Raw genomic sequence first — 288,358 nt, 5'->3', positions numbered from 1 at the left:
CCAGGCCCTATCTCCTCTGGGGACCTGTCACACTCAGGGATGCCCATGAGCCTTGTTCCTGGAAAGCAATTACACAGACGTGTGCTTCATGGCCAGGGAAAGGCACTCTGACACCTGGTGCCAACGGGCCACTCACGCCACCGGCTTATCTGGCGAATAGATGGATATTGCGAGATGGCCAGGGCGCCACGGGCGTGCAACACACAGCTGCTGACTGAGGAGGGCAGGCAGAGACGCCTGGCACAGACTGCATCCCCTGGGGGACAGCAAAGTGAAGAGTCAGCTTCAGGTCACTAGGTTCATAAGACCCCAGAACTGAAGCAGGGACCAACAGGGACAACGGAGCCTGCTGCTGAGAGCTTCCCGGACCCGCTCTGCCCGCCCCACCACTACCCCAGCAGAGCTCCATAACTCCTCCAGTAGACAGGCTGCCCTGTGGCGAGACAGCAGGGAGAACGTGACCCTGAGACCCACCTGTGTCGGGCTCCTTGCCCTTCAGGGAGCCACACAGAGCATGTCCATCTGCTTCATCCCTAACCAGGGTGGTAACCTCAGAACCACTGGCATCAGGGCCTCTGTTTGTCAGTCGTTGTTTTAATTCCCTCAGAGTCCCTGTCATGTCCGTTTTGTGTCCACTTAGGTAGACAACATTACCCAGTGTTTGTCTTCTACCTGTCTAGATGTCAAGTGAATGTGTTTTTAAAATGTGATTAGCCTAAGTAAAGCCAATTACCACCTGCAGTGAGGGTGGGCCTCATTCACTCAGTTGAAGGCCTCAAGATGAAGAAGACGGCAGTGGCCAGAGGAAGAGGGAATTCTGCCTCCAGGCGCCTTCAGACTCGAGCTGCAACATCAGCTCTTCGCTGGGTCTCCAGCCTCTGGTCTGCCCTGCAGATTTCAGACTTGCTTGGCTCACAGAACCGTGAGCTAATTCCTTAAAACAAATAAATGCGCACACACGCATACACATGCGCACACACAGTCTGTTGGCTGTTCCTCTGGGGAACCCCATCACAGGCCCGGGTGTTGCCGTCCCTACAGGGCTGGCTCCGCCGGATGGTTGGGGCAAAGCTATCTACCCAACACTCAATTTGCTCACCTGTAAAGTGTGATACCTACCTCGCGGATTAAATGAGATGAAAGATATGAAAGTACTTTGTAATAAACTACCTCTGCAAAGTTATTGTTCAACTTGGAACTTCCCAGGACAAATTAGAGGCCAAGCTGCCTTCCTTGAGGATAGGGCTCCCTGGCACTGGGAGCCACCTTCTGACTGCTGCCCCCCCCTTCCGACCCCTCCAGGCCTAACACACTCACATCCTATTATTACGGCCCACCCGCATCCATCTCTGATGAGATCAAGTTGTCTTGCACATGAGACAGTGAGTCAGGATGTGTGAACCAGTGGGAAAGGTCGGGAATGACAGCAGTACATTCCAGTGAGTCTGGGACTCTAACAAACAAACAAATGCTTCTCAAGGTGTCATCTGTCTGCCACATGCCGTGTCGGAAGGGCACCCAGGGTTGTCACTCATCCCCCTGGCTGTGGGTCAGGTTACAGACAGGTAACTGAAGACGCTTGCAGTGTGGGGACATGTTCCTATCTCCCAGGGCCCTGAGATGCCATCTATCACAAGTCTGTGGAGCGAAGCAGTTCCTCCTGGGTGTCTGCTGAGCCTCCGTGATTCTGACCGTCAGGACAGCGGTGCCGCTGCCTACCCTTGGCTGGCCCCAGTCGGTCTGACCCGGCCCAAGAATGTGTTCACAGCTCTCTTGCTGTCCGAGGGACCCCAGCAGGAGCAGAGGCAGGCTCGGTCACTGGGAGACGCAGCAGGGAAAGTCTGCCAACCGTGCACAGCACCCCCTTACAATCTCATCTCACCGACACCAGTGTCTGACTCAGGTGGTTACCAAACAACAGGACAGCTTGCCACGGGTGTACATCTCGGGCTTGGACGTGGGCCCCCAAATCGTCACTTCCCACAAGTCCTCGGGCCGGGGCACTGGCATCTCCGTGACTGCCCCAGCGGATGGGTCCTGCCGACCTGCCTTCTCCCATTCCAGGGGAGAAGCTTGGCCCCAAATCATAGAATGTCAGACTGGGAAGGGTCCAGGGAAACATCTGGAATGTTCATTGCAAATATAGACAGAGACGAATGCAAGGAGTCTTCTGTCCAAATAAATCCTTCCTCACAAATATAAGTAAGTAAACCCCACAAAAGCAGTTTGAAGGTTGTAGTTGGAGGGGTAATTTGAGGAGAGGGAGAAGGCAAGTGGGAGTGTTGTCACCCCCGCCCTCTGCACTCTCATGGCAAGGGTCCCTGAGGGGTTCCACCGCACTGGCTCTGGGGAACAGAATCTGAGAAGCAGTGCCCAGGCCCCCAGCTGGAGGACAGGCCCGTAACTATCACAAGGTCACACTGCTCACGGGTTAGGGACCCACGGGTCTGGCTCCCCAACATGGGAGCAAATATCAACATGGACTAGAAGTCTGACTCGCCCCCAGCCCTCCCCCCAAGACAGCAAGCGCCCACTCTCCTCCGTGTGTGTGACCGCAGTCCACCTCTACTTCTGAAAAGGCGCCCGGCCCGTCATTCCAGTGGGAAGGTATTTTGACTGAAGTTCAAAGCCAACACAATCAGAAAATGATCCGTTTTCCCTTTCTGAAGCAATTCCTCGCTCTGGTTTTCCCAGTTCTCCGGAGCCTGGATCCACATCTGGGTGGCAGTGCAGGGCACACGCTTTGGGTCAAACTTGGCTCCACGATCGGTTAGCTCTACAAAGACTGACAAGTCACCCAGACTCTCTGGGCTTTAGTTTCCTCAAGTACAAAATGCATTAACGACTCATGTTCCCAGCACTGTTGTCAGCATGCACCCACCGCACACAAGAGTAGACGCCCAGGACATGTTACCCCTCGTGCTGTTTCTTATTCCCTCCTTAGTCCCCCCGGTGTTAGCGGTTCTTCCTCCCCGTGTCCTCTCAGACTCCCTGTCCTTAATCCAGGTTCCTGGGACCCACCCCTGGGCCAAGGCAATAGTTGTGTTACTGACAGCTTCAAGCCACTCGGTTTCCATCATCCAACGTCTCCATTTGACATTTTCTAGTGACCCCTTGTCACCTACTGGCTGAAACACAATGGCCCAACCAGGTGCTCGAGAATTTCTAGCATCTGGTTTGATCTTCTAGACCAGTCCCCACCATAAAAGCCGCGCCAGCCATGCCAGCCTCCTGATTTCTCCCAAACAGGCCTGTTTGCCCGCCGACCCCAAGCCTGTGCTCAGGCCAGTCCATCCCGCGGTAATGCCCTCCCACTTCGTACCCACTGCCTCCCCTTCCAGAATCAGCACAAGTGTGTCTCCTCCATCCCACTGATACCCTTCTCACCCAACCTGCAGAGTCTGCATTTTCTAGGCCTCACAGGCCTTCTGTCAGAACAATGAGGTACCCCCAAATCGGTCCAACATCCAAATTAAAACTGGGTTCCTGTTACCAGTTCCTGAGAACAGGAAAGGATTCTGATTCACAACCAAGTGGCTTCTAACAGCTCCCTTTTCCGTCCTGGCCAGTCCTGTTTTGTCCTGCACGTTCCCAGATGCCCCTGCTGTCAAGTTCTGCCCTGAGACCCCAGGTACCTGTCTCCCAAAGGCACTTCTGCTTCCCTCACCCTGGAGTGGCCACAGACACCTGCTTTGGGCCCCCAGCAGGGCTGGGCCCCCTGGAACCTCCCTGAGCCCTGGTGGTCCCTCTCTCTGCTGGGGGGCTTCCTGGAAATTGTACTTCTCCTATTGCTGTGTGAAGAATCCTCATGGACAGTTTCTAATAAATAGACTTCTCCACCTCATTATAGCATTATTGTCTGCAATGTTCCATTTTGACAGTGAATTCCACACTGTCTGAGGGTCACTTGACCAATTCGTGCTGATGCCTTACCTTCCCCAGCAGACAACAAGCTCCTGAAATGAGGGGGAGGTCTTGTCTCCCTGGATAACGCTTTTCAGCTTTATCCAGCATGTCGCGGTGGGGGTGGGGCTCCATAAATAACAATCGGACACAGTCTGCACCTCGGCCAGCAAGAAACACACCTGCTTCACCATCCCCGCAACTTCATGAGAGCGCACGCTACCCGGCATCGTGGAGAAGCGTGACAGGTCTCCAGCTCACAACAGCTTCCAGCTCAGTTCCACAGTGACCAGGATACGCTCTGTGACTCCTTTCACCACGAATCCTCAGACTGTCATTCAACACATGAAACACTGCAACTCAGTGTGGGCTCAGGCATCTGCCAAGTCACAGCAGTGTCAGCGATACTGAAGTGCTGTCACAGAGCCCGTGCGTGCATGCGCACACCGGGAGCCCAGGCTTTGCAAGCTGCACCCTGAACGCCTGGTGTCGGATGAGCAGGTTTTAAACACGGAGCTATGTCAGGTGCATCATGGGAGAACAGGTATCGTCAATTAAATTTGTTCAAGGTTACTACTGCATTACACATCACGGGCACTCAACAAATAGTTATTGACTGATTTAGGTTGCACGATTATTCATAAAACAATCAGTCTTCCCTATGCTCGTTATTTTAAAATACAGTATTTTCACATTCCTTTAAGAGAGCCTAACATTGTACACTTAAAAACACATAACACAGTATAACGCCGATGTTTTCTGGGAAAGTTTTTCAAATGCTATGGAAGGAAAGCATCCCGACTGGGACAAGATAGGGCAGCAGACGCTTACACTGACCCTCACCCAGGGTCAGGGTCAAGTCCACGCATTTCACTTTGAGTTTCTTGAGGATGAAAAGTAAGGTGGTCAAAATATTTTGTAATAAGTGAATCTGCCCAGGAGACATCAGAACCTGTGGGGACAGAGCCGGGAGTGCAGTTTCCAGGCTCTCGGCCTCACGTGGAAAGGTGCTGGCTCAGGTAGTAAATGGCCATCAGCTGTGATTGGATGGCCATCAGTTGTGGCTAGTTGGCCGTCAGCTGTAACCAGTGAGCCATTGGCCACTAATATAACTGCTGTGGCTACGCTAACAGAAAATGGGGGCTGGCAAGTGAGGATTGCAGTTAGCACGTGAGGTTGGTTGGCAGAGACGTGGACAGAAGGCTGCAGATCGTGTGGCTCCTGCTTCCTGTGTCTCCAGCCCAGCCACCAGCGAGAATATAGTGGTGTGACTCCACTATCTATGGCTCCGTGGATGTTCCTTTTTGGCCTCACCGTGCCCTGCATTCTTATGTGGGGAGCGGGACCAGAGACCCCGCTTGACAGAACCCCACCGAATAAACAGCTAGAAAAGATCTGCTGGTCTCTTTCATTGGCTGGGCTTGGCTGTGAGGCGTGGGTGTAATGTGGAGAATTACCGAGTGGACAGTGGGCGCTCTAAGAATGGGTCTGGTCCCGGCGTGTCCACAGTGAACCGAGGCCCTTTGAAAGTCTAACCCATCAGGTACTTCACATCAAACCCCAAGCAGCTGGGAAGGAACTGATGAGGAGAAGCAATGAGGGAGGGAGCTGATCAGGCTGCTTTGGGAGGGAAGAGGCCAGGTTCCCATAGCAGGAGAACTGACCTAACCCACTCTCTCCACCTCACTCGCCTTCTTTATTTTCACTGTAGTCAAACATTTCTCAAATATTTCAATATTTGATGCCTTGGATCAACATTCTCCACAAGAGCAGGGTCCCATCTTCTCCCTGGGTTCCTGAGTGAGTGGCAGGGTGCTCCCAAAGCCCACAGTTGTTTAAGGGATTGTTTGAAACTCCTCAGCTCAGCTCTGCCCTGTGGTTTGCAGACTCACTGGTTCTCACACGCTTACCTGTTGACCTGCAGACTGGTTAGACCAGTCCCAGACACTCCTCATCAAAACATTTTGTTTGAGATATAAAGTAAGGCTTCTGTTCAGTTAAGTCTTGTCAGTAAGAGCTTAAAACAAGACCGGTACAAGCATTTTCAACAAAGATTTCTAAAACATGTAAGAAAACTTTTAAAAATTAAAATGTTTGCTGCACATATGGTTGGTGGCTTGATGGTACTGAGGTGTTGCAAAATATTTTTAACGTCCTACTTATTTTTTTCCATACACTTGCCCAAAGCCTAGCTCTGAGTTCTAAGGAACCGTGCAGAAAACGGCAAGGTCCACCGTGGGGTCCAGGTGCTCTCAGGCTCATGCCGCCTCTGCACACAGGTGACTCAGCCGGCCACTCCTGTCACGCCCTCCAGGAGGACCCCGTGAACCACAAGATACACTCCATTTGCCCTCAGTTGGGCGTAAGCCCTCCTCTAGAGTTCGTGTGCTCTCTGGGGAGTTTGGGAGTCTGTTCCAAGGTAAGACAAGGCTGAGGCAGGTCGGCCCGGGAGTCATCCAGCCTTGGGGAAGCTTTTCAGCTCTCTGCTCAGTCTGATGACAAAAATTACATGCAGGACGTGACGTGTTTCCAGTCCTGGTTTCAGAAGCAGTTCACTGTTGGGAAGATTTCCTAGTATTATCAAGTTCAGATTTTATTTTATAGCTTAATTTGTCATTGCCTTTCTCTGCTTCTGGCTTCATCCTCTCCCCATAGCTGTGTGTATCTTCCCAGATGCAGCGGGCTGGGGGGAGACAGTGAAGAGCAGGCGTGCTGACGGTGACAGGCAGACCTCTGTTAGACTGCTCTGTCATCAGCCTCATCAGGATCACAGAAGGAGGAAAGAGAAAAAATTGTATCCTCTGCGCCATCATCCCTGTTTATCGTGCGGGTACCTGGTAACCTCGTGTCATTATTGTAGACAGAGGGCGCTCCATGTGCTTCCGACTGATGTCATTATTCAGATGACTGGTAACCAATTTTGAGCAGGACAGATGCCAGCACAAAGCCCCAGGGCGACCACCCGTCTTCTCTGCTGGCCTGTAACCCCACTGGCATAATTTTTCAGCCAACTCTGAATTCACCGAAGTGTATTATTTCTAAGCCATTGTTCTTCCCTTGTCCTCAGGGAGAGCAAGCCTGACCCAGGTTAAGACACACGGATCTCCCCGTACCTCGTAGTACATTATACTCAGGAAACAATGTCACCTTGACATGGCTTTTTCTTTTAAGTGAGCCAACGCCAGTTCCTTCTTTCCAGGGCATTCCTGAAACATCTAGACTGAAACTGTCCACCAAGAGACAGCGAGCGAGCTCGTCTGCAGTTCTCTGAATGGCCTCCACCCTCATTTTGAAAGCTAGGACATCTGTCCATCTCTTTGCTCCTGGTCTCTCTCTCGTTCCTCAGTATTCCACAAAGATTTCCTCCATGAGCTTTGCAATCTCCTTTCTAAGGCTTTTCAATAGTCTGAGTCAGACAATTCTCTTATAGAAAGCAAGTGTTCTCACATTATTTTCTGACTGTTTGGGATTTCAGTTCCCACAAGTTTGCCCTGTCCTTTCTGTCTGAACATCTTTTTTACATAAAGGAAGTGAAAAATAAAATATAAACTTAGTCATTCTGGTTTCTCCTTTATCTATTCTCTAGCTTTATACCATCTAATTCTTCCACTGAACAAAATGAAGCAAAACAGAAAGGCTCTGATGGTTCTGGACTAAAGAATCCTGGCCCTAAAATCAGATAAAAGGAGTGTGGCTGAGGGGGTCTTTGGATTCTGAAAGGCAAATAAATACAGGTCAGGATCCTGGCTGGACACAAGGAGGGCCTGCTCTTCCCCAGCTGCACCCGTGGCCAAGCGCTCACAAGAGGGAATGGAAGTGACCCCCAACCAGGGGCACATAGGTGGGAAGCCCAGCCTGCTCCCCACCCCCCAGCTGAAGCTGTAAGTGGCCAGATGGGTGCCTGCAGGGCTCCAGATTCAAAGCAAAGAACTTTCGCATCTGAATGAGGGGTCCCAGTGAAAGCCACTGCTCCTCTGCAACCACTGAAAATTTCCGAAAGGCAGAACAGTCAGCCAATAGATTAAATAAAACGGAATTATAAAAATACACTCAATCCTAGAGAAGGCACACGAAACTGAGGAAACAGAAGCAAAGGACGGACGGGACAAGTGAAAAGCATTAGGCCAAGAGTAGATTTAAACCCTCCCACATCCGCAAGCATGCAAAATGGTCTAGATGTTCCAAGAAAAGGCAGAGATGATTTACTAGACCAAAAAGAGCAAGACCACTGATATGCACTGATCAGAAACCTGGCTTGGAAAGCAGCGTGGCAGTGTCTTGAACAGCAGGATATCCTGTTCCTACAATACAGCATTCCATGTCCCTACCCACAGGTACTGAGGACACATGTCCCCACAAGCTCTGCACATGAGTGTCCAAAGCAGTTTTATTCACAACAGGCAAAAACTGGAAACAACTGAAAAGTCCATCAGCCGCTGAGTGGAAAACAAATTGTAGCGTCTTTGTCTGGAAGTCTCTGCTAATGCAATTGGACAAGAAAAGGAAATAAAAGGTATACAGATTGGAAAGGAATAAGTAAAAATGTCTTTGTTTGCAGATGACATGATCATTTATGTAGAAAATCCAGAATCACGAATATGCTCCTGGAACTAATGGGCAAGGACAGTCATGTTGCAGGAGAAAAGGTTACTATACAAAATTCAATCACTTTCCTATATACCAGCAACGGAAATGTGAAACACAAATTTGAATTTTTGGAATTTGAAATTTAAAACACAATACCATTTACATTAGCAGCCAAAAAATGAAATTCTAAGGTATAAATCCAACAAAATATGGGCAAGATCTATATGAAGAAAACTACACAAATCTGATGAAAGAAACCAAAGAACCGAATAAAAGGAGAGATGTTCCATGCTCATGGATAAGAAGACTCAGTATTGTCAAGATGCCAGTTCTTCTCAACTTAATCTATAGATTCAGCTCAACCCCAGTCAGAATCTCAGCAAGCTATTTGTGGATATCCACACACATCGAATTTTTACATGTTCATAGCAGCCTGCACACGAGAAGCAAGACTCAAAGAACCAGGCAGCTTTTATTCCTTTTAGACAAAGAAACAATAAACTTGTGAAGAATTGACAAGACAGAGGGGGTAAAGAAGTACCTTGGAAGATAAGAATTAGTTTAACACGGTTTGTTTATACAGTGTCTGTGCCCTGAATTCCCTGTCTCTGCTGATAAGGACGTGTCCTTTCCTCCAGGTGCAGAGAGGGGACCTTTCACAGTGGAGATTTATCCCCGCTTTCAGGGAAAAAGGGCAAGCGAGGAGGTCAGAGTGACCTTCCTGACACTAACCTTTTCTCCAACTCCTTCAGCTGATGATATTCAATTTGCCAAGGTGCCATATTGTAGGGAAGCAAGTCATGAACCCCATCAGAGCAGAACTCAATGAAATAAAAATAAAAACAGGAAAACAATAATGAAACTAAAAGCTGCTTCTTTGAGACAATCGATAAAATTGACAAACCTCTAATCAAACAGACCAGAGAAAAAGGGAAAGAAGACACAACACACCAACATCACAATTGAGATATGACATCACTACACATACCACTGATAATGAAAGGACAAGGGACTGCATGAGAGAATGTGTGCTCATAATTTCTGAGATGTAGACGAAATGGACAAATTCCTAGAAAGACACAAACTGCCAAAGCTCACTCAAGAAATACAGACAACTTAAGAACCCCAATAGCTATTAACAAAAGTGAATCTAGAGTTAAAATCTTCCCACAAAAAAACTCCAATGTCTGCACTGGTGAATTCTACCAATACTTAAGGAAGAAATAATACCAATCATACACAAAGACTTCAAGAATATTGAAGAAAAGGAAATACTTACCAACGAATTCTACGAGGCCAGCACTACCCTGATGCCAAAACCAGACAAAAACTTGACAAGGAAATAAAACAGAACTGCGATTACCCTTTGTGCTAGTGAAATTGGAAACGCGTACATTTTCTTCAGGGGGCAAAAATGAATGACTACGTGGTCATACCACAATTGACTACATGGTATATTCTACAATTGAACACCATATGCATAGTGTTACAATGAGTGAACCCAAAACTGCATAAAGCGAAAAAACAAAACCAAAAACATAACATTGAGTTAAAAAAGTAAATTTCAGAAGTGTGCATGCAGTATGAAGGCACTTATATAAAGTTTAAAACACACACACAAAATAATTATGCATTGTTTATGCAAACATACATTTGTAATAAAAGTGTAGAAACACAGCGGCAAATGATAAATATCAAATTCAGAATGATGGCTGCCTCGGGGAAGGTAGAAACAGGAGGAATGCTATTGGGGAAAGTCACACGGAGAGCTTCGCCTGAGTCACACATCACAACCATGTGTTGTGCTATTTAGTTTTTGAAATACGTGAAGCAAGTGCGGCTGAATGACAAAACTTGACAGAGCTGGGGTGTGTGTATACAGTTGTTCTTCATATTATTTCCTATACTTTCTGCAGGCTGATGAACCTTGTAGTACAATAGTCAGGATTCTGGGAAACAAACAAGCAGGCAGATATGTGCTAGAGAGAGAGCCGTCAGCCTTCACAGGGCGCTACGCAGGGCACCATCGCACCAGGAGGAAGCCCCTTCACGCAGCCATGAATGCTGGGCAGGGCACTTTCACGCCATCAGTGGCACTATTAATTAGGATGCTACTAGATCAAGATCAAATTGGACGTCCTGAAGGGCACCTGCCCTTAGGAATCTTGGCTTCGGGCCGTTGTGCTGAGCCAGGCTTTCCAAATATTTCTCAGATCACACATTTGAAATGTGACCCTTATAAAAGAAAAGGAATGAGGGAACAACACTCCTGAACTAAACGCATTTGACGCTGGAAATTTTCTATTGGAAAAATACACAAGTTTAGACTCACCTCAGCTGCTGTTTAGGGGTGTCCCCCGCTGAGAGGTGGCCTGCAGTGGGGCTGTGCCCTCAGGGGTGGAACAGGCATCTCAGACCAATCTGACAGCAAATCAGGCTTCATATCTTCAGCCTGTCCCTCATCTGAACACTTTTCTTCCTTTCATTGAAAGCTGTTTTGCTTTTTTTCCTTTCAGCGCTTTCCACGGCAAAGCTGCATTGAAATACAAGCAAAAGGCTTCGTTAATAAATCAACCCGCCCAGCAGTCCCCACAATGCATATGCATTACCACCACCTCAGGGGCACACGCAGGGACTTAAATAAATCTCCTGGAAAAAAAACAGGACGAGAAAATGATTTCCTCTGTTCCCAACAAGATAAAAAAATAAAAAATCACCCTTTTCCTTGTTGGTTGGCAGAAACCAAGATTCTAGCTTGGCCTGGTTTCAGAACTCACGAGTTCTTTACAGACAAGTCGGATGACTTTGGCCTGCACTCCCTACAGCTAGCATTTAAAACAAAGAACTTCCCGATTGTTTCTTTCTTCTCGTGTTGTGTTTTCTCAGTCAACAGCATGATGGGAGGTCTGGAGCAGAGATTCACCAGCCTCTGGCGTGGAAGAGACGCCAGAGCTGCACTGGGACCCAGATCTCACATCCCATGACCTGGGGTCCCCGTGGGATGTGTGACAGGACGCAGCTTTTCCTCGGGCCAGGCTCGTCCTGAGGGCACTTGCCGTGAATACAGAGACACAACCCTTCTTATAGCTACACAGACTGCCTTTCTGTAACACTTTCTGGGCTCTTTTGGAAAAACAAATTTAACTTAAATTGTCAACCTAAGAAATGTCCAAACCTGTAGAGAACTTTAATGAGTTTATTTGAGCCAAACTGCTGACAATTGCTGGGAAGCAAAATCTCAACGAATTGAGAAAATGCTCCAGAGAATGGCAGTTTTGCAGCTTATTTTTTACATCAGAATCAAAGGAGACGTAAGGAGGTTTACATGGAATCCATAGGTGGTAGATTAAGGGGGTGGGAGAAAGCAAAACGGGGAAATCTCTGGGGTTGGATAAAAAGTAAAACGGATTGACACACACTTCTTTTACATTGGTGGGTACAGGATAGTTAATAATTAACATTTTACCGCACAGAGAGATGGAATTCGGGGAACAAGATTACAATGAAGGGTTCTGTGCTCTGTGTGCTGGGTTGTGCCCCGAGTGGTCCAGAAAAAGAGATGACTCTGACATTCCAAGGGCGGTTATCTTAGGTGTAAAAGACACTAGACAGACTCCCTTAAAGTAAAGACTGACCTTTGTTAAGGCAGCTATAGGCCTAGCTACCGGCCGTGACCCACTTTTAGTTAGGAATTTCTAAGTTCAGACCATCCTGTGTGGTTACTGTCAGCCTCTGAGTTTGAAGGGCCTGCCATGTGGCTCCCCTGAGCTCATCAGGTTTAGTGTGTGGCCCCTTTTTCATTTACAACACTAACAGATAGTTGCCACAGATCGTTCATACACATACCTCTCAGAACACCTTCAAACTGGTGTTCCTCCATCATAGGACCGGTGGGACACCATGAGGGCTACGTGACAGGTGGGTCTTCCCACCCTTTGTGAAGTTGGATGTGGCCCTGTGATGTGCTCTGGTCGGTGAGCATGAGCAGAAGTGGTGTGTGTACTTCCAGATGGAAACCTCCAACAGCCCAAGCACAATTTATCACATCTCCTTCCTTCCGCAGTGGGTGGTGCGTGTAGAAGCTAAAAAGCTTTCTTTTTTTTTTTTTTCTTTTTTTTTTTTTTTTTTTAATGGGAGTAAAAGAAAGCTGTTAACTGATTCCTATGCTCACCTTGCACTCAGGACGCTAATGTTGCCCCAAGTGACAAGTGACATGCCAAGAGAGTACCTCATGGGCCCCCAGCAACCAGCAGCACTGACAATTCAAACAATAATTCTAGGTTTACCAGCTGTTTCAGACACTAGAGGAGCTAAAGTATAATCCTAGCTAACAGTAGGCACTACATAAGCATCAACTTTTTGGGGGGCAAGAAATTTAAGCTTTGGGGCCCTGAGTTTCCCTGTTTGTAAAATGACAATCATAACATTCATAACTTCATTACAGGTTCATCTGAAGGTTAAGGGTATTTCTTTGCAGGGACGTTACAGCCTGGCCTAGAGTAGACACATGTAAACAGTACCTTCAACAACACAATTTGTGAGACAACCAAACAAAACTTGAGCTTCAGTCTCCCACTGTCCTTTGAAACGGTATTCAGTAGGGATTCTCTGTCCCCTGCACCTGACAAAAACTCAGACAGGCTCATGAATTCTCTGCTCACCCCTAGGGAATGGGTAGCCCGACAATAGCCTTAAATCTCAACACTGTCTCAACTCAGAATGTGAATTGCATCTGGGAGATCCATCGCCCCAACTTGATTTCCTGTCCTCCACGCTCGCCTCCCCCACGTCTGCCTGGCACCCTGCATCCAGCAACAACGTGCTGCCCAGAGGCCCGTGTACATATCTCTTCTTGTGTTTTATTAAAAAAAAAAATCACCAAAACATTTTGCTGGGAATGTCACTTAGAAATTCCAAGTTTAAAGGATCAACCACATCCCTGTTTTCTGTTTTGTATGGATTTTAATGCTCACACCCAAGCGTGGAATTTCCACTGACACAGTCATAAAAGAGCTTCTTTGTGGCCATTAGAGAAACACACAGATGAAGGGTTTTGTTCAGCAGGAGCCTGCCCTGGGAGATGCTGACAGGCAGTGAGGTCCCTCCTGCAGCTGGCACACGGGAGCACGCGCCCCGAAGGCTCTCTGCGTGGGTCCTACCCCACCAAAGAAAGCGGTGACCCAGAATCACAGCAAATGAATAATTATGAGTGGAGGAAACCTCCCAGACCATCAACACAGCCCGTTCATTTCACAGATAAGGCAACGGCGGTAACAGCCTGCGACCCCCAGTGAAAGGGGGAGAAAAGCCTATCTTCAGTTACACAAGAAGCAGGTCACTGAAAATACCAAGGGGCCTTCACAATCTTTCCTAAGTCAATAAAAACCAAATGAGATTCAGGAGTGCTTATCTGGCACTGTAATTCTTAGTATTCACCCAGGAATACAACGATGAATTAGGAGTTATCTGTGCTTCGAAGGAGCTAATGATCGTGACAGGTTGAAATGATGGGATACATTTTAAGAGGAACTCAGTCAAATGTACACCGAATTCCAGAGGCCCACAGATAACAATAGGATGGGGGAAGATAAAGTTAATAGCAGCAGATGTAGAGATGGAGGGCTGTGTATCGTCAACGACTGTGGCTCCAGAATAAGGAAAGGTCACTTCCAGGGCACACAGCCTAATGGCCATGCCAGTTTGTCCGAATCAGTAATAATTAAAAACAAACAAAACCAGGAAAAAAAACACCTACTGGAAACAGTCTAGTGTTGGGGGTTGCACGTTTGTGTCCCCCCCCAAACACACAACAGGATCCTATTAGGAGGTGGTAAGTCGGTGGTGGGGGGCCCTCATGAAGGGGTTAGTTTCTCTTTCCCCCTCACCCTTCTCCGCTGTGGGAGGACACAGCAAGGACGTGGCCTTCTGCAAAGCAGGGAAGGGCCCTCGGCAGACACGGCACTGCCAGCTCCCGGATCTCGGACGTTGAGTCGGCAGCACGACGAGACATTAGTAGCAGTTGTTTAAGCTGCCCAGTCTGTGGTCACTTGTGAAGCTGAACTGAGACACCTGGTAAGCTAGTGAAACCACATTGCCTTGTTAAGAGTCACCACAAAGGCCTGAGTTTTGAGAGATTTTTCAGATGGTTTATTTAAAATTACATTTTTCAGCACCAAAATTTCTACCGCGTGGCCAGCAATTGAGTGGACTGCGGGGTCTGTGAGCGGCAGGCAGCTCTCAGCCTTCACTCCTTCCCACCGTTTGCTCAGACAGCCGGCGGCGTGCTCAGCCCCTGCATCTGCACATTCCTTGACCTTCAGCGCACCCACGAGAATGGCACTTTGTCCGTCTACCACACAGACCACGAACCTCAGGCGCCCACCAGGCACGGATGGGCCTCCGCAGTTTGTCCAGTCACCGAGCAGAACACCAAGATTTGCCGTGGGCACGAGGACACCGCCAGACCTCACTGCCCTTCAGGCGCGGGGAGTGAGCTGGCCATATCCCACCCACTGTGAAGGAGAACACACCACGGAGATTTACGCACTGGTACAAATGGGTGATTTCTGTCCACAAAGTCAGGATTCTGGAAGGGTGTGGCTTCGAACCTCTGACTGCCTGGCCCGAATCCTGGCTCCACCACTTCTTAACTGTGTATGGCAAGTTCCTTCCTCCTTTGGGCCTCAATTTTCTCATCCATCAAATGAGGCCAATGCTACATGCCTCAGAAGAAAACATGCCTTTGGCTTGGCACAGCACATTCCGTAAGGGCCGCAGCGAATACCGTCGTTTTCCTTATCCGTGGACGATACATTCCCAGACCCCCAGTGGATGCCTGAAACCACGGATAGTACCGAATCCTACATATACTGTGTTTTTCCCAATACATGCAGGCCAATGATAAAATCTAACTTATAAATTAAGCACAGTAAGAGATTAACAATAATAACTAATAATACCTAACAAAAATAACTAATAATTATAACAATATACTGGGAAAAAAGGTATGTGAATGGCTTGGGGGCCACTTTTAAGTGAAATAAGGTGACTTGACCACAGCCCTGTGATACTGTAACAGTCCGTCTGATAACTGACTAAGTGACGACCAGGTGAGAGCGTCTACAATATGGAGACACCAGACAAAGGGAGGAGTCGTGTCCCAGGCAGGACAGAGCAGAATGTGGAGAGATTTCATCACACTGCTTAGAGCAGGGTGCAGTTGAAAACTCATGAACTGTTTAGTTCTAGAATTTTCCATTCACTATTTTCAGGCCGTGGATGACTGTGGATAACTGAAACCACAGAAATCAAAACCTCGGAGAATGGGAAACCATTGTATTATTATCATGTCCTTTTGGAGTTCATTGGGTCCATTAGCCTTATATTTTCTGGGACCAAATATAATGTCAGAATAAGGAATTTACTGCAATCATCAAAACCACCATTTAAGAGGAATGAACAGAAGTTACTGCACTGTTTTCCCAAGAGGCAGGAAGCAGGACACTGTAAGACAGGGTGAGCAGAGCAGAGCCACAAGCAAGGGGTCAGCCCAGCCTGAGACTCGAGGCACGCAGCTTTACCACTGGACTCCTCCACCATCCTCATTGCCTCTGACGAGGCTAAAAAATTGAAATTAGCTTATTTCCATTTACTTTCACCCATATGCAGCATGAATACTGAATTAAGGCTGCAGACAGTCTTCCTGAGACTATAATTCAATAGCAGCAAAAATGCAATGCAACCTAGAAAACCACCAGCTAATCACCTGACAAGAAAATCCACTAGGGAGAATCAGAAGGCATTAACATACAGCAGCAGCAACAATGGAGAGGGCAGGAAGGCGATAAACCTTAATGTGTTCCTGAGCATCTGCAGTGTGTGAGGGCCTAGGTCATATCCATGCCTGGTGACAGTTTGCACCTTAATTAAAGCTGAAGACATCTGTTCATTTCTACCTTCTTGCCTCTGCTCCAGAGAGCTCTGCACGCTGGACTCCCGGACACTCCATCAGCAAATGACCTGAAGAATACACCCAGGCCCCACAAGGCTCAATCTTAGTCTAAAGTAACACTGAAGTAACCACGTCTAGCTGCTGGAAAAAAAAGTTTCAGAAATACTTGAGTTCTGGATTTCTCTTTCCCGGCCTCGTGCCAACACACACCCAGGCGGAAACACAAGCAGTACTCCTCAAAATTCTTATTTGACATCCCTGCCACTCCCTGAAATTCCAAACTCATAGCAGCTGCTACGAGTTTTTTATTCTCTTAAAACTCTTCATGGGGTCGTGTAGTGGCCACAACCCTCCCAGCCCCTCACATTCTGTTTGTCCCCGATGGCTGCTGGGACCTGGGGTGCACCCCTGCACCCTGCTCTCCCAGGCTCATGGCCCCAGTTTTTCATGAGGAGGATTTGAAGGCCTGAAACTGATACAGCCCAGGAGGTCTCCAAGAAAAGAGTGCAAAACATAAATGAGAAAAATTATTTAGACTAGAAAAGAAATCAAAACAAGTTATAACTATTCAAATGCTGACAAATGCAATACAAAAAGAGAGAGAGAGAGAGGGAAATCGCCCTTTTATTGATTAAGTGCTGATGGTGACAAGTATTTTGTAGTATTTCCTACGAAGAGAGGAGAAAGATAAGCAAGCCTTCCTTCTGGCGTGGCTGTTGGAAGTTATCATTTAGGAACTTTTCTTTTCTTTTTTAAAGATTTTATTGGGGAAGGGGAACAGGACTTTATTGGGGAACAGTGTGTACTTCCAGGACTTTTTCCAAGTCAAGTTGTCGTCCTTTCAATCTTAGTTGTGGAGGGTGCCATTTAGCTTCAAGTTGTTGTCCTTTCAGTCTTAGTTGTGGGCAGCTCAGCTCCAGGTCCACTTGCCGTTGCTAGTTGCAGGGGGCGCAGCCCACCATCCCTTGTGGGAGTCGAACCGGCAGCCTTGTGGTTGAGAGCCCACTGGCCCATGTGGGAATCGAACTGCAGGAGCACGGAGCTCCAATCACCTGAGCCACCGGGCTGGCCCTAGGAAGTTTTCTTTCACTCCACAGCCCTGCAAACCCTGGTTGTGGTCCAGGTGGGCAGGACCCCCCACACGCCCCCCAACACACAATCCCCCATCCGTGTTAGGCCCTCCGCCCCACAACAGGCCAGTGTTACAACCTACATTTTATGTCTCTTTTCTGAACCTGTCTTTCATCTGTTAAATGGTGGTAATAAACACCTCATAGAACGTTTGTGAATATAAATGAGAAAAAACGCAAGAAAAGCGCTTTGCACATGCTGGCCTGCAGAAAGCACCCAGTAAAAGTGCCCAGTGCTGCAGGAGGGCGTGGGTTAATGTCAAATCTGGAGAAAGTTCCCCCAGTGGAGAGCGCTATTTAAAAACAATTTTTTTTTTCTTTTCAAATTCCAGTGTTTAGAATGCTGCCCAGAGCATTTTAGGTGAAAAACAAGCAGAAAGCCTAACTTTCTGTTGGTGGTGTTTGGTTACAGAACAGGGGTGGGTAAAGGCCAAGAGAGACTCAGCCTCAGAGCAGGGCTGGCCGGGGGTGTGCACCCAGCCGTCAGCAGGGGACAGTCCCTGGACCTCTCACAAAGGGGTCAGGTTCCCAGCACTCCCAAGCTGCCCGAGGGTGGGGTGCACAGAGCGGCATTCATCCCACAGGGGCCTGTGGGCAGGAGCCAGGCTGACATCAGTCCCTGGAAACGCGGAGGCCGCACCTGCCTCCAGACAGTGTGTGCGTAGACCTATTATCCGCAACCCGGCCCTGCAGGGTTGGGAACAAGAAAGCTGGCATCAAAACGTGCGAGTTTGCGTTAATGGGTGGGACCTGCCAGAGACGTGAGTCCAACAGGTCAGGCCTGGGGTGCTGGGAATGCACTGATTCTGCGCCTCTCCCAGAAGAGTCGACACTCTTGAAAAGGGGCTGACCAGTGACTGCTGGACGGGTCAGTGCTTTTTATCGCAGCGCCTTGCTTTTCAGCCACGGCCAAGATGGCCTGATTCTGAAACAACAAAGGTGATTGAGAAGGTGGGGAGGAGTGAAATAGCCACACTTCATTCTGTCGAAAACTCAGTGAGATAGTGACATTAACACCCAACATCCACCGGCTCTCGAGGTGGCCCGAGCTGTGGGACCTCGGGTGTAGGACAGCTCAGTGGCATCTCTCTGGTGAGGTGGGGGCACCAAAGGGCCCTGAGATGTTCAGATGGGGAACTGGCCCAGCAGCTGTGTTGTTTGTGTGACGTCACCTACTGGGAACAAACGTTTTCATTCTGTGGACCTGGGACGTCAAACTCCAGGTATTGGCAAGACTCCCCAATGAGAACGGGCTGCACTTTTCCTGAATGTGACAGACTGACCACAGCGACTCTCTTCTGTTCTCTTCAACTATGTCCTAAGCTGAAGCTGAGAAATAATCAAATGCCAAGAGTCACCCTCACAGCTCTCCGCCATTTCACGGTCCCTTCAGTATAGGACGTAACCTGTCCTGTGATTCCAGGATGGTGCCCAGGGCCCCTGTAATGCAGCACCAAAAACTGGGAGGGGCGCAGAGAGGGGCTTAAAACCACCATTCTGGAGGCCAGAGGTCTGGAATCTGGGTGTCAGGCAGGACCTGCTCTCTGGGAGGGGCCTCAGGAGGATGTCCCTCTCGTGTGTGTCAGTCCAGTCTCTGTCACCTGGCATTCCCCCTGTGTCTCTGTCTTCACACGGCACCTCCTCTTCCTATAAGGATGCCAGTCACACCAGATTTGGGCCTACTAATGGCCTCATCTTAACTTGATCATTTCTGAAAAGACCCTATTTCCAAATAAGGTACTTCACATGTCCAGGGCTTAGAACGTCAGCATATCTTCTGGGGGACACAATTCCACCCAGAAACTTAAAGTTTGCGGTATCTTTAAAGGTACACGACCTGGGGCTTTGTACCACACTCCGGACCACTCCCGTGTTTCCTTCCCGGCCCTACGTCTGCGTGAACCAACAGTTCATATGTCCTGTTCATTATCTCACACCCTATGAACTTCAGTTCATTGACGGTGCAGACTTACCCCAAAACAGTGCCCAGGGATGTTGAACGATGCGCTTCCCCCAGAGTTACCCCAGCCCAGAGCTCAGAGCCTTTTCATTTCTGCAATGAAGTTCATCATCTAAACCACCTGCTGGAGGGCCAGGCCTGGTGTCTGCAGCTCCAAGTTTGCTGTCTTTCTCTTGCTTGTTACTTTTAAAGGATGGTGTCAGGAGCCAGTAGGAAGCTCTTAGCACCATTAGTGGGCACAGGTGGCTCTGCTCCCCTGAGCCTGAGATGATGGACAGAGAAGAGGGAAATTTACGGAGGAGAGGGGCCAGCTGTTGGGCATGGGGGCTGCTTGGGGATAGCTGCCCTGGGTGGGTACCGCTGCCATCTGGAGGAACAAAGATGAGGATTAGATGTCTGTTTTGTGGCCATAGCAAGACCCTTATCTCTGGTTGCCCTTATGTGTCAGATCTCCGTTCACAGAGAGCTGGGACCAGCCACCCACAGGCAGGGAGAATTAATGGGACAGGTGAAGGCTGTGAACTGCTTGGCTGCCATGCGAAGCACATGATAAGAATCAGGAAGGATTCACGCTTCCTATTATTGGCACAGTTTTCATTGGCGTGTCACTCTTTACAAATGTTAGTAAAAATGCTTGTGGCATAAAAAAGAAAAAGATGGTTTTAGTTGAAAATGAAGAGTTTGTCTCTTGGTGGGAGATGAAATATTCACCATAATTTCAAGGATTTTCCTGGACACTGTTGAGGTTTTACCCCCTCGATGTAGCATGTATGTACTTTGCCATTTCAAACACAGTCAGTGTTAAAATAACATGCTGGAATTTTTTTCTTAAAAGACATATGGGAGAAATTAATTCACAAAGACACTGAAAACTAAAAAAAAAAAAAAAAAAAAAAAAAATCCAAGTTGTTAATAAATGAAGACTAGAAAATTAGACAACCCCCACCCCAGGTTAATGTTAAAACTACATGGGGAAATCCACGGTCAGAGACGCTCAGTGACTTAGTCTGTTCTGGAGCAGAAGTGCAGCAGTCAGGGAGGAAACTGGAAGATAATTAAGTAATCTCATGGACTGATTCTTAAAAGACCTCTCCAAAGGGACAATTGGATGTGTGCCATTCGAATCAGCACTAAAGAGAAAGACTGAAATCGTAATCAGATAAAGCTAACAACACATTTTTCTAAAATAGACACATATTAAGGGTGATACCCACCCAGACGAGCCTCTCATCAGTCTGTTCATTGCAGGGGGTGCCCACCCAGAAGCTGTGTGAGATGGTCTATGGGGAGGTGAAAAGAAGGTGCACTTACATTTTAAATCCCCCCCTTTATGATTTATGGTCTCTAACACCCATGACTTGTAAGTACAATAATATCACTCCACAATTTATAGATAAGTTCGGAGGAGCTACTCAAAGGTTCCTGTCAGTGAGGTTGGTGAGGTGGGTGTTTGGACACCCCCCAGAAGACTGGAACTCGGAGGGACACCAGAGATGGGAGGAAGAGAAGGACAAAACCCCATGCACCGTCGCTGTGATGGACACGGCAACGAAAGTCTGGATGGGATCTAAGAAACAAGTTTTTTGTTTGTTTCTTTCTTTCTTTTAAAATGCAGGCTTGTTTGTTTGTTTGTTAAATTTTATTGGGGAATATTGGGGAACAGTGTGTTTCTCCAGGGCCCATCAGCTCCAAGTCGTTGTCCTTTAGTCTAGTTGTGGAGGGCGCAGCTCAGCTCCAAGTCCAGTCGTCGTTTTCAATTTTAGTTGCAGGGGGCGCAGCCCACCATCCCATGCGGGAATGGAACCGGCAACCTCGTGGTTGAGAGTTTGCGCTCTAACCAACTGAGCCATCCGGCCTCCCCTGAGGAAGCTCAGCAGAAGCTCGGCAGCAGCTCGTTGTCTTCAATCTAGCCGTGGAGGGCGCAGCCCACTGGCCCATGTGGGAATCTAACTGGCAACCCTGTTGTTCAGAGCTCTAACCAACTGAGCCATCTGGCCACCTCAGAAACAAGTTTTAATGTCCAGAAAAGAACTTTTGAAAAACTCTATGAGATTATGTTTTAAATAAAGCACATATGCTCAGAGTCTGAAAGTTTTCAGGGCTGGTTTCCACGTGAACTAAGTTTCATGGGTCATTTGTAGACTTAAGGCTTCACCTGCATGTAGCATAGACTGAGGTTGTATCTGCTTCCAACACTGGGTCTGCACAGTGTGTTATATGTTCTCTGTTCAGAGACACACTGACAGCATCTGATGAGTGGCACATTAGGGCTTCAGGTCATCTGTCCCAAAGGGAGGAAAGGTGATTTCGTTCATTTGTATGTTTGTTTTTTAAAGAATAGTTTTCTTGAAGGAGCTTGAACCCTGTTACCAGCCTTGGTTTCATAAGAGAAGGCAGCGGCATGGGTATCATTTATCTCATGTTTGGCTTCATTTCTGTGTTTCCCTGGCTTTCCAACAGTGGGAGCTGGAACAACAGAACCTCAGGAAAAGTAACAGCCTCACGGCCTCTGGTGCAGCCCACATAGAAACATGCCTCCCACTGCCTCCCTGGGCGGGAGCAGCACTCACGAGAGCGTTCAGGTGCAGTCTTCCTGCATGTGACTTGGGACTCCTTTTTCCAGATACCAGGACACCCGATTTGGATGGGGGAGGGGACACATCTCCACGGAGTGCTCACAATTCATATTTCTCTCTGAGATTTGATTTCAGACACATAATCTGAAGTACTAATGGCTCACTCATCAACTGCTGTCAACATGAATCTTGGAATGGAGAATACATTACACGCTGTTCAAAAGCCAGTGTTGAAAGTAGACAAAAATCGTAGCCTGTGTTAATTACAAATACATTTTTAAGTCTACAGATGATCTCTGACTGGCCCAGCAATGGTTGTGGGACTCCCTCCTGCTGTGCGGAAAACTCCTTCTGGGAGCATCCAGGCCCTCCTGGGAAGACACCAGGGAGAGGGTCCAGCCGCCTGGGGTCTGTGAGTGTCTGATTCCAGGGTGTGGTGTGTTGGTGCTGATAGACTCCAGGCCCCTCTGCCCAGCACAGGGCCTCGAGCTTCCCAAATGGCATTTACATGGAAACTATCCTTCACCAGGGACACGATCCCAGGTTGTAAGTGACACTAAGCAACAGGGGGAACTATTGAGTCATTTCCCCAAGCCAACCAGGGGCAAGGGACAGAGCTAGAACAGCCCAGCCTCAGTGGCCACCACCCAGGCCCTGGTCCGGCGGTGTGTGTTCGTGTGTGTGTAGGGGGGCAAGGGGGTTGGTATTCAGCCGTGTCCCATTGGAATTTATGGTAGAGGGACAGGAGGCCCGAGTCCCCAGGCTATGGCCTATGACAGGTATCCCAGCCTCAGTCCAGGGGGTTACATGCCTGGCAGATGGAAGACCCTCCTGTTCAACCATTGGGCGCTCAATAAAGGGCTATTGAATCTGAGTGAGTGAATCAGGCCTGAGGCTCCTCAGATCAACAAACGATTACTGAGAGCTGCTGTTTCTGAAAATTCTTCGACATTTTTTTTAAGAACCAAGATCTCCTAAAGAGTGAACTCATCATTTTAAAGAATCATCCGACTGACAGCACTGCTGTGACAGCCACATGAGCTCGGATGCCAGACGCCAACCTGGCCCAGAACTGAACAGCATGGAGCTCGTTAGACTCCATCCCCTGATGAGTTTCCAGTGGGTCCTGGAGGTGAGGGCCTGGGAGGGGTGCAAAATCAAATGGCTCTTTCCTCGGGTAACATGAAGTGCGTGTTTAATTGCAATTCCAACTCTTCTGCACTCTTCCTTTAGCATCTAATCATCTAGCGCTTCCAGAGAGTGTCATTATAGGTGATCATTTTCTACTAGTCATTCTTCCCAGTGTCCCCACAATAAGGGAATACTGCTAGTACATTTGTTCAGCTGAGCAAGACAGTCAGGAAAGGCTCATCGATTTGTGAGACCAAACAAATCCATTTCAATACCAGAAATGGAGTTTAAAAATCCCCTTCCTATGCTCCCAAAGCTGACCAAGACCCTGGGAATCTAAAACTAGTCCTTTCTGTGTGGGGCATGCCACGTAAGGCTGCAAACCACACCCAACCACCATAGAAAGATGGCTCCGAGGGGGCCACACAGGTTTGCACACACATCACACCACCACCATCACCTCCTTACACAGAGAACACACAACACATATATACCACCACTACCAGTACCAACACCATCACAACCACCACCATCAACTTCCTACATGCAGAACACATACACATACAACACCACCATCACCATCACCAACATCATTACCACCATCACAATTATCACCATTACCACCATCACCACCACCACCATCACCACCACCATAACCACCAATCACCACCACCACCATCACCATCACCATCATCACCATCACCACCACCACTACCATCATTACCATCATCACCACCACCAACATCACTATCACCACCATCATCACCACCACCATCACCACGACCACCATCACCACCATCACCACCACTACCATCATCACCATCACCACCATCATCACCATCACCACCATGACCACCACCATCACCACCATCACCACCACTACCATCATCACCACAACCACCATGACCACCATCACCCTCACCACCATGACCACCATCATCACCACCATCATCCCATCATCACCATCATCACCACCACCAACATCACTATCACCACCATCATCACCACCACCATCCATCACCTTGGCTTGTTTTTTATTCATTCACTCAACACTGATTAAGTGTTTCCTTGCACACACTTCTCCCTTCTATTCATTCATTCAGCATTAAGTGCTTTCATGGTAGGATGTGGCTTTGCTCAAACTTGAGCAGGTTGATCAACCACTGATTGCCCTTTCATTTGGACCTAAGAGAACCAGGGCTAATGATTGATGTGGAATTGCCAGTGGTGATTAGATGCTCCCAGTCGATCTGCACACCTGGTTTGCTTCAGAATCACTGTCTCATTGAAGCTTTCCAGAGTGTTTATTTGGCTTATTTTTCATTTTGCAGCTGACTTCATGTAAAAGAAATGCCACTACCAGAGGCTTCTGCGGTCCTGCCCCAGGACCTTCTCTGATCACCTCCATGAAGGTCACTTGTCTTTCAGGGATAGGACATGGACAACTCAGCCCTGGCCACTCCTCTGTCTATCTGGGCGTGTGGTCCACTCGGCTTCCCATTTGGAGCCCAGCATTTTATTTTCCCTTCTACACCTGAGTCCACTTCCATGTCCTGTCTCCACTTTTTTCCCTCAGTGATTGGAGAGCCCAGCTTTTTCATGGTGGCAGGAGGAAGGGAGGGAGGGTTAGATATTTTAGCAAGTTTGATAAGGAGTTGCTCCTACTTCCTTTGTAGCTCAGAAACTCTGAGATAGATTTTAAAGCTATTCTAGCATCTCAGAGTGAAGGGTACCACCTGCGTCCTGTGAGAAATTCTTCAGGACTGTGGAGAAGCTGAATGTGCCTTTGTCTTCCCATTCCTTTTCCCCCAGCTGTTCTGAAAACAGGTAATGTGCCAGATTAACGCACATGTGAGCACCTGATGGAAGCTCACTCTTTACTGTGAGTCAAAGGCCACTGAAAGTCAAATTTTCTGATAAACCATTGCCCTATCTGGGTTAGATCTCAGACATCTGCCTGAGATCCATTTCTGCAAAATCCTGGGAAACCAGTGCCACCAATGATAAGGTTGTAAGGAGAGGAAAAATTATCATAAGACAAAGCTATCTGCCAATGAAATGGCACCTCAGACACTCAGACATTCCTCTCTGCTTAAAATTGGTGTCTAACTCTGCTCACTGGGCCAGCATCTTCCTTGGTATTACTGAACTAGGGTTGCAACGTGCTGTGTAACAAATGCCTACAAAACTCAGTGGTTTATAACAGCAAGCATCACTCTCCTGCTTACAGATCCGCAGGCTGACTGTGGTTCAACTGGTCCAAGCTGGCTTGGTGAGGTGGCTCTGCTTCAAGCTGAGGTTCGCCTGGTCATAGGTACACACTGCATTTGGCTTTGGGTCTCCTCCAAGCGTCTCTCATCCTCCTGTGACCAGCGTTCATCTCATGATCCACGGAGATGAGCCAAACCAAACACACAGAACAATTGAAGTTTCGGACGATACCACCCCCACTCACATTGCATTGGCCAAAGCGAGTCACGTGACCAAAGTCTGTAGGGGAGGAACTTACAGCTGCCCCGGGGAGGGGCATTGGCTGCACGATATGCCAATTATCACAGTGGGGCTGTCAGAATAGTCCTCCACTGACAATTAGATGTCAAACATTTGAATACAATGCAAATTGTTACAAAACAAGATTACCAAATTTGCTGGAGGCATTATCTCATGAAATCAACAAAAATAATGTGAAAGAGCAATTCAGGTCTCACACAGACACTAACCTATGACATCATCTGTTGTCAATTGAAGAAAAAAGCAATATAGATCATGACACAATCACAAATTCACAAGAGAATTGTTTGAATGTCAGAGAAAGGCCTTTGGGGAAACTGATCTACACATTTGCATAAAATTAGCTTCTTTACAATCATGCTTACAAATGCGAAAGAAGGGATCATGCTACCTAAACCTCTACTGAGAAAAATGATACCAGAAAACCCTCACAACAACTGATTCCTTCCTCATTTTTTCTAAGTACTAGTCAGAATTACCATGAAAACCTTTATTTTGCTAAATGTCTGAGAAAATAAATGTATTTATATATCTTCTGGTTCTGTTTTTCAAGATACAGTCCCAAGCCAAACTGTTTATTCCATTTATCTTGAATTTTTTGTTGTCCACTTTAAACAAATTCATTTCAAGTGGACACTGAGGGCTTCTGAATAGAGGTTCAGAGTTTTGGCTCCGAGACAAAGAGACTTTGGTTCCAGCCTCACTGTGTTGTGGTGGCCTTCTGTCTGCAGCAGCCTGTGACTGTGACAGCCTGTGACTTCCGCGTGAGATTTCCCTTCTGTGTGCTGAGTGTCCTCCTCTACCTCACCACACAGATCCAGTGGGATGGTTTATCTACAGCAGACAGGACACCTAACATGTAGTGTCACCCAGCAAATGGTAGGTATTGTTCTCGAGATTATCAGACCATCCTATTTCTGTATTTAAGGTTTTATTTATCCTCTCGGGTATTTCATGTATCGTTTCAGGTTATCTAATTATAGCGAAGCTCCTATAACTAAATTAAGCTAATGTACTGAACGGAAACAGTTTCCACGTATTGGATGATACTTCACCTGTTCTTCTGGAATCTATTATATATTGCATAAGCAAAGGAGGATGAAAAGTCACAAGCAATATAATATTTATGCAAAAAAAATTAACATGTACTGTAGGGATATAATTAACTCTACTCAAACGGTTCTTGTGTCTTGTGCAGCTAAGTGTAAAACTGAAGTATTCAGTGATAGTTTAAGAAGCATAATGTGCTTTAAGAGACAAAATGAGGTACTAAAACTCAGGTATATCAATGTATGGGACTCCATTCACCCTCCCTGTCACCTCCACATGTGCATAGAGGAGCAGTTATGGACGATCAGATAGTGTTGTAAAAAGAAAAAAAGAAACAGAGAGAGAGAGATTGAGAGAGAGAGAGAGAGAGAGAGAGAGAGAGAGAGAGAGAGAGAGAGAGAGAGAGAAAGAAAGAAAGAAAGAAAGAAAGAAAGAAAGAAAGAAAGAAAGAAAGAAAGAAAGAAAGAAAGAAAGAAAGAAAGAGGAAGGAGGGAGGGAAGGAAAGACCTCTTTGCTTCTTAAAATGTGTTATTGCAAAGATATCATGATATATTCTGTATTTCTCAGCATTTGATATCAAATAAATTAGCAAAGTACAAAAGCAAGTTATTAAAGCAGACGACTGTCAACACTTTTCAGGGGGAGAAAATGTGTTCGTACGTCATGGCAGCTTGTACAGCAGGAAGGCGCTGAGAAGATGTATGTGAACTGAGACATTAGCACTGGCAATAAAATACATAGTGTAACCCTCGTGTCATGAGAGAAAACCCATTCTGGGTGGAGAAAGCAGCCTGATCACAGCCATGGAGACGTGGGAGAGCAGCACGCGCGTGTGTTTGTGTGTGTGTGTGTGTGTTTGTGTGTGTGTGTGTGTGTGTTGTGCTGCAAGTGGATTGGGGTTGCCAATGTGTATGATACTAGATGGGAAAGGGCGGAAGGAGAGTGGAAAGGAGGGTAAGGGTCAAGCCTCAGGGCTTGGCACATCACCCTAGTATACTTCAATTACAACATCAAGGTCAGTGTTGAAATATGGGGTGAGGACTGACCTCTGAATTGCATGAGAGCTGTGCACACAGGCAAAGTGTACGTATGTACATTCACACAGACGCGTGCTGTCCAGTACAATCATAGGTATTCATACATTCACAAGTAAACACACAGCAGCTTCCACCAGCTGGAGGGTGGGTGGGGAGGGCAGCTCCTCAACACTTCTCTCTAGCGGGAGTGCGGCAGTCGAGTTGCAATGGGAAAACTGGGAGAAGGACCTCACGATGGCCAAGAGATCCCCCCCCACAGACACAGTCACCATGAAAATAGGACACACCCTCAACCCCCACCCTCCCTACATCGCTATGACTTCAGACTATAGAAAAGTGGAAAACAGGAAACAGCTAGTGCTTCTGTTGTAGCTCAGAGGAAACACCAACACTCTTAAGTAGAAGGAAAGAGAAAGGAGTGTGGTCCACACTGTACCCAATGACCAGAAGGCTGGGCAGGGCTGATAAGAAGCAGACCCACAAAAGGGCCCCACAGGCCAGTGGGCAGAGCCCACAGGGAGTCGTTCAAGGCAGGCACGTATTCAAAGATACACCAATCAAAATTATTCAAACTAAATTCTGAGAATCTTTAAAAACTCTCAAGGAAGCAGATATTTCTTATTCACTGGCCAAGAAAACAAAGCTTGCAGCCCAGACAACCACCTTGGAACAAGCAGTCCCACTTCCTCCCTCCATCAGGAAGGCAGAACCAGCTGGGACCATACACATGGCCCCAGAGTTAAAGGGACACGAACCAGGTCCCAGCATGTGCAGCTGAACCAAGCCTCCCTTGAAGTTAGTTTAGTTACGTGAACCAATAACCTCACCCACTTTGTTCTCCTAATCAGCTGAATTTGATTTTCTGTAAAACAAAACACGAGCTTCCTAACTGCTGCAGTTAACCTGTAGATGAGTGTGTAACTGCCCTTTTGGCAAAGATGCTTCAATAGTGTCCCCTTACTCATCGCTCTTAGGATGAACCTGCAGAACCCTTCCTGGGGCTCTGAGGCCCTGGCCTGCCTGCTTTTCCAGCCACATCTCAAATTTCTCTGCCCCTCGCTCTGCACACACCAACCACACTGATGTGTTGTGGTTAATTCCTTGGCTGGGACGCTTCCCCCTCACGCTTCCTTTCATGTAGCTGACTCCTACTCACCCTTCTTCATGTTTTCCTCCAGGGAGGCAGGCAAATTCAGATTCCTGTTACATGCTTTCACAGAATTGTGGTCCTGTCCTTTAAAACACTCCCTTCGGTTTAGAATGAACTATGGCCTACTGTGATTCTTTGATCGTCTGCCTCCTGCCCTAGACAGCAAACTGTGAGTGATTGAGGCTATCTGCTTCTGCTCATATTGCACCCCTAGCACCTACCACAGTGGTACACAGTAGGTGATGAAAAATGCCTGTGGAGTGCACAGATGGACAGATGAATAGATGGACAGGTGGATGAATGGACGAGTGGATGAACAGATGAACGGATGGATGGATGGATGGATGGATGGATGGATGGATGGATGGATGGATGGATGGATGATGGACAGACGGAAGGAAGGAGAGATGGATGGAGGAATGGAGAGATACACTGTCAATGAACTCTACAGGTAGGAGTTCAGAGACAAGAGCAGCTTAAAACACTAGGCAGAGATGATATCTGCAACCGAACTAGAGGAGGAGAAAGCTGGGCAAGGAGGCAGTATTTGCATGTTATTATTTAAATAGCAAGGAGAAACACCAAGTGAAATGAAAGGTTGGAGACAAAGCCAACATCCTCCACAATCACTAAATGAAATGCTACCATATCACACTGTTTTTGTTCCACAAATTCCATATAAACACTTTCGTCCACATCTCACACCCGCCTTTGTCCCATGAGCACCACCTGGCTCCTATCACATGTTCTCCTTTCAGAACACCCACCCAGCTTCCAAACACGTCATTCAATTCTGACCGCCATTGATGACACTTTTATGTTCTGTGCTCAGAGCATTAACTTTATTTAATAAAGATAATCTGAAAACCCAGCATGTCTACAAATGTGTAGCTAAAAGAGTGTTTTTGCTCAAGACTGAAAAGGACAACTTGCAAACCTTGACCTTTTAAAGCTTGAGTGAGATCCCAGAGCACACAGGTAAGGTGTGCACTGAAAATAGACTACCAAGGCCTAATTGTAGTCAGTGGTGTTTACACTTAACATTAATTAAGATAGTTTTAACTTCTTGGCAATATGTTTGTAATCCATTGTTTCTGATTATTCAAAAATAGGTTCTTACAGAGATAGATTATAAATATTCAATACAATGGGGAAAAGTGTTTATTTTATGTGAATTTTTCCATTCTAATCATTACTGACACTTTCTCTGGTGGGATTTTCATCTTATTTATGGTTGTTTTAAAATATGAAATACATAAAAATATTATATGATGCACTATTATTCTGAATACAGTTCACACGTCAGTTCCTGAGGTGTAGACAAAGGAAGTAGGAGTCTTTGAGACAGCAAAATAAAAACGGAAATGGGGAAATAGAGAGAACAGTCCCTCTAAATAATTCAGTTATCTGTAATTAAGTGTCATCCACACGGTCGCATCCAGACCTCAAACGGGGTTTCCCCTTTCTCCTAAGTGCTGAGGTTTCTCGGGTGACGAGCGGCTCGGTAAAGGGGCTGAGATGTATAGATAAACGTGATCACGCACACACATTCATATGTTTGTATACGTACATGCATGTGTGTCTATTGCTCTTCACACCCACTCACTGTGGACGCTGCTCATCTGTTCAGCACAACAGCAGCGACTGGGTGTTAACACTGAGAAAACACTTCTCAGCAAGAGTCAGAGGCAAACTGTGGTCCCCTGAGCACCCCCCAGTTACGACCAGGACGCGTGTTTGCAGAAGAAGCTGAAGCCTGAGGTCACGGCGCATCTAAGACTGTGAGAACCTGCCCTCGGACAGATATGGGTTGTGAGGAAAGAGAAATATTTAAATTCCTTTCCTGTTCTTTGGGTGTCGTGGAATTTTCTTTAATAGAGAAAGATTAAAGCAATGGGAAAGGAGCTGGTCCTAATATGAATGTTGATTCCACGAGTGGAACAAGCCATGCTGGTTGCAAGGGGCCCGGGATGGAGCTTCCTCTCGGTAAATTGCGAGAATGCCCTTCTTCTATTTATCAGGAGTTAGACTGGAAAGGCGACGATAAGGCACATCTTTTTGTGACTGTGTCAGATCCATCTTCTGGGGCGCACATTACCCACATAGGTTGCCCCCTATGCCACTGAACTGGGGCACGGACGAGCTGACCATTCGTGACAGGTGGCCTGCTTACATGAGTGCAGAAAATTCTGAGACTTATTTCTCGTCAGGCAGCCCTGAGTTTGCCAGGGAATTATATAACTCACCACTGACCACAGCCCGGCCACCCCCAACCCCCATTCCTGGACACACCCTCTCATACGGACAATTGTGAGCTTTGGGGGGACTTGTCAGACGAGTTGCTGATCACACCCCTATGAACTAATGTGAATTAAACTCTGTTCCAGTCCCTGCGACAATGTGAAATGGTGACAATGACAAACTCTTGAATCAGGAGTGCTGAAGCTGAGCGGAGTCGTTTTAACCCACGTAATTTGCATGAGGCAGCACCGCAAAATGGCTTACAGCGTATCAGATTGAATGATGACCAATTTACTGAGAAGAGTGAGCAGACGGGGAGGCAGCTCCACTTGTCACATCCTGGGTGAGCCGCAGGCGTCTGCAGACACAAGAGTTCAGTAAAAACCACCGGAAGCGTCCGCAGGCATCGATTTACGACAACGAAGAGTGTGGTCAGTTTATAAACTGTGTGCTTCACACCCTTCCTAGGAGAAAGATTTCCTTTATACACAACGCACAGGCACACACATATGCACACAGGCGCGCACACACACACACACACACACTCTCACTTTTCTCCGGAGCCAGTTGTTAACACTGGCCAGCACGTCATGCCAGCCCTTCCCCTCCTCCCACTCTCTCCTGATCTACCAGCGCCCTTCCCGGGGTCAGCAGGGAGTAACCCTATCCAAGTTTCGAGGACCTCAGTGAAGGAGCCATTGTCTTGCCTTGGAAATCTTCCAGAGACAGAAGCATACTTATTTAACTTTTTTCAAAATGTTCCTGGGGCTGGGAGGCTGGTTGGCTGCAGGCTACCCTGCTTTATTAAAACTTCAGAAAAGTGCGTTATTTCTCAGTTGCTGACATGTGGATGTGGCTCTCCAGCAACCAATAGTTGTGTCTCTTCAACCAGTATCCCATAACTTCCCCATGGAAGCAAATGCTGCCTTGTTAATCGTTACCCGAAGGACACGCTCACTCACTCACACCAGCCAGTCAGTCGTGTGTCCACAGCTTCAGACATTTTTTGGACTCGTCTTCAGGGCAGTTTGTCAGCCACCTAAGTAACCCAGGCTCATTTCTGGATTTTCACCAAAAAATTATATCACCTAGCGTTATCATTCACTTTATGGACCCCCACCCCAAATTCCAAACAACTTCTGCCTCTTTGTAGCAGGAAAATCCAATTTCAGAGTTAAAAATAGGACGCTGTGAAGGAGAGTGGCATGAAATGAGAGACATTTTATATATATGACATAGTGTCCAGGCCACATAGCCCAAATAAAACTGGTCCTGGAGGAGATGCCAAAACACCTTCCAGAAATTCTGAGTGACGTCATAATCCTGAAACTCGTGTACGGCCTCCCGAGGCAGCCAGGGTGCGGGCCGCGGCTGGGAGGTCTTCGTGCTGGCATCGTGGTTTCAGAAGCATGGTGGCCTTGTTTCTCAGCGCAGTGCCTCTCAAGCCAGCCTCAGGGGGCCCCTGGGGACTCGGCTCACTGTGGTCCCCTGAGACCCCTCAGGTACCCCCAGGCAGGGTCAGGCTCCACCGTTCAGCTCTCTGAAGTTTGATAATCATGGCTTTACTCTGGCCCCTCCCACTTGGCTTCCAAGGCCTCCAGGGTTTTCTGAGAAAAGTGCTGTCTGCGGGAGGTCGGTCGCCTAGACAGGCCACATGGGACCGGGCATGTGGTCCCATGTGGCAGCACCGAGCCCAGGAACATAAAGCTGAGCCCGTCCCAGGTAGACGGTGCCAAGACCAGCGAGCCCACGAATGGGAAAGGGTGACCACGGCCTGAACAACATCCCAGGCACAGGGCTGACACTTCCACCTCTCCTTTACTTCTCACACCCAGCAAGTGGGGTGCACCCAAGCCATCACCCTACAGTGTCAGAGGTAATCCACAGAACGCGCCTCTGGAGGTAGTATCCATGCTCGCTCCCCTCTGACCCACAGACTAGTTAGCTTGGCACTGGGCCAGTAGCTTTGCCTGTGGAAAATGGCACGGAGCAGACCACGTCAGCACAGGCCATGTGCTGGCCTGGAGTCCCCTGGGGGTCTGCAAACCTGCAGCCAGGTCAAACAAGCCCATCAGCCCACCTGCCCAGCTCCTGAAATCCCCACAATCCTTCTCTCAGAGAAAGGAAAGAACACACCCACAGGGCGTGCTGAGTGTGTCACCTGTGTGCAGTGTGAGTGCACAGGAATGAGGCATGGGGGCTGTCTGCTCCCTGTGGCCTCCCAGGTGTCCTGGGCGGGGAGGGTCGGCTCTGCAGCCCAGGGAGGTCAGGCGCCAGTGCACCAGGGCTGTAGGAGCTGAGCCTGGAGTCGGGGTCAGGGCTGCCTCGGACACAGGGCAGAAAGGAGAGGCCAGGGGCGTGAGCAGACGTGCCTCAAGCCCGTCTGCTGCCTCTGGAAGGACCCATGGAACTAATTCCTGACCTAGCGTCTCACAGACACCCCAAAACACATGCTGCAGAGCTGACTCCCCACCATCACACACACACATACACACACCACCATCAATTACACCCCATCACACACACACACACACACCACCACACACGCCCCCATCACACACACACATACACACGCCACCATCAATTACACCCCATCACACACATACACCCCATCACACACACACACCTCACCATCACACACACACACACACACCTGTCACACCCCATCACACACACACTTACACACTCAGACCACCGGCAAAGCAGCAGGCGGGTTTCCACAGCTGACAATCCCACCCACTGCGCTGTGGGCCGTCACCTTTTATCTCTTCTTTGCCTTCCAGTGATGTTGTTCTAAGATGCCCTTCACTGGGGACCACCCTTTGGTGGCTCCGTCATGAGCTTTTCTTTGCAGCAGCATCTTATCCTGTCCCTGGCTCGGCAAAAGCCCAGACCACATATTTCCGGGTTCATCCAGGGGAGGGGTGACCAATGCAGACAGCAGAAGGATGCAGGCCATGTCCCCTCCCAACTCCACCACTCTGAGCCTCGGCTGCACCGCGGGCAACAGCCCCCGAATTTGTGGTTACTCCACTGGGTGTCTGGTCAGAGTTGCAGGAGGCAGCATCTGTTCTCTGACCCACGTCCACCAGCCCTGTGAGTTCTCAGCCCAGACGGAGGGAGGAAGGCATTTCCTCCGCAAGTGACCCGACGACGGGTTTCATGTCTGTTCAGACTGTGGATTCCTTTAACGTGCACCCTGGAAGTGAGCGTAAACCCTGGGACAACGGATGGTGTTGGGGGGCAAGATGAATGACTGGACATCCGCAGAGGCACACAGGAACTGGCCCTGCGTGAACGGAAATGCTGAGTGACCTTGCCCCAGGGGGAAGAGACCACAGAGTGCCCTACTGAGAACATATCCAGTTACCATGTAGTCAGGACAAAGCTTCAGAGAAATAAATACACCATCGTGATCGCTGACAATTCCTAAAATGAGTACTATATTTTCAGACCATTATCTCGCTATTGGATGACCTTATGGGACTTTATAATTCAGGTACGGCAAATTTGAGGTGGGGACGAAAGAATGTCTGTGGTTTTGAAAGAAGATCATGTTAGAAGCAACTAAGAAAATGGAGTTGGGGACTTGAAAGCCACAGTACTTATAAGGCACCTGCTGTGTCAGGAGCAGGTGAAATCCTAAGGAATCAAAGATAAATACGGCGTGTTCGCCGCCTGAGGAGACAGCTGGCTGGAAACTGATGCTGACGTCACAGTCACACCAGTAAATCATGCCATGGTTATGTCGCCAGCATGCCACGGGGCAGAGTGAGTGCAAACTGGCTCCCCTGAGACAGTTCCAAGACACACCCCTGAGCGGGTGGGGGTGCTGGCGGTGCTGGCGGTGCTGTCACCCACGATGGCGGGGGTTACATTCACTGGGTCTCCAGGCATTTGCCTGTCGTCCTGAACCATAGCAATCTTGCCTCAGCTAAGCCAGCAGTTTCAAAATGCGGCCCTTCTCTCTTTCTGTGACTTACATTTGAAGTTCACTTATTGTATTTATTAGTCAGGTTGAGCTGCCATAAAGTCCCTCAGGCTGGGGCTTAAACACCAGAGGTTTATTTCTCACGGCTCTGGAGGATGGAGTCCATGGTCAAGGTGCCAGATGACTTGGTTCCTGGTGAGGGTCCCCTCCCCTCTGTCCCCACATGCGTCTTCCTCGTGTGCATGGGGACAGAGGCAGAGAGCCCTCTCTGGCATCTCCCCTGTGAGGACACTAACCCTCTCGGATCAGGGACCCACCCGTATGACTCTGTTAACCCCATTACTTCTTCAGAGGCTCCACGTCCAGATGCATTCACAAGGGGGTGAAGACTTCGACATATGAATTTGGGGGGACACAGATCTTCAGGCCATAGAACCTGTGCCAGGCAAGTAGCTGAAGTAAATTACGGATTTGTTTTTGCAGAGTGAGTCATTCTTTTAAAGTTGCAAGTTGAAGAATCCTCCCTAAGACACGAGACCTGGGGCCGTCCTCAGGGTGAACGGATGTGTCTGCAGTATGTCCTCTTCCCTCACAAAATTGTCTTGGCAACAGTTATTTTCTCTGGGTTTGTCACACATCACAGTTACACCTGTACCATGGTTTACAGTCTTACACACGAATAAGTTTATGTATTTTGACCCATTTGAAGCTTAAGACAATCTCATTTCCCAAGGGGGAAACTGAGGCTGGAAGTGTATTTCCGGGGAGACATAGCCCTTCACACTGGGACTGGGAGCTGAGTCCAGGGGTCTAACCCCTGCTTGTTCTCCTTGACATTCTGCCACACTGATCGGGAAAAGCCAGGGTCACCAGAGGTGGAGGCTGAGGGTCCATGTCATACTCTGTGTGACTCTCGCAGAGAAAAGTGTCCAGCTCCAGGCTCCGTCTTGGGCCGAATGACCCAGTACTTGGGGAGCAGTTGTTCTGAGGCTCTGGTGTGAGCTGGAAATGAACAGAGAGCCCCGTGGGGTCGGGGAGGCCGTGGGCCCTTCAGCCCCATCTGCTCCTCCCTCCCGACCTCCCGGCTAGCTGCCACTCTGGGGCCTGAGTTCCCAGGGACTTGGCTAAACATCTGTTGGTTCCACGATCAACAAAGGGCGCTTTCTAAAGCAATTGCTTGAAGACTCCAAATTTCTAACCACATTCCCAAAGGAAGAGCTAACACAGCACTAATGACAGGATAGAAAGGCTAAGAACCGGTCTGTTTGGCCACGTTCAGAGTGGATGTCATGAGGGTCATCTTAGTCCACATGGCCCTCCGCTCGCACCGAGCGGCTGCGGTCATGGCTCTCTGTGCAGCGCCCATGGTCCCGGGCTGTGCTGTGTCCACCGGTGCTGATCCATGAGCAGAACGACCACAGGACTCGGTACTCCGCTCTCTAACACCCTCCACCTCCATCGTCTCCCTAAAACCTTCCAGTGTTATGGGCCCAAAATGCTCTCCCAAGTTGAGTTCCGTGAAGGGGAGATCATGGGCTACTGATGCTGGCTCAGACGGGCCGCTGTGACACGCCCGGCCAAGGCGTGTGCTCAGCACGGGCTCCTCTGGCGCGCCGCCCCGAGTTCATCCAAGGCTGAAACTGCACGCACGAGGCAGCTGTGCCTGGAAGCACCCCACAGGCCTCTCCCTCCTGGCCGGGCACCCCAATGCGTCTTGATCAGAACCCACAGCTCAGGGGAAATATTGAAACATTAAGCAAAACAATGGTCACACATTCTCTACCAATTGTCAAGTGGGTTTTCGGCATCAAACCATCACCCCATTGGTCCATCCAGACAATGGAATATTGTTGGGCGTTAGAGAGGAAGAAGCTTTGACGCCTGCTGCAGCACGGATGGACCTCCGCGACGCTATGTAAGTGCACTAACTAAGTCGAACAAAAGGACAGACACTGAGATTCCACGCCTGTGAGGGGCCTGCGGTAGTGAAAATCACAGCGACAGGAAGTGGAACGGGACTTCATGTTTCATGGGGACCAAGTCTCAGTTTGGGGGGTGAAGAGTTCCGGCGATGATGGAGGGGACGATGGCACCGCAGTGTGTGTGCGCTTAATGCCACTGAGCTGTGCCCGTGAAACGGTGAAGATGGTGAACTTTATGTTCTGTGTATTTTCCCACAATATAAATAAATGCACGCATAGCTCCCCCCACCCCCACTGGCTCAGCCCCATTCTCTCCATGCGGCCCAGCACGGGCCCTGCGTGGCAGTGCTGCTGGGGCCCCCACAGAAGGATCACACGGCTCTAACTCCCAGCCTGCTGTTGGTGCCCTGAGCTAAGCCTCTGCCGAGCTGCTTTGCGTTTCAGCTGGAACTCCGTCTAGAAGACAAGCCTCAGACGTCAGCCATGTCCTGTGTGAACAGCACGTCCTCCCTTGATTTGTCCTAAAGCGAGCTCTGGGGTGCTGTCCAGTCCTGGATTCGATGATGGGGGAGCGTGTCGCATTCTCTCCTTGTCATACAGGTCTCTGGTCCCGCTCCCCACACAAAAACGCAGGATATGGCGACCCGAAAAGGAACCCCCACTGAGCCATAGATAGGGGATTCATACCATTATATTCTCCATGGAGACTGGTCGCACAAAAGCAAACATACGCCAGTACCCCAACAAGGGGTCTACCTGCACCCCCATCTCGCATGGCGGCCGGGAGAGACACACGAAGTAGGACCAACATGACCCATAATCCACAATCCACTTGCTAGCCGCAATCCACGCTTGCTGGCATAGCCACGGCAGTTATAGCAGTGGCCAATGGCTAACCGGTAACAGCTGATGGCCAACTAGTCACAGCTGATGGCCATCTACTACCCGAGGCAGCACCTTTCCACGTGAGGCCGAGAGCCTGGAAACTGCTCTCTGGGGCTCTGTCCCCACAGACCTGTTTTCATGGCGCAGTCCCAGTGCACTTATTACAGGCACAGCCCACAGCATGGAAGATGCCAGAAACATGTTTCTTTCGACCCTTCCTTAAAGCTCCCTGGTCCAACGGGAGGCCACAGGCAGCTTGATTAGCATGGAAACATCTGCTCTGAAGCTGCAAAGGGCACTTGTGGGGTTGCTTCAGGCGGTCACAAACTACACTGGCTTCTGCTTGTTTACTTAGAAAATGGTCCTTTACCTCAGTCACAGATGGTGAAATTGCTGTTTTGCCCCCAGCAGGTTTTGTCAAACCTGTGTTCTTCCGCCCTTGTCCCCTGGGCTATGGCTCTGGGTGGCCCGACAACGTGTCTTTCACTGAAGTTGTGGCCGAGTCAGCTTCATCTTCTCCGTGCAGATGAACTAGAGGGGGGCACGACATGGCCTTGGGCACCAGTGGCTGCCTCTGAATAAGCCTCATTTGTCATTTTCATGTGTCCTTGACCTTTCCTGCCGTTTTCAGAGACGTGGCTTTTCCCCAAATATTGTGTTTCTATGTATTGTTTCTTAAGTGGCCTCTTTTCCACCCCCACCCGCACTCCACTGCCTAACTCTAAAAAGCTGGGATGGGGAAAAAACACATGACCTACGAATTCCGTGCTTTCCCTGTTCACTCCCTCCTGTGTGATGCGCTGCCCATCCGGTCACAACACTGTATCGCGCGGGGTGCACAGCGTCCCCGGGGAGACATGGGGGGGGGGTCTCGCGGAGTTCCCGGGGCGGGGGCCCACGGGAGAGCTAGGATTTACCTGCGTAACTGGAAGTGAAGGACACGGACGAGGCCCGCGGTGCGGCCCCCAGGGAAATACAGAAGCTGAGCCCGTGTCCAGGCATGCATGCGTCACGCTGAATTTCCAGACACCAGTGGACGCCTGTCTGGCTGACCTGAAGCCCTGACAAGACCAGTGCAGACAAACGTCCCCTGCTGACCCCAGGCCCAGGGCTCCCCTTCCCGCCTCCCTTTGGCTACTGGGCCTGCAGCCAGGCTGGAGGGGAAGCAACTAAAGCTTGGTCAGACAGGACGAAGTTGGTCTTCTGAGCACAGTTTCCAAATGTGGCATGTTTTCTGAAACATGTTTTTTTAGAGGTGCTGCATTGGCCTGACAACTGTAGGCCCTGGGGCATGTGGGCAATCCCCCTGGGACCATGGGTTTGGCGAGAAGGGGTGGAGCTCCGTGAGCTGGCCGAAGGTCTGATTTCTTCCTCCTCGTGGGACTGGGCTGGGCTTGGACTCCTGCGGTCACGGGAACAAGGGCAGGGGCTTTCGGGAAATCGTTTCGCTGGAAAGGATGGTCCCCAGTCTGGGCCATTTGAGTGATCCAGAGCACCCCTCCTGGCCTGAAGTATGAGCTTGAGTGCTACGGGACAACGACAAGGAACGTCCCTCAGGATGAGCCTTTCCTGGGAAATGGCCCATCTGCTCCCTAAGGAGAGAACCTGGACCGTCAGATACAACGTCCCAGCTGATGCTGCCCTGAGTCCTGCAGAGCGCGAAGTGGCACGTGCAGCTGTGAGGGGAGCAGCCCGGCTCCTGGAGAGGCTCCCAGGAAGCACGCAGGACCTGCCAACACTCACGGCCACATCTTTGCAGTTCCCCTCGAAGCCCTTCTCTCTGGAAAGAGCCACACGCAGTAAGAACAGGTACCAGGTGTTGACGACCATGTCCAAGTCCACGCCGGGGCCTTTACAGACACAGTCATCACGTTTGTTCAGCCACCACGCGAGGAGATGTTTTTATTCCCATTGCTCAGAGGGAACACTGAGGCTCCGTACCGGCAGGTTTGGGAATCGGGGCCTGCCTGGGCCTGCGGGGCTCCCCGTGCTCTGCTCACTGCCACACCCGCAGCCCTGTACAGTTCTCCTCCGGGTCGCTGCCCCCACTGGAGGCTCCCTGCTTTCCAAGGACCGGAGCCAGCATTGCATTTCCCCTGCAGATTTGTTTTAAACACCATTCGTGGTTGGGCTCGCGTGGCCTGGGGCCTGAGCCAGCTGCACAGTTTCCCCACACCTTGCTCCTCAGCTTATGAACCGAGGCGTCCTCCCCTCCCCCGGAATAGTTACTGCTTGCACGGTCCCTCCCGGCTTGCTCAGCTTCCCTGTCAGTCACCCCAGAGCCGTGAGGCCCAGGGACAGGGGCTGCGGCTGCCCCCGGGGAGCTGTGCCTTCTGTCTAGCATTCCAGACCCGGGAGACAGGTGTCAGATGCCCATGGGACAAGGTCCACAAAGGACTGGACTACATAATCCAGAAGCAGCTGGGGGCCACCCCAGTGAGAAGGAAGACACTTTGGGTGGAAGGTTAAAAAGGACAGAGAATGCAGGTTCACCCCCTCCCCGGCAGCCTGGGGTTCCAAACTATAGAAGATGTGGGAAGGGTCTGGGGTTCACCAGGTCACAAGGCCCCAGCGTTCCAATTTCCTGCAAAAAATCCCGCCGCTGATGCTTCTTTGTATCTTTACTTTTGGAGATAAAGAAAAACTCATCTTTTGATGCTATACTGTGAGTACATATGCTGTGGGTTATTTTGAATAAAATGACTGAACCTGTTTTGAAATGAAGCAGGACGGTGCGTGTAGGATAATAAATGCCATCACCCTCCTTGGCAAGAAGCCTAGACCTTTCTGATACTCAATCATGGAGAAAGCACGCACTTAAAGGGAGCCATCGGGGAAGTACAGGAAGGTGAGTGTACAGACGATTTTCCTAGAAATTAACCCTTTACCTCGGTCCGTAATTACCTCTCTTTTGAGAAGCACAGAGAAGAGACGATTCAAAGCACTGAGGTTTATGGTCGGAGGGTTTTGGAAAATGAATTACTGCCCCCGTCCCCTGGGCCCGGGGTGTGTGCCTCTGACCTGAGCAGTCCCCCACCAGGCCCAGAGGAGGACCAGAAACTGCAGCTTGAGGGACCGTCTCGTCTCAGGCGCTTGATGTCAGACACCGCTTGCTTAACACATAACCAGGTACAGACGCTTTGCTCTAAGGCCCCTCAGTGGATGCTGGTCACCAGAAATCATTCTTAGTGACCTAAACCCCTCCTGTCTGTCCAGGGAGCACAAACGCCGAGGAAGGAAGGGGTGTTTCTGTGCCCCATCCCCCGCTCCATTCTCAGGGATGCATTCTCCAAGTGGGGGAGACCCCGCTCTGGTTAGGGGCGCATAGCTGCCCCGTCCCCCGCTTTAGCCTACACTGACCCACACTCACTGAAACACCAGAACCAGTGTTTTTAATCCTAGATGGCCTTTATGTGACCGCACTCGACTGTGGTTCTGAGAAATAGTCTCTTTTAGTATTTGACTTTCCAGTGTTTTCTAACTTGTCCCTCAGGCTGGATTTTAAGCTTCCTGAGGATGGAGGCTTGCTTTAAGCTTCTCTGTCTTCCTGGGGCCAGGCTGTACGCAGCAGCCGATGAGGTGCTCGCTAACTGTTAGTTTTCTGGCTTTTTCTGTCACCACCGTGTATCCCTAAAGGACACCCTTCCTGATACCCTTGATCTTCATAGGCAAATTCTACCGTGTTTTTTCCTGAACAGTTTTCACCACGTCCTTCTCAGGGGAACAAGGTAGGAAGAAGGTGACAATGGGCTTTGTGGGTGTGCCAGGAGCCCCTGGAAAGAAGAGACTCCTCCCTTTACTCGGAAATATTATTACCTCACTAGGGAGGGGGACCCATTCTCCACTTGCGATTGAGAGAAAGGCTCCAGCAGCCACCTAAGTTCCTTCAGGCTTGTCTCCCCAGAGGAAACAAGCTTCTTGGTGGCAGAAACCTGTCTGCAGCAGTGGCCGGTGCTGGGCTTAATGAGTGAGCACGTTCCGATTGAGCACCCCACGCTCAGGCACGGCTCTAGGAGGGTTCGGAGCAGCCGAAGGTCAGGCAGGAGTGGGGACCGGGCACATGGAGTGAGCAGGGCCCTCTGCCTCTGTCTGCACTGGGGACCAGGGAGGACTAGCAGCTTCGCACAGGTGTGCCAAGTGGCGGTGCTTGCAGGACACTTAGATGTGACACAGAAAAGGAAGGCCTTCTCTACCTCGCTTCCCTTCATTTACTTTCAACAACAGGAAAAATGGCATTCACTGCTCTGGGAAATAACCAGTGTAGTTGTGTGAGTGTGTGTGCGTGTGTGTACACATATATATGTAAGTATGTATATATACGAGTACGTGTATTTGTGTGTGTGAATGTGAATATGTGACTGTGTACATGTGTGTATTTGAGTGTGTGTACATGTGAATGTGCATTTATGTACACACATGTGCAGGTACGCGTGTGTGAGGGTGTGGGTGTGTGTGCGTGCATGTGTGTGTAAGCACACACGTGCGTTCTGGAGGAGCAGCTGTCCTTTTATCCCAGAGCGAGAGCAGACAGTGGCCGGGAGCCCCCGACCTCCCCTGCTGGCTACCTGCAGGAGACAAATGAAAATGCAGCCGTGGTCCCCACCTTGTCGGCGCTCAGCTCTTCTTTGCTGAGCTCGTATCAAAATCGCTTCTTTTTTTTCAGTGGTGCGAGATCTGAGTTTCAGGATTAAGTGTGAAGCCCATTTCTCTCTGACATGCTGCAGAGTTAGCTGGCCCCAGCCCGTGTGGTGGTCAGATAGAGGCCTGAGCGTGGAGGCCACAGGGGGGAATGATTTTGTCCTCCAGGGTCCCGTGCGGCTGCCTGTGACACCTGCCACCACCCCGTAGAATTTCTCAGAAGGTGAAAGGCAGGTATTTCAGGAGGCCTTTGAGCCAGTCTCCCTGGAACTTCATACTAGAACACAATTTCTACCCAGAGAAGGAGGAGCCAGGAAAAAACAGCAGATGGAGGCAGGAGGTGACTGCCTTTAGCACAGGAAGAATCAGGGAGATTTTCAGAAAATCAAACCAGCAATCTGGAAAGTGAGCTCGGAATGAAATGGTGCGTCATGCATGGTGACGGGTCCTGGAGACAGCGCCTCCCGAATTCCTGCTTCCAGGATCTGTCAGCTCCCGTCTGGAATCCCCTCCGTGTCAGTGTCCCCATTGAGGGTGTTGTCTGTGCTGTCACATGCACGGTGGACACATGGAGAGTCCTTGAGGGAACCCTCCGCTCAGGACCCAGGTGCTTCCAGGAGAAAGCCAGAGGAAGCGCTGCTCTGCTGAGGCCCACGCTTCTCCACCACCTGCCACCTGTATGTCCTCCTCACTGCCAAGACTGTGCGTGACGGCACCATGTCACACATGCTGTTTCCACTGGGCTCCACAGAGCAGCACGCTGTCCAAGACAAAGCCGACCGGATACTTCACAGCTGGGTGAGTAGCTCCTCCAGGCAAAATCCGTGGGCTCAGGCCACTCATGTCCAGGGGCCAGGAGCCATCACCCTCGTATGGAAATGCGACTTTGTGTGTGACGCAACATGCAGAGGAAGACAGGACAGGCTCCCGGGCCACACTTCCCAGGGGGTCACCGCACAGCAGCACCAGCAGGCACAGCCTGCCTAGGAGGGGCCAGCGCCCTCCTGCTGAGAAGCCCCAGCTCTGTGCCCTGCCTGGCCCCCCGGCCCCACAGGTCAGGAAATCAGGAAACGGGAAAGGTCCTGTCTGTGAGTGGAAGCCAAGCCCACGTTTTGTTCAAGGATTTCAGGGATGCAGCCATGACTGTGGGCTGATCTAAGAACGTCGCTGCTTCTGTCAGCCAACGCACACGTATCTGCAAACCAGCCTGCAAGCGACCACTTAACGCCCGTCGGGTCGTCTGGGTCAACAGTGAGAAAGAGGCTCCACACAGGAAATCACTTCCGATGGGGTGTGAAGATGACGTTTTAGTCCGAGCTGGAAGGACCTCTTTCAGCCTGTGCTCAGCAGAGGAAGCAGAGGGGCACCCTCTGAGCGCCGCGTCCCACTCACCACCCGCACTTCTCCTCGTGTCTTGCCAGGTGCTAAATGGTGTGTCTGCTCCGGGCAGAATTTGTTCCCCAGCCCTGTTAGCGCCTCCTTTTCATTCAAGCCACATCTGGGACCCACCCACTGCACGCGGCAGTCTGCGACAAGAGCATACCATCTGCACGGTCCAGGAATACACGTAAATACCCAAAATAGACTTTCCATGGCTTGCAGTGTCATGGGTGCTGTGGAAAACGCCATGCACTCTCAGCCGGGTTCTCCTTTAAATAAAGCGTCTGGTACAGCATCCTCGTTTTCTCACCTGGAGAAAACTGCCAACTTCTCCAAAGGCCAAAGGTCAAACTTCAAATACTTCATGGTACATTTGGTCTGAAATCACCTTGATGAGATTAGTTGGTGTTCTTATCCTTATAAAGAAAGTAGTGTTGCACTACTCCACATAGAAGACCGAGATACAGAGAGGGGACCTTGTTCCATCTGTTTACCGCCTTCTCTGTCGGAGTTTGTGTGTTTATGTCCTGAGCTGCACTGTATCCTTGGAGCGCCCTTCCAGCATCAGGTCACCAAACGGCCTACCTGAAACAAATAGTCTCCTTTGAAATAATATTGTCCTGGTCCTTGAAAGACAGTGGGGAGCAGTGACCTGCAAGTCCATTTGCAGAATCTAACAAGAGTGAGCAGAGCAGAAGCACTAAAAAGGAACTCACCAAACAAAGAACTGTGAGCCTCACATAACCCAGACTCCCACTAAAAAGGGAAACATCAACCACATGGAGTGCCCCTGACACACACGCCTGTGACAGAGGATTCGAGAGAGCAGCAAGGAAGCCTTTGGAAAGGGAACATCAGAACGCAGAACTCAGCTCCCCACTGCAACAAATCCCCACAAAGAGCTGACCAGGCACAACTTACAAATCATGAGTGCACAGCCCTTGGGTCGTGATGTAAGAGGACAAGTCGGATATGGTTCAGTAGATAGCAGCCAGTATAGAGAATCAGCAATAGCACTCTTGGAGGAAATAGGCCGCAATAGAACCTCCCCACTCAAGGATGAATGATACGTGGGAACAATCCAGCCAGGGATCTATAAAATGTCCTATTATCGGAAAAAGGGAGACAGAGAAGGAGGGGGTAAGAGAGAGGGAAGGAGGACGGGGTGCGGGAGGGGATAACAAATTCCCATTAACAAAATGTGAAATATGGGAATACAAATCAGTCCAAAACCAGAAGTTATTCTAAAATTAAACAGACATGTGGGCACAAGAAACAGTCTCTATAAAGAAAAAAAATCAACCAGCTTCGGACTTATACTCAGTAATAACAGACGCCCAAAGACAAAGAGGCAATGTGCACAGAGAAATGAGGAAATGACAAGGTGCCCTAATTACATACGTGGCCTGGATGTCATTCACATGTGAAAACAACAGAGTGATTTTATCAGACATGAAACATTGTGCATTATAGCATCCGCGAAACCGTCCTTGAAAATCATAGTGGAGTCCAATGAATCCTGAATGGAAACAAAGAAGTTGCACTTCTCTCTTCCTCTTTTCTTTTTCTCCCTTCTCTTTTATTTTCTTTAAAAATATTTATTCATTCCCTTTCTTCCTTTCCTTTTTTCTTCTTGAGACAGCCAGGGACAGACGGGAGGGCCTGCCGAGCCAGAACCAAGAAGGAGCTCAGCTGACGAGAAGGTGCTAAGACTTAGCAGATTTTTCTGTAACAGCAGAGAACCTAAAGGGAATTCCATTTTAGGAGAAGTGACAGATTGCTACCAAAATCTATTCCTCCTTTAGCCACAGGAACAGAGCTGGGGTGACCTGCATTCCGCACGCAGGTTGCTGTGGGGAAGACATGTGACTCAATTCTCACCAGTGAAACACATACAGCGTGGTGGGTGAGACGTCCCCTCATGTCCCTGAGAGCAAATTCCGGTCCTCTCAACATATGTTCTCCCCTTCCCACTGGAAGGCACGTGTTCAAGGTGGCAGTCCATAATCCTGGTTCCTACAGGAGTGGAGTTACCTGTGATTCTGGAACGCTCACCTAGGACTGCTGATTGAGGTGCACATATGTTTGTTGTGTTGTTCTTTAAGCCCTAACAGTGTTGGATGCTTGGGTTACAGCAATTTATCCTCTTACCTCATAGAGAGAGAAAAACTAATACCATGAACCACACATGACCTTTCCCTTAATCCAAGCAAAATGCAACAGAGACTTAACATGTCACAGGGTGGGCCAGGAATCCTCAAAAACACCTATTTCTAACCATGTGTCTCCAACCCCACACTTACATTTGTCCCTGAGCAGACTTTCTTCTTCCATCCTCTTCTAGACGCCGCTTCTTGGCAGACCCAGCCCCACCCAGAAGAGCTGGCCAATTCTTATGACTCCTGTTTCCACATGTGAGCATAGCACCTGCGACAACACTCGTGTTCCAGGGTGACAAAGAGCCAAGTACACTGTCTAAAATGTCTAGAAGTTGCGAGTGTAACAAGGAACCTAAAAACCCAATGGATGTATTAAATAACAGATCAGATAAAACTGAATTAGTGCTCTGGAAGATAGATTTGAGAAAACTATCAAGAATGTACACAGAGTTAAAGAGAGAAAAAAAGGAAAGGCTAAGAGACATAGAAGAGAGAACCAAGGGGTCCAATACATGTACACTGCTCATTCCAAAAGCAGTTGGGAGAAAAATGGAGGAGAGGGAATTAATTAAGTTAATGGCTGAGAATGGTCCAAAATTAAAGAAAGCTGTGTGTATTCAGATTGAAGAAACCTATCAAGTACCAAGCCACACAAATGAAAATGGAGTAACACCTAGACACATCCAGGAAAAACTCATGCCCCCTGTGTGTCTCCTTTACACCCACACGACTACCACACTCACACTTCTGACACCAGATGTGTGGGGCTTCCCCCACCAAGCAGTTCTGCACCACCAGCTGGCTGTCCTACAATTTAACTAAATCCTGACACTATCTACCTGGAGAGAGCGTCAGACCCCATGGCTAAGGGCTCAGTTCCACAAGACTGCCCCTCCCTCTCAAAAAACACACACAGTATGAAACTAGACCAATAACGAGTAGCATAGGTCTAGGGAGTGAAATGCTCAAGTGTCCCCCATCTGTATTCTTCGGGGGAGGGTATGGATGTGGGTCATTTTAGGTCTTGTTAAGTGGAACAAGCTTGCTAAAATGTTTAGAGTAAACACTCAAAAAATAAATACAGAATGTCTAACTTCTAACCTATGGAAGAAAAGGGGGAACAAAGAAAACTTGATTATTTCAATGAAAGACAGAAAACTTAATCTAAAAAAGGCAAGGAAAATTACGGCAAATAGAAATACCAATGGAGATGGCAGCAGTAGGTTCAAATATATAAGCAACACCATAAACACACAGAGTCAACGCACCTGTGAGATGAGACAGCAGAGTCTAAATCCGGTTTTCAAACTGTCACAGAGGAATCACAGCAATGATTCCTTCTGGATTTCGCCACACACCCACTGGTGGCAGGTCCAATTTGAAACCCAGGTGCCCCATAGTTGCTCATTCAGACTGCCCAAAGGCCACACTTCAAGAAACTGCCAAAAACATGAAAGAGAAATAGTCTCTGTCCTTCAATTTGCAAGGTCCTTCAATTTCCATTTGTCACAATGGAATTCGTGTTTCATATAGTTACACAGAACAGTGTTCCTGAGATCACTGTCCTCTCCCCTCAGGAGCTGTGCCTGCTTCAGCCTCACGGGGACAGAAGCCAGGTCCCACAGGCTCCTGCCCTAGACCCAGTGGACAAAGCCTTTCACTTCTCAGGAAGCCCCCACTGAACTCTGCCACCCCTCCTGATCTCTGACGGGCTTGGACAGGACACACCACTCCTGCCACGTGTCCAAAGAAATGGTCGCCAAAGTTCACGAAGACTTATGTACAAGAATGCTCACCACAGCACCTTTTATAACAAAACTGGGAAATGCCCAATGTCCATCCACAAGGGTCTGGGTAGTAAATGTGGTGGGGCCCTCTCAGGCAGCCAGGAGAAAGAGTGGAGCAGATCAGTAGTCACTGAAATGCGAGGACAGCTGAGTTGTGTCATTAAGAAAAGGTGACAGAGTCATATGCATAACATAAGCCCATTTTTATGAGAACTAATTCTTGCTCTCTGTTCCAGTTTAGGCCCAGAAACAAAACCACAGGAAGGGTGTTTGCCTGGGGCTGTTTGTGGTTCTTTGAATGGAATGTAGGCAGGGCGTGGATATTAGGGGGTTTTGTTTTCCAATCTTTTCCCACTTGTCCATTGTTTTATTTTTTTCACGAGAGACTGCATGTATTGTACAGATGGGGGAAAGAACAATAAGAAGAGGTGTCTCCTTTAATGTAAAGTTAGCTTTCTGTGAGTTCTTAAATTGCTATGGTTTGTAGTAAGAAAGGAGGTACCCTGACACCGTAGGCCTCTGCAGGTCTGTTTATCTGCCCAGAATCACCAGGATTCCTGCTGCTGTTACACAATAACAGAGCCAAGTTCTCCTCCTTTTTCTGTTCCTTCTGTCCTGGGGAGGAGGGAGTGTGGCTGTAAAAAGGGTGCTTTTTGTGTTGGGAAAGGGCTGGTTTTGAAAAGACCCTACAGAGTATTTTTATTCATTTACTACAACTCAGAAGTCCAAAGCTAATGTCACTTACTGTTGTAGTTACATACACGTTACTTTCACTGTGATAGAGAAAACAAATGAGATCATTTAAACGGCTTCTTCACAACCTTCACGATTCTCACCGGACGTCTAAGTACAGATGTTTGTGCAATGAATAAGCGACAGGAGGACAGTCAGCATTTCTATCAAATCGGCCTCAGGGGCTGGTGACCCTGGTGACCCTGACACTCGCTGAGGCCATGTCACCGGGTAGCCCCGGTCCCAATGCTGCCAGCTGTCCTTCGGGAATAACGTGTGGGGCCTGGCGAGCGTCTGTTCTGAGCAGCAGCCTGAGTGTGAAGGCCTTACTGCTGCCACGCAGGTCCTCCATCACTGTCGTCTTCTTATTTTTTTAGGATTTTCAACACAGCCATTAGTTTCCAGCGGTCCAGGCAATGGCACCCAGGAGCCTGCGATGCCGCAGGCCTTCCTGAGGGGTTTCCTCACGCAGGCCCTCCCTGACTCTGCCCTGTCGCAGGGAACTGCAACAGGGACAGTCATTATAGGGGACGAGGGCACTTACAATGTCTCCACGCCTACTGCACTACCAGACGAGAATGGCCATGTCCCCTCTTTTCCAGATGACGAAGTTGAGACAGTGCGCGTACAAGGCTCCCAAGGACACGTGGCCAGTGCTTCCCCGGGGACGGGGGTGGACCGTGGACCCAGCCGTCCGTTCCTGGTGATTGCTGCTTCACCCTCAGTGCCCTTGTGTCTGGAGGAGGATTTGTTCAAACACACCTGAATTGTGGGACAGTCACCAACGCCCCAATCGGATCCTCTCAGGACTGCGATGGAACACAGGCCTAGACACGCCGGACAGTGGCAAGAGACAAAGAGGAAGTAGTGGACACGGCGTGGGAGAAAGGAGAGGAAGCGAGAGCGGGACGTAGGGGCACAGGCCACCGTCTCGGGTGCCCACAGGGACTGTGCTCGGGAAACGGCAGGGGCAGGCTCGGTGGTGTGGAGGCCGCCTGCCTAGCGTCCTGTCTCCAGCTACAGAAGCGCCCAGTAGCTGAGGTGGCCCACTACCCAGGTCCTGGACATCAGCAGGCAGGAGAGAACTCACCTGTGTGCTGGTGTCCAGCAGGGCGTCCGGCGGGGTCTCTGCTCCCGCTCCCCACACAAGAACACAGGACACGGTGAGGCCAAAAAGGAACACCACGGAGCCATGGGTAGGGGAGTCATATCACTATATTCTCACCGGCGGCATCCGCCTCTCTGCAATCTGCTCTTGCTAGGCCCCATTCTCTCTGCTAGCGTAGCCACAGCAGTTATATTAGTGGCCAATGGCTTACGGGTTACAGCTGACGGCCAACTAGCCACAGCTGATGGCCATCTGATCACAGTTGATGGTCATTTACTACCTGAGCCAGCACCTTTCTATGTGAGGCCGAGAGCCTGGAAACTGCTTTCTGGGGTTCTGTCCCCACAGCTGGGAACCTGATGGCACCCGGCTGCATTGTTACGGCCATGAGGAGGCCCAGGGTGTGGGGTCAGGGCTGCCCTTCCCCAGCAGGCCTGCCCCTCTGCTCTGGGGTCCAGGCACACAGAGGGCCGCTGGTGGATCCACGTGGATCCTACTTTGCAGAACTCACGCTTTTACAAGCGACCCCAGGTCCAGAGGTGGGGAGACTGCAGGAGGCCCCAACTCCAACTTCACCGAAGCTGTGGGGTTACGAGGCAGGTCCCCTGTTAATGGCACTGAGACTTCTGTCTCCGTTTGGTGTCCTCTTTAGAGCACAGAGAGGAGAGGCTGAGCAATCTGTCCCCAGCTCCACCCAGGGCCGCTTCTCCCTGTGCACAGAACCAGAGTCTGTTCCGGCTGACCGCCCCCACACATCATCCCACCCCTGGGCTTTGTTTCCCAGCAGCAGGGGACACACCTGGTCAGCCCGCCGGCCTGGCTGGGCCTCCAGCCTTGTGAATGACAAACACCCAAAGGCTTTGGTAAACATGCACTCTGGGCTCAAGGCAGGTGCTAGCTGCCGTGGGGACAGCCACCACAGTAAAGGCAGGCCTTCCACCTCCTGGGTGGCTGCAGCAGGGTGCTCTCTCTGTCTCGCTCTCCCCTTCCCTTCCTCCCTCCCTCCCCGCCCCCTCTGCAGTGGGTGTGAAGGGAGACACTGTTCACAGCGTCTGGTACCAGGAGAACCAGCCTTAGGAGCAGGGCTGTGGTGACCTTGGAAACGCTCTGATTCATCCATCCACAGTCCACGCCTGCCACACTTCCCGTTTCCTGGTGTGTGAGCTAGTGCATTTCCCTTTTTCTTTCAAAACCAGTTTGAGTCAGAGTTTCTGTTTCTTGTAGCTGAAAGCACCACCTATTTCCTTTATGGGTAAAATCCATTTATCCACAGTCCTAGAACCATAAAATCAAGGATGCTATGAGACAGGAATCCAGCGCCGACCTTCCCCTGACCTTCCCCCCGGAGGAAACCCCGGGGCGAGGGGCTCCCATTCCCCAGGGCTGGCCAGCCCTGGATAGAAATCCAGCGGCATCTGCTTAAACCCCAGTGCTTTGTTTGTAAATGTCTTTCTTAAGAACATTAGAACACTGCATGTTACTTCTTAGGCCTATTAAAATATTCAGTCTGACTTTGTCTCCGTGGGTATTGAGGTTAGGATGTGTGAATAGCAATCCAGACACGTCTTACCCGAAGTGGGGCATGGTAACAGTCAAATAGTATTAGCACTTAGCAGAAGGAAAATTACAGGCAAAAAAATACAAATGCAGACTCTCGTGGATTCCTGCCACACAGCCTTACATGTTGGGATGTGATGGAACAGCAATGAAGAGTCTTCAGGAGGAGAAAACAACATCCTCAGACCCCAACGCCAGTCAAATTTGGATATCTGTGTAAAGACGGGCTTGTATATTTAAATGATATTCTTGTCTTTTGATCCAAAAAGGGCATTTAGTTAAAAGCAACAGGACTCATGTCAGCTCCACAAGAACTTACAAAGTATACGCTTTCCTGGAAAAACTTAACTTGAAAACACCCAACCGAGATAAAAAGCAAAAAGTAGCTCAAGAATGTGAAACTCACACCATGGACACACTGGCCAGGACCACCGAGTCAGTTAAAATCAAATAAAAAACTTCTAAATCTACCCAGTTCCAAGAAAAATACAGTATTAAAATGTGACCAATAATCCAATCAGGAACAGAAACCCAGATTAAATGAAAAAAGCCAAGAAGCTGAGGGTGGCGGTATGTAGGGCAGGGAGGAGAATAAATGGCCCTCCAGTCTTTCTCTCTCTCTCTCTCTCTCTCTCTCTCTCTCACACACACACACAGAAACACACACACACACGAACACACATGTATATTAACATACATGTACACACACACAGAACTCACTTTACCGTTTCAAAAATATAAGTTAAATTAGTTTGAAAAACTTAAATATACTTACTAGTATAATTTAAAATAGGATATGTGATCTTCCAAAACACAAAAAACAATAATACCAAGTTAGGAAATATGTTTTATTCATGCTGTACACATCTCAGACTTTAGTATTTTCCTCATAATTTTAGCCATATTTTCTTACCACATATAGCATCAGTATCTTGTTTTTCCACAAACTGGCTTGCTTTTTCACTTAAAAACATAATACAGACTCTTTCTTAAGCAAAATTAACTGCCAACTCATGGGTCTGCAGGAGTTTTTCTTCCTAATAAACATTAAAATAAATAACTACAAAGACAAAAGTATTCATACATGTACTATCTTGAAGTTACTTCCTAACATTCTAACGATATCTATCCCACTCTTAGAAATATTTACCCAGTACTTAATAAATAAAAGCTGATAAGTTTATTTTCTTTTCACTCATCATAAGTCAAAAATAATATAGATGGTTTTAGCAACATATGGCTTTTGAAATGTGAGGTCTTGGAAGCAGAAGCCCCGGTCCTCCCCAGGGATCATACACCAAACGTGTGCTCAGAAACGTGACAGCACTCAGATGCATGCAGAAACCCTGGAATCTCACTGAGATTTTTCTGTTGCCTGCTATGTCCCAGGTGTGTCCATGGTCATGGGGCCACCCCACAGCATATATGGCATCATGGGATCTGCCCTTCAGCATGTATGTGGTAGTGGGATCCACCCTACAGCTTATATGTGGTAATGGGACCCACTCTTCAAGGTGTATATGGTCATGGGATCCACCCCACAGAGTATATGTGGTCATGGGATCCACCCCACGGGGTGTATGTGGTCATGGGATCCACCGCACGGGGTGTATGTGGTCATGGGATCCACCGCACGGGGTGTATGTGGTCATGGGATCCACCCCACGGGGTGTATGTGGTCATGGGATCCACCGCACGGGGTGTATGTGGTCATGGGATCCACCCCACGGGGTGTATGTGGTCATGGGATCCACCCCACGGGGTGTATGTGGTCATGGGATCCACCCCACGGGGTGTATGTGGTCATGGGACCCACCCCACAGCGTGTATGTGGTCATGGGACCCACCGCACAGGGTGTATGTGGTCATGGGACCCACCGCACAGCGTGTATGTGGTGATGGGACCCACCCCACAGGGTGTATGTGGTCATGGGACCCACCCCACAGCGTGTATGTGGTCATGGGATCCACCCCACAGGGTGTATGTGGTCATGGGATCCACCCCACAGAGTATAAGTGGTCATGGGATCCACCCCACAGAGTATAAGTGGTCATGGGATCCACCCCACAGGGTGTATGTGGTCATGGAACCCACCACACAGCATGTATGTGGTCATGGGATCCACCCCACAGGGTGTATGTGGTCATGGGACCACCCCACAGGGTGTATGTGGTCATGGAACCCACCGCACAGCATGTATGTGGTGATGGGACCACCCCACAGGGTGTATGTGGTCATGGGACCCACCCCACAGCGTGTATGTGGTCATGGGACCACCCCACAGGGTGTATGTGGTCATGGGACCCACCCCACAGCGTGTATGTGGTCATGGGACCCACCGCACAGGGTGTATGTGGTCATGGGACCCACCGCACAGCGTGTATGTGGTGATGGGACCCACCGCACAGGGTGTATGTGGTCATGGGACCCACCCCACAGCGTGTATGTGGTCATGGGACCCACCCCACAGCGTGTATGTGGTCATGGGACCCACCCCACAGCGTGTATGTGGTCATGGGACCACCCCACAGCGTGTATGTGGTCATGGGACCCACCCCACAGCGTGTATGTGGTCATGGGACCCACCGCACAGGGTGTATGTGGTCATGGGACCCACCGCACAGCGTGTATGTGGTGATGGGACCCACCCCACAGGGTGTATGTGGTCATGGGACCCACCCCACAGCGTGTATGTGGTCATGGGATCCACCCCACAGGGTGTATGTGGTCATGGGATCCACCCCACAGAGTATAAGTGGTCATGGGATCCACCCCACAGAGTATAAGTGGTCATGGGATCCACCCCACAGGGTGTATGTGGTCATGGAACCCACCGCACAGCATGTATGTGGTCATGGGATCCACCCCACAGGGTGTATGTGGTCATGGGACCCACCGCACAGGGTGTATGTGGTCATGGGACCCACCCCACAGCGTGTATGTGGTGATGGGACCCACCCCACAGGGTGTATGTGGTCATGGGACCCACCCCACAGCGTGTATGTGGTCATGGGATCCACCCCACAGAGTATAAGTGGTCATGGGATCCACCCCACAGAGTATAAGTGGTCATGGGATCCACCCCACAGGGTGTATGTGGTCATGGAACCCACCGCACAGCATGTATGTGGTCATGGGATCCACCCCACAGGGTGTATGTGGTCATGGGACCACCCCACAGGGTGTATGTGGTCATGGAACCACCCCACAGGGTGTATGTGGTCATGGGACCACCCCACAGGGTGTATGTGGTCATGGGACCCACCCCACAGCGTGTATGTGGTCATGGGACCACCCCACAGGGTGTATGTGGTCATGGGACCCACCCCACAGCGTGTATGTGGTCATGGGACCACCCCACAGGGTGTATGTGGTCATGGGACCCACCGCACAGCATGTATGTGGTCATGGGACCCACCGCACAGCGTGTATGTGGTCATGGGATCCACCCCACAGCGTGTATGTGGTCATGGGATCCACCCCACAGGGTGTATGTGGTCATGGAACCCACCGCACAGCATGTATGTGGTCATGGGATCCACCCCACAGGGTGTATGTGGTCATGGAACCCACCGCACAGCGTGTATGTGGTCATGGGATCCACCCCACAGCGTGTATGTGGTCATGGGATCCACCCCACAGGGTGTATGTGGTCATGGAACCCACCGCACAGCATGTATGTGGTCATGGGATCCACCCACAGCATGTCCATGATCAGTGACTGAGGAATGTGGGTATCCCCTGGGCAGGACACCAGGACATTGGTGTGGACAATAGATCCCAGCTCACTGGAGGCCTGGGCCCAGCTGGCACTGACCCCGGCTGGGACATGCTTGGCAAGTGGAGCTGACACTGCAGTCCCCATCCTCACACTCCACTGTGACCCCTGTTGGTACGTCTGGAGTGACTTTCAGGAGCCTGTGACCCCCTGACAACCCACTCACCCTGCCAGAAGAGTGTAGTCTCAGCGAGTGGTTAGCAGGGAGAGAGGATGTGCGCGTGTGCGTGTGAGAGAGGGTGTGACCGCGGGCATGTGTGTGTGAGTGTGCATGAGCATACGTGACTGTGAGAGAGTGTGAGTGTGTGTGTGAGGGCTCGGCATGTACCTCACACTGCCGGTGGCTGCCCATCCTGCCTGGGTGCCTCCTTCTCGGGAAGTTGTGCTCAGATGCCTGTCTCTCACACTCCCACACACCCAGGGGAAGCCGACCCATGACAGGCCATCCCAGCCCCATCTCGGATGCGGCTTCAGGGGCCTTGGGTCCACTCAGGCCCAAGAAATCCGAGGCGCAGAGGGTCTCTGAAAGGGTCCACCTGTCTTCCTCTGGACATCATCAGGAGCTGCTGTGGTCACCTTGAGACCACCTTTGGCTGAGGGACAACATGCTGGCCCTGAGAGAGTCCAGGAGACAGCAGCCCACCCACCCTGAATGAAGCACCTGACCACTGCAGTCAGAGGGATTCTTGGTATGGTCACCAATGCATTGCACTGAGGGCTTCAAACACTCTACCTACTCTTAAAGGGTGACCTCAGAAAGCTTCCAGAAACTTCTTGAAGGCAAGAAAGCTCCTCCTCACCCTTCACTTTAGGATCAAATGTCATTGCCTCTTAGGGGTCTTCTCTGAACCCTGTCTGTTGTCGTATTTGTTCCCTTCCTTATTAGTAGGACCAGCTTCGGTCACCCCCCACCTGGAGGCCCTGCTCCTCCCTCCACACACCTGCCCACTTCCTCCCACACCTCACATGGCAGATCAACCATCAGCTCTCTGGGAGGCTCTTGATCTCAGCTCCCTCCCCACTGGACTGCTCACCCATTTTGCGGTGCTCATCTCACCCCAAGGCATAGTAGTTGGTACACAATAAATATTCACTATATAAAGACACAAATGGGTAAAAAAATGGATTTCATTTAAAAGTCTCTGTATGGTATCTTCAACATTCCATATTTTATTCAACTTTGAGCAAAATTTTAATTTTCTTTATTTTTTATGACGTTTACATAAAATGTATGTTAGAAAATAAAGAAGTCAGAGGAAGGGAAAGAAAAAAAAAGCCTAATAAGATAAAACCAGAGAGAAGAATAGCAAACAAGAGAAATCTAAGTCAGCTTCTACTCTGTTTCTGAATTCGGTCTAAAATTTAATTAAGAGCTTCTTAGTTGCCAAAGCAAAAAGGAACACCCAATTGGTTAGAAGAGTAATCATTAGTTATAAGATTTTTGCTCAATTTTTCTGATATACTTACAAAAAACTATCCAGAGCACGGAGGTGTCGACAATAGTTTTCTCTGCATTGTAGGCTTCGGGGGGATATTTTTCCACTTGTACATTTCTATACTTTCTAAATACTCTAAAATGAGCATGTCTGTCAGACAATATTGTTTCATGTTGAATATCTATTGCTGGAGTGATAACCACAAGAAACAACCACAAAATCTATAAGACAACTACCTGTTTTGCTCACGAGTCTGGGTGTTGTCTGGGCAGTTCTGGGACCTGGGCTCAGGGGACATACATGGTTGCTAGGTCTGCTAGGTAGCCTTGCTGAGCTCCGCTGAGGGAGCCCTACCCCTTGTCAGGACTGCGTGGCCAGCGTAGCTTGGATCCACAGGATCTCTCAGGCTCCAGCTGGCATTTTCCTGGGCTGGTGTAGGGTTCAGAGGGACGGTGCAAGTACACAAACCCACTTAGGCCTCGGCTCACAATGGCACCCTACATTCCATGGCCAAAGCAAGTTAGAAGCCACCTCAGGTCCCTGGGATGGGGAAGGAGGTCCCTCTTGACGAACGCAACTGCAGCCACATCGCAGAGAGCGTGGAGATGGCAGGGTGAGGACCTGGGGCCATGTTTGCTTTCAGTCTACATTTCTCAGCTCCCACTCCTGTTCCCGATAGCTCTCCACTACAGCCTAGAAACTCACAGATTTGCTGTCCCTGTCTCCATCGCAGCTAGGAGTGGGCACGTGGCCCAGCTCTGCCCAAGGATACCAAGGACAAGTACACTATAGGCAGGTGAGATTCTGGGAATTACTTTTCCTCCGAGAGAGAGGGAGGGAGCAAAGGAGGGGCGGAGGAAGGGAGGGAGGGAGAGAAAGACCAGGAGGTTCTGCCTGTTGGCTACAGCCACCTCCTGCATTCAGCCTTTATATCCAGGAGAAAAAAACGAAAGAATAAAGCATTTAAAAACAAAGTAAATGTCATAAATCTTTCTAAATTTTTGCAACATAATGCAGGAGGTGCTTGGCAGTTTAGAATTTCACTCCCAGCCAGTGTTCTACTATAATAAATTGAAGTATGTGTAACGCATTATCCTAATTATTCCATTTCTAAACATCTTAGAAAGTTACCGAATCTCGTACTAGTGTTTCGCACAGTTCCCCACTGATGGAGTTTTGTATAAATGGAAGGAGGAGCACAGGCTGTGACACTTCGGAGAGCAGAGGAAATCAGACAGGCAAAGGGAAGGAGGGTTTTGGGTTTTACTCTTCTCATTGGCTCCTAGGAATTATGACCGTCTGTCTTTCTGTCTCATCAACAACAAAAAAGAGCACAACGACTCTCTGGAACTAAAACTAATAGTGTACCTTAGGTCACTTTTATTTACAGGCAGAAAATGGCCAAGATGCACAGAGAAAGGGCGGCCGGTGTGGCTGACGAGGCATAATCCCAGAATCCTGGCACGGCCTGACTTCTTTCGTGACCACTCACTGAGATGGCGCCACCACGCTGGAGTCTGATGGCCTCGCGATGTCATTGCGACCATGTGAACACGGCTGTATTTCGAAGACTGCTCAGCCAGGCTCAGAGCCGTAGAGCGTCATGTTATGTGTTGTGACATTTTGCTAAATTATAACAAGATGCACCTGGCAGGAAGGAAAGACCTGAGCGCCGCAGGGAGGCCAAGGGACCCCCAGGTGTGCTCCTGGGGGAGGTGCCAGGCTGCCTGGTGTGCTCACTCACGTCCAGGAGGACCCCGTGGTAGCCTCCACCAAAGCAGATGATGGAGCTGTGTCCGGTCAGCCTCCTTCCACAGCACCGGTCCAGGAGAAGGATTGGCACTGGGCTGGCACCAGGGCCCCTGGACAGCACTGCGAGGCCCCCAGCAAATCAGCAAGAACATGGCAGGATTCTGCACCAAAACTTCCCAACTCAAAAATGAGCCAAAGCTGAAAGCATCCGGGTGCTCACCAAGGATGCAGGGTGGGGCAGAGTGGGCAGGGGTTCTCCTGCACCTTCCACCTCCCAGAGGACGTTAGCTGAAGGCTGTTGGAACAGCCCAGTGCCAGCCCCACTCCACCCCTCTCCCACCCCACTGGGCTGAGAGCCAGCGTGGGTCCCCATCTGCCACGCCAGCCAACGCCCCCCGAGGGCACAGGCTGAACTTCGTTCTGACGCTTCCTTCCTTGCAGGGTAATGAAGGCTGCTCTTCTTCCTGGGCATTTTTGGTGGCCAGCTCCAAGAAGAGATTAAGCAACAGAGCATTTGGCACCTCCCCAGGGGCCTGTGAATGGCCTATACTTTTCTTACTATCTGGGGGACAAAAGGGGTTGGGTGTCTATCTAACATACTATGAGAGCTCTTCCAAACCTCTCTAGGCCTGTCTTGACTTCTGTGTTGAGACTTAAGAAGGGAGAGACAGAGGGGGGCAAAAGGAAGAGAGGGTGAGGAAGACCTCGGGTGTCACAGAAGTTGAGTCATTTGGCCTAACAGCTAAAGCTCACAAGTGTTGGAACTGGGATTACAACTAGGTCGGTCTGACTCCAAAGAAAGTGATCTTTAAATCAGTGACAGGAGAAATAAGTAAGAGAATGGAGCTATGAGCATCCGTAACTCGGTTACTCTGAGCTCCAACCTAGAGAAATTGTGCAGACAGCCCAGGGCCTGGGAGGCCGTCCTCATGTTTTCATTCACTCCGTGTTCACGGAGCAGCACTCTGCCCTCAGTGAGAAGGGAGGTAACCAGCTGCTTTCTATGTTGCCGTCCTGGTTTTAAAAGCTTAGGAGCTAATTGAGAACATAAGCCAAGCATCCATAAAAAGCCCAGTAACATAAATGCCAGACAGATGACAAGTGCCCTCCAAGTGGTGCCAATCCAGCGACAATATCGGCTCATTAAAAACTGGGGCACCGGTCCTCACCAAGAGTCATTTTTGTGACATGAAAGTTTATTACCACGAAAGGTCTCATTTGTTTCATAGACTTAAGGACTTGCCTTACGGTGGGAGACTGGCTGCCCTGGCTGTGAGGGTGCAGACATGTGACCACAGACTCCAGGAGTAGAACTGAGCGTGGTGGGGACCCACAGATGGGGCCTCGTCCCATTCCCCTTTGTATTCCAAAGGGCAAGCATGGCCTCGGCACCCACAAGCTGCTTTATTTTAAGCAAATGCATCATCCCTGCAGGTGGTAATAAGCACGGCGGATCTGGGGGTGGTGAAACACGATGACACACGCAGGAGACTTACAACAATGAGTGGGCACGCACAACAGGACCATTCCTTTACATATTTGTTCTAAATAAAGGTTTTTTGTCTTGGGACAAACTGCTGAAATAGCCTAATAGGCTAGCTCAGAATTAATTACTCCTTTTTGATATGTGATGACCTCTATTTTCAAAAACGGTGTGTCCTTGGATTAAAGGGGGAAAGAAACTGCACCAGCCCACTGGTCACACTCCAACCTGGCCATCAAGGAGACACTCGCCCAGTGTTTAGGAAAGGCCACTCCCGGGGAACAGGTGGGTGGTGCCTGGGAGGGCCCCGTACTCCTGACGGGTTTGTTCCTGGTGCCAGGTCCTAGGCTGGTGTGGTGCCAGGCACAACGCTAAGTAAGGGCTTTCTGTCCACATGTGGACCCTTACCTCTCGCACCTGCTGTCACAGCTCGGTGAAGGCCTGGCGGGAGGTACTGGCGGAGATGGCAGAAATGGTCAGGGCGGTGTCACAATGCAGAGAAATGCTTCTTGCCTGAGCAAACCAGCCCCGCCTGGTGCTCTGGTCTCACCACGTGATGACTTAGGCTTTTGAATGTCCTTTCCTGTCCGCTGGCTCACCAAACTCATCTGAGAAAACCAAGTGCCATTTCCTCATTCCAGGGTCACGCCTATTTCTGCAGGCTCCGTCCAGAAAGGGTCGCTGGGATGCTTTTCATGAATAGTGAGTTAGAATCACTGGGAAGGAACAGCTCTTCCCTTCAGGGGGGCGATCACCCCACATCGCTGCACCTAAGCCCTTCTGAGGCTGCGCTTTGCTGGGACATTTGTCACCATTCAGGCCAGCTGGGGAAGACTGAAGAGGCTCTTTCTGTGCATTTCAAGAGCAGCTGTTGAAGAGACAGTCAAGTAACATCCCACCACTTAGAACTTGCGTAAAACCAAGGAAAGAAAGCAGAATGCTAGAAAGTCGGCTGTCAATTGAAATACGATAGGTTTCAGGGGACTTGCGTATTGTTCTGAACTTTTACAACGGTCAATATGATGGCATTATTATAGATGAGGAAACGTCCATACAACACAACCAAAATTAAGCAGAAATGTCAGGTTTCAATGTGCAGATTGAATAATGGACACCAAGTCTTGATAATTGAAGTTTTTCAATGAAAGGGGCAATACTAAATCTAACCATTAATTTTCAAAATTGAACTTTTCTAAACTCGAGACAATGGCAAGTGGTATGCTCCTCACCACCCAAGTGCAGTCTATTAATAGAAGTTTAGAGAAACGTGAGGAAGTGGAGAGTAACATGAGAAAACTAGCTGCACGGTTCAATTTTACTTTTGCAGTTGAAGACTCAGGCACAGAACACACGCCACCTGGGGAGCGGGCTGGTGAAAAGTTTGGGATTTGGGATGCAGGAGAGGGTGAAGGATTTGGGATTTGGGATGCAGGGCCTGTGAAGGCTTTGGGATTTGGGACACAGGGTGGGATACAGAACTCACCCTTCAGGTGAAACTTTCATTATGTTCAGGCACAAAGATGATTCTAAGAGAGCTGCCCACAGTGAGGGAGTGGTGAGGGAGGGAAGGGGGGGGAAGGGAGAGGGGAGAGAGGGAGGATGGAGGGAGGGAGGAGGGAAGGAGGGAGGGAGGCATAGGAACTCTTCAACTATTTCAGCTGTAAAGAAAAAAAAAGCAAGGAAGAGAGAAATTACACTCAAAATACAAAGGTTAAACCTACTCTTAAAACATACAAGAAATAGAAAAAGTTTTAGTAACAAATGGGTGGGTGAAGGATTTGGGATTTGGGACGCAGGGGTGGGGGAAGGGTTTGGGATTTGGGACACAGGGGTGGGGGAAGGGTTTGGGATTTGGGACGCAGGGGTGGGTGAAGGATTTGGGATTTGGGACGCAGGGGTGGGTGAAGGGTTTGGGATTTGGGACGCAGGGGTGGGTGAAGGGTTTGGGATTTGGGACGCAGGGGTGGGTGAAGGGTTTGGGATTTGGGACGCAGGGGTGGGTGAAGGATTTGGGATTTGGGACGCCGGGGTGGGTGAAGGATTTGGGATTTGGGGCGCAGAAGAGGGTGAAGGGTTTGGGGAGCGAGGCGAGTGAACAGTGTGGCTCTTCACTGCCCCTCAGACAAGTGACTCTGAGCCTTTTGCTCTGGCTGTTGTGGGGCCCCCGGACCAGATGTGGGTGGGGGATACTTCTCCCCTGGGGGTGGGTTGGGGGTGCAGTTGCTGAATACACTTTCTCCGTATTTCTTCTCTAACTCACTCTTCGTAAACCTTTCTATTTCTAGTTACTTTCCCAGCCTTGGTGACTCCACATTCCTGTTGCAGCTAAGAAGGAAGCTCCCTGTGCCAGGCGGCCCCCACAGGAGGCACTATTGTCCTGGCTGCAAGGGACAGAGGCCACCACTTAACTGGAAGACCAAGGATTCGAATCCAAGCCTTCTTTTCTCTAAACCCGTAGCTTATTTCCACTATAATGCGCTAACTGAATTTGTATGCATGTATCCATTCGGTGCATGTTTACTATCTAATATGCGTCAGGCCCAGCTGTGAACAAAACAGACTAAACCCCCTCCTTGGGGAGTTCACACTCTTGCAGAGACAGTGGAAGAGCATGACACAAACGGATGGTATGTGCATCGGTGACACAGTCTGTGAGCCTGGGAGACTCAGGGACAGGTGCAGTTTTAGGTGTTGCTTAGCCAGCTTTTACTTTTTCAGAGGAAATTATTCCTATGGAGCCGTAGATCAATGTACCTGCGGGAGGAGGTGAGTTCGCGGTGCAGGCTCCTGCACTGACCTGAGAGTTGCCATTTTAAATAAAGTGGCCTCACTGCCAAGTGACAGCTGAGCGAAGACTTGAAGGTGGGGGATAAATGGGGTGAAGCCTCCCAGCAAGGGACGAGCAGTGCAGGCCCCAGGTGGTGGAGCAGGTCAGTGTGCAGGGGAGGAGACAGGAGGGGCGCAGAGGAGGCCAGGCCAGAGAGGTGAGACCCCGGGGGCAGACACCGGCAAGGCCACTGGCTTTCATTCCAAAAGAACAAGAATGGGGAGCCATCGTCAGGATCCTCGGCTGCTTTGCTGAGAATAAACCTGGGGAGGCAGAGGGACAGCAGAAAGACTGCGAGCCAGACGCCTGTACAACACGCAGGCAGAAAACGGTGTCAGAATCAGGTGGGGGAGGTGAGAGCACTATCAGATCTGGGTCTGAATTTTGAAAGTGGAGCCAACAGAATCTCTGACAGAGAGACAGGCACCACGTGGGCTCCGGGGCTCCCACCTGGGCAGCTGCAGGGTGGGCCCCGGGCTGGGAGGCAGGAGACCCCGCTGGAGGGCCGGGTGGACCGGGAAGGACGCAGAGATGCCTGGGAGCTGTCCCAGGGGAGAAAAGACACGAGGACAGCAGTGGGACCATCAGCATCTAGAGGAAGTTAAATCACATCAGTGAGGGAGGAGGGAGAAGGGGGTGGAGGATCGGCTTGAGGCCAAGGGGCGTGCGTTGGGGGGTGAGGGGCTGGGGGAGACTGGCCCAGTGTGCAGGGCCTGTAAGTCCTGGAAGAGGAAGCAGGAATTGGCTGTTCTGGGAACTACCTTTACAATGCTAAATTATTTAAAATACACTGAGGGCCCTCCTCCAAATAAACGCCCCACAGAACCATCAACCTGCAAAACTTCATAAATAACCAATAAGTAAAAAGCAGTTTAAAAACGTAACAGTAACATCCCAAAAGGAAAGCCTATCATTTCATGCCATTATCCCTTAAAAGTGAACTCCTGGAGAAGTACAGACACTGACAAACGGCTCCTCTCCCTTAGAATCAAAATCTTGGGGGAAAAGATGCAATTCTGAAAATGTTTACTAAGAAACCTAAACGTGAGAAGGAACAATTAATGGACAATTTAGGGAAAGTGCATGAAAATTACCCCGGGCTCAAAGACCTAAGCCATGACCCATGCGGAGCTGCAGAGAGGAGCCTGAGAACCAGCTGGGAGGGGTGGGCAGAATGACGGTCCCCACCCAGGGTGGCATGTTCTGACCCACTCGGCCTGTCCCAGTGCAGGACAGGGGCCCAGAGCCAGACAAAGAGGAGAGGTGGGAGTGGAAATGTCTAAGTGAGGCTCTGATTGACTGGGGGGGAATCCCAATTGAATCTGAGGGTTCCCCCAGGACAGGCTGTGATGTGAACTTGTTAGAATCTGCCACGATCGGACTCTGGACAAAACTGTAGGCAGACGAGAGCAGATTCCAGCTCCAGGCTCCACCTCTGCCCTTGGGGCAGGTAGGATACAGAACTCACCCTTCAGGTGAAACTTTCATTATGTTCAGGCACAGAGATGATTCTGAGAGAGTTGCCCACAGTGAGGGAGTGGTGAGGGAGGGAGAAAGGGGGGGAAGGGAGAGGGGAGAGAGGGAGGATGGAGGGAGGGAGGAGGGAAGGAGGGATGGAGGTATAGGAACTCTTCAACTATTTCAGCTGTAAAGAAAAATAAAAAAAGCAAGGAAGAGAGAAATTACACTCAAAATACAAAGCTTAAACTTACTCTTAAAACATACAAGAAATAGAAAAGGTTTCAGTAACAAATTATTTGAAATTCAACTAAAAATAAAGAGAATAAGAAACCACTGAGAAAAGAATTCAAAGACGAAATAGACACCAGAATAAAATGAAAACAGAAGTGGCAGAGATGTGGAAACAGATGGAGGTCAGTAATTCGTCTTTACAGAAGCAAAGCCCGTGTCTCTCTGAAGCCACAACGAAGCAGACATATAGCTGAAGCCTGGTCAGTGACACGGAAGAAAGGGCGCTGTTCAGGGACTGTCACACGAGAGCAAGGACAAAAGTAACCCCAAGATAGGGATGTTCAGAGGAAAATGGCAATTTCATACCGTTTAACCTAATTAGATGTGGAGATGAGTATGTACGCGTATATAGGAAAACGTTTTCCTTTAATAAAGAAAAGAAACAAGTCTGAAGATGAAAGGGCAACTTTTTCAAAAAAATTGGTTCACAACCATTGATCACTAAGCTTATCTGAGTGAAAATTGTGAATTTCAAGGATGAAATGCATTGTCCGAGTGTCCAGACACACAAAACGTGGATGTCTGTTCACTTGCAAAGGCCGGGCCTCAGACTCCTTACAGCAATCCTCAGGGCCAGGAAAAGTGCTGGTTCGCGTTACGGGCCTCAGGAAAGGCTCCCCAAGGATTGTACCACCTTCCCCGCTACCGTCTCTTTCTCAACCAGAATTCAGCCAACAGAGCGCCTGTGAGCCCTGTGGAAAAACAATACTTGCTATCAAAATGGAGACACACAGCAGTTGAATCAAGTGTTTTGAAACTGAAGAATGCTAAGGATGGAATACAAGGACACGGAATCTATTAGAATACAGAAAGGACTACAACTAAATGTGGTGATTATGAATACAGAAAGTATGAGACAGTCTGTAACAGTGTAACCAACACTTTTTTTGTGGGGAGGGAGGAAAGGTCGGTGGGAGAAATGCGTGTGCAAACACAGTAGGGGAAATCATAGCTTTTGAAAAAAGTTATAACATTAGAAAACACTTAAAATTTTTTAAATGAACGTCGATCTTAATCTAAAACTTTCCGTTTATTTATTTATTTATTTTAGGAACTAATATCACTTATGAAAAAACGTGTCTTATTCATTCCCTTTTCATTTTCAGTTTCATTTTGTTTGGTTAAACACAAACACTACGAAATGTAATAACTGGTGTATTCTAAAATCATGGCTCTCTTTTGTGTAAAATGATTTCTGCCTACTCTTCAGTTAGAATAGACATTTACGGAGCATGAACAGTAGTGATTCTGAGGAACGAGATTTGGGGTGAATTTGCTTTTCTGCACATACAGCACGCTCATCAACGCAAGTTATTCTGGAAAGAGAAGAGAGAATGTCTGTTCCGGTGTGGCTCCCGGCCTGGGCGATCACTGTGCTCATCCAGGATTTCCTCTGCTTCAAGTAGCAATTTGCCCATCATCATGTTGACCTGCTCCACCTTTTTTTAAACATAGAAACTTGTCATCTCCATCCAATTAAAATAATCTGAGAATATACCTCGTAGTCAAAACTGTCCTTCTGTTAAGCCAAAGATGGTCATTACACCAGCGGGACAGTCATCAGTCAAGAGGTGGCCTGGCTAAATGACAGTGTTGGACCAAAGCAAACAAAGCAAACCCAAAAAGGACTTTGGTAGAGAAGTTGTGATTTGCCCACAGCAGCTGGCCCGGGCGCTCCTCTCTGCCTTCACTGAGGTGACGGACATCGCCAATCCCCACCATGATGCTTGCACAGGAGGGCACGTCGTGGAGCAGGTGACACACACTCCCCCGAGTCCTGTGGAGCCCAGGCTCATGCAGGTCCTGTGCCTGGCACCGGGCACACCAGGGTGAATGAGACAATCTAGCGGGGAGAACGGCCAGCTGGTCCAGGTAAACAGGCAACAGTGTGGACACATAAAACACACCCATGGTTTCCTCATAATGGGCGGTCAGGGAAAAGGGTGGGCTAAAGACAAAGAGAGACTAAGGAGGGGAGAAGCTTTGTACCCCCACAGTCAGGAGCTCACTCCTGGCACTTAGTACTACGTATCCAATGTCCATTCTTTCTTCCTTTTAGTCACAACACTCCTAGAAGCTGGAAGCAGAAACGTACCTTCTGTGGAACCATTTCCCAGCTCCTGGCACTGGGGATGCCCATGAGTTTAAGTAGCTGTTGGGTGGGGCTGCCAGGAAAGTTGTCTAAAGGAGGCTAATTCAGCTACAGGGAATGTAGACGTGATGGCCACAGCCAACAGCCATTTTGTAACCCTGAGGACATTTGGAGTAGAAAGACAGAAAAGGCCTGGGTCCCTGGTAATGAGTGTAACAAGCCAACTCTAGACGGCTTACCTCCAGATTTCTTTTATGTAAAAGAAAAATAACCTTTATCTGGTTAAAGTCTGTCTCATAGGTGTTTTCCGCTACACGAATCAGAGGGAATCCTAAGTGACATAGCTTTAAAGACGCTATCAAAAAGTCAGCTGTTTTTAACATGAGTACCATTACTCCACTTCACGTTTATTTCCCTTTCCCTAAAAGCCTACAGCATTTGTGCTGTGCACTAAATAATTTACCCCTGAATTATACGTATATTTATCGGTTATTAACTAGCTGCATGATAGATGATCCCTGTCTTACGATGGGATCCTGAGCCCAATTCACAGACGTGCACACGACTCACACAAGCCTGCTGGGTGCTCCCTGGACTGACCAGTCACCACAGCGGTCCTCTCTTCTCTAATTTGCTGACTCCGCACCGCAGGCGGAAAGGAGTGTTTCCATTGTGTGTTGCTGCATAGCAGAGCACCCCAAAACCTGGGAACTGGAAACAATAAGGTCTCAGTCTTATTTTCTGTGGCTTGACTCCCCTGAGCTGGGGCCTGACCACGCTGAAAATTCAAGATGGCACCCTCACTTTCAGGAGGCTGACCTCACACACACACACACACCCCATGGGGGCACAGCACCTCCATTCTCTGCCTGTGACTGGGGGGCCTCCCCAGGGGAGTGTCCCAGGCCCGAGACAGCGGGAGCTGGGGACAGCTCCAGGCCTAGCCTCAGTCATGGAAGCGCGTTCTGCTGCCAAAGCAAGTCACAGATGTGTGCACTTCTCTCCCCGCGTGGAGGAAACGTCTGCTTTAGTAAAAGTCTGCTGACAAAAATGTAAGCAATAAAAATATTTTGTGGTCAAACGTAACAGTCTTTGACTTCTTTGTCCTTTGGGTTCTTGCTGAAGAAGGCCTTCCCCACCCCTGAAAACTGAGACACACTCTCATTTGATTTCATTCATTAGCTTTAGAATTCTCTTTATAACATGCAGTTCTCTATATGAAAACTGCTTTTATAAATACTGTGAATTGGGGTCTTTTCCCCTCAAATATAAATGCCTGCCCCAGCACCGTTTACTAAACCGTCCACAGTGCCCTCGCTGGTTTGAAATGGATCCAGACTCTGTGCTGTGCCCCATTAAAATGCTTCCTCCCGCCAGCGCCACACTGACTCGGACACTTCAGACTCAGGGTAGATGTCCCCTCTCCGCGCTCTTTCTTGCAACATACGTGCACCTTTGGTTTTACTGATCTTAACCTTTTATTCCACACAACCCCAGAATCTTTCATCATAGTAAGTGACTTGTAATTTGCATATTTTGTACGTAGAGCAATTTCTGTCAAGTATGTTCAAATCCGTGATCTTATTTGATTTTCCTCAAGCCATGCACTATTATAATCCTCATTCACACGAAGGGGAAGGCATACAGAGAAGCTGCGCAACTCATCTGTGGCCACACCGATAGGTCTAGTAAATGGCCGAGGAAGATGAAGCAGGACTTTGGGTGGGTCAGCCCCCGCCTCCCACACCGTCTGTTCCGGGGACTGCTGCTGAGCTCTGCTTGTGCAGTCACTCCAGTGAGACGCTCAGCAGCCTCCCATTTTCTCTGTCTTGGTAAAGTTCGCCTTACTGTATGTTCAGCTGTTCTCCAGGGAGGAGAGCCCCAGCACAGGCCCCAGGTCCTACCCCAGTCCTACTGCATTGCTGCCCAGGGACAGAACGAAAGTCTTGCCGGCTCAGTTTCCCCCAGAGCCTGTGCCGCTGAGGTGCTGGGGGGCGCTGAGCCCCACCGGGCAGGACTTGAGTTTGCCGTGCAGGTCACTGAGCCGTGCCCAGAGTTGCTGGACTATTTACAATCTGTCTGTCTCCACAGGAAATGCAGAGAGAAAGTCCAGGGTGATTGGCAGGGAAATTGAAGTCCCGCTTGCCAATTCTCCTCTCATCTGCAAACACATTAGGAAGAAGCCCGGAGGTCTGGGCCAGTTTCATGAATCCAGCCTCACACAGAGACCTTCATCTTAAAACAGAAACTGGAGGTTCCAGATTTCACAGCTGTTTGCTTGGCTAGAACTTACCCTGAGTTCAAAAGAAGAAAGGAAATCCTGGCTTCGAAAAGATGACTTCACAGGACAACAGCTTTTAATTGTGACACGAAAGCATCATTGACCTGATAATACCCAGAACCCAGATGTCATTTAACTGAAGGCTGACAGCAAGGCTGACCCGCCTAGGGCGGGTCCTTGTTAGGGGAGCTAAGAATGAGAAATTCTCTCCGTTCTTTCCTAAGTCCCTAGTGTTTTGATAATTTTGAAAAAAAAATAATAACTTCCAGAACATATTATTTAAATGGCAATTGACTATTAATCAATGTTGACACAGAGCTGTGACACGAGACACTGAGGCCCACAGACACTCAGAACCCCTGCCTGCCTGGCGGTTCTGGGTAGCAGGATGGGGGCGGGGCTGGGGCGGGACATGGGGACATGGGGACACAGAGGCAGGTCCTTCCTTCCTTTCCTTCCCTATGTCTTCCTCACTGTCCTTTTGCGAAGAAGACATCAACGAGAAAACATTCAAAAAAATGCTTCTCAGAACTAGGACAAGCGTTCATTTGTTAAGTAAATACCAAGCACTGCTGCCCATCAGTCAGGGAGCCTGACAGCTGGACACCCCGGGCTCGCTCGCGTTGGGGGCCTGGCTGGGGGCCTTCCTCTGAGTCCTGTCCTCGCTGGTAACTGAGCACGCAGCTCTGCAAAGGAGGTTTGGGACAGACGCCAGGCCTCCCCCAACCCTGAGCCAGCTCAGCGGCGTCTCTGCTTTTCCGTGTCTCCATCTGTACTGGACATGAGACGGCGAGTCCTGTACTGAGGTGCACCAGGTAGCTGTTCACACCTTGGGCCACCGGCTCACTTCCACACCTTTTCTCCAGCCAAGAGAAGGACTGGTGGGCCCAGAGCGCTATGTGTGTGTGATCCCAATCATCTGTCACTCAGCACTGCGATACCGGCAGGAGCCAGGAGCTCGTTACAGACGGGGACGGTGGGGGGAAGGGGCGAAGTTCAGGGCCGTGACATCATGAGTCCCATTAAGTAATGTGCGTGCGTTCACCTGCCCAGCCTCACCCCTTCTGAGAAGTCCCTTCCCGCTCCATGTTGACCTGTCATTCATGTGGCTTTGTGTCCCCACTACCCCCACTGTAGATGGGCAGGCAAGACCCAAGCCAGTCCCAGTGGGCAGAGTTTTCTCTTCTCTCTGCAGCCCCCCCTCAAGGAGCCAGAGAGCAGAGCCAGCGCAGAGGTGAGGCAGGCGGGGGACAGACCCAGTCCCAGGACACAAGTGTTTCCTTTTGGGGCTCACTGGAGTTGACGTCTGTGACATGCAGCCCTGTGTACAGCTGACAAGGAGCAGAACTGGGATTTGAGCCCGAGCTCCAAAGTCTAGGCTACGTCACGGAGCCTGGATCCCCGAGCTTTCCACATTCCCCGGAGACACTGGTTATTTTACCCCCACTGCACTTGGGCCCCGTTACCCACGTCTGTCCCTCCAACCACAGAGGGCCAGCCTCTCAGCCCGAGCAGCCTGTCGCGCAGGGGAACGTGGGGCTGCGTGCCCACAGACACACTCGTCTCCCTGCTCTGTGGGCTGGCTCTTCCCCAGCGTCCAGCTGTTCTCTCTGGCTGCTCCTTCTCAGTCGTCCCTTCTCGCAGAAGCTTCTCTGGCATCCCAGGCTGACCTTGTCCATGCCCTGTCCCCTCTCACTGCCCTCTTGCCCCCCTTTTCCACATGATTATCTGAATGGTAATGAAGCTCCCGCCCAGATCTCTGCATTGACCTCAAACCACATACACACTTGCTACCCGACCCATCCTCTCACGTGTCCTAAGTCACCTCAAATCCCACATGGTCACTCACGTCCTGGCCCTCCCCTCCCCAGTTAGCTCTGCTGCATGGAATGCCTCACTGGAAGCAGACCTCTGGGCTCACCTCTCCCCGTGTCTGACCCACTCCACAGTGAAGCGCTGCCGATTCGGCACCCTAATATAAACCAAAGTCATGCTCCTCTCTTTTCCCCACACCTACCTGTGTAGAGAACTCCACCATCTCTCACCTGTGCCGCCTGCGTCACCTGGGCCCCTATTATCACAGCCTCCCCTGACGTGGCTACGGCATGGGGAGCCCTGGCGTGGAAACAGTCGCCCTGTGGGGTGTTGGCTCCCAGGGCGTTTTTCCAGGCGGGAGCAGCACTGCCCTGACAACTGAGCTGGAAAGAGTCTGCGCGGAGGCCTCCCGGGCGCTGACCCAGATCCACCCAGGTCTGGCCTGCGTACTGGGAAGCAGGATGTTTCTAACAGGGAGTGTGACGAAGTATGGACCCCCGTTGGGCCGAGCTCGTGGCTCCCGCCCTTCTCAGTGTTTGGACAGTGTGGGTTTTCTGACCAAATATTTTATTTCACACAATGGCTTGAATTCATCCCTACGAGGCTGACATCCAACCTACTGCTTTCCGTCTTTTTGAACTTCGCTGTGTCCTTGGATCTGGATGACACTGTGCGCTTCCTGCGGGAACGTGTCATTCCCTGGAAGGAGGAGGCTGTTTCCATCCCGAACGGCCGGCCGTGAGCCACAACAAACCCGACCGCTCAGCACAGCCTGAACTCCCAGTGCCCCTCGGTGACTTGCGCTTAATTACAGCATTTCCAGTTTCTTAGTCACTCTCAGACTGTGGGGCTGCCCTCCTCCCCTCGGGCTCAGTGGCAGCTTCAGATCCCACGTGATCTTGGACGTACACCGGAGCAGATGCCAAGGGCGGGTGGGGCCCTCCCTGCAGGCTGGGTGGGGCCTGTGAACAGACCGAGGCGTGTCCCCTGAAGCCTGAGCTACCCTGTGCCCCTCAGACACCCTGACTCGCAGGCATGGGACAGAGGCCAGGGCACAGCATTCCACCCACCATCAGAGGGCCTGACATCCGGACCTCCAGGAAGCCGCGCTCCCAGACACCCACTCCTGAGCCAGCGTTAGGAAGTGCTGCTGTGCAGTCACTGCACTGGGCCCCAGGCGTGCACCACTGACCGAAGGGACATCACCACCAGGGAGTCCATTTAGCTGGAGCCAAGATGAGTTTCAACTAGATGCCTGGGGGTGGCATGCCCTCCCCAGGGCAGCAGAGGGCCCGGTCCCCACGGCAGTGACACGAGGCACTTCCACTCCTCTGTCAGACTCATGTCCTTTAACATTGCATGTCCCCATTTCACAGATGAGGAAAGTGGAGCCTAGAGAGCTTCCATGGGTTTCCCGGGATCACAAAAGAGCAAGAGGGAGACTCGGGACAAACGCTGATCCTCCCCGAGCAGCTTGGCCTTACACAGCCCACTGCATCAGACTGAGAATTGTTGTCCCGGTTCTCAGAGGATCACGGTGACAACTCGGACAGCCCACAGGCCCTCTCAGTGGCCTCGCTGACACCTCTGAGGCCCGTGCTGCCTCTGTCTGTCCAGCTCCGGCCCCACCTGACCCAGCGCCTTTGATCTCAGACTGGACCTGCTCCCACTTCGGCTTCGCGATGTTTCCTCACATGCTTTCCCCATCTTGTCACTCCTCTGTCTGTTATCACTGATTTCCCTAAATCCACATCTACTCACTGGGACACTTTGGAAACACAGGTTGCTTGCCTGGGAGATCCCGTCATGATGACACCCTGTTGCAGGGACTGCAGAGAGAACCAAAGGGAGTCCGTGCTGGGACGAGGCGCTGGCTGGCCTGGGCTGGCCATGCTGGTGCTGAGGCCCTGGCAACGGCCACATGCTGATGGGGGTCGTTATTCCCGCTGGGTACCAGTGTTTCAGAGCTCGGGAGAACCAGTGTCTGAACAGGAACAAATGTTCTTCCAGGTGTATCCTCTTGACCCTCTTTGAAAGATGTCACTGTCATTTTAGGAGCCATTTTTAGTCACAGTGCATGTGATGTGCTTCGGAGAAGGACCTGCATCTCAACCTTCTCAGCCACCCTCAGCGGCTGCCAGCTCGGGTAGCCGGGTGCCCTGCGCTGGGCTCACTGCCCCAGCCTGCAGCCTCTGGCCTGACCCTGCCAGCCCAGACGTGTCCCCAGAGTTCAGCCCCACTGCCACCAGAGAAGAGGATGTGTCCTCAGGCCTTTGTGTGAAGGGCTGCTTCCCGTGAAGTCTATTCAGAGAGCCTAAAGGGACCTGGCGCTGCTTCCCGTGGGCGTGGGCACCATGGTCCACACACAGTGGCACACGGACAGGGTGGCACTAGCAGGCTGCGAGTGGCAAGAGTCGCCCTGCGGCCCTGCAGACTGAGGTCAGCAGGAAGGAGCCGCCACAGTCGGGCCTTTGGCGGTGTGTCTGGGGGACCCCCTTTCCTTCCTTCCCCACCTGTAACAGGCCACCTGCGGCTGACCTGTCTCTGTGCTGAGATGGGTGTAGAATCAGCAGCAGCGTGTGTGACTTCCGAGAAGATTACCAACAGGGCACTTGACCTTTGCCACGTCACCGCAGGGCAGAGCTGCCCCGGGCACAAGCCGCCCACCTCCTCACATCTGAGCGGCTCCCAAGTCTCCCGATTTAGCTGCTGATACGATTCTCTTCCAACCTGTTCCTGCATGCCCACTGCGGTGCTCAGTGAGCCCACGTCGCTCTCCGGGGCCACTGAGGCCGCTGCAGGCTCTCCCTGCAAACCGTCCTCCCAGTTACCCGTGACCCAGCCCCCCAAAAGTCCCACTGTGCATGGAGCTGAAAATCGGTGCAGGTCCAGCCGCCCACGCCGGTCTCCCCGCTCCTCCCCTCACCCCCACCCCTACTGACCCGGTCTCCACACACCCCCACCCCGCCACACGCAACGTCACGGCCTCGGCACTGTCCTGCCGCCCTCTTCCTGTCTTGGCTGGTTTCTTTCACTCTTCACCTGTTTGTACTTTTGTCACCTGCTCTGGGAAACTGCCTGAAATGACCCTCTTCTGGGCTCCGGAACATTCCACGCCCCTGACCTGTCGTAGGACTCACCGGGCCCCTCATCAATGCAGGTGTGTGTTTTGTCTAATCCATTGGGCTAGGCAGCCCTCAGAGTAAGGACCAGGAATTTGCCCATCCACCATCCAGAACTGCACGTGGAACACGACACACATTCAGTAAACACTGGCTGGGTGAAGAACTGAGAATTCACCTTCTGGTTGGACGCCTGCTTCTATAACCCGTGTGAATCCTGGCGGAGAAAGTTCCCACGGCAGGTGTCTCAGTGGTGGACCCAGGCCTTCCCTCCCCTGTGACAAGCCCTTTGGTGGGGAGCAGGGCATCCCCACTTTCAGTTGACACCATCTCTTCTTCTGTGCTCACCAGCATGTGGATTTCGTTGGGATTTAGATATTAGTTTATAGTATTAAAACAATATTTTTATTTCAAGTATAAAAATCTAATGTTGATAGGTTTTTCAAAGTCTATTTCCCAGCCCACAAGAACCATAGGGGAGCGAGAGCACCGCTAAGCAATGGGCCATCCGCCATCTGGCCAGGCTGGCGGAGCGCGGTCACCAGGTCCGGCCCCGCCTCCGTTCAGGGCTCTCCTGCCAGAGGTGTCAGCGGCGAATTCTCTCCCAGCCGACCTGTCCCATGCCTCCCAGGACGCCCTTACGAGCACCCCTGCTTCGCACATGCCAGCACTGTGTGTGTGTGTGTGTGTGTGTGTGTGTGTTGAGGGGGCACCAGGGAGGAAGATGGGTCCCTGCCCTAATAGGCCTTTGTAGCCACAGCCATAGCAGGTACTTCTGAGTTGATCTGAGCCCAGATGTGCATGTGTACAGGGGTGTGAGGTGACAAAAGCCTTAACAACTTACATCCCCTCCAATAGAAATTTACTTTTGCAAATTAATCAGACGTGGAGCTGTGCACAGATATGTATAATCAATAATGTCTTCACTTTTGTCTGTGACAAAGCCTCTTGGGATTCCAATGGATGCGATGATTTTGTCAGAAAAAAAAAATGTATATACACCCATACATGCAAAAATGTTAGGTAAACTAGAAACAAATTTGTCAATACCAGACTTGATTTAATAAATTATGGTACCTTTATATGATGGAATACCAGACAGCAATTAAAATTTGTGTTGTAAAATAATAGTTAATCACATGGGAAATATTTTCACTGTACGTAAAAATGGAAAAGCACTGACATAACATGTACAATATGATGAAAAATTTTTAGGGAAAAATATATGCACAATAACGGGTCTGGAAAATCCTGCAGGAACAGTAGCAGCTGTCTCAGAGATCATGGGTTCCCTTAATTTTCTGATTTGTGCTTTTGTGCTTTTTTTTTCTACAATAAATTTGTACCATAGAAAAATTAGGAAAATATATATGAGAGAGAGAGAGAGTTTGCTTACCTGCCTGGCCCACTGTCCCAAGCTTGCTTCAGGAAATAAACCATGTCTTTATGCCTTGGATTCTGAGGGCCCAGACCAATATGTGTTTTTGAATAAATGTTTGTTGCAAAGGACATCTACATATATCTTTGAAATATGTGAAGTGGGTCTTACCCTAATTAACATTTGAGGAAACAGTGGCTCAAAAAAACTTGCCCACAGTCACAGGGATCAAAAGGAACGGGTTATGGGAAGCCGGCCCAGCGGCCTTTTCATGACAGGAAGGGTGTGTGGCTTTCAGGCCACAGAAAGAAAGGGCGTCTGAATTGAACTCCAGGAAGATGAAAAGAGCCTGTCCGAGGAAGAGCAAGAGCTCAAACACTGACGGATGTTCTTTCTTTTTTAAAAAAATACAAAATAAAACCCAGATCTTGTAAGTCAGCTCAATGTGTTTTCACAATTGCTGCACCCAAATAACACAACACAAATCAAGACATAGAACAGCTTCCATCACCCCAGAAAGTCCCCGGTATGCCTTCCAGTCACAGCCCCTAATGTCCATCCCTGTGGATTAATTTTGCCTGGTCTTGGCTCTTATAAATGGAACTGCATGGTACCAGAATTAAGTTCACAAACTCCTCCCAGAAAAAGTGCGCCACACCTCATTGCTGACTATCACTACGGTCACCTTTGAAGTCATCCCCCTGGGAAGCTGTGCACCGACGCCAGTGCCTAGTCCACCCTTCAAAGCCATTTGGGAACTTTTTTTCTGGAATGGCCATCAGAGCTGTCATCGTATTACCCTTGATGTCCTGAATGTCATCAAAACGTCTTCCTTTCAATATTTCCTTTATCTTCGGGTAAAGAAAGAAGTCACTGGGAGCCAGATCAGGTGAGTAGGGAGGGTGTTCCAATACGGTTATTTGTTTACTGGCTAAAAACTCCCTCACAGACAGTGCCCTGTGAGCTGGTGCATTGTCGTCATGCAAGAGCCATGAATTGTTGGCGAAAAGTTCAGGTTGTTTTCATCTCACTTTTTCATGCAGCCTTTTCAGCACTTCCAAATAGTAAACTAGGTTAACTGCTTGTCCAGTTGGTACAAATTCATAATGAATCATCCCTGATATCAAAAAAGGTTAGCAACATTGTTGCAACAAGTTCGCAGACTTAATCGTCAGAGCTCGTATCTAGTCTTCAGCACGTGGCTTCGCTTGCTCGGTACCGTGTCTGACACACGCCTGTACTGCAGGGACAGGTGCGGCCGAGGGGTGCTCCATCATGAGACTGTGACACACTGGGCTTATCCATTTCTCAGACACATTTCCTTGCTTTCAGTTTGAGCTGCTTTGTGCATTCTTGAACAAAGTCTTCCGATAGACATGTATTTTCATTCCTTTTGGGCAAATACCTAGGAGTAAAATTTTTAGATCATAGGGAAGATATACGAGGGGTGATCAAACAATACGGTGAATGTTTAAATTAAAAAAAATTTATTACAAAAGACACATTGCCATTAACCCCCCTCAAAACACTCCCCCTCGCTTTGAACACACTTGCCCCATCATTCTCACCACCTCCTGCAGCGGCTCTGGAAGGCCTCTTTCCAGAGGGTCTTAGTTGCTCTGTTGCAGCTGCCTCCAAGTCCTGAATTATTTTAATTTTCTGGAAGAGCCGGAAGTCACACGGTGGCAGATCCGGTGAATAAGGTGGATGAGGACACACTGTAATGTTTTTATTTGACAGAAATTGCCGTGTACCAGAAGGGATGTGTGACACGGAGCATTGTCATGATGGAGGATGATTTACTGCACACTTTAAAATACCCCTCCTCTCGACCGTAGCTCTCACCCGACTGACTGCACTGAACACGTTGGAACTTGTCACAGGCTGTTACTGAGGTTCGCCATGTGGCTTCCTGTATTGGAGTCCCTGCCTTTCAGTTGGAGGGCACTGGCAGCAGCATTGACCATATTTTGTGATCACACCTTGTGTGTTTCATTCAAGTGGAGACTGCAGAGGTCTCCAAAGTGGCTGTCCCCCCAGTGGGTGGGAAGTCCATCTCATTCTGGTTCTGATTTGCGTTTCTATGGCGACTCTGACGATGAGCACCGTCTCATGTCACACGTGTGTACGCTGTTCAAGCCTGTGTCCATGTTACATGGGGTTGTTCACATTTTATTGTTGACTGTAGGAATACTTTATATATTCAGGACACAAGCGCTTTCTCAGCTACATGTGCTCTGCTAATATTTTCGCCCAGTCGAGGACTTGCCTGCTCATTTTTTTAAAGCTATCTTTTGGTAAACAGAAAACTTTAATTTTCATGAAGTTGTTTATTATGTTTTTCTTTTATGGTTAGTGCTTTCAGTGTCTTGCCTGAGAAGACTTTGCCTATCTCAGAGGCATGCTGATTTTTCTCCTATATTTTCTTCTAGAAGGAACTTAAGAATTACTTTATCCAGCGCGTTCTCCACAATGCACTTGGTTGTAAGGTCTGTGAGAGCAGAAACACGTGTGTGTCTTACTCACCGGACCACTCCCTGCACCTAAGACCCTGCTTGGTATTTTATTCTGATCTATACGTATATGGGTGACTGTGTGGCTGAATGAGCAAGTGAATAAGCGGAGGAGGGAGCGAGTGACTGAGCTGTAAATCACCCATTTGGGACACAGGCACTGGACTGAATCGACCCGTGCGCCATAGGGAGGTGTGGCCGGAGACAGGAGAGCTGTGTTTGCTGTTAAACGCAGAAGGGGGGGGACAGCACGTATCCAAAGGACTCTGGTCACTTTCTCTGGCTTTGGAATGCCCGCATATTTATTCTTTTTAGTTAATCCCATCTGTTTTGTGCCTTAGGAAGAAAAGGTCAAATGTGCTTATCTTCTTCAACAGCAAGACCACCCTAGTGACCCACTAGCAAAATATTTGCTTCCCATTCCTATGAGGTGAGGCTCTGCTGGCCTGGTGGTCTTAGTTCCAGAGCGAAGAATGCTTCCTCCAGGAGACACACAATGGCGCCATTGAACTGGAAGTCGGGGCTGCCGCCCGGGCACTCTGGCCCCTCGTGCCTCTGAGTCCACGGGGACAGGAGGCAGTGCTGGGCGGCTGGGGAGTGACCCTGAGCCTCAGGGGACAGCGGGTGACTGCTGCTCCGTGGACGGAAGGCAGAGCATAGATGAGTACACGAGGTCCCTCAGGCTGTCCACTGCTATCATGTCCTGAAAATCATACCTCACAATCAATGGAAAACTACAACAAGTGCATGTAGGATTCCTAAGCGCCCAGATCATTCAGGAAAGAACCAGGCAAAGGGCCATGACCAGCTGGGGTGCCACTGAGGCAAAGGGGGTGCAGAGTGGGCAGAGGAGGAGGTACTTCCACAGAGCAGCCAGAGCACGTGACCACATGAGGACTGGGCTTGTCATAGGCAGTCTTCCTTATTTTGTTGTAAATACATTTGTGTATATATTGAGCAGATATTTTTGTTTTCTTTCCTGACTTCTTCTTTTGTCATCTGACATAAGGTGAATAAATAAAAATTAACTTTATGTCACAGCATAAATGCGGGATGTCAAGTTCCGGGATATCAAGAGAAGAGTAAACATCATTCAAGGACTTTACCTCCTGTCCTGGGCAGGGGTGAGTGCGTCTTTGGTTGTACGCAGGTGAGTTGTGGCATGTCAGGTAGAAGTACAACTTCGTTATTGCCTTTATTTGGAGATTCGGTATGGGCTAAGGAGATGAAGACGGGTCCTAGGTGACAAGGGATGGTCTGTGAGGGTTCGTTTCATTGTCAACCAGAATAGGCTGCAGTCCTCAGTTACTTGAACACTCACTCGGTCCGTGTGATCAAAGCCAGGAACCAGTTGGTTTAAGTCAGGAAGGTTATCCTGGATAATCGGGGTGGGGCCGGCCCGACCCACAGAAAGGCCTTACAGAGACCTGAGGCTTCCCCGAGGAAGGAGAGCCGCCCCTGGGACGAGACCGGTGGCCGTGCTGAGGGTCCAGCCCCGCCTGATGGCCTGTCCTGGATTGCCCAGGCCCCAGTCCCACAAGTCAATTCCTTGCACTAAATCTCTTAATATATGTTTGCTCCCAGTCAGTTTCTCTGATTGGACGCTGACGGACACTGACTTTGGTACCAGAAGTATACAGGAAAGCAAACTGGCTGAAAGCTGAGAACCAGGACAGAGAAGAGAGGAGGACGCCTCGTTCCACATCACAGGTGAGAAACCCTGGGACCAAGAGCAGAAAGAACAGTGAGTTTCCCTGGGAGCAGAGTAATTTTAAACACGCCTGTTACTGAAGAGTATGGTGGTCCATAGCTTTGGAGTCAGATGCACTTGAACTTGGGCCCCAGGCTCTGAGGACGGAGGACACGCATACGACGATTGGCACACAGTTAGTGGCGGTCATCTCGTTTACTGTTATTCCCAATATCCACACCTGTCCCGTACTCGCAGTCTCCCCAGACCAGAACCTATGAACCTCTGGAAGGCCGTGAATAATGCAGGGAAATTTCCACCAATCCCCTACGTCACCCACAATTAAACCCACATCTTCAGAAAAGAATTTGCTGAGCAAAAGCAATTTCAAAGTAAGCCCGAACATTATTCCCCAGGAAGGCCCTTCGTGGCCAATATTCCTCAAGCTTCTCCGACTTAGAATGAAATTCCAAAGCCACCAGCATACAGAGGTGGGTTTCCGGAGGTCCTTGAACCTGTGGCTTTGAAAGCAGAATTAAGTGTGTGCCTTTTTCTAGGGACAGGTTGTAAGTTTTTATCACAGTCTGCGAGGGTCTATGAAGTTGCCCCAATATTGCAGGAGGAAGAGTTGAGAACCATTGTTCTCAGAGGAAACGCTCCACAGTGACCCACGCTCAGGCCTTAGGCCTGCCGACCAGAGCACAGCCAGCAGTCTAGACCATGCCAGTTCCCGGGCAGGCCGGCTGCCACAGACGCTGTGAAACGCACAATCCTACGCGCCCTGACTGCCACGTTGGAGCAGCCTGTCATGCTACTATCAATTTTTATTTCGGGGAAACACTGTGCTCAATGAAGACACCTTTTGTGGGGGGCAGGGAGCCCACGTTAGGCATGGCCGCAACATGTCCGTAAATCCTGACAGACGAGTGTCAGAGATAAGCAGAGGAAGCACAGAAAAGCGATAGAATCTCCCCAGAGTCGCTCAGCAGGCCAAGCGTTTGAAAGCAGGTCTCTCACATCCCGGAGACTGGAGAGGTAAGAGGCCAGCCCTCTCACTTCAGAAATGAAAACGGCTGAAGGCCAGAAACGAAGCACCCACAGATCGCCGCACAGAGCAAGGGGCGGAGCTAAGATAGGAGCCCCCCACGCCAGGGCTCCTGGGCCCACACGGCCTGGGAGCTGAGCGTCACGCCTGCTCTGTGTTAAGAGGTGGACGTGCGGAAGGGAATGCCAGGCATTTCCACTGATCCTGCTTATCAGCACGCTCGAGGGGGTTACCCTTATCTCTTCCTTAAGTGTCAGTGAGAAGTCGTCCATCATCTCTGCTTTGGCACAATTTGGCAAGAATCCCCTGAGCGACTGCTGACATCTCAGATAAGAGCGCAGGGGACTGGAAGCTTGGAGACAGTCATTTCCCCCCAGATGTGGCCAGCTGTCCTGTAAACACATATTCAAATCTTATATGTGAAGATATATTAATGTAAAACACATATGTTTAATTTTTTTATACTTAAATCTTGAAGACAGTGAGAGGCCAGGACAAGGCTCCCGATTTGTCACTGTGGATGTAAGTTAGCACTTCTCCCCAGCCGGAACGATTGTTTCGCAGGGTAATTGTTATTGTGGAGAGAATTCCAAGTTCTAGCTCCTGCCTCACCATGAAAAGGCTGGGGGCCTTGGACAAGTCACTCTACTGCTCATGGCCTCGGGTGGTATCTGTTCACCGAGGGCTGAGCTCGGGCTGCAGGCCAGGAGTGCCATCCCACAGGCCAAGTGGTTGGCTTATGAAATTTCATCTAAAAACGTAAGAATCTGGTTTCTCTTTGTAAAGACAGAAGGAGCTCTGGTACACAGGCCCTTCCTTCCCATCCTGTGGGCCTGTGGGGTCCAGACCCCCGAAACCCTGTCCTAGAGGTCTCCGTGATCCTGGCCAGACGGGCCCCTTCCCAGCTCCCTGGTTCTAAACAAGACTGTCACCGACCGCACACATGCCAGTCCCCTGACTGTGGGGAAGCAGAGCTGCTGAGGCCCAGCAAAAAAGAGAAATTCCACTTTCCGAGAAAATACATCCCCTGTCTTTTCCACAAGGAATTCAACCATAAAAATGTCTGGATGTGCTAAGAAGTCTGCTGCTAAACCGTGGAAATGAAACCAGGAATTTCTCGAAGGACACAAACCAGGAGGGCGTCATTTATGGGCCTCACATTCCTCCGCACTGTTTTGCTGCCAAATGCTAATAATAACCCCCCCATCCCTCTGGGACTCCGCTGGAGGCAAGCCTGTCAGAAGGCGTCTCTGCTGAACCGGGCAGTGTCAGCCCCACGTTTTGGTCTCCACCTGCCCCCCCCCCCGCTGCCTTCGCAGCCGGGTGTCTGGACAGACTCTTTCCAGGACCACTGGCCCACCACTGCGGTCAGAGAGCACAGGGCCAGGCGTCCCGTTTCAAAGTCGGCCCAGGCAGTGGGGTTGGAAAGATGACAGCTGTTCTAACCTGATGTTTTAAGTGACTCCTGGTTGTTTCAAATATTTTAATGATTGGATTCTGCAAGATCTGAGCTCTGGGACTTTTCTTTTTGTGAAGAACAAGAATTTTAAGATGAACCTTAAAAACTTCTCTATGGAAAGGAGCTGCTGCCCACACACACTGCCTGCCCTGTACCATCCTCTTACAACCTGCTGTGGCTGGTACACTCTCTCAGGTGAACTTCCTGTGAGTCCAGGAGTGGATGGTCACCCCCAAAGGTCTGAGCCCCTGGTGGGGGTGCTCTCCAAACGTCCCCCCTTCAGGAGCTAACCACATCTTGGATGTTTCAGCCTCACCACAGACTGGCCTGTGATGCCCATGGGAACCTCGGGAAGCCACGGCCGTGACCCAGGGAACCTGGGGCAGAGAGGCATCCTATGCTGGCCGGGCTGGTTTCTGCCGGACCCCGGGAGCACGCTGATGGCAGAGCGTAGGACCGTGAGGACGGATGTGTGCCCGGGCGCTGGTGTGTGGCCTGAAGTGAATTTGCTCTCTCCGGCTGGGTGCATTATTGATGGTAGGTTGTAAATTTTTAAACCAAATAAATAATATATTTAGAATAGTGTCTGTTTGTTTACTAATTAGGTGGTTTAAATGTACCAAAGCAATGTAAAAATACTCTTTTGGAATTAACGCAGATTCTTTCTTTTGTGCTGTGTATGTGTTGACTAGTCCATGCTTTGAAAGGGAAGAAGGGAGGAAGGGAAGGAGGCAAGGTGGAGGGTGGGAGGGACGGAGGGAGGGTGGAAGGGGGAATAGAAGGAGGGAGGGAGGGAGGGGATGGAGGGGGAGGGAAGGAAAAGGGGAGGGAGGGAGGGGGACGGAGAGGGAGGGAGGGGGACGACGGAGGGGGACGGAGGGGGAGGGAGGGGGAAGGAGGGAGGCGGAGGGAGGGAGGGTGGGAAGGGGAATAGGAGGGCGGGAAGGAAGGGGGGGAGGGGGAGGGAAGGGGAGGGAGGGGGAGGGAGGGGGGAGGGTGGGAGGGAGGGGCAGGGGGAGGGAGGGGCAGGGGGAGGGAGGGGGGCCGTATGATCGCATTTACTTCATTCCTATTCTCAGACTTGGTGGTGGTGTGAGTGGGTGTGCATGTGCGTATGCTCCATAGACTCCATGGTGTGCACATGTGTGTGCGTGTGTGTGCGTGAGCAGTGGGAGGAAGAGGCCTGTGGGTATGAAGGGCAGAGTGTGTGACTACCTGTCCCAGGACGGCTCCCATCTGTGAGGCGACAGCAGCCCAGGCCCTGGTCCTGGCTCTGGGCAGACGCGACTGCAGGAGCAGAGACCTTTTCTGCTTGGTCTGTCCTGTCCCCAGAGGCCCCCACTGCCTGCAGTCACAGCACGCAAACAGCGAGTATGGAATCACTTTCTGGACTTGCTCGTGTGATTTGATTCCATTCAAACCACTGACTGTCAGCTCTGCCGCCAGCAGTGTGCTGGGCTCTGGGTACACAGATGCAAGGAAGGAGCAGACCGTCCTCCCGGGTCAGGCCCTGGGGGGACCAGCCGCTCCTGGGACCTCCCCAGGCGCTTCTCCAAAGCACGAGTCTCTGCAGCGCTGGGTGTGAGAACCCCCAGCCGGGGCCTGGATTGCAATGGGAACGTGCGGGGTCTGACTCAAAGCCTCAATCCCCTGGTGAGGCCCTGGAGCAAGGAGGGACGAAGGAGGACCCCCCAAGCCACAGGCGCCCAAGTGCTGCCAGCCAGGCCCTGAGCTGCGCCGTCACCATCGGTCTGCACCCATCCTGGGTGGCTCCTCGTCCCACAGCACAGGCCACATGATCTGTCCCTATGTCAGCGTGTTGGCAACTTCACATAAAGCAGGGGCAGAGTAAGTGCATCCCATGCCAACCCAGGGGCGGTGAGGGTTGGAGCCAGCTGTGACGAGCGCACCCAAACACCATCAATCACCCACACCGTCCTTCCTCCACCTGCAGACACAAGTCACTTTTAGGGCCGTAGAAAAGAACACTCCCTCGCTTCTCCGATTACCTGAGGCCTGGCTTGGCCAGTTAGGAAATGGGCACGATGGACTCGTGGGCACAGCCGAGCAGAGGGCTGTGACTGATGAGACACAGCCACACAGTGACTGAGGGCAGACGTGGGTTCTTGGACAGCTTTCAGAGGTAGCTGTAAACCTACAAAGTGTTCTGTAAAATTGTGGTTGTGTGTGTGTGTGTTTCTGGGAGGAAGGCCTAGAGCTTTGCAGATTTTCAAAGGGCTTTGCTGTCCCAGAAGATGAAGAAGCACAATGTGGAATATTCGTACGTGTTATGGCACAGGGAGAATCTTGATTCTAAATCCGTTTCTGTGGGCGCCCATTACCACTGTCAGGAGCGCAGGTGAGGCCGGCAGACAGCATCTGTGTCAGCAGGTTTAGTTTCAAAACTCAGCGCATCTTCTAAGACCCTTGAAGAAAAGAGCCTTATATGATTTAATTTTTTCTTAAATGAACAGATTGCCTAAATGGTCAGGTGGTTTAACTTTACAGTCTCCTTGGGATTCCAAGTTTATCAAAAGTTAGAACCTTGTCCCACTTTGTCAGTCACCAGCCATTTTCCAGATTTCAGACTCCCATACCCCCTTGTAAATAATCTGTACACTTACGTGAAATGCCACTTGGATGTCCTGTAAAATCCATCTCCATACTTTGTCGTTACAAATGCAAAAGAGTCCCCAGCACCTAAGTCACACAACCTTAGGAAAATCCTCAATGCCATGGGAGTGTTCCTGCGGGCACGTGTGTGTAGCCCGGTAAAGCGTGCCCAGCGCCCAATGCGGGGCCCAGTGGGTCGCAGGCTGTGTGCGGGCTTTCCTCGTGGGTCTGATGCACTTCCGACTTCTCTCCAGAGAAGGAGAGCCCGAAGTGCCACAACCACCTAACTCTTCTGTGTAAGGTTCGCACAGCCTTGTGGTAAGACCTGCCCGCCCCACCCCGTGCCCTCCATGGAGTCTCCTCAGTGGAAAGACTGGGGCCGGCCCTGCTTTCAGAGCCCGCGAGCCGCTAGGGTGCATGCCCACGTCCTTCTGCAAACGCTGATGGCAGTGCACGCCTCCCAGTTGGTGCTGACTCTGAACCCCACGGGAGAGGTGGCTGCACCTGGGTGTCTGCTTCGTGGTGCGCTCCGGGGGTGGGGGGACACACCTGTCATTTCAGGAAGGAGTTACCTAAGCCACCAAGAGCTGCAGAGCTCTTAGCTCTGCAGCTTCTCAGACGGCCCAGCAGGCTCCATCCGGGAGGTCTGAGTCCCATATTTCAGGATTGGGAGTCCTCCATGGGAAAGCAGGTGCGGAGAGCCGTTCCAGGGCTGCATAGACACACTCCTGAGCGAGGTCCTCGGTCACCTGCCCTCATGGAGCATGAGGCCGGTCACCGGTCCCTCCCTCTCCCGTTCCTGCCTCTCCTGGTCTCCTCCCGCTGCCCTCACCCTCTGTTGCCTCTCCCCTCTCCAGGAGGTTGCCCCTCTCTGCCTGAGCCTCAGTGACCTGAATGGACTGATCCTTTAACTCGATGGCCTGGTTTCTCTTAGAAGCCCGCTGTCTGGCTCTGACCAGCACTGTGGTGAGAGGACTTCTTTTTCCTGGGAAGGAAGCTGAGAAATTACATTCAGAATCTGAAAGCTGGAAGGGGGGCTCAAATCACCTATTTCTGTCCTTTCTCATCCTGTGTGGCTTCCCAGAGTCCTTTGCTTTCATTTTCATGAAAGCTGCCTATCTGCTCACAGGAAGGGCAGGCATAGCCGCCCTGACCCAAGTCTTCCCACCAGCTGCCCGGGATTCACAGACAGCTGAGTCTATGGTGGGCCTGACACGCGAAAGGCCTGAGTGGCCCCTCCACGGGGCCCCGCAGACTGCGGTGGGCCCTGAGCTGGAGGCGGGGGGACAGCGCTGCCCAGAGGTTGTGTGTGCTGAGCAGGCTCCTGGCCTCTCTCTGTCTCCAGCCAGCTGAGGGACCTCAGGCCTGTCACTTTTCTCAGGACCTGTGCCGTCATCTATAGACAAGGGAAGTGTCCTGATCAGTGGTACGTCCCTTCACCCCTTCAGGAGCACCCATCATGCCCCTCAGAGCAGAGGCAGGCTCAGGACCGGGCGGGAACAGCCAGGCTGCTCTGTGGCTTTGTAGCTACGCAGGCGGAAGGCGTGACTTCCTCCTCCTGCTCTCCTCAGCCGCAGGAATGATCATGGGGTCCTCAGCCTTCATGGCCTTCAGCGGGGTTTCTTCCGCCATGCAGAAAAAACAGATCTTTGTTCCAGAGAGTTTTACAAAAACCTCAGACTTTTCGAATGGAATTAAGACAGTAGCAAATCAACTCAATGGGTACAGTCACCAGAAAGCAGGGTTGGAGCAGTGATTATTTCTGAAGTAAAAGATTAAGAAACTAGCAGGGTTCAAGGTCACTGGATCCGGCCGGCTGCTGCGCCCTGGAGACGTGGGCACACACGTGGCACCAGGATGGCCCTGGGCGGCTCGTGTGCACTGGTCTCGGTTTAGGGCACAGGCCTCCAGCTTGCTGCCCATTCAGTGAGAAGCCCACATAACCTGGGAGACAAGGGCGCTTTCCATCCTTCTTGCTCAGGGAGAACGAGCAGGGCCACCGTGTCCTGAGGACGAGGGACTCACACTCACCTCCTGGGGAGAGCACGGCAAGTCAGCTGCCTTCCTGGCATTCTCACGGGAACAGATTGTCTTATCTGCTCCACGAAGAGACGGTGGCGCCGTGCGTGCCAAGGAGGCCCCTTCACTGCCTGCGCTGCAGCACCTCACAGACCTCAGGGGCTGATGACAGTTGTGCCAGAGGCCCCAGACACTTGCCCACCCCCACCAGCCCCCAACCTTCCTTCTTGGACATTTCTGATGCCGCACACGGTACGTCTCACTGCAGCTAAGCAAGAAGAGGGGAGACCCTCTCCGTACAGGGAGGTTCCTACAAGGAGTAAGCGCCCTCCCTCTGGAAAAGGGTTTATTGGGGTTTCTAGTGGCCTTCGGAGATCCTTTAAACCATCCTCTGGGTCAGAGGGCAAACAGCACAGCAGTGATACCTGCTGCTACAACGCTGGTCCCAGAGGGGTCACATTACGGGACCGACAGGACATTGGGATGCTGCCGGCTGGTCTCAGAAACCTGGGCCAGAGCTTCCTCTGAGCAGAGATGCCAACAGAGCCCCGGCAGGTCCAGGCCCGACACACAGGCAGCTGGGGAGCCTGTGGGGGAGGACAGCAGTGTGAGGCAGGAGGGCAGGAACGAGAAACAAGGGACGGTGGTGGGAGGAGGCGGGTCGACAACGCGGCCCCACACACCTGCTGGCTTGCTCAGGACAGAGCCACGGGGCCTGTTTCTGTCACCTCTGCTGGGTTCCCAGGAGTCCCAGCATGTTCTTAGTAGCGTGGTCATGGGGCCCAGGGAGCCTTCATGGGGGTGCTGTGCTCCCACAATAAACACCAAGGCCCTTCCTTCATTTTTAAGACCGTCTTTGCCCCGTTCATTTTCACCTCGACACGACTGCTCGCAAACGGGGTCTTTTACCAGGCACGTGTGTTCACTCCCCGACTGAGGAACACTTCAGGTGTGTGTGAGTCTAAACACACCGAGAAGGACACCACCTGAGGGAAGTGTGTGCCCCAAATGGGTAACGTCCCAGATGGTGTCCTACCCCAGAGGGCCAAGGGCACACTCCCTGCCCCTGTCCCTGTCCCTTGCTCTCCCGGCCCCTGTCCCTGCCCCGGTCCCTGTCCACTGTCCCTGTCCCGTGCTGTCCCTGCCGTCACCCCTATCCCTGTCCACTGCTGTCCCAGCCCCTGTCCCTGCCCCTGTCTCTGTCCCTGTCCCATGCTGTCCCTGCCCTCACCCCTGTCCCTGTCCCCTGCTGTCCCAGCCCCTGTCCCTGCCCCTGTCCCTGTCCCTATCCCCTGTCCCTATCCCCTGTCCCTGTCCCATGCTGTCCCTGCCCTCACCCCTATCACTGTCCCCTACTATCCCAGCCCCTGTCCCTGCCCCTGCCCCTGTACTTGTCCCTTGCTGTTCTGGCCCCTGTCCCTGCCCCTGTCTCTGTCCCTGTCCCATGCTGTCCCTGCCCTCACCCCTGTCCCTGTCCCCTGCTGTCCCAGACCCTGTCCCTGCCCCTGTCCCCTGTCCCTGTCCCCTGCTGTCCCCGCCCTCACCTAGTCACCTCCACCTCCTGGCCCCCCATCACCAAGCACCATGAGAAGCTCAGGAATCAGACATGGCTCCATCAGTTTTTATCTGTCCATCTTGCCCATCCCTTCCTGGAACCAATGCTAACCTGGTTGAGCAAAACCTTCCATTTTTATTGCTCCTTTCTCCCACATCTGTGTCTGTGTCTTCTTCCAGAACTTGAGCTTTCTCCCAATGCCGTTCTTGAAGAAGTAAAAGAATTTAGGTGCGACCTGATTCCCTTCCTTCTGGATTACTGCGTGACGTTCCGCAGCTCAGGCTCTGCTGGGTTCTTTGGCACAGCTGCAGTCTCTAGGCCTTTCCGTAGGATGGTACTATTTTAGAGCTCTTAGGGGACAGGTAGACAACCTCCCTGGCCCTGGTGTCAGGCTGAGAGCCTTCACTGCAGGATCCTAGGCAGGTTGGTGAACGGGGAGAGCCAGTGGCCAGCCCAGGTGCAGGAAATGGGCAGCAGCTGCCACCGAGGGGACTCTGACACTTTCTCACTGGCCGCCTGGTGTCAGAGAGTCTGCAGGGTCTTCAAGGGAAGAATGTAAAAAGAGCAGCCCTGAACCCTGCCCGGGGCACAAGTTCCCAGGCCTGGGGAGAAGGCTGCCCCATTAGTGGCTGAGGAATACTCCGAAAGATGAGGCTGGGTCCCTGGGGTTCCCTCTGCCAAGCTGGTCGGGGGGCAGGGGTGGCCTCCCCAGGTGTGCTGACCACCTGGGCTCGCCTTACCCCCCAAACCATGGGCTACCACATATCCAGCGCCCTAAACCTTCTGCTGACCCCACAGTGCCACGCAGGCCATGCGTCCCTCTCAGGAAGCTTTGTCGAATGCAGAGGCCCCCAGGGTTCACATCGCAGTGAGTCCACCCCACAACCCAGAGCCTGCGCTGACCATCTCACCCAGCCGTAACCTTGGCCCGGCCCAGCCAGTTTGGGGAAAGCGCCTGGTTTCAATTCTGCTGACTCAACAACTGAGCTCCCCTTTAAATAGTGATGAAGAAAAGGGGCAAATGAGTTAATCAAGTACTGATCGAGTCAAAGGTCTCATTAATTATCGTCATTGTTATCATTGCTTGTTTTTATTAGCTAGATGTCACATTTTTTAAATGATGCAATTCTCCAATTATGTGGCTCTGTGTGGACTCATCTGTGTGGATGGTGAAAGGTGGAAGAGTTCTTTGTCCTCACATTGGACAACAGAATTACCATTCCCCTGGGGAGGGACTCGGCACCTGGCCTGTCCATGATTCTTCAAGGTCAGACAGAACATGGCGTGGAGGAGACTTGGGAGTCCATGGCATTCCATGGCCAACCCAAAGATGGGCACCTGCTCCCAAAGACCTCTGCACCCCGGTTTATCTTAGAGAGAAGCCCAGTCACCATCGAAGTTTCAGAACCCCGCAGGTAAGCGCAAGCCTTCTCAGGGACACCCCAACTCTTCCCTCACCAGCCACTGTACAAAGCATGTGATGAGTAACACACAGTTCTTTCCCTCAAGAACTGTACCATTTGGGGGAGACAGGAAGGCTGGTGACTAACCACTGTGGAAGACTGAACGAAATAAACGCTTTACTAAACGTACAGACGGTGCGTGTGGAGCTGCTGGAGGTAGTGACCACACCTGCCTAAACTGGCCGGGTTGCACTGGCACCTGAGCTGGCTTCAAAGGACACCACAGGGAAGAGCGAGGGACGCGGCGCCTGTCGCTGAGTCTCCAGCTTTTCCTTTAGCGGGACCATACTTCACATTGTTCAGATATCCAAACGATCCTTAGACACGTCTGACACCCCTTCCCATCACCCTTACAGCTAACCCTTTGTATTACATGTGTGCGTACCTTTCTGTGTTTCTTCATGCAAATGCTAACACATGCCGCCATCCCCTCCTTACACACAGTTGTGTGTTTCGCTTTGTCGTTTAGCATCATCCTGAAGCCCTTCCCACACCAGTTTGCAGAGGCCCTTCTGGCTCTTGCAGCTGCCTAGTATTCAAGCAGCCCAGACAGAATTACGGCTGGGTCATTTCCAACCTTCCGCGAATACCAACTCTGCCACAAGGAGCAACGCTGTACTGAAGTCATTTGGCAGGTGTGCTGGTAGTGACTGGGTTAACAGAACTGGGGATTCTGACCAAGACCCCTGCGTCCACGACTGTGGCAGACAGTGCCAGACGCTCCCCCGGGGCAGTGCCATCTCCCACGTCCCCTGACAAGGGTACAAGCACCTGCTGTCCACAGCCTCCAAGCAAGAGAGTCTCCGACCTCTGCATCGCTTGCTTGTGTGAGGGGCGACAACTGGAGTCCCCACTCCTTCCCGCTGCACTGCTGCTGCTGGAAGTAACGAACAGCTATTTGGGTGTGTGTCCTTGGAAGAAAGATTGTCGGGTCTTTCGTTCAATATCCACCTAAACATCCAACCTGAAGTTTCGAAACCGGGTGGTGAGGCCAGCCCAATACACCCATTCTGACTCCTGGTCGTTTCCTCTCTGATAAGAACTAAGCCCCTGAGCGTGGGGACACCCGTCTGGAGCGCACGGGCACGAGTCCTGCCTGCGTGCCCGGTGGCGTGGTGAAGCTGGTAGGCCAAGCCAAGCCTACCAGCGGAGGCCGTAGGAGTCACGGCAGAGGCTCCTGAGCCAGCAGTCTGGGCTCTGGTCTCCCTCCTCTGAGGCTGGGTCCCTGTGGCCATCCAGCCGCCCCCTCCAGGTTGTGGACACGGCCTTAGGAGGCCCAGTGGCCCCATTTGTGGCCCCTGAAGCCTCAGCCCCGACTCTATCCCAGCCAGAGGCCCAGCCACTTAGGTGCCCTCAGAGATGACCTCGGCCGAGGGACAGGGGAGCCAGAGGCCACCTCCACTGGGGGAAGTCGGAAACCATAACCAGTTTTAGTGGACTCAAAATGACGCAGATGGGACATGGCAATAGGGGATTGGCTTAAGGTAAAGCGGGGTCCAATGACCCCTGTGTCATGTTAGCAGCAGCACGCTATGTCACATGAGTCACCATTGGCTGCTGTCGGATGAGGCAGAGGCCGAGTAGAGAGCACCCTGAGGAGCTGAGGTCATGGGCTACGCCCACCAACCTTCTGCACCTGGGAACACAGCGCCCGTTGGTGCAAATCCAAGTTGTTGCCACGGGAACACCCCAGAGGGCAGAGCGTGTGGCAGGGCTCCCGGTCATTACTTAATTACACACCCAGTGAGTGAACAAATGCAGGCGGAAGGCCAGAGGAATCCTCCCATACCTGCAGCCTCTGTCCTCCCTCCCCTTCCTGACCTCGGGGCCCAGCCCTCCTGGTCCGCAACAATGCACAAACGGCCTCCAGGAAACAGAACATTTGGCTGCAATGACTGGGGGAGCCAGTGGTCCTCTAGAATTATGCAGCCTGCGAAGGGGACTGACAGGAGCAGACTCTGCTCCTGGGGCCCCACCCCCACTCTCACACAGACCCCCAGCTTGGGACACTTCACCCTGCAAAGTTCGTCTTCCTTGTCAGCCAGGCTGAGCCAAGAAGGAAGCAGGCCCCCAGTGGGCGAAGCAGACCCACACGGCTCTCCCTCCCAGCGCAAGCGGGTGCCTGCTGGCCACTGACCACTGACGCTGGCCGCACGCCTCCCCCACCTCTCTCTCTAGCTGTAAAATCAGGAACCCGTCTAAAGGATTTTGAGAAGATCAAACTCAATGTCGACACAGGAGCCTGCACACGATTCCGGTCTGGCTACGCTTTGGAGGCAGAGCTCCATGATTTGCTGATGAAAGGAGGGGTGTGGGGTGAAACGGTGTAGCAGATGACACCCAGGTGTGGCCCGTGGGCTGGAACGCAGGGCAGAGTGTGGGAGGAGCAGGTTCAGGAGGTAAAGGCTCCCAGCTGGACATGGCGTTTTGTGACGTTCTCCAGGCATCTAAGCCGAGACGGGGGGCAGCTGCCCAAGAGGCTGAGGTTCAGGAGAGGGGGCTGCGCTGGAGCTCAGTCTGAGAGTCACGGCACAGATGACACTGGAAGCGGTGAGACAGGAGATGAGTGTAGAGAAGAGAAGAAGATGGGGGCTGGGCTGAGCACACCAGCTCTGGGAGGGCAAGGAAGGAGCCGGAAAGGGAGCTGGGGAAGGAGGTGGGAAGGAACCACAGGGCTGTGAGTGAAGGGTGAGCAGCTGAGCCGCTGTTGACCAGCGCAAGTTCAAGCAGAGAAGGAGAAGCAGGCACTGATCAGCTACGTGAAGGTGAGAGTGACCTCCGCACAGCACCCTGGGAGAGTGGACTGGGCCTCAGGAGCGACCATAACACAAGAGGGTCTGGACATCAGATTTAGACAACTCGTCAAGAAGTGTGCTGCAAGGGGATACAGGAATTTGGGGTTTTATTTTTCTGAGAGGGCAGAAAGAATGTCACGTCTGCATGCTCGTTAGAAAGACCCAGGGAGAGGGGAAATACTGTAGGAACCAGGGTGGAATTGCAGCAGCCCTGCTCTGCAGAGGTGAGGGTGTGGGCCCAGAGCACACTGAAGGTTCTGGCCAGCTCATCCGGTCCCGACGTGACCCACAGGGCCTCCCAGATGAGATTCGAGGCAGGGTCACAGCTGGGTCACAGCTGGGTGATTTAGCCAAAGTAGAGACATTCACAACACAAGTAGGCAAGTGCTTTCTGCAACACTCTCCAGAGACATTTAATGGCCATCGTGCTCCCCCATCCCTGTCCTGCCCTGCCACAAAGAGCCGCTGAAAGACGGGGTGCAGTGGGGCACCCAAGAGCTGGGCCATTAGGGTACTGGGGTGACAGCATGGTGTGTGAGCAGGTGCCGTTCCCCTCTTAGGTAGCCAGGGGTAGAACCTGGGGCTGCTGGGCCTTGAGACAGTGGAGAAACCGTTGTCCCCATTCGTCATATATATGGCTCTGCTCTGATTACTCATTGCAATTTTCTAGATGACTTTCCATTTTAATGTGCAATTTGTCTTCCCTATGTCCAAGTCTGTAGGGATGTTTCACTGCTGCCCCAAAGAGCCCCTCCTCTGACTTTAATATTGTTCCTTTGCTTTGGGAACAGAAATCGCACCAGGGCGTGGCCAAGAAACAAAGGTCTTCACGTCAGGAACACCTTTCTTGCTGACACCGCCTGTCCTCTGTGTACCAAGATTTTTAGCAGATCCCAAAGCCCTTTCCCTCTTTTATCCTGCTGCCCACTTCTACCCCCCGTACCCCACAACACACACAATAGTAGAATAACTACACTCCTGGCCCTAGACAGTTGTGCACTTAGGTCTCAGTGGAAAGTCCAAGTTTCCCTGGAATTTGATCCAGGTTCTTCCTACACCCTCGTGAGGAATGTCCACCCAGGTCAGAATTCAGGGAACCGCGGTGCAGGGGACCAAAGTGAGATTCATCCGGAGGAGAGAAAGAGGAGGAAGGGACTCAACACCCACGCTGTAATCAACCAGCGTCACCCCCCACGCAGTTACGGAAGGACGGGGCCCAGACTCATGCCTGCCCAAGCCAAAGCCCTGGCAAGCAGCAAGACCACACAGCGCAGAGCAGGAAGAGGCAACTTCAGGGAGAGACCTGATGCTGGGGGCAGGGTGAAGGTGACAGCGCCAGAACCTCACACTGGCATACAGCAGGCACTTAAATGTTCGTAAGTGGCCTGAATGGAGGAGCAAAGTGGCCGAGTGAGCAGAGCCAGGCCCTGCGAACTTGAGAGACTTACAACTTAGTGTGACGGAGCCAAAGCCATCCCTGAGGGAAAAGCAGCTGGAGGATTTCTTAAAGACTCATTCACCCCCCGCCAAAGAGCACAGTGCTGCGCCGGCTTCCTGGCAACCTTGAAGGGTCAAGGTCAAAGGTGAGCAACTATTTTGAAACTATGAAAACTCTTGGCTCCATCGCTGGTTTCCCAACCCTCTATCCAGACTCCATGTGGTTTGTGCCCTGAACGGTTTTTCTCCATCCCGGCTCATGGAAAGAAGCCAATTAGTTGGGAGACTCTGCCACAGAGTTAATAATGATCACGGGGATAGCCATAAATACACAGCAGATGCGGTTCCAAGCACTTTCATGTATTAATTCATTGAATCCTCACAAAAGCCCTGCCTGTACTCACATGTTACACTTGAGGAGCATGGGCAGTGAGGGCGTCCCCCAGGGCCATGTGGTGAGGGTGTTGGGCACTGGGATTTAGACCCAGGCAGTGTGGCTCCACAGGGCTTGCTCTTAATCACACGTTCAGCTGCCTCTCTTAAACCAGATCACTAGGTTAGAGCTATCCACTCTGAGTCCAACCACATCCGGCACCCATCTGCCCATCCCTCCATTCACCCGTCCACCCATCCATCTGCCCATCCATCCATTCATCCATCCACCCACCATCTATCCATCCACCCATCCATCTGCCCATCCATCCATCCATCATCCATCCATCCACCCATCCATCCACCCACCTATCTGTTCATCCATCCATTCATCCATGCATTCGTCTGTCTGTCCATCTATCCATCCATCCGCCATCCATCAATCCATTCATCTATTCGTCTGTTCATCCATCCATCCACCCATCCATCTGCACATCCATCCATCTACCCATCTACCCATCCGTTTGTTCATCCATCCACTCATCCATGCATCCATCATCCACCCATTCATCTGTCCGTCTGCCCATCCATCCATCTATTTGTTCATCCACCCATCCATCTGTCTATCCATCCATCCATCATCCATCCATCCACCCACCTATCTGCCTATCTGTCCACACATCTATAGATCTATTACTAACAAATTGTATAGGTTACTGGTTAGACAACAGTCCAAATGAGATGGCAGAGAAAAGAAAGAGAGATGAAGACACACACTATTGCTGTATTGTTGCATGTCTTAGGCTGCTTACATGGAGAAAACATGAAACAGAAGGCTAAAGCCTGGTCAGCATCCTTCTGATGCCCAGAAGCACACTCCCCGAGGTGTCTTCATTGGGGACCTCTACCTCTTCTCTCCACCCTTGACACCAACCTCGCACTCCCTCAGAAAAGCCTTTTTTCTTATTCCCCAAACTTCACCTTAGCTCTGGGCAACACTGCATTTTTGCCAAGGCATAAACTTCATGTATGGAAGGAAACTGATTGGGTTTTCTGTGATAAGTTACACAGACCAGAGGGACTCAGGGGTTGATTGCATTGATTGGTGAAATTATAGCCAAGTTGGTCCAGCTTCCACAAGTTTGGTTTCACTCTAGGAAAAGATGAAACTCACAGTCCGGGGCCGGCTCTGTCATGCCTACCACGATGATCTGTGAGCTCCTTCCCACTCGTGTCATCACCAGCGTGAATTCAAATGTCAGCACACAAGCTATTGCCAGGGGACGGTGAGAGCGCAGTGCCTAATGGAAGCTTTGTGTTCCCATCTGGTGCAAATGAGAGGAAGTAGCTTTGATCAATAGATAACATACACGGGGGTTGGGCTTTTCTGTGCAGCCAATAAACACAATCTTAAAGCCGAGTTTCATAAGCTACGTTCACCTTTCATTTCTTGTTCCTGGAGTTGAACTGCCTGGAGCTTCTGTGAAGTTGCTCACACAGGACACAGTTGAAGGCCAAACAAACAGAATAAAAGAAATAAAAAGTAATCTTGACTTTCCTTCTGCTTTTAAAACAAGGCTGCTATTATGGCATTCGTGTATATTACCTGTCTGACGAACCTCATTCTCCTTCTGGGCAAGTGCTTAGTCAGCAAAATGTCTCTGAACAGTGAGCACCGATGTTTGCTGGGTGCGTTGATGGTCATCAGTGCAGCTTACCAATACCCATGAGCATTTCTTCTCTCCCAGCGCACAGGAGACCCTCGTGGTGGGCGTGGCCACGTGACAAGGTCTGGGCGGCACTACATCCATACAGAGTATTGAAGTGCCAATGGAACACATTCCAGCACTTGAGTCCCTTTCCTCTGCCCACTGGCTTTGCCGTCCTGGCCCCAGAGACCTCACCGCAATGCCCAGTGGGCATGGAAAATGGGCAAGAGGTAAGATATTGTGATGTTTGATTCTGCAGCACCAGGCAGCCGACCCTCATAGGAGCACCTACTGTGCGCCAGACGCTCTAAAATCTCTAGCTGCAGCAACTCAGTGTGTGCTCAGAACAGGCCTTTGAGGTTGACTCTACTTATTTCTTGTTGACAAATGCAGAAACTGAGGCAGAGTAAAAATAGCACTCAATGGAGCTGAAGTTTATGGCACCCTTTACGACAATGCTTTTAATAAATGCAGTCATTTTATAAAACTCAGATTCCATTTTTATGGACTTAAATATTCTGTCCTATATGCACAATGGCGGGTGACAGCAGCAAGATGATTTCCCCGACTCCTCGATAGCGGAAGGACACCCAGATTGACAAAGGACACAGACAACGCTCCTGGCCCAGGGGCGGGGAATTACACTCATACCAGATGAGTATGGTCAGTGCAGCTGGAGCCCCTCCCCCGGGCTCTCTGGCTGTGTGATGGGCTCACAGGGACGTTGCCTTCGGCGGGCCAGTTTCAGCCACAAGGTGCTGCACACATTTCCCCCGTTATCGCATAGCTGCCAGCTTAGTGTGGCGGAAGCGGGTCCCAGCTGTACTTCTGGAGCCCAAGGGTTCCACGAGGAACTGCTCACTACGGGCGCCCCACCCCAGCTCCCAGCGCTCTGCTGCTCCTGGATTAGGAATTGGATTCCCGTTTTCAACCTCAGTTGAAGAAACAGTCCATGGCTTTAAAAAATGCTGAACCCTGCTGGTGTGAAATCAGCCTGCGCTTAGGAATCACCCAGCAGTTCGTATGCCAATGGGGCACTCCAGTTGTGTGACTGGAGACGATGGCTTAACTTCCCTATTACTTTCGTTCCCTCACGTATACAGTGAAAAATACTAGGGTGATAATGCCCTTATTTAATAAGGTTGTGAGATAACTCCAGCCCTCTAGACTTGTAAGGGTCCGGTCGATGGCCGGGCGTCCTAGGACAGGCAGCAGATTGGACAGAACGACGGCCCTCTGGATAAGCAGCCTGTGGACTAAACTGTAGGAGTGGAGAGGGGCCACGGCCACACCACCTCCCTGTGAGAAGGAAGGACATGTGAGGTGACTTCTATGCCATTAACGAGCTGGCAGACTTGAAAAGAATTTGCTTTCCTTACAGCTGCAGGCAGACAGGACACAGGCGTGTGTTTCTGGCAAAATAGCTTCTAACATGACGTGCTTTGAATTCTGGCAGAGCTCCTGGTTGGGTTTGTGCTTCATCCCAATGGATTTCGAATTCTATATTAGTTACCTCAAATGCAGTCATCTTCAAAGAAATTCACGGCTCAAGACATTTGAATTAACCATAAGATCAGTGTCTCGGAGAAAAGCTTCCACTCGGGCCGCCCCTGCAGGCTCCAGGCCACCGCAGGAAGCACCCGGGACCAAACACAAGATTTAAAAATACACCTTGGCCTCAAGTAGGAGGAATCAATTGTGCATGAAAACGGAGCCAAAGCAAATCCAAGTTTTGCGCCGGTCGGTCGTTCCACAGGAGCAGGAGTGTCCCCACGAGGACTGTGCTCTCCCGGGGAAGGCGGGACTCTGAGCGTCAGGCAACACTGCCTCCCTGTCTCCCGGTGGACGCGGACGCTCTTGGTTCCCAGACCTTGGGCAGGAGGGTGCAAGTCTAAGGAAAGCATGGGTGGGCCTCAAGTGCACACGCGTCTGACCTACAGCCAGGGTCCCCGCTGGCCCATGTGGCCTCCAGTGGGGCAGAGGCCGCGGGGCCACTGGGAATGTGCTCCTGGGCCCGTGACCCAAATGCAGAGCCAGTCAGGGCACTCAGGGTAGGGACAAGTGACTCCGTGGAGGAGTGGTGCCCACAACGTGGGGACTGCCCCCCAACCTGACTCTGAAGTGGGAATGGCATGGAGTGTGTTTGCCTCTGCTCAGGGAGCTCACATCTGCTCTGGGAGCACTGACCTTGGTCTCACTGATGTACCTTCGGTGCCCTGGGTGCCTTTTCCAGTAGAGGTCTACCTGACAGTCCCCATAGTAGGACTTGTCACTCCCTTTAAGGAAGCTTTCCGTACTGACTGTGAGAGCCAACTGACTCTCACTGGTAACTATAAAATGTGTTTGGACCCCTGGGAACACACCACGGTTTTCCAGACCAGCTAAAGTGGGTGTCACCCTCGCCCACGCTGAGTGACAGCAGCCGGGCCACATGTTCTCGTCTGCTGGGCTCCAGTCCTCCAAAGTCAGACCAGGCTGCTCATACCTGCTCCCACCGTGTACCCTCAGGCCTCCACCTGTACCCTGTACCCTCAGGCCTCTACCTGTACCATGTACTCTCAGGCCTCTACCTGTACCGTGTACCCTCAGGCCTCCACCTGTACCCTGTACCCTCAGGCCTTCACCTGTACCATGTACCCTCAGGCCTCTACCTGTACCGTGTACCCTCAGGCCTCCACCTGCACCCTGTACCCCAGGCCTCCACCTGTAACCTGGAAATAACGACAGTTTCACTATAACCTGTACCCTGTAACCTCAGGTCTCCACCTGTACCATGTACCCTCAGGCCTCTACCTGTACCGTGTACCCTCAGGTCTCCACCTGCACCCTGTACCCCAGGCCTCCACCTGTACCGTGTACCCTCAGGCCTTCACCTGTACCATGTACTCTCAGGCCTCTACCTGTACCGTGTACCCTCAGGCCTTCACCTGTACCATGTACCCTCAGGCCTCTACCTGTACCGTGTACCCTCAGGCCTCCACCTGCACCATGTACCCTCAGGCCTCTACCTGTACCATGTACCCTCAGGTCTCCACCTGTACCGTGTACCCTCAGGCCTTCACCTGTACCATGTACCCTCAGGCCTCTACCTGTACCGTGTACCCTCAGGTCTCCACCTGCACCCTGTACCCCAGGCCTCCACCTGTAACCTGGAAATAACGACAGTTTCACTGTAACCTGTACCCTGTAACCTCAGGTCTCCACCAATACCCTGGCCTCCACCTGTAACCTGGAAGTAACAACACTTTCCCCCACAGCACCGTCATGATATTTAAGTGGAAGTGGCACGTGGGGCCCCATAGTGTCATTGCTTACTGTTATCAGGGCTTGCTGACCGGCCGACCAACGTTCTTTCAACGGGCAGTTTTGATCACCTTGCATCTCCGGACCGTTGGCGGCAGGGGGGCAAGGTGCCCAAAGACGCTTTGCACTGGAGGTTACCACAGGGAGATGCGGCACCCGAGGTGGCTCAGCACTCTCCCACCTGTTGGGTCTCCCTTCCGAGGCTGGGGTGTGCCACAGGTCGGAGGAGAGGCCGGCCCGAGTGGGGCGGCACTGTCGGGTGGACCAGCCTTCTGTCTTCCCAGAACAGAGCTCATTGAGCTGCTTCGTGCGCAGCCACCTGGGTTTCACAGCAGGTCACCTTGGGGCAGGTGGCCTCCCTGGTGAACAGACCACACTTTGACCTGGGCACACATCCTTGGTGCTGTCAAGTGGCAGGGTCAGCATCACTGCTACAAGAGGACCATGGAGAGCCCCTTCCTCCGCCTGCCCCCGCAATTAGAGCTCTTACACTGCTCTCCTCAGCGGTCACTGAGGGCAGAGTCCTCAAAGGCCCCTCAGACACCCCCAGACCCTGCAGGGCGGAGGGAGGGGCACATGGAGCAATTGTGGGGAGAGCTCACCCCACCCTGTGCGCAGTACCAGCCCAGAACAGACACTGGCTTCACTCTGACTTTCTCTGCCCAGAGCCCTGCCTCATGTGACTCTCCATCAGGGGCTGGTGATTTCATCTTTAGTTTATTAAAGTGACCTGAATAAACTTTTTGTTTTTCCAGACCCTTCTTTTCTTCCCCAGGTTAAGTTATGACTCTATGATTGGCCCTTGGATGGATTTGAAACAGCCCTGAGGGGCATTTTGCTGCTATTGTTTCTAGAAAAGTCTGATTTTTGAAGCGATAACAGCCCTCAATATGCAGCCCCTCTGTGATCGTAAGAATAGTATGTCAGGGATTGTCTACTTTAGTGTGAGGCCAAGTTTTAGCTGAATGACCAAATGCAGACCAGAGAAACACAGAACTGGCTCGTGTTTGACACGTGAGGCAGAAACGTCTGGGTGTCCTGTGGGGTGTGGCCCCTCAGTGTGCGTGAGACTTGTTTCCCTCCACTCAACGCAACTGTCTCAGTGCTTGTCATCTGAGCGTCACACCAAAGCCCACACTCGGGTTCATGTCACCCCTCACCAAGCCTCCTGTGAAATGCCTGGTGACAAAGGCCGAGGGAGAGAAGAAAGCAGGCTTTGTCACGAGCACCACCCATAGGGCCAGCCTGAAATGGACTGAAGGTGCAACAGCCGGGTACAGACACACGTCTGTCACCGATACCTCCAGGCAGGACCTCCACAACAACCCTGCTTAAAAGGAAGGGCTTGCAAGGGATGGAAGGGGTGCTCCTGAGCCCCACTTCTGCCTATACTTCTGGCTGCCCCATTCCCCTCCCCATCCAGGGAAAACAAATAAGCAACTGGACAAAGCCTCCGACTGTCCTGCCCAGGGCATTCGCCAGTGGGAAGTGGAGTCAGCCAAAGGAGGTCCTAGAGGGGACAAGGACACCACAGCCAGAGCCGGGGCTTTCCCGTCCTGCTAAGCAAGGCTGCAGTACTCCTGGTGCCTTCCCCGAAAAGTTGGGTGGTCACACATAGAGGGTACGGACAGCAGCTTATCACCCGGACATGAGAGCAATCCCGGACGTTGGAATGTCCCCCATGTGGGACAGCCAAGTCTACTGTCTACACGTCTGTCTTAGCCCCTCCTCACACTTGTGGGGGGACTTGGTGAAAGCCTCTTCCACTGACAGGTACCCTCTAAGATCTTCGGGTCTTTGGCCTGCAGGACTTGTGCTTTCTTATGGCTATTCCTGGTGGAGTCCTTGCTGCATTTCATTCTCGCCTGCGTCACCTCTCACCTCTAGGTGATTGAATCACACAAGTGTCTTAGTGTCCGAAGTGTCCCAAGTGCCTGCAGGACACATGCCCTTGCATGTCGTGACATCGCCCAGGCACATGTGTAAACTGAACTCGGCCCTCCCGTCACATGGGTTGCGCCAGCTCTGACACTCTGTCTCCTCCTTTCTCCTCCACTCAGCCTCCATTCTGGGTGCAACCTTCCCTCCGCAGCCTTCCCTCCTCGGGAGGGCTCTGCCCCATTCCTACTGGCACGGCCTTGTTTCCTCATTTCTGGCCCCACCCACCTTCCCAACTCCTCTTTGACAGGTCGCCCCCAAACTCCCTCCAAAAGAGACCAAACCCCGAGATTGCTTTCCAAGCCTTCCAAGCACTTGTCCTCCTCTGACTACCCAACATTGTGTCCCGTCACACCTTCAGACAAGGACCCCACTGACCCACAAATCCTTCTCCATGTTATTGGCCGAGCAATTCCAGCCTCCCAGCCCCCAGTTCAGCTTCTCAGGACAAGCCTTTCCTGCTCTCCAATTCCTGGAACCCTGACGCAGTGAAAGCACGCGCATCACCTTGATCTCAAGGCCCTGAGCACCTCAGACCAAAACGACTTGCCCCTTCTCACAATTCTGGAATCCCGGTGGGCTGTGGGGCTGAGCTGGCCCCCCTCGCCGGCATGTACCTCATACATAAGCCTGTGAGCGTCTTCAGGGAGGTTGGAGACCCGCCCTGGAAAAGCATTTAACCTGGTCCCAGTCAAGGAAACCACTCAGTGCAGCGGGGAAGAGTCAAAATAGTTCACTGAGCAGTAAAACAAATTAATATACAAATCAATATATACTTCAAAATGATAAAATCCATTCCCCTTTGTTCGCTAAGCTATAGAATCATCCCACAAACATGCATTTACCACGATACATATGAATTGTAGCACAAATTGTTTACCCAATGATCCTAATCATTTCCAAATCATCAACTAACATCTAAAAATTGTTGGCGTGGCTCTTGCTTGACACAGCCATTCCCCCTGACTGAGCCGTGATCTGACAGGGGGAACGGCAAAATTCTTCAACAACTTTCTTATCAATTACATGGTCATCAGGCAACTTGAGTCTCAGCAGCGAACTTCAGTGAATGTCATTGTCATTGCTCAGTGCAGACGCCTCTCAGCGTCGCTACACTAACTTCACTTATGTCCAACATTCCTGCCCTAACAATGCGCTGTCTGACGACTCTGCATGTCTAATATCTCTTCCATTACGGTCAATCATGAAAAATGGTTAATGGATTGTCATATTTAGTTAGCTGGCTGGATTTCCTTTATCCAAAGAACTCCACATATGTCATTTGACCTACTTTCAGAATTCTAAGAATTTTAAAAAGTTAACACTTCATTTCTTCACTTTTTTCATTAAACCGCAAGTGCATTTTCATATAATTTATTAGACAAGCTGCTAGTCTTTCTTCTTGGAATAGCTACTTTATGTTTCTTTTCAAATTTCAAATCTTATTTCTTCCCCTAAATACCACCTTCTGCTTTTTCTTCAGTTTCATTTATTTGTTTTATACCTTTATCCACTCAGGACGACTTGGGCAGCCCCACCAGGTGAGAGGAACCATTCTAGGCACATGAGATACATCCGCAATCAAAATCAACAACAATAACAAAAATCTCTGCCTTGAAGGGGCAGAGGAAAGAAAGTGAATAGTAAATATAACAAAATGATATGTTAAGGTGACAAGTACAAACTAGAGCAGGACCGGAGTCAGGAGTTCTGGGGGGCAGTGGGGTTGCTTTGAAATTCCAAGTAGCAGCTTCAGGGTAGGTCCCACCGACAAGAATATACACGCAAAGACGCCCTCGTCTTCCTCTAATAACTGACATGTGCCTTTCTCACAATGCTCATGGAAGGATTGACACCTCTTAGAGAGCAGTGTTTAGTAAAGCCAGCCTTCCAGTGTTTACCCATCTGGTTACACAATGTTTACGAGACAGACTGCAAATCTGCATACACTTGTTAAAAATGCTCTAGCTGCACAGGCTCCCCATGAAGGTCCAAATGTCCTCCCAGTTCTCATTGCTGCTGTCTCTAGCTCATCAGACATAGTATTTCATTCTCTCTGCTGTTTCCTTGACGTATGAAACAAATATGAACTTTTGGGAATAGATACAAGGTGAGCAATTTACATATTTGTTACATCATCCAGATATAATTGAATGTGGTCATTTTAGACGATCTAAATTAAACCATCTGGAAATTTTTATAAAAATTCGGCAGGAATGACACAGTTTCTCCCTATAATTTATTACAATTAAACTACAATTGCAGTGTTATTATAATGACATGGATACTGTTTATATTCGCCCAATGTGTTTTCCATAGGAATATTTCCCATAGAAAGCATGTTTCTCAACACTAATACTCATGATTAATATGCAGCAACACGTACCCCTTCTGACCCACAAAATCAACCAAACCTGTAAACTGTCTTCAAAGTCCTGTATTTTGCACTTGAAATAATTCATTATGATACTCTTATGTGAAAGCTGAAGCATGCCACAATGACTGAAATCTTGCTGCCTTGCTTTGTAAGTTTTGCAAAATGTAATTTCCACATCTCAGTAGATGAGCGTTTTCAACGAGCAGTATTGAAAATCTAGGTTACAAGGATCCACCTGCATCACTGTGATCCGTCTTTGAAGTTCTAGTGACGATTTCATGTCTGAAATGCCGATTACTCCCCTGAGTAGGTCATATTAGAGATTATGACAGTACTTTCTAAACGCCTTTCACTGGCTTTATCAACATTTTACTAAAAATGTTTACAAGTTTTTACTATTTGTTTGTTATATGAAGCTGAATGATGATATTCTTTTAAAAATTGCCTCATTAATTATTGCAAATGTTTTTCAGGTAAGCCACTAGCCTCGAGTAGAACCCGGTTTTCCTTGTGCTGAAAACCGGAGACGATTAACATTTTCCATTTTCAACATTACAGACAGCGCCACCACTCACGTTAGGCGTTTACAGCCGTACCAGCAAGTCACTTAACTCTTGTTGAAACAACCAAATTGTTGTTAATTCCAGGCATTCTTGCATAGAATCAGAAGCTGGCACTCACACACTGTCAGGAGGGCTTTCAGGGAGCTGACCTAGTAATATTATTTCTTCCTTTTCCCCTAACGTTCAGAAGACACATGCTTATGCGACTTAAAGGGAGAATTAGCACACTTATCCAGGGTGGTGTTTGTTCATAACATTTCATTATAAACTCTGCAGTTACTACTTACATAAGAGATTCGGTGCACCACAGCGGAAACTCTCAGAAAACAGTAAATAGGAAGCCCAGTTATGCGCTGCAGGCGTGACGGCCTGTGACAGTGAACATGACCTCACGAGTGTACATTAGAGCTGCCATCACTGTGAAATGTCACCATCTCAGCTGCTTGGTGCCATTTACCAGGCACTATGGGGGACTCTGTTCTCTCTCATGTCTCCTCTTGATGGCACATACCTGTCTGCCATGTCTGAACACAGCGGAGATCAGCCCGACTCCAGGAGCGCTGAACTGAATGGAGCGGAACTCCATGGCTGTCGTCAAGGGCTATCCTCTCAGCATACAGACAGCTTTTTCATCTCACAAGAAGAACGAGGAGTGGGCTATGATCATTTGTCCCCACTCCCACCCCCAAATTCTAGGACAGAGCTTGCGTACACAGAGCGTTCTGTCGTTACCGGGGTTTTGCGCCCGCCGTGCCTCTCCAGGCCGTGACCAGGCCACATATGTGGTCCCATATGAGGATGTGCCATCAGCTCCTACGAGTTGGGGGAGGTTTGAGTCCCCCTCGCATATCAGACCGGTGTTGTTAGGTAACAGACCAACAAACATTCTCACCGCCTTTGCCCTGTCTTCTCCTCTGGATGTTTTGGGGATTAAATGAGAGAATGTACACACAACGCCTGGTTCATGCAGGCACTGGGCAAACGCACGCTGCTGTTGCCGCTCTGAGCTTGAGCCAGTGGTCTAGATATCATCTGGGCTTTCTCCCAGACGACAGTTCCCAGCGGCGCTGCTTTGGAGTTGTTTTCATCTGTCCAGATGTGAGCGCTCCTGTCAGACTCCGTCCTCCCTGGCATTTCCTATCTGCATGCTTTAGGGTCAGCTGCAAACTTGGTTATTTCACTCCTTTGATTTGCCCTCTAAAGGCCTGGACTCAGTCCATTTTCTTCCAACTGAAGGTCTGATAATCCAATTTAAGTGATTTTTTAATACATGTTCTATTTCTCTTTCTTCTGCGGCCCCCACGTGGACAATTTCCCACTGTCCAAACCAAAGAAGGCATGCCGAAGAATAAATAGTAAAGCCGTTGTCAGTTAATTTTATGTTTTGCTGACTCATCTTGCCGTAGGGCTGATGAACGCTGCAATTATCACACGGATTTGGAATCTGCTGCCATCCCTCTCAACTGTCTAAATATTTAGAGGCCTGGTATCTAAGCCATCCTATTTCTTTTCCCAAGTACACAGTTCCCAGCTTGGCCCGTGAATAGAGAAGGAGATAGTTTTGTTTACATTGGAAATTCTTTTTGAGAAATAGAGAAGATAGGATTTTCTAAAGTGAGGGATTCTTTACAGAAGTGGGAGAGTTGCTCTAACCAGCAGGATTCATTGAAGGCAAGTGGAGAGTAGGGATTTAGCAGTCGTAGAGAATGCTTCAGGCATGGAGACTGGGGCTCCAGGGCCCACACCAGACCTGCACTCCCCACGACACTTCAGGAAAGTACTGGCCACCTGCCGCGTCCGCAGGCCGTGTGGACCACAGTCCGGGCAGCACTGTCTGCTCCCCTGTAAGTGGCCACCACCTCAGCCCACACCCATGTGCCCCGGGTCAGTGGAGCACATGCCCAGGCTCTGGGGTCCCCGCAGGTCTGACTGCTGCGGACCCTGGCCTGCGGAGGCGGAGGGAGGGAAGGAGAGGTCAAGTTTGGAAGCCTCTGCCATCCCCACAGCTGGAGAGAAAAGGGCAGTCGGAGACACCAGTATTGGGAGCCCAGGGAAAGGGAGGGTGCTTCCGGGGGCATGGAAGCAAAATGTAGCTTCAGGTCAAAAACGTAAAAGCATCTCCCCCGGGACAGATGCGACTGAACTAGGTCACCAGCCATGCGAGAGACCCTGCCCTGCCCACCGCCTATAACTGCCTTTTCACTTTTACATGTGGAAGAATTCTGCTTCCAGTCAGAAACATGAGCTGAACAATTGCAGACAGACAAACCAGTGCGCCGGCAGTTGGGTTTCTGACATGCCTCCCTGCCAGCTGCCCAGGGACCCACCTAAGTCCTTCTGCCTCAAGGTAAGCTCTCGCCCCGCGGCCTCACTCCGTACACTGATCAATGAAACTGGAGCCACAGACAGGAAAGGAGCAGTCAGAGCAGTCCCGCTGGTTTGTGCGTGCAAGGGAGCCTTCTCTTCCAGACACAGCACAAACTGGCACGTGCCTGGGGGGGTGCAGGGAGGGCATTCGGTCCAAGTGGTGGGAAGCGTCGAAAGCTCACCAGCTTGGCCGGGCAGGAGTCGTGTGACTGTCCCTGATTCTATTAGAAACCTTAACTAAATTCCCTGGGCTCTCGCCAGCTGTTTCTGAATAGGAGGCAGTGCTCCCAATACATGCAGGACTTCCAAACGGTCTCTCATTTCTGGTCCCCGAGCTCTCGCAGGCGTGACTCCCATGGACAGCAGACAGACAGGCCCCTTTCGACACCAGCACTGAGGGGTGAGCCTGCCTTCCTGGGGTCCCCAGAGCTGTGCTCATTGGCACAGTCACTGCCGTCTCTCTTGTGGAATCACTCCCACCCCACTCTCTATCACCATCCCCAGCCTCACGATTGCAGCCCACTGACAGCCCCAAATCGGAGGGACCCTGCAGTCTGGACACTCTTCTACGCCCCCCTCCCTGCCTTCTGCTCTCTCGCTGTCCCCAGCCATCCAGGCCACTCTGCAGCACTGACCCCCCCCAGCCCCTCCCACGGCCTTCAGGATCTCCTCCTTCCCACAGCCACGCCAGACTCATCACCCAGACGCCCTTGGTCCGGTCTGACCAGCACTCAGGAATGGAGAGGCTGGTAATTACTGGCCACACCAAGTCACCAACTGGTCTGTCTGGTTCTGGAGACTTTCGGCACAATCATGTCCCAGCACAGGTGACGCCTGGCTCCTCAGATCCTCCCGTCCCTGCAGCCTCAGGAGCGTCCCTAACTGCCAGACGCACGCCCAAGCCTCCAGAGCAAAGGCTGCCTGTCTCCGTGACAAGCACTGTGTCTGCCCCTCTCCTCCCGTCTCACATTCCGCACAAGCCGGCTGAGTGTGGTGCCCCCTGTGCAGCCTGGGGAGCAGTCTGCTCAGGACCAGGAAGCGAAAGCCAGGCCGGCAGGACTCCAGGCGGCCTCGCCAGGCCCTCACCCCGGCTTGCACAGCCCCCCTTCCTTCCAACTCCTGGGCCCGTCATTAAGGGGCCCCTGACGTGCAGGAAGTCTCCTAAATAACGAGGTGGGGCTTGACTTAAAAGAGCTGCTAGAGATCAAATAAGTAGGAGGAAAGAGCAGTGAGGCCTTTCCTGACTCAGCCCCTGCGTCCCAGGGACCTGGGGAGCAGCGCGGGGCCGGCAGCAAGTATCTCAACAAGAGCTGCAGGTCAGTCAGCTTTGGGCAAACGGCAGGAGGAACATCGGACAGAACGCGCTGACTCATCACAAGCAACCAAAAGGACAATGCACAATAAATATGTACAGCTGGTCACAAGTTCAGTCACCAAGGTCAGCCTCCTTCTGCACGGAGCTCCCACCGCAGCCCTGTGGCCTCCCCGGTGCCCCCCGGGTGGGGCTCCACACCTGTTGACTTGTGCCCTGCTCCTCTCACTCCTCTCCTCTGAGGAACCCCCCGCCCCCCCGAGCTGGGTGAGGGCCTTTCCTGCACACCTCCAGGCGCCTGCGCAGGGTGGTCCATGGCGGGCCTCAGGGACTCCGGAGCCGGTAGCCAGACACTCCTGACTCTGGCTAATGGCCTGTGGAGCAGCCCGGCCCTTTTTCTGCGGTTGTGCCGAAAAGTCAACCTTCACTGAAATACACAAATGCAAACCCTTCAAGCCACAAAAAAGTGTGTGCTTTCCTGCTGTTTACTAACAATAAAGACACGACTTCAAAGCCAGGTAATGTGTAACCCATAAATTGGACCAGGTAGACCCCTAAATTACAAATGTAAGGAAGAACCAGTCGGGAGATCACAGAGGAAGCAGGCCTGCGCGACCTCCCCCAGCCCCACGACGACATGGCCGAGCCCTGCCAGCACAAGGGCAAGCGTCCATTTTTGCCAGGCATGCTCCCTTCGGTCAGGGACACAGAGCTGGCCGGGGACCTGCAGGTTTTGTCCCTGTAGCCACCCCTGTCTACCTCACACATGGTCAGTCAGAGCTGCAAATTAAAGGGTGGCAGTGACGCTTTCCGAATACGCCTTCCTGTTTGTTTTCTGTAATAAAACGAATGGCTTCCTCGTGCTTAGATAGCTCCAATGCCAGCGTGGGAATGAGCAGGGCCTAAAGGGGCCTGTGCTCTTCAGCCACTGTTCGTCGCTTACTTACATCCTGTGGAGCTCATGAATCACCTCTTCCCGCTCCCAGGAGCCCCTGCTCACGGGTGAGTCCACAACAGCCAGAGGCCAGGTGTCTCGGGCCGAGTCTGCACAGCCCAGAAGCAGGCAGTTCTTCCCTTTCAAGTTCGTGCTCCCGGAGGAAAGTGCCCACTGAGCCAGGCGCTCTGCCTGCGCATGCTGCATTTGGTCGGGCCGCACTGCACCTGCACTTAAAGACCGGCGATCTCAACCGCACGCACAAAAAGTGGGAAGAATCAAACGTCACAAGACTGGCATCACACCCAGGTCTCTGCCTCCTTCCACACACACAACGGACTCATGAGGACTAAGCGTTTGTCCTCGGCTATTTGGCCAAAGGAATCTAGAAGTTCTGTGAATCATTCTAGCAAACAAGTGCCCCTTCACATAGCAGGCCCTCACTGAATGCGTGGCGGGTGAACAAACGGACGGACGTCTAAATCGCTGAGCCCTGCAGCCCTAGCATTGACTGACCAACGTGACTTGGCAAATCCACTGCAGAAGGGAGAGTTTCTCAGGCAGCTGGGGGTGGAGGGCCAGTTCCCTGTTCCAAACCTTGCTGATACGAGAAAATCATAAAAACCAAAGACTGCTGTCCAGGCCCTGAAAGCAGCCTGTAAGTGACCATACACCCCTGTGTTATCTAACGTAATTTAATCCTCACAACAAGAGGGGTCTTTTCTCCATCCTCTAGGTGAGAAAACTGAGCATCAGAGAAGGTTAAAAACCTTTAAGAGAAGGAGCTCAGATTTCAGAGTCTAACCCCAAATCCTTACATTGAATGATCACACTGCTTCTCAAACCCTTAACAGGAAAACAAACGGCCTGAGCTGGGCTTAACAATCTGCATCTCAGATCACCTCACAGGGGACACCCCCGCTGCTGGCTGGCTGACCTTACCGTGAACAGAAGGCACGGTGCCACTTTAGGTGCCTTTGTGATCTGTCTTAAAACACCTCCCACAACTTTCCTAATTATATGAACGAATCCAAACTTTTGTTTTTGAGATTCAGTTTTGTATGAGTCAGGATTTCCCCGGGGAGCAGAACCAATAGGATATAGGAGATATATATATATATATATATATATATATATATATATATATATATATAGAGAGAGAGAGAGAGAGAGAGAGAGAGAGAGAGAGAGAGAGAGAGAGAAAGAGAGATATTGTAAGGAATTGGCTCATGTGAACTGAGGGCTGAAAAGTCTGGAAAGTCTGAAACGCACAGGGCAAGTTGGCAGCTGGAGACTCAGGGAAGAGCCAGCAGCACAGTCTTGAATCTGAAGGCCATGTGGGGACAAAATTCCTCTTTCTCGGGAAACCTCAGTCTTTGCTCTCAAGGCCTTTAGCGCATTGGATGAGACCCACCACATCATGGAGAGCCATCTGCTTTGCTTCAAGTCAACAGATTTAAATGTGAATCGCATCACCATACTACCTGTACAGCATCTCGACAGGCTGTGGGGACAGAGCCAGGAGTGCAGCTTCCAGGCTCTCGCCCTCCTGTGGAAAGGTGCTCACTAGGGTAGTAAATGGCCATCAGCTGTGATTGGATGGCCATCAGCTGTGGCTAGTTGGCCGTCAGCTGTAACCAGTGAGACATTGATCACTAATATAACTGCTGTGGCTACGCTAGCAGAAAATGGGGACCAGCAAGAAGATGGTGGCTGAGCTAGCAAGAGCAGATTGCAGTTAGCAAGTGGGGTTGGTTGGCAGAGAAGTGGACGGCAGGTTGCGGATCGTGTGGCTCCTGCTTCCTGTGTTTCCAGCCCAGCGGCCAGCGAGAATATAGTGGTGTGACTCCCTTACACATGGCTCCGTGGGTGTTCCTTTTTGGCCTCACAGTGTCCTGCGTTCTCATGTGGGGAGTGGGAGCTGAGACCCTGCCTGATATCCTGCATGACACAGGTGTTTGAACAAACAACTGGTCATCACAGCCTAGGCAAGTTGACACGTAACAGTAACGCACACAAGCTTCAAACGTTCGGGTGTGCGTTATTTCTTCCCTTTGTCATCGCAGCTGCCCCTCCAGCTTTATCAGCTGACTCCGAAGTGGGTCTCGCCCACAGCCCTTCCTCTCCACTTCCCTTGTCAGCGCGCCCAGCGTCCAGCCTAACACTTTTCCAGCCATGTCTTCCTTGTGCACACGTTGCCATAACAATCCTCTATGCCATTACCTCCCTCCCTCAAGAACCTGCAAAACATTCCTCTTACCAAGAGCGCGGCCCAGGACCCATTTACATACTTCACAGTGACTGAGGACCCCAGAGGACTTCTGTTTACGTAGCTTGTTTTTATCAATACTTCTTGTATTAGAAATTAAAACAAAATTTTTCAAAATATGTATTAGTTCCTTCAAAAATAATACTGAACCCATTCCATATTACCACAAATAATACACTTATAGAAATAACCATATTATCCAAAACAAAACAAAATGGTGAGAAAAGTTCAAAAGGTACATATTTGCAAATATCACTGTCTTGCTTAACAAAGAAAGTTGCACTGATATCTACTTCTGTGTTCAGCCTATTGCCATGTGTTGCTTTGGTTAAATCCAGAAATGGAGAAGTATTTTAATAGCCTTTTCAGATAATTATGGATATTCTTTTTTGATAATACACTGAAACCAGACAAGTGTTAATTTCTTAAAGACTGACTGCAATGTGGAATCTGCAAGTGTATCAGTAACTTTTCACACCCTCTAACATTAAAATTCACTAGTCTTTCTTGCACCATTATTTTATAATATCTCCAAGAAGTCCTTGTGTTTTATACACTATTATGAAATATGTATATTTGTTATTATTCCTATTGATCTCATCACAAAGGTCTTTAAGTATTTGAAAATCATCAAGCACATGGTGGTGAATATAAGTTCTCCAAAATTCAAATTTTCAAATTTTCACACAAAACCTCAAACATAGTCCTTGCCAAGAAATACTGTCCCTTATTCCCCTGGAAGAGCCAGAGTCACTTTATTTGTTTTCTGGAAAATGTCTACCAAGTACCCAAGCCTGACTAGCCCTTGCTATTCTCCCACTTGTCCTTTCAAGTAAGAAGGGTGTGCCATGGAAGGAGTAGCTAGTTCAGTGTGCAAATCAAACAGTCCTGAAGACATCCGTCCCGTCAGACACCGTGGCTCTCAGCGGAAGGATTTCTGTGCTCCCCATGTCACTACTCAGGAAATTTAAAAGACACCTATGCGCTCATCAGTTGAGACTTAGTACAGTCAGTTTTTACAGCTTCGTGTTCCTGAGGCCACTGGCAACTCTGTCACCGCGACTGCTTAGTGTGGAGAAGTCAATGACCACTGAAGAGCGGGAGCTACTGCCTTGACTGCAGAGCCACCAGCAGCTGTGCTCGTCCCTCACTGACATGTCACACAGTGACCAAAGCCACCAACATTTTTAGTTTTATTACGTGTACTGTTTATTATTCAGGTTTATATTCACATGTTGTATTACTATGAAAATTGCTTTGATCCCGCAGACACCTGGAGGACGGTGAGGCTCCCCAGGGACCCACAGGCCGCACGCTGAGAACCAGTGGCCTGGAGCATCACATACAGGCCTCATCCAGCTCCCAAAGCCCTTCACAGTCCATCCTTCAAGCTGCTGTCTTCTCTCACCATAGCCTGGGCGGCTTACTTTCCACACTGCAGCAAAAAAAGCTTTCATGTCACTCAGATCTGTATTATAACACTCGCCCTGTTACTGGCTGTGTAATCTGATAAAAAGTAGCAAATCTTTACCAACTGCAGGTTTTTCCATCAGTGAAATCAGGGTGAAAATACCCACCTGATCAGACAGTTGTGACAAATGAGCTGCTGTGTGTAAAGCACCTGTCGTTAGTAAATGTCAGCTCCCTTCCTCTGTGCCTCACTGTGGCTGAAAGGACTGTGGTTCTCTGAAAGCATTGCCAGGCTGTGATTCAAATTCTGACCAGATTCATTTGTCCTTGGAGCAAATTCCTGGTACTCCAACATTACACTTGAAACTACTTCCTTCCCCAAAGATCAGCTGACTTTGATCTCCCTTCCTTGAACACTTAAAGCAAGAGTTTTCTGAATTATTCATTTTTCAGTTAGTCACATACTTGTCCGTTCACTATTTCACAAGTGTGTCTTCTACCTACAAATAAAACCCAAGCTTCCAGAAGACACCCTATTTATAACACCTTTGTGTTAAGGATCTGTTGCTGCCTAACAGATTAGCCCCAAATGTAGTGGCTGAAAAACCATGGGTATCACTATTATCCCCCGTTTCTGTGGGTCAGGAATACACTGGGGTTGGGGACATTAGCAGGGTTCTTGTCGCTGCTCCTGGAGGCCTGGAGCTGGAACCAGCTGAAGGGTCTCTTACTGCCATGTGGAGTCGTGACCTCCCATATCAGTGGGTGCTGGTGGCAGCTGGTACACGACGCTAGAACACCCCCTCGTGGCCTCTTCATGTGGCCTGGGCTTCCTCACGACATGGAGGCAAGCTTCTTAGAGGAGGGTCCAGACACAGAGAGCCAGGCAGAAGCTTTCTCCTTTTGATGACAAAGCCTCCAAAGCCACATAACCTCACTTCCACCAAAAACACTGGTCAGGAGAGTAACAAGATCCCATAGGGACTGAAAGGGGGAAACACTGACATCCCTGCCCCTCACCCTGCGGGAGGAATGTCAGTTCCACGCTAAGTTCCAGGAAGAGCGTGTGGGATGAGCTACGCAGTAGGTGTGGCCGTCTTTGACAATTGCATCTGCCACATGCTCTAGAAATCCCACTAAATGAATGCAGGCGTGACTCATTCCAAAGAGAGTTTTCCCACTGTCACGTGGACCAGGGTGTAGCCTACACTGTCATACGAGTGGTATTCTGTTACTCTCAGAAAATACCACTGGAAGTAACAGAGGGGTATTACCTCACCAAATGGCAAAGTCTTTGAAGGCGAAAACTGTGCCTTGGATTCTCAGAGATTAACCCAGTGCCAGGAAAGAAGGGAGGGAGGAAGGAGGGAGGGAGGGGGGCAGGAGAGAGGCAGGGAGGAAGGGCCTTTCAGACTACTTTGCCTCTAAGATTCAGTGATGTGGGGGCTCTGCTTTCATGACCCCCGGTTCTCATCTGTGGGAGAAGCACAGCACGCCCTGGAAAGGAAGTGAAACATACTCACTGCATCATTCTCTCTCCAAGACCAGGAGCCATCTTTGCTTGAAAGGGAAAAGAGAGACAGTCTTTCAAACATCTCATTTCTGGACAACTCATTTCAAACAACTCATTTTCTAAGTTCAAAAGGATGCCTCCAGATGTTCTGTTGCAAATCAAATAAAAGCTACTGCACCAAATAGTAATGTCACCGGTGTTTCCCTTTTACACACTAGGAATGTTTTGCCCTTTTAGAAGAAATAATTCATTTAAATCTCTATTGTACGTTTCCTTTGAAAGCATAGTGAAGAGAACAGGTCAGACATTCATGTATCTTTTAATGTTAATGCTGGGTCAGAAAGGAGAGCGTTCTGATTTTGAAAATTCAACTTACCATTTTAAAATAGTTGGTGGAAAAATCAGAGTTAAATCCAATAAGATGTCTGGAGGTTTACACAAAATCTGATAATGAAATCCAGCTTCTTTAATGACTCAAGCATTATGAAAATGGAGACTATTTTCAAATCAGTCCTGAGTTGGGAATTCTACCAAAGCACTCTCTTGATATTCCTGTATGAAATCATAATAATCTTTAAATGAATAAGCTTTCTCTCTACTACTCTTTTCTTGCCTTTCATTTCCAGGCAGGATTGTGTGACACTGGGCTGTCTGTGTAGTAACTTGGGGTTCACCCTCCTTCTAAAGCTCAGGCCACACCAGAAAGTCAGTGGGGACTGGGGGTCTCTTAAGTTGGACTTTCCAGCAGCCACTGACTTGACAGCTTTTCAAATTATTCTAATCAGTGTTTTTAATGTTTCGTCTTTGAATGTTTAAAAACACTTATTGAAACTTACTGTTTGGAGAAGTACTTCACATAAGCTAACGTCCCAGCTCCTCAGCAGGTAACCGTACTAACCATGAATGGAAGAGACTGCCATGCAGTGTCTCCGGCAAAGCTCACTGGGTAGCCTGGAACCCAAAGGGCACACAAACCAAGTAAGTTACGAAAGAAATGGAGAAAGAAAAAGCCCCGTCTTCCTTGGAAACAAAGGATAATTTGGGGTGACTTTTCAGACAACCACTTCCCCAGCATCCCTGCCCTGCTCCCCTCAGTGCCTGTGGCTTGACTCACTCTGAGGTGTGACTGACATCTATCCCAACGGCCAGGCGGCCAGGCGTGCACCTTCAATGGCAGACCAACACGAAAATGCAGAGATTTATCATGATTACTTCTCACCTTGAAGAGTCCTAGTCAACAGCCAGAAGGACCCCCTGGGAAATCATCTACGACCAGGAACCTAACACTCAACATTTACACCCCACCCCATTTGCCCACTCGTCCAGCCAGCTAAGGCCTGGCTCACAACTCAATGAGAAAAGAACTTTAAAAGTTATAGCTGCGAAATGCTTGCATGCACTGAACTTTCAATGTGCTTGCACCCAGCATGTTAATATTAAAGAAGTTAACCCAATTTCTGGACTGTGTTCGTCTAAACACCAAAAACTGAATTTCACTCAGTTTCACTACTCAGATCACTTCAGTTACTCAAAGAACATCTCAGAAAAAAACATCATTTTATTAATAACTATGAAAAGATTATAGTATATAAATATATTACATAGTAACTACACATTATATGTAATAACTAAATTATATATAATAACAATAAGTATATAATTATTATATCTGATAATAATGGATATTATATTTGTATATAAGAATTATAAGGAGTCAGATATAAAACAGAAAATGTCATTAGGCATTTATGTGACCTTTAGATGGAGAAAAGTCATCTTTTTAACACACAAAAGCAAAAATAAAACTATTAAAAAAAACAGTAACAGATTTTATACCTAAAAATGAAAACTCTCTAGATGTCAAAATCTCAATTAACAAAATTAAAAGCAAATAAAAAATTGGAAGAAAACATTTGCATTATACATTAAAAACAGAGCATTAATGTTTCTAATGTGTTTTTTTTTAAAAATCACTAAGTAAAAGATAACCCCCATGAGAAAAACAGCGAAAGGACATTAATTGAAATTCATTAAAAATATATAATAAACATATTAAATAACATTTAACTTCTCTAGAATTCAAAAAATATATCTAAAAAATGAGAAATCAGTTTGTCATCGAAAAAGCTATATTTGTTTTTTTTATTATGTTTTGATAAGGGTCTTTTTTTTTTTTTTTTTTTTTTTTGGTAAATTCTGATAAACCAGACTCTCTCAAACACAGGTGGAGGGGATGTAAATTGATACAACTTTTCTAGAAGTGTTTGCAATATTTATCAAGAAGCTTAACAATTTCAAATGCCATAACCCGTATATTCTAGTTCTGTGAATCCAAGGAAAAATCAGAAATGTGTAAAATTTTGGGCATAAGGATATTTGTTGTAATACTATTAATAACCACAAAATCGTAGATTCCAAATGTTCAAAAACAGAAGGCAGAAATTGTTGTTTTTTCCCTATTTGATAAAAAAATATATACAGCCATTTAAACAAACATGATTTTGAAAAATATTGACCTTGGAAAATGCTTATGGCAATATTAAGAGAAAAAAGCAGGCTCAACGCACTTTAAATAACAATGATTTCACCGTCAATATGTGTCACAATTACCTGTCTTCGGATTTATTAAAAATTCCACTCATTGATTCTGTCTTCCCCTCCACTGCAAATCACCAATATGCTACATTATCCCAACTCTATTGCATAGAACAAAGATTGAAACAAAATCCACAAAGTGTTAAATGTATTTTTTTCCCTAGATGGTGGAATTAACAGGAAATTTTGTTTTGGCTTAAAACATTATTTTTCCAAATTCTCAATAATGTGTATGTATTAGTACATTCATAATTTGAAAAGGGGAGCTATTTTTAATATAAAATAAAGTCTTTAATCTGAGATGAGATAAGCTGCTAATATGATTTTTTTTATTTTAGATTCCATTTCTTAACTCAAATTTTCCTTAGATAATTTACCTAATACCCAAGCACAGAGCCATTTTGGTAGCACATGGAGACCATAAAATTGCTTGTCTTTTATTGATGCTTTTCATCATTTTTAAAACTGATAAAAAATTTCCAAGTGAAAATTGAAAGTTAAATTCAATTTCCAGTGGGTTCTTTTTTTTCTAATTTTACATATCTTTCAAATAATAAACATTGACTTATTTTTTAATTTAAGAACTATGTTTGGGTTGAAAAAAAGGTTTTTAAAAGAAAAGGCAGTTAACTAATTCGTAATTTCTTCTCTTCCTACTTCTATTTCAAGATTCTAAAATCAGTTAGTTGTGGAGACATACAAGATGGCAGAATAGATGAACACTGTGCATTCTTCCATGAACACATTAAAATTACAACAAATTATAGAAAAATTGACCTGGCGAACTATCTGAAGTCTGATCAAATAGAAGTCCTATAACAAAATATAAGAAGAAGCCACATGGAGACTGATAGGAGGGGCGGAGATGTGGAATGGGCCCCACACCTGTGTATGGTGGATGAGAATCAGGTGGGATATCTCGGCCATAGAGGTTCCCCTCCTCCAAAGGAGCAAGAGACCCTAGCCCTCAACACCAGGCTCCCCAACCCAGAGCACTGGTGCTGAGAAGAGGAGCACCTTCAACATCTGACTAAAAAACCATGGAAATTCTGACCATTTGGGTGGGACGGAAGGTGGCGGGCAACCCAGGCATACTCTTAGACTCACTCGCTTGCAGGCACTCACCTTGGGCTCCAGCAAAGGGGCAGTGACTCAGGGGGCATCGGAGACGTACGGGGGGAAGACTGAGGTGTGTAGCCTCAGGAGGAGGCCTGGAGCACAGCTACCATTCCCCATGTGAGGAGACCTCCTCCCATATAGCCTACAGGTGAGCTCCATCTTTCCTGTGTTGAGCCCACCCCCTCTGGCCAAATCTGAATCTGATTGGCCTGGTGAGCTCTATAGCTCCGCCCTGCTGACTTAGCTGGGATCCCGTCCAACCCAACTCACACACTGTTAGAGGCACTTTCTAGAGAGCATTCAGCCCCACCTGCATTGCACTCTTTCTTGGAAAACTATAGGAGTCCATGAGCCCCAGGTGGGTGGCGACTGGCCTCAGTATGTTCTGAGACTTTTGATGAGTTGCTCCAGGCTTAGCACTGGCACCAAATCAGAGTTTACATTAACCTTGTGACTGCAGCTCTTCCCACTCTAGTGACTCCCTAAGCCCCCACCTCACCCAACTCACATACCACATGAGGCACTATCAGTGGCTGAACATTAAGGGAGTTGGCAGGTGGCAGCAGGATTCTGGGTGCCCTGGCTTTTTGCAGAGCTGCCTCAGGTCTGGTAGTCGTGGCAGCCATCCTCATTTCCTAGCATGGTTTCTCCTGCATGCCTCCAGGTCCAGGACAGGCGGCAAACAACTGTGGATCACTTTGTAGCTCCTACCAGGTAGCCCCTGGCCAGTCACAGGCAGTGGGTGACCTGTGCCTGCACCAGAGCCCCTCCCAAGAGGCCCCAGAACCAATGTACTTGCAGAGCACAGCCTAATTAGCCCCACAAGTAGCACACCCCCAAAGGGAGGTTTCAACAGGCACCAGAGATCACTGGTGTAAATCCCACACAGTGGGTTAAGCCCTCAGCACAACAGCCCATAAGCTGTGGATGTGGCCAAACCCCACAGCCAGTCAGCCTGAGGGTCAATCCCACCCACTGACATGCCAATAGCACTCAAAACTCAACTATAAAAATAAAGCACACACAACCCACACAAAGGAATACTCCAAGAGCAGGTGATCAGGGAGGTTGGGCCAGGGCACCTAATACATAAGGCCACCCAGCCAAGATTGGGAGACATAGCAGATCTACCTAATACATAGAAACAAACACAGAGAGAAAGCCAAAGTGAGGAAACAAAGAAATGTGTCCCAAATGAAAGAACAGGAGAAAACTCCAGAAAATGAACTAAACAAAATGGAGGCAAGCAACCTACCAGATACAGACTTCAAAACAATGGTTATAATGATGCTCAAGGAACTTAATGAGAACTTCAACAAAGAGATATCAAGCATAAAAATGAACATAGAAACCATATAACGGAATGAGTCAGAAGAATATAATAACTGAAATGAAGAATGCACGAGAAGGAATTGCCAGCAGACTAGATGAAGTAGAGGATCAAATCAGTGATTTGGAAAACAAGGCAGAAGAAAACACCCAATCAGAACAGCAAAAAGAAAAAAGAATCAAAAAAATGAGGAGAGTTTAAGGGCCTCTGGGACAACACCAAGTATAACAACATTCGCATCATAGGGGTACCAGATGGAGAAGAGAGAAAGCAAGGGATCGACAACCTATTTGAAGAAATAATGACTAAAAATTTTCCTAACCTTGCAAAGTAATTAGACATGCAAGTTCAGGAAGCACAGAGAGACCCAAACAAGATGAACCCAAACAAGCCCACACCAAGACACATTATAATTAGAATGACAAAGGTTAAAGACAAAGAGAAAATCCCAAAAGCAGCAAGAGAATGACTACTAGTAACTTATAAGGGATCTCCCATAAGATTGTCAGATGATTTCTCAACAGAGACTTTGCAGGCCAGAAAGGACTGGCACAAAATATTCAACTTGATGAAAAGCAAGGACCTACAACCAAAGGTACTTTACTCAGCAAAGTTATCACTTAAAATCAAAGGACAGATAAAGAGCTTCCCAGACAAGAAACAGCTTTTCTAAAGGAGTTCATCACCACCAAACCAGCATTACAAGAAATGTTGGAAGAACTTCTTTAAGATGGAAAAAAAAATCAAAATTATGAATAATACAATGGCAATAGCTACATATCTACCAATAATTACTTTCAATGTAAATGGATTAAACGCTCCACTCAAAAGACATAGGAGGGTTGAATGGATAAGGAATCAAAACTCTTACATATGAATATGCAGCCTACAAGAGACTCACTTCAGATTGAAAGACACACAAAGACAGAAAGTAAAAAAATAGAAAAAAATACTGTAGTTCATGAAAATGGAAGTGGAGAGGGGAAAAAAAGCTGGAGTAGCAATACTTATACCAGAAAAAACAGACTAACTCTTTTGCCATGATAGTCAGATACATCTGAAAGAATATGTTCATCCACTGACTGCAGATGGAAACTTCCAGAAATGAAGTTTAGGAAAGCAGATGTACATTTTTCTATATTTTTGTGCTTTTCAAGAATGAATAACAACAGGAAATTTTTATACATAAAATAATGTCATTTATATAAAAAGCAGCTCAAATTGTTATTATTAAATGCATAAAAGAGTCAAAATATCAACTTTTTGTTTTTTGTGGCTTTCTGACACATTTTGGAAAAAAACCGTGAAATCAATTAACACAGCTAAAGAGTGAAAACAAAGCATATAAGAGACAGTGAAGGACCCAGTAATCCCACTTCAGGGTATTTATCCAAAGAAACCTAAAATGCGACTTCAAGGGGACGTGTGTGTCCATATGTTCACTGCAGCCTTGTTTACAATGGCCAAGATGTGGAGGTGGCCTGGGTGTCCGTCGATGCAAGAATGAATAAAGGGGAGGTGGCACATAGATACAGTGGAATATTGCTCAGCTAGGGAAGGGCATGGGTTCTTGCCGTCTGCGGGGCCATGGTTGGACCTGGAGGGTACTGTGCTGAGTGGAGTGTCAGGCAATGAAAGACAGATTTCGCTTACATGTGGAATCTAAGAACAAAACTAACAAAGAAAACAGACTCAAACTCATAGATACAGAAAACATTTTGATGGTGGCCAGACAAAAGGGGTTTAGGGCTGTGGGTAAAAAATGGGGAAGGGATTAAAAAGTACAAATTGGTAGTTACAAAATAGTCGTGGGGATGTAAAGTATAGCATAGGGAATATAGTCAATGATATGGTAATAATTATGGATGGTGCCCAGTGGGTACTAGACTAGTCAGGGGGGTCACTTCTTAAGTTTTACAAGTATCTAACCATATGCTGTCTACCTGAAATTAATATAAAATATAATTGAATGTCAAAAAATAAATAAAAAGTCAGTTAGAGTTGTATCATAGACCACTTCACATGTTGAAAATGTTGCCAGAGCTTGCTTCCCAGGGTGGTGAAAATGGTCAAGCGTACCTGATAATGACTCAAAGAGCCTATTTCTTTAGCGTTCCCAACAGCTTATAATCAATCAAGTTATAATTATTTCAAAATCCTTTGTGTTCTTCTCTTTCTATCAAAATCTAATCCATCGTTGAAGACTCGAGGACTGAAACTTCCCCAAGTCCAGCGGCTGTAATTTCTTTGTCCTCTGAGGTCTGACAGCGTATGCCTGTCAGGGGCTTTGATTCCTACACTGCTGTCTCGCCTCTTAATGATGCTCTCGATGAAGCCTGAGATCTCAGGGGCAAAGCCGTAAATCCTTAACAAAGCACGTTGCCTTGCTGGAGCTCAGAGAGCGTGTGGTTCAGATTCCGGGGGCTACGTTGCACTGTGAAGTGTGAAACTCAAAAACCCAAACGTTCCCAAGACACTAAGTGTACTCACATGTCAGTAGCTTATGTTTAGTGCCAGAGGAACACATCCTTGGAGCTGTCTGGAGTCAGTCGTCCTGCATGCGAAGTGCTTCCCGGGGGACACTCACTCCAGGCTGTGGGCATCAGCAGCTTGTTTGAACTTGGGTCAAAACATGTCTTTTCTTGGACAACATTCCAGGCAGCACTGAGCAGTGACTGCCTGTCCCTGTGAGCTCTCTCCTGTGCCCATCTGCTTTCCCCACATCCCCTCTTGTCTCCATCCCAGGGCCGCCTGAGGCCCGGCCTTGCACACCCCTCCCCCACAAAGCCTTGCCTGACCCTGTACTCACTGGCGTGGCCCTGTTCTGTGCTGGGGTTTTAGTGTGACATCGTCTTCCTGATGGTGTCTTCTGAACAAAACTGAAGACAAGACCATTTGAAATTTGGTACTTAACTGACCCATCCCATGGACTATTAGGGCGATTGCCTTGAATTTCTCTGCAGACACCCATTATTGCAACTTGGATGTACGATCTCCTCTCCTTCTAGACAGTCTCCTCTCATCTGGCACCCCCAGGAGAGGAGCTGTGGCACTGGGGCCAGCAAGGGGACTTGCTCAGTGTTTAATGAGGGGTCACTCAGGTGGCATTTAACTAAGCCTATGAACAGTGTTTTCCTCTTTACATGGAAATTTAATTTTATCTTATTTTTTTCTCTGTACATGGAAATTTAATTTTATTGCTTCCTTTTTAAACTTCTAAAATAACAAGCTTTGAAGGAGGAAATCAATATAAACTGAGAAGACAGGCTGCTAGGACCTTTGGCACATGCTGTCAATTAATCTTCGAACCAAGGTACCAGGAAATGGTTCAGCGGCCAATATGGGACCAAGGTCACCCGGCTGCCAAGTCACAGAGCCAAGGTGGGGCCAGGACCCCTGCTCTGGCTGCCCTCCGGTGCTACGCCAGAGGGGTAGCCCCTTAGATGTACTTTATTTAGCTGTCTATCATATTCGGTCTGATTTCTCAGAAACTCCATGTAAAGGATAGGTACAGTTCGGTGGTGACGGCCCGCAATAGAAACGTGGAGGCCCCTGTGGGGACACCTGTGGCCTGGGTTGGGTTGATGGTCCCACAGGGAATGGGACACTGAGTGGCTGGGCTGCCTAGCAGCGACGAGGGCCCTCGGGGGAGGACCTGCGTGCTGTGCTGCTCTCCCCACGCAGAGGTGATGGGCAGAATGTTCCCGGGGGCCTCCTGATGACCATGCCCACGGCAGGGCCCACCTCAGGGTGGCTGACGGCTCAGCCCCCAACGCATCCTTGCCCCCTTCTGGAGTTCAGGGTAGCACTGGCGCTGGTGGAGGAAGGTGAAAGGGCCGGAGCGCAAGAGGGCAGAGATCAGCCAGGCGCCGGGCACGTTTGCACACAGACGAATGGATTTCAAGTACATCACTGAACCCTTTACATGCAGTTTCTCCGTCTACAAAGTGAGTTGATCCACCGAGGCAGTGTTTAGAATTGGCAAAGTGGCTCGATTTACAGATTCCTATTTCCCCCCCAATTATCTACTTCCACACACAATTAAAACTAATTATAATCAAACCTCATTAGTTCAGAATTATAGGAGTAAGGCCCATCGACTTCACTAAAAATCTGAATTATAAAATATTCTAAGAGAAATGTAATTTTATTATTTTTAAAATTCAATAAATAGTGTGAAGATATAAGTGAACAAAAGAAAAATGAATTCTATAAGAGGACATATATGCTTATGTACTAGGTTGATAAAAACTAAATTTTAAAACATCCTAACAATAACATACAGCTCTGAATCTGGACGTTGAGGACATTCAGTGAAATGTCTTTTTTGTGCTATTTTATTTACTTCTTATTTTGGTCTCGTCTCTCTAACAAGATAGTAAGTCTCTAAAACCAGGGACTATATGTGTATTGGTGAGAGGCTCTTGAAAGTCTTCAGAAGTACCGTAATTCAGAAGTTTCTACTCAATAGTGCAACAGACTGAATTGTGTGCCCTCCCACCCCCAATTCCCATTTGTTGAAGCCCTGGGTCCCCATACGACTGTGTTTGGAGATGGGGCATCTATGCAGGTAACGAAGGTTGAAGGAGGGCGTGAAGTTGGAACCCTGATATGATGGGATCAATGTCCTCATTAGAGACGCCGAAACTCCCACCTCTCCCGGCTGGGGACAGTCCAGCAAATGTGTCTGTTTTCCTATATTTCCCTTTCACCGTTTGAAAGCCAGTGTCTCAGGAAGGACTTACACTGCCACAGTCCCCAGGGCGGGTCAGTATTAGAGCCACACCTGCCCTGCCACACTGCGTCAGGCTGTGCTGTGGGGAGGTGCCTCACCCAGGACTCCCTGAGGACAGAGACCACGTCCTGCCTGTTCACTCATGAGTTCCAGGTGCCTGTGGGGTCCCAAAGGCCTCAGTGACAGTTTACAGGACTGGGGGAATGTGGTCACAGAAGTGGTGGCCGAGCCCAGACTGCCCCTTTGTCCCTCCTTTGGTGAGGTGGCTCCTTGTGGACGGTGGGTGGACAGGCTAACAACCATTGATGATTGATTCATTTCCCTTTAACCCTGGGAAGCCCATCAACAGAGGCAGTGCTTTCAACAAAAAGGACCGTAGCGGCCAGGCCAGGCAGATGCTACAGGAGCGTCAGGAGCTGCCCAGCAGGTCAGGCCAGGGGTGGCAGGCCTCCTCCACGGGACGCCATGAGATCCGGTTGCTAGGTGGAGCTAAGGGACCGGCCGGCCAGGGCTGAAGCTGGTGGTGGACCTATGAGCGCCTCCGTGGTTTTATGCGCGATGGTGCTGACGTTTTTCTGATCGGCTGAAATATTTTAAAGCATATTGCTCAAAGCAGGCCTATAAGAAAGACAAATAGAAATTCAAAGCTCAGTACAGTTTTTGAGACTATCTTCTTTTAAGTGTGGGGTACAAATTATATTTCTGCAGTGTTTCGGGGCGGTCTACTTCTAAAACTGGTTTGTGGTCTGGCCTGTCTACGCCCTCCCTTTGTTTCTGCTTCTGGAAATGTGTCAAGCCACGGGCTCTGTTTGTGTAATCCTCTCATTCAGCCTCTGTCAAAGTTTCCGGTATCCAGGCCTCTGGGCCTGGGTGTCGTTAACCAACACCTAGGAACACACACCCAGCGATGACAGTGGGCTGGGCCCCACAGGGACTCCATAACATGTACGTGAAGCAGGGCTCGGGTGGCAACTCTTGCATTTTATTGCCTCACCCGAGGCCACAGCCCCCTGTCCTTTTATGGTGATACCTGCAGGATGTTTGATAAGAACGCATCCAAAGTCCTCCACTTTCAACGTCTTCGCATTCCAGGAGAGCAGTGCCTGAGGTCTCGGGTCAAATTCCAGAGGTCCGTGAGAGGTGGGGCAGAAGTGGTGGCTCCAGCAGACTTTCCGGCACCCATGGCACAGAACTCTGAGGCCCCTCACCTGCCGGAGCCCCTTACCCCCGAAATAACTCGATCACTTCAGGACCTGAAAAGTCATCTCTGTCTGACCACTGCCAGGTGTGGACATTCATCCTGATCTCTGGCTACACTACCAGGGGCACGTCCCTGCCATTCTCTGTCACCACACAGCCTGTGATTTTCTTCAGTGCACGTGTTAAAACCTGTCATTGTACATTCACCCAGGACCTGATCACCACCTTTCTCATCAATATGAACATCCCAGGAGGGTAGGAACTAGGTTTTCTCCTGTTGTTTTGTTCCGATCACGGCCACTGCCTCACACACAGTTGCTGCTCAACAAACATGTGTTGATGAATGAACTGTATAGTTACACAGAAGCTTAGGGCAGGCAACACCCCTCTCTATTCTTCTCTAGTTCAGCACGTTTCTTCCCTGTACATAGCAAACTGGTCTGTGAGCACTGTCACCACACCTGTGCAGGTGTCCACACCCACAGCTTCCTAACAGACCTGTCTAGCAGGTGGAGGCACCCACAGTAACCCAGAAAACACTGGTGCATGTGTGGGACCAGCTCTCGTCCCCAGCCACAATTATCAGATAGCAGTCTCATGACAGGGGCTGGGTCAGGACACTGCAGGTTCACATGGCTGAGGTACTGCAGATCAGGGCCCCCTCACATGGCTTTAGTATTCCCTACCACGCTCAGCAAATAGCGTCTACTCTTGTGCTCTTCCCAACATTGTATTGCCCTACACAGATCCACTCGAACCATAGTTAGACTGGAAGATTGCTCACTACTGGATACAAGTTCGAGACTCCCAGAGCTAAAGTCACATAGATGATGGATGGACAGATGGATGGATGGATGGATGATGGATGGATGAGTGGATGATAGGTGGGTGGGTGGGTGGGTGGGTGGGTGGGTGGATGGATGGATGGATGATAGGTGGGTGGGTGGAAGGAAGGATGGATGGATGGATGGATGGATGGATGGATGGATGGATGGATGGATAGATAGACAGATAGATAGATAGACAGACAAAAGAGAGAGGGGGAGAGAGAGAGAAAGAAAGAGAGAGGGAGAGAGAAAGAGATCCCTGGCTTTAAGAAACATCATTATTATTCAGACAAATCCTTTATATGGGGACATTTGTCACATTTAGATCGGAACATTTGTCACAGACTAGAAAGGAAACCCAAATCTTCTCCAACAAACTGAAGATTAAATCCAAGGACATGTCTTCTGGGAGTGGGGCTAGAAGAAAAAATCTCCAGAAATACTTTATAAGGACTTTTTCTCAGGGAAAGTAAACATCAAGGAGACGTTGGTGGTTTGGGTGTTTTCCTTAAACAGAAGTTACAATAAAATTCTAACTTTGTTTTGACAAAGAAGAAGTGCTATTTTGTGTGGCTTAATATTTCATGATTTCCCTGTGAAGCTTTTACAAGCAGCTGTGGGTAAGACTTTTTAAACATGTAAACTCTTGTAGGGTAGTAACGTTACACCATGCATGATCAATATCCAATACTGGCCGGCGTCCAGCAGGCGAGGAAGAGGACAGAAAAGTTAGGAGCATTCTGCCCTTTCTCAAATAGGAACTAGAAACACAAGAGAATACCACAGTATCGGTGTTTCACTGTTGAAAAAGTGTGCGTAATCATTAATACTGTGCATTGCTCTGTAACTTGGCAACTGCGAGGAGCCAATTTTTCTCTCAGTGAGAATGATTTTTCATTTTTCTTTTCATTATCTATTCATAGTCAACTCTCCCATTTTCTGTAAACTACTCGAAAACACCATATGGGAATTAATGAGCGCTGGACATTCTCTGGCAGTGTTTCTCTTCTTAGAAGCATGCGTTGTACTGGACATTGTGTGCTTCTCATGGATAACATTTTAAATATGCACTGATGCCAAACACTCATGCTACCTAACTGAAAGTGAAAGTTTTAGTCTGTCACTTAGAAGTATCTGAATAGCTGACTTGAGCAGAGAGAAAAATGCAAGAAAACCCATTTGCTTTTCCTCAGGCTGTTTGTCCTGTAGATATCATCGGAATGTGGTATTTGAAAATAATGAAAAGTACCAACTGAAACCTGAAAAAAAGAAATGACTGGGATGACAGGAAAGACGGGTTTTTTGTTTTGGGGTTTGTTTTTCTTTCTGCAATTAAAAAAAAAAATCCTTGGTGTCAGAAAAGGAAGTGTATTTTTGAGGGACTAGCATTTGCCAAGAAGATGTAGCCACTCCTCTGAGCCTCACCAGAAGGCTGGCACGTGGATGGATGGCTTCACCTCCTTGCACGCTGACGGGTAAACCTGGCACAGCAGCCTGAATACTGGCAGAGGACACAAGCCTCCCAGGTCAGAGATGTGGTGCTTTATTAATGAGGTCCCGGCACAGCAGACACACGACCTGCACACCCACCTCAGTCTGCCTCCGTTGCTCTCTAATTCCCATGGGGCGATGCAGAATGTCCACAGCATGGGTTTGTGTCACAGCGACAAACTCCCAACTTAGGAACTCTGATCTTTTAGAATGGGCTGCAAAGAAGCCTTCTGCCCCAGAGGAAGACATTACATTTACTCTTCAGGACAGTGAACCAACGTGCCCCAGGCTGATCTTTCAAGGCTGTTTCCTCTACAGCCACCCTGGGGAAGAGTGGGAACAAAAGCTGTCAGTGCCTCTGCTCACAAGACACACAGGAAGCAAGAGACACGGAGACCCGGAGACCCGTAGTCTCCCAACACTGGGCAATATAATTCCAGTTATTACAGATTCACAAACCAAACAAAAAGGCAACCAACCTGCTCCAGGTCATAACGCTTAAGTTGAAGAACCAGGATTCAAATCCGGGTGGGTCTGCTTTCAAAGCTCATCTCTCTTATCAGACATCAGAATGGCATTCTTCCACCTACAGTTACCACAAACTCCTGAATTGACCACGCCAGGACCTGGAGTTTTCAATGACCGCCCTACTGTCGTCCATTGTTTTCACCACGCCAATACTCCAGCATTATCGTTCTGCATTTTTTCACTTGTAGAATGTGAATACGGAAGTACACTGGCAGGACGGCCAGAGTCAGAGCACCTACAGACTGTGTTCTGAGAGCTGGTCTTGGTTTGGAAAACAAGGCATGGAGGGCACCGGTTCTCTGACCTTGGTCCATCACCTTTTCAGAACAGGCGACACTTAATGCTACAGTGTGTGGCCCCTGACTTGGGGCACCTGCAATTTTTTTTTCTTGGAAAGCCAATAATATTATAATCATAAATTTTGATATTTTGGTAATCTAATTAAAAATTAATCTAGTTTCTGAACAAATTTTCTGTGTCATTGTCATGTGTGTATTTCTGCAGGGATTTCTTACTAGGAAGCACTTTTTAAAAAAATTGTATTTTAATATAAAGATTATAGTTTATTTTTAGATGTGGAGAAAAAATTTTTTCACCATTGAGAGGTATGGTTTTATTCCCAATGTTGATTACTGATTTATTTCTAAAATGTTTATGCTATACGTGCCCATAAAAAAGGAAGCAATATTGCTAAAATTAAATGCCTAAAAAAGGATCAGAAAGAAAAAGTAGCCAAATTTTTGCCTAAGTTTAACCACCTCAGGAAGTGAAAACCACAACAGGAAACCACCCTGACCAAGCACATGTTATTTCCTATGTATAAACAACGTGATCTCAGTTGCATATAGGGCGGTATTTTGTTCCCAGCTTTACTGTGGTATGATTAACATACAATAAACTACACATAATTTAAAGGGTTCAATTTATTGAGTTTTAACATATGTACACACCCATGAAAATATCACCACAATCAAGATACTGCTTCATGACCCCTTGTAATAATCACTTCTTCTCTCTCCTCCCCAGATGTGTATTTTGCAAATATTTTCCAGACTTGACTAGAATCTTAACATCTCATAAAACTCAAATATATATATATATATATATATATCTCCAAATTAAAGCTTCTTGGAATAGCTGTCAATTTTCATATTTTTAATCTGTATAAAAAATAAACTATGTTATACTCTATTTTTGACTAAAGCTTTTCAATTTAATAATTACAATACAATATCAGACTTATTAAATTATGTTTAATAATTTAATAACAATTTTTCCACTGACTAAGAATGTATTTAGAAATATTAATTGTACAACAACATTATCCGGCAACCTGATTTTTTTTTTCCTTTCAGCAAAACGAACTGAGTATGTTTTAATTGTTAAAATTCATCATAAATATTAATACCTTATTAAGCATTTGTGGTAGGGATAACTAAGTCTAATATTGTCTTATATTGCACAATAGCAGTGGTTATATTTTGGTCACCTTAAAGAGTTTGTGTGGTAACAGTTTTCATTTTAAAACAAAGTTGTTCTATAACATGGATGAACCTTGAAAACATTGCATTAATTGAAATAAGCAGTCACAAACGACCATGTATCCTATGATTCCTTTCACAGGAAATGTCCAGAATAGACATAAAAGTGAAAAGATTATTGGTTAACTAGGATTGTGAGGGGTGGGGTAGAAGGAACAATGACAGCTATCAGGTACAGTTTCCTTTGGGGTCAAAAAAATGTTCTGAATTGAAAGTTGTGGAGGTGGCTGCACAAATTTGTGAATACTCTAAAAACCATTGTGTTCACCTTTAAAGATGAATTTCATGATATGTACATTGTATCTCAATAAAGTTGTTATTTAAAACAATTTTTTAAATTATTGAAAAAATTTTAGTAAAGCCCATCTTCCACTGCAATAATTTGAGTCTCTTTGTATTCTCAACCAGATACTCATGTTTCCTTTATTTCATGGCCCCTTAGATGATTGAGGCTAAAACATAAAACCAAGACTTGGCCTTTTGAGAAGATTAATAAAATGATACAATCCCAAGGCACAAATAATCAATATCAAGAATGAAAAGAGATATTGCTACAGATCCTACACACATTAGAATAATTTTTAAGAAGATCTTATAAAAAGCTTCAGGTGAATAACTTTGAATTGAACATAATTTTGGGAAAATGAAACTTACCAATGCTGATACAGGAAGAAATAGAAAATTTGAATAATTCAATAACTATCAAAAGAATTGTATCTGTACTAAAAACTCCCCCCAGCATGACCCCCCCCCAAAAAAAACCCCACCAAAATTCCAGGCCCAAGTAAATTCTATCAAATGTTTAAGTAGGAGTGGAGCAGGTCAGAGAAAAGAAAACGGGGAACGTGTCCTAATAATTTTTATGATACCAGCATAACTTTGACATCCAAATCGAACAAGGACAGTATAAGAAACAAAAATGATAGGCCAATTTTCCTCATGCATATGGATGTAAAATTTATAAATAAAATATTAGCAAATCAAATAAAGCAATGTATTAAATGGAAAACACATCACCAAATTTTGGGCTTGTTCCTGGAAGTAGCATATTAATGTAAGAAAAGAGGAAAATTATGTGATCATAGAATTGATAAAGAAAACACATTTGAAAGAATTTAAATCCAATTATGGTTTAAAAAAATATTCTTAGTGGCAAGGAATGAAATGCCCTTCATTATTAGGATAAAGGATTTTTTTTTTTAAGGTAAGAATAGAGTGGACATCTCTATTATGGTAAAGAATATCTAAAAATATATTTAGTAATGAAATGTTGAAACTTTCCATCTAAGGGTGGGAAGTAACCAGAATGTTTGATGTTGCCACCTCTCTTTTGCATTAAACAGCCTGTCCTGGCCAGTGCAATAAAGATATAAGGGTCAGAAAAGAGGTGACAAAGCTGCCATTACTTGCAAATGATACGATTGTGTATATAGAAAACAAAAATCATTAGAATGAATAAGTGAGTTTAGTAAAGTTATTAAACACAAGGTCACTATTTTAAAAATCAGTGATTTTTCTATGCACTACCAACAAACAGTTATAAAATGAAACATTCAAACAGGTATCATTTATAATACCATAAAATAAATATTTAGGACTGAATCTATAAAAAGATGCAGAAGGACTGCACAGAGAAAACTATAGAACATTATTGAGAAAAATAAAAAATGATGTAATTAAGTGGAGGGAGGGCTATACCATGTACATAGATTAAAAATGTTTTTGTTATGAATACATCAATTCTCCCCAAATTGATCTCTACATTCAATGCCATCCTAGTAAAAATCCCAGCTGGATTTTTTTGGTGGTAATTAACAAGCTAACTCTAAAATTCACTTGGAAACACAAGGACCAAGAATCAAAAGGACGTTTCATAAAAAGAACATGGTAGAAGGACTTAGTTGACCAGATATCAAAATTTATCATAATTACTGCTTCGGTAATTAAGGCAGGTGTTTTTGTGCAATGATAGACAAATTGACCGAAGGAAGAGAATAATCAGTTCTGAGACACACGTCTACTTCATTTACAGCAAACGTAGTAGCACTATAGAGTAATGGAGATCTTTCTTTCTCTCTTTCTCTCTCTCTCTCTCTCTCTCTCTCTCTCTCTCTCTCTCTCTCTCTCTCTCTCTTTCTTTCTTTCTTTCTTTCTTTCTTTTTTCTTTTCAATAAATGGTGCTCAGAAAAGTGGGATATCAACAAGGAAAAACATAAAACTTAACTCCTACCCTGAAACTATGCACAAAAATTAATTCCAAGTCTGCTGTTTATCTGAAAATTAAGGGTAAAACAATAAGACTTTGAGAAGATCATACAAGAGAAAACCTTTATGTTTTGGGGATAGAGAAAATTTCTCAAATAGAACATAAAAAAGCTCTAACCATGAAGACGAAGATGGACAGAATAGACTATATTAAAGTTGAAAACTATTCAAAAATTAAGAATGAGAGATACTGCTAACGGAGTGAAAAGGCAAGCCACAGAGCGACAGAGTGGCTATACAACAGATGCGACGTTAATGTCCAGAAAATAGTAACAGTGCCTACAACTCAAGTAAGAAAGACAGACAACCCCCTGGAGAAATAAGCGGACTTAAAGAGGCACTTCACAAAAGAAGACATGCAGATAGTCAACAAACATGTGAGAAGTCTGTCATTTTCATTAGAAACATGGGAAATGTGAATTCAAATGATAAAATACCACTACACACCCACCAGAATGGCTAAGGTCAGACAATGCCAGCTGAAGCCCTGTTACCCTTAAGATGCTAATGGGTTTGAGTCAACCATTTTGGAAACGTGGCTTAGCTATTAACCGTGTATGTGTGTGTGTGCCCTATGAGCCAGCAATACTACATCTAGGCATAGACCCAACCAACACGTTAACCCATTTACACATAAAGACACCTACAAACTCTTCAGAGCAGCACTAGTCCTAATCATCAAAAACAGGCAACAGTTCAAATGCTCACCGACAGAAAATTACAGCACTCACACCGCTGGCATGTGCCCAGCAATGGATCTGAGAGGACCACTGCCACACACACCTGGATGGGTCTCACACACACACACCTGAGTGGGTGACACACACACACACACCTGGATGGGTCACACACACACCTGGATGGGTCTCACACACACACACACCCCTGAGTGGGTCACACACACACACACACACACTCACACACCTGAGTGGGTGACACACACACACTCCTGAATGGGTCACACACACACTCCTGAATGGGTCGCACACACACACACACACACACACACTCACACTCCTGAATGGGTGACACACACACACTCCTGAATGGGTCACACACACACACACACACACACACACTTTTGAGCAAAAGACGCCAAACATCCACGCAAATACTATATTGTATGATTCTGTTTTCATAAACTTCCAAAACACAGAAACAAGACAAATTAACCTGCAGGATAGTGTTTAACTTGGACGAGGAACGAAGCGGAGTCATGGAGAAGAGACATTGTGGGGCTCCTAGGATATTAGGAATATTCTGTTTGCCGTTTTGCAGTCTGGTATGTTTGTGTTGTGTTAACTGAGCTGTATACTTATGTGAGTTAAAAATTGTATGGTAGGTCATATATTAGTAAAAGAAAAATGAGTGACGTCACCAGCTTGCGTGAGTTCAGAGGAGAGAGTGTCATCAACTGCAAAGATGGCTGGACTTCTTGGGAAGGAAGGGATGTAGGACACAGAAAGTGCAGAGAAGGATCTCTGACGTCATCACTGTCTCACCTGAAGGCAGGATACCCCATGTATGTGGTCCAGGCTTCTGCCTTTATGTGGGGAAACACCTGCTCTGTGCTCCATGCCCTTCTGCCTGGATCTGCTGAGGTTCCTCAGTAATTAACCGTGCTTTTCCCCAAAATACACAAAACTCAATTCATAATTCTTGTCTATTTCAACCTAAGAAAATGCAACTGCAAACTAAAAAATAATATTTCAGCTTTTGTCCCTAGAGCTGTTTCCTAGGCAACCAAATTAGATAAGGCTAATTCTTTGATCTGAATCTGAAACACCCCAAGTGACTTCAGTGAACTTTCATGTTCAACAGCTGCTGGAGCTTCAGAATGAGTTATAATTATAAACATCCCCATATTCCATTTTTGATTTACCAGTAGGAAACCTTTAGAATTTCACTTTGGATTGAAACACTTTCTTCTGGCTAATTACCATTGCCCTCCCAGAAAAGCTGTGAAATCAGATGGCTTTTTTGGTTTCAATAAGGAAAGTACCGTTAAATCAGCTCTCAAATGATGACAATGTGACACTTTCCTCCAATTTTACTTCTGTGACTTGGTATCTGTTTATTAGCTGATACCATATACCTAGGCTTTAAAATTAATATTTTATCCCCTGTCACCTCTCATTTCTATTTTTTTCAACCATTTAAAAATGTAGAAAGCTTTCTCAGTTCATGGGTCACACAAAACCAGAGGGCAGGCTGGATGTAGCCCACAGTTTGTAATTCACTGACACCCGGCTAAAAATATTAACATCTGTTCACATGAGTCCGTAGCCTACGAGACCTCAGGATAGCAGTTACTTATGAAAATGTAGATTTATGGTGTAGAAACTGTACAAGACTAAAGGTATTTGGAATGTACCTTTAAAAGAGGGAGTTCACCCTGCTTTGTCACTCCTTATAGTTGCCTTGTGACAAATAAAAAATAGGATTTGTTAAAAAATATTAAACTAAAAACGTAAACAATATTTGGCATTATTCTTTGAACGGGCATCTCTTCATTAATTTGCTGTATTTAAACAAATAGTTTTTAGACAGAACATAATTTTCTTAGTCATAATTGTGGATGTATCTGTTGGATATTTTGTTATATATATTCGGCTACAGTCCCTTCTAAAATTTTATATTTACTCCATTGCAAGTTTACTATGTTTATAATTTGAAATTCAAACAGTAATCTTGCCTTTTTTATTTAATAACTGTGTGGGAAATTAAGAGTTAAAAATTGTTCCTTGAAAAAAATCTTAGTTTTGAACCAAAAGTGTCATTTTCTGGAATCTCAATCAAATGGAAGTGTAGAATCATAGAAAATTCCCTGAGATTATGGAGCTGAGATTAATGTTTTAAAAGATGCTACTACTATCTTAAATTTCTCATGGGAATTACAACCACGAATTATTAAAACTACATAGTACCTAATACTGTTCTGTTAATAATGTATTTCTGACCACACTGTGGTTTATGCGAGCCTAGTGAAAAAGTCATGGTCTCAGTACGTATTAATACAGAATCATTTTTAAAACTTTAGTACCTAAACAATAAATGAAGGTCTATTTGTTCATTTTGTCCTTGATACTTAGGTAAACAAACAAGAAAGCCCTTGAAATAAAAAATGTCACATATTTCAAAATGGTTAGATACTCAGGTCGAAGGTAATTGGAGACATTTGAATAACGTTTTTTTATTCCATGATTTTCAATTTTTCTGATAACTGGCTGTTTTTCTTGTGAAAATTCAATCTAAAATTTATTTTTAAAAGACAAGAATATTACTATGTGATAATTTAATCAAATAAACATGTGTCTATGCCCTCCTTTAAAAGAGATTATACTTTGGTGGACATATTGGGCAGAGAAATTTGTCTGTGTAGTGTAATTGTCCTACAAATAACAGAAAAATAAAAAGAAAATCTTATTCTCTAAAATAACTTTAAATTTTATGCATTTTCTAAATAAAGAAGAGAAAAGGATACCAATATCGAAGATTTAACATTTAGGATGGACTGCATATATATATTATTGTGGTGTTGTGGTTCATTTATATTACACAGTTCTGAGGCGTCATGTCCATTATTTTGACAAGAAAACTGGGTTTCAGAAAAATACTAGACCATGAATGGCCAATGGCAGTTTGACATTCACACTCAGGTCTGTGTGACTCTATGCCTGTGGTCGTCCATCACGCTGGGGTGTGACTGCAAAGCGGGATTGGGTAGGAGTGCCCTTGGTGGTGGTCAGCACTTCAGTAGTAGAGGAGACCTGCGTCTGGAAGCCAGTGGAACTGAAGACAGGTCAAGTTGTCCCGTGGTAATAAGCAACCCAAATGTCAGTGCTAACACCCACCGTGGGACTGTGACCCTGCAGGATCAGCTGTGGCTGAGACGTGCTGCGAGACGTCATGGCACCCCCATTCCTATGCAGACTTTTCCACAGTCACTGCAGCAAGGGAAAATGGGGCTAAGTTGAAAAAATGAACAGGGCTGACTTGACTTGGATGCTAGGTTTTTGAAAGAGTGACCATAGATATGATATGATCAGAGCAATGTGTTAGGGGGATTGGAGTGGTTTGAATGGGGCAGAGAATGCAGCAAAGATCACAAGAGGGTATTTAATAGAAAGGATGGCTCCATTAGGACAGAACGCGGAAAATGAAGAGGAAGGAAGAGTGAAGGACAGCCCTGAGGGCAGAGTGACAAGCTCCCAAGACAGGCAGTCAGAGAAGGCACAGGAGGGACCATGGTGGGAGGTGGGCTGGCGGAAGGGGGAAGGGACGGGACTGACAGCAAGAACCCAATAAGTGTCCGAGATGGAAAACAACGGGCAAGGTGGCTTAGTGATTTGGGAGAGCATAGATGAGCACATGTTTTCTCCCACATATAGAATACAGAGTTTAAAATTTTATAGCATGAACCAAATTGATTACAGACATTGTGTCGCAATGAAAACCATTATAATAATACAGAACCCAAACAAGAAGAACACAGTAAGATATATACACAGTGTTCCATTTGAAACCTTCCCAAGGCGTTAGACAGAGGCTTACTGCCGTGTTCTGAACAAAGCATCTTTTAATAATTAAAAACATGCATAAAAAGTTATAATTTAATGGTTTTTCTTTGTTTCCACATACATAAGCGTGTATCTCTCACATTCAGGTCTATCAAAAAAATATTTTGTCTAGACTTCCCTTTTTCTCGGGTGCATGTTTAACCCTTGCACTACCAATGTCCAACCCTCGAAGGAAGGCATTATACCCACGAATGCTTGGGTAGTTCACTCCTGCATCCTACTTGAACCTGAACCTTATAACAGCTCCTTAAGATGGGCAGCTCAAGCCGCTGCCCTCGTGCTGTTTCCATTTCACTTGAGGAACCAGACAGAGAGTGACACGACCCATTCATTGTCCTACAATTAGTAAGAGATGAAGCTCACACTGGGAGTTTGACTCTTTCCCCAGTTCTGCTTTCTCACGTCAACACCTCTGCTCACACACATACAACGGATTTCCAGGCTCGTTCAGTGATGTCATGGAAACAGTCTCACCTAGGAGTAAGGAGGCGTGTGGGAAAGTCAGCCTCAAGGTCAAAAAGGATCCAAAAGGTTATCCAAGCCCGTGATTATGAGACCATCAGAATCACTTGGAAACTCCAACTATCCACACTCGCCCTGGGTTCTGATCCTGTGTCTGGGTTGAGTTGAGGGAACATGAAGTTCTCAAAAGTCCCCTGAAATGTCAACACTGACTTGATAGTTGATGACTTTAAAGAATTATTGTTCATTTTCAAGGCATGTTAATGATATTAGGAAAATATGTATTTTTAAAGAGTCCTTATCTTTTGAAGATACATCTTAAACACTTACTGATGAAATAATATAATGTCTGATTTTTATTTTAAAATAATCCAGGGATGAGGGAAGCAGGTGTAGGATACAAGCAGCAGGCTTGTGGTAAGTGTTGGTGCTAGGGGGTGGCGGTGGTGGTGCGGGGCTTATTATGTTATCATGCTGGTGTATATTGGTGAAAATGTTCTATGATAAGAAAGTTACAGGAAAAACGCTCCCCAGGAAATTCTGATGACCAGCAGCTTTTGGAATCACCAACCTAACCTTACCTCATGGCTGCAGAGGTCCCTTCCTGCAAGTCATACCTTTGCACTAACCTGCATTGTAGTGCTTTTGCTGAAGGGTGCTTACCTACCCTGTCTCCCCAAAAATAAGACCTAGCTGGACCACCAGTTCTAATGCATCTTTTGGAGCAAAAGTTAATATAAGACCCAGTATTATACAAGACCCGGTCTCATTTTACCATAAGACGCATTTTTTTTTTGCTCCAAAAGACGCATTAGAGCTGGTGGTCCGGCTAGGTCTTATTTTCGGGGAAACATGGTACCTGCCTTCCCCACAGTGCCACCCAAATCAGGAAATAGTTTTACTGAAATAGGCCATTCTGCATACAGTGATATGAGGGTGAGTCAGTGGACTTGTCTAAGCTGAGCCTTCTAATCAATGGTGTGCCCCCCAAAGCTAGGGACACATTTTCTAGGTCTTCCCTTTGATTCTATCCTTTTTCCTTCATTTACAGGGCAGTCCCAGGGAACTGGTAACGTTTCCTCCTTGACCTTTACCCTGTAGTGTCACTACTGTGTATTCAGGTGTGAATTGCCTTTCATTCATCCTGCTTGGTGTTGGAAAGCACTTTTAATTTGAAGACTCACATGTTTCTTACATTCTGGAAAATTTCCAGCTTTTGTTGCTTTAATTATGCTTCTTTGCTGTTCCCTCCATTTCTCTGGAATTCTGATTAGACTAGAATGAACTCTCTCACCTATTGTTCGTGTCCCACAAAAATCTTATTTTGAAAAATCTTTCTTTTTATTCTGCTTTCCAGATGTGTTTCTCAGTACTTTTTTTTTTCTGTTTTCTGGTGTGTTTTTTTAGTCAATCACTAAATTGCTCATTTCTAGGATCTCTAAATGGTTCTTTTTAAATATGTCCTTGTTTTATTTCTGCCAATTCTTTATTTCATCATTTCTTATCCATTTTTATGCATGTTATTCAGTCATATATTTATTTCAGGTTCCTAAACATTTACTTAAAACTTTTTTCAGAATGTTCTGTTGTTTCTATTTTGTCCTGAGGAGTTCACTCCAGGTTGCGGCTTTTGATGGCCTTTAGCATTTGGTTCATGCCTGAGGATTGGAATTCTGGGTTTGTCAGCTCGTCCTAGGTGGGGTTCTTTCTATCTTGGTGCCTGTTCGTCCACTCCCGCTTCTGGCTGAAGTCCTCGACCCGGCCCAGGTGTCCTGGAGCGAGCAACGCTCTTTTGGTTGGAAGCATCCCAGGTACAACGACTGCAGTCAGAAGCTGTATTCCCGGGAGCGCTGTGGTCCTCACCACCCCAGAGAGCCCACCTCCTTGCAGGATCCACCTGCTGTGGGTCCCTGAGTCTGGCAAGAGGCTCCCCCAGCTCTTCTCCCCACTGTCCACTTCTGTGCAGACACAGATCCTCAGGAATGTTCATGTTGTTTGAAGAACCCTCTCATTTTCCATTTCCCCTCTTTATTTTTTATCTATCATTGGTGTAAGTTACACGTGTGCGTGGCACTGGTGCTTCTGAGTACAAACTTATAACACCGTCCTAACAAATGCCTTGGACACGCCTCTCACTTCTCATAGAATTATTGCAAATGTCAACAGCACTTTTTAAATGTTTAAGTTGCACTGCATTTCCCAAAGCAAAAGCCTGTAATTTGGAATTTTGGATTTCCAGAGATGCTAGCAGATATAGAAGAGATTTGGCCTGGGGAAAGTCCTGGGATATTTCACTCTGGGTTTCCCACGAGCGACACCTTTCTCAACATGTACTTTTCTTGCTTTCCCTTATTTTACTGCTGGTAAAACATTTAATAGTACACGTTCCCTTCATTTGGTGTTTTTATTTTTTAACATAAAATTTAATGTGAGTTGGCATTAAAAATATCAATTTTCCAGCAAAATTATATTTATTCTATACATCGGCACATATTATGTATTATACAATTATATGTAATTTACAAGTATTTATACAAATAATAAAATTATATGTATCATATTATCATTACATACTATAAAACATACTTATATACATGTATATCATATACAAGGTCAGACAATAAAGTTTGCGAACTTGTTGCAACAATGTTGCTAACCTTTTTTGATATCAGAGGGATTATTCATTATGAATTTAGACAAACTGGACAAACAGTTACCCAAGTTTATTATTTGGAAGTGCTGAAAAGGCTGCATAGAAAAGTTAGACGACCTGAACTTTTCACCAACAACTTATGGCCCTTGCATCACGACAATGCACCAGCTCACACGGCACTCTCTGTGAGGGAGTTTTTAGCCAGTAAACAAATAACTGTATTGGAACACCCTCCCTACTTACCTGATCCTGCCCCCAGTGACTTCTTTCTTTACCAGAAGGTAAAGGAAATATTGAAAGGAAGATATTTTGATGACATTCAGAACATCAAGGGTAATACAACAACAGCTCTGATGGCCATTCCAGAAAAAGAGTTCCAAAATTGCTTTGAAGGGTGGACTAGGCGCTGGCATCAGTGCATAGCTTCCCAAGGGGAGTACTTTGAAGGTGATCATAGTGATATTCAGCAATGAGGTATGTGGCACTTTTTCTAGGATTAGTTCATGAAGTTAATTGTCCAACCTCGTACATATAATACCCATTTATCTAGCAGAAAAGGGCATGAGACATAGAGAATAGTAGTTGATATACTTCTATCATTTGTCTTCCTTAGGTCTATTAAGTTCCAGTCTTTTCCCTGATATTTTCTGTTTTCCAGAGCCTGTGAAAATTGGGGCAGGAGTCAGGTTTATGACACTTAGGTCATCTTAGAACCTGGTTTTCATAACATCTCCTACATTCTTTTTGCTTTTATTGTACCAATGACAGCCAATCGATAGAGTTGTCTTAAAGCTGCTTAGTAGACCAATACCTCTACCTTAGGAATAAGGCACCCACACTTTCTTCTTCTAGCCCCATTGTTCGATACTATACCTTTTATCATCAAGAGAAAAGGTGAAAGGCTGGATGGAAAACATCCAAGGCCTCCACACACTGTAGAATCTCTACCCCTTAACTTTACTCACTGGAGTGATGGCTACTGGGAGTGGGCCAGCAGCCACAAAGCTGCATGCTGGCGACCTCATAGCAGCCATCTGCTATCTGGTCAATGATTACTTATCAAACACCCATCATATGCAATGCTCTAGGCTGTATTCAACACTGTAGTGGGAGACAGAATCAAAAATCAGTAAGATGGGTCCTGAACACCAGGGGGCCTTAGATGAAAATAAGGTAACAAAGCAATTCTCCAACACATTAAAAGGAACGTGACCAATATTCACAAGGTCTAACTCTCCCTATAACACCTTATGTGTGCACGCACACATGTGCGCACACACACACAATTTTATTTGCATTCAGGATATGTATCTTATTAATCTATTTACGATTTGCCTTTTTGTTTTGGTAGCATTAGCTTAGGTTATCAATTGCTAGAGAACACATTTAACCACAGATGTCTTTCTGAGTTGGTAAGATTAATTTTTTTTTAATAAACAAGTAAGATTAAATTCCTATTTTAAGGGCTTTTTATATCTCTGCCTTCTCTGTGAAAACTTATTTGCTGAAAATTCTATTAGGTAACCTAAAACTTAACTAAATATCAGGAACATGGAACTACAATGAAGACAGAAATGTTTAAAGATACCTTTCTCCATTTATCAAATAAAGTAGCCCATATCCTACTTACTTCTAGAGACTTAATCCTCTGGAATTTCCCTTTTTTAAAAACTGAATTAAGAACACTGACATTTCTAGCCATGGGTTAGGCAAAGTTCAGTTACTTCACTTTCTAGATTAACTAGACTAATTTGCACATGCATAGGCTACTGTGGAAGGTAGTCTACCCTAGAAATTCTGCTATTTGTATCTTTATCACAGCCCTTTAATTGTTGTTTAAAGACCATCCTTTGAATTTATATGCCTAGTAAAAGGGCTTGTACGGTGATTCCTATAATCACAGATTAAAATATTTCAAAAGTTGATTTAATTTATTGGTGGTTCGAAAATTAAATGATCTATAGGTCACTAAATATACTTGATGTATTTGTATCGTTTGTTGCTCCGTGATGGATTACGCTTCTGTACTTTTCCCGGGCAGTTTCTGTTTTCCAGAGCCTGTGAAGACTGAGGCAGGAATAGGTTTATTACATTCTGTTGGTCTTAGAAACTGGTTTTCAAAGTATTTCAAAAAAATTGTTTTAATCTTCGAAACTTAACCAAAAATTTTAAAATACCATTGTTTGTTTTCATATATTTATTCCCATTACATGATACTTTAAGGTTTTATATAGACTTAAATTTTAGAGACATTTAGACATATTTGTGGACCAGTGCTGATTTAAATGGAGCTCTTACTGTTTTTAACAGTTACTAAAATTAAATACTTTAAAAAATAAACCTGAAAAAAGTGGAAAATAAAATTTAAAAACGACTCATAAATTAAAAAAAAATTTTTTTCAACCTCACCTAATGCAGCTTCGTAGTCTTTCATTTCACATCTCAGTGCCTCTGTCTGTAAAGTGGGGTTGATGATAAATCCCATATCATTTTATTTTTATATAGCGTTTCTTGAGCACTTACATACAATTTCTTAAATGTGTCAGAACTCAGCAGTACAGCGTGAATAGAAGATGGATATCCTCTCTACTTATTCTTTTTATGATGTGGTATCAAAATTAACATATGGCTCAGCATATTATCTCGGGGTTTTGAACAATGACAATTAGTAGAAGAATGTGTCAGCCTGAACATTTTCATGGCCTAAATATATACCCGTTCTAAGAGTCTTTGTGATTTGAGAATCAGAGGTATTCTATGGATTTTAGGGTGCTTTGAGAGCATTGTCAAAAAACCACAGTTGGATAGAACTATGAATTGTAGTTTGGATATTAATATATCACTCATACATAATCCTAATGGGGGCTTGTAATGAGTCAGAAAAACAATAATAATTAACACTGAATTAGTCTTCTCTGTGGCGTGCATTGTACTGTAGGCACTTCACGTAGCCATATGTTTTTTATTACAAAACAACACTGCAGGGAGCCCATATTTATTTTCTAGCAATACTGAATTTTCTCTTTAGCAATATACTACATGCACTTACTTTGGACACCAGCAATCTAATTGCCAGCTTTGCAAATTGATTCTTTACTCTAGGAGCCAAGTCATCCCTGGTAATTGCATCATCAGGAATAAAGCTCTTACTGTTAAAATTCAGTTGACACTGTGGCCGATCAGTAGCATGGCATGTGTGGAACATAGGTAGGCAGTTCTGAGCTGTATTGACACGGGGATGTTCACCACCAAACAAAACAACCGAAAAACAACTCGAGTCTGTGAAGCAGCACAGGAACTTAAAAGCATAAAGAGACAGAATGTCCAAACAGGAAGATGCCATTTATACACATACGCTTTTCTGCAAGTCACCGCACTTTAATTTTGAGAATGAAGACTGGAGGTCTATTAAGAATTCATCCTCATGGCACTGGTTCAACACCTCGGGCTTCTCTGCTGAAAAGCGTCTTTATGTAGCGGCCCTTCCCAGTGCAGCAGAAAAGAGTGCTGAAGACAAAGCCCCGCAGGACGACAGACTTCCAATTGGGGGAAAGAGAAATTATCTCCACGCTGGAAAGGACAAAGTAATGACAAAAATAAAGAGGCTTTGTCAAATATACTTCTCACTATTTTCATTACTTGACTTTGGTATTTCGGAGATGAAGGCTCTGTGCTCCAACCCATGAGGGATGATGGCAGAAGCCAACTTCCCTGGAAGGAGCACCGCGTGGGGAAACAGCCTGTGGGTATGCGCCAAGCAGCCAATTTTTGGGGAGGGGGGGCGGGAAGGCGATTAAAAACGCCTAATGACACAAACGTCCCTGAAATTTACAAAATTTGCTATTTAATTTTAGGGCTGCACCTCCACCGGGAGCCTTAGGGGCTCGACACGACTCCCCCGCCCCCCGTGACTCATTACTTTGGCTGTCACGCGTGTTCTGAGCGCGAGCTTGTAGATGGGATCTGGGCAGCCGCGTGTCTGCGCGGACGGTGCAGGAGGGACCCCGGGCAGCAGCGGCCTCGGGAGCCCCGGGAGGCCGGAGGGCTTCACACCCGGAGCGCGGCGCACAGCGCGGCAATGTGCTCCTCGGAGGAGAGCAGCCCGCCGGGGCGGCTTCGGTGGGACCCCGCGGGGCGCCGGCGGGAGGCGGGAGGCGGGGAGGCGGGAGGCGGGCGCGGGCTGGGACCCCACGCGCAGGAACGGGGTGGTGCGCCGGCCCCGCGACCCTCCGGCCTGGACCGCACCTCCGCGACGCAGCCCCGCCGCCCGCCGCCCCGCGCGGGGGAGCCCCGGGCGTGCGGCCCGTGGGAACGCGCCCCGGCCGGCGCCCCGCGGCCGCGCGGGCGGGAGGTGAGGCGGCCCGAGCGGCGCGCGCAGCAGCACCTAGCGGAGGCCCGCGGGGCGGCGGCGCGGGCGCGAGACGGGGCGGGGGCGGGCACGCGGCGCGGGGGCGCGCACGGCGGGCGGGGCGGGGCGGGGCGGCGCGTGCGGGCGCGCGGGGCGCACACCGGCCGGCGGGGCTGACGCGGGCGGCCGGGCGGGCGGGCTGGGGCGGCTGGGGCGCCGCGGAGCAGGCGGCGGCCGGCGGCTGGGGCGCCGCGGAGCCCGGGCAGCGCAGCGCGGGGCGGCCGAGCGGACCGAGCGGCGCGGCGCGCCGGCTGGGGCGGCGGAGCGCGCGGGGAGCCGGGCCCGCGGACCTGTGGGCGCGCGGTGCCGCCCGGCCCGGCCCCATCCGCCCCGCGCCCCCGGCCCCGACCCCCGCGGCTCGGCGCGCAGGAGCGAGGCCGGGAGGATGTCGGCGGGCGGCCGCGACGAGGAGCGGCGGAAGCTGGCCGACATCATCCAGCACTGGAACGCCAACCGGCTGGACCTGTTCGAGATCAGCCAGCCCACCGAGGTGCGCGCGGGCCGCCGGCCGCCCCGGGCCCCCCCGGAGCCCCCCCGGGCCCCCCGCCCCCCCGGACCCCCGGCGCGACCCCCCCGGCCGCCCCGCCCCCGGCGTCACTCGGGGGCCGCGCGGGCGGCGAGTGGCGCGCGGTCACCTGTGCCCGGGGCCGGGGTCGCGCGCGGGGCTGGCGGGCGTGTGGAGCCGGGGGCGGGGCCGGGGCTGAGCGCGGGCGCCGGGGGGGGGCTCGGGGGGGTCGGGGGGGGTCGTGGGCCGGGGGGGCCGGGGGCCGGGGGGGCCGTGTCAGGGCGGAGCTGGGGCTGCGGCGGGAGCGGCCGCGGCGGACGGGCTCGTGTCCCCGCGCGGCTGACCCGCACCCGCGGGGCCGGCGCCCCGACCGTGGGCGCCCCGGACCTTTGTCACTGCACGGAGCATGTGACCGGCGGCGTGCTGCTCCGGGGGCTTTGCACACTTGGGGGTTGCTAACCGCGACAGTGGAGCAGATATCGGGAAACTTGTTCTAATCGTGCGGATTGGCTGATAACGCGGCCGGGCATTGAACTCCGGTGGGAAAGACGTTTTCTCCCCTTCGTGCCTGTGGCTCGGGGTGAAGGAGGAGCGCCCCTCCCCCCGCGGGCTGGTCCCGGTGTCCGCGCGGGCGCGGGGGGCGGGGGGACAGGCCCCGGGGGGGGGAGGGGGCCCCGGGGGGGGGAGGGGCCGAGGCCTCGGGGGGGGGAGGGGCCGGCGCGCCCCTGCCTGGCGGTGGCCGGTCCCGGGCGTGCTCCCGAGCACCGGAGGAGATCACACTTGCTCCGGGGCTGCGACGCGGGTACTTGTTTATAGCAAAGCTGCTCCGAGTCCCGAACAGGTTATGAAAAAACGAGTTGGAGCCTCAACCTGTTGGGAGGGGGGAGGTTGTGTGGGAGAAGGATTCTCTTTCATTCACGAATACAGTGGGTGCACAGACTTGAACCGGGTGAAGTCCACCTCACCCAGGGTTTTGGCCTCTTAGGACACTGTTTTAATAGCACCTATTTTTTAATTGTTCTAATAGGTATTTCAAAGTTAGTATGATTTGTTAAAAAGACCAGCTCTTAGGCACCAATCACGTTTGGCAAATTGGAACATTCTCATGAAATTAATCTCTCTTATTAAACCTCAGTTCATATTTTTTAATAAAGTGACTTACCTGTTTTAACTCCTTGGTTTGTCCTGTGATGGGAAGGATTCCATTTCTTCTGTCTTCAGGGGTAGAGCCATTCATCTTGATCCTTAATTGAATGTAAAGGTTCCACTTGAGACTTTCTGACTTTCGGTTTTTCGTCTTAATGCTGGTGCTAAAGCGATACCCATCACTAGAAACTACTTTGAATTCTGAATTTGGATCTTTTCTGGGTCTTGCTGCCGTGTGACAGCCCTGGTGATGGCGGGCCAGCGGTGGGTGGCGGCGCACAGTTAGCCAGACCCTGGCGGGAGTCAGCAACCCATACTCTGCAGTGCACTGTTGTCAGCGTTTTCTTTATTTTTACTTATTTATTTTTAAAAAATTTTGGATACTGTGTTCTGGGCACTTTTAAGGTAGGCTCGGCAAAGCTGTGGTGTTTGGTAGGTTAGGTAAATTAAATGCATTTTTGATGTATGATGTTTTTGATTGAGGATGGGTTTATCTGGTGGTAACCCCATTGTCAGTCAAAGATGACAATTATTTGTGTAAATTATTAGGTTCAGGTTGTCAATTTGAACACTGATGGATAGCTCTAATGATTTTATAAGTTAGATGCTAGTAAGCAAATTAATATGTAGTTGTGTTCCTTGACTTATTGGCATGCCTTTGGAAGGTGACGCGCAGTAATTTAGCCTTCAGGATTATGTTATTTTTCAGGATTAAGTTCATTTTTCTTCTCTGGTTTAAAAAATTCAGATGTAAATATCTTGGTACATAGTTTTTTTGTTTTTCTGTTTGAATGGATCTTTTTATAATTGTTTTTTGAGAGATTCCCCAAGTCTGGTTGAGAAAAGGAATATTTTTTTCCAGTTTAGTAATAGATAAACTGGAATTTTAGATTGAGATTTTAGATTGAGGTGGTATTTAAAAAAAATTCTAAATAAGAAACAGATTATAGTTAATAGATTTCATGAAGTTCAGTTTTTAAGCACTCAATTGAAACTTTTTTCTATATTCTTAGATATGGGTTGTTGAAGTAAAACTGGCCTGTCATTTGGAGAGCCACTTATTCCATTTCATACCTTCTACAGGTGAAAAGTTGCTGTGTACGTGTGTGTTGAAGCAAAGCGAAAGTTGCAGGAATTTTTTTGACAATGATTATGTGTTATAGCTTTTCTTTCCCACTTACACCTGAACATTTCTATTTTTAGAAGTGATTCTCAAGGATTCTATTAGAAAGCTTTTTATAATGAAATAAAGTATTTTTAAAATGTTCATGTGTTATTTTTCTTAGTTTTTTCGTTATCTAGTATTTAGGTCACAGTTTCTGCTTTGTTTTCTGGAGAACCTTTACATACTATTAAGTTTATTGTGATCTTGGAAGTTAAGCTTCAGATTTAACATATCTTTCATTATGACGTAGTAAACTTATGTTAATTCTCTGAGCCAGTATTTCAAGGCCAATGGTTTGAATTTGCTTTATCTACACATGTCTGAAAATTTTTACCATCTAATAATGATGAACTTTTTACTCTATTTGGCCATCACAAATTATATCTTAGTTTTCTACAATAATGTAAGTGTTATACTGGCCTTTATTATAATGTTCAGTAAATGTTGACCAAATTTACTGCAGAATTTGATTTGTACGACTAAGATTTAAGCTTTATATGTATTTATATATTTGGATAATCTTGTGTGTGTGTATGAGAGTGTAGTTGTGTTTTGTTTTGTTTGCTTTTTTGGGGGACAGGGTACAGTGATCGGTATCTATTGTCAGGTTTATAACTCTATTAATCATCTTTGGTGGTTTCAGGCAGACTTGCTAACCACTGATAATTCTGTGGTTACTGTACAGGAAGGATAAACGTGGCGTTTTGGATTACACTCACTTTTTAAGAAAATCAGAATGTGTTTTAAAGTCAAGCTGGTTAAGTTTGCTTTTTTCCTTCATGTTTTACATTTGTGGGTAAAAGGAGGGCTTCCAAAGAAAAAACAGGTACTATTTTATCATTACATATTGTTTAATCCTTCCTCAGTTGGGTCCTCGATTCCTTCCGAGTTTTCAGATGCGAGTTGATGATCTAAACTTAATGTTGACATCACATCACCAGGGCGTTGATGTTAAACTGAATTAGTATCTTTGTTATTGTGGAAAACTATAACTCAAGACAAAAGCTTCTTAAACTATTTAGTCTTGTCCTTGTCTTATTTTTAATGTTAAGGCTTTATTTCTCCTAGGGATTTCTAATATTTATTATGGCAGAGTGCTTCTTGCCAATCTTTACGTCCCATTGTCTTCTCAGAAGAGGGTTTCTCTGGTTACCCAATGTCTCCCTGTTGTTCTGTTGTTTAACTTAACCTCAGTTTTGTTGCTATCGCCATTGGTTTGTCTGTCTCCCTGATTACATACGAAGGCAGGAGCTTAGAGTTTTATTTTTAAAATATTATTCTTATGTTTGTCATGTGGTCGGTGCTCAATAAATACATGTATTTTGTGAGGAGAATATTGAATATAGCTTTTTTTGTGTATCCCTTTATTCCTGACAAAACATGGGATATATTCTTTTTTAAAAACTTAGTGAAATTGTCTGTTAAGAGTATTAAAGATTTATGTTTTCAAGTCTCGTTCTTTTGTATAAAACTTACAACAAATGCAGAAACTGCTAGTAGTTGACTACTTCATGAGATATTTCTTAAAGTCATTTCTTTATTGTTTCTGGAGTTCATTGCCTTCTTTTTGTACTGATGGGAAAAAATAACGTAGTATTTGTGTGGACACCCACATATGCTCTATTTACTAAAGGTGAATAGTTATATTTTAATACTCTGTTAATCTTGAGAGGAACTGTAGTGATTCATGTTGCCCAGAAGTGTGTGTGACATACAACTTCTGGTTTGTCAGCATCTCCACGTGAAGTACTGGAATTGCATAACTTACAGTGAAATCTGGACTCCAGAGTAACGTTTAGGCTATGACTAGGCTTTGTCACACAACTTTACTATGTTTGAGATGGTTTTAGAAATTGCAGTTATATTATTAAACATTGGGACTTTGGAAGGTCTCTTCCTAGTAACTAATGTATAATGAGAGAGTAGCCAGTGGTGGTTTTAGTGTTGATAGGCACGTCAGTTCCTTCTTTTTTTGTTTTTTTCATAGCTTGACCTCAGTGGTGTATAACCTTTATTTCCTGGAGTAACTGGTTAAGGTTTATATTTTATGGGTGTGTATGCTTGTGAGTCTGAGGTAAAGCCCTTGTCTAACATTGTTATCTTAAATTGAAACTATATCTAGACTAGTTTCAATTTGGTATCCTACTGCCAATGAAAAATAATTTTACTTTATGCAATTTACACACTTAATGGAATGTAAATGTTGTAACTTAGGCTTTCTAGAACTATCAAATTTTGATCATGTTTAGTGGTAGAATAGCAATAGTGGTTCTTTCATATTCTTGAGAAAACATGAATCACAGAAGATCAGGATATGGTACTAAACTGGTGGGAAGCTTAAGAAAAAAGGGTTTAAGGTTTTGTCATTGTAGATTTAATTGAACAATTGTAGTGTGTGAAGCATTGTTACTAGGTGTTGGTTATTATTCTGGTGGCACAGGTTAATTTGTTTACAGTTTTACCAGACTTGAACTTTGGCGTAATATCACAAAATGCTAATAAACAGTATAGCAATTATTTTGGTATAAACTCGTTTTCCTTTAGTATAAGTAAAATGGATATATGAGTAATGTGTATGGAAGGAACATAAAACTAAATTGCCCTCTTACTCAGGTCAGGTAGTGTTGATGGTCGTTCAGAAGTTTGCTACTTCTGTTAGTATCTTGACTGATTGTATGTAGGATTTGTCATTCATCTGAGATGCCTCAGACAGGGACGGAAATTGATGTACATTTACACTTGTAAGTTAGATATTGAGCAGTGTGCCCAATCCTACAGACCCATTTATCAGTTCTGGGCACGTCTGTGAGCTAACACTGACCATCTGGCAGGGCCGGAAAGTCCATTGGTGGCTTCTAGTGAGTATCCCCACATGTGTGAGGTGACAGCAGGTGTGTGCATGTGTGCTGAGCTGGACCATCTTTCTGCATGAGCTGTGCATAAGGAGAAGCTTTTCTAGTCATAACGGGGCTAAATAAAGCAGGCATGAGAGCTGGTGAGGTGGGTATTGTTTGCTTACCTCAAGTCATCTGGTGGAGGTTTTATTTTTGCAACAATAAAACTAAAACGTCACTTATCTTAGGGCATACGTGATTGACCAAAGCCATTATAATTTAATTTAGAAAGTGAATGTATTTTGTAGGGTGAAAGTAAGTACATGTAGAAGTGTAATAAATCATATGCAAACCCCAGTATGAATTGATTCCTAAAGAAGAGGGTAATTTGAGCTTTCATGCTTGTGTGTCATGAATGAAATTATTGAGAGGAACTGAGATTGACTAGTTTACTGTGTGACTGGGAAATAGCCACAATTTCTGTATTCTTACTCAAAAGAACTATGTGAAATTTATGTTAATGTTAAAGAAAATTAAATTGTGTTGCTTACAGTAGAAAATGAGACATGAACTTCTGTTGTACTTGTTTGCATTGTCATGGATGCAGGTTGAATACACACAGTGCTTTGTTTACTAAATGTTGTCACTACATTCTAGGTAGGGTGCCTTGTGCAACAGTTCTGTGAGTAACAGTGGTACCAGGCCAACAGGCATCAGCGGACTGTCTCAGTTAACTCCAGGTGTGAACAAGATGAACTTGCTTAATTACACTGTTGTTTTCAGTTGCGGAAGTTTTGGCCGTCCTTCAGTTTACTGGTGCTTCTAGGGCCTGATAGATGCGGGCAGACTGGACCAGAACATTGGTGAAACGTTAGACATCTGGGTTGTGTTTTCAAAGCTGTCTTCCATTTTGGTACGACGGAAGCAAACTGAAAGAGGACGAGTCACTGTGGAGCACAGCTTTGCCACCATCCGCAGTGAGAATAGTATGTTTCCAAATGAGGAGGTCTTGTCTTGCTTTCTAGAACTCCACCTGAAGGTTTCATTGTTTTTCATAGTAAAAGAGAGTTTGATCTCCAAAATTAGGACCCATGAGCAAATGTCCACCCTTACTGTTGTTTGGATGTTTTATTGGTAAGAGCAGTCCAATTGTCTTGTTTTATTCAGCACCATAGCTTCTAGTGCTCTGTGGCTTGATTTCCTACGTGTTCTGTTAAAAAGAAAATCAGACTTTTGTTCTTTGCAAATTTAAACCAGTTGTTCCTTCCAAGAATGTACTTTCCCTTTATCCTTGTTTGCGAATAGTGGTACTTTCCATGGTGACCTACTTATTATTCTATTTCCTGATTTTTTACAGGAGAACCAGTATAGCTTATGTGTTATAACTTTATGCCACTTTTACCGGCTTTTGGGACTGAGACTTGACATTGCCAGTTTGTCCCCCTCTTACTCTGATTTCTATACGTTTGTTTAGTAGAGAAAATGAAATGGGAGCAACAATATGACCACTGTTGGACACAATCAGATATTTAAAATGCCTAACTTCTGTATGCACGCTTAGTGTAAAATCTATACATTGGGAAGATGTCTTTCAAATGTTGTTATTAGGTGGATGTTGATACTGATATCTGAATCAATATCTGAGAGCTCCAGGCTTCTAGAAAGATGCTTGTAAAACATACCATGATTTTATATGAACTCTGTAATGAGTTCTTAGGTTACATTACATTTTTCACATTAGTGAATTTTTGTATTGGCAAAAACTTGGGGTGATTGTTGGGGTGGTTAGTTTTAAGAGACATTGATAATAAAAGTAAGAATCAGTTATATGGACGTTTCTAGATTGAGCCCCAGTATTTTATCTTCATTTCTGGTACTCATTCTCCTTTGGGAGATTCTTCTACTTTTCCTCCTCTGTTATATTAAAGGCTGTTTGTCTGTCTTGTACTTTGAATGGCCTTTTACCAATGCATGGTTTTGTGCTGTCATGCATTGGCCATTTGGCGAATATTGGTTCACTGAGTCATGTGGATTTTATGTTGATGGATTTCTTTTTTAAAAAATATCAAAATATCACATTTGTTAATATCCCCACTCATCTGAGAGATCTTAAGTATTCGGAACCTCTCCAGCTCACAGTGGTGGATACAGGTTTTCAAAAATTTGATTTCCTATCAAAGCTGCAGCACTGATGGCACTTGAAGGACAGGCTTTCTTCATTTTTGAGAAAGTGCCTGCCGGATAGCCCCGCCTGAATAACTAGGGTTTGTCACTTTCAGGTAAATAAGACGTTCCGTGAAAAAGGGGCTCATTCCGTTGACACTTCCATGGTCGCACAGATCTTTTCTTAAGAGAGCATAGAACTTGGGTGTGTAGCTCAAGTAGGAGTTCTTTATATGTACTTCCTATTTTGGCACATAGAGTATCAAACAAACATGTACTCAGAGGAAATTCGATAAACTTAATCATTGTATTTCATCACAGACATTTTTAAGTGACACTGCTCTCTTTTTTTAAAGTGAATGCACAGCAGTGAAAATACATCGAGTGTTAATACGGTTTGATGCTGCTCTCTCAATCTGTGCTAAATCGTGTGCTGTCGGTATTGTCATTTCCTTAGACCATCAGCACAAATACCAGCATGAGAGAGGCTAATATTGTGTAAGTACTAGTGTGAGAAATTTTGCCCTCACAGTTGACACGAAAGGGTCTGAGGGAGCCTGAAGGATTCGTGGACTGCAGTTTATGAGTTGCTACCCAGATATTTAATGATGGGTTTTAAGAATTTTGATTTGGGCTGATTTTAAAAATATATTGTAAGGTAGATATTAAAGTCTATATTCATGGTATTTTCCAACTAGGGCCATAAAGTTAACAGGTATGTAACGTTTAAAATGTGAACTTAGGACTTATGATAAAAGGTAAGATTTTGATATAAATTTGTTTTACATCTATATTTGCTTATTTCCTATATTTATAAGTACCTATTTTAATTTTTAGTCATCAGTAATAAAATGCATGTATTTACTGTTTTGTTATTGAAGAATACTGGCCACAACCTAGTTAAAGAGGTGACTATGAAATTTTACTATTCTGGTTGAGTCAGGATATAATCTAGGCTCCTCCTACTCATGGGTCCATTTCTAGGTCAGAGAACAATGGTGTCCAATGGATTCCAAGTACTGTGGTAGGTGGCTGGGTCTGGACGTGGGCTCGTGTCTTCTGGTGCTTGTCGTCCTTTCAGTCTCCCCAAATGTGAGCTCTGAAATATGACAGCCATTGACTGTGTAAGGATGTCTTTTTTTCCTATTGTGTTTGGTTGTATTTTCCCTTAGCTTTAATGTATTTCCTGAGAAAAAGACAGACATACAAGCACAGACAGAATTTTAATACTTCAAAATAATATGTGAATATATTACTTTTTAAAATGTATGTGGTATAACCAAAATATTAGCATATGGAGTTTATGTTTAGGATTAGCAACACTTAAGATTAATTTATCTACTCAGTGGCAACTTGTTTTGCAACAAATACTATATTGTGTTGTTAATTCACAGTTAGGTGTAAGTTCATTTTGAATTTTTGGTGACCATTTCCTTTTCATAGAGAGCATTATTAAATTATTTTGGTGATACACTGTTTTTAACCATTTAGTGAAATGTGTTTACTAATAAACATATTGCTTTAATTTTCTGGGTAATGAAATACAGATAAGAAATCTTAATTGCTGAATAAGTGAATTTGTAAATGAGTCCTTTGTAGACCAGCTAAGCTTCTACTTGTTGGAGAGCAGAGGCTGCCAGGGGTACCATGGACAGTGTTTTTACCGCATTTAATGTTCAGGACCTTCAATATTCTAAAATGTGTTTTTAATTCAAGTTTGGCAAAGTTGACCTTGTTGAGTTCATGGTTCAGTTAAGGTGTTTTTGTGCCAAATGTGCTGATTTTAGTTTTTAAAAATTATGTTTTTATTACGTTTATGAACTTGTTACTTTAGGAATATCAAGGACAGTGAAATTAAGACCAGTAAGTCTGGAAAACCGTTAAAAAATTTATGTTATGTTCACTTCACTGCAGTAAGATTATACATTTAAAATATTTTTTCTATTATGAAAATAATGCTTATTTTAGAATATTTGGAAAATGCTTGAAGTGTGCATGTATGTTTAATTGGATCTGGTTGTTGATTATTTTCATTTTTAGCGAGTACTGAATTATGTTTCTTAACCAGCCACATGTCTGTCAGGAATTGAGTTTTTAAAAGTTACTTAGATTGTTGTGGTAATAATTGAAATACTTAACATTTTGTGACTGCATACTACCTACACGCATGACATCAGTGTAAATGCTTTTGTGTGTGTCATCTCTTAGTTCTTGTAGCAATCCTATAAGGTGGTACTTTGGCCATTGTCACTTTTGGATGAAGAAACCGTGGCATGGAGACTGTGACATGGAGAAGGGTATGCAGCTAGTGAGCTGAGGAGCCGCGATCTGAACCCAGATGGTCTGATTGCGACTTTCTTAAGCCATTATGTTTGTAGAATTTGAAAATTTAAGGTCACCACAATGAAAACTGGGAGTTTCATGGGAAAATAATTTATAGAGTAATTTAGAGCTTAATTTTCAGGAAGAACCATAAGCATGATGTGGTTAACGAAATCTGTTTTAGTTACATGACATATTATTGCGCGTGTACGTAGATCTTGAGTTATATACATATGTATGTGAATGTGTTGGTTTTCATCTTGACTTTTTAAAGCCTGGTTATAATTTTATGCTTTGTGTTTGAGACAGATGATTGTGTGTTTTGTATCAGCGTGGTGCAATGCTGGACTTTCTTTCCTGACTGTCTGGGGACTGTGGCAACCGAAACTATGACTAGGACTGAAGGGTCTGAGGGATGTTCGGTAGCTTCACCAATGGCTTTCCAATACCTGAGGGAGAGAAGGCAGAAAGACCTGCCCACGGCGGTGGCACTGCTGTGCTCAGAACCTTTTCTGATGGCATGGCCGTGACTTGGAGTTTGTAGTGCTAGTCTTGTGACTCCCCACACCATTTCATTTTGTCCCTTTCCCTCTTAATATGCTTCCTCTCAGCGCCATCATCCTTGGTTTTGTTCTGCATGTTACCTCAGCCCTTCAAAATTAAACAGCAAACCAAACTTGTCTGTTCTCATCACTGCTAGGGTTCAGTTAACCTAATTTCATAAAATTTTGTTTACATATTAGCTGGTGATTCCCCCCAGGTAACATTTGAATTTCAGCCATCTTCCAGGGATAATTCCTTTATTGTTGCTAACTGCTCTTTAACATTTGTTGAGCAAATATTTGCCATTCCCAAGTAAGAAGGGGGATTTTCAGACAAAACGGCAGGTTTAGGGCGTAGCGTGGTAGACCTAGGCTAGACCTTCTCAGTGCACACAGACGTGCTTCTCTGGTTGTGAGTCTGTGTTTGCTCCTCTTGTAAGATACGGTAAAGCGTGGAGGAAGTTTCTAGGCAGGAAGTTATGAATACTTTTATGAGTCTGACTGTTTGATTATAAGAGCTGCACGTCAGCATGCCCAGATTTGTGATGACGGCAAACTAAGGTACTCAGCAAAGTGCGGTACAGGATGATGAGACGTATGTAACGGAGGTTTTCACCCTGTACTACCCTTATTTGTATCAGTTTGATGTAGCATTTGCCTGTACATTCTTGTGGCTCATATTCCAGCATAAAATATAATTGAACTTTGAAAAGTTACCTTTTTTTTTTTTTTTTTTACCAAGTGGCACCTAAACCACCAAATATTACTTGTCTGTAATTTGCACAGCTTCTGAACAAGTTTCTAATGCTTCAGGAATGTTTGCATTTTATTAGTGCAATGACATTTTTAGACATTTTATCTTTAGTATGGAATTACAAATGCATGTGATTGGTATCATCAGCTTGATTCTTGGGAAACATTGTAGATTTTACGTTAAATAGAGTGATAATTATTTGCTTCTATGAACTTCTGCCTGTGAGTAAAAGTTTTGGCAATGGTTAGGCACCTACATCATGGGCTGAGTCGTGTGAGAAATTGCTTCTGTTGCATATTTGGTTTTGTTTGTTTTTTAGTGGCTTAGCCCTGTTAAAACTTGACATTTAAATGTTTCTCTCAGATTTATCTTAGGCTAACGCAGTATTCATTCATTCAGACTAATATTTATTGAGTGTGTGGTGTGTTTCAGGCTTTGTTAGGGACTGGGCCGACAAAAGTGAAAGGATGAAATAATCTGCAATCTCAAGGAAGGAAGTGAAGCAGACTTATTATAATGGACCCATTGTGCCCTGAGGAGAGAGCCTAAGTGGTAGCTAAGGGCACCAACAGCATTTGGGGCCTGAGGTTGAAACCTGGCCCTCCCACTCAGTAAATGTGTCCCTCTCTGTTTTGATGTCCAAGGTCACTCTTTGGTGGTCACCTACTGTGTGCCAGTCACTGTATAAGTGCTGAGCATGCAAAAGTGCTGTGCCCCTTAATGGGCACATGGTCCTTTTCTCAAATAACTCCCATTCTAGTATGTAGGATAAATTGAAAAGAAACTGCAGTCATGTGATAAGTATTCTGTTTGGATGGTGGGGATTAGGCACATCTTTGTAGACAGTTAAGGTGAGTCTTTAGCTGATAAGGAATTTTCTATGGATAAGTGGGAGGGCACTCCTGGCAGAGAACATTATTCAGCCAATGTGTATTCATCTGGTACCTGCTGTGTAGAGGTGAGCAAGAGGAACTCTTGTCAGGAATGCCAGTTTGGTGGAAGAAATGCACAAATAAACAAGAGCCACGCCTGATGTGCTGTGAAGAGGGAGGACCCAGGGTAGCACGTGGGCAGCTCAGCGAAGCGTATTTGAGTTCATTGTAGGAAGCGTTTCTTCTGAACTCTGAAGAGTTTGTAGGAAGCAGCTGGAGAGAGGGTAGGGAACTTAGTGGGAAACATCCAGTCTGCTTGGATTCGTGTGTGTGCCCCTGAACGTGAAGGTGCACGTGAGGCCCACAGATTGTTTGTGCCTGATTATTCCTGGCTCTTCCCTGTGTGATGATGTAGGTCCTTGCCCGTGCGGCATCAGGTTTGACCATGGCCATGACATAGGCCACGCTGAGCGTTAAGTCCCATTCCATGGTTCTGTCATTGCTCTTCTGTCTTCCATGAATTAGTACGTCTCAGGCTGTGAACGTTTGTACGAGAATGAAGGTTGGAACCGAGTCCCAGCCACCCACAGATCGATGAAAGACCATGATGAGGGTTTGCTGTTCAGTGAGACCTCCCTGTCAGCAGAGTGTGGGGAGAACAGGAGTGGAGGCAGCGCCCTCACAGACTGCGTGGCTGTGCTCTGTGAGGTCCCGGCCGGACCTAAGGAAGGCGGTGCAGCTGACGTGGAAGGAGGGAGTGAAAGTTAGGAGGTAAAATTGGGACAGGGCGAGGGAGGAGTTGTCCGTGGTTGTCCATCTCAGGCTCATACTTGGCTACCTCGGGTCTCTGCCCCAGAATTGAAGGAAAGAAAGATAAATGGTAGATGAGATTGGGTAGGGAGGTAAAAAGTCGTCTTTGGGGTGCTTGTGGATTTCCAGGTACAAGTTTGCAGCCTAGACAGCGGAGAGGAATGGAGCAGGGGCTGGATGGTGACTGTGGCAGGTAGGTGGGAGGTAGCCAAGGCGTAGACGAGAGAGCTTACAAAGAGCTGTGTCAAGAGACTCGAGAACCCAGGACGGAAAGCTTGAGAATCCCAAGCTTTCCGGGGTGGATGCTGGAGGAGCACGTCTCCCTGGGAGTCCAAAATGGGTGAAAGGCGCCTGCTGTCCACATCTGGAAGGAGGGTTTCGAGAGAAAGTGTCACCCACTGAGCTCTGCTCTACGGTCCAACACCTTCTGACTCATTTAATTCCTGCCTTTCTTGCTTCCAGTCCTTCTACTACGCTACTCAACTGCTTCTCTCGCCACCCCCTTGTTCTTTGTGTTGCTCTGTTAGTCTGTGCCTGTTCTTTCCTTATCTCCCTTGGTTGACTCCATTTTGCTCATCTTGGCACTGTAAGTATTTTAATATTGGAGTATATCCTCTACTTATTTTTTCCATAAAAAGGGGCCTGTAATTCAGTATGGGACCATTATCCCGAGATCAAGGAGGCAAATTGATACTGTAGCTGACAAACTGTACTTATTTAACATTTATTGACTCTAAACTATGCATACTCATTTAGATACTGAAATTTTTTGTTGGTATTCCTGGGTCACAGTATAGTCTGCAAGAGGGAATCAATGGTGGGCCCGATTGCCTGGTAGCTTCTTTATCCTGTTACCTTCTTTTGTCTTGTCTTTTGCCAGAACGTCTTCTCTGGATCTCAAACACTGGTGTCATGTCACTGTGTTGATGTGTTTGTTATTGCTGTCATCACAGAATCTGCACTGTGTTTTAGACCAGGTAATCGAGGTGACTGATGATGTGCCTGCCGCAGGCCCTAACGCTGTCTTTCTGCTTTAGGCTGGCAGTCACCGGATAAATAGCCTCGGGAAATGCCGGCTCGTGCTGGGTTTCCGTCCGCCTTGGTCAGCTTTGGCCACCTTCACTAATGTTTCCCCCCCACACACACTCACACACTCTTAGTCACCTACCATGGTCCATAAATACAGGCCTGAAAAACAAAACAGAGCAAAAAGTATGTTTGATTTTGGTGGCCAATCTTGGAGAGGAAGAATTTGGGAAATGGAATAATGACCACTGTGTTTTCTGAAAATAAGACCTAGCCGTACCATCAGCTCTAATGTGTCTTTTGGAGCAAAAATTAATATAAGATCCTGTCTTATTTTAATATAAGACCGGGTATAATATACTATAATAATATAATACTCTGTCATATTTTAATATAAGACTGGGTATAATATAATGCAATGTAATGTAATATAATACTCGGTCTTATTTTAATATAACACCGGGTCTTATATTAATTTTTGCTCCAAAACACGCATTAGAGCTGATGGTCTGGCGAGGTCTTGTTTTCTGGAAACACGGTAGTAGCATAGGAGAGGAGAGGAAGATAAGCTGAATCCGGGGTCCGTAGGAATTCAGTGCACCGGGGTCGCTGGCTTAGCGTTGACATTTGTTTAGAGCCGCAGCATTGTGTCTCAGATTAGCCTGTGTGACAGTATCACACCTCATCGTGAACTTGACTGATCTCTTTGCTTCCACTCCATTCTGTACTGAAATGTGCTCTTAATTTTTCCAGAACTTTCCCACCTCTAAGGCTCCAGACTGCCAAAATGTTGTCTGAGCAATTCCTGACCTCTCCTCCCTGCAATTTGGGAAGATAGAGTTTCCATGGGGGAATCTGCATAAAGTCAAGGGCATGATGGCTGTAAGAAAAGATGAAATAGGACCATTTGTGACAACATGGATGGATCTTGAGATTATAATGCTGAGCGAAATAAGTCAGACAGAAAAAGTAGAGAGCCATATGATTTCACTGATATGTGGTATGTAAAACTGAAAACAACAAAAAAAGACAAACAAATAAAGGAACAAAAACTCATAGACATAGACAATATTTTACGGATTACTAGAGGGTAAAGCTGGGCTCTAGAAGAGGGTAAACGGGGTCTAATATGGTGATGGAAGGAGAACTGACTGGGTGGTGAACACACGATGTGAGATATAGATAAAGTATTACAGAATTGCACACCTGAAATGTATGTAACTTGACTTACAATTGTCACCCCAATAAACTTAAAAAAAAAGTCAAGGGCATGATGTTTTCTGGGAACTGGTGCCTAAGTATGAGAACCACGTAATTCCCAAGATTGAAGAACAAGTCATTAGCACCCAGTACGTTGTTTAGTACTTGGGCTCTTCCATGAAACTTGAGCTGTTGAGGACACGGACCAGGCTGTGTGTGACTCATTTTCGCATTGAGTCCTCCGGAGGAGGGCGGGTACACACAGCAGATAACTGATGAAGGATGTATTGAGAAACAAGTGAATGTTGATCAGTGAGGACATGGCTATCATATACAAGCTCAGCAAGGTACATTTGAAGCCTTTTGTGTAAGGCCTCAAAAGTCTGGCCCTACCCTGCTGGGTTTGTGTACGTTTCTTCAGAAGTTGAGTAACTTTTTATAGCAAAAGTTTATTAAGTATGTATAACTCGTTTCAGATATTAATGCCTTAATGGCACATCATAAGGAGTATAGATTCGTTCTGGAAATATGCCACCACTTTTCACCTGGTACTATTGGATCGCCTGGTCCAATTAGAGCCTTTTGTGTTAGCATTTCGGTATCGGACTAAGTTAAGGAGAAAACCCTACTTGGGATAATGGATACTCTATTGAAGGATAAAGTGAACTGTTAGATGAGCAGTAACTTGCTCCAGATAAGTTTTATAACAGGTGATACGGAGAAACCTGTACTTTACTAAGATTTATGGAGATTAAAAATTAGTTTTTCAAATGGAGTTCATAAAGTAAATTTGAAGATCTCTCTTTCCCCATTTCAGCTATCCAGAGGTTAAGAATTTTCAGAAAGTATCTTTCTTAATTTTATTCTGTACGCTTAGAAATGAGCATGTGTGTATATTTGAATTTTATCTTTTTAAAACATGGGATCGTATGATACATACATTTTGCAACATGCTTTTCAGGAAATTTTTCCGTGTGTGTATATCTGCACCAAAACTTTTAATAAGATACAAAATTCTATATTATTTATAATCGCTATGTAATATTCCAGGAATGTAATATTCCAGGTACTAGTCATTTTCTTAACTGTTACTCACAAGCACTTTGACTATCTCTAGAATACACTGTTTTGAATAATGTTTCTGAACATTTTGCAGACCTATCTTTGTGTACTTACATATTTCCATAATAGATTTTAAGAGGTGGAATTTGAGTCAAAAGGTCATACACGTTGAAAATCCTTGATAGACCACCAAGTGTTATTTTAAAAGGGTATTGCAGTATATACCCCCACTTTTATGAGTGTGACCCTCAACCTAACACTGGGTATTGCAAATTACATTTGTTTTAATCTGACAGGTAAAAAGTTACTGGTTTCAAAATTCACATTTCCTTGTTCATTGTTCAGATTGAGCATCTTCCATGAATTTACTGACTATTATACTTCGTTTTTATGTGAAATGTCTGTTTTTCTGTTGGGATATTTGTTTTAATCTTACTGATTTATGAAAATGCTTTTTATAAAACATATTGATGTTTTATCCTGTGTTTACACGTATTTTTTCCTAGTTATTTCGATCTTCTAATTTTATGGTACCTTGCCATAAATGGATATATTTTATTGGTACATTTGTTTCTTTATTTTGAAGGTACTTGAAAAGTAAAAGACCTTTAAATCCCTACTTTTCAATGTGAATATATAAACACTAAGTTAATTTTACTTCAATTATTTTATTTCTTCATTGAAAAGATTCTCAAAATGAAGTATGAATATAGCAGTAAATGAACTTATTAAACAAAATCCTTTCCAAAAAACTAGAGAATGAACTGTTACAAGTTCAAAAATAAGCCACGAGCTTTGTAGAAATTAGCCTATTGATAGTTGTAAACAGGTATGGTTACCTGACTATTTAAAACTCCCTTCTAATTTATTTGATATTTGTTGTAGTGGTATGTGTTCGTTCTACAAATATCACAGTAAAAAATATAGGTTAAAAAAGGATGCTTAGCATTTAAAAAGCAAGGTGTCTTGCTTTCTGGTATATTTTATCGAATCTTCTATGTGATTTGGGGAAAAGGTAGATTATTGGAAGCCTAGTATATGGCATTTTCAGGGGAATTGCTCATTATAAGAGTCATAACTGAAGTAGTATAAACCACGTACTGTGCGGCATATTCTGCCAGCTGATTGTGCCTTGTTAAGACAGTCAGTAATTGTATGATTATTTTGTCAGTTTGGTTATTTGGAACATGTCACCTATAAAAGAAGAAAAAAAAAGCGGTGACATACAGCTATATTCTGCTAGCAGTTTGTTTAATTTTACAGACGAAAGTTAAATTTTAGAGCTTTTTCATTGCTTTTGCCCTACGGGGCCTAACCCTTGACTTCACCAAAACCCCTCTTACCCAAATGACTAATGGCCTGCCTTCCTGCTGCCAAATCCAGCCGTCATTTCTGAAGCGCCTGACGTCCACACAGCAGCCCCAGCGCACCCTCCACTGGCCTCCAGGACCCGTCTGCTGTCTGCTGCCTGCTGCGTGGAGGAGACCCCAGGGTTTGACCTGCGGACACCTCCTCTCTCCTCCACACTGACTCCCTAAGGCGAAACTGTTCTTTCTCATGGTTTTAAGTGCTAATGTGTCCCACATTTATATCTCTCGGCTTGGTCATTGCCCTGAGTATAACACGTCCAAAACGGAAGACGGCTTCTGCAGTCTTCCACATCTTAGTAAACACCTGGCAGTTCCTTTTTCTCAGCCCTCACATCTAACCTGTCAGCAACTTCTGGGAGCTCTACCATCAAAATGTGTTCATGATCTAACCCACTTTTCAACATCTCCACTCTTGCTACTGGCCTAGCCCAAGCTCTCTCACCCGGACTGTTCAGTAACCTCTTTCCCAATCTTCCCCCCCCCCCCCCCCATCATCTACCTTTGCTCCTTATAGTCTGTTTACCACATGGAGATAACGCTGCTAAACCTTAAGGTAAGTAATGTAATTTTTCTGCTCAAACTCTCATGTGGCTTTTGTTTTACTCCAAGTATGCTTTGGCCTACAAAGTGCAGTGCGAAGCTCTTTTCCCAGGAAGTCTGATGCCATTTCCCCTGTCCTCCTGCTCAAGCAGCAGGGCCCTTGCTGTTTCTCAGACATGCCAGCTGGGTTCTGCCTGAGGGTCTTCGCACTTGTCCCTGCTTGGAAAGTTCCTTGTTAATGTTCCCTCCCACTCATCCCTCAGTGAGGTTTGGTCCCTCTCACCATTTGTCATTACTGGGTGTCTCTTCCTGCTAGATTAGAAGGCCCATGAGAACATACTGTTTTGTTCATGATTTTTCCCCATTGCCTAGATAGAATTGGGGAGAGGAGGGAAGGGGGTGGTGGTGGTGATTTAACTGGAAATAAAGTGTTCTATCCCCTAGGCTTACTAAGTTACATTTTTCCTTTCTTTTTAAAAACGTAGACTGTTATTCCCTTACTACTGAATGTTACCATTTTTAATATGATTCAAAAGCTTTGCTATGAAGCGAGCTCTATGATTGTGTCCCAACTTTGGGCCTCTGACTTGTGCTGTTGGGTTTTGTTTTTGGCTCCCTGGTGGACAATTCTCTCCCTTTCCTTCCTTTCTATTTCTTGAGAATTATTACTGGAAAGATGTAGGGAACCTTTGTCCTAAAGAACTCTGACCAGTGTCCGGTGGACTGGGTTCTGCCACAGCCTGTGACCTTGGAGGGCTCTTTGCCTGTGGGTGGAGCGTCTGGGAAACCGCCCTTCCTGGCTGCAGTTTCTCAGGAACTAGCTGTCACGGTCACCTCTCTGCTACAACCAGTCAGTCATTTCACTTAATTCCCAAATCAGCAAGGAGTGTATTACTGTTCTCTACGTTGCCTGCAGATGAATGAAGCCCAGAAAGTTGAAGGAATTCATTGTTACGGACTTAACCAAAGGTCCCTTCTGCTTCCTTCCCTTCTCCCTCTCTGCCCCTCCAGAAATAACTCACTTGAAGTTGGTAGACAATGGTTGATTTATTTTAACTGTTTTGTAGTATTCAAATGAACCGCAGTTCATTTAGCTCTACTGTCTAGGGATGACCAGATTGTTTCTATTTTCCCACTGTTACAGAGGTGGATTTAATGAACACCCTCGTCCATGTTTCCTTCTGTACTAATAAAACATTTTAGGATGAATACCTAGAAGTGGAATTTCTTGGGTTAGGCCATGCACAGGTTCTAATTTACCAGGTTGTTCCAAGTTGATCTTTGAGATGGTTAGACCAACTTACATTCCAAACTTCAGAATTTCCCATGTCTTCAATATATTCAGATTTTTATAAGATGGAATAATAATTATTTATATTACCCTGATTTCAGTGAATGAACACGTTTTCTTACATTTATGGTCATTCTGATTTTTCTCTTTGAATTGCCTATTTATATGTTTTATCCATCTTTTTTCACAATGATTTTATTTGGAAAAAAAATCATTGTCTTTCTAGTTTATTTGTAGGAACTATTTATAAATTCTGAATACTAATCTTTTGTGCTTTATATATTTTGCAAATGTGTTTTTATTTATGGTTTTTCACTTTTACAGTGTCTGTTGTCACGTTAATTTTAAAACTTGGGAAATGTATTTGGGTTCATCAGTCTTTTCCTTAAAGTTTTATACTTTTTTCTCTTATTTGATGAACATGTCCCATGTTTTATTTTGAAAGCTTTACAGTTTGACTTTTTACATTTAGATAATTTAGTCCAACTGCTTTGTAATATGGTAGTACCACCCCTCGTTCCCCCAGTGTAAATATCAGTTACTGAGGAGTGCATTTGTTTTTCTGCCCTTCCCTCTTGGATTTCTTTTTTTCTACATAAACTCAGCAGTGTATTTAGGAGAATGTTTATTTTGTATTATCTGTCATAGAACCATTTCTGATTGTTTCGTCTACCATTTTGCCTCAACTGGGAGTGTTACACCCTTATTTTTTTACACAGCAGGGTAAGAGGCAGTGTCGATTAGTGGCTCCTAGTATGGCCTCTTGTTTCAGCATTGCCTGAGTAAGAATTCTGCCCACCGCTGTGTGGCCCCGGCAGTGACTTCATCTTCCTAGGAGGCCCAGTTCCTCATCTGTAAGGCAGGAAAATAATAGTGCCTCCCACACAGTGTCGTTAGAATTGAAGTAGGTGGATCATGAGTAAAAAGTACTTGGCACAGTGTTTGGCTCAAAGCAGGCACTTTACTTCTGTAACAGGGAAAACTTTTTAGGAGAGATACCTGCTGTGTTACCCTAGCTACCCTTGCTGTTCTGTCCTGTCGTCATCATCATTGATGTTTCCTTTTCCTTTCTTCCTCTTGTTTTGTTTGCTGTGGCTGTGGCAGGAGACCGTCCTTGTTCCTCTGAGGACAGAAATTTACAACTGTCTGCTGAACCTTGTATTAGTTGGTGTTATTTGTAGGGCAGGGGAGGTTTCCAGCAACATCAGCCTTAGTATCATACGTTTAGATTGGCTCTGCATTCCATACCTTACATTGAAAAAAAATCTTGTTTGTGGCTATTTTTATTTCATGTGCAGTTATATCTAGAAATGTAACATCACTTCAGAGTCTACTTAAGTGAGAATTTGTGAATAATACATTTTTTATATAAAAACTGAGTCAGTGACTTTGAGGTTTTCGTTTCATGGAACTGAATACTTGTGTTTCTGTGTTCTTGTCTTCAGTTCATCCCCGTGATGTAGTCCTTTCATCATCTAAAGAATTGGTTCCAGAATGTACTTTTCTAGTCTGTATATGTATGTGTTAGTCTGGGATATTTAACAGTGTGGAAGATTCTCTACTGGGGGGGTTGAAAGTGTTATTCTAGTGATCAGAATGTTTCAGTAGAAACATGAGATGACAGTCTACTTCAGTTATTGCTTCTTTTCATGATAATTCTTTTTTGCAATTATATTAAGAAAACGTACTAATTGGACAGTGAGCCATTTCATCAGTATTGCTTTCATCCCCTGCTTAGATGTTCTACATTCCCTTTTTAAATTAGCGCAGTTAAAAATCCTCCTAAAAAACATGAATCTTGTACAGAGCCCCTCTTCTGATTTAGGCAGCTTACCTTTTTGTTTTTCACTTGTTGGTACCAAATGACATTCCAATCTGCTGTGGTCATTTGGTAATGCAGAATGTGAAACAGGAAGTGTAGTCAGGAGGTACCGGGTGGCACAAAACAGGCAGGTATACCCAGGGAGGGAATGCCGGCACCAACACAGTGTTTGTTTAGTTTGTGAAATCCCCGCGATAAGGCAGGAATTTCCATGTCACTGCTATGATGCCCTCCGTCCAAAAATTATTTTTTCATTGGTTCTTTCCACTTCTGTCCCAGCCCCCTCTCAAGTGTCTTGTATAAGACATGAAAAGCCTTAAGATACAGGTGGACTGAAAAATCTGCCTGTTTTAAAATGTGTTTGTTTGCTAATGCAGAACTGCAATAGAGGTTTGAAGATATTTTTAATTTAGCTAAGTTTCTTGAAGTTTTTTTAATTGAAATAGGCTGAGTACTGTGAATTCAATTTTCAGTATGCTCGAAAAATACAAATGGAAGCATTTTAATTGTGGGAAGCTTCTTTGCCACAGTTTGAGTATATACTTTGATGTGAAAGTTATGGTAAATGATAGTCTACCAAGTTGTGTATATAATCTGTATAGTGCATTACCCTGTTCAAATTTAGAAGCTTTTTAATATTTAACATACTTAAGGAAGAATCTCAGGGCCGATTCAAGAAGCAGATTATATTATAAAAGTGAGTTTTCTGTCTCTTTTTTTGGATATGTATTATAATATTGGGGCTGAGTTCAGGAACATGGTTATCTTCTTTGAACAAGAAGGAATTTCAAAATTTTATATGTCTTGGTTTGCCTACAGTCAGATCATTGGAAATATTTTGAACTTTTGGACATTTGTTGTATTTCAAAAATAGAATTATAAATGTTCTGAAGTACCATTTTCTACAAAGCTTAATATTTTGCATTTTCACATACATAAACTTTTAATAGCATGCTCAGTTGTTTCTTAGATTTTGTATTTTGTTTTGCTCGCAAGAGGATTATGTCCCTTTCAAAGTAGCTGTTGTGTAAGTGAGCTCTTGAGTATTTGCAGACAGGAAGTAATATTTATCATCAAATGCCTTATTTGTGGCAGGTACTTTTACATACCACAGATAACGTAGTAACCACAAACCCTGTGAAATGAATAGTAAGCTCTTCATTTTATAGACAGGAAATGAGAGCACTGCACTGTCTTGCCCAAAGCCACGGGAGTATTAGTGAAAGTCCTGGGGTTTTCATGCATTCTGGCCGCTTCCAGGTCCTGCCTCCCTTCCCGCTTCCCACCCACACCGGCTGCTTGCTCAGTGTAAGGGAGAGATGCCTGGCATGTGATGCTAATTTATTAGCTTTTGTCTGAATCAAATTCTTTGAATATTTTCCAGAGCATCTGTATTTTTATGAAAATAGGTTTATTTTACATGTACTAATATTTAGTTTGTAATTATAACTTATTTTCATTTTAAACGTTTTTAATAAGAAAATTTTCTAACATAGATGAAACTCACTATATCCATCCCCAAGACATTTCCAAAATGAAAATTTCAACAATTTTCAAAATGTTGTCATTCTTAATTCATTATTTGTTGTTTTTAGCTAAACTATTTGAAAGCAAATTCTAAAAACTAACATGTTATTTCTCTTCTACCTCAGTGTGAGTCTCAAAAAAAAAAAAAATCTAACCATAGTGCAGTAATCCTACCAACAAGTTAACCAGAATCCTTGTTACCTAGTATGTAGCCCTTATTCAGATTTTCTGGTCGCTCTCAAAAATGGGCTTGTACAGTAATTATTTCAGTCAGGACATGATTATTTATGTCTCTTTCAATCTAGAGCATTGCGACTCTTCTCTCCTTTATGTCATGTCACAGACTTGCTGAAAAAACCGGCTTAGTTTTCCTGTTCCTGTTGGCGTTCAGGCCTTGCCCCTCCCCAGGGGTGGTGGTCACAGCGCTCGCCCAGTTCCTGCAGCGCCCAGAATGCCTCCTCAGTGGTGCTGTATGTGTCCTGTGCTGTGGCATTGGGAGCACGGTGGGAGGAGGCATTGTGACAGCCTGACCCTCTCGGAAGGGTCCCTGTCAGCCTTCACTGACTGGCTTTATCATTGCTGTCCGCTTACGTCAGGCATGGGTTATTAAGTGCTTATCTTTTAATTCTGTCGTTTTTCACATTCATTGGCTGGAATTCTTTAAAAACCAGAATCAATTTTTTTCTCAGCTGTAGGAAAGCAGAATGAATTCTGAATTATTTTACTTCAATTGCCTATTTTCAGACTAAGGGTTGGTGCCTTACTTACCTGCAGTGGTGACAGTGACTTTGATTTTGGCTTGCTCATTTTGCTTTCTCATTGTGAACGGAGGAGTTCGTGATGCAGTCCGTGTTTCAGGCGTTGCAGTCATTGTGCTTCCTTGTGTTCCAATTGTCCCAACTTCGGCCAGGCGCACTTCTAGGTCCGCTAGAGGGTCCTTTTAAACGAGCTAGTTTCCTGAGAACTGCCTTGTTTTCTGGCTTGACAGGATGTTCCAAACTCATGGTGTCCGTGTTTTGACCTATATCCAGATGAAGCCATTTCTCCAAGGAGCCCTGGTTCCTTTCAGTGGAGAACAGTGTGCAGAGACCATGCAGTAGGTGCTAGAAACACTTAACTTGCATGAGTTGTCTGTTGCTTCAAGGTCTTTGCAGTGGAACAGGAGATACTTTTTTTGTGCGTGGGGAAAGAAAAAAATCCATGAGTTTCAACTATGTCCAGTTCAGTTTTAGCCTTACAGGGTTTTGACTTAATTCTGTAACTGTATCAGCAGCTCCCGTGGGCTTCATCTTTCATACAATGGTTACTGTATCACAACTGATCATACCAATGTTTCTACTAACAATGAGACTGAAGAAAATGAATTACTTCTCTCCTTAGAACAATATCGTCTAGTAATGTGAAGTTCAAACACTTTTCTAAAATCACTTGGAAAAAAGTTTTTTTCATGTTCAATGGACTATTACGCAGCGATAAAAAAGAGTGAAATCTTGCCGTCTGTGACATGGATAGACTTAGAGGGTATTGTGCTCAGTGAAATAAGTCAGAGAAAAACAAATACAAATGATTTCACTTATATGTGGAATCTAAAAGGAAAATAAAAACAAAACAGAAACAAGCTCATAGATACAGAGAACAAAGTGATGGCTGCCAGAAAGGAGGTGGGTGGGGGCGATGGATGGAGTAGGTGAAGGGGAGTAAGAGGTACAAACTTCGTTATAAAATAAGTAAGTCGCAGAGACGTAAAGTACAACTTAGGGAATATAGTCAATAATACTGTAATAACTGGTATAGCAACAGACGGTTACCAGTCTTAATGTGGTGTTTGTTTCACAGGGTATTTAAATGTTGAGACGCTCTGTTAAACACTGAAACTAATATCATATTGTATGTCAACTAATTGAAAATAAAAACAAAAGAAATAGTGAAAAAAAGTTGTTTCTGTATGGTAGTGTGACCAACTTGATATGTAGTTAGACATTAATTTCAGTTTGCTTAAAATTTTTAGTGATTTTTTTTGGTTAAAATTTGATTTTTATTATTTAAAATAATTACTACATGGTTCCAAAGTTGAACTAGGTAATAAAGTACACTTGGAAAGGCTTTGCTTCTGTCTTGAATACATTTTGGTTTATTCACTCATGGAAGGTTTCTTTTTGCAGATATGATCAAGTACGTGTATGTTTGTCTCCTGCCCCTTCGTATAAAAGACGCTTGCTGTGTAGTGTGCTGTGCTCGCGGCTCTTCTCCCAGCTCTGTGTCTGGTGCCCTATCACAGTAGTAAGAGCTCCCTCATTCCCCTGCAGGGCAGCATTTGTTCCAGTATATGCACGTCCACCCCTTGCTGGATCGCCTCCAAACTCGCGCTTTTATAAACGGTGCATGTCAGACTTGTGCTAGTAGGTATCTTTGGGATAGAGTCACAAAAGTAGGATTGCCTGTCAAAATGTATGTGTATATGTAAGTTTTGCCAAATATTGCCAAATTCAGCTCCTTGTTTACATGCCTTTTTTTTTTGCCAGCCCCACAAATATAGTATGTTGTCAGACTTTCAGATTTTTACCAATTTGACTGTTGAGAAGCAGCTTCTTATTATCTTCTTTTGAAGTTATCATTACTGAGGTTGTCTATCCTTTTAAATATTTGAGTCATAATCATTTCTGTGAACTGCTTGTTGAGATTTTACTCCCATTTTTCAATGGATTATTGGTCTTTTTCTTCTCAAATTTAGGAATTCTGTATATATTAGAGAGATTATATTTCTTTCTATCATGTAAATTGGAAATGTTTTTCTTCAGTGTGTTGCTTGTCTTTGGACTTTGATTATTGTGTGCTTTTCTTGGCCAAATATAATTTTATTTTTATGTAGTCACATTTATTAACATTTCTTTAATTTCTTTATGTTGAAATATATTTATTTTTTGTATGTTTTAATATATAATTTTTTAAATGGATTTCCATAAAGTTGTTTATTACACAGTAAAAGTTTTAAAAGCAGTGTATAACCTATTTATACTGACACTGTTAAAAGATGAACTTAAGGCTTTTCCTAGAAATGTTCTCTGAAATTGTGGTAAGACTGAAAAGGGGGTTGGGAAGCTATGTAATCCCATTTATAGGAACCAGTGTCTATCAGTAGATAATAGTAATGTCGTTTTGTGTGCGTGCGTGTGCGAGTGTGTGTGTGTGTGTGTGTGTGTGTGTGCGTGTGACAGAGAGAGTAGGGTTACCAGGTTTACAGATCAAGGAAATGGATTAGCCATAATGTATCTAGACTTCATCAAGGAATTCAGCAATGTCTTTCGTAATATTCTTGTTTAAGGGCTAGATCTCAGTATAGTTAGATGAATGAGGAACCAGTTGGTAAGTTGTACTCAAAGTCTGTTTAACCTGTTAGTACCAAACTAGAGAAGTGTTTTTTGGTAGACTAACACGCAAATGACAAGAATTTTAATTTTACTGGAACCTAATTTGAATCAATATTTGTGGTCACCAAAAAGCTAATGTAACTTAAATTGCACTAATTGCAGGTACACTATTAGAATTAGCAGTGTACTTGCAGCTCATCAGACATATCCAGATTTTTGTGTTTAGTTCTGAAAGCTGTTTCAGGCTAGGAGGATAGAACATGACTCTTCAAGAGAGAGGAGAACAAAATAGTAAATGGGGTTGGAATTACGCAACAGAAAGGAGACAGTTGAAGGAACTAGAGTTAGTGTTATTCTGAAGAGGTACCAGACTGGTTCTAAATCCATGGCTCTCCCCTGGGACAGTTTTGTCCTCTGGGGAATATATGTAGATTTCTGGAGACATTTTTAGTTGTCACAGTTGGGTGGGTGCTACTGGCACCTAGCATACAGAGGCCAGGGACATTCTAGGCATCCCACAATGCACAGCATGGCTCCCACAATAAAGAGTTAGTGTCGTAGTGCTGAGGTCGGGAAACGTCTCAATTGAAACCGGTTTAACTGAGGCCCATAGTGAGAAAAGAACTGCGTCTTACCTGGTAGCTCAGGGCATACACAGAAATAACTGAAATTAGAATTTTGTGAGCCCGTACTTGTCCTGTTTCCTTAGCCAGGTGCATTATACCTTGTAGAAATCTATTCTGCTCTCTTCTATTTCATTAGTAAATGGGAAAAAATGATCATTCATAAGCCATGATTTGAACGTAGGTCTAAATGATACTAATGCTAAAATTAAGCCCAATTGGTAAAGCTGCATGAGATGAATTTTGCTTTGGTATATGGCAGTGCTGTCTAGCTATTGAGCTGTCCAGGAAGATGGGCGTACTGCTTGGCTAGAGAGGGTCCCCAGCACTGCAGTGGGTACAGGGGCTGCACGACTTGAGGTCTGTGAATAAATTTCATGGGGTCTTTGAACATGGATGAGAAAATAAATTACATCTCTATTTTCAGGAAACAGATTTTTATTAACCTCTAACTGAAATTTAGCATTTTTATCACGTACGCGTTTATACTCATATCTACTTCAGTATTAGAGTTGGATGAACCCACTCTAGATCTTATTTCATGTTGATAAAAAGCACATTTATTACTTGTGGGGAGAGGGCCAGGAGTGCAGTTTCCAGGCTCTCGGCCTCACATAGAAAGGTGCTGGCTCAGGTAGTAAATGGCCGTCAACTGTGATTGGATGGCCATCAGCTGTGGGTAGTTGGCCGCCAGCTGTACCCAGTGAGCCATTGGCCACTAATATAACTGCCGTGGCTACGCTAGCAGGAAAAAGTGGGGGCTAGCAAGAAGATGGTGGCTGAGCCTGCAAGTGTGGATTGCAGCTAGCATGGAGGATTGCAGTTAGCAAGTGAGGTGGGTTGGTTGGCAGAGAGAAGTGGACGGCAGGTTGTGGATCGTGTGGCTCCTGCTTCCTGTGTCTCCAACCCAGCCGCCAGCGAGACTACAGTGGTCTGACTCCCCTACCTATGGCTCCGTGGGCGTTCCTTTTTGCCTCACCGTGTCCTGTGTTCTCGGGGAGCGGGAGCTGAGACCCTGCATGAGTCCCTGCATGACATTACTATATCACATTTTAATAAATATTTTCATAATTGTGCTTTATTGTAATTGTCCCCTATGTAATGCTTTGTATTTTGTTTTATGCACTTAGAATTTTTATTCTGAGAACAGACTTATAGGCTTCACCAGACTTCAAAGGATCTGTGGCAAAATCAGTTATGATCTCTGGGCTAGACAGGTGGCTTTTTAGGGTTGTTTTCTAAGGCTGCACATCTGTACAAATGTAGTATTTAAAGATTAGATTACAGACATATTTTTTAATCACGAATGTGATAATTGCTTGTCAGGCAGGTTTAATGTATTCTTTAATTGATCATCTTTCAGATCCCTAATATACGTATGTGTGATGGTTACTCAGATACGAAGATTCAAACACTGGCAGAGGGCTATGGGGAGGACTTTGCTTCCCAACACCCCCTCCCGCCCCCCATGGTGCTGACGGGGTGTAGCAGACATTCACTCCATTGGAGTCCAGCACAAAGCACAGGTTTAACTTGCCTTGTTAACAAATTGTGAGCGGCTGAGAGCAGACAATTGTTAAGTAGATAATGTTGGCAGTTATAACTGAAGCATTTAAATCTGCTGGCTTGTTGGTTTTTCACAGCAGGCTGTGTTTTCTACAGAGAATTTTTCTGTTTTATTTATAATGTTTAGATGTTTGGGTACTGGATGGATTTTTTGTTCATAAAAAGGGAGATCTGCTTGTGTGTGTGTCTGTGTGTTTTGTATGTTTGTTAGTCCAGAAAACGTTTGCCCTTCCCCTGGAAGATGACTATTTTCCCATCTCCAATGACCTTGGGCTTTCTCAGCCTGGGGGAGACCGCGTGGAGGTGTTAGAAGTGCCGTCCCGGCCCACATTGAACAGGGGTACCGTGTGATGTTAGAGAGCACCTGTACTTTCAGACAAGAGTATTGAATGGAATCATTTTATTACAAAGAGCAAATACACATGTGCAGGTGTAAAGCTCTTCCTAGATGTGGGTCAGGGCAGCCCCCGCAGAGGGACAGAGCCCGTGGAGCCCACACTGTCCTTGTGGGCTTGTTCCCGATGTGGAAGCAGACTCAGCTAAGTTAAGCTCAGTCGTGGGAGAGCTGGGGTTTGAATTCAAGCCCAAGCTAAAGAAATGAAACTCTTCATCTGCACACTAATCATCTGAAAAGGTAGTTCTTTATGAAGCAAATTCATTTGTTTAATTTTGTACAGAGAATTCTTTTATAGTTTGAGAAATCGGATGTTTGAGCACCAGATAGGTAGCTGGTGCTGTTAGAAAACAATTTATATAAATGTTGAATCACTTGTTATACATCTGAAACTATTATAATATTGTATGCCAACTGTAATTACAGATAATTCAAAAAGGAAAGACAAGAAACCAGGTTTATAGGAGCTCCCAGTCCATCGGTATAGAGAGTGGGAGGAGAGAGGTGGGGAAAGGTCCTTGGGAACGGGTGCCAAGGGGTGAGTAAGCTGTGGCCGGCTGGAGGTACTTGACAGTATTTCTTTTAAGCTTTCAAAAGTATTGTTTGTCTTGTAAAAGTTTTAGGGAATGAAATGCCTATGATTTTAAAGATTATTCTTGAAGTACTAGCGTTTAAAAAATACTGTGTATATTAGACTCCAGAAACCCATGTTCAAGGATTTCTTCTATCCTCTACCAAGACTACTAGCACTCAAATGTTATTGTTTTTAACAAAATGAGTCAAATGGCTGTTGTCTAATTGGTCATTTTATGTGCTAGTAACATGTGTTTTTGAAGGCACAGCTGTACTTTCCCTACGATTTTGTACCTATTTTGGAGGCACCAGCATTAGGAATGGGGGAGGGGAAGCGAGTTTTGAAGTGGCCTGTCCTGTCGGCCGCCTTTTCCTCCCTGGGAAGTTGGCATGCTGATTACCTGTTTGAAGTTAGTGTTGTTTTGCTGCAGACTAGGAAATGGATTTGAAATAAATGCTGAGTACAGTGAGAAGAAACGTGACCGGGCCATGGCTGGCCTGTTTAAGCTGCAGAACAAACAGTTCTAATGAGCTTGAGCCAAAGGAGGTTGGGGTTGCCCTGGCGAGGATCTACTGGGGGGGGGGGGGAAGGCCAATGGACTGTCAGTGTCATTAATTAGTGAGATATTGGTAAAATATTTTAAAGAAAATGCCACCTTTAAGTCTTCGCTCCTTGCATTGGCTCTCTAGTATTTCATGTAGCCTTCCACCTTCTATGGGTTTTTTTTGTCTATTGTATTCTTTATGATAAAAATTAAACTTTTTTTTCAGAGTTGTCGGCCAACCCCAAGTAGTGTTCCATTTCTGTTGTAATTTTCATTAGTGATTCTATTTCTCAGGGAAAAGTTTAAGCAAAGGTAAATATATACCTTCAGGGGAAAAGAAACTTATTTTCCTATCAGGAAAACAACCATTAAGGAAAGGAAACAGGTGATTGCTGTGTTGCCTTTCCTTCCCTTTGAATTAAGGTCCTCAGATTAGCATGTTCCAGGCCTGACTGGACCCATTGAAGAGACTGTCCAACCTGCTCCAGACCCACTTCTTCCTGAAAATACACTGCTATCAATTGGCACTTAGAGTTTTTTTTATTTAAAATGTTCTTTTCTCTTGGGTGAGTTGTAGAACCAACACGAAGGAAGGGAGGCTTTTTTTGTTTTTGTTTGTTTTTCTCAGGAAACATTTGTCTTTGTAAAATTATAACTATTGGCTTCAACATTATCAGAATATTAGCCCAGTTACTGAGACTTCATGGTTGTTCTTAGAAATTTAAAGCTTTGTTTTCCAGAGTTCTTATCAGTTGAGAACAGACAACCACAACTGGAAGAATTGAATGTTGTTACTGGAATGTTTTTCTTTTTATGTGTGAAGCATTGTGTTAGAGACTGAGGGAGGACCTACTATAGTGAATAAAAGTAGTTTCCTCGTCTGAGAAAAGCTGTAGTCTAGTGGGAGGGACGGAAAGGAAAGGATGACAGTCTCAGGTAGTAGAGCGCTTGCTGTGCCCAGTGATGGCTTAGATGGATTTACATAGTTTTACTCCTCAAAACAAGCTTGTTTGAGGAAATGGGCGCTTAATAGATGTTAAATAACTGAGTCGGAGATACAGCTGTTGAAATGCCAGCTTGCTCTGTCCTGCTGCAAACCCCCCAGGTTTCTCCGCTGCGGGTGGAGTGGACAGGCTCCCAGAGCAGCAGTAACAAGTCTGATGAGGCGCCCGGCTTTGTCTCAGAACAGCGGTGTCTGAAGGCCAGGCCCGTCTAGGTGGGCGATCCCTCCTGGCAAGTCACCCACCTCTGCACTTCAGATTTCCTTCTCTCATTCATCCATCCATGTGTTTCTTCGGAAACTCCTCTTGTACGTGTTCTGAAAAACAAATCAATAAAATTAGTATTAAACGCCCTTCAGATGATGAAGTGACTGTTGAAGACGAGGCAGCGGAGAGAGCGTGGTGGTTTCAAGTTCTGGTTCTGGGGTCAGGGAATGCTGGCCTGCAGGGCAGCCTCACTCCTTAGCAAGCTCTGTGATCGCAGCTGATGCACTTACCCGCTTTGCGCCTTCGTTTCCTTTGCGCCTGCACAGAGGGGATGAGAGGGCCTGACTCTTAGTTTGGGGGATTAAATGCTGAACTCTCAGTATTTGGCACTAGTAGCCTTTAGTATGTTAGTTACAATTATTGTTTGTTAGTTTGGTGACTACACACCCCATTTTTAGGTTCAGGAGCTTGATTTTATCAGTCTTTTCAGATTTGGTAAAATTTTATGGACTTAACCAGCCAAACCTAGGATTAGCTGAATAACTAAACAATACTAATCTATTAATTTATTAAGGGAATATCCTAGTGACAGCTATGCTCAGGTGTAGGAATACCTGTGATGTTAAGGCACAAGGCAAGCTAGGTTAGTAGATATTTATTAACTCTTATTTAGTGCAAATGAAATCATACCACAGGCAGTTTGTATAGGCTGCTTTATTCGGGCCTGATAGACTAGCGTGGAAGTGTTACCTCTCTAGGGCCTCTGTATCGCTATGCTTGGGTTTATTTCTCTTCACCCCCCCCACCCCCCCATGTATCTCTCTCCGAACCACGTTAATAACGAAGATTTTATATTTACAGTTTCCTTTTGACCAGGGAAGGACAGTAATGCACATGGAAGGGTTTTCGGGAGGGTGGTGAAGGCTGTCGTCCTTTCCTTTCCGGGCTCGCCTTTGCCAGGTCTCTCTTGATTCTTTCCTTTGTGTCCCTGCTCAGTGGGGCCTTCCCTGCCAGCCACAGGTGGTGTGTCTGTGTCTTTAACATCTGGTAGTTTAGAATGATTTGTTGACACTTCTCAGCGAAACTGGAGCTTTCGTGTCTTTTGGGACCCATAGTTACATCTACCGTGTTTCCCTGAAAATAAGACCTAACCAGAAAAGAAGCCCTAGCATGATTTTTCAGGATTCCTGTAATATAAAATAAACCCTACCATATTTCCCCCCAAATAAGACCGGGTCTTACATTAATTTTTGCTCCAGAAAATGCATTAGGGCTTATTTTATATTATAGGCATCCTGAAAACTCATGTTAGGGCTGCTTTTCCGGTTAGGTGTTATTTTGGGGGAACACGTTGCTGTTTTACGCTCCTCACAGATGATATAAAATGAGTGTGTTAATAAAATGGTTGCATACAAGGGAGGTAACACCCTTTTGGTCCAACTCGAGCGTACTCTGAGGATGGGCCTTCAGCGGAGCCGGGTGGTTTTGCCGGCTAACATTTGAGACTTAGGTGTGGTGATTCAGGTAGCGGGGAACATCCGAGTCGGGGGACACAAACAGGACTCCCACAGAAGAACTTAGGCTTATGTAAGTCAGTTGCTAGAACAAGTTTTGTTTTCTAGAGTGCTAGCCTAGGGGCCTCCAGAGGACGCAGTGGACAGAGACGGAAGCTGCAGTGGGAGGACTTGAGTGCTTACAGAGGGGTGGGGCTGTGGCAGGCAGTGGGGGGCAGGGGTCTGGGGCACAGGCCTGGCACAGCGTGAGTGTTTGAGTAAGGACCTAACGCGTATGCACACTTTTATAGTTTAAGAGCATCTTGCACATTCGTTGTTAATATACCTACAGTTTTAGGATTGCCGGAGTAACAGATGGGAGCATTTAAAAAGGTATCAGCTGGACTTTCTTTGCCACTTGACCCAGGCTGGACAAAGAGGCAGTTCATAGGATTTTGAGAACAGAGCAGGACTCCTGCTCATACAACTTTCATCTTGCTAACTCATTAAGCTTCCTTAGACGTCACCCCATAACCAGGGCCCTACTTCCCCCAGAATCTGTGGTTCAGTGGGTGCTTCTCCCACACACATGCTCACTTCTGTATTTTTTCTGGACCAGTGGGAAACGGGAGGGTGCGCTGCTTAGTGGTCAGAGAGTGGGTCAGCGCAGGAAAGCTCAGAGACTAGAAATGTGCCTTCTTGTCTCTTTTTCTGGTTTAACTTTCACATAGCTCATGCAATTAACCCTATCCTAATATCCCATTTTCCTTGCTTTTCTTCAAATAAATAAATACTTGTTAGATGTTGCGTCCTGCACAACACAAGCCGTGGGAAGGCGAGGGAGGCGGCGAGGGTTAAACTCTCATAAAGAGACAGAGACTCAAATATAGTTAAACCACAGAGGACCAAGGGACTCACAGCCTCAAGGGACTGGAGCCCCAAATCGGGTCACCGTGGGTATTTATTGATTTTTCACAATAGAAATCACATGATTAAGGGCAGGGTCTGTGAAACTCTTACACCATACAATAATCATTCATTCCAAATCCCATAATTGTCCCAAAGCAACCCATGCATACCATCCCCCAAATGACCAAGGTGTGGTGTATACAATCCCTGGGGGAACAAGTCTCACAAGATAAGATTATTCCGTGAGCCAAACTGGAGGGGCGAGATGCTATTGTTCTAATGGGTTCATTACACCTGAGGGTAAAGGACAACAGTTGAGGCAAGCGTCAGCAGCTTCTCAGAAGAGGAGGGGCACAGCTACCTCCTAACTTTACCTTAGCTCATGGGGGTCCTAGGGGGGTCCCGTCTGGCTTAGGTTGTTTCTCCCGTGAGAAAACTTACCCGTCTTTGACTGCAGACCCTGCTTACAAGGACCAAACATGGAGACTTAGAGTAGCATAAACTCAACCCCAATGAGGGACAATCCCACAGGGTCACCTTTCCCTAAGGAAAGATTGGAGGGGACAGACTGCTAGGTTGCTGTGTGACTACAGTTAGATCATAATTATCAGGGAAGAATAGGCTGGTGCATTGGGGGAAAACGGAGAAAAGTGTAACTGATGAGCTTGGAGCGCGGTGGTAAGGGTTTGACGTCTGAGAGAAGCCGTAGAAAAGAGGAAAGCTAAGGAATGACATGAGCTGACCTAGTTTTAATGAGATCTTGGATGGATCCTGGATCTATTTTGATGATGGAGCGACTTAGTGTGTTAGTGTGGAGGGCAAGAAAGGAGAAGACTGAAGATAACTTCTGTTGAGCAGCTAGAGTCAGCGAGTGACCTAGGAGTTAGCAACATTCCCTGAGGTTTCCTTGGGAGTTGTGCTTTTTTTCTGTGCTCAAGGAAATAATGGGTACACAGGAACTGCGGCCCTCACGCCTCACATCCCCAGATAAAGTGTAACCCAGCAGACAGAAAGCAGGTTGTCTCCGATTCAGCGGTTCCCAGCCTGTGGGTTAGGAACCACCGTGTCTTAGGTTATATGGCAGAGGGCCTTGTAGTAGGATTCTTTTGACTGGAATTACATTGTATTTTTCTCTAGAAGTGAGGTTTTGAGAATAGTCTAAATTGTGTTTATTGATTTGGGGCAAGTTACAATTATAGTCTTCAAAGTTAAGAGTTTCCATTTATTCACATGATGGCAGGAGTGAGGCCAGTAGTTGCTTTTTGCTGTTAGAGTCACCCCATTATAATCTCAGCTGGATGGCAACTCTGGAACAGGTGGCACGGGCTGTCAAGTTCATTGGCTCTGGGTTTTAGTGCTGAATTTGCCACATACCTGCTTGAGCAGAAGAGTCAAACTTTGTGAATCTTAATGACCAAATCTTGAAAATAGGGTTTAATAATAATAGTACCTACTTAACTGGGTTGTTGTAAAGACGGAATAAAATAATGCACATCCACATGTGCCTGACAATTGCTGAAGAATCAATAAATGTGCTTATTATTAACATCAGCTGCTCTTAGATTATTGTTTTTCCAAAAATGTATCATTTTGTTTTCTTTTAGGATTTGGAGTTCCATGGAGTGATGAGGTTTTATTTTCAAGATAAAGCTGCTGGAAACTTTGCAACAAAGTGTATTCGGGTCTCCAGTACTGCCACCACTCAAGATGTAATCGAAACACTGGCAGAGAAATTCCGACCTGATATGCGAATGCTGTCCTCTCCCAAGTATTCCCTCTACGAAGTGCACGTCAGCGGAGGTCAGTGTGTGTCCGCTGCACTCGTGGCAGCAGGCAGCTGCCTCGCCCATCCCTGCCCGGGTGCCTGACTCCTGCTGCTTCCTCTGGAGAGACTGGGGAGCAGTGCACAGGTCGGCCAGGCCTTGGCAGGTTTGGGAAATCAGTCCTTCTGAGTCTCCAGCATGTGTATTTGTTGGGAGTTAGAAGGACTGTTAATGTTATATATGCTTATTTCTCCTAAGGTAAGTAGCGTGGCGTTTCCTAATTAAAATTATGCAACAGATCTTGGTGTCACATGCATTGATAATACAGTAGTATGCTACTTGCTTTTGGAGTGATAGTCCATGTAACTCTTATGTGTAGATTATAATATTACAGTTAATTATAACCCAGTTAAATATATGAGTGTGAATCATCAGTCTCACTGTAATTTATGATGTAAAACAGCATATTTTCATTATTCTTTGGAAGGATAATTAGGGCATCTGTAGGAAACGCATATGTAGTTAGTAATTTTTCCTTGTTCTAAATGTTTGACATTTCTGAAAATGTCCTATATCTGTATCAAATGACAATTTAAGTTGGGCTCATTAGAAATGTAGGAATTTATAAATTTTTTGAGTGCTTTAGAAATGTTGAGTCACCTGTAAAAAAAAGTCTAATTAATACAGCAAATAAAAGATTATACTGTAGTACAAATCCAAACTGAATACCTGTTAAGTTCCATCCACAACTCCTTTTTGAACATTATTATTATTATTATTGTTATTATTTGACTTCAGAAATATAGCTTTCTTTGTACATTTGAAATTGGGCTAAATTTTTTGGTAATGTATGGATTCGAGTATGACCAAACACTTTTTCCTGGGACTGTATACAGTAGCCGGGGTTGCTTGCTGTTCAGTTAAGGTCATGAGGGTGTCACCCACCTACAGAAATAATACCCAAGCTAAATTGGGTGATAGCCTCAAATTTGGATGGTTTTCTGAGGTTGGTTTTTCCTTTACCTCAGAATCTTTGTATATGAGTTACACACAGGAAGACAATCTCTCAATTCCAGCCCTTTTTCTGTCTGCATTATTTTGGTAATTTTAATACCCCTAGTGAAGTCTTTGCAATAATATGATGGCAAGATTGGAATTTGAAATCTAAAAACAGAATGATTTTGATTTTTTAAAATAACTTTCCTTTAGATTTTCTTTACTCGGTTCGTTTTTAATTAAAAAGTAAAATATGTTATTTGTGAGGAGTTGAAAACAATAGAAGTGTGTAAAGAAGAAGGAAATGGCCTCTTCCCCTGGCTGTGAGTGGCCCACCGGGGACAGTCTGACTCTCAGCTTCCACATTGTGTGTCATGTCGGAGGGAGTGCGTCCCCCTGGACCTCACTGCTGAGGAAAGCCTTGCCTTGCCTTCCGAGTGTGTTTCTCAGTCAGTTTCAGGGCTTAGTGTGTTTTTAAATGGCTTTTCTTGGCCAAAGGCCGTAAGTACCTGGTACTTCATTTTGTTGAATAGCTAGAGTCAGGCAAATTAGTAAGTATTTACATGCTAACAAGGTTGTGGCTGTTTGAAAAAATAGTACACATCAAATGAAAGGAAAACTCCAGTTTCCCTTCCGTTCTCATCACAAAACTCCCTATGATGGGCTGTGTGCCTCTGGGCCCTCCCCAGCTCCTGGCTGCAGGCAGCGCTCCCCACGGTGCTTTGGGGCAGTGCTTCTTGTTGGTTACAGCCTGTGGACCGTGTAGGGGGGGTGCCTGGAGCCAGTGCCATCGTTCCACAGGGAGAAGGGTTCCCTGGGAATTTGGAACGCCCCCTCCCCAAGCTCCACAGGGCTCAATTCTGGGCCCCCACCTGTGCTTCGACCGCCAGGGCAGCCACTGTTGTCCTTTTTGGGCATTGGGATTCCTTGTGAAGTCAGTGGCAGGATAAAAAGGTTGCTGCTGTTTGAAAAAAGCCCGAGAACCACTGAGGCAGGCAGAGGTGTCTTAAAGTATAAAGGTGTAGCAGGACCTTGACTGTATTTCCATTGAATAGTTAGGCCCAGTGCTTTAGAATACTTCATCCTTGTTTTTGTTTTATGATTTAGGCTTATTTGTTCTTAATATTAGATGTCAAAAAAAACACCCTGTAAGGATTTTTATTTAGTACAAACTTTGCAACAAGAACAACTCGGTAATTTTGGTTTGTAGCAGAATTTCTAATTTCTTGATTCAGTCACTGACTTATTACTGTTGATTTTCATTTCTCATATTTTCAGTAGATAAAATAATAATTTAGAATTTGTTCTCGTATGCTGATAATTAACATTACTGTTTACATACTTGTACAGTATTTACTAAAAGCCTCTATAGGTCTGTCTTTTGAATTTAAATTTTAAATCTTGCTTCCTTTACCACAGGAATTCTTTAGCAGCTGGCACTGCCTTCTGTGTTTGCTGCCCTCATTTTAGCACACCCTGCATTACCTTTGCCAGCTGTAGGCTCCTAGTGTGTGGGCTCTGGGAGCCCCCCCGTGGGCTGCAGTGTTCCGATTAGTGCCCGGAGGCTTGTGGGATTTCTACTGAGGAAGGAAGTGTGGCACTGAGCTGAGCACTGTCCTGCCAGGGAAGGGGGAGGGAGGGGCAGTGGTCCGATGTACAGAGGCCCCGATGTACAGCGCTAGAAAGAAGCGTGCCGTAATCGCTTCTGAGCCTGGTGAGGGCGCGTCCTTGCCATCCTTGGTGTCATTAGCACGAGAAGGAGAATCTCATGGCTAATTGGAACTTCCCTGACATAGTAACATTGTTCCCTTATTTTCCTTTTGCTTCTAAGATAATTTGAGTTACAGGAGCAGGATTATAGCAATGTCCTGTATCCTTTCTTTTTTCCCGTAGTTCGCGTGTATGTCTCATTTTCCCAATTAGATTCTAAATGTGAGGAGACTGTCCCCGGTCAGTGTCTCACCCTGGGTGCATGATACTCACCGTACACTAGTGACACAATATTGAATTAATTATTAAAACTCTCTCTTACCATTTTGAATTACATGTCAGTCTAGCAGGAAGTACTTGCGGTAATAAGGTATTTTATGTCTATAAAATTAAATGCATGTCCAATTGTTGTATTAGCTAGAGCCATTAAATAACCATAGCTTAATTTATTTTTGTTTCATGTTTTGAAGAAGAAAGAAGATTGGATATAGATGAGAAACCGCTGGTTGTACAGTTGAATTGGAATAAAGATGATCGAGAGGGGAGATTTGTCCTTAAGAATGAGAATGATGCTGTCCCTCCTAAGGTACGCTGCTGCGGGCCAGGCCGGGCCAGACGACAGCGCAGACTGGGTTAGCGGGGAGGGAGCTGGGCTGCCTCTCGGCTCCTCTTCCTCAGCTGCTCTTTGATCCTCCCTGAAAAGGATGGAAAAGTAGCCCAGCCTCTCCCTGCTTCATCCTGTTTTACCCAAGAATCCCAAATATTGCTCCTTACTTTTTCAGTTATGTCAGCTTCAGTTACTAAGAGATTTAATGATCAAGTAATAGCTCCAGTTCCCCCCCCCACATTATAAAATCATAATAAGTTTTAATGAGAATCAGAAGGGAAAATAAAACTATAATAACCTATTTCTGTCTGAACTTTCAGATACAACTTAATAAAATACATTTCAAACCTTTTTCATATTGTATGTGTAAGGTTAGGAATTAATGAACTTTCTTAGGATGGTGATAGAGTGACTCTAAAACTTTCTCAGGTGGTGGGATGTCTGGAATCCCTGTGCTGCTGCTCTGTTTATGTGGAATACTACAATATTGATAGACTTTGAAAAAAACTGGAATTCTGTCTCAAATCAAGTGGCATCTTACATGAACATTCAGTATTGATAAGTGACGGCAAATGCAAAGGTTAAGGACATTTTGAGAAAAATCTTTCATTTAATTTTTCCCCAACACCTTGGGAAAAGACGAAAAGACCAGCAGCAGAAAAGTTTTGTTTTGTCTGTGGGATGTCAGTGTTCCCTGTTGAAGAGCCCTGGTGTATCAAGTATATCCTGGGCCTTACGTGTTCCCATGCTCTAGTGACGTATTGGGTTTGCAGTGAGCAGCGAGTATATATAAATAGGAATGGCTGTCCTCGTTGGTTTTTTTTTTGTTTGTTTGTTTTCTTTTTTGCTGTCCACGTTTTATTTCATTTCTGACCACAGTGTCAGCTGATGTGCCTTTCCGTGGCCCCCACATCCTCACTGATGTGTGCTAGAACTCTTCCTCGGGTCAGGAAGCTGCCGAAGCTGCTGGCAACGGAAATGGAAGTGCTGACGTAATGTAACACAGAAGGCAGTGCTCTTTCCCAATAAAATAACCATTTAAAATTTTTTTTCTTGATTCTCAACTAGTCAACCTATTGAGATATACAAAAAATAATTTGTCTCTGTCATCTGCTGGCAGGCCATGTTATAAATGAAGAATAAAGAAGCAAATAGACAAGATCTGGAAAAGAAATGAAAAGTATTTGCACAAACTATACTTATAACTTTGCTTTATTAAAAGCCAATTTATTATGACTACTCTTAACATTTCTTTTGAAGTTAAAAAATCTCTACAGTAGATAATGATTTCAATGCATAGTTATTTCCATATTTTCATTAGGTTTTTTAAATTTAAACTTATGTAAGTTACTTGAATTTTTATTTATTGAAAATCAGATTTCATGTTTCTCACTGCAGTTGTCTCAGTGGATTTGGTTTTTTATTTGCCTGCTGTTGCTTATTAGTTTTGAATGGTGATATTACTTACACACAGTGAAATGCACAGGTACTGACTGTATAATTTATTAATATTTGATCAGTATGCTCCTGTGGCTGTCAGCCCCGCTAGAGGGGAAGGGTATTTCCTCCCCGCACCTTTCCCTGCTCCAGCAGCTTTGCTGTTGGCTGTGGCCTATGGGATGAAGGGAGCTAAGCCAGAGATGAGCTTTAGTGATTCTGTGTAGTAGCCAGCATAGTGATAATGTTGCTTTCATCAGAAGGCTCAGAGTAATGGACCTGAAAAGCAGGAAAAAGAAGGTGTTATCCAGAACTTCAAGAGAACTCTCTCAAAGAAAGAAAAGAAGGAGAAAAAGAAGAGAGAAAAGGAAGCAATGAGACAGGCATCTGATAAAGATGATAGACCTTTCCAAGGGCATGACATGTAAGTTAATTTGGGTGTACTCTGGCTTCTGTGTCGGGATTTGTTGCTGACAGAACATGTCGTCACTCTACTTGCTAATCGGGTTAACAACATTGTTTTTCCTGAGCAGACTGTGGATGTCAGTGTTTCCTTCTTCTTCGCCTGGCCTTGCTTGCCATGTCTGCTTTTCTGGTCCTTAAGGCAGCAGTGGTTTCTTATGTACCTCACATGTGCTTAACTATGATCAGAGATTGTCCAGACCAGTGAGAAGGGCAGCTGTTCCCTTTGAGGTTCAAATGCACCATCTAGTTCACTCCAGCCTGACCACTTTCCATTCCTTATTTCTTCCCCCCAGCCCGTGCAACATGTACTTACCTGGGTAAAAACATTGGCGCTTCTGACCTCAGCCGAGGGAATAAGGGAAACAATTGCATTTTCATTATAACAGAAAAAGATATTAGAAGAAATTAGCCTTTCCCTCCCTTATGTGGGAGTCTTCAGATCTGAAGTTAACTTTTGTCAGTTTTCAGTTTAGTTAGTTCATTTAATTACTCATACACTCAGGGCTCTCACTTGCCGTGGCGTTGACTGCACAGTGGTCTGTGCAGTACCTTTCTGTTGCTGAAGTAACAGGCAGTCATTTAGAAAGTGAGAATCTGTGGACTTTTCAGTAGGGGAAAGGGGGTCACCTGTCATCACATGAGCCAAAGACGGCCGTAGTTTGTTTTTGCTGCACAAAATACATGCTTTATATATTTATGTAGAGTTTTTAAATAGAAATACAATAACCGTCTTCAAAAACTAAAACATTCCACATGACATTTTTTTACTTACATGTATACATATGTATATTTCACATGAGTATATAGTCGCAAATGTATATTCACAAAAAACATATTAAGTAATTTAAATGACTGAAGGATTCTGTGTACATTTTTTCTATAATTTGGTAGCCGGCCCTTTCTGTGCACTTGTAGGTGGTTTACAGTCGTTGGGTACTGTGAGTAACAGCCCAGTGAGTGCTTGTTCCGTAGCTTCAGGGATCCACCTGGCTGTTCCCTTAGGACCTCTCTGAGAAGGGTGGCGTGGTGCCAGCCTGATGCTTCCTTGCCAGATCATCCTTAGAAAAGTCATCCCCAGCCCGCTCATGTCCTCATACCCTGTTGGGTTTTACAGAACAGTATGCTATCTCCACAGCATGTAGTACTATCTTGAATAAATCAAATTTTATCATTAACAAGGTAGGAGTCTTTCTACATGTTCGTTAACTATTTAAATTCTTCTGTTGTGATGACCTGTTCAAGTCTTTTTCATTTTTGGTTGATTCTGTGTTCTGTATGTGTTGAGGATATTAACCCTTTGTCAGAGAATGATGTTTGCTGTCGAGTGGAATTGGAGCTCATTTTAGGTTCACAGTGGATTTAGGTATTAATCTGTTAGGCAGTGGTACCTATGGGATGAACATGAACTCTGTAGTATAGTATTACGTAGTAAAGCTCTATTGAGTGTAGTAGTTAGACGAGAGAAAGGATTTGCGTTAAATGTATTGCTTATATGTAAAAAATACAAAGAAGAGTTTAAAGCTTATGCTACAGTTTGTTTTATCAATTCAAATTATGGGGTGATCTGTTATTTCTGTTAAGAAAACTAGCTACTTAAAATGAGGTAAGTTGCTCAACTCGATTGACTCAAAGCTTGGCTGATTTTTAATTAAATTATTTTCGTGATTAAGAATATCACTTAAAGTATCGTTATCAAACGTCAAGTTTATCAATCTTAATATTTAATATTCAACTCATCATTTTGTACAGTACAATTGACTGCTCATCTTAGGAACCACTGGAGCAATTTCCTTTTGAAAATTTAGCTTCAAGTAAGTGAACATTGGTAAATCTTTTAGTTAAAAAATCATGCCGTTTGAGTTCTTCAGGATTTACTATACTATTAAGACAGACTTTTATTAAATTAAAGTATATTCAGTCTTTCTTGTGGTTGGAATGTTGTGTCACGCATTCGATTTGTTTTAGGATAACAGTGGTGGAAATTACTGAAATCGTAATTGATACATTTGCCTTTAGGTTTATTAATATACAATAATTAAATTATATAAACTCACTATAAAGTTTTAACTATACATTTCTGCTTAGTTCAGTCTTAGTTTGTATCGAGAGAAACTTTATTCTTTATCCACGGTAATTAGCGCATGGTAAATAGTACATGACAGACCTATGTGGGTACAGATGTAGCCCCGAAACATCTGCCATTTTGATTTTTGTACAATTACAATGTAACTTCTACTACAAAATTTAAAAAATTTTGCTGGTGTCTTTTTTCTTACAGTGAGAATTCTCGGCTGGCTGCTGAGGTTTACAAAGACATGCCTGAGACCAGCTTTACCAGAACGATTTCTAATCCCGAGGTGGTTATGAAACGGCGCAGGCAGCAGAAACTGGAGAAGAGAATGCAGGAATTTCGGAGCTCAGATGGGCGACCTGATTCAGGTACATGTTTCTGATTGTTTTCTGTTTCATTTGTTGTAGAGAGCACTACTTACTTATACTTCTTATTGAATCAGGAGGCCTTGCTTTAGTTAAGTTAGTGTGTGATCCGGCTGTTAACAGAGGTGTAGCCTATGTGCAAAAGCAAAAGCAGTGCTTTTCTGGTGCAAAAGCAGTGTTTGGCTTAAGTGTAAGTTCTATTCACGGAGAGATGTGTCTAGTTACGTAATTTCACCCTGGAGGGCTCTTCTTTTGTTAATTTTGGAAAATTTCAAATATATACAGAAGAAGAGAGAAAGATACAAGGAACTCCCATGTACTTATTATGAAGCTTTCATAATTAATAACTCATATTTCATCTCTACTCCCACACATGTTGCTGCCATTCCTATTTTGAAGCAAACCCCAAATTTCTCATTATTTCACTTGTAAGTATTTTGATATATTTTCCTGTAAGGTAAAGCTTCTTCAAAAACAAAACAAAGCACAGGATCATTATCACATACAAAAAACTTGACAATTCCTTAATAGCAAATACCAAGTCGTTCAGATTTTCCTCATTGTGTCAGATAATTCTTGCTCTCAGTTGGTTACTATGTCTTTTTTTGTCTCGTATTCTAAAACCCCCATTGCTTTCTTTTACCTCCCAGCTTGCTTAATCCTTGGTCTGTTTTAGAGAAAACCTAGGTGGCTTTGTAGATTTTGCTGACTATAATATATCCTGTGGTGCCATTTACCATTTTTTCCTCCTGTTTCTCCATTTCCTTGATCAGATAGAGGTAGAGGTTTGGGTTTTGGGAGCGGGAAAGGGTGGGACAGAAATACTTACCTTGGTATCATCTAGGTGAGCAATGGTTTGGAAAAAATTGTAATGGATTTAAAACTTCTCACTGTATACCCATCTGTTGCAGTTATTGTCCTTCTGGTTCTTGGTGTGTCACTTTGAGCAAGTGTGTGTGTGGGGAGGTGTCTTCCAGCTGGCACTCGCGCCTTTGACATGGCCCCAGTGGTCCTGGAGAGCTTTTCTGTGAAGAGATTCTGTCCTAGGCTCCCCTTGTGCATTGCCTGCTCCGGACTAGGAATCCCATGCCTTTTGATAGGGTATGCGTCTGGTTGCCACGCGTGCTCGTAGCTGCCTGCTTTTGCTTCAAAGCCCACTGAGTGGACAGAGTTAGCAAATGCCTTTTTAATGCCTTTCTAAACTTTGGTTTTAGAAAATCTGGGCATCATTTTTTCTCCAATAAATTTTTTTCTTCCTAACAACAACCTAATTATTTGCTTTTTCCTATAATACATAGTAATAATATCAAAATAAATATAATGCTAATACAGTAGTAGTACTGACAACATGATACTGAAAATATTTTAAGCTTTTTGTGAAATTTTTGTTTGTGAATATATTCACAAGGATATACTTTCAAATTGTATAATTGATTCCTGTCTGTATGGTTGTATACCAATATTGATTTCTAGTCAGGTTTATTTATTTTGCTTTTGATGTTAGAGGTTTGCTTCTTTAAAATCCAGTGTCGTTTAATAGTTTCTAAGTCAAATCTACAAAACGGTACATTTAGAGAAGTCTGGCTTTTTGTCCCCGTCAGTCCCTTTAATTCATTGGCAGAGCTCTATACACTTTTGCCCTACCTTGTTTTTCCCATTTACCAGCATATTCTGCAGATTATTCTGTACTTCTGAGGGAAGAGACTTAAAGCACATGACTTTACTACTTGATCTATAAATTGGTTTTGTATAGGTTTAGCTATTTGACATAAAGCTTTTATTTATAATTAACCTATAATTGTATTCAGTGAAGACAATACTTGTTATAAAGTTACTAATTATAGTTTTGCGAAAAAAATAATAGCATAATCATTTGAATTTTTTTTAAAAAAATCATTGTACAAGAGGGATATATCACTGATCCAGCCTTTCCTAAAAATTCCTGACCTAATCTGTCATCAACTCTGTTGTCCTTTTATGATGTTATGTTTAGTTGCTTATGAATTGGGCATCATCACATTGCACCCTGCACCCTGTTAGCTTACTCACTAGCTTGAGAGTGTTGAATGTTGGGATGGGCAGTGTTTTTATAAAGCCCCATTTAAAACAGTGCGGGCTGGGAAGGATTGCTTAGTTGTGGGCCCTTTTCTGGAGTACAGGCCTGAGTGGCCAGTGTCACTGCCCATCAGATCGTGTTTCTGACTGTAATCCAGTCCACGCCTGTGGCAGCAGGTTAGACCCCTCAACAGGAAGCTGTGTTTACACTCATGTCATGTTTGCGGGAACGGCATTAGTAGTCTCTCTTGTCGCTATTGGTGAGCTAGTCTGTGCACCCTGGCTCTAAAATACGTGGTCACTTCACCTTGCCACCACGACAGTTTGCCCATGACCTTCTTGCTTTGGAGCTTATGCAGTGTGTTATGTTTCAGTGGGTGTTCCATGCCAGGCAGCCGCTAGTTGCAATGTAAGCTGCCCCCGAAACTTACTTGCCACCGTAGCACCAGTTTATTTTGACCCTCTAAGCCCTTCTAACTGAACCTTCATTATATATTTCACGGGAATTGTGGTATCGGTGACTCAGACCAGGAGAATGAGAGACTTCCTAGTTCCATAAATAATCTGTAGATTACTTTTGATACCCAGGTTATTAATTTGCTTATATATTCTGTCTTGTTGAAGGATTTGATGTAACTTACAAACATATGCACTAAAAAGAAAATACCGTTTCCCTGAAAATAAGACCGAGCCTGACAATCAAACTCTAATGCATCTTTTGGAGCAAAAATTAATGTAAGACCCGGTCTTATTTTACTATTTTACTATATTATATAAGACTGGATCTTATATTAATTTTTGCTCCATAAGACGCATTAGAGTTTTTGTCCGGCTCAGTCTTATTTTCGGGGAAAGAGGGTAAGGAGGAAGGTGAGAAAATACGACGATAAAGAAGAAGAAAGCTGGTAAACATTGTAGAAAGGACAAGACGAATGCTTATTGATACCTGCCATGTGCTAACCACAGACCAAGTGGAAGGGCTCTGTGTGTCCTAGGAAGGCGTTTGGCGGTGTGACTGAGATGGTAACTTCTTCATGATTCCTGGAGAAGTATCCACGTGTGGGCTCGGGGTGAGTCAGGATAAAGATGGATAGCATGGAGGGTCAATCTTTGTAAGTAACTTAAAGTATTATAAGAAGTATGTTTCTAATGTGGATTAGGACACACCATTTCTATGAATTAAGATAAAACAGGAAACCCTCTGTGTGTCCCTTCAGGCCAGGCTCCCAGACACCCATATTTATTTTATCACCATTGGGGGTGCTTTGATGGAAAAGTTTGTTATGATCTGTTAATAAGCTGCTGAAGAGTTTTACGCTGGGGATTTAGAAAGCCTAAGCTTCAAGTCTGGAGAGACTACTGTGGAAGCAGCATGGAGGATGGACTTGAAAGAATTGTGGGGGAAGGAGGCGCTGGCTGTGTGTGCAGTCTCTGAACTTAGGCACGGACGGTGAGCCGTCAGCCGAGAAAGCATGGAAGGATATGTGAGGTGAATGGCCAGGAATTGCTACCAGACTGCTTTTCCCGAGGAGGGAGCATTCAGGATGACGCCTGCTTTCAGCTGGGAGATGCTGATGAGCTGTGGAAGGAAAGAACCTTGGGAGTGGGAGCCAGTTTCATTCACGCCTGTCGTGGGAAGTGCTGGCGTCTGGGGTCTCGTCCTGAGTACAGCTCAGCAGTCAGATGCAGAGAGGTTGGGGAGGGACCTGAGGTCGGCAGGAAGGTTACAGGTAGCACAGGCAGTTAAGGAGGAGGCAAAGGAAACAGCTCCAGAGAATTAGATCGGAGACATGGCAGGACATCCGAGAAGCAGAGCTGTCTATTGACAGGGACGGTTGGGGCGGAAGGAAACCCGAGCAACTAGATTATGTTAGCAGAATAGCTGTTTATGGTGAATATTAAGGAAGTCAAATATAAATTAAAGTGTTTCATTTTTAAGAAATATCTTGGAAAATACAGCTTTATAACCTACTGTAGCAATTAACTTAGTTATTAGTCTGGTAAAGATTATGACAGCTGCTCCGTTACTTTCCTGTCCCCTTAGCCCATGGTTGGTTCCCCAAGATCTGATGACATAACTTACATGTACCTGTCTAACTCACTCCACAGCTGATCAGACATCGTAACTTGTAATACGATTTGGCTCTGGAGTGTGTGTTTTTAATACTCAGGTATATTATGTTCACTTTGTGGTATCTTCAAAGTAGAATTGACCCCAAATGCCCAATTAATTGATTTATAGTCACGGATGTTTTATTGCAGCGACTTGCATGAACAGAATTGTGAGAGACTTAAGGAGTCTGTTGTTCTTGTGCCTCATTATTTCCATGGACGGCCTTGGGAGCAGCAGAGTCTTCCAACATGGACCCTGGTGTCCTGTGAGCTTCCGTTGGCTCATGTGCAGAGTGGGATGAGGGTCATAATCCCCCCTTCAAATGAGAACCGGAACATGTTTATACAAATAGATTTTAGTCCATAGGAGTTTGTAAATGTTAGCTTTTATTCTCTTTCTCCTTCCTTAGCAAATTGGGAGGTGTGTATCTTTGTTATGATAGTTCCATGGTGTTATGCTCATAAACTACACGCCTTTTCAATCAGATTGTATCCATTTATTGCTTTTTTAATCAAAATGCTGTAACACTCATTATACTAAAACCAAGTCAAGTTTTAAATAGATGTTCTAAAACATTTGAATAGATGATAAAAGTAATATCATCCAATAGCTGAATTCATTTGGCCACATAAGTATGAATTTTACAGCTGTGTCCTCATGATGTGACTTTTAGAAAAAGTGCCACTCAACATAAACTTACCTGTAGGAACCATACTGATTTCTTCAATGATGGTCTGATAAACCCTGTCCTTACGTGTTTTCAGACCAAATAGCCTTTCCTCCTCTATGGTCTGTCCCTTTGGGATTGCAGAGTCCTTGTCTAGGCTTTGAGCAGATGTGAATGTTAGAAAAATGGTTTCTGACCATTTGTACTTCTCTGTAGCCGACGAGATGGGGGTACAAGTCCATCACTTCAGCTTTTAAAGCGGAAGGTCGAGTTGGCTCTGTGCTTGTCGAATGTGGAAAGCACGTAGGTGTTACCTCAGCCTACAAAATTGTTTCTACTGATTCTCCTGCACGTTTTTCTTGCGGATTACTTCACATCTGTGTTTGGAAGGGGAGTGTAATTAATACGGATGCATGCGTTTCAGGGTGGGGGCTCCCTGCTGGCCTGTTGTCCCTCTGCTGCCACTCCTCCCCCGGAAGCCAACGTCACCGGGCATTTTACCCACCTCCCCACACACGCTCTGGCCCCTCCCTCACATGAACCTGTACACACACAGCTGAAAGCTTCCCGGGGCTTCCTCCGTCCACTGCAGGACATCTCATTGCGGGGTCTTGGTCTCAGCCAGTGTCTGCCTGCGCCTCCCTGCTCGCAGCTTAGCCTGCCCGCCCTGGCCGGCGACCGCAGCCGGACTTCCCCAGTCACGGCTGGACGAGCACTTCCTAGTCCTGTGCCCAGAAAGCTCTTTAGGTGTCATGCAGCCACAGCTGCTTGTCGTTCAGGGATCATGACAGATGGTGGCTCTTCAGAGAAGCCTTTTACCAGCCATCCAAGGTAGGAGGCTTGTATTTTTCAACATGAACCACTGTCTTCAATTTTATTTGTGTTCCTGTTAGTCTCCTCCCCCAGCACCCCGCAACTAAAATGGAAGCTGTTTAAGGCAGTGTCAGTGACTTGGTCATTGCTGTGTCCTCAGCAGTGGACAGTGGGGCCCTTGAGCTGCGGGAGTTTGCACGTGGTTAGAGGTGTTGACAGCCTGGCCCCTGGTCTGAATCAGGGGTCTGCACTACAATACTCATGTGGACTGGCTGGGTTCTTAAAAGACCAACATTATTTTCCTGTGAGTCAAGTGGTCAAAATGCAATTTGTGCCAGACTTGTTGAAAAAGAGAATATAAGAAATATTCAGTAGCCAGAATAACTGCATTAGAATTAAGAGGCAAGGAGTCATGGAAGTTTAGAATGTGCTTCAGGGGATCCACAGCTATTTTAGTCTAGCTCTTTTCAGTTGCAGACAAGAAAGGAGAAAGCTTACCCCAGGTCACATGCAATAGAGGGGATGTGAGGTTTTGCTTCACTTCCCTGGTATTCTTACAGTTGTACTTACAGTGTTAGGGCTTATAAATCTTAGATCATAGGTGGAAAGCAAATTATGATACCAAAAGTGACAATACTATACGAACTCTGACAATTAAGGTCACAAACTTGTTGCACCGATGTTGCTAACCTTTTTTTCATATCAGAGGAATTATCCATTATGAATTTGTACCAGCTGGACAGTTAACTAAGTTTACTACATGGAAGTGCTGAAAAGGCTGCGTGAAAAAGTTAGACGATCTGAACGTTTCGCCAACAGTTCTCGGCTCTTGCATCACGACAATGCACCCACTCACACGACGCTGTCTGTGAGGGAGTTTTTAGCCAGGAAACAAATAACTATTGGAACACCCTCCCTATTCACCTGATCTGGCCCCCAGTGACTTCTTTCTTTACCCAAAGAAAAAGGAAATATTGAAAGGAAGACATTTTGATGACATTTAGGACATCAAGGGTAACATGACAACAGCTCTGACAGCCATTCCAGAAAAAGAGTTCCAAAATTGCTTTGAAGGGTGGACTATGTGCTGGTGTTGGTGCACAGCTTCCCAAGGAGAGTACTTCAAAGGTAACCAGAGTGATATTTAGCAGTGAGGTGTGGAGCACATCTTCTAGGATGAGTTCACGAACTTAATTGTCCAACTTCGTATACATACCATAGGATTCCATCAAAATGTGTATACAAACAAAAAGTAAAACCTCAGGATATCCACATCACTCTGCTCTGGTTGATTTTTTTTTTTTTTTAATTGGGGAAGGGGTACGGGACTTTATTAGGGAACAGTGTGTACTTCCAGGACTTTTTTTTTTTCCGCCAAGTCAAGTTGTTGTCCTTTCAGTCTTAGTTGTGGAGGGCGCAGCTCAGCTCCAGTTGCCATTGCTAGTTGCAGGGGGCTCAGCCCTCCATCCCTTGCAGGAGTCAAACCAGCAACCTTGTGGTTGAGAGGACACGCTCCAACCAACTGAGCCATCGGGAGCTCAGCGGCAGCTCAGCTCAAGGTGCCGTGTTCAATCTTAGTTGCAGGGGGCGCAGCCCACCATCCCTTGTGGGACTCGAGGAATTGAACCGGCAACCCTGGGGTTGAGAGCCCACTGGCCCATGTGGGAATCGAACCGACAGCCTGCGGAGTTAGGAGCACGGAGCTCCAACCGCCTGAGCCCCGGGCCGGCCCTGCTCTGGTTGATTTTTCCCAAATTAGTCCACAGCTAGAAGTGCCATTCTGGTCTGCATCGCCTGGAGGGAAAAATGAGCCCCGTCCTGTACTGTCAGTTGCTTGCGGGACATCTTAGGATTCGAGCACCTTAGGTCTCCTGGCGCCTGTTTTTTAAATTGAACTTATTCAGTGGGGTTAATATTTAACTTTACCAGGGTTTTTAAGTTTCAGATAGACGACCAGGGAGTAGAGAAAATGGTAAAATAAGTATATAACCATGTACGAGTATATGTAAGGAAAGGGGAAAGCAGTTCAAGAAAGAGCAGTACTGTCAACAGATTCTAGAGTTTCTTCCTTTGTTCATCCATTACCCATATGGTAGTCAGTTCATCATTATGCACACTTTTTCGTCTGGAAGAGAGGACAGAAGTAGTCTTTGTCACATAGAATGCCCACTGGAGCAAAGTGTCACGAGATGAACAGGTTGCTGATGTATGCCATGTAACGGGAAAGGAAGATGGTGTGTGTACACCCATCTTTGCATACACTGCAGCTGGAACTTAGCTGTCCTTTTCTTAGGTGATGGAAACGGTAGCTGTCTGTGTTAGTGGGTAAAGTTGTGCTCAAAGATGTCTCGTGTTTTTCAGGTGGGACGCTGAGGATTTATGCAGATAGTTTAAAACCAAATATCCCCTACAAGACCATCCTGCTGTCTACTACGGACCCTGCGGACTTTGCAGTGGCCGAAGCTTTGGAGAAGTACGGTCTGGAAAAAGAAAACCCTAAGGACTACTGTATTGCCAGGGTAAGCGGCTGTAGGGTAGGCGGCTGTCAAGTTGGTACCGGAGGATAACTGTTAACATTTTGATACATATCATTCCAGTTGTTATTTTGCATATATAGGTAACTTTATTTTAGTAAAATCTGCTTTAATGATGTATTCTTACGGCTTTAACTAAGATATGTCATGTAGATTCACCTTTTAAGTAAATTTCAATTTGCTATTCAGAATTAATCAGCATTTGGTTGATATGGTTCATAGCCATCCATAATTTCTTGTAGATAAAAAGTATCTCTTAGCGTATGTAAATCTATTAAATAATAATCCGTTCCACCATGTTGCATTTGAGATGATATGTAAGAATGAACTTGGTAACATTTTTCCTTTCAGTAACTCGGCCTCCTTTTACAGATGAAAACCAGAGAATGAAAGAACGCCTCAGTAAGGGTCAGGAGGCTGTGAAAGCCTTCTGTGGGCTTTTAGTGATGGTACCTTTAAGGTCATTTGATGATTTCGTTTGAGGCTCTCCTGGTTTTGGTTTTCTGTTCAGTTTTGTCCTTGCTGTTTCTTTTGTAGGCTTAGGCAATACAAATCAAGAGCTGATTATTATTTTAACTTTGAATTCGAAATTCTTTGTTTTCTTAGCTCGCCATCTCGATATAAATTATGTAATATGTAGCTCCTTCATATTCATCTATTTTATCTATTCTAATTAATTATTCAATAAATATTTAAGTTTCTCTTATTTGTTAGATACTATGCTGGGGCAGAAAAATAAGAGCTGCCTTCAAAAGAGCTTATAATAAACGGAGATGGAGAGGACAGAAGGAGAAATATAAACGGGGAGCTTTTAAATTAGAATGGAGGTTGAAGAAGGCTTCCTAGGGGAGTTGTGGGTAGATGAGTGAGTGTTATCTAGATCTGAGAGTTGGGGATTGGGCCTTTTAGTCCCAAGGGATCATGGAAACGTGAAATTCGTGGTCTAGTTGGAGAACTCTGAGTTGTCCCATGTGCCCGGATCTCCAGTGGTACGTGACCAAGACTGAGACTCGAGATGAAGTGAACGTCAAATCCTGAAGTAGAATGTGTTCTAAGCCAAAGATGGGAAATTTAATGCAAAAAGCTATGCAGAAAAATTGGTTACATCAGCATGTGTTATAATAAACTCTTTAAAGGTGATTTGAAGTAATACAGACAGAACTGATAGGGTTCTATAGAAGAGTCTAATCCATTTGGTGTATGAGCAGATGACAGTTGGGTGGTAGGAGCTGTGAAGGTGACATTATTACATTAACTGTAGGTTGACAATGAGGTTGAGATGCCAAGGGCTTGTCTGCGTGTGTGTTCCGTAGCCCTGTTTTGGTTCATGTTAACACTAAACTAGAATAAAGGCAGAACGAAAGGTAAGAAATTACCATCTAAGCATTATACATTGTCCTTCCATATAAAAGTTTGTTTGAAAAAAACACAAAAGCCCAGATTAGTTCTTTTGGGAGTCAGAGAGGCAGGTGAATAAAAACTGCCCAAACTGACTAAGCTTTTTATTGGAAACTGTTTTCCTTCACTTGTGTTGGTGGTTTAGTAAGAATTGTTGATAGTGTTTGATTAGTTTGATTTTACAGTGACTTCTTTACCCAAAAACAATAAATTCTTTCTTTTAAATACACTAATTAACTTTTTAGGGATATCAGTTAATTATTTTTTTCCTTTTAGGTTATGCTTCCTCCTGGAGCCCAGCATTCTGATGAAAAAGGTGCTAAAGAAATTATCCTTGATGATGATGAGTGTCCTTTACAAATCTTCAGGGAATGGCCAGGTGACAAAGGTAAAGAGTAATTTCATTTGTTAAAGAATTTCTTCTCTGACACGTTAACACCAGTTGCTGAATTTATCAGAGGAGGTGCAAGAGTGTGCGTGGCGGTACTTTTTGGTGGTTATTTGCTGTACAGTTTTCTGCATCCTTCTTAGACTTGCTTGATGGCTCCCAGGTGGTCCCCTTTCTCCAAGGGCCACACCCAGCTTGTGTGAGTGTCGCGTATAGACCTGGGACAGACTGTCACACTGCAGTGGGGAGAAGAGCATGTCCTGAAGAAGCCAGACTTTCCCCGTGTCAGCATGTGAAAGAACATGTTATCTGTCCACGGGGTCCTTCCTGTGCTGACCAGATGAACTAGGTGCTGTTTGCACAGATGTGTTACTCTAGGGAGGATAACCTACTACCCTAAAGATTGTGCAGTCATTTAGTTAGTTCAAGAAGGAGTCCAGACTTACCACTATTCAACCCATTTCCTCTCTTTCAAAGCAGTGGAAGTTTAGAGCAGTGGAAGTTTAGAGCTATGTTTTTGATGAAATACAGTTGATTTCAGATTTACATTCCAAGCTAACTGTTGCTCAGTAGAAAGCCTTTGTACTAATAAAGACATAAAGATTTATTGCCAATTAATCTGATCAGTACTTGAATATAGACTGGTAGTTTTAAAAGTACACTTGTTTAGTACTTTTTCTAGACAGTATTAAGTTACTTTATTAATGTCAAATTCCTTTGAATTCTGAGTTAATTCAATTGAATTAAATAAAAATCAGATCCACTAAAATATATTTGTGCATGTGTATTTGTGTGTGCGTGTGTTATGTGTGTGTGTGTGAATATATTGATCATAGGGTTACCAATAGAAACATTCATTTATTCTTAAACTGATGTGTTATATTTCAAGCATGTAAGGTAAAATAACCTTCACAAGTTGCTAGCTAGAGTTTTTCAGAACCCATCAAGAGACTACTATTTCCTCTATTGAGTAAAAATATGAAGTGGTTAAGCTTTCGCACAGTTACTCCTAGGGAGATGTTAACTGCATTACATTTTCTTGATCAATCTGATTAGTTAACTCCAGTCAGCCAGCGGTCTACACTAATGTGAGTCTGCTTCATAATTTACAATGTTTCTGCTTTAGGGATTTTAGTCTTTCAATTGAAGAGGAGGCCACCAGACTTCATCCCAAAGAAAACGAAGAAGCACGTGGACGGGAAGCCAGTGAAGGGCAAGGACAGAGCCGAGGGGTCCGGCTATGGCTCTGCACTTCCGCCTGAAAAGCTGCCCTACCTGGTAGAGTTAAGCCCAGGTGAGGACTGTAGAAATGATTATTTTTTAGCTTTAAATGTTTATACTTTCTAATGAATTTTATTTAAGTGGTCTTTCTGGTGGCCCACATCTTTTTTATACCATTTATTTAAAAAAATTTCAAAGTAACCCTCATGAGGTGACATTTATTTCAAAAAACCAAAACCTTAAGGTCATAAGATACATACTTTCATGCATAAAAACAAAGTTCACATAGACAGAAATGAATATTGAAAAAAGTTAAAATAGTGAATATAGAAATTGAAGGAGAGGTTTAATCTATTCCCTTTAAATCCCCCCTCCCCCCAAAAAATAACTTTGTAAAATATGAAATCTCCTGAAAATGACAAACTGAAATGCCCTCCTCTTCAGGCAGATTTAATAGTTGAGGCAAGTGTGTGTATATGAACAGTTTCGGAAAAGAAGTCCTGTTAAATTTAACAGTGCATTTGAGAAATACACCTGTAAGAGGAAGGATATTTGTTTGGTTTTAAAGTGATCATAGACTAAGTTTATTTCGTGTTAGTCCTCAATTTTGCTTGTAGAGCTCTCTTTTTAAGCCCAAGCTGTTGTTACAAGTGAACTGCCAGATAGAGAAATGCGTCCTGGGCATTCTTAAAGGACTATTTTATACACACGTGTCTCTGTGTACTGCATACACCCGCATATGTGTGATGGGTGTGGCGGCTCATTTGCTTATTGTTCAGCTAACCTACATCCCTTCTCATTTATTTGATTAAAATGGGAATATGTGACCTGGATTATAATGCTATGAGAATAGACTCTTGCACCCTGCCAATGCAAACTGCTTTTAAATAAAGTTCAATTCATAATTACAGAAAAAGTTAGCTAAAGACCAAACTGCATATGTAGGTAATCTATGGTTTTTCCGGCAGGAATTACGTTACTGTCCTTTGATTCTTGTTTGTTTGTTTCTGTTTGCAAGATTTTACCTACTGATTAGATAAGGTCCAGTTCTGTTATGTGGGTATAGGAAACGGTGTTACTCTTCCCGACGCTGTGGATCCCACGCAGGGCGCTACGCTGCAGATGGTGGTTTTTGTAGTGATTACGTCTGAGGGCTTTGAGTCGGTCAGCTGTTTGTGAGGAGTGTGTTAGTGTGGCTGAAAAGTGCATGGAAGCATTAGGTTTCTCGTTGGGTTTGCAAACATGTCCCAGGATTACAGTGTCCGGACAGTGTAGCGCGTGTTGGTACCTGGTCGTCAGAGGTGCCGAGTAGTAACTGGGACACAGACAGCCGTTTGTTTTTGAACTTAAAATTTTTTAAGGTCTTTGGGCATCGGATCTGTTCTTTAAAATTTTGCATTACATGCTGGAAACTGATGATTATTTTCTCCAGACCAAAATGTTTGAGGATTTAGGAGTATTATGTTAGTTCAGAGAGAACTGACAAATAGTAGCAGGCGTAGAATAATTTTCAAGTGAATAATGGAAAGTTGGTTTGGGTGGGTAGCAGAGACAGGATGAAAATTCATTCATTCATTCACTCATTCATCTGACAAACAGTTATTGAGTACTTATTACATGTCAGACGTTGTTTTGGGCCTTGGAGATAGAGTACCAACGAAACAGATGCAACCCTCTGACCTGGGGAACTCACAGTCTGCTGAGCATTGCTGTTTTGGCTGCTTCTTTCATACTAACAGTCTCCCAGGTGATGAAATATGTGAAGTTTCTGTAGGTGTGAGAAGATCAGAGAGCCTAGGTAGGTATTAGTTCTGTACTACTTTTCTCCAAATGTTGGCAGTAGCGTATGATACATGCTTGTGAATACATCCCTTTCCGTCATGGCGTTCTGCTACCTTCAGCCAGCATCCGCTGATCCTCTCTGGTATGCTAGGCAGTGGGCAGAAAGGTGAACAATTGCTGCTGCCTTCAGGTGAGTCTCACACCGAGAGCCATCAGTGGGATGCAGTGTGATGAGTCCCAGGGGCCATGTCCAGCGGGCTTCCCTCCTGACGACATGGGGCTGCCTGCTGGGTAGCGTCACCTATTCCACAGATGCCTAGAATCAGATCTGCTCCCGCTGTGTAAAGGGGAGCAGATAGTTGTGGCAGGCCCGAGTGCCGGCCACCGTCTTACCACAAAGCCATGTCTCTTTAAGTTTTCATTATTAACTGAGCGTAGTCAGTGTGCTGAATGAAATTGACTCATTTTCCATTTATGAGCAAATGATACTGAAAAATGCTGACTTGTGGTGAACGGATGTGACTGGTTTTCCACTGCACCTGGTCTCAGTTGGGCCGAGGTCCTGGAGTTGTGCGCTGGACGTTTCTGAGATGCGGGTGTATGCTTACACTGTCTTGTAGAAATGGGGGTACAAGTCATTTTATTCTCTGCTTTGGATTTGACTGTGTCCTTTCCACAGAAAGAACAGCCGAGTGGGGTGGCGGTCCCTAGACAACTGATTACCCGCCTCTCCTGCTGCTTGGTGACTCACCTGCTGTCTCAGTGTTTTCCCTAACAGTCCGCACTGGTTTCTAAGACACGCTGCCCAGAGCACCTGTCGTCCTCACAGCTGTGAAAGCTGGTGGCGTGGGGCCCACGCGCCGTCCTCTGCAAGTTGCCTCACTACAGCTCACTCTCTCCTGTCTCTCCCCCTTCCCTGTCCGCGTGCTCTGCGTGGCCTCTGTCCTGCTGACGCTGCCTTCACCTGGGTCCTGTGCGTGTGTTGAACCCCAGGGAGAAGGAAGCACTTTGCCCACTACAGCTCTCACACTTCCGAAGGTAACGCTATGCTTCCTACTACGTCGTTAGCTAGAGCACAGCCGGCCGGGCACATTCGTGCCGCCACCAAAGCGCTGGTGCATTCGTTTTGGAACTGATGTAAAGAACTCACCGTAAGAAATGTACTGTCTAGAATTCTAGTCTTTTCTGCTAAGTTGTCCGTATCCAGAATTCATTTAATGTAACAGAAACTTATTTTGCAAAAACGTCCAGTTTATTTAGGCTGTCTTAAGTGAGAACTTGGACCAAAGAAGGGAGAGAGCTGTTTTCCTGACCTTCCCCTCCTCCACCGAAAAAGGTTAGGAAGAGGGAAGAACAAAGAGAGGAGGGGGCAGGGACCGAAAGAGAGGAGGAGAATGTTGGGGGTGGGAAAGGAAGACAGACGGGCAGGCCGATGAGGGGGGCTGCTTGTTGGCCACTGTCCGGTGGTCTAGTGACTGTGTAGTGGGAAGAAGTGTCCCAAACCAGAGGCCATGTGTCTGAGACTCCTAAAGGGGAAGAGAATAAGCCATGCACTTGGAATTCACTCCTGGGTATGCTTTTTTCATAGGGAACTATTAAGCTTTCATCACGGCCAGGTTTCAGATCGTTCAGGGTTCTCTGTCCCCCTGGTTGGTGCTCTTTTCTTCATGATAGTAAAGCTGCCCTTTACTTGGAATATGTTTCTCACATTTTGTTCATCTCAGTGTTTGTCATCTGAAATAGTATAGCTAGTTGTTGGCTTTCTGGAAACACTTCTTTTTGTCTGTTTTCATATTCGAAGTGTTATTTTTTTTTTACATGTTGAATATAACAAATACTTTCCCATGGTATATAAAGTTTACTACATTTGGTTATTTACCTAGTTGCATTTTCTCCAAACCGATCATACAGATTTTCATTGGATATTAACCAAACTTGGAGTTTGGGTTTTTCTTAAATATAAACAAGTGGTATTTATTACCTATTTTGATGTTCGTATATACATAGTCTAAAACATGTATTTATTTTATTCCCGAAGAGGATTCTTTAGTGTTTTCATGTGCTTGTTAACTTTGTAATGTAACATAATAAAACAGTAGGGAGAAAAATGCATTGCCTTTTATCTGGTGTGTAAAATGCATGGAATAAAGTCATTAATGTTCACCAAAGTGTTCATACTTTTCATGCCAATTCTATTCCAGGAGAGTTTGTTTTATTTCCCAGTGGAGTTAGAATGTGCTGTAAGATATGTTTCAATAAGCTTCAAACTTTTTTTTGATAGTTTCTTATCTGTTGTGGTTCACTACAGTGCAAGCTCTGTGAGAGTGTGAATTTCTTCTCAGTTTCTCGCGTTTGTCTCTAGCACCCAGCACGGTACCTGGGCCATGGGAAGCTCTTCAGTCAGCATTCTGTGCGTGGACTGAGTCCTTCCTGCCCGCTCCTAAATGGTGCTGCAGAAGGAAACATGTAGCACCACCGTCTGACTGCCAGAGATTCACCTAGGAAGCAACTGAAGGCAGAAGCAGAATTGAATGCACAGAATTGATATAGAGTGAAAACAAGTGCCCTTTGAAACTTGTTCTTAGGCAATGTTCATAATTGGCTACTTCCTCTTAATGTTAGAATATTAAAGAAAACTTCCTGTTACATCTCAGTTTAAAAGAAAAAAAAGTTGGCACATAAGCTGCAGGACAGTGTGAGCAGTAATTTAGGGGTGCCAGGGTTGGTGAATAGAGTTCAGGACACCTGATAAATCTGAATTTCAGGTAAAACACCAAATTTTTAGTGTATGTCCCAAAGATTGCATATGACTGAGTTTCATATATTTTCTTTGACAACCCTAAATAGTATTCTAACGTGTGTGTGTGTGTGTGAGTGAGTGAGTGAGAGAGAGAGAGAGAGAATGAGAGAGAGCGAGAGAGCAGAATATGTGTATCTAGTTGTTTAATTATATATGCATAAAATAGATTTTGAAAGATTTGCTTCTGGTGGGAGAGAACTAGACAAGAGGCATGGAAGGGAAGGATACTTTTCACTGTATACTTTTTGTGCCTTTTAAATTTTGAACCACGTGAATATATATTTTTCAGACAAAATTATAAAATTAAAAACATTCTGGTTGAAGTACTATTACTGTATGTGGTGGTGTTACTTAGATTTATCTCTACTTTTAAAGTGCCACAAATTTGCTCTGGTTATCTAACGGGAAGAAGGGGTCACGGGCACTTTGGGCAGAAATCGACTTTTTGTAGGTTACCTGTTGAGGAAGGGGAGAAAATTGAAGATTTGTGCTTTAGGACACAATCTTACTGCCTGTGAGATGATCATTGTACTTTTAGTACGGAGATAGTAATGGACAAGAGGGAAGGTACCAGTTATTTGAACATGACCTGCCTCCACCTCCCTTTTCTCCCTTGCCCCAAACTCAAACCAGACACCATTTTATCTGCTAAATCCCGTGGCCGCTGTTGAGCTTATTCAAAGTCTATCTATGCATTCTGTTATTACTGTGAGTAAGAGAAGAGGGGCTGGGAAGACTTCTATTTCTAGTCCATGTGTTGATAGCAAAACAGTAAGGAAGGAGAGACTGGGAAAGAGGTGGTGTTTCTCCCTTTCTCTTTATGGTTCTAAACCTGTTGCTGTAAATGGTGTAGAAAAGCATGACTCACAAGGTACCTTTCAGAAAAGTGTTCATGTGACTTTTTCTTTCTCCCCTAAACACACGTTTTTCATGTTCTTGTATTTTTAACTTTGTATTGAAATAATTATTCTCGATCACTTATTTGCTCCTTTTGCTTTCTTTATAATTCATTTGGGTAATTTCTGTGTGATCACCTTGTATTATGCTATCTTCATTTTTAGTTAATAATTATTCACTGTTAATACATTAAATCTTTGAGTACGTACCATGGACCAGAGCCTGTGCTCAGTGCCAGGAGAAAGGTTTTTTCTCCAAGCCTAGCCTCCGAGGAGCTCAGAGATGGGGGAGGCAAGCAGATAGAAACTTGGGCGAGATAAAGTGGTCCTTGGAGCTGATGGGGGATGAGAGGGACACACAGCCCTTCTTGACCCGGAGTGTCACGAGGACTGCCGGTGGTGGTTACAGCCAGCAGGCCACGTGAGACATGGGCGGAGGGCATGGGTCTAGCAGGTCTGGCAGGGAACAACCCGTGTCCAATAAAATTGTTTCAAAAATGCTTGTTACCGCCACATACGATGAGGATATTCCAGCGACACAGACAAAGAAGCAGTTTCTTCATGCATCTTTAGACATCGGTGTCTCAAATACTACTTCAGTTTCGGCTTACCTTCACCCAGATTTCACAGGGTTCAGATATATTTCAGAAACAAAATTTTATTAGAATGTGACTATGTATTCTAGCAGAATTGCATACTCATGGTGTCTTGTCTGAGAGTTCAGGCCACACCACAGCTAAGAGATTTTAGCAGTCCCAAGCCCTTGTACACTCTGGATGTTTAACTCCTAGAGTGCTCATGGCTTACTTAGGTTCCTGATCCAGTGACTAGCGATTTTAACTGGCAGCCTCGTCATGATTTTGAAGGTTTTGAAGGTTACTAAGGCATTAGCGCAGACGGCAGGTAGGCTGTACTTGGCCTTCTAAGGAGACTTGTGTAGCATATGCACTAACAAGGCGGACTGCCATGGCTCAGATTGGGTCGTGATTCACCGATCGCCTCGTATGTTAACAACTCTGAAATCAGAGTAAGTCTTCGACTGGCATCATCCTGTATTACATGGAACATGGCGGGTGAGAAGGGAGTAAACATACCTGGGTATAAATGAAACACATCTCAGCAGTGTTTCTGCTTCCTCTTCCTCCCCCCCTTTCCCTTCCCAAGTCATCTCAATTCTAGAAATAATTGCACCGGGAAATTTAAGTTCTTGCACCAGTCACCGAGGTGTAAAATGACACAGACACAAAAGCCGGCCTCCCTGTCTGTCCTTCACCGCGGCTCTGGTCCGCGGAGCTGAGCTCTTTCACAGTAAGTAGGTCCTCGGGAGCCAGTGTCAGCAGTGGTCGTCGCGTCGCTTAGGGACGTTTTTCAGAAGGCGCAGGCTTGTGTCTCATCCCCGAGGATTTTGGTCCAGCAGGTGTGGGGGCAGCCGTGAGGTTGTACATTTTGGAACCTCATCAGTGAGTCGGCTGCCCTCCCATCTTCTCCCCCCCCCATGGTACTGTGTGCCCTGCGGTGGCAGGTTTGCCATAGGGAGGGGCTGCTCTGAAGAAGAAGGTCCCTGTGCCTTTGGTGATCTTTATTTGCCTACAGACTTGTTCCTTAGAATCAGTAACAAAAATCCAGGGCTGCGTGGTAGAGAACATTGCTTTTTATGTGGTAAGAAAATGTTGGTATGAATGACAGTTGTAGCACCTATAAATTACATTAAACAGAAGCTGGCGTGTTTATGTCTTAATTGGAATTTTCTGATTCCAATTAGTTAAATTGCATGATATGAATTTGGAGGGAACTGTGGTTGCTTCTAACTGTGGTTGCTTCTAAGATAACGTTGTGTTTGCTTGCTTTGTTTCAAATAACATGATAAGAACATTACACTTTGGTCACGAAGCTGTTCCTTCTCTTCTCGCAGATGGTTCTGACTCCAGAGATAAGCCGAAGCTGTACCGCCTTCAATTAAGTGTCACTGAGGTTGGGACAGAGAAGTTTGACGACAGTTCCATCCAGGTACGTACGCCATCGTGCTGCAGCTCTACACTTCCTTTAGTAGTTCTTACACTTCAGTGGGCAGTAAGTAGCATATGCTAGCAAATGGATGGATGGGTAAAAATTAAAGACTTTATATGTTAATGTAAGTATCCTGTTCCCTCTGGGTCACTTTTCTTTGCTTCAGTGTGAAAAGAGCAGAGTGTGAGTTTATGTCTGCGCCCCACCTCTAGAAACTTGGAGTGGTCATGATATTGCTCTAAGACTGTTTACTTTTCTCCAAAGGATGGCGATAATTTTATAGGTGTGTTTCAGGATGAAGGGAGATTAACTCGCTGAAAACGCCTGTCACTGGGTCCGATACGTACAATAATAAGTGTTTAGTAAATTACAGTTACAATGTTAGCTGAGTTCCCTTCTCAGTTCTTACATAAAATAGCCTAACACGTTCTGTGGATAAGGAAGGTCCGAGTACATCACTCCATCCGCCGAATCTGGCAGACCCTCCCTACTCTGTATTCTCGTTGCTCAGTGATGACGTGGTGGGTCAGGGTCAGGTTTGACATCCTTCCCTTTGTAGCACAGCAGAGAGAACAGCGAGATAGAAATCACTAATCATAATGGTCTATATCGATTTAGCCATTAAATTACCTGTTTAAGATGTCCAAATGTTTTTTCATGCAAAGTTGCCATATGCCTTAAACCAAGTTAGTGGATGCTAAAAATAAAATGTTCAATTATTTTGACAGTGTTTATTATTTTTATATTATTGGTGGAAAATCCACTAAAAACACCAAACATCCTAGTTTGTTAGATTACATTTATCTGAAAAGGGGAACTCACAGTTTTAAATTTCTGTTTTTAAATACTGTGTAATTTATGATGGCAGTTTCTTTGCTTTTTTTTTTTTTTTTTTTAGTTGTTTGGTTCGGGAATACAACCCCATCACTGTGACCTCACGAACATGGATGGAGTTGTCACTGTCACCCCTAGAAGCATAGATGCGGAGACCTACGTGGAAGGGCTACGCATCTCAGAGACGACCATGCTGCAAAGTGGGATGAAAGTGCAGTTTGGGGCATCGCATGTGTTTAAGTTTGTGGACCCCAGCCAGGACCACGCTCTGGCCAAACGACCTGTGGAGGGAGGCCTGACCGTGAAGGGGCCCCGACAGAAACCTGGGTAATTAATGACGACGTCAACTCTGAGAACTGTAGTGTTTTTTCATTATTCTTAAAGTGTTCTGAATCAGGCACCGATCACGAGCTTTCTCATTTTTTATTTTGTTTTGATTTTTAAAAATTCCAAGTGGGTTTGTGGTTCTGTTTCTTGTTGATTTGGTTGGTTTCAGAGGGGAGAGAGATAGAAAGGTCTTGACTTCATCTTAATACTGGAAGTTGTGGCCGGTTTTTAAATTATTCTAAAATTTTGTTTTTATTTAATACTTTAAAACAATATTTGTTCCTCTGTGAAGAATTATGGTGTTCCATATAATGATTCTATGTAACTAAGATTTTTTGTTGAGGTGGGTTTTTTTCAGTTTCTGGTAAGGAAGCACATTAAGGCCTGTAAGGAATTCAGAATATTTTAGCTCCACCTCGTGCCTTTCTGCGGACTTGCAACGAGGACCTGTGCTGGAAAACAACATTACTGACTGACTGTCTAGTAAGATACTTTCCTTTTTGTGATGATAAGAAAGAATACACTGTTAAGCTACTTGGTTGTCCATTTTGCAGGTTGGAAAACCTGTTTAAAGCAACAACCTAAAAGTACGCTGAATTAGACGCACTGCCCTGAGAGCACACGCACGCAGCATGTGGGTGGTCTCCTCTGTGTCGCCCTCCCTTGTTTTGTCCTGTGACCTACCTCGTCCTCATCGTCCAGAGCTTATACTTTGGGCCATGTGTGAATTTTCAGTGTCTTCCAGTCGGTCTTTTGACAGTTTATCGGCATTATAAGTTCTACTTTTTCTGTTCCTGGGGCGTTATCAGTGAACTCTGACTTCCCATTCTTTGCCCATTTTGAATCCTGACGAAAGGTAACAGGGAGCTTGTATTTTAAGACTTAGTGTCTTTCTCCAAGGAGAACACTTGCGGGTCATCATGCATATTCATGTAGGCAAACTGGGCGCTGGTAGTTCCGTGGGCTTTTCAGATGTTCGGAGCCTCTCTCCTTGAGCCCCAAGTCTCGGCAAGTGACCGTACCTTTTAGTTCCCAAAGAAATCCAGCACCTGTGCCTTTACTGTCTGCTTCTCCACGACATTTGTTTCTGTCTGCGCTCGTTCCTGCTGTAAACTGATGTGTGCCTGAACTCATCCTTCCATTCTGTGTCTGGGGACGTCCTTGTTTTATGCTCCTTCCTCAAGGTTCTGTTTGTTTATCACCCAGTCCCCCTTCCTGCCTCTGGGCATGACCTTGATGGAGGCTCTTTACTTCAGCAGGTAGTCATGCCGCTGCTTCCTTCCCCAGCAGATGTCTTAACAGGTAAGGTGTGCCTGCTTGGTAGCCTTACTTTCCACGTACTCAGAGGATGTTTCACCTAAAGAAACAATCAGATGAAACAGTTTCTTCTGCTGTGCTGCACGTTGGTTTTCCACAGCACCTCCTGTTCTGCCTCTTCTTCACACTTGTGCTTCATTTCTGCGTTTATCTCATGTCCATTTTGATGGTGTTAGTGATGAGATAGCTGCTCGCATCTGTTTCCTCAGCACGGCTGCGCGACGTCTGCCCACTGCGACCGCCAGTCAGTCCTGCAGATTTGCTCTCTGCTGATGTGATAGGAGAGCCAGTCCCTGCTGTCGTTGTGCCATCACGGCTCTTGCTTTGAGGCTTCTAATCCTATTTCAGGCCAACAGCAGAGATCGTCAGTGTGACCTAGGTGCCATGGGGGAATGCGCTCTGAAATTTTACTTTTGTTTCTAAATCTTTTCCTGCAAAACACTTACTGGGTGACAATACTAGTACTTACATGTGTATCTGCAAATTAGAAAAGACTTTTTTTAATGTTAATTTTATTCTAATGACGAGCTGTTACACAAATTTCTAGGTAGATAAACCCATGTATTTTCTTCATACATGTGTATATATATATTCTTTTTAATTGACACATAACATTATGTTAGTTGTAGGTGTACAATGCAATGATTCATTATTTGTATACATTGTGAAATAATCACCACACTAAGTCTAGTTAACGTCTGTCACCATACCTGGTTACGTGTTTTATTCCTTAGGAGAGCTTCGAGGCCTACTCTCTGAGCAGCTGTCAGATACGCAGGGCAGTCTTGGTAACTCGTGTCGCCATGCTGCGCCTCGCATTTCTGTGACTTACTCCTTTTCTAACGGGAAGTGTGCCTTGACCCGTTTTGCCCAGCCCTCACTGCCTGCCTCTTGCAAGTACCAGTCTGTTCGCAGTATCTATGAGGTTGGGGTATTTCGTTTTTGTTTTATTTATTGATTGTTTTTTAGATTTCACATGTACGTGAGAGCATATGATTTTTGTCTTTCTATGTCTGCCTGCTTCACTCCGCGTGGTGCCCCCTAGGTCCGCCCATGTTATCGCAAATGACAGGATTTCCTTCTTTTTCTAAATGGCTGAACAATACTCCATTGTGTACTTACGTGTTTCTGTATGTCCCGGGGGTGCCAAAAAAGTATACACGTGACTTGTATTCATCTCTTGTTATCGGTATATATTGAGCATTACAATTTTAACACAATTTTTTCTTTTTAAATGTGCATATATTTTTTTGGTGTCCTCTGTATATATCTATATATAGATACATACGTAACTACAGTTTCTTTGTCCATTCATCCTTCTCTGGGCACTTAAGTTATTTCCATATCTTGACTGTTATAAGCAATGCCTATTATTTCCATATCTTGATTTTTATTACGAGTAATGCTGCAGTGAACATGGGGTTGCATGTATTAATACCTTTTTGAATTAGTGTTTTCACTTTTTTCAGATAAATACCCAGAAGTGGAATTGCTGGATCATATGGTAGTTCTAGTTTTAAGGTCTTTTTTTTGTTGTTGAGAATTTTCATAAGAGTTTATTTGCGCTAAACTGATGATATATGCATGTGCGCGGGAGCAAGATCTCAAATGCTCCAGAAAATAACAGCTTTGCAGCTTTTATTCATTTGAAACGAAGGAGGAAATGTAAGGAGGTGGGAGACAGCACGGTGGGGACTACAGGATAGTTAACGAGTTTATGTGCTCTTTTGCGGGTGGTTACTGCTGATTTCAAAATTGTGCTAACCAAGATACACAGAAACAATGGGCAGGGCTTGCTTAAGGCCAAGATAAACCTTCCACTGAAGAAGCTTATATATCTGCGGCATGGATACCCACCATGACCTATCCAGTCAGGGATTTATGACCAGGTCTCTCTGTGAGGCCACTTTCCATGGAATGCCTTCTTTCATCCACAGCTGCCCCTTTTGGTCATAAATCAGTCCGAAGGAGGCGTTGATGACCAGCCTTTTGGTCAACAGTGTTATCTGACAGGGCTGGGCAGGCTCCTCGCGGGAAGGTCAGGGAAGGTCAGCACCCACGTTGTCTGACTGTTGGGTGTGGCAGTAACGCACCCTGGGATCTGAGGTGAGGCTGAATTTTTCCCAAATGGGAAGGGCAGGTCAATGGAAGGCAGTCAGCTCTTACGGCCTTCATTGCAGAAAAAACAACAAAAACCACTCTGGATCATTTCTCTCCAGAAAACGCACAGGATCCAAGTTGTACCTTCAGTCTCATTTTTCTGTTTTTGGCATCTTGTACAACATTTACGTACGCCATGGAAAGAGTTCTAATAGTTACCTTACACGTGTTCAGTAAACAGAAACTGTTGGACTATATAGAAAAACCCAAAGAACAGGTAAAACTATTATGACTAATAGCATTAGCAGACAGGTAAAGACAATGAAACAAAATGGCTTCTGAGTTCAGTGTTCATCAGTAGGTACACAGGCCTGTCACTGTCTTGGGGTAGCTGCCTCTCTCTGGTGTTCTCATCCTCAGGAGTCTTTGATGTCCGTAGACAGGGTAACTGTCCATTTGTGGGTAGGCATCTGATAAGTTCCTTCCAACGAGCTGGGAGAGTCTTTGATGTCCTTTCCAAAAAATCAGTACCTAAAGTCTCTGTCTCCTGGGAGCTCCCTGTGAAAGGAAACAGTTACCAACTTGGCATTTTCTTGAAGTGACTTTAGCAAACATTGGCAGTAGTGTAAGATGTCTCCTTTCAGTAATGTCATCTCATAAGTTCCTTCATCTTATCTAAGTCCAGCTGAAATGCACTATGATGCATGAAGGAATGAAAAAACCAAGAAGTGAGGAGCCAGGGATCCTTGCAGGGAAGAACCAAGTGGCCGCCTTGGCTTTCGCACAGCCCCAACTGTTGGTTTAGTTTACGACCAGTACTACCCAGACAGTGCACTCCAGGAGTATTCCTCACTTACTTGACAAAGTTGCCCATGCAATTCGTAATCTTTTGAGGTGCCCTTCTAAAACACTGCAAAGTTATTTCTTCACATATTGAGATTATAACATTACAACCTCAATGTCGAATGAAAACTGAGAAGTAATCAATTAGCTTTCTTTAGCTTGGACATTTTATAACCTCTAGAAAAATTTTCATAGACATCAAAGTCAGTTATTAATATGGACTTATTTTGTAAAACCCAGGTAATATAAAGACGTGTGTTTTACTTAAACCAATAAACTTAAGCTAGTTTCTATTTGCTAAGGATTAATCTTAGATCACATGAACTTGAAAAGCATTTCAGTTAATTTCTGTATTTCTTAGACTTTTAGAATGCCCTACCCTTCGACGCGCTTGCCTTGAATCAGTTTTAACAATACCATCCAGAGGTGGGAACTATCTCACACTTACGCCCGCCATACAGCTATAGACTTACACAGACAAACAGCACAGTTGGGTCTATTTTTTGGGGGTGGGGGAGGTTTTTACAATTTGTATCTTTTCTTGACAAGTCAAGTTCTAAAGGGCCTTCCCCCTTTTAAAATAAGGACAGCCATTTTTATTATCTCAGAGAATTGGGTTGACACCTAAATGACCTCATACATTGATCTATTTACCTAAGTGCTCTTTTTGAAGCTTTGAGACCAATTCAATATGTTTTCCGTTCATTCTGCCTTACTTTATACCGGGCTTTTTCTAATTGTACGAGTGAAAATTGAAAGTGTCAAAGGATCCTCATTCGGCCATCTTGGTGCTAGAGTGAGGCTGTGTCGGGGGGCTTGTGGGCCTGGGAGGCCCACAAGATCTCATGTGCATTTTGAGATCTGTAGAGTGAACAAACTTTCAGGGCAAATCAGCCCTTCCGTGCTGGCCTCCAGATGAGCCAAACACCGCACATCCCCTTCCTTCTCGCACTGCTTTACACCCTGGAGGAAGGGTTTTCTCAGGCATCCCCATGCAGGTTCTTAGTCACCTGAGGATACCCGAGCAAGGGCCAGCCAGAGCTTATCGGACGGACATCACCGGAAACGCAGTGCTTTCCAAGGCAAGGGCCCCTCTCTCAGGTTAGACCCATTGCAGGGCACCCTGCCCTTCTCCCCAGGGCTTCCGAAGCCTTCTTCAGGACGAGCTGCCCTTTTGCACTGGCCACCTCGTGGCACCCATAGCTATCACTCCAGATGCCAGGGTCTGAACAACATGTCAGCCCATTGGCTGTTCAGGTTGGGAAGCAAGTGTCCTTCCTCTTTGGAGCTAAAGAGAGTTCAGTCTCTCGTTTAACCAGCAGAGATTTTGTTCTGATTCTCAATAAGCAATCTAACTTAAAAGCCTAAATTAAAAGCAGGAACCCATTTTTTTTTCTTTCCCTGGGTTGTCTCAACCAGTATCCACCTCGAGGATTTTCTAAGAATAGCTCAAATAAAGTCATGGCCTGCTGCTTAAAGCAAGGAGGCCCAGAATTCAGAGAACCTCACCCAAGTTCACCCAATGTGAAGCGGGGAGCCGGTGGGGCACCAGGGGCCCGGGCTGGTACCAAGCACTGGATCCGGTCCGCACGGTGGTCCTGGTGGGCTTTGTCCAAATCCGGAGAGGATTTTTATAAGAGTTTGTTTGAGCCAAACTGAGGTCATGTGCTGGGGAGCAAGATCACAGCTGCTCCCTATTTTTAATCTTTTGAGGAACCTCCATCTGGTTTTCCATAGTGGCTGCACCAATCTGCAATCCCACCAACAGGGCACGAGGGTTCCCTTTTCTCCACAGCCTCACACACTTATCTGGCTTTCTCTGTGGTTTTGATGTGCATTTCCCTGATGGTTACTGATGTTGGCCATCTGTATGTCTTCTTCGGGAAATGTCTGTTCAGGCCCTCTGCCCATTTTTAAATGGATTGTTTGGTTTCTTGCTATTAAGTTGTGTGAGCTCTGTATGTTTTGGATATTAACCCCTTATTGTATGTGTGATTTGCAAATACTTCCCCCCATTCTATACGTCGCCTTTTCACTTTATTGATGGTTCCTTTGCTTGCAGAAGCCTTTTAATTTGATGTAGTCGCACTTAGTTTTTGTTGTCTGCTTTGGGTGTCAGATCCAAAAAAATCATCAAAACCGATGTCAAGGAGCTCACCGTATGGGTTTCCTTCTAGGAATTTTATGGTTTCAGATGTTACATTCGAGTCTTGAATCCATTTTGAGTTAATTTTTGTGTGTGGTGTAAGTCAGTGGTCCAGTTTCACTTTTTTGCATGTGGCTGTCCAATTTTCCCAGAACCATTCATTGAAGAAACTCGTTTCTCTATTGTACATTTTTGGTTCCTTTATTGTAAATTAGTTGACCACATATATGTGGGTTTATTTCTGGGTTCTCTATTCTGTCCCATTGACCTATGTGTCTGTTTTTATGCCAATACTATACTGTTTTGATGACTATACACTTGTAATATATTTGAAATCAGAGAGTGTGACACCTCCAGTTTTGCTTGCTGTCTGTCAAGATTGCTATGACTATTGGGGGTCTTTGGGGTTCCGTACAAGATTTAGGGATTGTTTGTTCTACATTTCTGTGAAAAATGCCATTGGAATTTTAATAGGGATTGAATCTGTAGACGGCTTTGGTTGTATGGGCGTTTTAACAATATTAAATTCTTTCAATTCATGAATACGGAATATTTTTGCATTTCTTTGGGTCTTCAGTTTTTTTCATTAATGTCTTAAATTTTCACTGTACTGGTCTTTCACCTTCTTGGTTAAATTTATTCTAGGTGTTTTATTCTTTTTGATGCAGTTGAAATGGGATTGTTTTAGTAGTTTCTCTTTCTGATAATTAGCTGTTTGTGGAAACCCAGTAGACTTCTGTATATTGATTTTGTAGGCTGAAACTTAACTGAATTTGTTGATTAGTTCTGACAATCTTTTGGTGGAGTCTTTAGGGTGTTCTTTATATGATATATCATCTGCAAATAGAATTTTACTTCTTCCTTTCCAGTTTAGATGTCTTTATCTTGCCTAATTGCTCTGGGTAGGACTTCAGTACTACATTAAATCAAAGTGGTTATAATGGACATCTTGTCCTGTTCCTGATCTTAGAGGAAAAGCTTTCAGCTTTTTTCCATTGAATGTGGTATTAGCTGTGGTCTTCTTATGACCTTTGTTATGTTGAAGTACATTCCCACTATACCTACTTTGTTGAGATTTTTAATCATAAATGGATATTGAAATTTGTTGAAATGCTTTTTCTGCGTCTTTTGAGATGCTCATGATTTTTATCCTTCATTTAGTTGACATGTATCACGTTGACTGATTTGCGGATGTTAAACCATCTTAGCATGTTTGGAATAAATCCCGCTTGATCATAGTGTATGATCCTTTGAATGTGTTGTTGTAGTCAGTTTGCTAATATGTTATTGAGGATTTTTGTATCTATGTTCATCAGGGATATTGGCCTGTAATTTTATTTTCTCGTGGTGTCCTTGTCTGGTTTTGGTGTCAGGGTAATGCTGGCTTTGTAAAATAGTTTGGAAGTGTTCCCTCCTCTTCTGTTTTTTGAGAGTTTGAGGAGGATTGGCATTAATTCTTCTTTAAACGTTTAGCAGACTTGACCTAGTGCAGCTGTCTGGTCCTGGGCTTTTGTATGTTGGGAAGTTTTTGGCTACTGATCCAATTTCATAGCTCACGGTTAGTCTGTGCATATTTCCCATTTCTTCCTATTTCCTTCTTGGAAGGTTGTGTGTTTAGGAATTTGTTCATTTCTTCTAGGTCACCCAAATTGTTGGCATATCAATTGTTCATAGTCATCTCTTATGACCCTTTGTAGTTTTGTGGTGTCACTTGTAACGTCATCTCTTTCATTTCTGATTTTGAGTCCTCTCCTTTTCCTTGGTCGGTCTAATTAAAGGCTTATCAGTTTTGTTTATATTTTAAAAGAACCAACTCTTAGTTTCGTTGATCTTTTCTATTGTCTTTTTAGTGTCTATTCTATTTATTTCTGCTCTGATCTTTGTTGTTTCCTTCCTTCTAGTAACGTTGGGCTTTGTTTGCTGTTCTTTTTCTACGTAGTTCCTGGAGGGATACATGATCCATGTATTTTTAGCTGCACCCTTCAGGGTCTTTGCCTTCGAAGCCTGAGTGATGCTATGCTCAGTATGGCACAGTTTGACATTGATGGGCACTTTGGGAATTGTAGAGACTTCTGATGACGTATGAATTCATTTATGAATCCACCTAATGTGCGTTCTTTGAGCACCTGTGCCATGTAACATTATGCTCTCAGTGCTAAGATGCCCGAGACATGATTCTTACATTCGGAAGACGTCATCAGAGTCATGAACAAAGACATTTTCTAACTACTCACATATCCAGAATACAATACAGATGGATCCATGTTAAACCTGAAAGTTTTGGTAGCTTTAGGGAAAAAAATAAAAAGCTTTGCATGGTATTGAGTAAATTTGTTATTCTGGAATGATAATTACCAATGGAATCGAGAAGACTTTGCTTGTACTTTTGTACGTCATAGAGGAAGTTAGGGGTGGGTAAGGAGTATCTGTAGCTTTCATAGGTCATGATGACAGAGGAAGGTGAGCAGTTATATTTCCTAGATTCATTGTCAGAGACAAAATAACAAAGTTCTCATTCAAACCAGTGCAGACGCGTAGAACTCTTTCATTTTGTGAATATCTTGGTGACAGAGGATAAGTATTTAATTTCAGAAAACTCTGTAATGTATTGCATGAAGTCGTTTTTCAGAAGATCGATGGAAAGTAAAGGTATAGCCTTTACTTTCTCTAAACTTACTATTTTAAGTGTGGTATTCTTTTGTACTACCAGATGATTTTATTAATTTGTACCTGGTTTTTTAATTTGAAAACTTGTTTTGAACTTCTACATCCCTTCCTAGTTTCATTCTGTAGATTGGACTTAAATACAAGTTTCGAGTTAGCATGTGCTTTGAAATTAGACTATATGTTTTCCAAATAGTGTAACAAAAAAGATTTTCATTCTTTTTGATTGTCTTGTGAAGCCCAGGAAATTTAAGCACTGACTGTTCCTGCTGGTTCCCAGGTTCTTGTAGGCTCTCTTTCCCCTTTGGCTGGGCCTCTCTTGTGGTCTGGGTCTCATTCATCCTTCCTTCATGCCAAAGAAACGTTGCTGGCTTCAGATTATTGACTTTTTAAATGAGATTGTGTATATTTTGAATTAATTTTTTCATAATGATAGTTCAAAAGTTTTGGTATTTTGCGATACTCTAAAAAATTGTTTAAACAAGAGTAATTCTTGATCTGATTCCTAACATTATCAAAAATGTTCTCCATTTCTTTCTGTGCGGCCTAAGTGGTGGTGTCCACAAACTGTTACCAGACTGCTTTCAGGCCGGAGGACGGTCAGCCCCCTCTGCCATCCTCCTATGGGCACATCACCTGCCCTCTATCCACAGGGCGCCTGGCACCTGAGGTGGTGGCACTTTATTCCTGGGCCATTTGCAGCCTGGAGAGGCTGACGTGATGAAACAGCTTGCTTTTCCCTTTATTGTTTCTTGCAGTTGACTGTTTCAAGTACCGCTGTAAAGAATATCCCGAGAGGATTAGTAGGCATCAGTCAGGGAAGTTCATGAAGTGACTGTAGGTTTTTTTTTCAATAACTTCATATGTTGAAAATGAAGTGATGTCTTGGTGATCTTTGAACACTGGGGTGTTTAACTAACTGGTGCTTTTGTGTTGCTAGAAGAGACTACGCCGTCTCATTCCAGAGTTAGTAACTCCATGGCTTTCTTTTCATCCTGACAGGATTGTTCAGGAGACAACTTTTGATTTAGGAGGAGATGTCCACAGTGGAACAGCATTACCAACAAGCAAGGTAGGTGATTGCGTGTTACCTGACGGGACGTGTGTGTGCAGCACTGAGGACCCATAGGCGACTGTCTGGACGTGTGCGCGTGGAGCTGGTGTGCGGACAGACTGCCCAGGGCTCTCTGCCCACTGTGGCCCCACAGCCTGCGGTACCGCTCAGTGACAGACCTAGGACATGAGCAGGCTGTCTCTTCCCCAAGGTCAGGGAAGTTGTGCTTTCTGCTCCGTGCTGTGTGTCCCCTTCTTGGTCAGGGGACCCCTGAAGAGAATGGGCTCCTGCTCTCCTTGACCCCTCGACTTAGACCCCAGCTCCCACCCACCAGCTTACCTCCCAGGTTCTTTGCTTGCACAGTCAGTTTATTTGTCTTAATTTTGTTTGTCTAATGCTGGGGAGCAAACCCTCCAAGTCAGTGGGCTACCACAGCGGCCACCTTGTGCACTTGCTGTGTGTGCTTCGTGGTTTGGACTCCCCTGGGCAGTCACGTGTCGGTCTTGCTGATGGCCACTTGTGTGACTGCGTCCACCTAGCTAGCGGGTTAGTTGGTAGCCAGGCTGTGCCAGGACGCAGGGACTCCTGTCACCTCTTCGTTATCTCAGATTCCCTCCATGGGACCTCTCCCCCATCATGTCTCCATGGGGCAGCCTGACGTCTAGGTACCGCACAAGACTGTGGAATTGGCAGGTCTCCTTAAAGCTTGGGCCGGGCACTGGCACAGCATTGATTCTCCCCCTTCCATTGGTTAAAGCGAAGCGTAGGCCCCGCCTAGGTCCAGGCGGAGGAGCTGCTCAGTCCTGGGACAGCTCCTCGGCCTCCAGACGTCTGCAGTGGCCCTGTTTTTAGAAGCCCTCACTGCCCCCTCCAGCTGTTACACCCAGGCTTCTGCTCCTGGTCACAGTGTGATTTCTTGAAGAAATGATCTGTGGTCGCATGTCCACTTCCTGGAAGTCCTGTCGTCTTTCCTCGGCTCCTGCTCCTTCATGGGGCCTGTGCTTGTCACAGCACTGGGCCGCTCTCCATCCAGGTCGCCAAGCCCAGGGCCTGTTCTCCGTCTGTCAGAGCTGGCTTACCACCACTGACTCGGGGCACTTTCTTTCAGCTTCCAGGTGTCCCTCTCCATTTCTTCCCACTTCATTGCTCATACCTCCTCTTGCTCCTCCGCTTCACTTCTGAAATTTGGGAGGTACCCAGGCTTCAGACCTGGAGCCCCTTCCCTCCTGCTGATCTGTGTTCCTAGGTGATGTCGTACACTTGCCGAAGTTAAAATGCCGTCTTTGTGTTAAGTGCTCCGACTCGGGCCCGGACCTGCCCCTACTGCGGAGGCCTGCTTAACACCCATGGGAATATCTAACGCGTATTTCAAAGTTACACAGCCGAGACCAACTGGCTCTTCTCTCTCCAGCATCCTGTTTTCCCTGGGCCTTCCCGAGCTCAGTCACTGATGTCCCATCCACAGGTTGTCCTCAGAGCCTTTCCTTCGCTCAGCCTCTGCATCTAGTCATGCCCAAGTTCTGTTTGCTTGACCTCTGCCTAGTCCTCCATGTCTGCCTTCCTCCGTCATCACTGAGAGGTCTGCACGTGGCGGGAGCCCGCGTAGCTCCTTCACAGAGGGCAGCCTCCTCTGGTCTGCCCGTCTCCTCACTGCCCTCCCAGCAGCAGACTCCGTGTTCTACAGATGTAAATGGGATTCCCTTACCACCCCGCTGTCAAAGATCCCGGTGGCTTCTGATCCCAAATACCACGCAGTCTTCACTTGGGCTCAGGCAGCGCCTTCCCTCTGAGCTTAGCGTGTGCTGTCCCCAGCCTGTCCTGCATGCAGGCCACTGCTGTCCCCTGACCACCCACCGTTCCCATCTGAAGGCCCATGTGTGTCTGCCCCTCTGAATGCTCTTTACACTGTTTGCACGTGGCCACCCCGTTTCTCAGACCTCAGCTTGTCACCTCCTGAACGGAAGTGGTCCTCGAGCTTCCGGGTGCTGTCAACACAGCTTACTTCAAGTTCTGTGTGCAGCTTTTATTCCCGGCTGAGCTCTTTTGTTTGTTGATTGGCTGTAGAATGTGAGCTCTGGGAAAGTAGGGTTCTTGCCGGGTGGGTTCTCTGCTGAACCTCTGGTGTCTAGAGAAGCGTGTGGTGCATGAAAGAGTCCCAGTAACGATCTTGGGAATAGTTGAATGAATAAATACTCTTGGGACCAGATATAACTGTCTTGATAAAAATTTTAGTTTTTTTTTTTTTTTTTTTTTTTTTAAATTTTAGTTTTTATAAAATGTTTAGTCAACAATGAAAACTTGGTAAATTGAAAAATAAAAGTGAAAATCATTCCTTCCTTCACAATTTATAGTTAGCTATTCGTAACATTTTGATGGATCCTTTTTTGAATTCTTTGTGCATGTACATGTGTTAATTTATACTTTTTAACATCATTAAATCTGTATACACACACGCACACACAAACGTGCACAAACAAACCTTCTGTCCTGCTTCCTTTGGCTTTTATTTTGTGAGGGTTTCCTTTGAAAATCATTTAAAAACAAGCTAAAGTTGTTTTGTAATATGTTAGCGTATAAAATGCCATAATTTGACTATCTTGCCTTACTCATTTAAAACAATTTTTGGTAGTCTAAATATTGCCATCCACTGACCAAGCAGTTTTATTTCTATAAATGTATGTTATAGAAGTAATTATTGTCTAGGAATATATATATATATATATATGAGCATGATTGTCATGACTCTATACTGATGAAAATTTCAGATAACAAAGGATTGGTTTAATGAACTTTGATGAATAGACAACAAAATGTTTTATGACTGTCATACAGGATCTCTAGTCCCACTCCCTGCACAAAAACGCAGGACATGGTGAGGCCTAAAAGGAACACCCACGGAGCCATAGGTAGGGGAGTCAAACCACTGTATTCTCGATGGTGGCTGGGTTGGAGACACAGGAAGCAGGAGCCACACGATCCGCAATCTGCAGTCCCCTTCTCTGCCAACCAACCCACCTCACTTGCTCACTGCAATCCGCGCTTGCTAGCTCAGCCACGGCAGTGGTATCAGTGGCTAGTGGCTAACCGGTAACAGCTAACAGCCAACTAGTCACAGCTGATGGCCATTTACTACTCGAGCCAGCACCTTTCCATGTGAGGCCGAGAGCCTGGAAACTGCTCTCTGGGACTCAGTCCCCACAATGGCCATTACAGTTCTGTAATGTAAAAATGATATTGTAAGATGTTTACAACATGAAAAAGAGTAATTTTGTTTACAAATCAAATTGTATAATCTCATTTTTGGGAAATGAAAACCCAGAGAGACCCATACGGCACAGTGTAATCCTTAGTTGGTAAAACAAGGGTGGTTCTTACTTATCTGCGCTCAGTGTCTTCATTAAACAGATGTAGTGGGGAGTCTTACATAAAGGGAGTGCGCTACAGTCCATTTGTTAGTTATCAGTGTATTGATTCTGTTCTGATTGTTTTCTTCATAAAGGTAACTCATCCTTTTTTGTCTGCTGTTGGTTGGTTAGGAATGTGTACTGTTGGGAAGGATTGAAATGTGCTGTGTTGGGTTGCTATACATGTGTGTTTTATCTTTGTTGTCTAAGGGCAAGAAATAAACCAGTTTCTATACTGAATTCTTTGTAGGTTTTGAGCTATAAAGAGCAGAGTTTTAAGTCCTTTCTTAAAACTAACAAATAAAACGAAAGACCCTGCTTCTTTACATTGTGCATTCTCGCAGCCCTAGCCTGACTGAAGAGAACTGCTTGGAATAAAGTCACTATTGTTGCTGTGTTTTTGAAGAACCCCGTGTGTATGTACTGCTTCTGCGTGCCTGTGTTTTAAAGCACCTTCTAGCTTTTCGGAAAGGAAGGTGGCTGTGTGTGGTTTACAGTTCCTCAGTGGCAGTGAAGGACAGTGTGTCTTGGGCGTGCCACTCCTCCTGGACGTGCGTCCTCCGCGTGCTGAGCACCTCCCGTCTGTGCTCGCGCTCTGCGCTCCCGTCATGCTCCCCTGCTTGGCAGCCTTGCACCACAGCTTCACCTGCAGCACTGGGTGTGAAGCGTGACGGGGGTGTGCAGTTTTAAACGCGCTGCGTCTTCCTTCCTTTGGCCCAGAGCACCACAAGGCTGGACAGCGACAGGGGACCGTCTGCCTCCAGCCCCGCCGAGCGAGGGATGGTGAAGCCCATGGTCAGAGGGGAGTATCAGGACTACCGCAGGCAAGAGAGCAGGTAGGAAGGAGGGGGGCGGCCCAGGGAGGGCTTGGGGTGAAGACCATTGAACCTACAGGGGCTCGGCCAACAGTTTTAGCATGTCAGCGGTATTTTTCAGAATATTTCCATTTTATGTTACTGACTTGGAAGAAAATGTTCCATCAGCAGTTCTATCCCGTATGTGCCACGGAGTTGTCCAGTTGAAATAGGAGTGTTGAATTAAAATGTGTCTGTTTTGAATGTGCTTCTCTGCAAAAATGTGGGAGAGTTTTTATAGTTTTAATATTTGTTAATTTATATACTTAGATAAAACTAGTCATTTCCCCCCTTTTTAGAAGAAATCCTCACGTATTTAAAAATATACAAAGCCAAACCTGATTTTGAGGGAGAGCTTTCAGGATTCATGGAGTGCTATGGTGCTGTGTTGGGCTCCCATGTGGTGTGTCTCCCTGTTGAGATGAATGGGGTGATTTTGTTTTCTTCTCACATTGTTCTTGCCTAGGTTTTTTCAATAGAGAGCTTCTGCCTTTTGTTATTTTCTTTTCTCACGATTTTTAAATTATATGGTCTTAATAAGTCAATAAATTATATGACCTTAATAAGTCAGAATTTACTTTCTTGTGACCTCTAAAATTGTTTAAATGTTGAAAATTAACGTCAGTGTCTCAGACGTGGTTTGTGTAGCCAATTTGTTTAAACTGCGGTGTTATCTGTGCTGAGCACGTTTACTGTAGGCCTCTCGTGTACTCAGACAGAAGCAGGGACGTACAGTATGAATATTTTATCATGTTCTCATTATCAGCAGTGAAACTGGGAGCCTTCATCTTCTGGCGCTATTCAAATATTTAATGAGGCCATTCTGACTGTTACCTTTCACAGATACAGTCAGGTGTTAGCTGATGCAGGTCACTTGCTCAAGGTCACTTACCAATTCCGTGAAAGGCCAGATAGTTTTTAATTTTCCAACTTCCAGCAGAGGGCACTGTGTATCATCAGATACTAAACCAACATCAGTCATCACAGGAGTTAAATTTGTGCATTCAGATGGGGATATCACAGTTCTGAGCCCACAGAATTAAGTGAGTGAATGAAGACATGTGAGAGGAAAGGTGGGTGAGGATAATGCTTTTGGAATATGCAAAATGAGTAAGTATAAAGAGTTAATAAGTAATAGCCACATGTTGATTAATTGTATGTCAGAAATTATTTTATCCTGTGAGCAAAAATTTTAATTAACTCTTTTCAAGGTCAGATGGTTTTGCTTTGCAGTGTTACTAAAATAAAGGTTTTATTTGAAGTACAAGTATGTGTTATTTTGTTGCTATTAAGACAGTGATTCTTCCCATTTACAATTGTATTTTTCACATATACAGGTTGGTAAGCAATACTTAATTTGATATATTCATAAAAACCTAAGTCACTTTAATAAGCATGTTTAAAATGCTATGTAGTCAAGGAGAAAGTCTTTGAATGATTGGAGTGACTACATTATCACTGACATTTTTTCAATGAGCATTTAAATTCCCTTCATTTTACTAGATTTGTTAAATTGAAGAGACATAAACACTGCATAAAGTTTGTCCAGGGTCATCCGTTGACATTAACTTGAAAATAACTACTTACCTGCAATTGTAGATGTCTATAAACATGGCAGGGTAAGAGACGCATGTTAAAATAATTGCATTTAAATTATATCTGTGTATAAGAGCATTTTTACGCCTAAATTGTTGAGTTAAATCCAAATTATAAATCATAGACTGCGTAAACTTCGAAGCATATGATTTGATGAAAATATTTTTGTTTTTACTTGTAATGATTACCTTAGTTTGAGTTGACTCATTATATTCTCTCCTTATTCATCTTTGAGTGTGTGACAAAGATGAGGATGGAGGAAAGAGAACTTTGTTGTTGGAAAGGAATTACTATTTTAGTTAGGCAGTCTATAACTGTATAAATCTGTAATCATAGGTGTTTTGTCTGAAGAGATGAGTAGCCTTGAATGTTCTGCTGGAAACGACTGTCATTTTAAATCACTAACCTAGTGCAAATATCCTGATAACTGTGTTGACTTCCCGTTTCACCAAACAGGAAGATTTATTTGCGTCAGTATTGCCCTCATTTTGGTGTGAGCCAATATTTAACTCAATCGACATTTTCATTCCAGTTGTCATAATCCCTCTATTTAATTTTCTGGTAACTTTGCAGAAAGGCAAAACACATTTGTCTTACACATTTTAGAAAGTTTGCGCTTACTAATGGCTTTCAAATGTTTTTGACCACAGTACAAAACACAAAATCATATTTCACATTATGCCCTAGTGGACACATCCCTGCATGTGTACATGTGTGTATCTGAAAGAACTTCACATAACAGTACCCTGCGCTTACATCCAGCCAGTGGGGGCAGGGTGACGCACTAGTTGAAGAAATCTTTAACTGAAGTTACCTACCCTTTGAATTAATTTGGTCCTGAGTACCTGAAAATACATAAACATTAGTACAGTGCTAATGCTTAGAAATGTTCCAAATTTCTCTTTGTTTATATTTTTGGCCTTTCCTCATTTTTGTAGTGTCAGGCTGAATGATGAAAAGTGCCTGGAGTTTCTGTGACTTTAAGAAAAAGTGTGAGTGAGTAGGATGTCTTATTTTAAGGCCTGCGTCAGTGTGAGCATTAAAAAATGCTACCCAAGTGGCTGAAGGGATCTTCAGGGACCATCTTGGGTGACTTTTATCAGCCAATAAACACAGTGGCTAGCTCTTGGGAAATTCCTCCCCCTGTAAGAGCTCAGTGCCAGGCTGGACGTGGTGTAGACTTTCTCTGTGTCTTTTCATGGTGACTTGAGCCGTGGCTGTGGCAGCTGCACAGCGGCCTGGTCTCTGTGTGCTGCACAAAGTCTTCGTGAATAATAGAGAATCATGTCAGGTCTGCTCTCGGGAAAGAAGCAGATACTTCAAGGAGTTGACCTCAGAGGAGCTGGGGGATGATATGATGACTCTGAGTGTCTGAATATTCAGATGCACTCCTTGTGGAGGCAGGGCATTGGGCTGTTTATTATTTCAGAAAAACTGTACACACATGTAAAAATAGTTCTGAAAGCTGCACAGCTGGGCAGTGATGTTAGGAACTGCGTGACGGCAGTTCCTAACTTTTCAGAGACGGCAACATTATTTTTTTCAGAACTCAGGACGCTCCTGGGCCTGAGGTCACGCTGCCTGCAAGCATTGAATTCAGGGAAAGCTGTGAGTAACTTCAGATTCCAGTGTTAGTGAATTACTGCTTGTTCCATTTTTCTCCATCTGATTTTCATGGGTTTTTGTTTCTGTTCTTTTTTTTTCTTTTTTTCTTGTTTTTGAAATCTTTTCACAGCTGAAGATTCATTTTTATCTGCCATTATAAATTATACTAATAGCTCTACAGTCCATTTTAAGTTGTCACCTACATATGTATTATATATGGCATGTCGGTATGTATTGTCCAGCCAGTACAGACCCGATGTCAGTCCTACAGAACGTACTCACAGAGTGATCGCAATAGTCAACAAGATGGTGAGCATGATGGAAGGGGTGATTCAGGTAAGTTCACCTGCGACACCATGCCAGTCCCTGATGTGCTTGTCCTTTTGAAGTCAGTCAAGTTTGTTACTATAATATTTCAGATTTGGTTGTATGTTTGCCTTTATCTTAAGAATTTTTTTCTAAATTAAAAGTTACATAAATTGTGTTGAAAAATGTATGGCTTTAAAAGTTGAAGAGAAATGTAAAGTTTTTACTGTTTCTTCCCTACAGACTTTAGAATAAGGGAAGATAAACTGTGTATATGGTAACGTAATAATCATGAAAGAGACCCTTAAAATTTATACTTGTTGTGAGAAAGTATTGCGACTTGATGTGAATTTTCTTAGAATTTAAAAAAAAAAGTTATTGAGATGAAATTCACATAACATAAAATCAGCCCTTTTACAGTGACCAGTTCAGTAGCAGTTAGTGCATTCCCAGCTGTCGACCCTCTGGTTCTGAAACATTTCTGTTACCTGCAGTAGAAGCCCACCCCATCGAGTAGTTTCTCCCCATTTCCTTCCCTCCAGGCCCTGGCAGCCCCCTTGTTAGAATTCTCTAATGGTTGTAAAAGGCACTTGCTCTTTTATAATGAGCCTCCTGTGATGCTGGTGGGATTGTCTGCACTGGTGTAGGTATGATGGACATCACGACATTTCTCACTTACGATGAAACTCAAGTCAAATTCTTTCATAAATCTATTTGAAAATTTCGGAAGCAAGGGTGTTTTCTCAGTAGAATGGCTTGTTTCTTTGAGGTACTCTCTATAGTTGATAAAATTGGCATAGCAGTTTTCCATACTTACAGATAATTTGAAGATTTAATCTTAAATTTACAGATTTTTAAAATAGTTTTCCTAAATCACATGGCAATGCTAGTATTCAGCTATAAAACTTGAGGATGTAATGTTGAGAAACAGAATTAGATGGTTAGGTTGCTTTCTCCTGTCAGGATAGTTTGAGGCTAACTAATGTTTTAATTCCCTCAGAAGTGTTTTAAAAGGCCAGAATTTTTAAAGAAGTGTTTCTCTTATGTTTGAGTGGTTAGCACATGAATTTGATGGAGTTAGGCTTCTTTTACCCAAGTGAGGATAGGGATTAAAAAAGAGAGTCATTTTATTTGGATACTATTTTGTTCCTCTCTTATTTTACAAGCAACCATGATTTCCTTTTCAGTTGTCATTCAAAGCCATTGTCTGTTCCCCACCTTGTTTGGATTTCTAAAGCCTATTTCAAATCAAGTCCTGTCATCAAACTGCTTTTGATAGACTTTTCCATGTTGCACTTGGACTGGTCATTGGAACCACCATCATCAAATCAGGGCTTTTAAACTTCAGATTTAGGGTTAGTATATGATTGGAGGAATCGCAACATTTTAGTAAGAAACTATGACAGTGAGTAATTTAAATTCTTTAATTTATAAAAACCTACTTTCCAAAAATAATTTATTCCTTTTTAGTATAAGTATAGTATAGGTATAAGTTTTTTAATCCATTGTTAGGTTCTCAACTTTTGATTGTTTCTGTTGGTCTTTCCTGTCTCTTTCATTATTAATCAATCCAGGGGAAGAGACTGTCTTCCGGACCTTTCAGTAGTCTGACGCACAGTGTTATCGGGACGTTCAGCAGTCCTTCCTTTGTGAATCTTCTAAAGAGATCCATATGTTCATGTGTTCATTGTACCATCGTTAGAGATAAGCTCTCTAGGAGTTGACTTAGTTATTGTCCCAGTGGGAAGAACATAGAACTAATTAGTCCCTTACGGCGTACGCTCCAGGAGCTGCCTCGGCCCCTTACATGAGTATGTAATTCGACAAGAACCTAACTGAATGTTGTACCTTCATGTCGTACCTTCATATTGGTGTTTTGGTTTTTTTGAACTACCATGATTGTTTACAAGTTTCTTTCTCTCGTTCTGCTTGATTTCCCCTCGTCTGTTTCTCTCCAGGAAGTAGACCAGGTTCATCAGGTAGGACATACTGCTGGGCCTGGGCCTGGCTGTGTTGGCTTAGCTGAGTTTCTCATGCTGCTTCCATGTCAAATACAGCACTACACCTGGACTGAGCAGTTCATAACACTCATTCAGCAGCAGAACATGCACTACTAAAATCCTTTTTGACTGCAACCTTTATCGGCATTTCATAATTTCTGCTTAATGCACTTCAGTGTGAATATGAAATGACAAAAGTTCTGTTTCTTCTCTTTATCGTTTATCTTTGGTTCCTATTCTTTGGATCTCATCTGAGGTTGCCTGGCCTGCACATGTGGTCGGGAAATGAGGCGATAGATCAGTACTTGATACCGAGTTGCTTGGTGTCAAAGCCAGTGACTGCGAGTATCAGGGTGGCTGTGGGTGACCATGGGGACGTGTGTGTATACTTCACAGATTACCAGATAATGCATAATTGCCAATTTGGTGTTGTAGTATTTGCTCTCTCCATTTCTCCATTGATTCTAAATCGTAGCTAATTAGGTCCATGTATCTGTACATAAACCCCAAGAAGAAGTGGTTATTTTCCACCGCAGTGAATGTACCCAAATTCCTTTGCAAATATCTGGTATCTGTGGTAAATACCCGGTGACATGGGAAGGTACTGGTCTATCTTCAGCAGCTTTTCAAGAGCATCCCTTTTTGTGTTACTGTCTTTGTTTGTTCTGTAGCTGCTTATGGAGATGTGTTCTGTCTGCAGAAACAGAAGAACATCGCAGGGGCACTTGCTTTCTGGATGGCAAATGCGTCTGAGCTTCTCAACTTCATTAAGCAGGATCGAGACCTTAGCCGGATCACCTTGGATGCCCAGGATGTTTTAGCACACTTGGTGCAAATGGCGTTTAAGTAAGGACAACAGTTCTGGAGACACTGTTCTATAAAGATTTAAATCGAATATTTTCTTGTTGAATTTTCAAAACTAATTTTAAAGGTTTTCATTTACTCTAATTGAAAATGAATATTAAGAAGCATAAATAACTATGCAAAATGAGTTGACTTAATAAATGGAATTCAGTGAACTATGTTTCATGAATCCTGAGAATAAAACTATTATATTTTTAAATGAAAATATTTTTAAACAGTACAAACTGTTTTGCACGTGGTACCATGTCTGATAATAGCAGTGCCACATGTTGAGATCATTAACACTGTTTACGTATTTTCAGGTACCTGGTTCACTGTCTTCAGTCAGAACTGAATAATTATATGCCAGCCTTCCTGGATGACCCCGAAGAGAACAGTCTGCAAAGACCAAAAATAGGTTAGGATATTCTTTTCCTCTTTCCTTCTTCCTTTCCTCCCGCCCTCCCTCTCTCCCTCCTTCTTTTCTTCTCCTCCTTCCTTTCTTCCCCTCCCTCCTTCTGTCCTGCCTGTTTAACTTCATTTTAATATTTAATACATGTAAGAGGGAGGTATTTTACAAATAAATGAGATGTCCTATTGGATTTGGCATTCTTAGTAAAATAATAAAGTTTCACTATCGTCCGCTTTGTTTAGCAGTAGTTCTCATTTTGGAATGTCATGCTGGCTGTGTCTGTTAGAAAGTCCCTTAGCGTGTGCGTAAATGCTAGACAGATCTGGGGAATCCTCCCCTCCCCCCCCCGTATGTAGTCTGTAGCCACCACGTCGCGCTGCCCATTTGAGACAGGTATTCTAGACGTGAGTGGAGCAGGCCTTCTCTTAAGTGCCGTTATCTGGCCCACGGCTGCTTCACGAGGCTCTTCCCCAATGCCATTGCTACCCTGCCTCACCCTGCGTTTCTGAACAGACGATGTTTTGCACACGCTCACGGGCGCCATGTGTCTGCTGCGGCGATGCAGGGTCAATGCGGCCCTGACCATCCAGCTCTTCTCTCAGCTCTTCCACTTCATCAACATGTGGCTGTTCAACAGACTGGTCACCGACCCCGAGTCGGGGTTGTGCTCCCACTACTGGGGCGCCATCATCCGCCAGCAGCTGGGACACGTGGAAGCATGGGCGGAGAAGCAAGGCCTGGAGCTGGCCGCCGACTGTCATCTCAGCAGAATAGTGCAGGTGGGTGGTCCCGGGGAAGGACTGGGACGCAGCAGAACGTCAGCAACCCGCTTTTGGGCTCTTTTCTGTGTAAATATAATGGGAGCACGGTATATGCGTTTGTCTGGGTCACTGTAACAAAGTACAACACACTGGGTGACTTAAACAACAGAACTTTATCGTCTCAGTTCTGGAGGCCGGAAGGTCCAAGAGCCAGGTGGGCAGGTGAGGGCTGTGAGGGAGAGTCTGTGCCATGCCCCTCCCCCAGCTTCTGGTGGGTCGCGGGGCATCTTCGTGTTCTGTAGACGCATCTCCCCCACAGCCCCCATCTCTGTCGTTGTCTGCACAGGGCAGCCGCCTGTCTGTCCACGTGTCCACTTCTTGTAAGGACATCAGTCATAGTAGATCTGCTTGATTACACTCTCAAGGCCTTGTCTCCAGATGAGGTCACATTCCGAGGTGCACAGGGCAGGACCTCAACATACCAGGGTAACCAGTAGGACACGGATCCTTCAGTGGTCCTTTTTACTCAGAGTAGGAAAGTATGTGTCCTAAAGCTCCTTTCTAGAAGGCAGATTCTTATTTAAAATGGTTACTAATTCACTTTTAAGAATACGAAGCCAGGGGGTCACAAAGCAAAAACCTATATACAGTAGTAGATACACGAAAGAGAGAGGAAGGACTCTGAGCACAGCACTCCAGAAAGTCATCAAATCACAAAGGAAGAGAGCAAGAGACAGAAAGTGCTGTTTTACACTTAAAGAAATGAGTATCCACAGTCTCAAAACCCAGGGCGAATTTTTGTTATTACATGTAGTTTTGTATTTTCTTCTCAGTTTCTTAATCTAGTCTAAGGAGATTTGTCATAGAAAGAGGCAGTCCCCTCCTGCTTTAACTGAGCCAGCTGGTTATAAAAAGGCCATTGCAGTGAACCTATTCAGACCCGAGTAATTGAATCGGTCACCTGACTGGCTATGAAAGTATTTCCAGGTTCTAAGATAATTTTTTTAATGCTCTATGAACATACAATTGAATTTTACTATATATGCTTTTGAGTAAAATTAAGAGGCCACATAAAAACCTTTTGTAGGCAGTGCTTTCAGTTCAATTTAATGTATATAGTTCATGTTCATGGAAGTTTGTTTTCTTAAAAATATCCTGCATTTCAAAATCAAATTAGCAAGTTACTACCATTGTACAAATGTTCATAAAGGGGAATATTTGTGAAATACTTCTAAGTCATATTTCTGTTGTTTGTTCTCCAAGGCGACCACTCTGCTTACAATGGACAAGTATGCACCTGACGACATTCCCAATATAAACAGCACCTGCTTTAAGTTAAATTCATTACAACTTCAAGCCTTATTACAGAATTATCACTGTGCACCCGATGAGCCCTTTATACCGACGGTAAGTGAACGGTGCCACGTTGCTACACGGTGGTGCGGGACGCGTTTGCACAGGGAGATGTGGATGAAAAGCAAAAAGGAGACCTTGTTTAATAAGCTACCTTATTTCCTGAGAATTAGATGACTTACTCTAATAGAGAGGTAAGTTAGATGGTTGGATCCATCTGTTGACCTCCAGTATTGCACTTATGCCAACAAAAGACATCTCTGAAAATAGCCCCAAACTAGGTACCACCGAGTGTCCACCAGCAGTACTGTGTATAAATAAGTCAACGTCGTGGTTGCAAAGGAATACCGCCCTGAGTGGAAAAGAATGAACTGTAGCTACACGACATCCTGGATGAGCATTAGGTCATAATGTGCACAGAAATTAGGCAGATACCCCTGTATCTGCACAAACAAGTGCTTTCGGCTGTCTGAATTTCAGGAGCCGACAGGAGCACGGTGTGGGAAGCCTGGGAGCGGTGCCTTTGGGAAAGGCGGGAGGGCGTGCATGCGTGGTCGCTGCTCGGCCGGCTGCGCTTCCGCTCCCTGAGCTGGGTGGTAGGTGAGCTGCTGTGTCCACTTCAGTGTGCTGTGCAGTCAGGATCTGTGCACTTTCCTGTCTGTGTGTTGTGTTAATAAACAATTTTTAAACAGAAACCACTATAACCCGTAATTCAGAAATCACCGCTCTTCCTATGTCATTAAACAGTCTCCAAAAGTGGGATAATTAGCACTGGATGTTACAGAATTGTGCAAGGAAAAAAATGATTCCTTTCGAAAAGAGAAAAAAATCCATTGTCTTGTGACTACACAGCTTCTGTTCAGAGCTATACGTTACTTGAAATCAGTCATGAACGTCTTGGTTCATGTACTGGGGTGTGTGCTCGGCTGGTGCTTTGCTGCCTTCCCCCTGGGCTGTGGGTATACTGGCCGGCTGTTGTCCCTCCTGGATGGCCCCGTACTTGCGGGAGCTGCGCCAGCCACACAGCATCTCTGATCCGGCCTGTTTCCCAAGCAGGACCTAATAGAAAACGTGGTGGCCGTCGCTGAAAACACGGCTGACGAACTGGCCCGCAGCGATGGGCGGGAAGTGCAACTGGAAGAGGATCCTGACCTGCAGCTACCCTTCCTCCTGCCCGAGGACGGCTACTCCTGCGACGTCGTCAGGAACATCCCCAGCGGCTTACAGGAGTTCCTGGACCCTCTGTGCCAGAGAGGTAAGTGCCACTCTTGAGCCGGGGCTCAGGTCAGGCCGGCGCCGGCTCCTTCCATTCTCGGCGTTTCCTGAGCCTGGTGGCGGGACTCGGCCTCTAGAGCCCGGTTGTAACTTGGTGTTGGGACCAGCCCAGTGGGGTCATTCAGGGCAGCACCAGTGTTGGCCGCAGATTGCCTGAGTTCTGATCCCACCCCTGTCACCTACAGTCTCACGGTAAAGTGGGTGTGGTGACAGGACCCTCCTGGGGACTGCTGTGAGGATGGCTGGGTGCCTGCGCTGCTCCGTCAGGGCCACGGCGCTGTCGCTGGGGCCAGGCCACTTCGTGGTCTGCGCTAAGACCCCGGCCTGGCGCAGTGCCCCTCCCAAGTTCATCATCGTCTGGCCTGCGTTTTCTCCTTCACGGTCAGCGGTGAGCGTACCGTCCCCGTGGTACCGGAAGCCTGAGCTCGATGCCACCCAGTGTTAGTCCCTGTCTGCTGCCCTTCTGCAGCGGAGCTCAGAGGCAGGCGTTTCAAACGAGTAAAGAGAATAATGGGAAGCTTATGGTTCTGTGCCCACAGGTGTATCAATTCAGTGAGTGTGATTTTTAACCAGTGAATATTTCACTCACCTCAGTAGACGCTATGCCTTCAGAGATTTTCATAGTTTATGCAGTTGGCTTTACAGAAGCTGCTGCTTGTAAGATGGGAGTGTGATTGTCCTCAGCTCTCGGAGAAGCAGAGGCTGGGTGGCTGTGGGTCTAAAAGGACCGAGTGGGACAGTGAAGGGACGGGGGCAGGAGTGGGCAGGGGCTGCCCCAGCCCTGGTTCAGGGCACCCGGGAGCCCCCGAGCCAGGGGCGCCTGTCACAGGGGCCTCAGCTGGCCCCTGGCACCAGAAGTATGTCCTCACACTGACCCAGCACGGCGGTGGGCCTGGGGGCAGCAGTGGCCACTGGGCTGCTGAAAGGTCCCTTCCATGCTGCCCACCCCCCCCATCCGAGACCACAGCCGTCAGCACCGCACCCGCGTTCATCATGGCGGCGGCCGGCCGAGGGCTAGTTCCTCCTCCTCGGCAGCCTCCACACTGCCTTCAGACATTAGAATTAGGCTCTGTTTCCAGCTCCGGCTGGACACTCTCCCCCATCACCTGTGGGACTGTGGAGCGTGCCGTCCCTCCAGCCTCGGTCTCCGCCTGGAAACACACTGCCCGTGTGACCGCTGTTGAACAGTGCGCTGTGTGTCCTTGCGGGGGCCTTTGGGCCTTTGGGCCTGTTCCTGCTCCTGCTGTTGCCCTTACACGCCTTTCTGTATTTCCTTCAATGCCACTCAGGCATCCCTGTGTCCAGACAACCTCAGCCATCTCCTAACACTTAAGCGACTTCCCCACCAGGGATCCTTATGTTGTTCTGCTGTGTTTTGTGGCAGCACTTGAAACATGCTTATAAACGTACTGCTTCACTTCCCCTACTCAGCGCCTGACTCCGGGGGCTGCGTGCCCGTGCCCGGGACCTCCCCTGGGCTCTGCGGAATGCTGACTTTCCGGACATGTGATGCTTGGTCAGGTCTGGGCATCAGCACCTCATGTCAGGTTTTGAGATGGTGATGTCGCCCAGAACACACGTGCCTTGGAAAGGCTTGTAAAGAATTGGGCGTTTTCTTCGATGACATCAGTGTTTTTAATTCTTCATACTCAATTCTTTTTGCAAGCCAAAGAAAGAACTACTGTGTGCTCTCAATTTATATTGCTTCTGTTTTTTTGTACAATATAATTGATTCTGTGAGAGAAGGCTATAAAATCAGCATAGACTCATACCTGATCTGAGACGCATTCCTTAAGCTTAGAAAGTAGGAAGTGTCTGCAGTGTGCTCCAGACTTATTGTGGGAAACCTGATGTTTGAAAAACGAAGAAAATAAATTACAACTGTTGGAATTTCAAAGCTGTGATAATTATAATTCCTAGAACACAAGAAAGAGACGTTAAGTTGTAGGTTATATTTCAGTGAAACTGGATTGAAACAGCTTTTTTTTTAAAGGACTAAAACTAAGTAAAATTAATTTATGTTCTGACTTTAAGTATGTTTGTGGCATCTCCTTTTCTGTCTACCGTGAACGATCTCTTAAGTGTCCAAATATACTCCCCCCAAATTACCCTTCCTGGTGGGTACCGGCGTGGAAGAGAGTCCCAGCACATGCCAGCCTGGGCCCCTGACCAGTACCCACACCTCAGGGTTAATGGAGACTGGATGTTCCTGAGAGGCTGTGTGTGGCACACTGGGTGCTTCTGGGAACTGTTAGCTGCTAATAATAATGAGACCACTGGGAGAAACTTAGCAAGACTTGTGCGAGGCTTGTGTGACGTGACTTTTTCAGAAAATTTCTGAGAAACACAAGAGAATACCTGACTAAATGAAGAATGCTACATTTTGAATTGAAAGACTTCATTTTGTAAAGATGTCATTGTCCCTGATGAAAATATCAATGGTATTCTTTAAAACATTGTAAGATAATTCTAAAATTTATTTGTAAGTAATCAGAGTATTGCTTGTAAGGAAATTTGGACAGAGTAATGACGAGGGGCCTGTCCTCCAGAATTGCTTTGTGAGTCAAATAATATGCGGGCTGTAAGTCAGGTGGCCGGTGTCTGGGAGTGCAGGCACATATCCGGCAGTGCCACTCGGGTTCCTCTTGCCTGTCTCTTTGTCAGAGAGGGCCTCTTGGGCCACGGGGTAGGTAGACAGTTAGCAAGGCATTACATTGTGTGTCAGCAGTCGCCCACAGATGTGAGAACAGCGATTCTTGGGAACAAAGGAATGGGGAGACCCAGCTCACTTTTCTACCTGGTGTTGGACCAAAACAAATGTATGATTTTCAATGTGTGCTAATTCAGTTTTCAGAGGGAGTAAAGGTGTATGTAGAGTAAGAATAATAAATAGTCATGAGACGTCAAGTACTCGAGGCCTTACGTTCTTCCCTTGTTGAAGATTGTGGTGTGTCTGACGTGCTCTGCCTGTCAGTCTCACTGCGACTTGTTTGCTCTTCTCAGGTTTCTGCAGGTTTGTTCCTCATGCACGCTCACCAGGTACCTGGACGATATATTTTGAAGGTGCAGATTATGAAAGTCACCTTCTACATGAGAACACGGATCTGGCAAGTATTGGATGGGTGCTAGGTGGACCAGAAAACGAAGCGTTTTCCTAATGACTTAAAAATTTAATGCAAATGTATTCCTCGCTTATAGTGAACCTTCTTGTGATAGGAAAGCTTTAAAATCACCTCTTAATGCTAATTTTATTTAAAAATCTTAAACCCATGACTTATATAGATACAAGTTTTTATTTTTAGACTATGTCTGTACAGTTTTGTCTATAAACAAATGGTGCTTTTTTAAGTAAAGAATCTCTGTACCCCCAGTTACAACAACCTCAACATTAATATGTATCTTTAAAAGAGGTTAATATGTTAGCCTTCACAGACTTCATTGGAAAATGTTTTCTTTTGCTGATGTTCCATAAATTTCTGAAAGAGTGGTCAATTCCAGTGTTTACTAGCTTTATACATTGTAAGGGAAATCCTGCTTCGCTTCATACAGAGCATTTCAAACCAGAAGGCTGCTCTCCCCGTGCCCGAGGAGGCGGTGCCAGCCCAAGAGTGCTCTTGTGCCACACACACGAGCACATATTTCTTTGAAATACCAGTCCAGAAGAAATAGGAAATTTTTCTGTTTTGAAGTTGTTGTTTTTTAATTTTTCCATAATTGCCATTTTTGTCTCTTAAGCCACTTAAGAGTTCAAAAAGAACAAGCAGATGTTGGCGTTACTATGAAGAGGCTCAGTGTATTACGTGTGGTTGGATGTGGCAGTTCAGTCACCTGTTCACATAACCCCAGACGGCATGGAATAGACCAGTGTGTCTGGGCCAGACACACTGGAGATTCTGGTCGTGAGAAACAGCCATAAGTCTCGTGAAGCTTCAGAGACTTGCTTGTGTGTCCTGAATTCCTCATTGGTACTCAGTCGTAATGAATTGGTTTTGGTTTAGTAGCATACTTTAGATTTGAACATGGATCATATCCATCCCCCCAAATGAATTAGTTGATGATTTCTCTGTGGCCCAAATAGATGACACATGTAACTACTGATACAGTGGTCAGGCCTCTGACACTTACCATTGACCTAACCAGCTCTTACTTGTCAAATCTGAAGTGACAGCAATTTCTGATTGCCACATTTCATAGAAAAACAAATACCTTTTACATGGAATCACTGGTTCTTTACCTTTCTGCTTTATTCCCAGATCCCTCAGGAGATTTCAGGTCTTGATTTTAAAATACTCTCTCACAGAGAGAACTCTGGTTCTGAATTAACAGCCAAGTGTTGAATTATCACTCCCTGGCAATGTGCCTTCATACATAAGTCCCCGTCTGTGTGCACTGACAGCTTTGTTCTTTAATTTCGTTTTCTATTTCATGGGAGGTGTGACCTATATACAGCATGTCAGTCCACAGATCATTATCTTGCTCACTCGTTTATGAATCCGTTCAAGAACTGGCTTGGCCTGTGGGGATGTAGCTTGTCACGAGCTTTACACCCAGCCCAGTGGGCTTCCCATCGTAAGGTGGGCCGGGAGCACAGCTGCCTCAGCCCTGTGGCTGCTTTAGTTCTGCTCTGTAAGAAAACATGCCTGTTGGCATTTTCCCAAGAGACAGATGTTAGGTCACCTTTCTCAGAGTTTTTCTTCTGTCCTCCCCATAGATACTCTGAAATACGTTTAAGTTTCTTCAAAAAACACCCAGTAATTTATTCTGAAAGGTAATAAAGTAAAAATTTCATTTTGTCTTTATGTTTGAGTTTTGTAACTGGATAGTCATGGAAGTTTAGTTTTGTTTTATACATTAACTTCTTCAAGTAACATTTCAGTAGCATTTATAACTAGATTCATGTTTAAGATTCTTGAGTCAAGAGTCTTAATAGTTACCTCCCCGGATGCGTACCTGAAGCGTACCTGTGTTGATTGGCTTTTTTACTGTTTCCTTTCCCGCTCTCCTGTTTTCCCTCTCATTCACCATAGTGAACCTGATTGACTAGGTGGAGCATGAGCTGTGTGACCATGTACTATAGAAGCACCCCCATTTCAGCCATAAAGTAACTGTCTTTTCATCCCTTAGGCTCAGCCTCTGAGGAAGGAACCTGAGGTAATCACTGTGACCCTGAAAAAGCAAAATGGAATGGGCCTTAGCATCGTCGCAGCAAAGGTAGGACAGTCAAGGCATGAGCGTGCTCAGGCTTCGTCCTTTAAACCTGGGCTCGGTGGCTGGGTGTGGGGACGTTGCTGCCTGCAGGTGAAGTGTGTGTTCAGCATTGTTTGGGGCGGGGGGGTGGTGGTGCTGGAGCGAAGCCCCGGCTTGGGCTCCACTCACTGCGGGCGGACCTCCCTTCGGAAGGTGGAGCCAGCGTTGATGCGACCTGGCGAGGAAGCCGCTGGGTTTGGGGGACTCAGGCTGGAGGAGAGGCACCTTGTCGTCAGTGCCTGGGGGAGGCCTGTCCCTGCGTCCCAGTGGGTGTCATACACCCTTTTCCCATGTGAGTGCACTCACTGGGCACCTTGTCACCGGCACCTTTCTGGCTTTGACCACGAGGCACTCCATCCGCTGGGTGTGCAGGGGAGTTTCAGAAACCGCCTGCTTTACCTGGGCTGTGTGCTTCCGACAGGGCCAATTGCTGGCCCTCCACTGGCAGAGGGCGCCAAGAAGGACGTATCATTTCAGCACTTGGACAAAAAGGAATAAGGGGAGGTTGGGGTAACAGGAAGGACAGAACCATACATATGTACAGCGCGTGTGTGTTCGGACCACTCAGCCCTGCACCAGAGGCAGAGTTGAGTAAGAAGTGGTGCGTAACTCATTTTAAAGCGTCTTGATTGACAGGTCGAGAGTTTGTACCTTATGCTGTAGGCAGCACAGAACAGTGAAGGGTCCGGAACAAAAGGGGACATGATGACACTTTAGGAAGCCGTACCTGGGAGTGGTGTGGCATGTAGGGTGATTTACAAGCACCTGGCACTAAAGGTGGGATTCCAGTTAGGACCCAGCTGGAAGACGCCCTGTCCAGGGCGGTCGTCTGGTTCTGAAGCACCAGGTCATTGGGGTCACCCCAGGTAGGCTGGACAGTGGGTCCCGAGCCTCAGCCCAGCTCCGTCCAGGATTCCTGCTTCCTCCTCCTGAGAAGGCTCACGCTCGTGGCTGTATTGCCAGACTCTTGTATCTCATGGACTCAGAGCTCACAATTTGCAGATGTGAATGGGAAGGTGTCAGCTATGGACTCTTGCTCTTTGCTTAAAACTGAACCAAGCGCCCATTTTCAGGATAAAAAAGACTAGGATGAAAACTGCCCCATCACACTCAGGTACACAGGAAAAACTTAACCTCCTGTTTTCCGATGTTGTTGTATGTATGTATGTATGTATGCATGTATGTGTGTGTGTATAAAATTTTATTTTAAATATTCATCTTACTGGCTGCTACCATTTACCAGCATCTCCATTTTTTCCAGCTTAGATAAGTAATCTGTCTTAATACAAAACTACCTGTTTTCTGTAGATCCCAGTCTGATTTAGGTTAAATGTCTTTGACCCTTTTGCTCATGTCCTGATGTCTAAAGGACCCATGCCACCTACCGCCTGAGGCCCACTGGGCACTCCCCTGCCCTTTCTTGCTGGCCGCTGGCCTTGTCCAGCTGCCAGGTGTTTGTGGGCAAATAGGACAAGGAGACAAACTGAAAGTCACAGTCAAGCTGTAGTCACTTTCCTGACACTGCAGGCGAGAGGCAAAAGAAAAGGGCACTGTGCCGTCCCCCGGGTGTGATGGTCAGATGGCGAGCAGCCGGGAGAGCCCTCTGGCCGCCAGGAGGAGCCCTGAACCTTTCTGTGGACCCGGCAGGGGAAGCAGTGAACTAGGCCGAGTGAGCGTGGGGACAGTACTTCAGCTGGGCGCCCCAGGAGGCCGCTGCCTGGAGGTGCCTGGCCAGCACTGCGGGCGTGTGTGCTGCCTGCTTCACTGCACAGGCTGTGGCCGCGGTGTGCCAGCTGTGCCCCGGGAGGCCTGGCAGGCAGCATTGTGTCACTGCTGTGGTCTGGTCAGGCCCAGGGGAGCTGGATTCCTCAGCCTTCACCAAACCTGCGCTCATTGAACTGCTTCCGCCCGGCCTTTGTCCACCCGTGTGGCTGCTGGCCACACACCTACCCGTGCTCGTGTGTGCAGTTCCCGCACGGTCACCTCTGCCACCAGCTCCTCTCCTGTGCAGCTCCAAGCTACTGCGTGTTCTCTTCACATTGGCGTTCACACAGGGAGCGTAGGAGGAAAAGAGTCCTCTGTGGTCAGTCGTGGGAAGATAGGTGTCTGGTTCCTTGCTGTCCCACGCACGGTTTGGGGTGAGCAGTCAGTGGAAGCCAGGCCTGATTCCCACAGTTTAGGAGGACACAGTGCGGTTCGGGTTACGCTGCCTTCGTAAGACTAGGTCTTCGTTACGTGTACTGAGATGTTTGAAAGTAGCAGCTAATTGCTAAAGTGACATTTATTCCGGAAGAGAATATTGTGTGAAAGTAGAGTGTAATTTTCACTTTTGAGTCTTTAAATCTCTAGGGTTTTTTCTGTTTTGTTTTATATGCTAATACATTTAAGAGATTTGTAGGAAAAAACTAGAAAATAACAGTATTTCTAATTGGGATACAGGATTATAGAATTGGGGCTTCATGGGGAATCGTAGCGACCCAGGAAGTTAGGCAGATGTAAATCAAAGGATGAACTTTTCTGCCGACCACAACCGTGTTGGGAAGCGTGAGGATGTGGGTGTCTACACTGGGCCTGCTAATATGTGCTTTCTGAATGCAGCGCGCTCCTTCCGCCTCCCCGCCGCTCCCGTAGCAGTGGCCCGCCACAGGCTGCCCTCAGAGCAGGGCCCCCCGGAAAGCAGAGAAGCCACAAGAAGGAGTGCCCGCTTCAACACCCACTGCAGCCCCGAGGAGAGGTGGGGTGTGGCTCCCTCCTTTCCGGGGTGCAAGACCTGCGCCTCCTTTTCTAAACGAGAGGGTGGTGTCCTTTAACGTAACGTGTCAGGGATCTTCCTTCTGTTCTGGCGTCTGGTCTTGCAGATATTTTCTACAGTGAACAGTATGTGTACGCTTAAAACTAGAAGAAAAGCAAGAGTGTTTGAAGAGACATTGCAGATTCAGTCCTAGGGTGGTTAACTCATCAGCTTGTACCTGCATTTAACAGGACTAAGTACATGTGTGGCTGTCAGGTTTTCTTCTCCCACCAAGAATGTCGACATGCAGTAGCCACTCTGTTGGTCCCTTGGGGACAAGGCTGAAAGTGGGAATGAGCAAGTGACCTGGGAGGGGTCACTCTGAGGGATCTTTGCTGGCGGCCTGCGCTCTGCTGTGCCGGCCGGGCAGCCCGGCCTCCCTGCCGAGAGGCCTCGAAGCTGCACCTTGACGGGGAAGCAGGTGCGAACCAGGTAAGATGGTGGCTGAGGGGCTGTGGAGAGTCTGCAGCTGTGGTGGGGTGCAGCACGGGGACACCTTTGAGGTGCACTGAGCGCAGCGGGGGCAGGTCTGTGCTGTCTGTGGGCTGGTTGGTCTCTGCCCCACTGCGTGGTTGTGCAGGCGGAGTGGGAAAGCAGCCACAGGGCCGCTGTGGGCGAAGGGGAGTGGCTGTGTCCTAGTCACACCGACCCACGAACGCTGCCCCCGCGCTCACTTACTTGCTGCCCGGAAGCCCCGAAGGAGCTGTGAGTGAGGTCGGCAGCGTGCACGGGCTCCGATGGCGCCCACTGTGCTCCAGTGCCGCCCTGCGTGGGGGTTCTCCCTGCCGTATGAGGCAGGGCTGGAGGGGCTTTGCACGCTCAGGGCGCCCCGTGGGGCAGGAAGAGAGGAGCTGGTCCTGGCTTCAAATGGTGACAGGCTCCGCGGAGCACTGGCAGTGGTGTGCAGGGAGGTCAGCAGCTGGGGGTCGCTTTGTTGTGGGGTAACGTGGCGCCGACCGGCAGACACCCCGTCTTGTGCTCTGCTCAGGGCTCCCCGTTTCTGGTCATCAGAGGCGCTGGTGCACCTTTGTTGAGCAACAGCTTCCAGGTTGCTTGATGAACTGGCTATAGTGGCGAAGGAGAAATAGCCACACGCAGCCAGATGCTGTGTGCGCAGCTGGCATACCCCAGGGCTCACTGGACGTAGGACGGGGGTGGCAGGGGCAATGGCAGTGTGACAGGCAGCGTCCGGCTAGAGCACGACAGATACGTGTGCGACCCGCTGCCTGTCTCGCTAGGTAGGCGAGTGTGGGACTCCGGCTGGGAGCCGCAGATGCGATGTGGGGTCGCAGAGAGCTGCTCTGGAGGACAGAACTCAGAGCAGGCGGTCTGCTGGCTGCAGGTCTGCTGCTCACGTGGCTGACACGGGTCCCTTCCTCTTGCTGTGGGGTGCCTGAGCTCCTATCCTCGGGACCTCGGAGCGGAACAGACCACTTCACGTCTCCAGGCCGGCGGTACGGCCAGGCCAGTGTGCTGACCTCATTGTCAGGTGAGGGAGCCCTGGGAAGCGTCCTCAGCCCGGGAGTGGGTGATCACGTCTGTCACTTGTTCTAGTTAATGTCAACCGGGTATTGTGTTCTTTCCTGAAACAGCCGGTCGGCCTCTGTAGCTGGGTTGTGCCCCAGTAACCTTAGTGACTGTGTGTTCATTTTTTCTAGACGCTCTCATGGTCTTTGTATCTGGCCCCGTCTGTGTTTTTGGCTAATTAGTGAGCGGCTTAGCTGCCGCGAGCCTAGACACAGGCCATTGAGTCCCCTGCCGCCCCTGCACACTGCGGTTCCGTCCTAGGAAAGCCAGATGGCTCGGGGCAGTGGCTGTGTGGCTCCTACCCCCAAATATTGCTTTGGGGGTTCAGTGTGCCACTTCTTACTCATCTGTGGGCCAGCGCAACACTTCCTGTTTAATTTGGAGTTTTAAAATACAAACAGTTCCCTCCTCTTCATTTTTCTAGCTCTTTCTAAAGTTGAATAAAGTACCAAGTGAACAGAAATCAGAGCTGACTGGTTACGTAAGAGTCTGAATGTTGCATGCTTCTCATTCGTGCTGATAAATGCCACAAGTGTCACTGCTTCCCGCTTGGAACTGCGGCCCGAGTTTTGCAAGGCCAGCGTGTTGGTTGCTGTTGCAGCTGAGAGAAGTAGACAGTTGTGTTTCCAGGTTGAGAAGCTGTTGTAGGGCCCCAATGTGGTTCTCCGTTGTGGGGAGAGCAGAGCCCGTGGTGAGTTTCCTAAGGGGCTGTTGGGGTGCGGGTGTGCTCGAGCAGACTGATCTTTAAAGAATGTTTTTCTCCCACTGGAGCTTGTTGAAACCTGTCACTAATTAGCTTGCTCATGAAGCAGCCATTTAGTGTTGCTTGTAATTACACACCCAGATGTTTGTTGCTTTTTGTTTTAATGCTGCCAGTTCTTAAGATTCGTAAAAATACAAGTCTCCTACATACATTTTGTACAAGAAAAAAACATACATTTAATCCGGCTAGTTATAATATGGTGAAAACTGCTTCAAGTAATTGTAACTGCAGCTGTATAATTTACTGACGACATATACAAGAAAATCCATGATGTAATTTTTTTTTCGCTACCATTAGGTGGTTTTTACTGTAGGTTTTCTCTAAAACTCATTTTTTCTAAAACCCATTTTCTAAATGTGAACATCAAACAACTTTTAGAAGTACTTAACTGTTTTACTATTTTATTTATAAATGAACAGCTAATTCAGTAGTATCTTAAAGATAGTTTTAGTTTGTGCTTTTAGACTGCATATTGATTTTAAGTTTTTAAATCTTGTTAGCTTGAAACACAAAATAAGATTCCTGCGCCTTAGAAAGGAGAGGGTGAGACAGTGTTTATTAACACACCGCCTCTCACCGTTGGAGGAAAGTTTCTTACATGACTGTCCTTTAGTGCTTTGAATCTGAGACTTTCACTTGTGTCTCTTCTTGAGTGTCCTGACTGCGACCGTGTGGGAAAGAGCTGGTTAAAGAAATGAGGTCGGGAAATTCTTGGTTCCTTTTTAAAATCAGTTCTAAAGTGCCCACTGTGACTGCAGCGTTTCTGCCATGGAAATGCCAGAAATAGCTTTCCATGGAGTTGTAAAACTAGTGCCTGCCACGCGTGGCCGTTGCTTATGAATTTGAAAGCAATATTTTATGTTTTAGTTCTAAAAGCAAAATAGTGTATTATATAAAAGAATAATTTTTTACCAATTTTACAATAACGGCCTAAGTGCTAATTTCTAGATTGAGTTCAATTACAATATTAAAACCACATGACAGGAACATTTAAGTGTTAATGCTCTAAAGCAGAGCGGTCGTTTCGCACGGTGGGTCCTCATGGAAGCGTTGGTATCTGTAGGGTCCGGCGGCTCAGGGCTCAGCGCCGGGCACGCACAGGGCGCACTGCTGCGCGCTGGGTGCACAGGTGCCCGGGGCCAGCCTTGGGCTCTCGCTCCTTCACGCCACGGTCCCTTTGAGAAGCTCAGGAAAGCTCTGCACCTTTGGCCACACGAGCCCCACGCGGAACGTTTGCCTCCTCAGCGTCCATGGGACCCAACCAAAGACTCTGCTTTCTGGTTCATTTTCCTTCACTTCGTTGTGGAGGAGGGAAAGAGTGACGCCGTGATGCCTCTGGTTTCGAATTTTATGCAAAGAGGAAACAGACCCACAGAGCGGGGCCTAGAGCCCAGCTCACAGAGCGAGGTCAGGCTGGGCCTTGTCCACAGGACCGCCCTGTCGTGCACGGGCCTGTCCTTCCACGTCGGTTAGGGCAGGGTGTGGGTCCACAAGGAGTTTTAAAGCCAATCGTTTCAGAATGAAGGAGTCCCCACCCCAAAGAGGGAGCTTTTCAGTGTTTGGTAAAGTCTAGTCTGAATTTTGCTGGTTAATGGGTCAGAACTGCTTGTCTGACTAGATGTGCCATGTCAAGCCCTGCGAAAGGAGCAGGTGGGCAGAGCATGGGGCTGGGCGCCTGACGAGTTGTCCGTATTCCTGGGCGCTGAGGTCATCCCAGCCCACTGATTGTTGGAAATCCAGCCAGTCCAGACTGGGCTTCCCGGCCTGAGAACAATAGCCGTGAATTCATGCTGCTTTGGCTGGCATATCTTTTTTCCTTCTGCTGCCTTTTTTTTTTTTTTTTTTGGATTGTATTTTAATGATGTTTTTATGTTGTTAATCATCTACTCCCACACTCACTCAGTTTGCCACTGGCATTTTGGAAGCACAGGTTCCTTCTGATTGAGGCTCCTGATTGCGTCTGGCTGTGCAGCAGTGAGGTGAGCGTACCTATACTTTGAAGCCTTCCCAGAAGGTGCGTTGGAAGAATTAGAGGAAACGAGGCATTTGGGTGGCCTTTTCCTTGTAGCATTTTTCATCCGATACGTGAAGCAACTGATAGGTACGTGTTTCTTTCTCGGATCTAGGGAAAGTGGGATGGATGTCCAGCAGCTGCGTTGGACCTGTGCCTTCTGGCATTCTGTTGGGGCACTTCTGTGTTATTCTCTTGGTACCTTTCTTACAAGTAAATTCCAGACCCAGCTTTGCTCCTCCACACTCTTCTCACTCTGCCCTTGATCTCTCACCTCCTCCGTCCCACCTTCCTCGCAAGTTCTCTTCTCAATCCCTCTTCCTTTGCTGTTATAGGAAAGCAAAGCAGTTTTAAGGTGCATTTCACAGTTAATAAGATCACACACGGAGCGATCTGTTACTTCATTGTAGTTGCTTGTTTTGAGGATTGAGGACCTAGATCTCTGCCTTCTTTGCACTACCTGGCTAATGTACTCATGTGTCTGGTCATTGTTCTCTGATAGTCTGCGACGAGGTGGAAGGGCACAAAAGGCAAACCATGCACTTTGGGTGCTTTGTTGCCGTGTTACTCTCATACTTAAGTCTCATTACATTTCAAAGTTGTATGCAGCGAAATTCATCACTCCTAATGCCTTTGGAACACATATGCTTTTCAGAAGATCCTTTTTAAAAAGGAATTTGATTGGTTAAATGAGGAATGGCTAATTCTGAATGGTTATCCTTATTTTAATTTTGCAACTAACAAATACACTAAAAATACAATAATAAGTTTTTCAAATACCAGTTGAGGTACCTTTAGTCAGGTAATTCTTAAAATTATTTAGAATTTAGAATGTATTTTATACATTCATTTACTATACTGTGTTCTCAATTTTAGTAGCTGTGGGTGCTCTTCCTACGTTTGGCAATCAGGGTGTATAATGTTGGCATATGCTATACTAAGATCCTGTTTTTACCCAGTCATCTGCCCTGTTTATTACTACCAGCACCTGTGGTTACTATAACATCTGTACTATGGAGACCTTGTAATTTTAGAGAGTACTGTCCAATGGAAACACAATGTGTGGGCCACATAGGTAATTCTAAATTGTCTATTAGCTACCTTAAGAAAAAATTGAAACAGTGAGGTCAGTTTTAATTGTTTTATTTTACACATTATATCCAAAATATTAGGATTTCAGTATGTAGTCCATATAATTTGTTAACAAGATCTTTTAGATTCTTTTTCCGTACCAAGTCTTTAGAATCTGAGCGTGTCTCATACCTGCTACCCATTTCCATTGGGACCGGCCACACTGCAGAGGTTTGGCAGCTGCAGGGGGCCTCGTGGCTGTCGAATCGGACAGCACACTGGTACAGCTTCACCAACATCAGAAAAGCTCTTTCTTTATATTCTGTAATTGGCTTTTGGTCAGCGCTCACATAGCTCATACTTATATTCTTTGAATGACAGATGGTGATACATTGACATGTAGCAGCAAAAAGTTACAATAACTCTGGACCCCATTTTCCTTTGTTAATTAAAAAAGGAGTAGAATTACCATAAAATTGTGTGTCGGCCTCTGTGTGTGTGTGTGTGTGTGTGTGTGTGTGTGTGTGTGTGTGTGTATGTGTATAAATAAAACAGGAACTAAAGGAATTATTTTAATTTTCTTTCAGTTCAACCTAGATTAGTTTGTGTGTTACTGCTTAGAAATAAGACATAAGTGGTTTAATGTTTCTGAACTTAATAAATTTTATTTCATACAATTTTTTTTTATCATAGTCTGTAACATTTTTATTTTTATTCACACAAAGTTAGGCAGGTAGCAGGAAGTTCCGTAATGCTAAGAAATTATAGTGGCCTGTCGGATGGTAGTCTGCCTGGCCCATTCCCAGCGTGGAGGGCAGTTAGCAGAGATGAAGAGAGCTTTCTTCTCTTTGCTCATCCAGCCAGGTGGGCATGCAGGCCCAAGGCTGCTGTGGCCAGATTGAGACACGGCATCGCCTTTGAGTTGGTTAGAGGTTGTGGAGTTTGGGTTGAAAGTAACTACCCATGTTGATTTGAGACACACACACACAGTAGTTAGAAATTCTTCCTGGTTCTTTCACCTCCAGGTATTCATGTGTAACTTTGTTTTTCTAAAATAATTACCAGTGCGACTGTAATTTCTCGGTACAAGTCATATTTACAAATTTTTATGGCCAGTTCTTAACTGAGCTGCACATGAAATATAGACAGGATTCTAATAAGCAGAGTTGGGGAACCAGAGTGTAGGAGGGAAGGGCATTGCCATAGAGGCAGCCATTCTGCAGGAAGGACGTGTATCCACACGAAGGAAAATGGCCGTGGGCTGCCAGCGTCTTCCCGGAAATGGAGCAGAGCAGTCTAGGAAGGAGAGAATGGTTCTTGGGGATGTGGTGCAGGCCGAGACCACATGTGGAAGACTCAGGGCCAAGCACAGTTTGGGTGCCTCTGAGAATATTCTGGATGCAGATGCTTTACCTTACATCCCCTACCTCCACCAAGAGTGGTTTTTTAAATACCATGTTTCATGATGCCTTGTTGATGGCTTTTGATTAATTTTATGACGAGCCTTAAATAGACCTTTTAGACACTAATGGGTCTTCTGAATTGAGGTCTCTAATAGCATGCACTCGTATTTCCTCGGATGAAGACCTCCCTTTGTGACAAGCAGATGTACTGCTTACAACCTGAATTCACTAGGGATTAAAAGAAGGGACTGTAACGTAGAATTTAGATAAATCCCCATCATGTGAGCAAATAATATGTATTACTTCAATACTATGCCTTTCTCATCATCCATCACCTGACAGGAATGGACTGTAATGTCCCTCTCCTAAAACAGCAACACGTTCGGTCCCATCGTCAGAAATGCTTAGGTTTTGTGACTTTTTAAACTAGTAGCCTTACAATGTTATCAGTGTTGTGTTACCAACTCATATGTAGTGGATAGAGCAGCTGCTTCCTAAACCTGCTAAGGAATTCCTTAACATCCCGGACTTCCTCACAGTAAGTTTCTAAAATAAGAAATTGACCACATTGTAGTAGCTTTATGAGGCTGAGGCTGGGTGAGGGGGCTGCTCTGGGATGGGAGGCAGTTGGGGGGAGGCGCCTCTGTCCAAATAGCTGGAATCCAGGACAGAGGACCTGGCCATTCAGGGGAACCAGGACAATCCCATGGGAACTTCAGTGAGGAAGAGATTACATCTTGTCTGACGTTGGGAAGGTGAGGGGGTTAGCAGGTTCTGGCAGGTGAGCTTGGGAACCGGATGATACAAGGAGTTGGGCAGACATTGCATCAGAAAGCCATACAGAGAGGACAGCATAAGCAAATGCAAGAACATGGAAACAGGATAGAGTGGGGGCCATGACGCGGGACGTGGCTCTAGCAAAGTGTTGTGAAAGGCTTAGACCTGAACTTGGGTGCGGGGAGCCAGTGCATGTGCAGGAGGCTGCCGCCCTTCTAGCCAGCAGGCAGCCTGAAGCCGTGGGCCGGGCGCTGGGTCGGGTGGGGCGGGCGGCTTCCTCAGGCCGGGCCACCGAGGGAGCCGGCCGAGCCGGCCCAAGGAGGGTGTCCATTTGGGGCCAGAAATTTTCGAAATTGATAATGTCAACTTCTGTTGTTTAAAGTCGTGGTGGTAGTGATGCTGTCAAATACCTGTATTACGAGGCGGGTGTACGTAAACAGTCCACGTAGGCATATTCCAGTTGACATGGCGTGTGGTACAAGCACAGTAAGTTACCTGTGCACAAATGGTATAAGACGGCAGGTGAGCCCCGTATCTGCAGTTCTCACGGCATCTCCTGACGGAAGCTGGCGTGTTACGCCGTGGGGTGCTTGTGGACTAACAGGGTGCAGTAGTTCTCCTCGGGTAGATGGTCTCTGGTTGAAAACATCAAGTAATCATCCAGTGAAGCCAGTTTACGGTGCCGTGGGACAAAGACGTCTTCCTGGAGTGAAAACTGAGTAACAACAGTGAAGTGGCCTGCAGAGCAGGAAGTGTGTGCAGGCCCTTGGTTTACTGGGGGGAAGCAAAAGGGTTTTCTCGTTTTCTTGTATCACGATTGCGTGATGTTAGAGTTCTGTTGTTACAGTTGGTCTAAATAAATGAGATATTTTTTCTTTATTAATAGTAATCTTATAAAACACACCAGAAGTGGGGAAGGAGAGCTTGATTTATTGTTTTAAAGTGTGTGTTTGGTGTTTTACTGTTTATATCAGTGTCACTAAATGCACTATTACTAGTATTATTACTAGACGTTTTTCTTGTCAAAGATGGTAGTAACTGGTTATCTAATTAGAAGGACGATTTTTATTGTCAATTTACAAGGACAGTATTACATTACCAAATGCTTACCTAACTACCTAATGCTGAGTGAACATGTAGGTAAGTGCTCATTCGCACTAAAATCCAGTGCAGCCACCCCCCCTTATTCACAGGGCTGACATGACAAGACCCCCAGCGGATGCCTAAAACCGCAGACAGCACGGAACCCTAGACACACTGTGTGTCCCTGTCCCCGCCCCCATGGTGAAGTTTATGGGAGGCACCATGAGAAATGAGCAACAATGACTAACAATAAAATACCACAGTGTACTGCAGTGTCACTTGTGTGAATGTGGCCTCTCTCTTACAACCTGTCTCACAACATCAGTGGCTACTAAGTGACGCACGGGCGGGAAGCTGTACACCGGGATGATTCACATCCCAGCTGAGACGGAGCGCGACTGCGCGAGATTTCATTGCTTGCGCCACTCAGAGCGGCACAGTTTAAAACTTAACATGTTGTGTATTTCTGGAATTGTCCACTTAATATTTCAGATCTTGATCGACCACGGGGAACTGAAACTGCGGGGAGCGAGGCGGGTACTGTATTCTGAAACTCCGTGAGCACTGCTTTTACATCAGACAGAGAGCAGAAGAAAAGTAACTGTACTTGAGAACCTTTAGTAGAAATCTGACAGGACTAGCTACAAGTATCATGTAGTATTGGCAGAAAAAAAGGAAGAGGCATTCTCAGTGTCCCAGTCAGAATTATTATTTGACACCTATGAAGAAAACTGCTGTAGAATATAAGCTCCACGAGGGTGGGGGCGTTGGTCTGTCTCGTTCATTGATGGGTGCACAGAGCTTAAGACAGCATAGGCACTCGGAGTGTTGGCAGAATGAGTGAAGTCCTGTAAAGAGCTGCGTTGTTGAATTAAGCGCTTATCATAGATTGTGTAAGTTCAGAATACGTTTTTAAAATATCATTGAATTAGATTGTGTGTGCAGGAATACCCATTCTAACAGATGGGAGCAGTGGGGGTTGTCTCAGAAGTAATTTCCCATAGTGTGTGTCAGGCCCCAAGGTTCAAGGAAACCCAGAATTGGCCCCAGTGAAGTCAGGTGCAGAGGTGTGTTTATTGCTCTTTCGTAAATGTGCTAAAATTCAGAAAGTTGCCATTTATTGAGTGCCTACTATATATTTTTTATTGTGGAATTTCAAAATTACAAAAAAGGACAAACTTTGCCAACTGTCCCAGTAATGTTTTTGTTTGTTTGTTTTTTGTTTTTAATGTTATGGCGAAAGGACCCAGGCAAGGATCCCAGGTTGCACTTGGCTGTGGGTTGTGTTGGACGTGCTGGTTGGTTTCTAAGGGGCGTCTGGTTGGCGTTGAGGTCTCAGCCTGGACAGGAGTTCACCCACAGGTGACATGTGGCTGTGGGTGTATAGACAGCCACAGAAGGACACTGTGGTGAGCACGTCGGGACACCTTGGCAGAGGGTCAGGAGCTGGATTGGGGCGACTAGAGGACTTCTAGAAACTCAACCCCAGCTCGTGTAACCCCAGGAAGTCTGAAACACGCTGCCTGCCTCCTTGTCAGCTGTTTTGTTAGACTGAGACATTTTATACTGGTTTCCGAATGAGGCATGTAATACACGCCTTTAGGCTCACAAAACAGTGACACGCTGGGTTTTCCCAAAGGGCAGAGCGGGGGAGGTCTCGGCTGTGCTGGCCGGTCACACTGTCCTCTGTAAACCTGTGCTCTTAGCTACAGGGAAAAGGAAGGCTTGTAAGTGGGAATGGTGTGGTTCGAATGCTGTGGGACGTTTGTTGCAGTTAAGGCATTTGTTGAAGTCATTATCTTTATAACCGTCTGACACAGTCTTTAGTTTTGCTTTTATGACACAGTATTTCACAGCTATGAAGTAGTTGTGACGTGAGAGAGATACTCACTTGGAGAGTATTGGCAGTAAATAATCCACATGATTTCACGCGGGTGATGATGCTGCAATAACTTACCCGAAACTTTGGTTTTTACATTCGAGTTGTAATGTCCAAGTAGAGCGTTGGTCCTTCTGTAAAACGGTTGTATGTGTGACCTACATCTGTCTCCCTGAAGCTCCGTGTCCTTCCGTGAGGTGACATGTAGGAAGCTGGTGCCGTTCTGTGTGGCTTCAGTGTTTATTTAGGATTACAACTCGTGCCCCTCCACCTGAACCCAAGCAGAGTCCTTTCTGCCTGACCTGCTCTTGCCACCTGAGTGTCTCTTCTTGTTGGCCACAAGAAGCGTCTTCCTATATAAATGGTGAACGACAGGTGTGAACAGAACAAGGAGATACAGGTAAATGTGGAGCGTGGAAGTCCTGTAGCCAGTTGCCTTTGTGTGAGAGTGTTGAACAGTATGTATGATGAGGGTATTTTTTAGTTCACTGACCCTGTGGCTGTTCAGGACTGACCTTAAATTACTTTGGGACTCAGTCGAGGTTAGTCTTCTGATCAGCTGATTTGTTAATAATTGATTTCTCAGGAGTCATTTTCCTTAATTTGGAAATACAAAATGGGTGTGTTTCCTGTTAGTTTCTTTATATTTACCATGTAGACTGTTAATTCTATTAATACAGTTTTTATATTTCTAATTTTCTTGTAAAAACAAGAACCAGGACTTCTGTTACCGTTATCTATGTACATGTTTTATTTTTTTTAGTTTTGTTTTATTTCCCTGAGTATTGTATTCCTTACTGTATCTTCACTGCAGTGTTTCTGCCTTGTTTTTGCTTAGGGTGCTGGTCAAGATAAACTTGGAATCTATGTCAAGTCTGTTGTGAAAGGAGGTGCTGCAGATGTGGTTAGTATCGGTTTTTGAAGATGTCAATTCTTGGTGTATCTTCTGTTTAAAAAATGACATGAGATAGCCACTGGTACTTTCCGGTACAAAACACGACACACTGTTTGCTACAAACAAACAAACGCGAAGTGTACTGACCATTGCCTTTCTGCCTCCCCCTCCTCCTTTTGCTGCCCTACCCCGGACACATGGCTCTGCCTCTTGGTGCTGGGCCCAGGACGGCCGCCTTGCTGCCGGTGACCAACTCCTCAGTGTGGATGGACGAAGTCTTGTAGGACTCTCTCAAGAAAGGTATCATTCATTTCTTTGTTTTAAGCATAATTTTAGCATGTTTAGGGATTGCTCACCTTACAGTTGGGAATTGGAAGACGAAAAATAATGCCAAAAAGCTATGCCCTTACTCTTTACCTTTTTTAAGTGTAAAACTCTTAGTGTGCATGACGTTTCATTTGTTAGCAAAATATAAATACGTGTTTTAGTCTAGAGCAGTTTCTTTGAAGTTTTAAAAAAAATTCTTAACACCTCCTGAAAGTTCTGTCATCTTGTTCTGAATGTGATCATAGGAGATGTGTGCGTCGTAATTAGGGAAGAAGTAGGCAGTAGGGAGTCTGGCTGAAGGGCAGAACCATTGCTCAGAGCAGCAGCGGAGGCTGTAGGCCGCGCTGCCCATTGCTCTGGTCGCAGGCCCCCCTGGTGACAGAACAGCACTGTGTTTCATTTCCTGTATGTTTGTGCCACTCTCTTCCTAGGGCCGCAGAGCTCATGACAAGAACAAGTTCCGTGGTGACACTGGAGGTAGCGAAACAAGGAGCCATCTATCACGGTCTCGCCACCCTGCTCAGTCAGCCGTCCCCAGTGATGCAAAGACGTAAGGCCTAGCTGTGGAAGACCGGAGCTGTCTTCTGTTGCTGCTCCAGTGACAGCAGACTTAACCATCACTTCCTGTGTGCCAGGCAGGGACCTCCTCTAATATTGGCAAAGCTCTGTGGAGCAGGGACTGTTGTATGTAGTAGCCCAGCTTTACAGGGAGGGAAACCGAGGATGAAATGACTGGCTCATAACTGCCTGGAGACAGGATTCAGCTGTGGGCCAGCTGACTTCCACGCCGCAGTGGTGATACGTCAGGTTGCGCGTCTCCTAGGAGCCACTTGGCCTCACCTTCACAGGCCTGGCTGTCTATGGGAGAGCGTCTGTGTGCCCGGTGCAGGGCAGCACTCAGGCAGCAGTAAGCAGATGAATGAATTTTCAGTTCTCAGAGGCAAACACAGGATGTCAAGTCTTCAGAGAACAGGCAGAATTCTCTAGTGAAGGGAGCTTTAGGAATATGAATAGTTATTTCAGTCCTGCATGTGCTAAATGAAATAGGACGCACGATTGTCTTGTTGTTATCTTTCATTTTAAATAAAAAGCTCACTTATTTGAATGAAGTCACTTGCTGATAGGAATGGTGGTTTTGTAGCTACATGAAAAACCTCAGAACAAAATCAATATAAATGTAGGGCTTTTGAAAGCAACGAGTTCAGACACCACAGGGGGAAGCATTAGGAGTCCCATTATCTTTAAATCACGCACTGCAGACTTTTCATCTCAGCCCTCACAGTCCGCTTGCTAACTGTGCGTGACCGCGGGGTCCAGCCCTGACAGCTCTCGGCTCCATAGATCAGCATTCTGGCAACTTCAGAGCCCAGAGCCCAAAAGCTAGACCTACTAGTAACAAAACAGCCACGGAAAAGGTACCTGGCAACCTGGACCGACTGTTTATTGAAACAAAAAAAGGCGCTTAAAAAAATGATATGCTATATAGCATATACCTTGACTCAGCATGTTTTTTACTCTTTTCATAACATAATACTAATACATTGGTTGTCGTAATTTCTTAGTTTACAGTTACTTAAAAGAACCAAGGTAGACAGAGTTAGAAACCAGAGGGAAACTTAAAAGGAGATAATAAATCGGGGTCACCAAGCAAGAAGCTAAGAAAACTAAAATATAAAAGACTGTATAAGTCACATCAAATGATGCCTATTCGTGACGATGACAATTCTGAGTAATTAAAAGGATATTTTTTTTTTAAGTGAGGGGAGTGTGTGTTTTAAGTTTTAAAAAAGTTACTCTGAAACAGGTTTTGTTACTTTAGATTTGTTACTTAAAACAGGTAACTTTATGAGAAAATAAGCTTCGCAAGAGTACCTTTTTCCCATAATGCCAGATACATGTTACTTTGTTTGAAAACTTTTTAAAGAGTCCTGGAAAGATTTTACCCTTGCATAAAAATCATCTCATTTCTTCTGCTAAAAACAAATTTTACTTATGGAGTTTTAAATACTGGGTGTGCCCCAAAAATGTATACACATGACTTGTATTCATCTTTTATTACTGGTACATAGTGAGTATTACAATTTTAAGTTTTTTCCTTTCTTAAAATGTGTCTACATTTTTTCGGCACCCTCCGTATCTGTCGATTCATCTCTTAAAACTAAACAGGGCATTTAAAATAAAACCTTAAATAGATGAAGACATCTTGAATGTACTTTGGTTTCAGTTTCAGATCGCCGCGGCTCAGGTAAACCCCGACCAAAGAGTGAAGGTTTCGAGCTCTATAACAATTCAGCTCAGAATGGGTCACCTGAGAGCCCTCAGCTGCCGTGGGCAGAATATAGTGAACCAAAGAAACTACCCGGTGATGACAGACTAATGAAGAATAGAGCCGATCACCGCTCCAGCCCCAACGTAGCAAGTAAGAGAATGACTGGCCCCTCCTCCTATTGCCTTGAGGTCTCCTTCAAGTACATGCGTGGTCACAGTGAGAGTGAGGAGGGGTGCTCTGGCTTGTTAAGTTATTAAAATGGACGTATGGCCTGCCTGTATTGGCTGACTGGGCTCTGTTTCTCATGAGGGATGGCAAAACAAATGTTCTCTTAACAGGAAATAAAATCTTAAGTTGGAAAACCTTTGCTCAGTTGCTGCTTTAGGCAGGTACATTGATAATGTCACTGGCAGCCGCTGCAGCCTACCAGAGGGAGCTCAGACACTTCTTAGACTTGCAAAGGATCCTTAACAAGGAAAGGACGCAGTAGAAGAATGTGCAACTCATATGAGGTTTGCAGAGCGTGAAAGATGTATTCTGTGGCCCTCGCCAAGACCGCTGGGCTCTCCCTGGTCTGTAGGTGAGACATCGTTGCTCTGGGCCCCGGTTATCAGCGGATGGACGGCAGGACGAGCCTGAATCCCTCATGTGCCAGGCACCTCACTGGCAGAATGGCGATGTGTGGCACACGGTGACTGCTCTTAAAGAATGCTTGTTGGGTCTTATCTTGTTTACGTCATGTTACATTTCTTTCCCTGACTCTTTCCAACAGATCAGCCTCCCAGTCCTGGAGGGAAAAGTGCACCGGCCCCTGGAGCAGCAGCCAGGATAACATCCGTCTCCACCGGGAACCTGTGCACGGAGGTCTGAGCCGCACGCTCCCCAGTTTCCGTCACTGTCACTTAGCGTCCCTTCGAAGGCTGATGGTCCAGTACAGCTTTCACTCCACAGATAACATGTCTATAATTCCTGAGCATTTAATTTGGTTATTTTTAGTATCCTAGGTAAATTAGCTTTAAATTAGTATGTCTGGGTAAAGCAGTTTTTCGTTATGTGTGTGTATATACTACTGCATTTTCATTACACACATACTATAATTTCAAAGGGACGATTGGAAACGAATTTGGCCTGTCACACAAACTGCAGAAGCTCACTCGGCTCCCACTTACCTTCCCAGGAGCAGCTGCCTCCCCCTCGACCCGAGGCCTACCCCATCCCCACTCAGACGTATGCCAGAGAGTACTTCACCTTCCCTGCATCCAAGGCCCAGGACCGGGCGGCTCCTCCGCAGAACCAGTGGCCAAACTATGAGGAGAGGCCACACGTGCACCTGGACAGCAGCCATCCCAGCCTCGCGGCTCAGGTCAGAGGGGCTCCCGGGACGTTCTCGGCAGCAGCCAGAGCAGTTGGCAGGGTGTGAGCTGAGTGCGGTTCCCTGGAGAACAGACTGCTGAGGTCGTTTCTCTTCCATGGTTTTGTGGTGAACTGAGGCAGAGGGATACATGGGATCAGATACTAAGGAGAAAAGAGATGCTTTGTTCTCTTAATGTTTGATGAATGAAATGTCCGTGATGTTGAGCCATGAGGACAGTTGGTAAGGCAAGGCACTGACTCTAGGAGTGAGAAATGAGGACCCCTTGTTGATCATGGGGGGCTTCCTTCGAGTAGAGGCTGCCCCGGGCGCTGGGCGTGCAGAAGTCGCCATGGTCCTTGCCCACGAAGCGGAGGGTGTGGCTGCAGACCAGACCCATCTGGTCTTTCTCTTAAAAGACCTTTCTCTTAAAAGAACATCAGTTAAACACAGGATAGTAAGTGCCACTGCAGAGGCGGGTCCTCACTGAGCGATGGAGCTGTGCCACGGGGCATTCCCGCTGCCTGAACACAGGAGCTTTTGACCTGGGAAGGAAGGCCCACAGCCGTGCGGCTAAGCCAGAACCTCCAGTGTTCAGCATGGGGGTGGGGGCCAGGCTTCCAGGCTGTACAGGCAGTTGGGGCCACAGGGGAGAGCTCCACGTGACAGGCTAAGGAATTTGGGTTTAGCCCACTGAGTAGAGAACGGGGAGTCAGTCTGGGAAGTTACGTTAGGGAATGTCATCAGGTATGTTTTTCATTTTAGAAAGATCACTTTGTATTAAGAACTACTGGGAGAAGAAAGTAAATGCATGCTTAAAAGTACGTCCAGTCTAGGCTAGGTAACATATGCGTCTCAGATGGTGATTTCCAAGAGAATCGTTCTTGGATTAGAGTGGTCAGAAGATACTCAAGGGTAGAGATGGCATTTGAGCTGAGCCTAGAGGGAAGAGAGAACCGAAGGGGAGAGGATGGCATTCCCCGGAGACAGTGTGATTGGATGGGAAAGAGCTCCACTTTCTGACCTCAGAAATTGATTCTCAGGTCACACCTCTTGCTTGTTCATAAGATTTCATCTTGTCATCCTGTCTTGTCCTTGGATCTGTCCTGCCCGTTTCCTAGATAGGCCTGATGGCCTCCAGAAGCCCAGTTATGCGCCCACCCCACCAGCTCTGGCAGCAAGCTGGAGTTGGCAGTTGACAAGGCCCTGTCGTGGTTTCTCTTCAACAAGAAAGTAATTCTGTGCCTGTTAGCTCTTAGGAGTCTCTGCTTCCTGTATGTCAGAGCAGCCCACCCCTGTCCACCTGTCATATGGGAGAAGCATTTTTAAACCTACACACTTATAGTTTAGAACTGCTGTTTGCGTCCACCTCACAGCCTGGGTCAATAAACTATGATGATCTTGCGAGGAGAAGGGGTCAACAGATCGGGAGGCCAGGGGGTTGAAGCCAGGTAGGTGGTGTTAAGCCACTCAGAACCATGATGGACTTGTCATGGAGGGGTGGAAAGACGAGGCCAGTAAGCACCAGGAGCTGAAAGACGTCTTCAGGGAGACAGAGCAGTGACGCAGGTCACCAGACATAGCAGCAGAGCGGCACCGCCGTGTACAGTCTGAAGGCAGGAGCTCCAGAAAGCGTCTGCTCTACAAAGAGCAGGAAACGTCACACCACTTTTCTGTGGCCTGTGCGTCGTTGCCCAGTAATTAGGAAACTGGGTATCTGGACACCGTAAAGCAATAGCAACGTGTTGGAAGTCCGTGTTCCGGTTTTCTATCAGGTTGTATTTTTCAAGTGATGATTCATTTTTCTGCTTTTTCAAGAAATACTTCATATTTCATTCTGTTGGTTTGTTTTTTATTTAGGGAAAGGAAAACAGTTTATTTTCCAGGTTTGCATTTTCAAATTCTACTCATTGACAGGGCAGGAAAAGTCTGACTCAGACATCATAGCAAATCATTCCTATCAGATTAAACTACTTTTAGGTTTGTTATTTTTCAGACATCAGACCAGCCCTTTGACAAAGGTGTATTTATTTCTCTCACGCACACACAGAAGTTCATGTGTAATGCTTGTACCACTGCTCTTACCCCTTTCCAAAACTGGAGCAGAGCAGTTCCAGAGACACGTGCTGCTCTAGCATCATCACACACAGCTCTGTGGGAGCACTCAGAAAGCCATGGATGGGTCAGATGGTTGACATTGATAATTACTCCAGTAACGATTGGAATTTTACCTCAGAGAAGGAACTTTGTTACTGTTGACATGCTTTCCCTGCATCCATCCTTTCAGAGTCGGTTCCGTGACTGGTACCACAGTAGAGGAGTCTGCCAGGGGCTGAGAAGCCTGGGGAGGGCACCACGGCGACAGTGGGATTACCTGGAAGGAAGGGCACTTACCTCGCTCCACAGCTGCTGAGCCGTCGCACAGGCTCAGCCTTTCTTTGCTGTGCACTCGTTTTCCTAACAATTTTTATCCCCAAAGAGAAAATGTTAATGAATTTTCAGTAATTTTTTCTGATACATGACTGAAATGTCACAGCTTTCCTTTTCCTTTCTCCAGCGTATTACCCGTTCCCAAGAGGAACTTCGGGAAGAGAAAGCCTATCAACTCGAGCGGCATCGAATAGAGGCCCTTCTGGACCGTAAGTCTGACGGCGACATGTGGGTCCATCCGAGCTCCTCCGTGGGCTCCTGCACATCTAGCCAGGAGCACCTGGACCACCCCTCCAAGTCGGGCACGCCCGCGTCCACGCTCACCAAGAGCGGCCCCGGGCGCTGGAAGACCCCAGCAGCCGTGCAGCCTGTGCCCGTGGCCGTGTCCCAGCCCATCCGGACAGACCTGCCCCCACCGCCCCCGCCGCCTCCTGTGCACTACGCCGGTGACTTGGATGGGCTCCCCATGGATTTGCCTCTGCCTCCGCCCCCTGCCGGCCACATGGCACTTCCGCCCGCTCAGGTGGCTGCCGCAGAGCGGAAGAAGCGAGAAGAACACCAGCGGTGGTATGAGAAGGAGAAGGCCCGGCTGGAGGAGGAGCGGGAGAGGAAGCGCCGGGAGCAGGAGCGCAAGCTGGGCCAGATGCGTACGCAGGCCCTCGCCCCTGCCCAGTTCTCTCCTGTGGCCGGCGCCCTGGGGAAGCCCGAGAAGCCTTCCACGCTGCAGAGGCCCCCAGAAACCGTCATCCGCGAGCTGCAGCCCCAGCAGCAGCCCCGCACGATTGAGCGCAGAGACCTCCAGTACGTCACGGTCAGCAAGGAGGAGCTGTCCTCGGGGGACAGCCTGTCCCCAGACCCCTGGAAGCGGGACGCCAAGGAGAAGCTGGAGAAGCAGCAGCAGCTGCACATCGTGGACATGCTGAGCAAGGAGATCCAGGAGCTGCAGGGCAAGGCCGGCCGCTCGGCGGACGAGAACGACCGCCTGCGCAAACTCATGCTCGAGTGGCAGTTCCAGAAGCGACTGCAGGAGTCCAAGCAGAAGGACGAGGACGACGACGAGGAGGAGGACGACGACGTGGACACCATGCTGATCATGCAGCGCCTGGAGGCCGAGCGCAGAGCAAGGGTAAAGGGGACAGGCCGGCAGGCCGCGGAAAGGCCCCGGGCGGGGCAGCTTGTGCGGGTCCCGGCAGCTCCACCCTCGTAGAAAGAGCCAGGGTGGGAGGGCCAGGCGGTTCTGAGACCCGCACTCACGCACTTTGGAAAGCATGAAAGGCAATTCAAATGGAGATGTACTGTTTTAATTAGCAAACTTACATCTGTCCTCAGACACTTCAGTTGAGAAAATAAGTTAAGAACCAATAATAATCTTGATCAGAGGTTTGCAACAGTTTTTCTTAAACAGCCGGAGAGGAAACGCCTTGGGCTTTGTGGGCCGCACACACTTGGCCTTCATGGCCCAGCCCTGCTGTCGAAGCAGGTGCTGCGCAGTCAGGAGGCGCTGTGCCAGGCCGGCCGGGCAGCTGCCCGCTGCTGGGCTCCACGACCAGCGCTGGGTGGGGCGTCACGGCGCTGTGCACAAGTGGGCTTGAGGTCTCCCTGCCCTGACCACGGACAGGCTCCATAGCAGTTACAAGGTGGAGGAAGCTAGCACTCGCGCAATGCTGTTGCACCGCTAGTGTGACGATCAGAGAACCTGGGATTTTATCCATATTTCTCCAGGTTATGCAGATAACTTTTGCTTTTTGGTATCAAATAAGAAAAGTAAAATTTATATTAGTTTAATGCAGTAGATTTTTAATGCCAAAGTTAAGACTGGTGTTAGCCTCTCGAAAGCATTGCTGCCAGAGGCGTGGTCAGTGTTAGTGGCAGCCAGTGCTGCTGGCCATTCCATGTTAGTGAGTTTTAGTGATTTTAACGCAACGCAGTATTCGGAGAAAAGACAGCCAAGGGCATGTCCTTTCTGTCTTCTGGATTTTGTTTCTAATTCCAACTTTCGTTGGATGCTGTCTGTACTAGAGATCTAAACCAATAACTGCTAGTCAGACGTTTTCTTCTGCCTCACAGTGAAATGTAATCTTAGCTCATTATCAGTGTCCTTTTCAGTTTGCTCTGTGAAGTATTGTCCTGAAACATCACACATGCACACACTTGTTAGATACATATTCTCACCCCAAAGTATGTAGATTTGCCCAAAATTCAGCCAGAATCTGTCTTTAAGACACTACAGCTTCTCACATGAAGGCCTAAACGTTAACTGTGACGTTGTTTTATTAGCATTTCCCAGCTCATCAGTAGTGAACTTCTTCCAGAACGGCTGTATTTGCCATCGGTATTTTATTTTGTTTGAAAGAACAACTATTGGTTAATACTAGTTATTTTTAGTGTACAGGCTCTTGGAAGGATTTTCACTCTGCTCGTAGCTCTGGCCTCCATTACACACATGGTTGGCTGTGCACTTGTCACTCAGTGTCATTTCCCTCTGGCTGGCCAGTGTCACTATTGGACATGTTGCAGGTGGATTCATTGAAGAAGCTGAACGTGTTCACGGCCTTGTATCCCTCACCCCCCAAAATTCAAGAAAAGAATGGCTTCCCTTTACTGCAGTTCAAACTCCAAACCCAAAGCTGTGGTTATGATGAATAAGTAGTAGTATTAACCGTCATTGCTATGACTCTGTCTCTGTAATAGTGAGGAGTTAGCAACAGCATTGTAATGTTTCCATAATTATTCTTTTCCATAAAGACTGAATTTGTATTGAAGGTCTGTCAGCTTTTCCAGATGGTTAAAATACTGGCTAACCCTAAGGCCTCTTAGGATGTATTGTGATATTTGGAAAGTTTCTTCTGATGACTTACTTAAAAGTATCTGTGTATGTATCATGATTACATATTAAGATTAGTATCTTACTCTCCAAATAAGAGAGCTAAGGAAAATTTTACCTTTTTTAGTTTCTATGTATCTTAACAATGAAACTCAATCTTTACTACCATGCGGACAGTTTTCCATTTCTGATTATCAGAAATTAGTCTGTAGTTCTTTACTTTTCTTGTTGGGGTGTCCCTCCAGAAACAGATGAACCATGAGAGCTACAGGTGTGCTAACGGCGGATGCAGGTCTAAACTTAACCTTTTTTTCACGCTTCATCTTTCTTTTTTTCCTTCTCTGTTGCCTGCAGCAGACTGCTGTGCCAGCAATCTCTGTTCTAGATTTGGTATGTTCTTTCTTTCCCTTTGGTACTTTTTCTGTCTTGATTTTCTTTTTTCTTTCAGTGGTGGTGGTTTTATGTTTTCCGTAGACCAAGTTCGTAGGGGTGTCCTAGATTAGGATATGTACTTTCGTGACTCTTTAGAAGCATGCCTTTGAATGTTTTTACATTTAGTTACTACTCTTTGCTTTTCTCCTTTAATTTTAAATGTTACTGTTTGTTTATGGTTTTGACCTTTTCTCAGCTTTAGTCATAAAACTGATTCTGTGTATTCTTACTAGTCATAAATACATGAGCAAATGAAAGGAATTGTGCAGAGCATAACCCCTTTCATTCTTGTTCCGTTAGAAATGGAGTTTAGATGTTCAGCTGTTAGAAACTCCGCTGAACTGACACTGACATTGCTTGCCAGCCAAGCTGTGCCTGTGTAGGAAGTAACTCCTCGAGCAGCGTGAGGGAGCTCGCCAGCAAACATGCATTGTGTTTTCTGCAGCGTCACGTGGATGTTAGTGTGGTTTACCAGCCATCCCAGTTTGTTGCCTGCCCCAAAGACTTGAAATCGCATTCTGTTGTAAATTCATTGTTTATTGCCGGGAAAGCTGGGCTTGCCATCTAGTCCATCGTGCTTCCCGCCGTATCTGTGTGTCTGCCAGACAGTTATGTTCTGCCTCGGACGTTAACTTGAAGTCAACATTTGTTAGTTGACTTTTAAATGATAAAGGGCCAGTATCAGGCAATACTTAAAACAAACAAGCAAACAAACAAAATTCCCCAATTCAGGTTTGACTTTAGTGGCCTTTTCGCTAAGTAACAGCCTTCCTTTTTGAAATTTAAATATAGCATGGCGGCAGTATCACTCCAGAGAGAAACTTCTTTAGAAAACATTTCCCCTCCTCGATGACTGAAGAGCCTTTTTTTCAGAGATTGACGTTTTGTTTTCATGAGATAAAAAATGTCTGTTTTTCTCCCTCCTCCTCGGTGTATTGACATGTATGTCCCTGTAGTGGGTGGTTGGGAAGTGCCCCTCATGCAGAGTTGCTTCTTTTTGTGAGGTCTTCATTTAACAAACGGTGGCTCAGTATCCGTTACCCCAGGAACCCGCAGAGGCACCAGCTTAGAGAGATGAGGCCCAAAGAAACCACGTGTGCTGTGAAGATTTATGGCAGAGGAACAATGACATTTAAGGGTTAGGGCTCCACGAAGGTTTTTATCTCAAAGAAATAGTTCAGGGTTTTTCTTCCTTTAAAAGATCATTATTTTGAATATTAATGTTGATGTTAGCCAGCCCGTTTCTGAGTCCGCCTTAGCGGGATTCCCCAGGACCGATGATGTCATTATCTGTAGTTCTTACTATGTCAGGATCTGTGAGGCGTTACTCCTCTCCTTTCGGTATCGGGGACAGTGGCAACACATGACCATCGTGTAGGAAACCTGCCCTGTGTAGCGCCTCAGGGGACGGGATAAACGAGGCAGGTCCGCTCCTGCCGGGAGCAGCGGGTTTCGGGGGTGGGGGCTGCCCTGGCTGCTCCTCCCCTGGTCTCGTTATGGCCCAGGGCCCGCCGCCTGCTTTCCCTGCCTCTGCTCACTCCCATGTGCCCGTTGGCTCTGGTGCCAGACACACCCTTCCAACGTTTCTGGTCCAAACCCACATCTATCTGCCACTGCCCGTCTCCACCTTCAGCCTTCCCCACAGCAGGTTCTTCTAGTCGCTCAGCGTGCAGACGTTCCAGTTACCATAACCCCCTTTTCTCTCCACTGCGAAAGTCTCCCGTCTTTGTGTCTACACCCACCCTGGCCTAGGCCTCCGTCACGTGCTGCCTGAGTTACTGCAGGAGACTTCCTTCCGAACCCTTTTCCCCTTCACAGGCCGCCACTGTGGTACTACTCCAAACACGTCTGCTTTCAGATATTCTCAGAACCGTGCGGTGACTTCCCTGTCACAGAGAGAGACGTTCTGAGTCTCCCCAGGGCGGCCCAGGCCCCCTTTCCTCCTCCTCAGTCTCTTGCGGGCTGAAGCCTGAAGGGCTGGGTGTGGATCTCATGCCTGTGTTGCTCTAGGCCGCCAAAGAACTGCACGCGTCCCTCTCTTCTTTGTTCATAAGTGGCCCGTGGTGTGGGCAGAACAGAAGGGGCACGTCCAGTCCTTAAGTGTCAGGGAGAATCAGGACTAACCAGGATCTTCTGAGTTCAGATACAGGGCTATTCCCGCTACAGTCTCCTGCTCAGAAGACTCTGTTGCGAGGAACCATCTTCCAACTAGAACTTTCCATGACCCGATGGTCTCTCAGTGGGCTCATCCCCGCTTTGTCCTGCCATGTGAGTGTCCACTTGCTGACTTAGGTGACCCGACAGCTCCCGGGATTTGGGGAAAAGTCCGTCCCCCGCAGGGCATTCCGGTGAAGTCAGTGTTCCCACAGATTGCAGTGCTCCCCGCTTTGCTCCTGCAAAGCCCAGGCCAGACCTTCCCTCCCGAGCGCCACCGTCTGCCTGCTCTTCGCTGGGCACTGCAGAGCAAGGGCGCGCCCCGCCGCGGCCTCCCGGGCACAGAAGGGCTGAGCTAAACTGGAAGAACTTCAGGCGAGAACCAGGGCACCTATGTAGGCGAGAACCTACTTCAGAGGCACCTATTCCTGGGGAGTGGCCCTGGCCAGAACTTGGTCAGAGCCGAAGGGTGACCGCGGCCGGTACTCGGCCCTAGCATGAGAGGCCACCATGTACATACTGGGGATAGAGCAGCGGAGCCCGGGACAGTTGTCCGAGCAGGATTGGGGTCACTGATTTGTCTGCCCCTAGAGGCTTTCAGCAGCTTCGCTGTAGACCTCACAGCTCCTGATAACATCATCATCTTCCTTAAATTAAAAGAGGGTACGGTCTGTGTCAAGGGAAGGAGCCCTCGTTCCCTGGGAGCCCAGTGCTGCATCATGCCGTGCGCATTCCTCTCGTGTGAGAACAGACTGTTCTCCTGGGAGGAACCCATGCTCTCCGTGTGGTGGTGAGCGGCAGAGCTGGCTCTGAACCCAGGACTTAGCTACCAGGGCGTGTCGTAATAAACAGGTCCATCAGGGCAGCTTCATTTGGGGGCCTTAAAATTGTTTTAGTGTGAGTGCTCTTAATGGGGGGCCTAAAAGCAGAACATGCCTGTGGAGAGAAAGGTTTCTTAAGGGCCACGTGCCTAGCAGACTTTTAGTTAGTTGTCTTTTCAGTGAAAATGTCAAAAAAGTATAATACAAAGATACAAGTTAGTGTATTTTTGTGGTACAAATTCTAAACACACAGCTCTCTACATATTTGTTTTAACCTAAAAATAACGCTTTTTTGAAATGTGGACTGCCAGTGTAGCAAAACCTTGCATCAAGCTTACATACTGGCTTTTGAAATCCCAGCTTAATTCTTGCTTTAGAATGATTTTAGTCTGGGTGGTCTTCATTCATTCTGTAAAAATTAGTATTGTATTTGTTCAGGTCTGTTCCCCCAAGTATAGCCTCCTACGAGATTGCTTTGGTCACATGTAACTTTCATTCTTGAGTTACCATTTAGAGTAAATTAAGAGATTAGAGTCTCTTCTCTCATTACGTTTTTGGGGTTTTGGTTTTTTTGTAAAGCAGCATATCTTTGAAGAATAAAACAGTCTGTGTTTTGAAAAGGAAAGTGGAAAGAAACTGCCTTAATTTTAATAGTGGTGGTTGATATGCTTTTCTTTAAAAATATTAACCAATGAAGTAAACACAAGGAGGAGGCTCCTTGCTTACCACCATCCAGATTTAAAAGAATGAAGGTTTTTAAGAGAAAATGCTTCCTTGTAGATTTATAAGGGAGCGTTCTGTACCTGTAACTATGACAAATGTAATTGTTCTGATGTCTTCATAGTATACTCCTACTTAATTTAAAAAGAACTAATTGGCTATTTAAACGTATACCGTTTTTTTTTGCACGAATGTTTTCCTGATTAGGTCCAGAAAGTGTAAGATAATGAAATGAGTTTGTGCTTTACTGGTTAACAGCAAAACCTGTAATGCATCAGTGCAATTTTACATTCTTTCTTAAATTACGTAGCTATAGAATATTTAATGCTGTCACCTGCTGTTCATTTTGTCATTTTCATCGGGGTGCCGTCTCTCATCGTCTTTGCTGATGACCCCAAAGCCCTTGGTGAATGTTCCCCCGTTGGCAGTCAGTGCCTCCTACTGTCCCCAGAGGCTGGCTCCCGTGTGGCTGCGTGCCAGGCCACTGGGTCCCCTCGCTGGCTTCCCTGGTTCTGACGCAGCAGCATCTGGTCCTGCTCCACAGCTCCTCACCGCCAGTTGGCCTGGCACCCCTCGGGTCTCAGACCTAGATGACAGTAAAACGGAAGTTCAAATTCATCTGTCTTCTTGAGAAGAGCATTTAAATTTTTTTATTATTGGTTGCTGACATGAAAAACCCTAATGGCGCAAGTTAATTTGTTACTTTCCCACCAGAACACAATGTTTGTTCCACAGAAATCAGCAAGAACGTTTGTTAAGCGTTTGTTTTAAAAACAAAAAACAAAACGACCCACAACTCGAATCCAAAGCACTTTCTGTTTTTGCAGTGAACAACTTACAGAATAACTAGTGGTCCGTAGATGTGGAAACACACCGCGAGGGCCTTGATGTGAGGGGCTCCTGCAGTAGTTAGGGACCGAGCCAGGCGGCTGGCTCCCAGCTCCTCTTCGTTTTCAAAGTTTTGAACCAGCTCCTCTTTGCGTGTGCGTGGGTGGGGGTGGGGTGGCGCTGTAGCCACGATCAGTGCCCGAGAAGAAGCAAAGGAGCACAGAGCCCCGTGGTCCCCAGCTGTCACTGGCCCAGGCTCTCACAATGGCAGTAGCTGCATTCATTGTAGCGAGACAGCGGAGGAGAGTCTTACTCTGCTCTCTGCTGGCCAAGTGTGCTTTGCATTCAGGGTTCCTCTTTGGAAAAGCTATTCAACCTGTAGTGAGTACAAAGAGAAATGTGAGCAGCAGGATAAAGGCACAGGAACTCAAGTAGAAGATATTTCTGGGGATTTTTTTAAGATAGCATTAAGTATTTGAAGTAAAGCTGTTAAACTTGTTTTGTGTTGTTCCAAAAACTTCGAACCTAGGTGACACAAAATGGAAAACAGACAACGACTCTTAGATCAGCAGAGCGCTCTGTGCTGCGTAGAGTCATGGGAGGGAGGGGCCCCTCACCCGCAGAGTTCAGGCAGATGGGGCGTCACTTGGCAGAGGTGCATGTGGCACAAGAGGGTTAGAATAAGCTTCTTCCAGAATTCCCGTTCACTTCCTGGGACTCACTTTGGAATATCCCTGAGCTGGGAAGGAATTCTTGGAGACTGGGGTGCGACCTAGAGGGAACCTACTGGTGACAAAGGGCCAGAGTGGGAAGAATGCTAGAAACTTGGTCTCCAAGACCACGTGGCACCTCTACACCAGCTCTCAGTGTCGCCATGCCCCGCTGGAGTCTTTTGCTGCCGTGGAGTCCCCCCACCCCCCTTCGAGGCTAGTGTGGATATCTGCCGTGTGCCGCAAGAGTGCAGGCTTTCTTCTCGACATTCATAGTGGAAACCAGGGGTGAGGGAAGGGTGGTTCCATAGTGCCACAAAGTGGGCGTGTCTGCCGTTCGCGTCTGTTACTTTCCATGAGCTGGGTAACTTAAATACATTCTCGTAAAAGAACCATGCTTGTTTCATGCATGAATATATAAGATAAACGTGTTGTTCTTTGGACCACAGTTAATGGAAGAATAATACTGGAACAATGGGGACAAAGTTTTTAAGTGCCTTATTTTGAAATTAGAGCTATAATTGTGTAAGTTTTGTTGTTTTTCAACCGTGACTTTAACCTGGTATTTTGTATTTAACTTGTATGTGTGTCTGCTCATCTCAGTATGTGCCTCTTATGTCTTGAACTGATGGAGTTTGTTGAATGGAAGTTAATGTTCCTTTGCTGTTAGTTACAGGACGAGGAGCGAAGGCGACAGCAGCAGTTAGAAGAGATGCGGAAACGGGAAGCGGAGGAGCGCTCCAGGCAGGAGGAGGAGCGCGCCAGGCAGGAGGAGGAGCGCGCCAAGCGTGATGCTGAGGAAAAGGTTATGGTCCTCTGAGGGCAGCTGGGCCCTCCCCCACTTAGCCTGAACGGAAGTGGTTGGCTGGGCACCGGGGCGGAAGCTCATCTCTTTCTTAAGACGTGCCTGGGTCCCCCCCCACCGCCTTGTCTCTGGACCAAAACCTATAGCCCAGCCGGCCCCCCACCTCTCTTCTGAACTGTGTCCGGGCCCCTGATGTCTGCGTGTTGTCTCTCTCAGATTCTGAGCTCGTAGCCTGGTCAGCCGCCAGCTCTGCCGCACTGGACGCGGTGCAGCTGCTGCTGTGCCCGCGATGCTGGCTCAGTTGTGGAACTTGAGTTTGAGCTGTGGGAAGAGACAGGAGCGTAGTGAGACAGACTGTTCACGGGAAGCATTGAAATAGATTATTGACTGAAACTACTCCATTCTGGTTGATGGTAAAGAGAGCAAATGGCTTATGAAAACCACGATACAAGGAAAATTGAACTTAGTGTGTAATGTGTTGGGTGTTCTGAGTGACTACTTTGTTTCCATGTTTTTCTGAGTAATCCTTTCAGTTAATTTTTAAATGACAGAATGCTGTCCTCTGGTTCCCTCTCCATCGGTGCGCGTTGCGGCCTGTCTTCCGTGGGGCCCCCCTGCACTGAGGTGGGGAGTCAGCGGCCATCTGTTGGTTCCCTTCTGTGAAGGTGAAAGCTCGACTGCCACAACTTCTGATGGGGAAAGTTCCATTTTTATTAACAATTCCCTCTTTGATAGTCCATCGAACTATAACTCGAGAGCACCCTCCCCCCACCCACCCCCCCAGGAAAAGAAGCTTTAGGAAGCTTTTTGTAGTGATTTGATCTGCCAGGGTACCTGCTTAAAGAGGCACATTGACAGAAGCCATGTGACAGATTGAAATGAAAGTAGAATAATAACGTGAGGACACACACCTGTGTGTACGTCAGTGATCCTGTGTTTTACAGACCTTCACCCCTCCTTAAGTCTGTCCCTTACCTGTAGGTCTTTCCTGAAAGTCTGGGCTTTAGGGATTAGGTTACCCCCACAGCCCTGTGTGACGGGGTAAGTCAAAACGGATGGCCTTTCTAAGGAAACCCCTGGACTCAGTTCTACGGTGTTTGGTGGTGGTCTCCTTTTCTTGGCTGCGTGGAGAGATGTACCTTAGCTGTCCCAGAGTCGGCATGCGCATCCTGCCAGCCCAGGGAGGCCTGCCTGGGCCGGGTGCCCATGGAGCTCTAGCCAGTGTGGGTACAGCGGGCAGCAGCGCGTGTGGACGGCAGGTTGTCTCTGCTGAGACTCGGGCGTTGGGTTCCCCTGCATGCTGCTCACAACTGCCTGCGTCAGACACACTGTTTCAGCACCTGCTTCTGTAACTGAGTGCTCAATGTAAAACGAAGTTGAGTAACCTATTTTTTTATACAGAATGTCCAAAATTGATGGGTTTGCTTTGTTATAGCAAAACGTTGGGTAGAAAAAAGGCTTCTCGGTTTCTGTGATTGTTTCTGCTCTGAGTACAACGGAAGGAGGACGTTTCGGTTCCCCCGAAAATGTTCTCGAGTAGCTGTTCTTCTGTGATGCTAAGATACCCGAAAGCTGCACTTGAGAGATCATTCTAGATTCCGTTCCAAACCCAAGAGAACACTTACTTGTGTGGAAAGTAAGAGAAAATGTTTCTCCTTCAGGATGTCTCCACACAGAGTGAGAAGGTAAAGTGACGCTGGGTCGGGGCCAGGGTTGGGCTCTGGTCTCTGCCCCTCGGAGGGGAGGGACGCCTCGCCCAGTGTCCACTCACTTTGTGTCCACGTGTGTCTAGAAGCAGCAGGGCGACACACAGGCGTACAAATTGAAACGGGGACTAAAATCGTTTACCCTAAGGCCAGCAAGGTCCTTAAAATTAGTTATCTTTGGTTAAATGAATTTAAAATTCATTGTACTCCATTCTGTAGCATTAAACATTTTTCACATTAAGGGAGATTATTCGGTTTGATCTTTCATCCCCTTTCTTACTTACTTTTTTCTTATGTTTGAAAACTTCTGTCAATCTTTAACAAAACTGTGCTGTTACCTTTTTTAATGTTAAAATAATTTTAACTCTGTCAACTGTAGTTTGTGCGGATGTATGTCAGAAAAATGTATCGTGTGTGTCAAATATATTTGAATATCCTGTCACTCCTGCCCTTCATGCCTGGCTCTCTGATTTCCTGTGAGGGAGTCAAAGACGTGAAATATAAGTTAAGAACTGTGGAAAGCATGTTTTAGGTTGTTGCTCTGGGAAATGAATAATGTTTTTACACTTGATGGTTTCAGTAGTGGGAGGTACAGCAGGGAACTTACTCCTGCCCTTCTAGAAGGACTGCTCTTCTAAACCCACTGGGGGTCAGTGGAAAGGCACCGAGAGTGCCAGCCATAGGCGGCCATGACAGCCTGTGTGTGGCCTGTTTGCTCTTTAAATGCAGCAGTGACAGGTAAGTTACTGTCGTACTGAAAACAGAAGGAGAGAGGCAGACCCAGAGGGAGGAGGAGCAGAGGGGATTTAGAAGTCTGGCGGGTGACTGAGGGGACAGTGATATGTAGCAGGCGCCTGGGGAGCCTGGGAGCACCCGTGACTTCGTTCGTTCGTTCCGCACTTCTGAGCAGCTTTGTGTCCACTCGTTCCAGCACAGTGTGAGCGTGTTCGTGGCCGCGAGAAGGCCGCTTCCAGGTTGATCTGCTCATTTCTGTCCTAGTCATTACCATGCTCAAACGTTCACGTGCCTTGCACTCTGTCAGGTGGCGGTGGGGGCTGGGGAGCCAATCCCTCCTTCCCTGCCCTGTGAAGGCCGGTTGGGTGGGCTCTGGTCCCCCGATCTCTGTCTGACCTTTGCGCTTTTGTCTATTCCCGCCTACAGAGGCGACAGGAAGAAGGGTATTACAGCCGCCTGGAGGCCGAAAGGCGCAGACAGCACGACGAGGCCGAGCGCAGGTTGCTGGAGCCTGAGGAGCCGGGTCTGTGCAGACCTCCGCTTCCACGGGGCTACGAGCCCCCGTCCCTGTCCCCTGCGGCTCACGCTCCTCCCCCCCCACCTCAGCGCACGGCCTCTTCCCTGCAGGCTCAGGCCCTCTCCCCTGACTCCCTGTACACCGCCAAGTTCGTTGCATACAACGAAGAGGAGGAGGAGGACGGCAGCCCCGCAGGTCAGGATAAGTACGCCGGCTCGACAAGGTCTCCTCCTGCCGCCTTTAAGCCACGGCAGCCCCCCTGCCAGCCGCGCCCGGCCTCCGATGGCATCTTTCTCTCCAACTCATTCCAGCCACCCTCGGCCAGTGCCAGCAGTACTGCTCGCAAAGCAGGCCAGCCCCTGCCCCCTCCAAAAAAAGCGAGCGGCTTCCATCCCAGCCACTCCAAAGGTCGAGGTAAATGGTAGACATGCCAGTCAGCCAATCAGCCGCACTGTCTTCCTGATCGGCGCCTCTGCGCACCTCCCGCTGTCATGTGTCCGCCTCAATCAGCACGCTTGGGAGTCCGGGTGGTGCTTTCCTCCTCCAGTTGTAATGTCTGCTCGCGGCCTCCTTGGCAAACGGCCCAGGCTCCAAATACCTATGCACTTCCCAGAATCCATCTCTTCCATCAGCGGGTGGCAGTCAGTCCCCTCCCTCTGTCCCTCCCTCCGTCCCGCCCTCCCCAGCCACTCGAAGTACTGTTGGTCTGGGCCTCCATTCTCTGCTCTTCAGATAATGCTGACATTTGGTAGAACACGCTCCCTTTTCATACAGTTTGGTACCTGACGCTAAGTTTCTGCTTAGTAGCGGTGTCAGCGCTACATGCCAAGTGTCCATCCTCTGCTCTGAGTAGGACTGCGTCCTGGATGAATGCCGCGTGGCAGTGTCCTAGGCACTCCTGCTTTTGTGTAGAGGCTTGAAACTGTGGGAGCGCTCCACTAAGCAGGGTGACGCTTCTGCCTAGCACCAGCTGCATCCTGCTGGGCCAGACACCCTGGGCACTGTGAAACGATCGTTTCCTCGTCACTGGCTCCACTCCTCTGTCACGTGCCCTCTGGCTGCGCCACAGCCCTGCTAGCAGACCTCAGTGGGCATACAGCTGCCCGGTGTCGTCCACAGTTCTCAACTCGTGGCAGCACATGGCGGGGCCCTGCACGTGCAGGGCTGCTGTGCGGCTGTGCTCAGCACAGCAAGTTAGGTTGAAGATACAGCTGTGAATTGGGGAGATTCAGATTTCAGACTAATCTCAGTACTTGCAGCAAACGAGAATGCTGGCAGTAAGCCTTCTCAAGTTCAGTGGTGGTGCTTTGAGTACAGACTCGTAGGGCAGGGGACTCATAGCGGTGCCGGGAACACCCCAGAACTCGCACGCCTGTGACTCGTGTTCAGGGGCTCCCTTCCCGCCAAGTCAGAGCTCTCATCCACTAGGTTCAGCATACGGTGTTTCCGTGGTCACTCAGAAGCCAACCTGGCTGTTGGAGATTTGTAAAATGTCTGTTGTGACAGACGAACCTGAGTTGGGTAACGGGACACCAGCTGAGTCGTCACTAACTGACTGGCTTTTAGGCACACCACTAACCCTGTCTTGTCTCCCACCCGAGGTCCGCGTGGGAGCAGGCTACATACACCCCGCATCCGCGCGTCTTTGCAGACGCCTTCCTCCGTGAGGTGCAGAGCGGGCGCACCACATGCAGCATGCGTTCTGACCTTCCATCGGTCACCTCATGAACACCGTCCCTTCCCTCTCTCCAGCTCTGTCGTGAGCGCTCTGGAAAAGCCTGATTCTGCAGACGGCACTTGGCTTCTTCCACTGGGAGCTGTAGGAATGGAGTCAGGATATGGATTGGAATGATTTCAGCACAGCGATGCATTAAACACAGTCTTTACTAAAGCTCTTTGAAGGTTATTTGCAATGTGTAGTATTAATTCATGTGGAGTCAGCTGAAAGTATTTGATATTCTGATTAACTGAAAAGTTTGAAAAACTGAATCGTACCAGTGGAAGAAACAAGGATCATTCTTAAAACAAAGCTCAAAAGATAAAACTATTTTTAAAAACAAAATGAATTAAAAATTTCGAATTAAAATTGAAAAACGTCCACTATGCAGATAATTTATTGAAAGGCCTACTGTGGGTTACCTTGAGTTAGAGAGAGAGCGCTAGGATCCTGTTGGATTTTTTGAGTCTTGGCTGAGCCGGGTGACTTTCCATCCAGTGGTGTTAGGAAACCCGCACTAAGTAATCACGAAAGATACAATGCGTAGAGAGATCGTTCAGAAGCAGCGAGCGGGGCTCTCTCAGATACCTCAGATACATTTCTACGCAAGAGGGCCTTAGATCGAAGCATCAAGTCCACGCTTGTGCAGCTTGTCTGAAAGGGGTGATTTCCGCGTAGGAATATTGTAATAATTGTGTGGCCTCTTTAATCCAGTCCCCACTGCCGTCAGTGTTGGCTGACTGTTTTCAGCATTTATTGCCGCAACACGTATTACTACAAGCAAAATATTTTTTTCAGTGTGAAGTTTTCTTTCTCCTGCTGATGTTACAGTTAATAGAAATTCATTAGTACTGTTTTAATGCATTACAGTTTAATATTTCGTTCGTGGCAATATTTGCATACGTGGATGCATTTAAAACTGTGCGTCATCTCTTGCTCTGCCCCAGCCCTTGGAGCCGATGGGTAGGTGACAGCCAGCAGCTCACTGGCATTACTGGGCCCATCGCAGGCAGAGCTGCTCTCCCCTCACACCGTGCTGTTCTGGCTTTTGTTTTTGTTTTGTCAGTGATCCTGCGTCTGGCTCTAGTGTCGATGCTGTGGGGGGGCTGACAGTTCATTTGTTCAAAAAGTTGTTTTAATAATTACCATCATGTATTTTGAAAAAAATTCAATAGCTATCCTGAAAAGAGGAGCTTGAGTCACATGCTTCCCTCTTAGTCTGCAGGTTGAGATGACCGCCTCTGTGGTCAGTGCTCTTGTAGGAAAATGCTTAGTATCGGGTGTCTGAAAGTTTTGCTGTCTCCCCATTTACGTCAGTCTTCTGTGGACTTTTTTTCTGAATGGACAATAATTACGCACTTGATCTGATTGAAGCTTTTTGGCTGTCACTACCTAAGGCCGATGCCATCTCCTGTCTAATAAATACCAAAGGGCATGAGGCCAGTTACTCAGCAGCTTGTGACAGTGGTGACTGGATTACTCAGGCCACTCGGATGGATGGGGGTTTCAGATCAATGGGGCTTCAATCTAATCTGAAGAGCCGTCACCTTTCTTCTTTGTTCAGTAATTAAAGACATCTTACTCTGTGGGCACTGCGTCTTCAGCATGAGTCGAGTTTTGGGGATAAATGCAAGTACTTTAACTTGACTTTTTCTTTTATGGAAAAGGACCAAACTCTTACACGGGATCTACTGGGATTCTCATTGGTGCCCAGGACGTGTATCGGGACCCGAGAGAGAAACTGTCCAAAAGGTATTTACATCTGTGCTGACGGGTGCCTCCCGCCTCACGCAGTCTCCTTGCTCACGTCTCAGAGACTTCGTTGTCAGCCCAGGTTTTCATCATTGTACAAAATCACGTGAGCATGTGAGCGTTTCTATTTTGTGTCGTGACGTGGTTGTTGCAGGCAGTGGTGTGGGCGCCGCGCTCACCAGTCGCGACGTGAGAGTCACTGGGCCATGCGGTTGGCTTCTGCCACAGAAGGTCGGCAGTTGTGGGGCAGCGTCCAGGTGCCCTGCGCTCAGGCCAGCCCTGCGGGGGCGCCGAGGGAAGCGGCTGCTGTCTTCCCTGAGTGTCCCCGCCTCCGTTTCCGTCAGAAATGCTGTTGCCCAAAGGGTTCTTAAAACATGGAGGATGAGCTAATCCAGAAAATCCTTTGTATCTGAACTGGAACTTCGTACTCGGTTACGCACACGACAGCACGTCTCCGACACACAGAGTCCATTAGCATCCTGTATTTTAAAGCCATACTCCTTCAGTTAAATTTATTCAGAATTACCTGCTTGTTAAAATTGAAGTCACTAAAGAGTTTTGAGAGTTAGATGTGACTGCAGAAAATTAACATTTTATAAGGAGAATATTTGGCCCTTTTTTCTAAATGGGTTTGAATACAGCACCAATGATTTGAATTATAGGAAAGGTTATGGCAAAATTGAGCAAAGAGTGAGCCTCTCTCTTCCAAAAATTATACTTAATTGCCCATTAACATAAACTTACCTACTTATTGACAAGTTATTTCTGTTTTGACCAGTAATTATTTGTGTTTCCCTGTAATGCAGCCAAGATGCAGATTTACCTGGAAGTTCGGGAGCCCCTGAAAACTTGACATTCAGAGAGCGCCAGCGTCTTTTTTCACAAGGTCAAGATGTGTCTAATAAAGTAAAAGCCTCTCGTAAATTGACAGAACTGGAAAACGAACTGAACACAAAATGAAAAAGCAAAGGACATCTGGTTTCACCCCAAGTCCTCCAGTGTGGCTTTGCGGGTGGGAGCCTGGACACGAGGAGGGGCTGTATTTCTAAGTCACTGTAATTGTTTCTAAAGTGGTTGGGATTTAGAGACGGTCCAATTCCAAGAAATTCTATTTTATTTTACCAAGAGATTATCATTTATACAATTTCAACACTGTCTAATTCTTAACTATCTGGCTCACGTGAAGATAACTTTTTTGTTAGTTTGTTTTTAGAGCCTGAGTTGGAAAGGGCTGTGACAGAATGGAGAGTAGTAGAAGCTAACGAGGGGTTTCCACCCCACGTAGCACAAACAAGTCCTGTTTCTGTTCTTTCTCGAAACTTTCTTTTAGCTCCTCAGACAGGGCACAGCTTGGACTCCCCAACAACTGTTGGTGCTGAGACTCGGCAGTTGGGTTTTCTCTTCCGGGAGAGAAGACTTGTGAAGCCAGGCCACTGCTGGCTGTGGCCCAGAGATGCCATACGACTGGCCATCCCTGCCTGTCGTGGGCCAGCTTAGCCGAAGCTCCCTGACAGCGGGCCAAGGCACACCACACTCTTCATTCCCGCTCGTGCCTTACGGGTCCAAGCCCTTCTGGTCAATGCTAAATAGATGTTTGATAAAACTTTCCAATAAGAAAATTTGGGGGCTTTACGCTTAGGAAATTTTGTTTTTGTAAATACCAGATTATTGTTGGTGATTTTGAATGTGGCAGTTAACATTAGAAAGTTAGCAAAACATTTCAAATATTCAAAGGAATCTATAAAAGAGTATCTTGAGCTGAACAGTGTTGATGTGAATAGGAACGAAAATGTCTTGAGAAGCATGTCATACTAATAGGTGACACTTGAGCACAGCTGTTGCTCAGTAATTTAAATTTGAAAAAGAAAGATTTCCATTGATGCGCTGTCAGGGAAGGGAAGGGATTCGATTACATACGGCATCGGGAATTTAAATTTGCAAGAACAGCTCATGGCAGTTCAAGCTGATTTTTACGCTAATAGAATTATTTAATGTTCATTTGTTGAATTATTAGTTACCACTGTCATTTCTTCGGCTATGAGTATGGCTGACGCTGGGGAGACGGACCTCACGCTGTTTGATGTTGTGTGATGATAAAACAGTTAATTACTTCGTGATCGTGAGCACGTTTTCTGTCTGACAAACCCTGATGTGGGGTCTAGATGATTTTCCTGCACCATGTTGTTTTCTTACAAATCTGTATTTTAGGAAAACACACACACTTTCGAATAGAAGAGGGAGGGGCTGTCTAGCCTTGGAAATCACTTTAATAGTTGTATGATAAATGATTCAAATGCGAGTGTAAATATTTTTGTGTCTGTCAGGGTTCTTATTTGGAAGTGTGCTTTTACCGTTTCCCTGCTTAAGTAAGAGTAAAGCGGTTCTGTGTTGATGAAGGATTTGCTGGCTGCTCCGGAAGTGCTGGGCAGTGGGCTCCCCTCAGAGCTCAGAGAACACTGGTGGCCTTCCGGGGACTAAGTCCCCACTTTCTTTCTTTGAAGAAAATGAGGCAGAAGAACTATTCTGTTAATATATAGAAGAAAACAAGTACACATCAGTGCGTGCAAATAAATACGTGTAAATATCTGCATACCTGGATATTTGTGTGCGTGCTGTCGAGCTCACAGACAAGTGGGTTTGGCCACCCTTGCACGGGAAGCCAAGTGTGAATAGGTGTGACTGTTTTTCATAACTGCGTTTTATGAAAAACATCCAAACTGCTGTAGTTTTCCATTTCTACTGTATTTCACTTGCAACCTATTTTTAATAAACTTTGTATGTATTTAAGTGTATTTGCTGTCATTGAGTAGTGCTGTAACAGCCGCTTCCTGTCCCCGCTGGTGAGACGTGCACTGAGTGTCCGTCGGCGGTGCTTCTGCGTGGGGACGCGCACTGTCCCCGTGGTACAGCCTGACTCCACTTTGCAGCTGTCTCCTCCTTGCTGTGTTCTGGCTTCCACGGCTTTGCGTGTCGGCGACCCCGGAGTTCTTTAGACTTGTTCTTCAGTCACACTGTCCCATCATGCCTCTTTGAATCTGGAGTGTACTCGGTAATTAGCAGATTGTGAAATGGTGTTCTGGTGACATGTGAGTGCACGGGCCCCCCAAGGTAGCTCGGGGAGGGGCATTTGATGACAAGGAGGTAAAGAGGGGCAGGGCTGAGGCCGCCAGGGACGCACTTTCTCCCGGCTGGTCCTGGCAGCCGCCTGGCTGTTTCTGCTTCCCCTTTGGTTTGTGGCCTCCGAGCAGGTGGCAGGAGCGACAGGATTTCAGAGAGGGAGGCGTGTCTTCGGTCGCAGATCCGCGAGGAGGCGGCTTACCTATCGGAAGCACTGTGTGTGCTCAGTACCTTTTGATGCCCAAAAAAGAACTTCAGAGTCTGGGAAGACACAATGCAGAGGCTGTTACACTGATTGCAGGTTCATGTCAAGGCCCGGGTGCTGTCGCTTCTCCTGGAAATAAGCAGCGCTCAGGGGCACTCTGTGTCCTGCGTCACAGGCGGAGCCCTGGGCGCTTTTCTAGCATGTGCCCGCGGACAGCAGTTTCCCCTGTGCCTGCTCACGTGGGCAGCTGATTTCAGTAGTTTAGGAGCACACTTGTCACATTAAGCCACAGCAGAATTTCAGTGCGGTGACTGCAGAAGGGAGAACATGCACAAACAGTGACGGGTTATTCACGCCAGTGTCCAGCCAGTGTAGTCAAAGAAGTCACATGACCCCGGGAGGCGCGTTCACCTTCCAGCTGGAGTGGAGGAGGTCATTTCCCGCACAGCTTATTCCACAAATACAACTTGAGGTGGCTGCGTGGGGCGCGGTGCTGCGCTGGTCCCAGTGTCCCAGAGCAGATCTGGACGGACGGACAGTAGGAGTGGCCGTCAAGCCCTTGCGTTTGTATCCAGGTGGACAGGGCACTTGAGGGGTTCACGGACGGACCCGTTTGAGTCATGGATGCTCCCTTTCGAGAGGAGCGCCCCCGAAAAGCCAGGACGGAAGGGGGGAGTGTCCCTGCAGGGAGGAAGGCAGCTCCACGCGGCGTGTCCACGGGACGGGGCCCCGGCGCCGGCGAGGCTCGTGCAGGGACCGGGACCGGCCACAGCCCTTGCAAACTGCTCTCCAAACGCAGCACCCACGCCAGCCGCGCCCCCGGCCCCGCGACCCCACGCCGTGAGCCTCACGCCCGCGGCCCGGACTCCGCTCGGACCAGGCCGTGCGCTGCGCGGGGGGCGCCTCCTGGCCGGGGGCGCGCGGCTGCGGGGCCACGTGCACGTGAGGGGCCGGGGGACGGGCCGGTCGGCCAGCCGCCCCCACGCGGCCCTCTGACCACCCCCCCTGGGCGCCTGCAGGACGCGCTCCCGCGGGGACAGGTGGATGAGTTCGTGGGTGTCACCCAAGTGCAAACCACTCCAAGCCGGCGCGGTCCACGCCCGCCCTGGGCCCACCTGGGCCCCACCCTCCTGCTCCGGCCGCCCCCCCTTCACCCCGTCAGAGGCACCTCTGTTCTGCCTGGGCCTCTGTGCTCCCACCCGGGCGCCCCCACCGCTCTACCGGACGTCCACTCGTGCTAAGTGGGGGTCAGCGGTTAAGCAACAACCGACACCCTGTTTGTAGCTCCTGCCCTCTGGGAGTGGGACAGAATAAGGGAACGTGATTAATCAGTGAGCACAAAATGCATGTAATCCGTGAAAGTTGAACTGCACGAATGCTGCCCAAGGGGAGGTACACAGTCTCGTGTTCTGGTGCGGCCAGGTGGCCCCATCTGAGGGTCAAACGTAAGTCTCCCTGGGAGAGGGGTGCAGCTGAGCGCTGAGATGAGAAGCTGCCACCAATGCCCTGAGAGCGTGGGGGAGAACTCCAATCCAGGCAGGCCCCTACCCCCAGTAATGGCTGTGTGCTGGGCAGGCTTGGGACAGCCCAGGAGACAGCTGCTACGTGGGGCTGAGGGGTCAGGCAGGACTACCAAGGATGTTTATCTTCAGGGCAAGGAGAAGCTATTGAGATACCGAGAAGAGAGGGAAGACACGACTAGATCCATATTTTGGAAATGTCACTTTGTGGCGAGTCTTGGACCTACCGAGGAGGGTGAGAATGAGCCTGCAGATCTGTCAGAAAGCTGATGGTGGGTGAGGGCCTCTGTGGGCCCGGTCCCAAACAGCAAACCCAGTGAAAACCGCTTTGAAAAACCAACACTTAAAGCCTCTGCAAATTGCCCTAAGAGGACACTTCAAATGAAAAAACATCTATTGAAGAAAATTTACTAAAACTCTAAGAGCGAGGGCAGTCTGTGGCTCCCTGCCTGCCCTCGCCCCCCGCCAAGCCTAGCTGGACAGAAGTTCCCCCCTTGGGCCAGGAATTCAGGGAGCTCTGCCTTCAGCTCCCCACTAAGGGGCACCGTATCTCACCAGGAGGGACAGACCACCGGCGTGGAGTGGAAGAGGCTGAATTCCTGGGGAATGCTGTGGAGACCTAGGGTTTTCTTCCTCCCCACAGCCTCCACGCAGGGTAGAGACGTTACCCTAAAGCAGAGGCTGGGTACTGGGGTCCTGACGGCTCTTCCCCACTCGGTCACTGCAGAGAATCCGTATCAAGAGAGCATGCCAACAGGCCAGGCGCCACAGCCCTGCCCCAGCCCACAGTGGTGGAGTGGAGATGTGCCCAGGGAGAGAGGCAGACCCAGGACAGACTGAAGCTGTCCTCAGAGGATCAGCTTTATTTGAAACACACTCGGGGACGTTCAGAAACAATAGTTCTTGTTAATTAAGAGCAATTACTTGTCTGCTTGGACCACTGTAATGAAATACTACAGACTCGGGGACTAAGACAACAGAAATTTCCTCGCAGGTCTGGAGTGGAAGTCCAAGATCCCAGTGTCAGCAGGGCTGGTTTCTCCTGAGGCGTCTTTCCTTGGCTGGCAAATGGCCACCTTCTAATTACGTGCTCAGATGGTCTTTCCTCTGTGTGCAGCCACCCTGGTGTCTCCTCGTGTAAGGACACCAGTCGGATTGGATTAGAGCCCACCTTAACAGCCTCGTTTTAACTTATCATCTCTTTAAAGGCCCTATCTCCAAAAAAAGTCACATTGTGAGGTTTGGGGTTAGGGCTTCAACATGTGAATTTGGGGTTGCAGCCCATATCAAGCAACAAACTAAACCATGGGCCACCTAGTTCACTAGAGGAAACCTGGAAGGAAGCTAACAGGAGCCCTCCTGGGGTTAGAACAAATTCAGAGACTGGCCTCCCCCAGTATACCTGCCCCAGTTTAATTGGACCAGACACTGGAGAATTTATGCCCCAGGCCATTTGTTAAATAATAGAGCAATCCGTCAGGTATTAGTGGGGCTTAACAGGTGGGTATGACCAAAGGTGATAGCATAATTGAGGGATTAGGGAAAGACAGTTAACAGGAGCCTTAATAAAACTGTCCCCAGGCGCCTGTGAGGTGCCTGAGGCTGGGTCCTTCTAGAAGCCACACCAAATCCTTCACACTATGGGAAATAGACTTCCCTAAAGAGTTCAACAAAGTCATTCAACAAAGCAGGCAAATAGCAACAAAACCAAACCAGCGGGGAGGGGCTAGTGAGGGGAATCAGTATCCAAAATTTCTACAATATATTGCCTAAAGTGTCCAGTTTTCAACAATAACAAAATTATAAGGCATGAAAAACGTGAGTCTCTTACATGGGGGAAAAACAGACAATAGAAACTGTCTCAGAGGGCCCACAATGAATTTAAAAAGTAACGGCTTCACAGCAGCCAATGTAAATATGTTCAAAGAACTAAAAGAAACTACACTTATAGAAATAAAGGAAAGTATGATAGTGTCTCATCAAATAGAATATATCAATAAGGAGATAGAAATTTTTTAAAATAATAAATCATCGAGTTGAAAATAACTAAAATTAACTAATATAACTAAACTAGAGGAGCTCAAGAGTAGATCTGAATGAGAAAAAAAAAAAGAATCAGCAAACTTTAAGAAAGATTGGTAGATATTATGTATGCAACCTTAAGAACAAAGAGAAAAATAGAAGGAAGACAAATGAATGGAACCTCAGAAAAAGGTGAGAAAACTAAGTGCACCAACGTATACATAATGGGAGTGGCCAAGAGAGAAGAGAGAAAGAAAGGAACAAAAAATATTCAAGGAAAGAATTGCTCAGAACTCCCCAAATTTGCTGAAATTTGCTACACATCAAAGAAGCATAATGGACTCCAAGCAGGACAAATACAAAGAGATTCACATCCACACACATCATAGTAAAAATATTGAAAGAGAAAAGCAGGAAGAGAAAAACGACTTGCCACATCAATCCAAATGGACTGTTGGCTGACTTTTCATCAGTAACAATGGAAGTCAGGAGGCAGTGGGATGACAGTGAGAGGACTGAAAGAAAAAACTTGTCAACCAAGAATCTTGTATCGAGCACAAACTGTTTTTCAAAAATGAAGGCAAAATAAAAGCACTCACAGATAAACAAAATTTGAGAGAATTTGTTTCTAACAGAGCTTCCTTAAAAGAGATACTAAAGGAAGCTCTTTAGGCAGAAAGCCAGTGAACCCACATGAAAATGCAAATCCACAAGGAACACCAGTAAAGATAATTCTGTAATTACAAAAGACAGTGTAAATGTATATTTCTTCTTCTTCTTAATTTAAAATCAATTGTATATAGCAATGTGTGTATAATTGTATTGTTGGAACTGTCACATATAGAAATATAATATATTTGACCAAAAGAAAAATAGCACAAAGAAGTTGGATGGGAGTAAAGTTTTAATGGAGTGAGAAAATGACACCAGATGGTAACTTGAATCCACAGCCACAGGACCAAATGAAGACAGTTAGAAATGGTGAAGAAGAAGGTGAATAAGACAAGTCCTATATATATATGTACTTGCTGTTCTTTCTTTTCTTCTTTGATGAACTAAAATTATGTAAAGTAATAATTATAGCAATGTGTTTTTTTTCAGTTCCCCAAAAGTCTTTAATAAAATATTTTTCTATAGTAAGGCAGGATAAACTATTAAAATTCTCTGTGAGGATTTTCCTCTCATTGTGATTTTCAGAAATCACCTAAAAATGCTTTATTCCAAGGCTCAAATGTTTTTATGCTGAATTCTGAAGATTTTCTAAGAAACCACTTGGCAATGATTGGTTGATAGCATGGTTTTACTTATAGCATTGTCTGACACATTTGACAATGATTTCAGTTTGTCATACACAGTAACAACTAAAAAGTCTCTTTATTAATGTAAAGTTTCTTGTTTTGAACTTGTAGAGATAAAGAAGGAATGTGAAGTAAGATTTGCTTCACGTTTTGGGCAAGGGAGAAATGAAGAGTGAAAATCCTCAAATACTAGTTCTTAAATTATGGAAGTGAGAGCACAGATAAATGAGAAGGATGGAGAAACTAGGTGAACAGTAGGATAAAATATTTATTCTGTGATCTCATTATATGAATCAGTATCACACTGTATTGTTGCATTTATAACATGTATAGATGTAACATGTATAACAGTAATAACACCAAAAATGGGAAAGGAGAATGCAGTTGTATATGAATAAGGTTTCTATCCCTAACTGGTATTGTCACTATAAATGTGGAGTCAGTTTTTTCAGGTTCACATGTAGGCCTTCAAGCAACTGCTAAGAAAAATGACAAAAAATAGTGAAAACATCGTCAAAGGAATGAAAATGTTACATCAGAAAATATCCACTTGTTGCAAAAGAAAGCAGTAAAAGGATAGAAGAACAAAACAGACATGAGATGTCTTTTTAGACAAAAAAATTTTAGACATAATTCTAGACATAAATTTTAGACATAATGTTAAATATAAATGAATTAAACAATCCAGTCAAGAGGCAAAGATTGTCATACTGGAAATAAAGCAAGGTCCAACTATATGCTGTTTACAGGAGACACATTTAGATTTAAAGATACAAATAGGTTGAAAGTAAAAGAATGGAAAAAGATATGCCACTATCAACCACAAGAAAACTGAGTCACTTTACTAATAGACAAAATAGACTTTAAGACAAAAGAATGTCACTAGAGATAAACAGGGACATTTTAAATGACAAAACAGTCAATCTGTCAGAAAGATATAACATTATATCTTTAGAGCACCTAACAATAGGGCCCTAAAATTAGTGAAGCAAAACTGACAGGATTGAAGGGAGAAAAAGGCAGTTCAAAACTAATAGTGGGAGACTTCACTCCACTTTCAGTAATGGATACACTAGGCAGAAGACCAGCAAGGATACAGAAGAGCTGAACAATGTTGTTAAAGCAACGAGCTCTAACAGACATCTATAGAACTCTCCACCACCCAACAGCAGAATGCACATTCTTTTCCAGTACATATTCAACATTTTCCAGGATAGACAGTATGCTAAGCCATAAGACAAGACTGAATAAATTGAAAAGGAGAGAAGTCATGTAAAGTATCTTCTCTGATTATAATAGAATTTAAAAATTAAAACAAAAAAGAAATCTGTGAAATTTCACAAATATGTGAAAATTTAAAAAGACACTCTTAGATAACCAATACATCAAAGAAGAAATCACAAAGGAGACAGGAACTATTTTGACATGAATGAAAATGAAGATACCCTGGGATGCAGCTAAAGCTGGGAAATTTATACAGGTAAACACCTATACTGAAAAGTAAGGTAGATCTTACGTCAACAACCTAACCTTCTATCTCAAGCCCCTGGACAAAGCAGAGAAAATGAAACCCAAAACTAGTAGAAAGAAGGAAACGATAAAGATTAAAGTAGAAATAAATGAAATAGAGAATAGGAAAAACTATAGACAAAAATCAACAAAGCCAAAAGTTTCTTTGAAAAGAAACAAAATCGACAGGCCTGTAGCTTGACTGACTAAAAAGACAAGAGGATTCAAATTACTAAAATCAAGAATATAATAGAGCACATTACTACTAACTTTGCAGAAATAAAAGGGACTATAAGACAATGCTGTGAACAACATTGCTAACAAATTAGATAATCTAGGTGAAATGGTCAAATTCCTATAAAAGACACAAACTACCAAAACTGATTCAAGAAGTAGAAAATTTGAACATAACTATGAATAAAGAGGTAAAGTTAGTAATCAAAAATCTCACACAAAGTAAAGTCCGGGCCCAGATGGCTTCACTGATGAGTTCTACCAGACATTTAAAGAGGAATTGACACCAGTCCTTCTCAAACTCTTCTAAAAAACAGAAGAAGAAGGAGCATTTTCTATTCCACAAGACTGATACCAAAACCATACAAAAACATCGCAAGAAAAGAAAACTACAGAGCAATATTTCTTGTGAAAATAGATGCGAAAGTCTTCAAATACTGGCAAACTGAACCCAGCAACATATACAAAGGATTTTATATCATGACCATGTGGGCTTATCCCAAAAGTGCATGGTCGGTCCAGCATTTGAAAATCAGTTACTATAATGGACCGTATTGACAGAATGAAGGACGGCATCCCCTGGTCGTTTCAGGAGGCCCAGGAAAAGCGTTTGGCAAAATCCAACTGCCCTTCATGATGAAAACAGTCAATAGCTAGGAATGTGAGGGAATTCCTCAACCTGGTCAAGAACACCCGTGAAAACCCCACAGCTAACATCACACTGAATGGTGAAAGCGGCATGCTAACCATGTCCTTTTTCACCACTTCTATTCGTCCTGGAGGTGCCAGTCAGGGAGAGGAGGCAAAACAGCGGGAAGCAAAAGACCCCTCCTTCAGAAAGAAGTGAGACTATTTCTGTTTGCAGACGACGTGACCTCCTACATAGAAAATCCTAAGGAGCACACATATGCAGCACTAACAAGCCAGGCTGAAGGATACAAGGTCAACATGCAAAATCAACCGTGTTTCTATTCTGTAGCAATGAACAAACCAAAAATGAAATTAAGAAAACAATTCTACTTGCAATATCATCAAAGGCAGCCAAATGCTTTGGGAGACATGTCACCAAAGACTTGTACTTGAGAATATTCAGCGTCTTCTCCAGCAGGCCATGCAGGTCAAAGCCTGGGCCATGCCACCTCACACCTGTCAGGATGGCTCTGACCAAAGGATGGGTGATGGCCGGGTCAGTGCAGATGTGAGATTGGACCTCCACACACTGCTGGCGGGAATGCAGTGAGGACAGTCTGGCAGTTCCTCTCTGCGACTGCACTCCTGGGAATGGACGCCAGCAGAAGGAAGCAGGTCTGCACATGGGGTGTGTATAGGACGTCTCCTCAGTGCCACTCATACCAGCCGGGAAGTGGAGACAACCCAAAGGTCCTCCCGCCTGCAAGGACGGGTAGAATGGTACCTCTGCACAAGGAGACGTTATCAGGGAGTACCAAGCAATGCAGTCCTGACAAATGCTACTGCATCCTTGGGCCTTGAAAACGTGATGCTGAGTGAAAGAAGCCAGTCACAGAGGACCACAGATTGATTCCACTTGCATAGAATGTCCAGAAGTGGCACCTCTGTAAAGATAGAAAGTAGATTAGTGGTTCCCTAGGGTTGGGGAGAGGGTAGTTAGGGATGATGGCTAAGTGGGGTGATGAAAATACTCTAACATTAATCCTAGTGATGGCTGCATGACTCCTAATGTGCTAAAAGCCACTAACTTGAACCTTCTTGGTGGGTGACTGTGGGGAAGGGATTCTGGGCCCGTGAAGTTGGCGGGCAGGCATTGGCCATTGCAGTTGTCCAGGGAAGACATGGCGAGCTCTTAGAATTAAGGGGACTTGTGTGAAAGTATCTGAGGGGTTCTTTTAGGAAGTAAAATTGACTGAACTTGGGAACAGAAAGTCCAGAAGACTGCAGGTTTTCTGGCTGGGTAACCAGTCATGAAGCGACTGTCCGAAACGGTCCCAACTGTCTGTGAGCCATGTGCGAGCGGCCTGAGGGAGGAGGGCACCAGGCACAGAGGACCGGCCCTGAGCCCGCCTTGCTGGAAACTGGCGCTGCCCTCCTCATGAAGGCCTCCCATTGCTGGCTTTCTCAGCATTTACTGCAAATTGTTCATCTTTCAGCTCTTCTGCTTAAAACTCTTCAGTGCCTTCCTGACTCGGGGAAAACGCAGCTTCTTTCCTTGTGGGCCTCGAGCGCCTGCCCGCGGCGCCCGCCGGCTGACCAGGCTAAGACCTGCCTCTACCTGGCTCTACCTGGGCCGGGTTTCCATGCTGACCCTGACAGGGCGCTGCCCTGTCCATTCACGGCACTCAGTTTCAGCCTTAGTTCGGCTGCTGCTTTCCGGCTTAGTTACCTGGCTGCTCGCGCATCGGTTCCACCCACCAAACGGGAACTCAGGCCTGGTTTGCTCACTGCTGTGTTCACCTGCCCAGCACATTATAGGTTTCTAACAAATGTTTTTAGAATAAATGAATTAATAGAAAGGAAAGAAATGATGATTCTGGCGAGCAGCGTCCTTAGAGCAGCGCCTTTCACCATTCCCTGTGCATCGGTCACCTGGAGACCATATTAAAATGCAGGCTCTGAGTGGTCTGGGGTGGGAGGGCCAGGCCTCTGCCTTTCCCACAAGCCCCCGCTGCTGCTGCTCTGGGGGCCACCAGATGCCGGGCATGGAGCTCGTGACGGTGGCCCCTCCAGCTGACCCTTGCCATAGCTTTCCACTGAGGCACATGCTCACAGCTGTTCATGAGCCTCTGCTCTGAGGGGGGAAGTGACGACTGATGACTGTCACTGAACTTGATAATTTTCCTTTTTGGATCCTTGCTTGTAGGCCAAAGAAGAGCGAATAATTGAACTGGAGACTGAAAATGCTGTTCTTCACCTGAAATTGGCAGAGGTAACGTCTTACACGTCGTGTAGATTGAGTTGAATTTTGTCCCATGTGTTGACTTTCGTCCAGTGAGGATGGACATTCTTCTCAATGTCCCCTGACCTCTGTGTCGTCTGCAGGTCTGAGCTCACAGGGCCCTCAGCCTGGCGCTGGTGTCCCGGGACACGCTCCGTGTATACCCTGTCACCCTGCCCACTGGGGGTTTCCCCTGAGCTCCCCCTTCTCAGAATTTTCTGTTTAACCTCTTCACTCTTCTGAAAACTCCCACACCAGGCAGAGACTTTCCAAGCTGATTCATAGTTCCTCTCAGCTGCCATCTTTGTGTCACCTTACTTCCAGGCTAATTGCTCGTGAGCTCTGGCCTCCTCCTGGCACAGCAGAGGACTCTGGGTAAGCAATTTCATGAGCAGCAGTCAGTCGGAAGCTTTGGTCAGAAGCAGACGCTCACGCTCAGCATCTGGCATTGAGGAGAAGCCTGGACCCAGCGGCAGAGTGGGCTGGCTGGGTCCTCGTCATCCAGGACCAACAATAGTGAGCCGGCTCATCAGGACTATGTGGCTCCGCGTTTGGCTTCTACCCGAAGAGTTAGAGGAGGAAATCAAGGAGATAAAACAGGGTCCTCCGCGGCTGCTTCTGATACTCGATTGTCACGTGTTCTGCGGCCTAAATGAAAGAAGGAAATCGAACATCAGAGCTAACCAGCACCCCTTTCCCCTCCTTCCCCTCTCCAAACATTTGGGACAGAGTTCATGCCTCTGAGGACCCCACTGCTTTCCTACTTCTAAATTACTGTGTGGGATTAAACCAGGCTTCCTGGGGTATCCCAGAGCAAATGAGCCAAAGTCAATGAAACTTAATCTGAATTTTAGTTCATTTTAGTTTCTTCTGTCCGCAGAGGAGAAATTAATGTCTGTATGCTACTTGCTGTCATTTCAACATGACAATAGTGCCCAGCATTTCCATGTTGTTTGTCCTGAGCTCATCCACGTGAGAGAAACTCCATCCCATGGTCTTGGGCATGGAGGCCGCGTCTGAGGATGGCAGTGTCACGGCCACCATCTTTAACGTGGACGCCGGCCCGGCCGGGGACTGCTACCCTCTGTCCAACCGGCCTTCAGCTTGTCTCGTCCATGGTCTATTTTAGGATTAAAGAGTCAGTGAAGGGGGCGGGGGGTGAAAAACAATCAGTGAAGGGCATTCAAATGCCAACAAAGCTGGGTTTGGCAGCAGAGGAAGATTTGGTAAAAGTTCAAGCAAACAAAGATGTCAGGTTAATCAGGCAACAAGGCAGAGCTGAGGTTACTATTGGTGGTGTTTCAGTGAGGGTGGCATTCTGCTGGAGCCTGTGGAGCAGACAGGAGCGAGGTGGCTGGTCGTCCTGCAGCAGAAGCCGGAAGTGGCAGGCAGCTTGGGGAACCACAACCCTGCAGTTGTCCCTGCATGCGCTGTCTGTGTCCCACAAACGCAGCTGCCAGCACTAAGCTTGACATTGCCAGATGTGTCCAGGGTGGCTGCTAGGGCTCCAGGTAGCACATGCCGGTGCCAGGTGTGTGGGGGTGGGGGAACAAGGAGGTAGGGAACACGCCTGCCATGTCTGTTCCTCTCTGTCATTTGCTCAGAAATCCTGCCCCGTGACTGCCAACACCTCTCTGGCCAGAACTGGGTCACGTGTGTCCTACCGTTAAGAGAACCTGGGGAATCTAGGTTTCAGTAGGAACGTTGATAAACGAGGGGCTGTGGTAGCAGCGGAAGGCAGACAAGCAGCCACTCGTCTCTGCCACCCAAACAATGACGTTTCAGAGAACTCTGACTGGGATCTGTTTTTCCGTCAGAGAAATAAAGATCGTTTTCTGTTAGGAAGACAATGCATGTAAGTCCAATCAGCAGAAGTTACAAGCACCCTTTGGCGGTGTTTTTGTTTTCTAGTATTAACTGTGGCCGTGAGAGCAGTCCCCACACTGCTTTTGTGAATCTGGTTTTCTCTGAGAGATTCTGAACACTGAGTCCTGGAAATGATACCCAGTTTCCCTTTTCATAGCTGTCTTGTCCAGAAAATTCTTGACTTTTTATAATCTTTTCCTTTTAAAAAATGGTCATGTTGCGACATTAAAACGTGCATGGACTTCCTGTTTGCTTCCCAACAAGGCCTGGCTTGAACCTTGGCCTGGAGCAGACCAGGGTCCCACCACAGGGACACCCAGTGTCCCTCCACCCCTGCCGTCCTGCAGCACCCACACCCCACGGGCCACCCACCCGCCTCCCCCCTGCCTTATGTCCCCACACCTCTCTACCGTCCCATGTCACAGATTCGGACACCTCTGCCCGACTCCAGCAATGGCTGTTTGATGAGCTCACTCACTGCATTCCTCCCACAGTCCTCCCGTTTCATCTGGTCGGCAGTCCCCTGGTCACTTTGTTTTCCTCCAACAGCCACGCCAGGACTTCCTGTCACTCGCCACTTAGATGTCTCACTCATGATTTCAGCACTCCCTTGCAGGTAGCCAGGACCCCACCATCTCTGCCACCGTCACACCCCGGCGCTCCACATATCTTCATCCCGTGTGCGCCTCCCCAGTACCTGCACCGAGTTGCTGCAAAATACCGACAAGTAGGAAGGTCGGTCCTCGCCATCCACCTGACACAGGTGCTGGGATCCAAGCCACGCTGCAGTCCTGGTTCCAGAATCAGCTGCTCCCCACCCACCACGGAAAGTGTTTGAATCTACTCCCCCTCGCAAACCTCTGCTCCCAGCCCCTCCACACAGCCGTCCTTGGGGGCAGACCACTGTCCCCTCTCATGCACAGTGTCTTCCTGCCGCCCCACCAGTCACCTCGTGGCAAGCACCCCCTGCAACCTCGGGAAGGGCCTGCTTACAACCAGCCTGCACCCCGAAACCCCGACTGTTCAGCTGCGGGACCTCCTCGCCACAGCCGGCCCGGAGAAGGTGGCCACCGTCTGGGTCTCTGTCCCCTCACTGTCATCCCGCCTGTTGCAGTGCCCACGCCGCCCGTCCGAGCACACGGCTCCAGACTCCTGGGCTCCCTCCCAGCAGCAGCTGGCGTGACTTCACTGCTGTCCTTCCCCATGGACAGAGTCACATGTCACATGGAGCTCCCGGTCCCCTGCTCTCTGCCCTGTCACCAGTCAAGGGCAGACTCGCAGAGCTG

The 288,358-nt window shown here is 46.4% G+C and overlaps 1 protein-coding gene across 12 annotated transcripts; it reads left to right on the top strand.

Annotated features, from left to right (window-relative positions):
- Positions 1-143,714: 143,714 nt before the first annotated feature.
- On the top strand, positions 143,715-275,182 carry AFDN (afadin, adherens junction formation factor). 12 transcript variants are annotated; one of them, XM_081035374.1, is made up of 35 exons: positions 143,715-143,923; positions 178,668-178,863; positions 182,003-182,118; positions 183,837-184,000; positions 186,320-186,480; positions 194,487-194,644; positions 196,334-196,445; positions 197,572-197,739; positions 200,442-200,486; positions 205,057-205,151; positions 206,050-206,312; positions 216,385-216,454; positions 220,561-220,676; positions 223,837-223,898; positions 224,026-224,231; positions 226,160-226,180; positions 226,902-227,047; positions 227,368-227,462; positions 227,970-228,235; positions 229,481-229,624; positions 230,627-230,825; positions 233,849-233,952; positions 235,970-236,056; positions 250,236-250,301; positions 250,519-250,592; positions 251,051-251,169; positions 252,844-253,038; positions 253,661-253,752; positions 254,066-254,251; positions 256,797-257,795; positions 259,851-259,883; positions 265,829-265,963; positions 268,831-269,116; positions 272,306-272,390; positions 273,197-275,182. In XM_081035374.1, the coding sequence occupies exons 1-35, from the start codon at positions 143,819-143,821 to the stop codon at positions 273,348-273,350; spliced, it is 5,523 nt and encodes a 1,840-aa protein (XP_080891500.1). In that variant the 5' UTR covers positions 143,715-143,818; the 3' UTR covers positions 273,351-275,182. The 12 variants fall into 12 exon arrangements, with proteins under 12 accessions (XP_080891500.1, XP_080891501.1, XP_080891498.1 ...); XM_081035375.1 differs by having other exon boundaries at positions 259,848-259,883; positions 265,835-265,963; XM_081035372.1 differs by having other exon boundaries at positions 259,848-259,883; positions 265,835-265,963; positions 268,831-269,335.
- The last annotated feature ends 13,176 nt before the right edge of the window (positions 275,183-288,358 follow it).

Source organism: Rhinolophus hipposideros (assembly GCF_964194185.1).
Source record: "Rhinolophus hipposideros genome assembly, chromosome: 3".
Classification (NCBI taxonomy): Eukaryota; Metazoa; Chordata; class Mammalia; order Chiroptera; family Rhinolophidae; genus Rhinolophus; species Rhinolophus hipposideros.
The sequence above is the reverse complement of the archived record's forward strand: the minus strand, read 5'-3'. Positions and strand labels throughout refer to the sequence as shown.

What these genes read in the sequence shown, in the direction of transcription:
- AFDN (XM_081035368.1), top strand. Translation starts at nt 143,819, where the DNA reads ATGTCGGCGGGCGGCCGCGACGAGGAGCGGCGGAAGCTGGCCGACATC. An exon ending in CAGCATTACCAACAAGCAAG is followed by an intron (nt 216,455 to 220,560) that starts GTAGGTGATTGC and finishes CCTTTGGCCCAG; the next exon opens with AGCACCACAAGGCTGGACAG. An exon ending in TCTGCAAAGACCAAAAATAG is followed by an intron (nt 227,463 to 227,969) that starts GTTAGGATATTC and finishes GTTTCTGAACAG; the next exon opens with ACGATGTTTTGCACACGCTC.